Source organism: Pseudopipra pipra, chromosome 16, assembly GCF_036250125.1.
Source record: "Pseudopipra pipra isolate bDixPip1 chromosome 16, bDixPip1.hap1, whole genome shotgun sequence".
Lineage (NCBI taxonomy): Eukaryota > Metazoa > Chordata > Aves > Passeriformes > Pipridae > Pseudopipra > Pseudopipra pipra.
The window spans coordinates 5,214,851-5,500,904 of record NC_087564.1 but is presented as its reverse complement, the minus strand read 5'-3'; the positions used below and the strand labels follow the sequence as shown (position 1 = coordinate 5,500,904).

Here is a 286,054-nt window from a genome sequence, read left to right as displayed (position 1 = left end):
GGTTAAGGGAAATGTGAAAATGCTGCAGAACTTACTTGGACACTGCGTCCTCTTCACTGTGATCCAAAAGAGTTATCGCTTGCATCGGGTCATTTAGGAAGAAATAATCCTCAAACTCTCATGTCTTTATGTACAGCAGGTCTGGGTCTTCTCTCTAGAGGAAATCTTCAATGACATTCAGTTTTACTCTCTGTGGCTGTAACTCGAACCCCAGGCACTGCCAAATATATTCACAGAGTTACAGAGCCATTAAGGGTCTGACATTGGGGTTTTTCCTCCTGTTATACTTGGACAGTTTTCCAGACTTTTTACACCGTCATATAATTACAACAGCACAGACTCATCCTCATTTTACCACAGGATCAAAAGCAGTGGTGATGCTACAAAGTGTTTCCTGACAGCTCTTCTCTCAGTTAGCCCAAGGGGAACCCTGATTAACCTCTGAAGGGGAGCCCTGATTAAGTTGCTTTCTGGTCTGATGTTATTGACCATCCTAAAGCAGCTGAAGGAACCAAAAGAATGAGTAGCAAACCTTTTCACTGTTGAAAGATGGGAATATCCCCATGGACATGGTCCCTCAGATGCCTTAGGGTGGGTAAGACATCAGATTAAAATGACAAAAGAACCAGAATTGTTACTGATGTGTCAACAGAGAGAATTTTCTTTCCTTCTTCTTAATCACCACTACCTGGAGTCATGCTGTAATGTGGGAATTCCAGCCACTAGGCTACTACAGTGAAGGTCTCCAACTCTCATGTTTGAGAGAACTCACACTTAATGACACATGAGAACATGACACTTACTGGCTAAAAACTAAGACAAAAAGAACCCAAAGCTCCCCAAAACAAACTCAGCTGAGCAGAGTGTTTTATCAAGGGCACTGCAAATTGTGCAGTGAAGACCCTCTGACCAAACAGGATTTCCTAGTTCCTGACCTGTCCTTGTACCCTCAGCAATTACCATTTCTCCTGCCTCCCCTCAGACCCACAGTGATCTCACAATCTCATTTCTCCAGGGCCCCCCAACAGCTGAGGAAGGAGAGGGGTGACACACAAAGCCACTGCCTGGTCAGTGATGAATCAACTAAAGGGATAAACACAGAGCTCTGCACAGAGCACGTTAGCCAGGCTGACAGGGACAACCCTCATCAGCTGAACAAATGGAGAGCAAAAAACACCCAAGTGAAGCAGGGTAGGAACGTGTTCAGCACTCTTCAGCTTCAGGAAACACGAGCACCCTTGTGTGGGAAGGAGGAGCTCCTTGAGACACCGCTGGGCAGAGCAGGGCTTTGGTGGCACCACTGCCACCAGCACCAAGAGAAATTGCACCACAGGACCCAGGGGTGGATGGTACCTCCTGGCAAAGGCAGACTCTGCTCCTGGGGATGCTGGGCCCTCCGAAACCTAAATTGCTCCAACTGGAGCAATACCAGTTTGACTAATTGAAACTCACAGCTCAGATGAGCTGGCAGAAACAGCTCACCCTGTAAAGTGACTCTCGTGCCCCTCTCACAGTTTCAGTTATTCTCACCAGCACCTCCAACAACCAGCAATGGATGACAAGAGCAGAGCCTCTGTGAAGGGCAGCCTGACAGGATGTGTTATTTCTTATATTTCCTCGCTGTTGTTCTCCAAGTAAAACTTACAGGATCGGACAGAATTGCATACTAAAATATTACCTAGGCTGCTGGTAGCAATATATTTATATAGTCTTCCTCGCTTTAAAAGTTGTAGTAACCTGTGTAGTAGCTTAAATTAATTCTTCTCTATGTTCTGGCAGATAGAAACAACAAATACAGCTGCTCTGTTATGAGCTGCCAAGTCTCCTGCCACTATCCTTCTGTAAAGCTATTTGCTGGCAGCTCCTACTGGGAGCAGAGACCTGGTGTGGGGTTCACAGGGGTCACACACGTTATTAAGAGGCACAGAGAGGTGAGGCTGCACTGGAGCTGTAGGATGTTACAGGGGTAACACCACAGAGCTCTGCTCCAGCCAAAGAGCAAAGCTCAGAGCACAGAGCACGGATGCAAGGGCCTCGATGCTCACACCCAGGAGTTACCCACAGCTCCTCACATGCTGATTTTGACATCTCTGATTTCTTTTTTTCTGAAACTCAAATCCATGAAAACAAATTAATTTGTCCCAGTTTGGATGCTTACACAAAACCCATCAGTATACCAGGGTTTTTCCAGTGATAATCTTGGGGTTTGTCAGTTCTTTACATAACGTATGGTCACACAGCACTAACTAGGACCAGATCTGGAACCTGCTGAAAGCCAGTTGGGAAATAGGGAGATTTATCCAAGAACAAGTTTTGGGACACTTGTGAAAGAAGGGAGATGTGGCATCAAAATAAACTGAAGTTTAGAAGATACTAAAGGTGTTTCCATACCTGTGGGGGTTGGAGTCACATGCAATGACTTATGGCTGTTACTCCAAACTCCCAGTAGCCCTACTACACCACTTCTTGGAAAAGCCCATCAATGGACTTCCACATTCACCATCTGTGGATGCCAGACAGATGTGCCAGCAGGCAGCAATGCCCCACAGTTCTGAGAAAATCGGTCCCAAAGTAAAATATGAAGGGAAAGCCATACATCCAGGATCCTACGTGTATTGAAATGCATCTTTGTCACTCCAGTCAGTGAAATAATTTCCTTTATATCAAAAACATCAGGTTTGAGGTCTTCTGGCCTGAACCAGCAGCAGCTGAGCTGGTTCCTGTGCTAAGTGGCTGCATTCCCTTCCTACTGCAGGGTACCAGCCAGGGTGTAACCCTGGCAAGGAGGGAGCCATCCATTGGGGAGGTGACACAGACCACCAAAACAGACAATGAAGGTGGGCATGTCCTCTGCAGTTGAGGTTCCTGCTGTAGCTCCACAGTGCAAAGCAAATTCAGCACACTGCTACCAGGATCTGCTGGCAATCCACCCCATTGCTCTCCTCCAAGCTCTGCATGGCCCCTAAGGGAGTCTGCTGAAGGTTTCCTTTCTGTAGGACACAAACATTCATTAATCAATGACTTTAAAGCCATTTATGGCACTAAAGGTCTCTCCTGAAATTTCTAGTTACAGCTCATGCCTGTGCCTAACAAGTTGCTTTTCTCTATGAAATCACTGCTGGCACTGCGTGTTTTCCTTCCACCTGCTCTGTAAGGAACCTTGAGGTCCATGTGCTCAGGGTAACTTTAAGGAATAATTACCCCCCTGAAATGGCTCACTTAGCTCAGGAGAGGGACTTGCTGAGGTACAGTGTCACTGCCACAGGGACAACACCTTCCTTCACAATTCCCCCCATCCAGAGAGCCTTCTCAGCAAAGCATTTACTTCTTCTCTTGTTCATGGCCAAAAAGCACCACTTCAAGGTATAATACAACTCTGTAAATTATATAAATAAAGACACCATGTGTAATACTTGTGATAACTAAAAACGCTTTCATACCAGAATTGCCAGCAGTCTCTGAAATCAATAATTAGCTAAAAGTAGGAAGCATTTAATTGCACTCTGAGGAACTGATGGATTTCAGTCCATCTGGAATACTTAAACTGAGTACTTCTCTCTGATAGCTACATCCACATTAATAAATAAGAAAGAAAGGTCAAGTTTGAAGCACACTGAAATCAATACAGCTTTAAATGCACTCATTTGAGATGAATCTAAAACCCCCACACGTTAAAAAGTGCCAGCTTGACATTCTTCTGGGAACTGGATCACCTACCTACCAGATCACCTACCTACCAGCCCCACAGGACTGGAAAAAGTGTTTCAGATGTCCCAGAAGCCTTAAAAATGGGGAAAAAAAAAATCTCAGAGTGGCAACAATGAGTAGTTTCTGTCATTCACTTCCGAAGGTAAGGGAATAATGGGGGCTAACCAAAAGAAAATGTAGAGCACTATCTACTGAAGGGCTGTTTGGTGTGCAGACTGTTCTGCTTTTTTTCAAAAGGAAGAAATATTTTCTTTCAACCTCATATAATTTTAAAAAATGAAAAAAAAAAAAAAGCAGTGTAGCAAGTCAGTTAAGTAAATACTTATAATTACTAATATTTATTGACCATAAGTAAATAGTGAGTCCTGAAGTCTTGGTGGAAAACCACACAGCTGTAAATCAGCCCCACTACAAGCAGCACTACGAGCAACAAACATGTTCACTCCAACATTATTTGACAGGTTTTAAGTGATGCCTCCACTCCTGAGCACACACTAAGGTCTGATCAACCCTGCACTTACACCAAAAGAGCCAAAGGTTGTAGTATCTGTGTACAGAACTGCTTTGTAGGAAATGAGGGAGAAGGGGAAGTTACCTGCATGGATCAATAACTTTAATAAGGCTTCCCAGAAGAATATGTCAAATCATTTCAGACCATATAGCTTTTAAAAACTGATTCACAGCTCATTTTACAGCCAGAGCACGTGAAAAATGTTAGAATCTGTGTCCAAGTTGCTGAGATTCATCAGAATCAATAAGAAACCAGATGAAAACACCTAATTCCAGCTGACCCTTTGGTGGACTTTGTCTCACTGCTGTACACATATAGCAATATGGACTATACAGACCATTTCAACACAGACTTATTTAGAACAGTGCAAAAAGTAGAGGATGTGAGGAAAGGGAAGAATGACAAAAAACATGAGGTATTGCTGAATAAGGGCAGAGTAGGAAGGCACCACAGGGGGGCACAAGGGGGAAAGGATTTGCAGGGATAAAATACAGATCCACAGCAAACTGTATTGCCTTGGGTTTACTGACATAAATGGTAAAAAATAAAAGACAGTTAAAAAATATACTTGCTTGTTTGTGGTGGTCATGTCTGCTGTTCCAATGTCCACGTGGTTTTGGGGAGGCCATTCCTTCAAACAGGAAGGTCAGGATAATACAGCTGTGCCATTCACCTGGACTACTCAGTGCCTGGTTCATCCATACCCATGGATGGCAAACAGCCCTGGCAGCCCCTCATCTGGCCCCAAGACAGCCAGCCAGGAGGGATTTCAGACTGTATGTAAATTTATTTAACCAGGAATTCAAGCTCAACATCAAATCCCAGCTGGATGTGATGAGGCCTTTAACTCAAACACCAGGGTAAGCTCAGGGCAAACCCACTCAAGTTCAGCTCACTCAGCCAGGCTCCAGTTTAATGCCAAAAAGTGAGAGTCCTGGGTTTCACAAACATGGAGTCTGTGGAAACAGTCTGCAAAATGGGAGTTCAGTTACACCTGAGCTGGAATTATTAAAAAAAAGTTCCTTTTGCTTTGAAGTCCCTGAGGCGGGGCCAGAGCCATTAGTGCGGATTTCAAGCTCAGGAATGATTTTGGTTTGAACTGAACATCTGTTCCCTTCCTGTGCCCCACAGCCCGGGCAGGAGCCAACCCACAGACTGGTTTTGGCTCACTTTCTCTCTAAGTGTGTGTGAAAACTTCTTGGATCTACAGAGAAGGCCCATTTAACCCAAAACCAAGGAACACAGCACAGTGCAAAAGCTCTGCCCGGGTGGAACACACACAATGGGCAAGGTCTGCTCCAGAGGACCCTCAGCTCTCGAGAGTCACTGTAGCCTCCTCTAACCCCTTCCACAGACCCTGACAGTCTGCACAGGGACCTTTAAACTCATAAACCTGCCCAGCCAGGTGCAAGAGCCTGATGTGAGCCCAGGGCCCCTCACGCCGGGCTCAGCGGGGTCACCGTGCCCACGGCACACGGAGATGGCAGCACCCACAACACCAGGGAGCTCATGGCAACGCCAGGAACCAATTCCCTGTCTCCCCAACACCACAGTAACACCTCAGCCACAGAGCAATGCTCCTCTGCAGTTGTTTATGCAGCTCTTTCCTAGGAATAATATGTTGTATGATAGTACGTCCATGTTTAACCCTCAAGCACAGCTCAGCCCTGGCAGCTGTGGTGGACCCTGGTCTGGCTGTCTGTGAGCTCTTCAGGAGCAAACCCCGAGGAGACAGCTGTGAACGCTGTGATAAGGCTGTGGGTGGTGTGATAAGGCCGTGGGTGCTGTGATAAGACCGTGGGTGCCTGTGGCAAGCACTAAGGCTCCGCTGGCTCGCACCCTAGATGGCAGCAGCACCCAAGGAATGGGCTGGGAAATCCATACCTGCACATGCCTGATGGGGTTTCACATAAATCCCATTTGAAGGTCTCCACCTAAAAAGAAATTATTCTGGAAGTCTGAACAAAAGGCACACAGTGTGAGCACCGAGCATTTCTGGAGGCTGGGAACTGAGCTGTTGGCACGGGCCGGGCTCCCCTCATGCACCACAGCAAGGACAGAGCCAGCTCTGCCAGGCAGCCTGCAAAGAGCACGGGGACAGTCTACTCCTGTGTGTAACCAACATGCTTTTCTGGCACTGTAATGGCCATAAAACTGCTGTGGAGGGGTAACAGGGAGGGCTGAACCGCTGGGTAGGGGTGACACCCTCAACACGGGGGTAACTTTGGCCCATTTCACTGTGTAATCATTTCTAAGTCATGCCCATACCTTAAAATACTTTTAGTTGCTTCAGCACTGGTACACCTCTTGTCCAGCTCCCCTAATTGTTTCTCCATACCCAGATAACAGGACAGTTGCAGGCAAGGAGCATGGAGCAGACATTGGAACAGGGCACACAGGAGGAGATGGCTGCATGGCACTGTGCTGGTCAGCAGAAGCTGCAGGGACTTTCCTGTTACATCCACCCAACAGCAGTGTATGCACACCCAGGATTTTTCCAGAACCCACATGGTGGGTGCCATTTCCACGCTGACACAGGAACAGGCACTGCACAGCACTCTCTTTGCTGTGCAAGGTTTGTCAGAGAGCTCCAAAGAGTCCAGGGAAGGACACTCACACCAGAGTCTTCTCTCCCTGCCCGTGCTGGCACCACCCTCTGCTCTCCAGCTTCACTTGCAAACCCTGCAGTATTGCAGTCATGGCTGCAGTGAACTCCTGGGAGGGAATTTCCCCAGACCTGGGGCCGTGCAGAAGAAGAGCGAACACTCTGTTCCACTCCTCACTCAGAAGGAACATTAATATTTTACCATCAAAGACTATTGATTTTCTTTGTCCATCTTGCATTTCTTGAGCATGTCCTGTATGGAAACAAACTTAGGAGAAAAGAAGAGAGAGCAAATAATGTTGTTTAATTTGCAATGTATGACCGGTTTCATTATGTGAAATGCTAAGCCTGGAATTTACTGCATGGATTAAGTGTCACCCTGGCAGATAATGGACACAATACATCCACAAATGAAAAGCAGAATGAGACACAAGTGGCAGAAGTGGGAAAGCACACACTGTCACTCCATCTGCTGCCTCATGCATCACCCTGTGGTGACCAAGGCACCAGCCCTGAGCCTCACCCAGCTGGGCTGGGCAGTGCCACAGGTTGTACCAGATCACCTGAGAAGCATCTTGGACATCTTGTCACCCGTTTCACTGCTGTCTGAGTTAACTTTGGGCTACATAGGCAAGAGTTACTCTTGTATAATAAAGTTATGATTATGGAGATTACAGCAGCTCTAGTGATACATTTGAAAGTTTAAGTGCAGGAAACACACAGGATTAACAAAAAGCGACATTTTCAGCTCCAAGGGCCTGCAAAGTTGCCTTCAGCCACTGAGAAAGTAGGCAAGCAGGCTGTCAAGACAGATTTTGATCTTAAAGATGACAGCACATTGCTCTTCTAAGGATACAAATACTGATAGTAAAGCCAAGATTTTTTTGTTGCATAGTTTTGTTCATCTGATGATCTTAAGAGCTCATCAGCTAAAAAAGCATCAACTCCTCATCAGTCACACGAGCAGGCAAAGGCACTGTTAGGAAGCAAACCCACTGGGCAGGGATGCAGACCTGCCATCACACCAGGCAGCACAGCCCTTGGCACAACCTGCCGGGTGCTACATTCCAAAAGAAAAATCTGGGCTAAAACACAGCAAAACCTCAGAGACTGGGAGAGCCAGGACTCCTTCCCCACACCTCAGGCTGCCCATATCACTTTGCCTTTTCTCCACCTGCAAATATGGAGACTCATGCTGCCTTTTAAAGATATTTAGGCAGTAGCTGGACCACTGCCACATTATAGGTATGCACTGGGGTGAGGCTCCCAAAAAAACCAGGGGCTTCATCACCATGTGGTACTCACAGGGCACGTGATCTCTGCCCTGGATTCTCCCCTCCTCCTCTCTTTGCAGCCTGCAAAGACCAGTGAACTGCAGTCCTGCATCGCTGGGACATTCACCCCTCTGCTTCCCTGCAGCACGGGCAGGAGCTCCTCCAGCTCACTCCCAAGCAGTGGAAACGGGCACAGATCCATAAAGCAGCTGAAGATCTGGCTCCACTTGACAGCAGTTTTATCTGAGATCATGATGAGCTTGATTAGAGGGTGCCAGATGGATTGCTCTGGGGAACCATATTTATAGATAACACTTGAAAGGGCAAGTTCAAGGTGATGGCCCCTGGTGGCCCTTTTTGTATTCCTTCAAGAGATCCTTTTTCCCACCTACCTGAGTGCTTGCCAGGCAGGTTGGAAAGACAGCAGATGAAAGCTCCTGGTGCTTTGTGTTTTCTCCTGGCAGGAGCACTGCTGCCACCTTGCCCTGCACCACAGACCATGGACAGCCAACACAGAGCCACACATTCTTCAGACCAAAACTCCATTTTTGTGCCAGAGCAGCATGGGTTTTTTTTCTCAAAGCAATGAGATACTCAGTGCAGTAACAGCACTTCACCACTTTTTAGAGCCATCATCTTCCTGCCTCCCAGCACAGCACTTGCTACTTCACTCTGGACCTGAAACCTGTGAGATGGAGGCAAGAAATTCACCGAGTCAAATTTGGGAGCAATTTCTGCTTTGCAGGGCTGCCTGTCCTTAGGAGGCTATGGAATAGCAATTCTGATAAACAACCTTTAAGCTTCCAGAGGAGCATGTGCCTCCTAGGAAAGGAAAATTCATCCATTCTTAAGTTCTCATCTGTGGTCAGTTGCTCTTTGAGCAGCAGGTGTTGCTTGGGCAGCAACAAGCAGTACCTTTACCCCCTCACAGATAAAATTGCATGGACAAGGACAGTATAGAGCAAATCCTAGACTAATTCCTAGGTGGAAGGGGGGCCTGGGAGGTTACCTGGTCCAATCTCTGCTCAGAGCAGGCCCAAGAACAGGATGCTCTGGGCTGTGTCCATTTGAGTCTGCAGCTATTTCCAGCCCTATGACCTGTGGGGAACCTGAGATTATGTTAATTTAAAAGAAACGCCACACATCAGGTACAAGCACTTACCAGAAATACCTGGACCTCCAGAGACACTGATTTCAGCACAGGGAGAAGCTTCTTGGGCAAAAGAGGTTGGAGCCAGCCACAGTCACACACAGGAGGAAGAAAACCAGATGCAGACAAGGCTTGTGGGTCCTGCCTCGGGAAAGATCAAATCAACCTCAAAAATGACTTTGAGGCAACTCTTAGGCCTTCTTCTGTTGAAACTATTGAAGACCCAGTTGTTGGGATTTAAATATGTTGAACCCATTTCCCTGAAAAATTTCTACACGGGACAGATGACTTGCCTGTATTTTGGAAAATGCATCTAGAATTTTGGCAAGATCTGAAGCTGTTAACAGGACAAGCAGATGGAAACAAATCAGGTTTTAATGAATAATCTAAGACTCCAAATGAGTTGCACCCTTGCACTGTCATCTGCAGCACACACAACTCTGCAACTGCAACATTCATCTTCAGCACATCCCTACTCTGAAAACTGCAATCACTGAAGTCAAAGACTTGAAAATTCATTTTAGCAGAGAGAAATGCATCTTCAATGATTTACATTAATGACAACAGTTTCTCCAGGGAACAGAAAAAAGCTTGCCTGCCATGGGAGTTCACAGATGCTCTTTCAATGTAGCCACAAAAAAGCAGATTTAACTGCACAAGTTTTTTCAGCAGAAAAGCTTAGAGATGAAAGAAAAAATATCAACTATAGTTCCCTCAGTAGAATAAACAGTTGGATTATTGGCAGGGCATTCAACACAAGTCTCTAGAAGATGGACCCCCTTAGCTGAGAAGTTCACTCACCTCTAAGCACAAACAATTAGTTTCTTTTTGTTGGTGCTTTCAGAGAGAAACGGAAAACAGGCTTCAGAAAACTAATGCTGTCTTCAACAAAAGTGATCTGCAGCTGTGCTTTATGAAACAGATAAGGCACTATCATTGTTGTCAACTTGTGGCAAAGCTCTCTCCCCAGAGCTTTGAAATTTGAATTATATTCAAAAAAAGCACAGCAGGTATTTTTTCAAAAATAGCCACAAGACTGGCCTAAAACATTCCAAAGATGCAGAGATTTCTGTGGTTGAATGTGATCTAAAGATCATCCTTTTGCAAAGAGGCCCCACTATAGACTATTAGAGTTATTAACTGCACAAAATCAAGTAATTATTCAGTTAAACAGCAGAACTAACTTATTTCCTCACCACCTTACTCTTCATCTTGCATACTGCATCACAGATGAGACTCAAGGAATTCACTTCAAAATAAGAAAGCTAGGTTCAAACAGCAATATAAAAATGAAAATGCACAGGAAAGTTAAGAGCTTTGGACTTGTGGGCATTGGCTTGTTCTGTGAGCAGGGGCACACAGGGCTGTGGGCAGGAGCTGGAAGTGCCCCATCAGGACTCCAGGAGAAACAGCACAAGGTTCTCAGCACAACTACTTTAAATGAAAACATTTTGTATCCTCTGCTTTGATGCTTTGTAAAAAGGACACTAGATGTTCAAAATACTGGAAAAAATCCTTGTGGCTTGAGTTTCAGAGCTGGAAAAGCATCATGAGTTTTTCTGGCAAAGGTGTGACAGTGTTACACCACGATGACACAAACAGGACCCCAGGATTGCTCTGTTCTGTAGCATCCAGAACCACCTTCTTGAGACTTAAAATAAATGTGATGGAAGAATGGTGAAATATTACAAGGCATGATTACCACTGGTCTTAGATGCTATTTTAACCAGTTGATCAATGCATTTAATACTGAAGTTCAAGATTTTCTACAAACCAATGTCTGCCCAGTGGGCTCACACCAGATGCACTTCCCCACTCATCCCACCACGGTCAGTGAAGACACAGCCCTTATGAACAGTCCTGATGTTCCAAAACCCAGAGAGACACTGATCAGCATCGCTGGCCAGAGCCACACGGGAAATGCTGGACTCTCATTACCCACTGAGAAACACGTGGCTTCCACTTTTTATATTAAAAAATAAAAACAGGGCTAGATGATGCTTCCATGCTACACAGAAGGGAATTTGGTTGGATTGTTCACTACTACCCCTGTGAGCTCGAGTTGCCCTTTTGAGATGGGGCATAGGGAGAGAACAGCAGCACAAAGCACCAGTGTTGACCACAGAGCTGTTCCACCCTGAGCTCTGAGAGCTCCCCAGCCTCAAACCATCCCCAGGAGTTACCTGCATGGACAAGGAAAGCCCTGGAGACAGGCACAGCTACTGCTGAGTGCCAGGGCCTGCCTCCTGACCTTGCATAAGCAGAGGCTCTGGAATGAGCAGCCCACAGGGCTCCCCCAAACAACCGCACCGGCCCCACCTGGTGCAGAGAACTCCACAGAACAAGTCAGGCGTGCATTCCTCATTTCTGCCAAAATATTGCTTAGCTCCAGGCTAACAGTTGAAAGATGCTGTTTTCTAGAAGCCATTTAAGCATCTTTTCAAATCCCTGCTGGAACATTTCACTGGCTAAGTAAGTGAAAAAATGTTAACAATAATTAAAAGGACACATTTTTAACTTAAAAGCCCCTGTGAAATAAAGCTTTCCTTCATAATCAAGTTCTAAAACCTGCTGATACAGCAAGTGGGAAATAGTTTGCAGGTTTAGGGACACCCACATAAAGCAGGAAATGCTGCTAATTAATTAAAGCACCTGATTTCACTTAAGTCCAAAGAGTCTTTCGCAAGAGACTGGAAAGCTCTACCATTGAAGTCAATACCACTTAACTTCCTAAAACTATGCCACTTAAATCTCTTTAAGGTGCTTTTTCTAAGTATTAGTGATGTTAAATTGCAGAACACCTTGTACAAATGTAACAGCACACCCCAGTTCTTTGTATCTGCATGAATCAGTAAGAGACAAAGGAAAAAAAACCGTGTGTAAGCTCAGCTGAACAGACACCAAATTGCATTCAAGGGAAGTCCTGCTCTGCAGAACCAAGGAAGCCTGTCAGCTCACACTAACCACATCTTCTCCAGGGTCACTGATGGACTGTTGTCCAGAAACTTAAAGAACTACAAAGCAGCCTGATCAGTTGTATTTTTTTTTTTATTAGGTTTATTATGACTTAGAGTTTCTATTACTCCAGCTGGGTAAAACCACATTTGAAAGTAAGTTTAACTGCAGGACTTCAATTTCAGCCAAAATCATTTTTGCATTACTTTATTGTAATATAGATTTAAATTTAACATTGAAAACTTACTTCATTAATAAGCAAGCCAAGCTCAGTAGCTTCAGTGCAGGATGTACTTTATGTAACTGCCGCACATTCATGTTAGATTGGATGTACATGGAGAAGAGACCGGTCAACTCTACGATTCATAGGAGAAAGCAAAAGTAAGCACCATTTTTACCAAACTAAACAGTTCTCAAGTCAGTGTTTCTTACTGAAAAATCAACTTGCTTCTGGCTCCAGGAGCTACAGCTTGGATAATAGCTGAGAGCTATTTCCAGAACATCAATTTTCTACACTGGCATAAGAAATAAGTCTTCGAAGCAACAGGTACTGGATTTTTTTTTATTTATTTTTTTTTTTAAGAGACAACCTGTTTTCCTTGTGTTTACCAGGTGAATACATGCATTTTCGATCAATCTGGCAGAGGTCAAAGAACAAACAACATTTAGTTGGGACTAAATGAAAAACAATCAAAAAGTCGCCAAATATTTAAGGTACAAGCAAAAAAAAAAATAAAAATTAACGCAACCAGTTCAATATCTAAGCCTGCTTTCTTTCAAAGAAAAATGGCACAAATTAAATAAAAAGCCAGACAAATTTAGTTTTAGATGGTACTAGACTGAATTAATGCTTGAATGCATTAACAAGGTTTGTTTCACTGCAAGGAAGGGGAGAAGTAATTTGACCAGGCTCTGTGTCTTTGGGCTTAGAGCAGCAGCACTGCTACAGTTCAATGTGCAGAACTGATACCAACACGGTGTCACCTTTACCACACGTAATAGTAAAGTGTGTTAGAAGTTGCAGAGCATAAAGCATCTTACTTGTACAAGCCAGTTAACAAATAAACAGAAGAGCTGAAGAATGGCTCTCACAGGTGTCCTTTCTGTTCAGGACTCCAGACTTTTCTATAGAACAGAAAAAAATCCCTCTGCCAACAGTCTAATAAATACTAACAGATATATTCAGATACCATCTCCAAAATCTTTGTTGAAAATGCAGTCTCCAAATGAAAACTAGCTTTATGCAGTATTAATATCTTACATAAACTAAATCTTATGAATTGTAGTTATAGCAGTAACTGAAATTAATGTATACTGAGTCTTTGAGTGATGTGCACATTCAGCTACGTAACACAGGTGGGGGTTTGAGCAGTTCTTACCCTTTTGGACAGTTCTTACAGTTGTCCATAAACTACAGAGCCTCTCACTACAGTATTGTGCAACTGTTGACATCTTTAAGGACTCTGATGTAAAGAAATGTGATGGAAGCACCACAAGGCAAGGAAATCATGCTCTTAGTGGAGCACCTTGAATTCAGAGTATCTCACACAGCATTGCTGTCTTGCCTTGACTACAGACACTGCTGAGAGGATACCAGGGCAAAAAGGGGCAAACCTACAGTGAAGTCTGCTTCACACAGGGAAGATAATGCAAGAGATCTGACTCTACAAGCACATAAGCAAAAATCTTGAAGAGCTGTGTATTAACATGGAGCCCAAGGTGCCTTAACTTGGCTGGAAACCACAATTTTTAGTACTGTGAATCCAGCATAGCTACATTTAATCCAAGAATCAGCCTATGCTTCCAGTTAAAGCACGCATACCACCTCACTAAATACCCCTTCCCAACGTGCAGGTTTGGAGCTCTTCATTTTCTCATTCTTCCTGTGTTATCCTTTTCCCAGGCAGAGGCTGAGGCCCTGAAGGCCAGAGCTTCCTGCATCTACATACAGAACCAGTCAGGACACTCCATATAGAGACTGACATATATCCTTCCCCACTCAGAAACGGATTTGCAGCAGATCAGTCTTGATCTCTAGTTCAGTTTTAGATTACGCTCAAGTTACGGCAGCCAGAGTTCAATCCTATGAATGTAAGCTAAACACAAAGAGAAAGCCATTTATCCTTTTCAGTTCACCCTTACGGCATGTTTATCCAGAGTTTTATAATCAACTTCCAGTTTTAAATTATTTTCTTAGCACTTCACAGAACCTGCATGTCACTCCCTCCCGAAGAGGATGGCATTGCACAGAATCTTGTCTAAGTTAGTCCAAGTTTCCATATGTGACCAGAAGTCTTACTTGTTAGAACACACCCCTTTTCCAACTATTCCCCACATTCCCTCTCCTCCCACCCCTCCCCAGCAATGGGCAATTACTTCACAAGAAATGTAAAATAGGATATGGGTGTACACAAAACCTACCCTTCACTAATACTGAACAGAAAAGCCTATTTTCCAATTACAGGACATTTTTCTCTAAATTTAGGTCAGCACTGGTGCAGTCTGCACTGTGTATGATTACCACGAGGATAATACCAATAAGTACATATATTTTCTCAAACTGATTTAAAAGCCTATGAAGTTAATCGGGGAAAAGTTTAATATTGCTACTTCAGAGCACTAGAACACACAAAGTGAATCCAATAAAGATCCTTGTATTGATTCAATATTAAGTATTAATCGCATGACCATCATAGCACCTCTTTACATTATCACACAATCACCAGAATTATCAACTGCTTTTAAAACTAAAAAGGGTACAGTCCAATATTTATAACTTGCACACTGTTACTATACAGAAACTAGGTGCATGGTACAGTGCTGCAAAAATGGAAGCCTGCAGTTTTGACAAAGATGCCAAGTCATGTTGTAGACAATTTCAGTCAAACTGGCAATACTGTTTAAGCAAATACTCAAAGCAGGAAATAAAGGACAAAAAAAAGCATTCTATAGCCAAATAAACATCTGAAATTTCCTTTCCCTTTAATAATACAAGTAAGGTCACTTTTAGCCTTGGAACAGATACATGTTCGCCTATGATGATCTTGCTAACTACTACACAATATCTGATGTCCTCTGCTAAGAATATAGTTTAAGAAAGCCGCAGTTACAAGAGGCATCTAATGTAATATCTAAAATTTCCTTTATGGCATTTATTGAATTCGTCTTAAACAGTGAATATGGAAAGATGGCCTCATGTTTCCTTTTCAATAGTACTCTGAGGATCAAGTGGCTTTCAAGCAGCATGGTGGGTTTGAAATTTTTGCAGTTTAGATCATTCTGTTGCGTTTATGAGTTGGTGAGTCTGTAATGACATCGCCACACTGGGCTGAGGTACGCTTTCTAGTTCCACCATTGTCCAAGTGGAGTGCCATTTCTTCTGATATGAAAGTGTTCAAATCAACATCATGGAGTCCATTTCTCCTTCGACTAGCATTGGAGCCACTGCTCACGTGAGTAGGCGAGCCTGGGGTACTTGAGCGAACACTTATACTAGCCATTGCACCACTAAGACCTGGGGAAAGAGAGAAACACCATTAAAGTCACACAGCAAAGAAAGAGCATTTCCCACCTGTGGCAGAAAGGATGACACTTATCCGACTTCTACTTAAAGGCACTCCATCCTACTGTTTGTACCACGTTTTTATTTCAAGTCCAGACCAGGCCTTCTCAGCTTTTAGTCCATGTAAGAATCTAGGGACTGGCAGAACTGCTTTTTATGACATTAGAAGTGAGCTTACACACCAGGGTGTAGCAGCACACTCTGGCAAACACCAGCTCCATAAGCATGACATGCTAATCAAAGCATGTACATACTCAAGAGCAGACTATTTCAATACAAAGGCTTCACACCAGACCAAGAGTTACACAGTCTTACCAAGGAATTTCCAGGCTGAATTGGCTTGGTCTTGTTTCAACACCACCACCCTGCTCCCTTTCACTCCCTCAGCCACTGCAGTTCTCAAAAAAATTTACTATGACAGATCTGATCCAAAACACTGTCATGGGTACCCTGCAAGTACTTCGGTTTGTGTTCAGATTATTAGTGTTTAATTAAAACTGAAGTTCATTTCTTGGAGAAACAAAGCCATAAAAAGAACACCATGAACTTCATACTAATTTAAACTTCATCTTCATAGTGATGTTACTATTATACCTTTTGCAAAAGTGGGACATTACAAAACATAAGTTTACTAAGGGTTGTTACATGCAAGCCTAACTACTCTTGTCAATTTGGAATTCAGGAGCTCAGAGATAAGACAAACATCTTTGCTATCATAACTCCTTCAAATCTGAGTATTATTAGGGAAGTACAAAAACACCTACCGGCCCAAGAAATAAAACTACCAAAGCAAGAGTCATGCAGGAAGATAAAGAACAGCAGATCTACATCTGCTACTAGATCAGTCCCCAGAAACCTCAATTAAAAGCTAAACTTTAGAACCATCTGCAGCAATGGCAGGTTGATACACAAGTCAGGATGGAACAGACCAACCAATGTCACTCTACTGAAATGTCTATTAAATGAACATTTAAAGCTTAGAACTTGTAACAGCACAGGGAATACTTTTACACAGGTCAGGCATTATGCAACCAGCAGGAACAGCCACTAATCACTGCTGATTTCTTAGAGCTTTTGCTTACAGCTCTGCTTGGTGTTCAAACACAGCTCAGAAGCATGGCCTGAACTCTGACATGCACCCTGCAGATTTTATTAATATCAAAATCATCTTTCATTCACAATGGCAGAAAGTATTTAAACAGCAGAAGCTGTTTTCGTGAAAAGGTAGTTCAGAAACAAGCTCTGTGACAGTACTCTCTGGATTAAGGTCAAGCTCAAATTGAAAACAATTATGAAAAGTTTCTATACATCCACCAAAGAAAGTAAAGCAGCTACTTGATGACATGGATGTATAAGCAAAAAGCCAATTCAGATACCATAACTTGGATAAACTACCAAGGTGCATTAATTTGGGCAGGTAACAAATCACTTCACAATTCAAAGAAAACAGTAGTTTAATTTCAACTGTCATGACATACATTAGAAAAAACATTTATTCATCCTGTACATTTAAACTGGAAAAAAATCTGACAGTGCACAGAAGGTGACATTATTTCAAATCCAAACTGATTGCAGAGATTCGCCCCACATCACTAGTCCAAACAAAATTACTTTGAACATGAAAGTTCACTGTTGTTACTTCCACTTAGAGAAAACTATTTACATCACTTTCAGTAGTTTATATCACACAGCCCATAACCAAATGGCCAACATACTAAATCAGTTTTATCGTGACACCTTTTCATTATGTTTAGTGCCCGAGTAAGAGAAAAGTTATTCCAAATAAACCCCAAAACTGACCTGTGATGTGGAAAGACATTTTTGGCATCACTCAAAAACTACGTTTTTAAGTGGAGCCTTTTCAAGTAACAAGCATTCTTTAAAATAGTAGATACAAAAGCCAGTTAAAAGATGCACCTTTAATATGCTGAAGCATATTCAAAATCAGACTGCCAAGGTTCACAAGCAATGCCCAAAGCAGTCATTAACATCCTAATATTTAAGTAATAATGAATCACTGTACATTTAAATACACAAACAACCTTCAGGAGATAATTAGAAGTTAAAATCTTCAATCAAACTTAGTGTCAAAGGCAGGAGAGTAGTTTTGAATTAATTTCTACAAAGACAGGAATACAAGGATATTGCATCACAGCATGGACTTCGAGGTGCAGTTTAATGTTGCATCTCATACAGGTATTTAGTACCAGTAAGAGTAATTACTGAGTATGTAACAGACTGGGTGACAAGCTGGTATCAGTTACTGGCAGTTAACATATGACACAGCACTACACACCAACCAGGACAGCAGAACTGCCAAATGAAACATTTAGACCACAGTTTAAGACTGGGTAATCGAGCCAATATGGAAGAGTCAAAGCATGCACTCAAATATCAAGATGCCATTTCAAGGAAGCAACATCTCTGAATTAATCTGCAATGCTCAAAAGATCTACTTTTTATCAACAGAGAAGACATCTGTCCACAGTTGCTTTTTTTCTTGGCAAGTTGTTGCAATGCAGAGAAAGTCTCAGAGAACCCATTTACTGTGAATTATTCTGAGTTTAAGCTTTCAGTGGACTCGGAGCTCTTCCTAAAGCATTTCACCATTTAAAGCAGTAAAGCAAACAGTAACTGACACTAGGGAGTAGTAAGATGACATGACTGTCAGCAAACACCATTTCACAACCCAAATTTCTGTGATTAACAAGACCCAGTCACAGGCACATCAATTTTGTCTACACTAGAGGGTGGAGATCCAAACAGCTGCTGAAGTGTCTTTACTTCTTTCCCAATCTCATGACCACCTCTGAAGTCTCCCACTCCTTTCTACCAGGGACATCTCCCTTATTACTAGAGGCCTTTAAGAAAGCACACATGGCTCTTACCCCCTTTTTAAATTTGAAAGGACTGAAGGGCATATCTGAAATGTTTTGCAGTACTTATTACATTCTCATTCCTGTCATAACTTTCAGTCATCAACAATATGACATTTCATAGCCAATTCATTTTACAAAATACTCATACCTGCAGCTATATTCTAAAGGCATTTATTATATTTCTATTGAAAAGAGCCATAGTATAGAAAGAATTGTGACCAATACTAGCTAATTTATAACTAAGTACTCTCCAAAGCTATCAAGTGATTAGAATGCTTGGCTAATAGTATGTTTCATGGAGTATGAAATACTTAAAACTGTCAACTCAAAATTAGCAAGTTTATCGACACTGGCCTGTTACAACCTGTAAATGCTGTTTCATCTGCACCATAACCATGTCCATAATGAGTGAGTTATTCAGGTCACTACCACAGCATAATATACTGGGTAACCACTGCTCAGTATAGTAATAGTATTGTTTTCCAGAAGTTTTAATCAGGAAGTATCAAAAGGAACATTCACGCTTAGATAAGTGTGACTAAAGCAGGAATTAGTTAATAACCCCAGATAAATACAAAATGGCATGCAGAGAGATCCTTGTCACTCCCCTATGTCATACCCACCCTTTCACAGTACTGCTCAAAGAGCAAGTTTTAGCAGCACATACCAATGCACAATTCCATCACAGCTATATATACACACAACCTTTAAATTACACTATGTCAAACCAATCTGAACTCTGCTCTCCCATCCCCTCTTCTACCAACTGCTGCTTCTTAGCACTTCTGCTAAGTGCTCATGTTTTAAACTACAGTTTAGTATTCTGAGAAGCAAATACGAAGGCCTGGTGGAAAAATCAGGCTTTTAAGGGGCCAAGCCACACACTTCTACATGCAAGTGTTGCCCCTGCCCAAAGAGAGTGAATCACATGGATGATATACATCAACATTAAAGTGAGGAGAAAGAGAACTAAGACTCCCTCACTGAACTGTCACCCTAATTTTTTCCCTAATTCACTCAAATTTTGGTTAAGTCTAATGCAGTTCAGCATTGCCTTTCCAAGCTTGCTTCTTCCCCCTCCTTACATCATAACATTTTCTCACATTATGGTGAGAGAATGGGCTGTGAACGTGGAGCACATCCCACGCTACGGGACCAAAGCATCACTTCAAAGATGAGCCTGCCCAGCCACCAGTACCACAAGATTGGGTATGTTACAGCCAGGCACAAAGGCAGCTTTTGGGAGTCTTATGACTATTAGCTCAGACTGAAGTAATTCTGTCCTTTGAACCCCATCTCTTATAGAACTGGGTATGTCAATACACATCCAGGGAGCAGGTGAAGATACATCCATCCCTTCACTGACTGCAGTGACAGTTCAGGGACTGCTGAAGTTATATTTGAAGTTATATAAATACCTATATTTGAGGTATTTATCTTCTACTGCCACATCTTAAAACGCCAAGCATCAGATGTGTAGTTCTTGAAGTTACTTGGCACTTCAGAGTAAAACATGTATCACCTTGAACTAACTACTCAGCTTTTCTTAAAGGCTTTAACTTCTTTTCAAGCATTCACAGTTCCCAGTTTCCAGCCACATTTTATTTCAAAGATTGCCCATCAGAGCACTAATAATGGAAAGCTGATATTAAGGGCAAAGATTTTGTTTACCAGAATTTACTCTCTCAAGAGGTTTCTTACTTCCAAAAACTCATTCTCAAGTACCCTGAAGTTACACTAAAGATTTCAGTGTAACAGCACTGGAGCTGAAAGAGAAGTGAGAACCTATACCCCTTTAACATTCTCCTAGTTTTTTGTCATGATAATTTTGCTTTTAGCTACCATTAAAGGCTTGAAAGCAGAACAGTAGAGAAGAACAAGTTTCCCTGTAGTACAAAGATTACAAGGTAAGCAAGGTGATTGTGATAACCAGTATCACAAGATTAAATTCTGGGTTCAAAATCCCCAGCTTTTGTCAACAAAGTTGTTAACTACCTTGCAGAGCTATAATATGGGTCAGAGGTAACAGGGTTGGAGACAGAAGAGGCAAGGCTAAAAATCCAATTTTAACACATTTCAGATGCAGCATACAGTTTAAAGAGTGCACTGATACCTAAAGGATACTCTTCTCAAGTTTTAGTCTAGGGCACACACCTAGAATTGGGTTTGATGTTCCAGGAAATATTAAATTATTAAGTACTTTGTTACCACAGCTTCTGTCAAAGTTTTCAGATGTGCTTATGATGGATTTAGGAGTTACATGATCAAAAAAAGAGGGATTTTCCCCCATCAAAGAGGATGGTCAGAAAGTTATAATACCGTGGTCTTTAGATGTATATTTGTACCTATTTCTGAGAAGTCAATACACCAACTCTGCTTCCACAGTGCACCACTTGGTGCATAGATCATAGGTCATTCATATCAACCCCTGCTTCACTAAAAGAGGGCTGAGGGCAGCAAAGTTTTAGCATTATTCTTCAAATCTAATTCAGCCCATTCACATCACCAATGAAGAAATACTCCATTCCCACCAGGAAGCCTACCAGCACAAAACAAAGCCTCACTCTTTCACATGCCAGTCAAAAACTCCCCTCAAAACCTTAGTCCTGAACACTTGCCTGGACTGCTACTCACCATCATCAGGTTCTCATGTTCCCTCACATTACCCAGAAGCAGCAAAGCACTTTTGAACAGCCTGACAAATAGGAAGATAAGCATAGCCCTACACAGCTGAAGATCTCTCACAGGATTCAAAATCAAAACAGTTTTGAGAAGCCCTACAATAAATGGGAAATGAGTTTGGGAGATGGTGTAATCACAACTTCCTTAATGTTAAAGAAAAGAGGGGGAGAAGTTGGAGGAATGCAGACATTGTAGGCAATAACCTAAAAACAGTTATGAGGCCAAACACAAGCCTAGTCACTAAAGGATTAGCACAAAAGCATTTGTGTCAAGGACCAGATTGTAACTGATATCAGGAGAACCTAATCCAGAAGGAGACTGACATGTAATCTTGTCAACCAGCTGATGAAGGGGAAGAGGGCATTTCTAGTCCCTGCAGTGCCAGTACAGAGTACAGAACTTCCTCATGACCCTGTATCAGGTTATGAAATATGGATGACTTTATACATCATGGCTCAGATTCCCATGCTACAGAGAGAAGTGACTTCCATAAATCACTTCTGTACAAAGCAGATGCTAGGAAACAGTACATGGACACAAAGAGAGCCATGTTACCAATGAAAATGCCTCTGAGTTTACTCTGCTTGAGCCCCCACTGTGCTGAAGTGAGTCTTGCTAAAGCTTATTCTCAACTAAGAGTGAGCCTTTGTAGTTAGATCCAACTGCACACCTGATTCAACTAGTTCAGAAAATTTTTTTTTTTTTAAGAGGTTGCTTATCACAGTGAGAGCCAGCTTCTGCAGTTGTTCTCATGAAAACAACTTTACCTACAGAACGGGCAACAGTGGTGCACAGAGTTCTCTAGCCAGCTTCCAATATGCAAAGGAAAACCACCAAAACTGACATGACTGGGTGGAAGCATGCTTGATTTAAATGGCAACAGAGCAGCCAAAAATACCAGGATTAGGCTGCCACCTAGACACTAACAGTGTCTGGCTTATGTATCTTGAAAAACCACCACAGCATAGCAGAAGCAAAGACTGCACTTTCAGGAATCCACTCTAATTAACTTATTAATTCTACCCCCCACTGAGAATATGGACACAGTAAAAATTTCATTAGGTTGCACTTCTAGATAGCTTGATATGGTCTATCTATGGTCTAGACAGCTTGATATGATCTGTACCTAAAGATGTCTGCTACCCTTTTGAACTTTAAAAGGCATAAAACCCACAGGTGAACTGCCTCATTTCAGCTCGAGCAATTTAAAACACATTTGTCTATCACTTGCTAAGTAACAGTCCAGTTCAGAATAAGCTACTGAATATTCATATCTGGAAAGACAAGAGATACACCACCAACCTTGTTAGTGATGGCAAGGAAGGAAATTCCATTTGACACTGGAAGACACTTAAATCTGAAAGTGAGCTAGAACAACGTTCTGAACAGGACTCACTTATTGCAACAATGTGCAAGTGAAATACCTTTTCCAGAGCACTTTAAGTAGAATGCTGAACCTTATTATCCAGGGCATAACAAAGGTACTAGAGTGAGCTAGAGGCAGAAGCCTCACACATCAAACTCCCTCCCTAAGCCCCCCAAAATTTGCTAGTAGTCAAATCTTAATATGTAACTCATTACTACCACAGTATTACCATTTTCCAAGAATTCTGTTTACTTTAGCATTGGTATGAATGTCAAGTCTCTCCATGCTTCAAAAACACTACCGAGAGTTGATACTTAACTGGTGAGTTCACAGCTGTGGAATATTACAGATCCAAACTTCATTTTTATTCAATACTTTTTCCTCATTCCAAATATTTGGCTATGCCTAAAAACTCCCACAGAGAATGAAGGAGATACCTTCAGCTGGAACACCAGGTACATGACACGTTATGATATGCCAAGAGCCAGACATGCTTTAAGAGCCCCCACCCAAATTTAACCAAGGAGTATTGAAAAAATGACTGTTACCATGCAGAGCTATGGCTTCACGGAAGGGTTGCAAATCAGTCTCTACAGATGAGCTAGTTTCTGTTGAAGTAGCTCGGTTAGGGGATACTACAGTCAGTCTTGGGGGAGCTCTAGAATTTCTTGGAGGAGGAACTTTTCCACATAGGAAGCTGATCAAGTCTTCTCTTCGAATAGTTCTTCTGCGTTTTTTAACCCAAGCTAACACATCCTTGTTCCGCCGCTGATAGCCAATCTGAATTCCTAAATCAAAGCTTCGCTGGTGGGCATCCACACTTTCTGCAAGAAGACAGAGAAAAGGTCTCTCAGTGTGTTACAGACAGCAATACACAGCATGGCACATCACTGGTGTGGCTTCCTGTCAGCCACTGGAAAGGAGGAGTAGGGACACATTCCACAGGTCCCCATAGGGCAGTGCCGGGTTAGTAAATCAACTGGCACAGGAGTCACATTAAACCTTAACAGAACATGAGGAGTCACAAAGGCAACAGCAACTCCAGCACCACTCTAATAGCATTTACTACCTTTCGGGTCAACACTGCAGCACTGTTTATTAACATTAAAAACACACAGCTTGTCAGTCTGAGGAAGGTACTTAAACCAACAGACGACAGACTTAGATCCTCCTAAGTGCATCAATACAGACAGGAAACCTCCATATAAAACAAGGAATTACTGCTTTTCTTCATTCTGATAGGGGAGGAATTGTCAGAAAACTCAAGACTTCTTCAGAGGTCTTCTAGTTTCAGCTGACCTTCAGTTGCAGAGGCAATTCATAGCCCATAGTTTTGAAACCAGTTAGAACACAAGTGTCCCCAATGTCTTTCAGTCAGGCAAACCATTTACAAAGGAAGGCTGAGAAAGTTTCCTTCCCCATTTAAGATCCCATTGCAATTCTGACATACAAAAAGCTTTAAACACACTATTTGCAGTAATTCCTACTACAAAATGCAATTTCATTCTCTGTTAATATAGTCACCTGTGCACATCAGCTATAACTGTGCCTCTAAAAGACTTAAATGTCATGTATTAAGTTGATTTCAAACTTTAGGAAGTGTATTTCTGGCTACTAGTTTGAGTAAGTTTCAGACCACAGTAACAGGTGGGACAAATCCTGTTTGCTACACAATTACGCTCATTTTGTTTGTCATAGGTTTGTTATCAAGCTTTGCCAACAGCTATTTCAGTTTCATGAAAATTACTGTTATGGTGCTCTTGCTCCATTAAAAGCCATCAACATATCCACTCCAACTTTGTTTACTTGATTTCCACAGAATTTTTTAAAATATGGCACAGCTGATTAAAACAGCTTTTTATACTCTTGCTTTACTAATGAAGTCCAACATAAGAGCCATTTTCCCAGAATATTAAGGTGTTTCCTTAAGAACAGCTGTCCCAAGATATTCGTTTACAGGCAAATAGTGACATACACATCTAATCAAGCTTTCTCACACTCAAAAATCCAAAGAGAATCACTGTTAAATGCTATTTCTAGGGTTGTATTCTAAAGGCACCCCTGCATGGTCCATAAAAGACAACACTGAAATCTATACTGTCAAAGAGCAGCACTTCAAACCTAACACAACCTACCAAAACAGAAAAACATCTCAAACTGAGCAGAGTTAAATTGTGAGGCTTTTGGAATATAAACTGTACAGGTACACATAAAGTACCCTTAACATGTTACTTCTTTTGCACTCTAAGAACATTTTGCCTATACTGCTTTGTAATCTGAAGGCTATATTTCCAAATGCTAATTCCTCAGAAAGCAATGGTAACATGACAGATTATTCCTCCTGCCATTTTATACTCCACAGCAGCTTAGACTCCAATACACTTGCAGTAAAAGCTACCCAAACACTTTGGAGCCAATTTAGATGCTGATAATATTCCTCTAATCACTTCCTGAAATACCAGGAGAGTCCTTCTGGGGCCAGGAGCCCGACTTTACGTCAATAACCTGCTTTCTTTGTGTATGAGAATGCTTTACAAAGTGCTAACTGTGAACTAGGTATGAGGTCAAACACAGTGACTGCTGATGTAGCCTAGAGAAATTTCAAGCATCATTACCCTGGGAGAGATTAGATTTTTATGGTAAAAGCTACAACTACTTTGTTTACAAAGTTAGCTGGCAAAGCGTCAAGTTGCGTATGTTCTGAAACTACTATGTCAAAACTAACATTTAGAAAACAGAGTTTTTAAAATAAAAATAAATTGTAGGCTCAGAAGTCTTATTGTAATATATACCTAAAACTTTCACCGTGGCCTTAAGTTCTAAATTCTACATTACAAGCCATGCCTTCACTTCTTTAGTGTAATCTGGAAAACAATCAAGTGTCTTTAATGTGACCTCTGTCACTAGAGCCAAGCATAAATTCATGACCTAAGACCATCAGTGTGGTCTGATATTAAACTTCTAAACTATTTTCAGAAAAAAAATGCTGACACTCAAGACATCATGGCATTCTCATTATGCACAATTCCTCAGGTTGCTCTTGATGAAAAGATGATGCCTCAGAAATCTGAACATTTATCGGATCAGAAACCAGCTGACAAGACAAGAGGCCATTTGTGGTGTTCAGTTCACCACCCCAAACACTTCTCCAGCGTTTGACAGAGTCCTCCAAAATACAGACATTACTGAGAATGTGAAAAACAGGAGATTTTTTTTTTAAGTCCTTCACTAAGGAAAGCAAATTCACATTAAGAGACTTGCCCGGTATGCCAGTGTTTAGCTGGTTCTACCATGAGCTCACCAAATTTCTCCCCACTTGCAAGTTAACTGAAAATTGAAATATGGCAGCTCTGAGGAACTGAGGTACTTCAGCACCTAAAGATCTGTTTCAGGTGCTGCTTTTTGAAGCATTACATTACACCTGACTAAAGACAGCTTCCTACTTAAATTCTAGTTTCCCCGATCACCACATACATATACACATCCTTCAGCTAATCACATCATTGCCAAAAAACCCAGGGTTCATTTTGCCTAGAGCACAAGTAATCAAATGTTTTAAACCAGAAATAAACAGCCCAAGTCTTCACAGTAAAAATGCTGTAAGGGAGAGCAAGCTATTTGTAAAGACAGACTGTAATTATTCCAATTTATTAACACTACCTGCTGCTATTCCAGCACCATTCTCAAATGACTGGTGTCCCTGACCATGTTCTAGTGACCCACTCCCTCGGGCAGCACCTCCCCTGCTCTGTGAGGTGCTGCCCCTCTACAGGAGCTCACATACACACACAGAGCACTCAGAAGCACTTTCTGCAGGAGTCAAGTCCCTGGCAGTGAGGGTTATGCACCTACATTTCCTCCTTGCTCTGTCCCACATCCCTCAGAAATCTGATCACCCATCACAAGCACAGCACGTTAAGTTCAATTGCTTAAAGCAAATCTAAAATGGGAAAACTGGAAGCAAATGAAGGAACACCCAGGTAGAAGCACAGATAACGCTGTACAGATCAAGAAAAAAAAAAACACGACTCACAAAAAAAAATAAAATCAAACTACAAGCCAGAAAAACAACCATTTGGAACTTTAAAGCGTTTTTCTTTCTTGGAATGGAAGGCAGTAACAATAGGAATCACACTGTGCCAACTTCAGCCTTCACTGACATATATCATTTTGGTACAATCTTTTAAACAAACTAAAAACCACTGAATGATCCTTCCTGCAGACAAGAATTCCTGTGACAACCCAAGGAACTGCAGAGTTCAGAAACACACAGTAAAACAGCACAAAAAGCACAGCCACATGCAGACCACACTCGTATCAAAGTTCTGGCTAACGCTGCTTTCTTAGAGCCACCCTGGACACAGTCATAATGACATTCTAGTGCTTAAAATAAACTGGGAGGCTTACTTAAGAAGCCTCACTGCCACAAGAAGATAAAACTTTCCCGTCACATAACATCTATGCAGAATTTTACAAACACCAAACCCAACTTATGCTTCACCATAAAAGTACAGGTTTTCTACTGACATCCCAACATCTAATGCACCATGAAATACACAAAATGCAGGGAATTTAAGTACTGCTTAATAAGCCATTGCACGCTTCTCTTGAATTCACGAGTGACAGATACACATTAAAAACAACCTTTTTCAAGGGTCTCGAAGTAAAACAGGTTTTAAGTTCATTAGTCACTGACATGAGGCAACAGAAAAGATTCAGCTACCGTCAGCTAAAGTGGCCCAGGGAAAACTTGCAAGATTCAGGAAGCAGTCTCGGGTTAGATTTTATCAGGGTGAATAAGAGACATTAACAGGCCCTGCTTATGAGTAAGCCGGGGCAGGAGGCTCTGCGGGGAGGGCTGCCGGGGCAGCGGGGCGGGGGGGGCAGCCCCTTACCTTTGTAGAGGTTGGTGACCGCAGTGGCGGCGTTCTGGAAGGGGACCCAGAGGGAGAGCCCCGGCTGCTGGCACACCCGGTCTGCAGGGAGGGAAGGACACACGCTGTTTATTTTGGAGCACCAGCTCCGAACGGCCATGTTAGGTTTCGCCATTTTGTTCCACCTTCCGGAGGCAGCCCCGGATCGGGGCCGAGCGGCGCCGGGGCGGGCGGGGGCGGCTGGGCCGGGGCAGCGCCCGCGGTGCCCCCAGCGCGGAGGGGCCCGCCCGGGCCGCCCCCGCCCCGGCGGACAATGAGCCCAACGAGCCCCGCTCTTCGCCATTTTGTCGGAGTCTCTTCCCGGGGCTGGGCGTCGGGAGCCGCCGGCAGGGCCGGGCTTCCCGGCCTCCCACACCCTCCACACCCTCCCCGGGGCTGCGGGCTCGCCCCCGCCGCCCGCACCCCCCTGGACACCCCGCGGCCGCGCTCCGGCCCGATCCCCCGCCCCGCTGCTGGGCCGGGCGGGCGCAGGAGTCGCCCCGGAGGCCGCGCCGGGCGCTGTCCGAGCCGCGGCCGCGGCTCCCCCTCCCTCTCGCCATTTTGTTTTCCCGGCCGCCTCCCGGCGCGGCCGCGGCCCGGCAGCGGCTCCGACCGTCGCCCCGGCCCCTTTGTGCGGCCGCGGGACCGGCCCCGACCCGGCGGCTCCGCGGCTGCTCCGCGACCTACCCCCCAACCACTGCCTGGGCCCGGCACCGAACCCACCGCCCGCCCGGCCCCGCCGTGTCCCCTCCGCACCGGGCCCTCGGCAGCGCTCACCCTTGTAAAGCTGCGCCACGGCGGTGGCCGAGTTCTGGAAGAGGTGCCAGAGCTTCTGTTGCTTGTGCTCGGGCTGCGCCGCCGCCTCGTCCTGCAGCTCCGGCGCCAGCGCCTCCTCCTGCTCGGCCTCGGCCAGGCACTGCCGCTCCCACTTGCTGAACCAGTGCTCGGGCCCGTGCTCCTGGATCTCCGCCTCGCCCTCCTCCTTCTTGTCCTCCATCATCCGCCCGGCTCCGCGTCCCTGCGCCGCGTAGCACACGCCGTCCCAACCGCCGGCCGCGTTCGCTCCGTGCGCCGAGCCGGCCCTACCTCACCCCCATGCCGGGCCCACCCGCAGCTCTGCCGGCCCCAAACACTCCGAGCGCCGGCACCGCCCCGAGCGCACTGAGGCCGCGGCCGAGGCGCCTGGGAACGCGCTGCCGCCGCGCCCCGCCCCTGGCGCTCGATTGGCCGCGGTCACCCCGGCACCGCCGGTTCGAACGGCAGCGCCGGCGCTCATTGGTCCGTCTGCGCGTCCGTCAGGCGGGGCACCCTCGGTGGGCGGAGCTAACGCAGGTTTGGTTATGCCGTCACAGCCCCGTGCCGGGGGCGTCGGCGCGGCGCGCGTGCGCAGTGCGCCGCCTCGCGCCTGCCCGGCCCCGCCCCTGGCGTGAGGCGGCCCCGCCCGCCCCCCCTCCCCTCACGGCGGGGCCGCGGCCCCCGCTCGGGCAGAGGCGCTCCCGCCCCCGGGCTGCCCCTGCAACCGCCGCCCCGCAGCGGTACCGGGAGGTGGCAGCGGCCGCCGCGGCATCGCCGAGGGGCAGAGCCCGCCCGGGAGGCGGTTCCTTTCCCAGCCCCGAGGGAAGATGGCGGCAGGGCAGGGCCCCAGGGCCGAGCCCTGTGGCACGGCCGGGCTCGGCGCCAGCGCCCGGCAGAGGCGGCTCTGAGGGGCTTGCACCGAGATGTCGGACCCACGCCGTCACTTCTCTGTCTAGCACTTCTCTTGTCTATTTCACACATTTTTTCCCGTTTGTTGCGTTTGCGCTGTACCAGGCGCGATCCCAACAAACAGACGGAAGCCGCGGCTGCTTTGCGCACCTTTAAAGCGCTCGGTTACCTCGCGAGCTCTTCAAAGTGCTCCTGTGGAAACGCGCTTCACAACTGCTCGAGCCACACTTCCCATCAAGAGAAATGCCCCCCCGAGCAAGGAATTGGTGTGGAAACACCCATCAGCAGCGAGCCCTGGATCCCCCTCTGCGTCCTCCACAAGGACTCTCGTCCCTCGGGTTTGCTCTGGTGCCAGGGCTGGGCACTCCTGCATCCGCACCTGGGGTTGTATTCACTGTCCCCAGGCTGCCACTGCTGCCCGTGGGTCCCGATCGGCTGCCACGTCATTAAACTGGTATCAGACTGGTGTGCCCGTAGCACCCGGCGTTACAAACGCGGACTTAATGGGCTGCCTCCTCCTCTGACAGGCTGTTTTATCCAGCCCGTGCTTGTTCCCATTTAAAACTTTCTTAAACGCAGAGGAATTCAAGCCTGAATCGTATATAGTGGGGGAAGAGATGGTATGAGGAAATAATTGGAACTCTTGGGTTTTTCCTTTTTATCTCTGAGGACAACTGAAACTAAAGCTGCAGCTATTGTATTTCCTAAACCACTGAGACTAACTACTAGGGACTTCCTGCCTGTGGGTTATGCCATGGAATTCCATCTGAGTAGGAGGGATAAGAGCATCCATAGCTCTGTGCATGTCTTTTTATACTGAAGTGGTGTTGGCTTTTAATATGTATATCTCATATATATGTATATATGTAACACTACTGCACATACAAAGAGGCATGGGTATTCTCTTCCTTTCTAGGTAAGGCTCTGTCTAATCCTTATTTATGATTATGAACCTCAGTAAAATTGGTTTTATAAGTCATCCATTGATCAGCAAGTACCTATTGTGGTGCAACATGGGTGGGTTTTTTCCCCCGTGCAACTGTTTTAAGGAAACCAAAAACAGAAGAGGAAATCTTCTCTATTGATTTCTAATAAACTACTTACAAGTTGCAAATATTCATTCCTTATGTTCTTAAATTGTTTAAATATTGAAAGGCACCAAATGGGAATGTGTGATGGGATTGTGTTCAAGTATTTTTTCCAATAAATCAGGTATTCTAAATTCATCTGTCTCATAAAAAAAAGCAGGAATTCCTGTCAGCTTCCATGGGCTTTGCATAGGCTCCCTGTAAGATCTGAGATCAGAAGTGAGTGCATGGAGGAGACATGGCTATCCTGGATTTTGTGTACCACACATCTGTTTTTCTGAATGTTTCTAAAGAGTTGCGTAATGTTGGCAATACAGGGTAGTGTAAATCATGATTTATTGGGCACACAGTCCTGAAATTTGGCTATGACTGGTGCCCAGTCAGTGCAAATCAAGCAGGGGGTTGTAATGCATCACTGGGCAATCCTGGGTGAAAGCTCAGCACCCAAATTTCCTGGTTTAATTTACAGAAACCTGGCTACACACAGGTCTCAGGAGAATCTACAGCTGATAAAAACAGGAGATTTTGAAGGTTATTTTCCTTTCAACACACGTTGCACCGGGTGGGTAACCTTGGAATTGTTGTATCAATTGTTTTTACAGTTTTCTGAAGTAGCCATTGGCGAGTTCTGGCATAATTATGGAGAAGGGCTTAGCACAGCTGAGAACACTGGGATACGGAATTTTCAAGTTGCAAAACTTAGATCATTTTTTGGTAGAATAGGTTAAAGAACTTTAACTTGGTCTACAGAGTCCTTTATGCCACGTGAAGATATAAAGGGTATTAGGGAAAGGAGGCAAGCATTTTCAGGGGCTAGGATAATAATGGACCAAGTGAGTCCTGCACGTAGAGGAGTAGAATTAAATGGAGAACGAGAACAATATTGATTGACTTCTCAAGGTAAATTGTAGAGGAGGCAGCAAAGGAGAGAATAAAACAGAACAAAAGCGCCTTAACACACCCAAACACTTCTCCCTGATGCCTCCTGAGGAGCTCAGTGCCTGCACCCTCTGAGCAACACTGAAGCAATAAAGAACTTCTCCTCCCTACAAATGAAGAACAAGTTTCGTGCTTTCTGCCCAGCCACGGGTGGTACAAACACAGTTGTGCTGGTGTTGGTTGGTGGTAAGTGATTTGTTGGCTAAAGACTGGGAGGTCACTGACATGCACATGGCAAACGTGGTGTCTGAGTAATCCCGGTGTTTTGCCTCCTAATTTCCCCCATGGGAACGCTGTAGTGATGAAAGCAGTGTGGCATCCCAACTGAAGTCTCAGGGGAGATAATTACTAGAGCATGATGAGAATATGCTAATTGTAGAAGGCTCTGAGGGTTTGTTTTATTCCCTGATGCAGGCTCTTACTGGGAGTTGAATTTAATGATAAATAAAGGAAAACATTTTTTTAAATATGAAAATGTGGAGTGGGGAAAGAGAAAAGTTTATTCATAATACAATCTATTCAAAATGAACACCAACATTTTAAATTATTTGCTTGTGTAGATGGCTCAATGCAGACATGGGAGTGTTTTCACAGTGCTGTGGCCAAATGTGAATATTTGTGTAAGAGAACGTTCATAGTATTTTAAGAGGAGGAACTGAAGGAAGCAGGTATTCATTTCACCAAAGGGAAAAAAACAGGTCTGAGTGACAATATTTTTCTTTCTCTTCACCATTTTGTCCTCTGGGATCAGACTGTCGGTATGTTGTCCTCCAAAAAACAGGTCAGCAGGGAAGGAGATTACTCAGCTGCAAATTGTAATGTTTCTCAGGCAAAATTTTTCATCCCAAGTAGGTGTGAAATAATGTGGCTGAGCGAGCAAGCAGCAGGTATCTGTGAGGAGTCTGGTTCACAGAGAACAGCCGTGCACTGACTGTTTTATATCACATAATCAAGACAGTTTAACCTGTTAGTGCTGCTCTCAGATGTGCTTTTATGTCTGTTGGCTTGTTACTGCTGTGCCCCACTGGAAAGTGTGAAGGGAGAGCACCCTGAGTGGAAACACTTGATCAGTCTGAAACAGAGACTGATTGACAAAGGTCCAATAGCATCGACACAGGAGGGATCTCTGCGGTCTCCAGAGCCTCATATTCTCCTGTTTTGGGGTCATGGGAAGTAGAAAAGTAAGGAAATAGGATTAAAGGATTTCTTTTCCTAGGTATATTCTGAACACCAAAACTAGGTAAGCACTGCAAAAAAGGTATCTGAATGCTGGTTTGATAACCTTAAATTAAAAATGTATTTTGCCACTGTGTCTGCATCCTTCCTGCAATGTCCTGGAAGCACTTTAGTAGCAGCACTTCTAAGAACATGATCAAAATGCTCTCTCATAAAAGCAGTGAAATTATGTGATTAAAGCTTGGTCAATTTATTTTTGCCTAAAATAGTAATCCAGACACTTTTTGCCCCAAAAGCCATGCTCAGTCTGAGAAGGAAAGCAGTTTGAGTCTGCAAGAACCAGATTCTCAAAACCTCTTGTCAGGACTCCGATATCAAAATCATTAAAACAACCCAGACAAGGAGCAAGACTCTCCTTTTGCAGGAAAGACTCATATCCTATGAGATACAGATAACTGATGTGTGAATTCAAACTCTACCAAGGAGTAGGAGACACAGTTTTCATTTTACTGGGTAATACCTCAATACATACTTGGTTCCACTGAAGTAAATGGCATTTCTTGCATAACAGGATAAAGCACGTGGTGAATATGCAGTTGTCCTCCTGCTCAGTACTTCAGAGCAGCCTAATCTTTCTTCACACCCTAAGAACTGCTCTGAAAGGAGAATTCTGCTTGCCTATAATACTTCTTTAAACAGTTTGTTTATTCTTTGTCCAAATTCAAATCTCTAGTGCATCATCAAAAATAAAAACAGTTTCTACATAGCACAACGATTGAGATTCACAAAGTCCTGTTGCTGTGGTCTATACAAATAAAAGAGCAGTACAAATTTACTGTGAAAGACCAGCAATTAAAAGACATTTTCATTATATACAATGAATGAGCAGATTCATTCTAATAACACAACGCTATTGTAGTTCTGTTGTCAGTACTAAGACAGACAGATCTTGAAATTGAATTCACTTTAGGAGTTTGTGCTATGGTTAGTGTAATGTTGGCCCAATATGGAAATTTTATACCTGATCCTATTGCAAAGGAGAACAAATGTCCTCCCTTTATCTAGTCCTCACTGGCAGCAATTACACTGGACTAAATACACTGAAAGGAGTGCAGGACTCTCATCCAGCTGTGCCCCTAGAGCTCTGTAGGGAACAATTTTAGCAGGATTAGATGTCTGAGTAAGCCATGAAAGCAGCTCCCTGATCCAACCTCTGAGGCTTGGCAGAACCCCCACTGAAGCTGCTGAATATTTTGCTTGCTCAAGGACAACTGAATTTGAATATTTTCTTTAAAAGAGCAAGTGGGCACATTGTGCATAGAGGTAGGCAGTAACATGAACAGAGGATGGACAATGGATCTCAGATACCACTTCAATGTCCTTTCAGTTCTTGACCAAATTATTTATTTCAAAGAGTACATCTCTCCCCCAGTCTTCTAATCAGTTGAGTAGGAAAAAAAAAAATCAAACCACCTGCTCCCATGTTGTAATGTATGTAGTGACTGACTGTTCGAGTTTAAAGTATTTCAAGTGCTAAATATAATATTTGCAGTTCTGCAGCTCAGCTATTGGAGGATTCAAGAGCAGTTTGAATACCAGTAATCCCTTGGAACCCTGGCCAGAGAAGACTTCATTTAGTTTGTGTGGGAGCAGGATGCACAGCACTCCCCAAAATGGGTCCTCTAGCTTCTCTGCTCAATTCTCCACCTATATAAAGGAGATAATACACTTCTATTCCATAAGAAGTGTGGAATTATTACCTGCCCTTCAGGGATCCCTGTAGTGTCAGTTGTTTAAAATCTTCTTAATTTGTCCTGAGCAAACAGGACATGTAGAGTCAGTAAAGGAGTCATTCAGTCTCAGTGGATGATGTATTGTGGTTTCTTTTCTGCACTGACTGGTTTTCTAGCTCAGGGAAAATAAGGTTGATGTCCTACTGACCCCATAAATGCTTAATGAAATACCTTCTCTCACCAGGCAGATTACATAAGAACAGACTTTTGCCATGAAGTGTTAATAAAATGTTTAAAATGAAACATGATGAAAATGCTGAAGAATACATGTTCTGGATTATCGGATGTAATCTGACGTTCCCACCTCTGGCTGCCTGGCTGGTTTGTGCCAGAAGCCTCAGCCAGGGCAGCAGAGTGGCTGGGCTGTGTGAGCCCCAGTGCAGCCCAGTCTAAAATCACTTCCACCAGTGCTCAGGCCATGACCTGAGCCCCCTCCTTCATGGGGGGGGTGGTCGTGGTACAATGGTGGAGGGCAATGTTGTGAAGAACACAACCAGAACTTCATCTCAGCTCATTAAATCTCTCCGATATTCACCATAAGGAGTGAGTGCTGGGCTCCAAAAGGTTGGTGTGTCTTGAAGAAATTGAAAATACTCCTTCTCAGGTTTGACCCCACTTTTCAGTAGCTCTCTGTAGCACAAGAGAGCTGCTCCTAATGTTCCCTGTTGCTGCTGTTCAATGGAGTGCAGGAGACTTCAAGTGGCACTGGAACCAGGGCTCGGGCTTCGAGTGCTACTTCAAGTCCTGAATACACCAATTTCCTTTGAGAAGCGAGAGCAGGGAGAGATGGGTGAGATGGGTGTTGCAGAGTGGAAGCCTTCGATGGGGCAGTTTTCTGGGTTGCTATGGTGAGAGCAACCAGCATGCTGAGCTCTGTTGTAACAGCCTCAGAAACACAATGGCCAGAGTCTATTCCAGTGCAGATTTATGAGGATGCTGGAGCTTTTATTCCAAAGCATATTTTTCTCCTCCATTGCTATAGTCAGTTGTTGTCAACAACTGTGTTCTGTAACTCTTCCTGTATTTTACTCTTGGGAACAGACAGAAACAGACCCTAAAATCCAATAAACATGGAAATGGGATAAGCTTTCTTTGAAAAACTTTTTTTCCCTATATTTTCTTTGCCTTTTACTCCAGATCTGAAGTTCTGGTTCTGGCCTTTCAGCTTGAAGCATTTTGGGTTGTCTCTGCCTTCACTTGCTGCTCCAGCTCACCCCATTTCCTTGCAGTGTCAGCCCAGTGGGGGTTTAGGACACCAAAATGTCCTCCTCAGCCAGATTTTTCCCTCCATTCCTTTTATGTCAGCATTCCCCATGTGCATCACATGCCAGAACAGATCAGATTTAAACTATTTCTTTTATCTTCCTGTGTTTATAAAAGTACTAATTTTCAGTCCAGTCAGATCCCTGAGCTGGTCAATGGCCTCGTGTGATGTGGAGATGCTGAGACACGTAACAGTGACAGAGCAGATGTGAATTATATGAAGTCATTGAGCAACAGCAGGTAAATATTGTGGTTTAAGTCATTCTTCTCTCCTGCAGGTGAAATATTAGCTGTGAAACTCCTTCACCTTTAGATTGTGTTTTTGAGAGGAAAGATGAGGGAACAAGATAAGGGAAGGAGAGTTTTTTAAGCAGTGGCCTTTCCTAAGGAGAAAATATCTGCTGAGATGAAGAGGCAAAATCATAAGTAAGCCCAGTACCACCTGTAAAACAAAGGCATATTAAAACTCAGCTCAGATTTGTTCTTAATTCCCCATGCCCCCACTAGGTGCGGGTTGGCTTTAGCAGCTGTGTCACTGTCTGCCCACCCGTGGATGGTCACTGCTGCCATCCAGGCAGTTATTTATCTGTATCATGGTTTGGAGGGCTGGGTTGGCTTCTTTTGCTGGCTTAGCTCTGTCAGATGTTTGAAGAATTGAAGAGATGTGAAGAATTGTATTTGCCCACTCATTTGGTACCTTTGAGTTTGAAATCATTACAGTGATTACCAGGGTAGAAGGTACCTGTGAGGTGTTTTCAGGGGCAGCAGTTGGGTCTTGTTATGTATTTTACAAAGTGCCTTTAGATTAGATTTGGGGGTTTCCTATACCCTATACCCCTACAGCTGTCACAGAGCACAGCACATGATCAGCTGTTTGATACACTTCCTTGCTTCCCATGAATTCTTACTGTTCTTCCTCTGAAGCTGTGATTTCCTGCTGCCATCTCTTTGTTGTTTTGTTGTTTCTTTTTCCAAAACTGACTGTTCCAGTCCACATGGCACATCATGTTTTCTACATAGCCCTTTCTTCATCTGGGGGAGGATTATCATCATGTATCCCTCTGAAAAGCTGTGTTTGTATTTCTGTCGTATAAAGGTCACTGTGTCAGGGCCTTACTTGTGAATCAGTGGAAAACTGATTGTAAAAATACATATGGGATAAGAAATGTGTAAATTTTCTTGTCTGGTGCAGGCTCAGTGTCTTGGCTCATGTTGTGCCACATCTGGCAGCTCTAGGGATGTTGGGAATGAGGATGGAGGAGAAGGTATGTGTCAGTATACAGATGTTGAAATATTTGGGGGGCAAAAAGATAGTTAATCTGTTCTAGATAGCAATATGTTTCTCTAAATAGCCTAGAAGCACCACATTGAGTTACAGCTGGGAAGGGATGTGCTGCTGGTTTTCATTTTCAAGGGCTTAATACTGCACATATGGGGGTTTTATAGCTGTTTTATCTGAATTCATGACAGTTAGATTATCCCTTGGCTTTATATTAGTGTCTAATATTTTTAATATTCATAGATACATAGTTCAGCATATGTAATCAAATAATTACAGGTGCCATTAGCTAAGTTATCACACTAATCTGGGTGTATTTCAATGGATAATAATTTAATAAAATTATCACTTAATTTCTGGAGCCCTCTCCTCTGCACAAAAAATGAAAATGAAATGAAAGTGCTGCTCTTAACTTCCTTCATTAAGAAACTCCAGCCTTGATTAACAGGATCTGAACATCCAAACATTTGTAACTTGGTTTCCTGAATTTCTGCTCCCAGTGGAATTCACAGGAGGACACTGAATTAAAAAAATAGAACAGAAACTCCCCATTTGCACAAAGCCTGTGTGGGAGGGAGATGGGAACAGCGATGCCTCCTCCTCTGCTGTGCTCCTGGAGCAGGGAACACGCCAAGCAGTTGTTTGCAGCAGACCTTTGGATGGCAGGAACAGCCACGGAAGGAGCAGGTACGAGGGGAAAGGTCTCTGTTCCAAGGGGTTGCTCATCAGAAAGGTCAGGAAGACAGTATATCCAAAATGCTGGGAGAGGACAGCAAAGAGGGAGAAGGGAATGGGTGGCAAAGAGGCCGTGAGTGTTCCCTGCCATGTCCCAGACAGGGACAGAAGGCTCCAGTCTGGGTGCGGTGGTGGACACCCCTCGCCACGGCCTCTGCTCTTTGAAAGGCCCTGTCTTTGCTTCACATGGTGTTTTACAGTAAATGCCTCCCTAGTGTGTAGCCACTGACAGCAGGGAGTGGTTCTGCCCTGCTTTTGAACCAGCTTTGAACTCACATTATCTTTCTCAAATAGATTTGGGAATGATGGCGTGAACTCGACGCAAGGCAGAGCAGTTGGACCTTCAGGTGTTCCCTCCAGGTGTTCTCTCTCACCTTCCATGATCCCCCCATTCCCTGTGTTCATATCCTTCACCTCTACACACCACACAAAGGCAGTGTTGGATTTCTGTGGCATCCAGAGGGAACAGAAGCTGGGACAGTGAACCTGGCACAGGTGGATCAGGAGCACCCATTCCATCCATCCATCCATCTGTCCTTGTGGCACTGGCTCCATCCACTCTGGAGCCACTGCAGCCCTCTGGGCAGGGAATGCTTGCACCTGGGAAAAAATGCACCTGAGCATTCAAAGGAGACTGAAACAGTGAAGAATCTCATTGTGAATGCAAGAGAAACAAAATAAAGGGATTAAAGAAACTAATGGATTCATTACCAGCATCACAGTGGTCTGGACGCTTCTGACTTAGGGATTCCCTAATTTCCCACTACAAGGCCTGCAGGAACAGGGCCAAGGAGGCTGACAAGTATCTCCAGCAGTGAAGCAAGTACAGAGCAGCTCTTCCCTGGTGCACACTCCCAAAGCAGTGACTTATGGGCTTCCTGAGTCCAAGGCTCCATCCATTTACAATAATAATGCTGATCTGCCCCTTTACAAATAAAAACAAAGCTGTTTACTCCCTTGGTATAAAACTTTGTGGCCAAAATTCTCTGCTCTGTGATATGCAGAAAACCAGGCAGATTTTCATTATAGTGTTTCAGAAAAGCAGGGAAAATAAACTGGAATTCTAGATCAAGCTTTTTGTTGAAGCACTACCCTATTTCTGGGGTTAAATCCCTTTTTAATCTCAGCCCCATCCTTGGATATGGTTCCTCACTTTCTATGCTGTGTATTGCTGTGTGCTATTAAAGGAATGTTATGTTCCACTTGAGAGGTGGTAAAGTGAAAATCGCATAAATACTCAGGGAAGAGCTCTTTGAGATGCTTCAGGACTTAAAGGGCTATGAATTTGCAAGCTCTACTAGCATGATCTCCTTTTATGGCATCTATTTGTATCAAAATATGGTATTTTTACACTCAGATTTGACACATGGATCCCTTCCAACAGGATTAGAAAGATGGCATCAGTCATCTGTATTTAAAATCCGAACGGAGGATGTTGCATATAAGAACTGGCATTGGGTAATGAGAGGGAAGACAACAGTGATTCCTATTGATCCTCAAAGTGTGACCCTGAGCAAGTCCCTGAATCTTCTGTGCCTCAGCCTGTGATGCTCAGACGTGATTAGCATGTGTACTTTATCAGCAAGGATGTTGTGCAAGTTATTTAATGAGTGCTTGCAAAATGACTTGTGGCATTTGAATGGCAGAGGCTGTGTCATTGCACAGCACTGCCCTATTCTATAATTGCCTATGCTGCAGGAAGCCCATGGCCAGCCACTTGCTGCCTCCCTGCTGAATAACCCGAGGGCAAATGATCATTTCAATGCTGGAAGGAAAATCCAGTTACCCAGAGGCTTAAGTGTAGATCCATCATGTTTCTGGGCAGTTCATGCTTCCTTGGGTAAAACTCAGGGTAGAAGTTCACTGCTGTGTGCTCACTGCTGTGTGCTAAGCAGATTTTCATAGGGCTCTCTTCTGACTGGAAAATAAATATTTAAGCGGAGAAAAATCCGTGGAAGTCCTTAACTACTGTCTCAACAGTGGGGAGAAAAGAGAAGACACTCCTTGCCACTTGGAGCCCTTGCTGCTGGAGACATCTTTGCCCCAAAGAAGGAGTGCAGTCCTTGCCTGTATATTGCTAAACCTCTGTATCTCTATACTTCTCACACCTCCAGCTGGAAGGTCAGCCTGTGGATGGCTCTCATCTGTCACACAGCACTAAGCCTTCCCAGACAAACATGGAAGCAGTGAGGAAATTGGCTGCTGGATCTCACTCAAGAGCCAGGGTCCTGCAGCACTTTGTCTCTCCCTCTGCCACCTCTGCCTTCAGGGCTGGTGCCCTCTCTGATGTCCTGCCCGAGGGACACCACACAGGGCTCCAGCCAGGGCTCTGACCTTCTGTCTGTGTAAATACAACAACTTTATTTTGATGTTTGCATTAGAATTCCCAAACTGCAGCAGTGCAGAGAGGAACTGGCTCAGCTGCCACTTCTGCCACCATTTTTTTCTCCTTTGTGCAGGGTGATTCTCTTAAATTTTACAGTTTCCATCAGGAAGCTTCAACATGCAACTGAAGGCACAGAAGTATTTACTGTTAAAGAACATCCGTAGGACCTGGTCTGAGGACCAACCCATGCTGAGGAGATCAATTCCTACTGATTTGACCTTTTCCTCCATAATAAACCAGTTTTATTAAAACTCCCTGCTCACCTTTTGGATCTGTTACCCTTGCAGAGGGTGCAGGAGAATCCCTCAACTCAGGGTTTAAAAACACTTTTAAAATATTATCATGAGGTTGATTTTGTTCCATGTGGAGCTGTGTGCCCGTTCATTTTGAATGTAAATATAAAGCCCACGGATTCAATGTGATCTGTTTCATTCCTCAGCAGGGATTTCAGTGGCATGGAAGGAATAAAGCTGCTGCCCAGCCCTGGACACAAGCTGACTTTGGAGAGGATTTGCCAGCATTTGAGCTTTAAGATAGCACAGAGACAAGAGGATTGCTGTAACTATCTTACCTGAATTTAATTATAGTCCATTTTTTAAGCAGAATTTCAATAAGCAGCCTTTAATAATAAGCCCCAGATATGCTTATGATTGTAGGTGATCTGTTTCTGTAATAGGTGTTGAATTATTCTATGTGATTTGGGAAAAAAACTCCTGAAAGAGATTTTTAAACGAATGAGCCTGTTTCTTAGGCAGATGCCAATTTAGGTGATAATCTATAAATAATTGTTCCTTCTACCACTGCAATTTAAAACAGCTATGGCTCCAGCATGGCATTTCGAGCTGTGCTTTAGACAATGTTGTCAAAAATCATGCCCAAAGTCACTAAAGGCCAGAAGGCTCATTAGCTGGGAAAAAAACATGAGTAAAACCCTTAATATCTTCCAGGAGGAAAGAAATCTGGGAGAGCACTTCAGATTTCTTCATTCTGAATGCAGATCTAATTTTTTAGGCCAGCTGAACAAAATGTCTGTCTCGAGAGCTCCAGAAAGAGGAACAAAAGTAAACTATAAATATTCAGCTCTTGATTTCAGGATTTAATAAATTATGAGCTCTGGGAGAAGAATTTTTTTCTTTCAAACATGAACTGACTTGATTCATTTTTTAATTTGGTTGTATAGTGCTTGTCACCTTCCATTTGGATACAATCCATCAGTCTCTGGGCAACACTTTAAGATGACATATCCCAAGGGAAATTGGGTCCAAGGGTCTAATGAGGAACAACCACTCCCCCGTGGAAGCCACAGATTGTGTCTCTGTATCTGTGTCTGTGTCTATAAATAAAGTCTCCTGCACGGGAAGGTCTGATGTGAGACACGATGCTCAAAGATTACTTGACCTATATAAGAGTCAGTGAGCACTCTGGTGCCAGCCCCGGGGCTGGGCGACAGGCACGGGCTCCCTGTGCTGTGTGGGATGGTCACGACACTGCTGCTCCCTGTTCCAGAAGCACACCTGGATGCTCGGCACACGGGGCTTCTTGAGGATGTCTTGTAGCCCATCTGGTATCACCGACTTTGACTGAATGCCTGGATCCAGCCCCTTGCTGCCCTAAGGGAGGTTGTTGTCAAGCCGAAGCAGAAGGGGGCCGGTTTAAATGGTTAAGTGACACCTCGCCGGTGCTCACCAGGACACACACTTGGCTGCGGGGTGTGTGGCATCCCCTGAGCCCGCCCAAGCGGGTCGCGACAGTCTTGATGTGCTGCTGGCTCAGACCGGCCCCCTGAGCGCTCCGGGGGAACCGGCGATAAACAATTATTCCACCAACTTTAAAATCACCGATGGCTTTTTAGCGTTCAGAGGCAGGTTTGTGGATGGGCGACCCAGGAGAGCTGAGCCCGCGGCACTCGGTGGGAAACGAGTGAAGGAAATGGTGTGAATTCCAATTCTTCCACACACAATCTCATGGAAAGAAATCCGGGAAGCTGAATGACTGGCTGCCCTCTGCTGTCCCCTGCTGCCCGCCGCTGTCCCCTGCCCGTCAGTGCTGTCCCCTGCTGTCCCCTGCCCTCTGCTGTCCCCTGCTGTCCCCGGTCCGTCGCTGCTGTCCCCTGCCGTCCCTGTTGTCCCCTGCCCGCCGCTACTATGCCCTGCTGTCCCTTGTCCTCTGCTGTCACCTGCCTGTCACTGTTGTCCCCTGCTGTCCCCTGCTGTCCCCTGTCCGTCACTGCCCGCGGCCACCCCCGTGTCCCAGCCCGGCCCACGGCCACTTCCCAGGGCTTCCCCAGATGCAAGGAATGTCAGCAGGGAGCGCGTGTCCCCTGAGCCAAACGCTGCCTGTGAAAAGTGTTTCTCTGGTGACTTTGAAATGATTTCTTCTGACTTCAGGCTAAGCCACATTTCCTCCTTTATTTACCTCAGCGCCCGCCTCTGGGACGAAGAAGGATAGCCACGTTTCCCTGCGACTTCCACTTTCTGACCTCCCAGGGCGGGTTGATTATTTTAAGATTGGCCTGAAATATATTTAGAAATTCCAACAAATAGATTTTCCTCCAAAATAAGTGCTGCCCAGCGCTGCGGGAGTTACCACAACACCACCCCAGGCACTTCAAAGTGAAAAAATGAATAACTAACCATAAATGTGACTCGGGCACTCCACAGAACGCATCGGCAAAATTTCACAGGGAATATTTTCCTTTTGTAGAAACCATCAGTTTAAATTCTCCCTGCTGCTTTAAGAGGGTGAATTCAATTTACCCTCAAAGATTGTTAAGCACTAACGTTACTCTTAACTTCGGGAATCTATTTAAGAGTGTTTGTTTCCATGAAAGAAAAGCCTTTAGGAGTTAAAAATAACGAGTTGTGTAACGAATGACTTAGAGAAATACTATAGAAATAAATCCTGAAGTATCAATCACTGCGCCAGGTTGCTTGCAGGGCCATCCAGCCCCTCTTACCAGCTGTTAATGAGGGGAGGTCAATGGCTTTTGTGAGGGACACAGAGTGGATGGGCTGCACGTTAGCACTTGATTAGCATCCTTAGTGCTTGTGCCCTGCGAGGCAGAGGGAAAGGTCCCTCGTGGTCCCGCGGTCACCGCGGAACAGCAGCCTCGCTTATTACCCGGCACTTGCAGTTGTGAGCAGACCTTTAGCACAGGTTCCGGCCCACATTTATTTTGCATCTTATTTCAAACTGCTGCGTCCGCTTCTCTCTTCATTTCAACCACTGTGAGTTCATCGGTATCTGACTCCTTTGGGTCCTCACGCGGCGAGACGTGCCCTTCTTATGGGATAGAGCCAAAATACTAAAGTTTTTCCCAATACCTTTCTCTGGGTGTTGTGATGCTGCTGTGAGGAAGATTCCACCTCTTACCGCCACACTCACTCCGAACGCGATAAAATAACCGGGCGTCCAGCTGCTGCCCTTTCGAGAGGGAGGGCTCTGGAGAGCTCTGCCTGGCTCAGGAGCCCCTGGGCTGTCTCCTCGCCCTTCCCGGGCTCAGCCTCTCCATCCCACTCCTCCTGCAAGGGGAGCATCAGGTCTATCTTCCTCTTCTCGCTGTCAAAGTCTGTGCTTCGCTGTGTGTGTCCCCCCTCAACCCGCAGCTTCCCAGGCTTTAAGAAAGTTGCTTCTTGTGTTGCTGGGGCTCATTTCCAGCCCAGGCCGTGATGGGGAGCACTTTTGTCGGGCACTGCCTCTAAAAGCGGGCAGCTCCATAAAGCACCTTCTCCTCCTCTGAAATAGCAAGCAGCCGCTTAGGGAAAAAAAATTATGGAAAATCTCGGCTGAAATTCTCACATATTGACAAGATGCCAAAGTGGGGAGCTTTTTTAAACAAACAAACAAAAAACAAGCACACAAACTATTGGGAAATGCCTCATATAGTAATTAAGAATTAGCAGTGCCGCAGGAGCCCGTGCACCTGAAAGGCCTTTCCTGTCCCCTGCCACCCCACTTCGGGGACAAATAGCTGGTTGTGGTCACCATTAAGATCGGGAGATAAGGGGAAGCTGGCAGAGCCCAGGAATGCGGGCTGTTAAGCAAACATCTCCCACCCATCTGGGCTCGGGGGGTTTGGGCCCGCAGCTGCCTCCCCACGGCACCTTCCCCATCAGGGGACACATAAGTCACCTTTTCAGCCCCAGAGCTCCCTTGGCACTTCCAGCCTTCATTTACAGCTTTAGCTCTGCCTATCCCACTGTGCATTAATTTTTAGCTTCCTCCAAGATGGACCATGGTTTACTTGCTCCTGAGATTGATGTCCCCTTTCCAGTGCAGTGCAGTGCCTCATCCTTCTGCTCTGACTGGCACCATTCACTTGACATAAAGGGACTTTTTTTTTTTTTTGCTACAATCCTCCTGCAGCAAAGGGGATTCACAGACAATACCTGGCAGGGGTTCCTTACGGGTTGACTCCTTTAATTGTCAACGGTCCTTGTTAAGGCAAGACTGCAAAGTTTTAAGCACGATCTTCTGTCCTTCCCATTCCTGCTGAGCACTCAGATGTGCTTAAATCCCTCTTGGTGACTCTTGAAGTATGAATGTGCTCAGATACAGAGTATCTGTCATTGTGCACACTAAATGTTTGTGTCGGTGCCATCGCCTGTGGCCAAAACAATGAACCTTCCCTTTCTTCAGAAGTGGGAGCAGAGATTGCCCTTACAGGGCTGGCTCTGTCTAACATCAAAGCGAGTTTTGCAGATTTAAGATACATTCAGCAGCTCTGAGGAGATTCCCCCTTTTCTGCATCACTGTTCTCAGCTTGGACAAACCTGTGGGACTTGAAGCCTTTCGGGCAGGGGTTCAGCTGGAAGGTCCGGGGAGCACAGCCGAGCCTCGGGGTCAGGGCAAGGCTCTGCCTGTTGGTTGGCAGTATAGCACTGGCACCGCTTTGGAGGGCAGGAGGGAGCTGCTCCTCTCCCAGACCTGCCAAATGAGGGGAAAGAGGAGAGCCCTGGCCTCGGGGAGCACTCTGTGTCGGGGTGGCTGCTGCCCACGTGCTTTGAGGGAGCGGGGCAGTGCAGACACTGTCCATCCTCACACCCCGGTGCTGTTGCCCTGCATTAATTAAGAGCAGGTTTAAGTTAACAAGGTTATTGTGGCGTTTTAGTGAAAGCACAGCAGCCCAGAAAATCCCTTTATATCAGTGTCGGGGAGGTCCGTGCAGGGCGGACAGTGGTGGGCAGCACAGAGCTGGATTTGTCCCGGGAATGCTGCTGGATCCCCCAGGCAGCGGCACTGGGAGAGGCTGCACACAGCGTGGTTTGGTTACCTCAGACAGGATTCTTTTCCCTTTAGAGAAGTGCGAAAGATGGGCACTTCTCACCAGAAATACTCTCCAATGTGTTTACCTTTAGGTGCTGTGTAATCCCTGGCTCGGGATCTTGGTGCCTCTGTCCCCGTGTAGTGTACCTAGAGTAAGATTCCCAATCCAAATGGAGCACCTCACGGTCCTAAATTGGGTGTGATTTATTTTTTTCATTGTGCAGCTTTACAACTATGTCTAATTGAATAAGAAAACCAAACTACGATCCTGAATGACCAATGCCATTGCAAAGGCCTCCAAAGCAGACGTTCCTGGATAACCAGTGGATTAGTTGCTTTCTGGGAAGAAATAATTTTCACGGACCTTAACGCTGCTCTTTCACAAAACCCCTCACTCTATCACATGTTAAAGGGAACGGAATCTCAGCCAAACCAGGGAGGAGATCGGGGTGCAGGGGAGGGTGGAAGGTGAGGGATGAGCGGGCCCGGCCCGAGTCTGGCTCTCAGTCCTTGCCCATCTTCCTCCTAAATACAGCCTGGCCCTCCAGGGACGGCGGGATTAGCCGGGAGCGAATGTAAACCACAGCGTATTTAAGGAAGGGAGAAGATTGAAAAGGTGTGCACAATAACACAGAGTGCTTTGGGAATCACGGCCATCAGCTCAAATTAGCATTTCATCGCTGCCCTGAGCGGCACCCGGGGCTCGGAGCGGGCGGGGAGGTACCTGTTCCCAGCATCCTGTGCCCAGCATCCTGTGCCCAGCATCCTGTGCCCAGCTCCCTGTGCCCAGCGCCTCCCGAAGCCTCCAGCAGCTGCAGAGGTGCTGGCTTTGTGCTTGGAGAACTCACATGTGCCCTCAGCTTCCTGATTCAGTACTAAACTCTCAATAAATAAATAAATAAACACCTTTTGGCCAGCGGGAGCCATGAAAGGTGACATTATGCAATTGGTAATGCATGTTTATCTTTTGGCATTTTTAGAAAATTACAGCCCCTAAAGGAGGGCAGCGATCTCTCAGAAATTTCCTAATTCCTTGAAGCCAGTGCTGTGCTGAATTGTTGGCTTGGAAAGGCGAGAAGACAGAGGAGAGTGACATCACTACCCCTCTGCATCATCCCCTCATCAGTCTGAAAATGGCACTAAACCAAAACTAACCCAAGTAATTTATTCACCCTCTGTGCCTCATGGACCTACAGGGGTTCTGTGCTCTTAGCTGGCTTGGAGCAGCAGCTCAAGTACCACTCACTTCCAGCTTTTTAGAAGTCAGTTTTCCAGAGTTGAGGAATGACCACCCTCTACAGGGACAGAAACAGCAAAAGAGATTAATCTTCTCCAAGGCAAGTAAGTGTTCCAATAACATTCATCACTTAGTCAAATGACTGCCATAAAAGCAATACCCCCTGAACCTCTTGAAAGCGGTTTTACTTTAAGCACAGACTTAACTGACCATTAGGAGACCTGTGGTTGATGAAACAGAGACCCCAAGAGGTAATGGAGACGCCAGGGAAGTCAGTCTCACTCACAGACAGGAATACCAGGGCTGGAATCCCCATGAAACCAAGATGATTCTATTAGACATCACTACTTTTTTTCCCCAGTAAATCCATGTCAGTCCTGCCACATCAACATTATCAGTTTTGGAAGTGAGAACCACTCAGGACCCCCAAAGTGCATGGGAATTTTTTTTCGTTTTGGACAAGAAGAGATCAGAAATCCCCGGTGTTGCCTTGCTAATCCTTAATGCCAAGATGGTTTTGTGCTGAATCTGGAGTCTTGATCACCTGGGAGCAGTGGGGATTTGCAGTTCTCACTTCTCATGGGAGTTACAGAGGGAAGGCCGTGAGGGCAAGGATGGAGTGTGTCTCCCTGCTTCACATCAGAGCTCCATATGCTGGTACAGGCTGCAGAAAAACATTTAACTTTATATTATAACTATAGTTGGAACAAGGTTTAGGAAACAGAAGTAGCTCCACTTTAGAAAATTGGAAAAGTGCCTCCTTGGGAATAGGGCTGTGCTAGCAGGGCGTTTTGGCTGCATGCAAAGTGAATTTGCATGCAGATTTTGCTGTTTCAACAAAGCAAAAGAAAAGATTTTTCATCCTTTTTGGCTGTTAATTTTTCCAGAATTTGCCTGCCAGGGTAATTGTTTAGGATGGCGAGCGATTAAGATCTGTTTTGCAAACAGAAGTATAATGAGGTTTTAATATCTGGCATTTCCACAGCAATACCCTCAAATCCCCATAAGATAAAATACAGTCAGGAAGAACAACAGACATCTCCTGGGTTGTCACCAAGAAGTTTCTGGCTTCAATGCCTTTGTGTGGTTTTTAAAAAAAAAAAAAGGAATTGGGATGTAAGATTATAATTATCCACGATGGCAACACAATGCTCATAATGAGAAAACAATGCTCTTTGGACTTCAACCCAGGGCAGCACCCGCCTTTTCCTCTCTCCATGCCTCTGACTAGCTGAATTAAAAATAAAATATGAGCTGGAGGAGCAGGCGTGGTGCCCAAGGGCAGAGGGAGTGCTGTGCCAGCCCTGTGGCCCCATGAGCTGCCCAAAGGCCCCACACCAGCATAAAGTGAATTTTGGGCCCCTTCCAGCACCTGTGAGGGAGGATATTGGATTATTTGTCTCTTTGACAACAGGAAGCCCGAGACAAGGCATTTCCCATTCTCCTTCCAGCATTATATGAATGGCCTTTAAAAGTGTTGTGGAGAAGCAAACACAAAGGAATGTCCCACAGAGGAATGGTTTTAACAATGCCCCTGCTTTCTCTGCCTTCAGCTGAGCACGCTCCTCACAAGTCAGTGCAATCCTGGTCACATCAGGGCACGGTGACCTTCCTCAGTCCCCTCCTCCTGACTGCACTGACCATGAGACCACTTGCTCTATAAAAATGGCCCTTTATCTGGGGCTCTGAGACAAATGGTCCTTACTTGGCACTCAGGGGCAAGATGTTGGAGTTTAGATCCAGGTGCTGCCCAGATAAAAGGTTTAACACTCACTTCAGTCATGGAGGGAACACCCCAGCCATGCTCACGTCTCACTTCTGAGGTCCCACCACCTCCTTGGCATGGCTGAAGATGTTTCTGCTGTCCTTCGTGCCTAGGGAGAGCCTCTTCCAACTCTGACACTGCTGTCTGACCCTTACTGGCTCCTTTCCCCTTTTGCAATCCCTCTTCCCCCCACCTTATCCTCTTCTGCAAACCCCTTTTCTTCCCAGATCTCTCTCCCTACTTTAATCTCTTCTTGCACTGTGTCTTTAGAGTAGGATCTCATGTTCAGTACCACAATTTACAGCAGAGCTTAGACTCATCCTAATCATTGTGTCAAAGGCTGGACCTATAACAGTATATTGCCCATTCCCTCCTCTTCCTCACTAATCAGCTCCTGAATGGGAGAGGTGCTGCATCTCAGGAAAAGAGGATCTGTTCTGAGACTGACCCAAGGCAGGAGAAGGATGGGGTTTCCATGGGTCAGCCCCTGGACTGTCTCACTGATAGAAACCTGCTCTTCAAGCAGTTGCTGAGGATATTTTCAGCTGGAGTCCTCTCCTGAGCCAGTCTCAGGTCTCCCAAGTCCTATCCTGAGCAGACAGGCTGAGTCCTGTCTTTTTGAATATTCTTAAAATAAGAACAAAATCCACAGCAGAAAGAGTAAGTGGTAACTTCTTTGGAGGTTTGCTTGGTTGGTTGGTTGGTTTTTAATGATGACTAGTGACGAAGCTCAAAGTTTTCAGGCAGCTCTGGATTGCAGTCTCAGTTACAGCTGATGGTCTGCGTCAGACCCCTGCTCACAAGTGTCACCACGAATCCATTGCTGACTGTGTGTTAAAGAGGGAATTCAAAGTGACAGATCATGAGATGGAAAATTAGTTCCCTTTCCTACAGATCCTGACTCCAAGCTGCCCTGCTCTCAGCTTAGCAGCCATTCTCAGCTCCTGAGGGGTGCATCCCTGCTGATGTGTGGAAACAGCAGGCACTGGGGTGACTGGTGGAGCTGCTGGATGGTTTCCTGAGAGTTTCTTTCTTTTTATTATTTTGATTATTGTTCACAGTATTTCTGCACCTTTACAGTACAAAAATGGTAGGCTTGCATCCTGGCTGCCTCTGTACACTGTCCCTTAATCAATGCTTAGCTATTTCATAAATAATCCCTTTAAACTCTTCTTGCAAGTTTTCCAGCCTTTGGGCTGCTCTGTAAACTTTGCTACAGTGCATTTTGGAAAGAACCTTTAAAAGATTCAAATATCGCCTGATTTTCTCATGGCTCCTCTGCAGAGAGGTGACATTCATCTGAACAATCACCTTTAATTTGCACCACGTGGGAAACGGGACAAAGAAAAGTGAAACACATTCCTCAGGGTAATGCAACAGCCCAGTTAAAGACTTAGTTTCTTGACCCTAGTCCCAGACCTGGCCTCAAACCACGTGGCAAGCAGATATCTATCTCCTTAGGAGGATTGCCATGCTGATCTCATCACTGGCATCTCACTCACCCGCTTTTTTATCTCTAATTATGTACTGACACAATTATCCTTCATTACACAGAGTGCACACTGTGCACACACAGACAGGAAAACAAGCTCTGTAGAGCAGCTGGGGCACATTTTATTCTGTCTGGAGTAAAATTTACCCACCATCACCATTTTTTAGCTACTGAGTGTAATAGAAAGCAGTTAAGGGGGTGGGTTTTCTTTCTCTGGATGGAACTGTCCTGCCGTCCTGGTTTACAGTTCATCCATAAAGATACAAATTGTTTTCATTTCTTCTCACTTTTAGCATTTTCTGCAACATTAAAGCATCGTTTGGAATAGACATGATGAAACTGCTATCACTAAAGCTTTTTGCACTTCAGGGCACTCTCCCACATCATCCACCTGTATTTATTTCTCCTTTGCCAGGATATAAATAGACAAAATGTATCACCTGAGGCAATCTGGGCATAGCAACCACTCCTGAAGTCACCAAATGGAAATCAGTCAGGTTTTAAGTGCGTAAGAGTGAATAAGGATCCCTGGCCTGAGTCAAACAGCTCCCAGCCCAAAGCCAGAGGCCTTTCACTGGCACATGGCACCTTCAAACATCCAAGCCATTTGGTGACAGGAGTTTTTGTCCAAGTGGATCATAGGTCAGTGCTATAAATAATAACTCTCTTAGTATCTTGGTTCCTACTTAGTGTTTTCTTGTCTCATCTTTCCTTCCAAATAAACCGGAGAAAGAAAGAAGTGTTTCCTGGTGTAGCATAAATCTCTGTTTTAACAGCTGAGGATGTGAACCTGTGTCTGTTACCACCTAGGGAAGGAACTTCTCTGCTGTCAAGAGCTGGCTTTCTCATTTAATTCAGTCCTCCATCCTGCTGACAGGGGAATGGGTTTCAGATTCCTCTGAATTTTCTTGGATGAATGGTTAGACCATGCTGGTTTGCAAACTTACTAAAAAAGGAGGCTGGGCTGTGTTTTCATTTGGTTTTATTGTTCTAAGCAAGTTGATACATTCCACAAATAAAAATGTTCTTTGTTTTATGCATAACAGTTAAAGAGATTGGGAAGATGAAGCTCCAGAAAATCCATCAGGAATCCCCCAGCCTGTTTTTTAACCTGTGTCACCTCACCAGGATTGAGGTGCTTTGGGACTGATTCATGTTTTGATGGTGCTGTATTTCGTGTGCCATATATCAGAAAAGGTCTAGTGAAACATTTTTGTGGAAGATAGAATGGGAGGTGGACAGGAAGATGGGTCTCATGGGTCTTGGTGAAGGAAATGAAAAATATCTCCCATGAAAAAAAAAAAAAAGAAGAAACTGCCAGTTCACAGGAAGGTAGTGCAGTCTGGCTGTGGAACTGCCATGCACTCAGTGTTCAGAAACTCTAAAAACTCTTCTTTTTGTTTGTTTGTTTGCTTGCTTGCTTCTTTCGAGAATCAATACAAGCTGTATAATATTTACACCCTTCTGTAACAGACCAAAGGAGTGAGTCATGACACTCGCCACGGTCCCTGACAGCATCACCTGAGGCAGCATCACTATTCAGAGCAGGGTGGGAGAGTCAGCACAAGGGCTGGCACTAAAAGACCAGACCCATGTCTGGCTGCTGGGCAGTGATGACACACACACTGCATCATCTGCTGTAGCAGAGCCTGGATCTCTGGGTTGTACTATTTCTTAATTTGGGGCATATTATTAAAGATCTGAGGACTCTTCGTGCAGCTTTTTTTTTTTTTTAAAGAAAGTTTTATGAAAAAAACCAAACAGCTTCAACTTGATGAGTCAGTGTTTCTATCAAGCTTTTCACCCCATTTGTAACCTGAGTGGTAGCAAATTGTGCTTGAAAGACTATTCTCATATGTTATTTCACCAGATCAATGTAACATTTGTCAGCACACAGAGCAGAACCAGCTGAAATACAGCGTAGAAGCCGTGCATTGCTCCTGTCTGGAGGAGCACTCAGACACAGCTCAGCATCCAGCTCTGTCAGTGCACCTTAAATTGATCTTTCGTTCCTAATCCTTCCTTCTCTGGAGATAACATCCAGTGAAATTGCTCTAACTTTGTTTGTGTAGGTCTAGTGCTGATCACAGAACAGGATACTTTCACATACAGAACATTATGAGATAAAGACCAATCTGAGAACCAGAGAGGATGCAGAGCATGCTGTGTCCTTTCATAATGAACTGTGACAGGGAAATGAAATTACTTGTCTAATACTTCTGAATTTGGGAGGATGGAAAAGAGGTTTCAAATAGGTCCTTGTGTTACTTTGCTCAACAGAAATTACATTACTTTATCATGTTTTCATACTAACAGGTTGTTTCATATCCTTTTGCATACTAATAATGACATCTGTAGTTCAACATTCATGACCTTTTGTCTCCCCTACCACTGCCCTCCACATATCCATTTCCCCACTGAGCCCCTTCCACCACTGAGCCCTGTTATCACTGTCAAGCAACCACCTTGATATTTGAGTGTGGTATCACAGCTGCCTGTAACAGGAACTGTGATCTCCTCAGGACAGCACTGCAATACACATTTAGAGAGTGATCTGAGTAAAACAAGGGAGAGGAGATGGGAGCTGCTCCCTGTGCTATAGAGCCTTCCCAAGACCCCCTGCCAGCACTTCCACCCTCTCCACTGCTGAGCTTTGCCTCTCACTTTTTCCCTGGAACACTGTAGATCCTCACAGTTTCTTAATAAAGCAGGACAGTACATTTTGTTCATCCCCTCGAAAGATGTCTTACAGTTTGGGATTTAGGAGGTGAGGCAAGAGGTAAGCAGGTTGTTTTTGAAGGATCTCACAGTTTGACACTCTGACAGAGCTCATGGAAGTTTAAACCAAAATGAAAAGCAGCACTAAGCAAAGTGGAGTGATGATGGGAGGGGGAGATTAACACTTTGGGAAACTGCCAGGTATTTTTTGAGCCCCTGTCAACCTACAAGCTTTGCTTCCCATTGATTTATCACCTTACTGCTGTCTATATCAGGATGAAAAAGATTCTCTCCGGCATCTGATAACCAGGGATCCTCCCTTCCCTGGTCTCACATGCCCTGCATAGCTCACATTGGTGGCCTTGCAGGCTGTGACAGTGCCCTCCTGCATAACTGGAGAGGGAAACAACAACTGAATGTGGCACAGAAACTTTGGTGACATCCATGTGCATTGCTGAGAAGTTTGTGACATTTGGCACGTCGGGGGCTTGCCCCTGCCATACTCTGGGCTTTACGCTGGGCTCTAATTATGGATCTGTGACAAGTTCCTCTTGTCTGGACAGTAGGTCTCAAAGTTTGCCTTTCTATCCCCCACCTGACTCGTGACTTGGAGTGCAGTGGAGAATAGAAACCTTTTTCTTAAGGAACAAGGTGAGGCACTGGGGACTCTGTTTCTCAGGTTCAGTATGCACCTGGCATTTACATTTGTTCTGGCGTACTAGAGTTTCTGAGTGTGTTCCTCTCATGTGAAGGGTTAGGTGTTAAGGACTATGCTTCCAGAATCCTTTAATAACCAAATTTAAACTGTGGAATTGAGTGGCTTTTCCACAAAGCATCATTTACATTTAGCCAGGAGCAGAACCACGGATACCTGGAAGCTGCATGTCAAGGAGGTTCTCACCTTCACTCTGGGGAGAGTTCAAGTAGGCAGTTAATATGAAATTTCCTTTTATCCTTTTGTATTTGCTTCTTGCTTATCTCTCTTCAGCCTGTTAGGAAATAGGGTCAGCATCACCCCAGAGGACACCTTCCACACTGTTTTGCTGTCCCCTACTTCTTTTTGTTCAGCAAAAGCCATCCTGATCTAGTCTGAGCTTTGCTGCAGCCCTCACGTCTGGAGGGTTCATGTAGTGGGGAGCCAGGAAGACTGCATAGAAAAAAGGCACATTCACAAAACAGGAAAGGTTATTCTCCATTAAATTCTTACTCTCATTTTATTTTCAGTAAAGATTTGAAAATTCTCCTTACAGAAAGACCGTGGCCACGAGGCAATGAAGTCTCTTCCCAAGCTCTTGTAGAACACACAGTGCTTCAGTCCTTCTGCTGTAATGGCTCAATCTTCTCTGATGCAATCAGTGAGCTTTCCAGCTATGTTATCAGTTTGATGCCCCCAAATTTCGCTGCTCCCTAAGCCCTACAAGCTTGATAATAATGTTTAGTGAAAAGTCTTCTAGCCTGCCAAGCTGCTCTTCAGTGGGAACTTATCAGCCCTACTACCTCTCCAATATCAAGTCCAGGCTTGTCAGTAAGTGACTCTTCTTTCAGGAGTCCTACATGTTGGAAGCAGATTTAGTTTCATTATTTTTTCCTATGAAAGCCGGATGACTCTTAGTTCTGGGAAGAAGTAGGTCGTATTAGAGGCTAACAGGATTAAGTGCAGTTCAGTAGGACACTCAGGAGGCCACGGATTTCTGCCCTGCTGACAAGCACCGGGCAGCACATCAGAAAGTGATGAATGCCCCCGACAAAGGAAAAGCTTAAATTCTTGTTCCTTTGTTACACACCTACTTCTACCTCAAACAAACAAAAAAACTCGAGCAATTTCATAACGGGGTCCTGGGACCCACTAGAAAGATGACGCAAAACGACTCCCATTTTACTCTTGACTTATCTCTTTATTCATTACTCCTGATAACACCCACCATCAGAGCGGGAGCTGTGAGTGTGTGGGGGATGTGGGGATGGGCACAGCCTGCAGTCCTGACTTCCAGCCTCCATCAGCTCTCACAACAGCAGCGATTACATCCTCGCCACTGCCTCTAGAGGGTAGAGCAATCATGAGTCTCTAACGGGGCGGGCAGCTTGAACAGTGCCATTTCAGGCTCCTAAAAGCTTTAAAATTTCCTTAGCAACCCCGCACAAAAACTGCCAGTCAGTGCAGCCAGCCGGCAGACCTGAGACTGGTGATGCAGCAGTTTCGCAGCGCTCTGCCAGATTCATCCCGCTCCAAACATATTCATAGCAGTCTCATGGACGTCCCAGGACTGCTTTGGCAGCAATTGTGCAGGATAAATAAAGCTCCCATTGTTGCAGATGACTCTGCTTTCAATTGCACGGGAATCCAGGACAGCGGGGACTTCTGGCTGATAAAGGTTCGCACATTTGTGCTACTGCTCTAGTAATGCAGGGCTCAACTGCGGCACAAATTGCATCTTTTCGAGGTGTTTTTTGGGGGGCAGCTGTTTCCTAGTCGTTTCCAGCATTTTTCTGAGCAGCTAAGCCTCCACCACAACGTTTAATTCTTGTGTCCCCAGCCTCACTGTGCTGCCATTTGAAAAGGCAGGAGTCAATATATTTCCGGCCATAGATATGTCTGGCTCTGCACATAAATACAGAAGGAGTCTTTCCCTCAAAATTCTTTGGGGGAAGAGGGGTTTTAATCATGAGAGCAGAACACAAGTCACAAGTCTATAATCAAGGGCTTGTGTGATTACTGAATTTTTGAGTGGGAGAAGCAGAGCTCTTTCTATGATACACCCCGATAGAAAACCTTTTTATAGTCAAGCGTGAGCTGTGCAGGTTCCCTTATAGGAGCCCCGATCACGGCCTCTGAACACGTGCCTGAAAACTCTTTGGATTTCACTAGCTGTAAATATTCCTCCCATAGAATAAATTAAAAGACCTGATGCAGCTGCTTGCAGGGTACCTCAACATTACAATGCATTTATTTACCCCTCCAGCAATTTACTGAACAGTTACTGCTCCTGACTCTACAGCATGTACAGCACAGAGATACAACCTCCTCAGAAATAGCAGCCCATCTTCAGCTGCTTAACTACCTCCCTCCTAAAACACTTAAGAAACTGAAGGCAACTTCCCTGAAACAGAAATTTCTCACTAGTAGGCACCTTGAATAATTAGAAGTGTTATTGGAAATTTTATTCCAGCAATCTGCTCTGCCCATACACCATGTGTGTTTGAGCCTAATCAGAGCTCAGAAGGCAGTTTATATAAGTCAGCCTCGGGATGGTAATATGATAGCAGCCCTGCTTGTTTGTAACACAGCCTTCTACATGGTGCAAAGTCTGAGTTTGATTGTTTATAGCAGCAATGAAAAGGCATGCCTCTGCCTTGCCCTTTGATTGCTCGCCTCGTCTGAACCACTGAAAGCTGCAAAAAATGACAACAGCCCTTTTTTCTAGATGTTTAATTCACTATGTTGCAGCCTGTAGAATAGGGGGGGAAAAAAAAGGCGATAAAGTTAAGGCAGGCAGTTTTTCAAAAGTCTAACCTCTCTCACATGGGCCAGAACGAGAGTGTCAAAGCATGTGTCTCTTCACAGGAGCACTGGGCCAAAGCTCCCCGTGGCACAGGGCAGTGCTGGGCGGGTGCAGCTCCCAGCCAGCAGGCTCTGCTAAGCTGGGCTCAGAGGGGAGGCAAAAGTGGAATGGGGACTGTGAGAGAGTTGTTTGTTTTCCCACTTCTCGGGATGCCAGACGTCTCAATCTGCTTGCAATTTGGGGAGGGAGAGATTCCCAGGGGAGCAGGAGGGAAAGGAATGGAGGAGGCTGCTTCCTATGCTCTCAGCATGGCAACCCACTGAGAAATAAGGGAAGACAGACAAGAATCTTGTTAAAATACAGTCAGTTAGGACTAAGGACTCAGAAAAGGAAGAAATTTTGCTTATAAACAATGGTCAACGAACAGCAGAGATGACGAGGCTTGGTTTCTTGCAGCTTTTGTAACCGGGGAGATGTGGTGGGGTTCTCCTCTGTGCAGCACAAGTGGCACATGGAGCACTCTGGATGTGTTCATTTGGGAGCTAATCTTCTTGCTTCTTTTGTGAAGAATGAAAAAAACATGTAGGATGCAGCCTGACCCCTCACAGACACGCTGGGGACCAACACAGAGGGCACTTCCTCGCTGTTGGAAGCAGGTTGGCACACCTGCAGTCAGGAGTAACATCACGTGCCTAACATGGGGATTATCTTTGCTTTTATAAGCCAAACAGCAATCTTTTTCCTAACGGGCTTCCCATGGCCCTTTTCCAGCAGTGCAGAGCACACGTGGCTGGCCAGGGAAGCAGCGAGCTCTTCTCAGCACTCCTGGTTCTTCCCAAGCACTGCACACACAGGGAGCCCCTGACCTCAGATCACCAAATGAATACCCCAGAGACTGTCTCTCCATCAGCCTGAGCATCACTGACCCTTCTGAAGCTCTCAGTGAACAGATCATTCCTGAGTGTATAAGATGAACATTCCAGTGGCCAGGACCTGCCTGCAGGGTCTGTGTCCCCTGTGAGCACAGCAGGTGATGCAGGCCTGGTTTATGGCCATCCTAAAGGCTACCTGAAAAACCACCTGAGGCTGGTGGCTGAACATGACCATGGTTTATGGAACACTGTTTTCCCCTTTATTGTGCTTCTTCAGGAAGGTGGTGTCACCTTAGATGTGCAAGACACACACCCTGGGGTGCGTAACAGCCCCAAACCCCGGGGTGGACTGAACAGACATGCATGGATTGACTGCACTGAACTGCTGGTTTTACAGCAGCTGAGGATGTATCTTGCAAAGCCTACAGCATGTTAACTGTGTTAGCTTTGCATTGGGTTGCCAGACTCTCCTGTAGCTCCCTGGGAGGGGGACTGTGTCCACCATCACTGTCCTGTGCTCTCTCTCAGGATGAGCTCTGAGTGCTCTGCTTCTCTCTGGGGAACTGCTCCAGGCTCCACTCTCCATGTAAGACCAGGATATTCAGAGGATGTGCTCAAGTAATTTTTTTGTTCCCTTTATCAGTTTTCCGCATCTTTCTTTAATCTTAATTCCGTATTTGTATTTCTGGTGACTATAACTGCCTTTCCTTCTCTCAACATTGTTGACAGTAATAGTGTAGATATACAGATATACTGGCCTTGTTGCTGTACAACAATGATGTTAAATCCATAAAGAAAAATTAGATGTAGGATTGCTATTTTGGTGCTGACCTTTTTTATTAGAGTGCAATACAAAACCACAGAACTCTTCATTTTATTTATGTTGAAGCGCAGTGCCCTCTGTTCTTGAACTAGCTGGCATTTCTTCCAGTTCCTCACCAGTGTGCTGAGATGATAACAAACCTTACAGCAAATTATTTTGGGAGTGGGAGCAGGTATTCTAAATTTGTGAATTTTTAATTCCAGCTTTATTTCAATACCATTTTGCCTTTCTGTGACAATATTCCTCTGGGACAAACTGAGATTGCCTACAGGTTAATTCTATTCTTTTGTGCTTCTGCCACTTACTTAACCTATTTTTCTGCTTCCTGGATTCAACTATTAGGGCTATTCAGTACTTCAAGGAAAGATTCAAATTTCCTAACAGGGAAGTCCTTGATATTTGAAGACTTGTATTTTTTGGGAGCAGCTGTTCCTACTGGGCCCCTGCAATAGCTATATGTATGTATTTTTTCCTAGTGTAAGGGCTAAGGAAGTGTCCCAAGCAGCAGAGGCCACAGCAGCTGCTGGCTGCAAACCACCACACAAACACATTCCACTTGTAGCATCCCCATTCAAGTGTCTTTTGCAGAGTAAAAGCATTTAGCAACAAACACAGGCCACAAGGAGTTTATTTCAGTCCTTTTTTGATACAATAAATGCCAAACCTGAGCATCTAATAAACTGCAGTGTTGTTTTTTTTTTAAATGTCACCAAATGTGTTTTTTGAAAAAGAATCTCCATGTCTTCTAATGCAAAGCAAGATGATGGATGTATATGAAAAGATGTGGTGTACACTCTTTCTACTCTAACAGCCAGTCTTCCTCTGTCTTCCTCCCTTGCCCTGACATGAGCCTATTTCACATAATTTCTATGGTAATTTTTCTGTACACAAACTCCCAATTACTACAATATGTGTGTAATTGGTTGTTGTGTTGCTTAAGCACGTGGCCAAATAATCTCTCCATAAATAAAGCAGGGAGAATCACACACCATCAATCTAGGAAAACAAATGAAAACAAGATTTTCTACATAAAGTTCTGTAAAAAGACTTAATTCCCTCAGTCTTGAGAAGAGAGGGAGTGCTCTGTCAGCCTTGCTGCTGCTGTCTCCTGCTCCCCTCCAGTGAGGCTGGTGTTCCCAGAGGGATCCCCCATCCTGGGCATTGTCAGATGGGCTCTGGCAGTATTTGCTTTGCTTTAGGAAACATGAGATTTGTTATTTCATCAATTGCTCCGCTTCACGTTCTGTCTTTTGGAAATGGAGTGGGTTGAAAACTAACAGGGAAAGAATGAGGAAGCTCCTCTGGGCAGGAACCAGCAGAGAGCTGATGGAGCCAGAAGAACAGGAATAACAATAGGCCTTTCTCCTTCTCTCAGGATATTGCTATTTTGTCTTCCTTGAAGTCTGATATCCCCAGAAATGGTTCCCAAACCAGCCTTGGCTCCCTCCAGTTGCCTTATATGATTTTTTCTGGTGGGAATTTCCAAAGTGCTCAAAAGAATTAAGCTTTGCAAAGTTCTACAAAACCACCCCTTTTTTTTTTTTCCTTTTTCTTTACCACAACAGTGATTTTTGACCAAAATAACAGGGAGGGAAAAACTAATGAACTCGAGCTGCATGTGACAGAGAAAGAGGAGGTGAGTGTGGGAGCACAGGCATTGCACAAGGAGCATGTGTTAGCACATGTGTCCCTGTGGAATTGCAGTTCCCTTGCAGTGCTCAGACCCTCCATGGAGCAGAGAACCAAGAGGAGGTAGGCACTGCTGAGCTGACTCCTCCCACCTCCACACTAGGCTGTACCTCAGCCACCAATTCCCAAAATCAGTGGCTGTTCTTGCAAGCCCTCAAAAGTCAGCTCGGGTCCTTCCAGCTGCGGCTCCTCCACGTTCCCCTGTTGTCCTGCTGCTGTGTGTGTAACTGCTTCACTCTTCTGTCTCCTCCATTGGGGCAGAAGAAAATTGAGGATGTCCCATGAATTTCAAGATAGCCAGTCCTCAAGCTTTTGCCTGGCAGGATTCAAAAATAGCTCATCACTCAATCCAAGCTCTCCACAAGCAGCCAATTCAGACCAACAATCCACCTGGCCTCTAGACCAACAATCTTCCTGTCACGTAGCCCAGAACCTCTTCATGGCTGTCACTGCCTGATGCTTAACCAAGCTCCAGCATGCTTGGGCCAGCAGATTAAAATCAGCAGTCTGAGGTTACACTGCCTTCAGCCTTGCTCCTCTCTAAGACAGAGACATCTGATACTCTGGGGAATCAGGTCCTAGATTGCCACTGTCAGCCCAATATACTGAAGGAAAATAACTCCAGCCTGGATTGGCCTTAATACAGAACTGCAGCAGCCCCAGTGCTGATTCACAAAAGGTTGTCCTTGTTTTGAGGGCAGTGACACGTGGCAAGAGAATGGGAAAGGTGACTAACAGTAGTGACATCTTTAAACATACTGACCTTGGCAACGTAATATTTCTGGAACTGTGTGACACTGCTATAAATCATTGTTCAGAAACATAGGAAATGAGGACATGGGACTGGAAAAAGCATCCTATTCCCTTGAAACCAGTGCCTAGCTGTTGTACTGAGGGATGGTCAGTAACAAATTGTAATAATCCTTAAAAAACAACCAATTTAAACATCAAGTTACTCTCACATTTAGACAGTTCTCCCTCTACTATAAATAATTTTCAGCTCTCAAATTATAGGATATAGAGAGGAAGGAATCAACTTGCAGGTTGGCAAGTGGGCATGTGTGAAGTTATGCATAGGAATATCCCCACTAGAAAGCTGTGTGAGCCTGAGGGTGTCACGGCTCATCCTCCTCCAGCTGTACCTGTGTTGGCTAAGGCACTCACTGCCTTCCTCAGGTCCTAAGTGTCTGTGTAACCTGTTCTTCTGTCCCTCCTATCTGCTAATGAAGGACTGCTTCCTGCTATTTTAAACCCCTTAAGGAACAGGCTTCTACCTTTTTCCTTTAAAAAGTCCAAGATTTAGTAACTAGCACTAATAAGACATTTTTCACATACTCAGCCTAAAGGTTTTGGAAATATTCTTTCTCCTCTCTTACCTTTACTCGCATTCCCAGAACAAATAACAGCTGTTTTTCACTTTGTACCTCTGTAAATCTGAAATATTTTGCAGAGTAATCCACTTCTTCATTAATGTAGGCATGGTTTGTTTGTTCTGTAGTTGTGGTTAAGTGTTAATGCTGTGAATGACTGATGAGATCTTATACTACACCAACAACATCCCAAACAGTATTGACCGTGGAATATCAACTGACTGAAAAACTAGAAGGTTACTGACCTATAATTTTTGTGTTTGAGGGGAACATTCAGATTCCCATTTCAGTGAAGATTCTCAGTTCTGTATCTTGACTTCTCAGAATGAGATAAGCACAGGTCTTTATAACTGGGAGAGGTTTGGGTCCACACAGTGGTGGCTGGGCACTGGTGCCAAGCACAAACTCATGGTCTCCACAACTGGATCAGCTGCTCTGTGCAGCTCCCAATTTGAGCAGGAGTTAATGTTTTACCAGAGAAACAAATCAGCCAAGGAGGGCAAAAAGTAAAGAGGATGGGAATGGGAAGGAACTCTGACAGAACAATACAAAAGTTACAAAATCAATACCTTATCAGACTCTCCTATTGTTATAGGACAGAGGTGAACAGTCTCTTCAGGGAAGTCAGTTCTAATGAGTGACTGGCCATCTCCAAAGGGTGCCTGGATTCTTATCCCTGGAGTATCAGGAGGTGACAAAAAAGAAGCTACAAGAGAGAGAAAAAACATGTAAGGATGGAATTATTGGGAGAAAGGGATGGATACAGAAGACAAGTCATATTTGAAACAAAAGGTACAGCAACTCAGGGCAATCTCCATCATGGTATTGCTTTCTTTGAAAGATGCATGTGAGACTATAGCAAAAGAAACTCAGAGCAACAGATGAAGTTTTTACTGGGTTGAACAGCTTGATTTCTATAATATGGGAAAGAAACAATTTCCACAGCACAGGATGACTAAAACAGGATTTCGTGCTGCAGACCAAATCTAAATCATAATGGTTTTGTAGATACATGGAAAAAACCCACATAGCCTGCAGTGGCCTTTACAGCTGGTTTCTATCAAAACTTAGAAAAGGACTTCTGTATAAGATGCAGGGTGGAAATGGCAAAGTAGCTCAAGTTTCCTCTTTGCAGATGACTCTCAGATGAGTTCTCTGCAGCACTCTGCCATGTAAAATCTGAAGGAAGATAAAGAGGTGACATGCATGAACCTCACTTGATGTCAGCAAGAAAGTCTTTAAGAAACCAAACAGTGAGTGGATCCAGGGAAGTCAGCAATGGCAGACCCCAGAACAGAGCTTTTTGTGGGAGGTTTCAAAAATACCCATTGCCATATGAACTCCCAACAGAGTCTGCCTTGGAGTACTTCAGTTCAGGTAAAACTTGTTGGCGTTTTTACATCAAGGAGCTTGACTGCTTGGAGGTACTGCTTCCTCCATGTATTCGGGAAGGTCAGTGCCTTAACTTTGTGTTCTGATGGGCTAAATCACCAAAGGATCATCAAATGAAAGCATCAGTTCTTCTTAACTTGCAGCTGTAGGTCTTCCCAGATTTGAAACTCAGCTGATCATCAGTCAAAAATCTTCTCCTCATTCTAATTGGAGGGCAGAGACAAAAGATTTGCCTTTGATAGAGAGCTCCTGACAAGAACTTTAAATATTCCAGCCTCCTGGGGCTTGGGCTGTGTTGAAAGATGGCTTTTGCTCCTTCAGCTTCTGCTGTGGAGGACCTCTGGGACTGATTTCCTTGAAGCTACTCAGAAGCATAAAATCCTATTAATGAGAAGAATCCCTCTCCCCTGCCGTGACCAAATCATTCAGATGAGTCCATGAGTTAACCCTTGGCAGAAACCTCCAGTTTGATGGTGATAGTTTCTTGGTCCTATGGATCAGAATACGAGAAAGCCATGCCATTGAGCATGTAGAAGCACCAAATTAGTGTTTTTGTAGAAGATTCTCAGGGTTAAGCTATTAAAGATAAACTTCTTGAAAATATCAATGCACCTTGAGCATTGAGGCAAGAAATCTAGTGAGCACCAGCAGCAGCAGCCTGCCAAAACACTGAAGTAACCTCCAGAGAAGCCAGGGAAATCGAGTGTCCAAGCAGGTTCCTACATGCATCATAACACTCCAGGGAACAGCCTTCAATACTGGCAAAGCAGTGATGATTCCATGAGGAATTCCTTTGCCAGTACAGTCAGGAAGAAATTGTGGGGGACATTAAATATACATATACATATATATATACATATACATACATATACACATATACATGTGCTTGGTGGAAAGAGTGTAGGAATCAGAGGAAGCCTCTTTCTTTAATGCAGCAACTGCAAGATCAACCTAAAAAGTTATTGAAAGTTATCTGATCCTAAGGCCAGATTAAGAAGTGAATTCTGCCCACAGGCTATCATGAAAAAATATCAATTTCAGAGTTTTCTGCGCATAGCAAATCTAAAAAAAATTAAACTGCCAATTCTCTTGCCTCCCCATGCCCTACTACTACTGACTGTACCACTCATCAGAAGTGTCTCAAACACAGTATATCTAAAATTGCCCAGAATACCTTCCCGTCTGCCCAATTTTCTCAATAGAATTAAATGGTTTCTTATTGCTAAAAACCGAGCTCAGCCAAAATGTAGCCTGAGTGAAAGGCCACTTCATTCCCACCAGAGTGGCCATAGGAAGGGTTGCCCAAAAAGCAGGGCCTGCTGAAGCAGTGCTGCCTGCTCTGAGCTGTGGTGTCAGCACCAGCTGAATGTTTAAGTAAGTTTCCTATTCAAATAGCAAAACAGCTGGTATTAAATACAATTAATATTCACTGCTAAATATTGAAGACAAATAAAGGTAGCCAGATGCCACATTTGGCTTTGGCTTCACCACTGTGGAAATGTTAGTTCATGCTCTCATCTCGCCTCCCACACTCCATTGTCAGTTCTCCTTCTATGTTCCTTAAAAGTCCAGCTTCCTAAACTCCTGTGAAAGTAAACTGCTGTGGATAATAGGAAGAAGTGCAATTATGTGATTCCATGGGCAAACAACTCTACCAGTTTCAGTTCTATTTCAGAATCCCACTTCAATTAATCCTTCCTATTTTTCAGTCTTCAAATGCAATTGCCCTAAGGAGCCTTCCAGATGTTTATCTCTGTGCTCCAAGCCCTGCTCTCTCCATTACTCTAATTGGTATCTTCCTCCTCTCTGCAACATGCTGAACAATCCTGGCATTGCTGTGGTGAGAAACTCCTCCTCCTCCTTCTCCTCAGACCCCACATCAGGAGCAATTTTATAGCAATTAATTCTCAGTTTCTGCTCAAAGGTCTGTAACAATCACCCTTGTTCAGATATGCCTCTGAAAAGTATCTTAAAGAGGAGGGAAAAAAAAAAATCTTATTTGTTTCCTAAGGCCTTTACGACAAAAGGCTGAAGAGGCCTTTTTTATTCTGTCCTGGGTTTTTGGCTGGCTTACACTTTGACTTCTCCAGCTTTGCTGGCTGGCAGATAGTGTAGAAAAACCAGGAGGATGAACAATCAGAGGGCAGGAGGTTCTAATCAAACTACTTCTTCCTTGTACCGAACTCTAATTCCTAATAATACTTAGGAGAGAACTGACTCTGGCCTAAATTCAGCAGCCACAACTTTATTCAAAGCCAAAGGGCTTTGAGGAGTTTCTTGTAGGAACAATGAAGCTTCATAATTTTCATTGAAAACAGGGGAAAATAGTTTTGTTCATTTTACTGGAGATTTCTGACCCGAAGTCAAAACTCAAGACACTGAAGGACACTGCATTGGTTCTTGGATCTGCCTGCCCAGAGCATCCTGCAGGATCACAGGGCTCTCATTTAAAAGTGATAGAAAGAGAGTTCTGTCTTCTAGGACACCTAGTTTTATTCACTTCAAAGCAAAACGTGTATCTTCCCAAGCTTATCTTTAAAAAGTTCTGTCTATTATTGGTTTCACTTTTATTTTATTCCCTCTCTAGGTTCTTTTCTCTGACACTTAACAAAAGTGGATTAATTCAGCCAATGCTGTGACATTCATATGAAATAAAAATGCCAACTGCAGATGTCAGTTGCCTTGTTTATTTAGTCATTTTGTGACTACATATTTTGTCAGGTTTGCATGTGAAGCAGTTTACAAGAATAATCTTTAATACTGGAATCTGATCTATCCATGCAGGCTCCACTGACTTCATTGGGTTTGCTAGGCCTGATCAAATTGCAGGATCAGTTCCTACATTTGTACTGAACTCTGCCAGACTGTAAATAACACATTAGAAAAGAAATCAAATCTATCCCTTAATATACAACAAATTATTCTAATACGACAGATACAGATTGAATGTAGCCATGGCATCACCTGTGCTTATGCTGCCCCTGTCCTGCTTTCACAGTTTGTTAATCTGTCGGGGTAAAATGAAGACCAAGGTGAGGAAGATCCGCTGTCAGAGAAGAGGTCATCACTCATGTGGACTCTTGAAAGAAGGAAGGGATTTGTGGAAGCAGGTTTTTCTTCAGAGGAAGAAGGCAGAGGAAGGAGATAAGGAAATAGCTGGAGATAGGTGGCAGGGTAAGTCTCAGGCTGATGCCTGGGCTGCCATCAGCTTTGTGGTACACAAAACAGCATCCAGGTGGGGATTTGATGTGCAATCAGGCAAAGAGAGGTGATCTCAGGGAGGAGAAATGGCTCAAATTTTGAAGTACTCAGATTGTTTCAGGTTGGGTTTTATATTTATTTTCATTTGAACACAATAGTTTGGTTAATAGTTTGTTTGCCTAGCAGCACTAACACCTGGCAGACTGAGCCAACAGCAGGAAGCATTTTGTTTATCAGACAGTACTTGCTTGTCTCTGTGCCCCTTTCCTGTGATCAGACAACACAGAGAAATACATTTGTGGACACACAACTAATGCCACTAGTTAGCAAGGCCAACTTAACTGTGTGCTGTGGTCTTTTGTATCAGCCATCTAGTACTTTGCAGAGGAGATGTCACAGGTGAGACATAGGTGTGACAAAGCCAGGAACTGAAGTCCCTTCTCCTAAGTCTTACCCTGGTACCTTAACTGGAAAGCTTCTTTTTTTCTTGTCTTCCAAAACTCTCTGGGCAAAGGGCACAGAAATTCTTTGGTATCCTCCTCAGCTGGATAGAAAAGTGGCCAAATGCCACTACAGATGATCTTTGTTTCTGATGTCAAAAGTCATGAGACTTAAACAAGAGCAAATTTGCAGCAGAGTGATCAATTGCCATGTCAAGCCTGAGGAATTCACCTCATTTTCATTCCCCTACTCTATGACACTTTTGTTTGGGTGTGTGATACAGCCATGAACAGAATATACAAACTTATTTTTTCTAAAAGAGACCACACATAACTCACTCGTGCTGCACCACAAAGCACATCAGCTCTTGCTGCATGTTTGTAAAGACGAGGATCTTACACACCTCCCCTTCCCTGCAGCAGAGCTGTACAGCTTATTCCAACACCACATTACCAGCATGTTGAGAACCTCTGCAGGCCAAAGCACTTCAGCAGGACAGCACATGGGAAGGATCAGTGCTCCTACTGGAATTCCCAATGTTCCACTAATAACATATTTATTTTAAAACAACTGTCACTGCATTGATGCTTTTCAGCTTCACCTTCTGCCTTCTAATCAGAGTGAAACACCACTTTTACTGCTCCCCTGAGTTGATTAATTACAGTTGTACAGAAAAAGATGGACCGGTAAAGCACCTTCCATTCCCATTTTACTTTGGTTGTCTGTCACTGTAACAATTGACTTTATAGTGTGCAACAAAATTTGATGAGAAAAAGGAATCATTGGACTTTTCAAGTATAGTAAACAGAGACTAAGTCATCACCTACTAGCTTAAGTGTAAACATGCAAGTTTTCAGCAAAAGAGTCTTGGTCTTATTGTGAAAATTAAAGTTATCAATCCTTTTTTTTTTAATAGTTAGGACATTTGATGCCTCAGCTCTCTGTGGAAGTCATATGAAAGATGTGGCTTTGAAAAACTGCCCAAAAATATACCTCAAATCATGTAAATCTTTGAATTATGGCATGTATTCAGTTGTATTGGATTTACCACCTTTTATTATTAAGGAATAAGGGTTTATATCTCTCCTTAAAAGATAATATGTTTCATTAAAGGGAAATTCTCAGTGTCTTGAGGAAGCACACTGCTGGCATAGAGGCACGTCTGCATGAATATATATTCATCCACAAACACAGCAGAGTAAGCTGCACAAGCAGCAACCCCAGTTCTGCTGGTTTAGTGCCTCTGTGTTAAGGGTGTGTGCTGGTGCAATTGACCTTCTGTCATTAAATGGCTATACATTTTCTTAATTATAGACACAGCCACCTGCACACATGATGGAGCACCATCCGTGGTGCTGGAACAAAGTGGTCAGGAGAGAGCATCTCTGAGGCTGAAGCCTGGGCAGCAAGTGGAGCCAAGCAAGATTTCCTGAAGCAGCTGAGGAGCAGGGAGGAGATAAGCAGGCTGGCAGAAACACGCCTGGTCTAGCTCATTCTGCCACGGGGCAGAGGATGGGCTAAGCACCCTCCTCCTTTACTTCTGCCCAGTCTTCTGTGGTTCCCTCCTACAGTTTTCCAAGCAGTGGCCATCAGGCCCTGCTGAAAATGGGGATATCCCTGTGTGGAGCAGCAGCAGGGCAGGGGGGACCTCCCCAGCTCTGTCATGCTCAGGATCTCTCACCTGGAGGGCAGAGACACAGGGAGGCACGGGGATCACTCTGGTTCCTGATGGCTCAGCCTGGCACACAAACACTGGCTCGCGAGTGTTTTAAAAATAAACAGCCAGAGTTGGATTTATTTTTACATTTCAGGGAGGCTGGGGAGCAGGTCAGCCTCACAAAATAAATAAAGCCCTTTTCTTCAATGGCATTTTAAAGATGATAGCACCTCTTAGGATGACTAATGTGGAGGGAATGTGGGGAGGCTGCAGCCAGCCCCGCAGCCCTACTGACCCCAAGCACACTATAAGGGATCTCCTGTGCCTGCTCATCCACCCAGGACCTGGAGGATGAAATCCTTGGCTCAGGTGCAGCTTCACCAGATTCCCCAGTGCTCTGTGGGGGCACAAGGGCCAAGAGGGACTGAGTTAGCTGACAGGATAGTGGCCTAAATTTAGACAAGATTCAGTAAGTGGGTGTAAGAAATAAGAGGAAGGAGTGGAAAAGGAAGGACAGGAATAAAAGGAATGGATACATAGACTTTATTCATCATGCTCCTGCTCATGAGCTTTACTTCTATTTTTTTTTAAATATCAGTAACCCTTGCCAGGGATTTGCCCAACTGTTCTGCACAAGCAGTTTGACACCAGAACTACAGTAGACAGGAGTCACAGGGGGTTGTGGCTGTCAAGGACACGGTGTGCAGTGCAGAACCAGATTCATAAGAAAATAGACAGTATTTATGGATCAGCTGGATAAGTAAATGATTTGGTATCAGTGTGGAGTTCAAGCTGGGTGAAATGCCAGCAGCAATGATATGGCCAGGTTGTTATACAAAGGTGACCATCCTTTCCTTCAAAGGACAGAGCCTTTGTGTCCTGTACTGCAGGAAGGTGAACAGCAGAAAGTTTCATGAGGGAGTGGCAATGGGCCAGGAGTACTCAGCAGAAGTATTCCTCATGTAGTTGGAATAAAGTGTTAGCATATGTTGAGATCTGGACTTCACCTTAGGCTCAGCAATTATTAAGATTTCTATTTCCTGCCTAGAAACAATCAAATCACAGTGCTACAATCACCAGCTGATGGTATAAAATGCCTGATACTTAATTATTTCGGAAATGCATTTGAGATTATTATACACACATACTTAAAATTTATTCCCTCTTAAATATAAATATTTGACTCAATTCCTGCTAGAGTTTGCTGCACAATATACATGGCACATTTTCACACATCTTTTCAAAGCTTTTTAAGGTACTTTAGACCCTATTGCAGCTGGACTCTGAAAAAATAAAGCCAACTTACATTAGGAATATGCAATCAAGTGCTGGCTTGTGATATGCTGCCTTCAGAAACTGATGATACATCGTTCCTGTGTGCAGCTAACAACAGGAAAATCCCTGCCCCACTTTTCCATACCACCTTTTCCACAGCAAAGGATTTGTACAGATGCATTTTGCATGATTTCTGCTCCCCTAAAACAGTAGGGGAGTTCGACAACTTTGGAAAATTAGCTACCTTAGAATGAAATGAAGCTCAGAGAAGTTTTTGTATATAAAAGAATGTTTTTAAGCCTTATGATAACATCAGCTTATGGTTAATTTTAGGGACTCGTTCTTTGCAGTAGTGCAGTTGTCTTCCTCAGTTGTTCCTTGCCCACAAGCCCAGTGTCCGTGGCTGAGGAATCAGGTAATAACCCGTAGCCACCTTCTTGTTGTGACATACTGGTTCATCCTGTATTGGGGATCACTTGTGGAGGGAGGATGGAGGGATGAGTTTAAACCTGTGTATGATTTAGGAGTTTGGAATGGAAGTCATTAGGAAACAGCAATTGTTCTGGGAGGTAATTATAGGGAAAGACTGGCAGTGGGGAACTCAAAGGTTAGGACATTAAGAAACTAAAGATATGCCCATCAATCTCTGTCTGAACCTCTGTCCTAATCCCACTCTTTTGCTGAGATATTGTAAACCAGGGTTTGGCAGATTTGTCATATTTTTGCTAGGGCCAATAGCAACAAATAATTTTCAGACTTGTAAATAATTTTTCTTTAAATAGGTTTTGAAAATTCAGAGGAACAATGGGGAAAGTCAGAATGTACTTTTCGGCAGGCAATCTATCAAATTAACTGTTTTTAAAACCTGATCTTCCCTTATTTTTCTTATTTCTAGCCCTGGAAATCGCTTATTTTTCTTCTTTCTAGCCCTGGGATTTGCTTCTTAAGGCAGGGCTTCACACTTGGAAATTATTTTCCTCTCCTGCACACCTCTGTGGACTCCTGTGCTGCTGAGAAGCAGCTGGAGCCCAGGTACTCGTCCCCCAGATTGGTTTTGATTTGCTGATTTTATAAACCAGGAAAACAAATAAATTTTTCATTCATTTATCCACTTGCAGTCAGACCAGCACTGTCTGCCTGAGTACATTTTCAGTCCCTTCAGGAGGCCCAATTTTGCACGTTCTGAATCCTTCCCTTCAGAGACTTATCCTGCTGCCTGTTTCCCGAGATTCTGAAGTAAACACCGGACTGTTTAATGGAACTTCCCATAGCCTTCCAACTATGTTAAGGATTATCTTTAATCCTTCATTGCTCTGACCCCAGACTGGACACGGAGGGGGTCTGATTTATTCATCTGCACCCCTGCCTTCCCCATCCATCCTGGGAAAACAGGTCCCTTCCCTGGGAAGGGACTGCATTCACCAGGCAAGCCTCACGAAGAACAGTGACACCCAGGCGAGGAGCAGCCTTGTTTACAGGAGATTTCTCTTCTTTTCCGCACACCTCACAAACACGTCCTTCCCCCGCCCGTCCGTGCCCTACGAGCGGGGCAGCCCCACACCCGCGAGGGGGGAACCAGCCCAGCGGGCCCGGCGCGAGGCGGCCGCTGCCGGTGCGGGACTGTGCGGGGCTCCCTCCGCTCCCTCACGGCGAGCGCGGCCCCCGCCGGGCGGAGGGGCCGGGAGGACAGCGGGGTCCCCGCCGCGAGGGCCCGGCGGAGCGGGAGGCGCTCCCCGCGCAGGTGGCGGCGGCCCTGCGGGGAGGCCGCGGCGGCAGCGCCGGCCCGGCCCCCTTGTCCCTGTCCCCGCCCCTCCGGCCTCCTGTGGCGGCGGCGGCCGCGGCGCTGTTCCCCTCCCTCGCTCCCTCCCTCCCCGGCTGCGGGGCTGTTCCCCCTCATGCGGATGTGACATTTCACGGCGTTACCGCAGCCGCCATTTTGAGGCACCGAGCGCTGGCGGCGGCGGAGCGGCAGCAGCGCGCCGGGGCTCGGGCGACGGGGGCGGCCCGCGGGCCGGGAGCGGCGAGCCGGGCGTCGGCCAGCGGCGGTGCCGGGGCGCCGGGGGGGGCGGGAGGGCACGGCAGGGGCCCCGCGGCGCCTCCCGGACTTCGCAGCGCCGCGGACACCTCGCCGGGGGAAGGGGAAGCGCCGGGCGCCGCCGGGCCCTGACTCCGGGTCTCCCGTCCCCCCCTCCCGGTCCCCTCCCCTCCGGCCCCCGGGGAAGCCGCCGCCGCTGCCGCCGCCCCCGGCCGGTCCCTCCTCCCAGCCCCTTTCCCCCGACCGGGTGCCGCCGCCGAGATTGGGCGAATAGCGAGCAAATACGTGCGCGTCTCGCTGCCTCCGCCGGCGCCCCGCTCCCTGCTCGCCGGAGCCCCGCCGCAGCCCCTCGAGCCGGGCGCCCAGTCCCGGCCGCTGCCGAGGCCCCGCCGCTCCTCCGCCCCTTCCCCTCCCGACACAGGCCCGCAGCCCCCCGCGGGAAAGGCCCAGCCCGCCGCCGCCAACGAGCCCCAGCCCCAGCCCGACATGAACCACCATCAGCAGCAGCAGCAGCACCAGAAGCCCGGGGAGCAGCAGCTGAGCGAGCCCGAGGACATGGAGATGGAAGGTAAAGCCCGCGCCCTCAACTCCGCCGAGAGTTTCCCCCCTCGCCCCCTCTGCCCCCGCTCCCGGGGGCTCCCCCGCCGCCGCGTCCCCTCGGGGGTCCCGGGCCGCCCTCCGCGGTAAACACGCTGTGCCCGGGCCGCTCCCGCCGGGCCCGGCTCCGGGGGTACCGGGCAGCGCTGCCCCGCGGGGCTCCAACCAAAGTTGCGATGCGGGGCCGGGGGAGGCGGCCCGGGGGGGCTCCGCAGGAATTCGCTCCGCGGGAGGGGGAGGGAAGCGCCGCTACAAAAGGAGCCCCGGGACCCCCGGAGCCTCCCGCGGGGCGTGGGGGGCGAGCCGGGGGGGTCCGGGCAAAGTAGTTGCGGCGGTTCCGGGGGAGGGTTTCGCCTGGGGCGGGCGGGGGGCTGCAGCCCTGCCCTGCCCGGCCGCTCATTGTATGCAGGCAGCCACGCTGCTCGCCATTTTTAATTAACCCTCCGAGGGTTATTTACAGAACCCACTGCCGGCCGGGCCTGCGCGGGTCGGCGGGCAGCGCTGGCCATGTGTAGCGCCTGCACAGCCCGCGGCCCGCATCCTGCACCGTCATGCAGTTGCGCTGGCTCCATAAAGGAGGCACTACGTTTGCATGTTCCCTACCCCCGTCCGGTGTAGTCTCCAGTGGTGCCTTTCCCCCCCCCCCTTCTTTCCTTTTTTTTTTTTTTTTCTGCGCTGTGTTGTTGTTTTTACACACCCTCCCCCTCCTCTGAACAGCACCCTCCGTCCCAATTCAACGCTGTAAAATTATTTTTTTGGGCAAGTGTACGGCGGGGTTTCGTTCCCGAAGGAAGGACAGGCACAGTGTGAGCTGCTCGTACCGATTGACTTGGAGGTCAAAATCACCAACTACCTAAATATCGTTTAGGATGCTTGGCTGTGAAGATGCCAATTCTCCTACGGCCGCTTTAATCAACAGCGACATAAATATCCGCCAACACAAGATATTTTGCATGAAAACGTGGCAGTCGACTTAGTAAATGTACCTTTCTGCTAAATAATAGCCATTGAAATCGAGAGGAGCGGAGGTGTTTCAGTGGAAGTTTGTCACAGTGACTGTGAGATTACATTTCAAGATTAGAAGGTCATTACATAAAGCTTTGCTTTCTTAAACACGAGTATCTACTTGATACAATAATAGCTAAAACTTATTTACTATCTGAGTGACTGTTTTTTAGTTTTGTTTTAGGAAAGTCTCCAGACTCGTGTTTACGTACAGTGGGGCCAATATGTAAAAGGAGGTGATTTAAAATATACCTCATACTTATATGCATACAAATATAAACATCTTGTGTGTTACAGTTTCCAGCAGATTGTTTGATAGCCTTTAGCAATCTGCATTTTCTCAATGTCCTTTTCAAGTCCTTTAGAATATTGACTGCATTTACTGGTTTAATTTTGAATTTTATGGGCTAGATGCTCCACCATGCTGGTTTCATTGTGACATGCTGAATATATTTATGCAGTTTAAAGGTGTCCTGAACTTCTCTGGATTGCATCCCCTCTGCTACAGGGGATACAGGAGTTCAAAATACAAGCAGAAGTCCCTGTGATGGTTGTGAAAATCACACTGGGGGCCACCTCTTTTGGAAGGGTGAGGAAAGAGTCTCTGCACATACCAACATAGGGACACTAAGAATAAATCATTGTCTCAGAAATCTATTTGAAATCTGTTAGGCCACACACAGCTGATTCCAGGTGAGATGACAAACTTCCTGGTTTGTGAAACTTTACAGAACTGTCCATTTATGTAAAAACAAAACCAAAAAAGTTCAGCCTTTGGAGATTTATTCTAATACTTGATTTTTCTTGAGAAATATGAAATGAGAATTTCTTGAGAAATCTGATCTCTGATCAGAGATCAGATTATTGCTAACTTTTATTAAAAGTTGGCATTGTGGGTATATATTCATTTAATGCATAAAACAGTGTTCATCATCTTAATATATGGGTGTTTGTGCTTTCTTTAAAGATGTTTTCAAGCAGTGAGGAAAAGACTTAATAACATGTAGTTAGCGTAATTTTAACGTGCACAGAGCAGTGCTGGATGCCATTCTTCAGTGAGTGATCACGTTAGATTTAGGAGGTATGTGAAGAATGCGCAGTGGAAAATTGCACATCTTGATTTTGAATTATGTGAAGGTTTGCTTAGTCTGTGTACAGCTACACCAGATGAACAAGTTTTGATGAGTGAAACAATTTCAGGCATAGTAATCGAAGTGTGGCATTAAACTCTTCAGGATTCAATTAAATATGGTATTTTGAGCATCTGCTCTCGTGTCCCTGTTTTTTCCCCTCCCCTTTCCCTTATGACTAATTTACTCTTCCTTGGTGACCTTATGGACACTCTGTGTAAATGAAAGTAGTACTAGCGAGGGCTATCAGACTTTGTGAGGGATGAAGACATTCCCTATAGAAAGAAAAATTAATCTCTGCAGGAAAGAAGCAATGACAGTCATGGTAAGGGGCAGGTACCTACTCAGCGGGACCAGGTGTGATGCAGCCTCACCTGCTTGCAGTACTTGTCAGAATGCTGTGGTGATCCCAGTCACCTCTTTGGGTATTTAGTCTTGTTACCTGTAGGTGTTGTTAGTAATCAGCTTTAGCCTTGCTGAGCCTTGGCAGTAGTGATATGTGGACAGAGAAACTTCAGGTTTCTGAGCACAGTGGTGTCCCTGCAGCTGAAGGCAAACCCTTCCCGAGCTGAGGACACTTGGATAAACACAGTGTTTGCTGCCGCTGGTTTTCACCTCTGTGCCACACCTAGTGCACTTCCCTGTGAGTGTTACAAACAAAAAAGCAGGAGGGTGTGTGTGTGTTTAAAATGTAGTTCAGGTTTTTAATTTGATTCACCCTTCAGCCCTGCTTAGTGTGGTAAGAATGTGGTGAAGGTTTGGCGTTGGCATGAGAAGGAGCAAGAAGGGCTGTTTGTGGTGGCACAGATGCTCACAGTCACCTGGCCAAATTCTGTCTCTAGTCATGGATTTTGGGTGCCCCCCTCATTTATTCATTGCTGCATAAAAGCATGTGATTCTGGCTGCCGAGGCTGCCTTTGGGCCGAAACAGAGTGGGAGTGTGCAGATGAGCCGTTGGTGCCTGGGTGTTAGATAAATTAACAGTTTGGGGTGGTGATTAGTAAATTATCCTGTAGAAATTCTGAAGAGTTTATTTTTATGCTAAATAAATTCAGAGGAAGAAATAAATAATAGTTTTTCTGTGCTGTAAGTAGGGTGTGTAGTTTGCTTTATCATGCAAAGAATTAGGGCTCCTGTGTTGCTAGTGAGTTACTCTATAAAGTGTAATTGAATCCAAGTCTGATACTTTATATATACTTCCTTTGTAACATCTTTTCACAAATGTGTGAGCTTCAAAGAACTCGGCTTAATACAAATGTACAGTTACATATTTCAAAAAGTTCTTTCATAGTAAGTCTCATTTGCAGCTTAATAACTATAAGTTTCCCCTGTTTATAATTATACAATGTTTATAATTTGAATCTGTTTTTCTGTAGGTTCAGCCTCTGCCCATAGTTACCTATGTACGTGTGTTTCCCATTAGGGAAGTTTCTTTCCTGAAGTAGCCAGCATAGGCTTAGCAAGGCAGTGTCACAGTCCAGGAACATGGAGTGACTGGGAGTTCAGGTCACACACTTGTATTCTCTCCTTGTGTCAGCTCTGCAGCCTCTCAGGCAATGCCATCTTAGAAGTTTTTCCTCAGTTAGGGCAATTTGAAATTGAAATTTGAATTTCAGGTGAAATGATGCCAGATATTTACAAACAAAGCCAAGAAAAAACCTGACATGCCTGTATGTATGTGAAGAGTTTAAAATTGCACTTTTTTGCAGTTTCCATGCAGCCGAAAATTTGTGTTCCTTGCTGTTGTTTATTACTGGCAGAATTTGCTAGATTTCTGACCCACTGTGTGATGCTGGTCTCAAGTACTGAAATTATTTTTTGCCTGTCTTCTGACTGCTTGCTTCCCTCTCATATTTTGTCCTCATTAGTATTCTCAATTCCTGGCAATTTAATATCATTTGCATACATAACAGTGTTCGTTTATTTTTTTCCCTTGTTTCCATGCCTTTCTCCTGAAGGCCTGTATCCCTCTTTTTTCCTGAGCTCCTTTGCTGTCTATGTTGCTTCTGGTCAGGTGGTGATAGAATGGGGCTGTCTGTTTGAGAGGAGAATATCCAGATTAAATTCATTATATGGCTGTGGGTATCTCCTGGTTTATATGTTCCTTCTGCCCCTTCCCCTCTCCACCCTTGACATTTTTCCATGAAATAGATGATGGTCAAGTGAGGGAAGATAAAAATGCTGATGCAGTAGCCAACAAGCAAAATTAGGTTAATTTTGAGGCTATACCTAGAGCGAAGCACCAGGCCTGGCCTCTTGCTCCCAGTAATGATCGTGTTTAGTGGCTCTGGAAACAGTGTGCTCAGCCTTGGGAAAAGATGTGCATTGGATCATTGCCAAATAACCACTTCATGCCAACCAGGAAAGTGGCATTGGTGACTTCTGAAGAGCAGTAGAAACTCTGTGTCTGGATTTTCTTCTGCACATTCTTCATGAACTGGGTGCTCCATAGGTCATCAGGTTTATTAAACTTTCTGTGAAGGAGAAATGGAAATAGTGGAATAGTGAGAAATGTGTGTAAACTTCTGAGGGAAGCACAGGTTGCTTCTCAGAGTTAACTGTGTATCTTAGACTTCCTTACTACACTCCAGTTGTTCCAAGGCATTGCCTGAGTGGTGAAATCTGCTCCCTGTTGTTCCTAGGTAGGTAGAAGAAGTAAAACAGCAAGTTGTCAAGTTGTGTGTGGAGCAGTAATAGAAGCACAAACTCTCTTTTTTAAAGAAGCAGATGAAGATAATTGTCTAAAACTAACTGAATCACTTCCATTGCTGCTAAGTAATTTATTACAAGCAAATCTAAACAGTGCATCCAGCCTGTAGCAGTTAAACCAGTTTAGCCAGTACATCTTGCATGACATCATTCGATATTTGGGGTAAGGGTGAAAATAAACTGGTTTAAAGCTTGCAAAGCATCCAATTTTTCTTGAATGATAATAAATTTAAAATAGGACATTGTTTGCGTTAGTTTGTGCTTTGAGGTGTCTCAGATCACTTGCTTTAATTTAACTTTTTATCTTGGGGCTGTAGGACATTGGTTGTGACAGAGTAAAATTGGTGGCTTGCAATACAAGGCATTAGGAATCCATAGCAAATGTGCTTTTCCCCCTCAAATACATATATATATTAATATAGTCAAGATCTACTACGTGCTAGTTTGACATTGCCAGCAACAGGATTAACAGTTATTAGAAAGTGTTTTGACAAGTAGAAGGGGGCTGGAGACTGGCTATCTTACCTGTCACGTTATTACAGATACAGTGTTGTTTTCTGAAACTTTTTTCATTGGTCACTTAATGTATTTTGCTGCAGCAGTTTTAATTTCATATATTAGTAAAAAGAGTGAAGGTGCACCTAATCAGTGCTGTGGCATAATGTATCTGTGCATATTGTTGCAGGCTTAGACTTAACACATTTGAATATTTCTGCTAATCCTTTTATTTTTCAGCTTGGCTTGCTGGTTGCAGTAAAACAAGCTCTGTAAGTTTAGAAACATTGGATGGCGTTTGAATGTCTTGCCAGCAAAATGAAGAATGGTCAGCTTGGAAATAATGTCTGATTCTGACTTTGATTTGCCCAGATTGCCTAGAAGGCTGAGCTTTTGTCAACAAGAAATAATCAAGCTTCTGGAAATTAGTAGATGGATTTTGAAAATACTGTGCTGACTATTTCCAGTTTGGGGAAGACTCTGTTAGCCTTTTACTGTAGTGCCTAGGAATCTTTGAGATTCTCTTCAGAATCTAAAAATACATCCAAAAACTGTTTTATATTGGACTTAACATGCATCTAGAATAACCCAGCTTGATTGTCCAGCATGTGCATACTTGTTAAACAAAATATCTTAAAAATGTGGAGATTAAAACTAAGTGATAAATTTTGAGAAAACTAAAATTCCCTGCTGCAATCAGTGCAGCATGGCTCACTTAGTGTTTTTAATTGCTATTTGCTATGTGGCAGCTGTTTTAAACATTACTGAAATAAGTCACTCCAGACCCACTTAACAGTGAAGATTTAAACAAAACCATCGTGCTTTGTAGCATCAAACATCTTAGAACAGGATGTTCAGTGCCTGAAAACCTGGAGTTCTCCTTGACTGCAGCTGTAAAGGGAGCTCCAGAATGATGCTGCTCAGGGGAGGTGTGTGCCAGGAGCATCCTATTTAAACTGGGGAAGAGAAAACGCTGGTACTTCAGCTTATCCTTGCCTATGTGCTGGTATGTGGGGATAGACAGTCTTCCAGGTGTCCTGAACACCACAGAGTTTTCCACAACCAGCACCTTGCCTTGCACTCCAGAGCATATTGTGAGCCGGAGGAAGATGGTGTGGATGGAGAGCTGGAATGTCATATGAGAAGAAAGTGCAAAATAGATATTTTTTTAGCAGTACTGCAGTGTTTTGCAGCCTGGGAGAGGTGATGATTTTTTTTTTTTTTAATATAGTCACATCTCTTTGATATGAAACATAAAAGTGCTGGAAAAGAGAACTTGGGGCTTTATATTTTCTGTGTGAAGGGGTTGAATGCACTCCAGTAGAACTTGCTTTAAATGCAGAATTCTGTGAAAATTCTTAAGGTCATTTTTCATAATTTCCCTTTTCCTAGTGTAAATAGCAAAGGATGTGTAGGAGTATCATTGGTGTTGACCGAGCTCTAAGCTTGATCATCTGGTGATTTCACAAGGTGCAACTGTAAGGATGTTTTTTTTAAAACACGGCATCTCCAGCTGTGCGTGTGTGTTTTTGCAAAGATCCAGGGACAGTTTTGGTTTAGGGCTCTAAATGTGATGTTATACTAATACAACAATTGGATGAATTTCTGTTGAGCTGTGTTTGAAAAAAGGAATGGTTGTGTGTTTCCACAACAGAGGTTTTCCTTCCCATATGTTTCAGTGTGTTATTTTCTAATATCCCTGATATTGTTCAACAGAACTTTGATAGACATTTTGATAAAACTGTGAGGGTGCCTGTTACAACTTGGTGAAGGTTTTAAATTCTAAATACAACTTAGTGGGTTAATATTCTTTCTGATAAATAGATCAGGCATTCGTGGTGTTTGTTTCATAAAATGGCTAATTGGTGAATTAAAATGTACAGACTTCACATCTCTAGTAGGTAAGATAATAAATGAGTTTGTATCTCTGTATATGTCTGTAGATAGTAGACACAGTAGTGATACAGACTATGTCTAAGTAGTGATACATAATAGTGATCCAAACCTTCTGGTTTGCAAGTATTAGGATCCTAAAGGCCACCCTGCACCTGGGATCTGTATTTCCATGCATCACTATTTTATCCATCAGCTGTGACAGGACTGTTATGGATCTGGTCCTACCAGGCTGCCCCAGCCCCTGTATGACTATGCTTATTTAGCCCTATGCAGTTTTTGGACTGTAACCTGTTGCATTTTTTTGTCTTGATAGTCTCTGATTACTGGACAAGAATGAAGAGATTAAGAAATGTCTGGGGAGAGAACAGTTTATTTTTTGTTTGTTTCTTTTTCTTCCCCCTATCTAAAGACACATTGTTTCAGGCAGTCAGGGTGGAGTTCTGGAGCCTGGTGGTTTCTGCATCACCTTTGCTTTTTTCCAAGAATTGAGATCCCTTCATTTGGAGATGGAGCATTCTTCCTCCCTGCTTGCAGAGCCACTTCTCTTGATGCAGCAAACTCTCTGCTGTTCTCTGGTCATGAAATACATCTCAGTTACATATCACCAGATGTTCCTGGTGAGCATGAGCAGGTAACAATTATTGGACACAAGTTTGCCTTTGCAGCATATCTTAATTCTCCCATTTAGATAACTAGTTAATTTGTTCCTCTTACAGAATTAGAGCTGACTAAACAATCAGGTGCTGCTGTTTGGGTACAGGGCCTTCAAGTCCTAAGACAATGTGAGGTGTATTTGTTTTAAAAACAAATCTGCTTAAGCAGAGGCTGTGTGAACCTTCTTTTGTTGTTCATTAAATCAAGCTAAAGGTAGTTAGATTTTCTTTTTCATTGGGAGTAGCAAGGAACTGACCTTCTCTAAAGAATTTTTCACCTGGTTAAGTGTTAGTTGCTTAATAATATTGAGGGGTGAAGCTAATTGTGGAGAACAGTAAATACTATTAAAAGTTTGAACACAGAGATAACTCAAATGTGTCTGTAAATTATATGAATTCAACAGTGGGTCACAAGCCACCTGCAAAACCCTCCCTGCCAGTAGCAATTAGAGTAGTGGTGTTTCACAATTTTCTTCTGCTTTCCTTTCCCTCTTCTCATTCTTCCTGTGTGGCTTTTATCTCCTTTTTTTTCAGTTTGTCTGTTTCAGATACTTCTTGGACTTACATCCTGCACCGAAAAACAGTCCCTTTAAAAACTAGTATAACACTTTGCAGTATTTCTGTCATGCCACAAAAGTAACCATAAGCTTAAGGGCTGGGTTTTTCCTTTTTTTTGTTTCCTTCTTTCTGAAAGTGGAACTAAAAATAAGCAATGAAGCTCAAACAAAAATCAAAGTCTGCCAGAAATCAAAACTTACTAATAATTTCTTTAAAAGTAGTTAATTCTAAAAGCTTAACCACAGGATTTTATAATAATTATTTGTTTCTTATTGATTATCTGTTTCATATTGATTTTAAACTATTTTCTTGTCCTCAACAGGCTTGTCTTGTTTTTTAACTTGTTTTGTTCATCAGGCTCATGTTTTGACTTACAATCTGTGCCCTGAAGTGTATCATCCAAAGTAGGAGAGGGTTGGTGTGAGAGGGATGTGGTCCTTACTGGAAAGGATTCTTGGGGTTTCCCAAGAAGGAGGGAATTCCCTCTGAAGGAGGGAATGCTCTGCAGCTCCTTTACTTACCAGTGGAGCTCTGCTGGGGGAAACCCTCTCTTGATTTTGATAACAGCACAGATTAAAGGGAAAACAATTAGCAAGTTACACAAAAACGGATCTAGTTTTGCCCATGTCAGTAGCCCGTTGATAAGCAGCCAAATTCAGCCATGACTCTGTTCTGTGCTCTCTGCTTTGCTGGAGATAAGGAGGGAAACCAGTGGGCTCTGCAGGCCCTGCAGCTGAGCAGGAGCTGAGCTGGCTCTGGGGAAGGTCGGGGTGCAGAGGTGGGACTGAGTGTGTTGGCATTGCCACTGAAGAAAGGTGTGTGGAACCTCAACATCTATCTTCTGACTTTTGAACTTGGGATAAAAACACTTCAGCTTTACTGGCCACTGACCTCTCTTGCTGGATTAAGGAAACATTCCAGCTAATTCTGTTAGACCTTTTAGCATCCTGCAGTGCAATGAACTGAGAGGTGTTAACACGAGTGCAGTGAGAGCCCCTGCATCAAGTGGTTCTGTCAGTGTGTTTGGTTGTTGCCTTTCAAATCCTGCCTGCCCCAGAAGTGTTTGTGTAAATCCATATTGCAGCTTATAATGAAGATGAATCAAAATTTCGATACTTTATGGCACCTCTGAAGAACAAAACTGAAGTCAGATCCAAGAATAGTGCATGATTGCTGAAGTACAGCTTAGTCAAGGTCTGAACATGAGCCATGGGAGCCTTCCCAGTGCCTTGTGTCCCAGTATGTAAACACTTGCTTTTGCTGGTAAAGTTGTATTGGTAGCACTGAATTCTAGCACATCTTCAGGGCCCATTTTGTTCAAGATTATTATTGTTATTGTTACCTAGCTTTTGCTTTAACCAGTGTAGCAGAAGCCCACTTAGCAGGTGTGTGTGCTGGACCCCCCTGGAGCCAGAAGTGTCAAACATCTCCCACATCCAAGGAGTCTCTCCTGACTGGCACAGTCTCAGGTGGCTGTGCAGCAGTCCAGCCCAGAGTAGTGCCTTCAGGAAAGAGGAATCTAACTCAACATGAGCACCAGCTGCAGGGAAGCTCCTGCATTTTGGTCTGGACACCAGACTTCATTATGTCAGATTACTTTTATATGCTGCTGGGGGCCAGGGGAAGTATTATGTGTAGTTCACTTTAGCACTGCTACACAGAAGAGGTATCTTCTAGAGCGGGGATTTTTTTTACCTCTGTGCTTCCTTTTTGCCTCCTTGCTCATAAGGAGATGAATGAAGAGATCTGAATTTAAAATAACTTCCTTATTTTGGGTTTATTTTTAACCTAGGTCCGTTCACTGGTCTGCTTTATTGTTTGGCCCCACAAACAAGTGGGTCAATGTGACTGAGGAGGCAGGAGGAAGAGAAAACTTAAACCATTAATGACTTCTATACTTCTATGACTTTTTTTTTTTTTAAACAATCCCAAGACCCTTTATTTGACACCTGGACCTGCCTTTCCCAAGAAATACATTGCAGGGCTGTAACAAAGTTCCAAGGGTATAAAATCCAAGCTTCCAGAGCTCTTAGTGCAGACACATGGTTTTACCATTATAAAGATTGAATGTTGCTCAGATGCAAACCACTTCTGGGGATGAAATTGTTCCCATTACAGGTCTGCTTCTGGATGTTTTCACTTCTGTTGCCTTTTTTTTCTTTCCCCCTCCCAAGGGTATTCCTTGTAGCTTAATGTTGTCCCTTGCATTTTCCAACTTTGAGATGCATCTGAAGGATCTTCAGCTTTCTCGCCTGTACAAAGTGGGTTACTATTTTCTGACTTTTAGTACGTATTAAAATGTCAAACAGTTACCTCAAATCATAATCTAAATGTATTTGTGGGGGTTTTAGCCTCCAAACTAGCTTTTCTTGTGATGTTTTCGGCACAGGGATAAAAATTTCCAGGTCACATTCAGACCTGGAGTTGGTGGTTGCTGTGGTTGTTGGATCAGCCAAGTTCTCTGGCCACTGCAATGGTCCTGATCTGAACAGGAGACACTGGTTTCTGCAGTGTGGTTGGATCATGCAGGTTTTTAGCAGGATCTTTTAAAAGCAGTTTCGGAGTTGACCTGCTTCCTGATCTGGAAAGTTTACAGAAAATGATGTGTGAAATTTTGGTCACATTGAATTCAGCTTAAAGTATTGCTATTAGCATCACGTTCACAGGTTAGACCTAAGAATGTAAAACTGGCTTAGTCTCAACAGGCTTAATGCTAGGCAGGGTCTAGTTAGTGTAACTGGAGCAATATATTGGCAGAGATTAACTGGGCAAATGCTAATTTTTGATCTCTCATTTTTAATATACCTTGAAATGCACTTTAACCACCTCAGATGCATGCTTTATTAAATCAAAGCATAGGTGTATAATAAAAGTATTTAAAATTTTTGGCAGGATGCAGCCTTGTAATTAGATATTTGTGTTTTCTGAAGTAAGAAATTTTTTTAAGTGAGTGGAGTTGTTGAACAATTATGGTTCATTTCTACCCTAAATATGGACAGTTGCATATTGTGAAAAGCTAGTTAAACTCTTGGTGTTGTAAACCCATTGTTGGTAGTGTGCAATTTTGATTTCTACATCATGCTCAGAAATTTGGGAAGGGGTTATTAGTTTGGTAACTTGCTTCTCCAGTGGGGATGTATTGCACCCCCACAGCCATGTGGTGTGCCAGGTCAGTTAATCTGGACACTGTCCTGTTCCTGGCTGCACTCTTTCCTTGGGAGAGATGTCCCAGCTGGGTGACTTGTTGGGATGGCAGAAGGCTGCTTGGTGTGTTTCCCAGGTGGGGGTGCACCACAGGTAGAGGAAGGGATGTCCTGGGATAAGAAGCTTTGAAAATAGGTCACTGCTTCCAAAAGAATCATTGGTTCAGAAGAGCACCTGGAGAAGTGGGCAGCTGGGAAGAGTGCCTTGTTCTTGGTTGTGGCCTTGTCAAGATGCCCTTTGGACCTGAGCAGAGGAGAGGCTGGAGGGATATCTGCTCCTTTTCCCCTGCTGCCCCTGAGGAGATGGTGTGTTAACTGCCTGCTAGGCAGGGAGTGGTGCCAGCCCTCAAATGGATACCCTGGAATTGCTAGTGGTATATGCTACCTTCAGAAGTTAGATTCAGCTTAGATTCAAAAGATAGCTGTGTACTTGCTTATGTTTAGTGGGCTTGGATCTTCTGGGAGCTGGAATGCTTTGCTCACCCTACTGTTCCTCTGTAACTGTAAGTCGTGTTGTGGTTGAATGTGTGCAGCTGCCTCCTTGATCTGCAGAGAATTTGGACTGTCTCTGTGATCTTCTTCAGCAGCAAAAGCTATTTTAAGATGCTCTTTTAATGGTAGTTCAGCACCTGGATATACCTGAATAGTTTGATTTATGGCCTACCCAGATTGTTTAGCCACTTGCTGTGTTGTAAGATTTAGGACAAAATACAAATTGCTGTAAATATGCCACTTGTAGTGGTGAGAAATACCTTCTCCTTTCCACAGAGCTTTATCAATTCTTTCAGATGTTTCTTTCAAGCAACGATAACCAAATATAAGGACAGAAGTTAAGTTGTTGGAGCTACACTGAAATGCACATTTACCATTATAAAAAGTTTAAAAAGCAGCAGTGCAGAAAGCAGGACCCAGCAGTGCAGGAACAGCTCTGCTGTTACATCGTGTCCCTGCCGTCTGTGTACACCCTGTACCTGCCCTGGTCTTCACTGATCCTCTCTGTGCTCCTGAACACAACTCAATTGCAGTCTAGCCTTGAAAATCCTTAATGACCTAGAACTCATGCTTTTTGTCTGCTCTTTCTCTTTTCTGTTTTCACCTGAAGATATAAAGCATCACGAGGGCTGTGAACCTGCATAAACACGGATTCTGATTGTTGGATGTTGAGAAACTGTGTTGCTGGCACTTGAGCTGCTGATCTTGGTCTGAGATCTGGCCAAACCAAGTACACTAGTATATGAAATAAAGTGTAGGATCATTTCTTTGATCCCAGATGAAGTATTTATGTAAATTGACTTACAGTAATAGCATCAGTAGTACTAAAATAATACTAAATTCTATAAATAACACCAATACTGCTGTTTCTGATTTAGTCCTCATTTATAGAACTGAAAGTGTGAAAGCTGTATCTTCTTTGAGCCAGGCTATTTGCATACTTGTTAAAACTGATAACGAAAATTACGTGGAAACTCTGCATGTCCAGCAGGCTTTTTTGTATTCAAAATGCCTTTCTCTTTAAAAATTCTGTATTTGTACATTAAAAAATTAAATGGAAAATAAGGTGTAAAAGCATCCCTAGAACAGCAGTGGTAACAGGCAGTTAATGCAGTGCAGGCAGTGCTGTCAGGCAGCCTGAGTTTGTCACTCAGGGCAGGTCCTTAACCCCAGCTGCAGAGGGATGCCAGGATTCTGTGTCTTGAGTTTCAGTTTGCATGTGTGCAAATGCATTTACTGGTGGATGTGGAATAACCTTCCCTTTTCCACAGCAGCTGAAGCTCAGCATTCAGGTGGATGTTCCCTGTGCAGCTCAGCAGGGTGAGTTCAGAGAAGGAAGGTGTCAGGGGTTGGGAGCGTGCTCGGACTTCAAGAGTGCTGGATTGTACTGAGTGAGGGGATAAGCACTCTTGGCATTGAAATTCTTACATTTATAGCCTTTCTGTTTGCTTGTGAAATTCAGGGAGTTGATTGCTAATAGGATTTGCAGAAAATAATGAAAATGCCCTTCCCCCCAACTTTAAATACAAATTTGGCTGTGAACACTGCATTGTTAGATATGATGGCAGAAGCAACAGTAAGAGCTAAACCCAGGTGCCTGTAAGTTATGTTGAAGGGTGTTTCTCTGTTCTGGGGTCATTTATTCTGTGTCAACACTTTGTAGTAAATATTTTAATTTTCAAAGAAGAGAGGGTGGCATTTACAGTGTTTTGTCCAGCGAAGGAGCACCTTTTTGTCCTGCATTGTGCCCCCCAGCAGTAGAGGATGTGGTATTTCTCCTGTGTGTGCAGCCTGATCCTTGGGGTGCATCTCCTCTCCTGCCATACAGCTGCAAGTGCCTTAAATCCCAGGGCTTTGCCTTGAGAAGGGCAGTGTGGAGAGATCCTACAGCTTGATAGAAGTTCTCTGATAAAATCCCAGAGATATCTAGCTAATAATAATAATAATAATAATAATAATAATGATGATAATCCCACTGATTATCATCTGGATATTTAGTGAAGTGTCTTGTTTACCCAAGCCAAAGTGAGACAGATGTGTGCTCACCTTATCCCTTGTCTGTGTTTCTCTCTTTCTGGTCTTGTGGTGTTTTTTTGATCTGAAAGTGTGCTGAAAATGCATCAATAATAAAACATCCACAGGGACATTAAAATACCTGAGCTGAGCCATATGAATTAGACCAAATCAAAACAGGTATGTTTATTTTAACATTTTTATGGTCGAAGGATGTAATGGGGGAAAAAGGCAATCTGCTGTGTAAAAACCTAGAAAATGTAATGTGTCTGGGGTTTGTGAACAAGCTTAAACAGGTAAAGACTCTCCTGTTACATGTGCACAGATAAATTTCCTTTTGTGTAGCTTAGCTGTTAGGAGTATGCCAGTGTTGTGTTACCAGCCAGGTACACTCAGCACACTGCCACTTGTAGCCACCTGGTTTTTGTAGGTGAATTAGCTGAATATTGTTTCAAAGGGTTGGTGTGGTCCCTTTACTGCTCTGAGTGCTGCATGCCAGAGAACAGCTTCTCCTCCCTGATGATTTTCAGCAAAATAACCATTAAAATAATTCTCTTTTTGGTCCCTCTCTATTTTGATTTTGGGGTTTTTAATTGTCATTTATATCCCTTCTTTTTCGTTATTGCAAAGGCACAGCATGTCTCTTCCTTTCTTTCAGAAAAAAGGTTTCCCCTTCCAGAAAGGATAACAGTTGCACTTAAATTATTACTGTTTCTAGTAATTCTTCAATCCTGGTCTTATTCTGACTTTGACCAGTAACATCTGGATCTTGTTTTAGGTTTGGGTCAGACTTGGCTGTAATGGTATTTAAATTGGAGATCTCTGCTTCAATTCTGTGAGTTTAATGTACTAAAAAATTAGTGACTTTTAGATGAAAAACCTGCAAATAATGCACATTAGATACTTTTTTCTGTATGTACTGCTATTTCTTAAGCAAGATTTCTTCTGTTATGTTCTCTCTCCGTCTGAAAGGAGAAACATCCTTACGGCTTCTTAATTGAATTTTTTTGGTGAAAGAGGTCTGGAGCTGAGGAAGTGCCAGGAATCACACAGTAGACAGTTTGTGGTGTACCTCTATGTTTGGATTTATTTTCCTCTCCTCCCCTGTGATCCATTGCCATGCCCTGTCCCATGCTCACACCCCTTCAATGAAAACAGCAGTTTTGAAGTCCTGGAAAAACAGTCCAGGAAAAAGAGAGGAAATGAGATGAGGATCCAGTAGTGGGGAGGACTGACAAAAAACTCTGCTTTTGTGTTCTCCAGAGATGTACTCAAAACTGTGAGAGCATTTGTGGGATAAAAGTTATAGCAGGAAATGTAAATGGAGTAGCTAGAGCAAAAGAAGTGTGAGTAGTGAGGGTTTCCATCCCAGCTGTGTGTGAGTTTGTAGTGGCTGAGGATGACACAGACCACAAATGCTACATTATTAGAGAGAAAAACAACAGGGTGTGGAGAAAGGGGACTTTAGGTTTTCCTGAGACAAAGGAAGAAGCTTTCATCATCAATAGGATAAGGAATTTGAGATACAGCTCGATTTGGTGGTGGTGTTTATCCCAGCTCCTAGCCAGGGGCAGGGCAGGAAGGCAGCAATTAATTTTGGAAGTCTTCAAAATTTGCCTCAGATGAGTGGCGTTAGCAATGGAGCAAAAATAGAAGTAGTTGGGAAGATTTGCCAGAAAGAAAAGAGTATTGAAATTGGGAGTGTATTTCTGGAATTAGGGTGTTCTGGAAAGCATAAGAAAGATGTCATTCAGTGGGTGACACGCAACAGTCAGCTGTTCTAAAATGTGTTTCCAAGTCTGTTTTGTTGCCTTATGCTCTAAGAATAGTTGACCAGAAGGCTATTGAAACACTGTCTGAGGATTTGACTCATGAAACAAAAAATAAAATGTAATATGTAGTAAGAAAGTAAATATGCAACAAGCATGTGAGCAGTGGAGTACAATTTCCTCTTCAGAATGTATTTTTCATCAAAAATGTGCTAATTATAACTGCTGCCACAGGTGAGGTTACTGGTTTTCCGTAGAAAAAGGAGAAGACTTTTCACCAATTTGTTTTGTCTCCCTTTCAGGGGAAAACTAATTTGCATGTGGTGTATTTGGGGTGGTGACACATCAGGACATTATTGAGAGCGCTGAGATGTCCAAGAACCTCAGCATGTAAAATGAACTCCATCAGAAGCATCATCATCCCTCCACCCTTGCCAGGTGGTTGCACTGCAAGATGAAATCTAAATTACAGAGGTGCCAGCTCTCATTTCACATTTCTGTTTCTGAAATAGTTGTTTCCATAAACTGTGTAGTTTTGAAGTTTGCAGTGCAAATGTTACTGTATGATGTGCAGGGTTCAAGAAGCTCTGTCTGTGATATAGAGCAGTTTTAAAAGATTGCTGCTTTACAGGTGTTCCAGTGTTTATCTGTAGGTTCTTTTTTATGGTTGTTTGTATTCCAAGTCGCTTGGTTTTGGAGCTGTTCACAGGAGTACACGACATCTTCTTTGCCTCATGGATTTCAGTGCATTTGTGTTAGGATTTGGAAAAGCAAGTTAGCCTCAAAATATGTGTGGTTGGCCCTTTTTTCGTATGTGTATTGTTGTCTCTAGAATACAAAGTATAACTTCATTTCTGATTGTGATTGCTTAGCTAATATGGGGACTTGGTTTCATGGTCCCATGGCAGCCTGTTTGGCACCAGAACAGCTGGTTGGCTGTTTAACACTGAATAGTTAAACAGGAAAGAAGCTTTTTTAGCCACTTAAAAGTTTTCTTTTGTTTTCAGTTAAAAAAAAAAGTGACTTAAAATTGCTGACAAAGAAAAAGTGATAAAATTGCCAGTGGAGTGCTTAACTGAGGATTATAAAATTCCTGTTCTGAGTTCTTTTAAGAATTCCTTGGTAAATAGTGAAGGCAAACACCCAAGTTTCCATACAAAACAGTTTTTCAGCTGTGTTACTTGTTTGAAGAAAGTTGTTCACTATGTAGACAGTATTAAATAATTAACACAGTTTAGTGCTAATTTTGGTGTCTGCTAACATTTGGATGTTTTTGGTACAGTAACTTTCATCTTCAAAGCAGTAAAGGGAGCCTGATCTTCAGAACATTTTACAACAATGATCATCTCCTTTCTCAGGGCCTAAATAATTATTTCCCTGAATTAACACTTGGGGGTAGAAAGTTTGCTCTAAGAAGGGAAAGGGACAATAAAGGTTAAATCTTATTCAAAAGTGAATACTGATAAAAGCCTAAACTGCTTTGGGATTTAATGGTTCTCTTGTAAAGACTTTCAGAAGGCTTTAAAAATTATTCTAATGATTGCTGGTGTTCATGCTACAAAGTAAGAGAAGGCAGAGTAGTAACCACCTTGCAGATGCTTTAGTAAATTAAGGTTGGCCAGAAATGTCATGGCTGTGGTTTCTTGGGAGCATCCAGACCCCAAAATCTTCATGGAGACTCCAGTCAAAATGGGGCCACTGATGTAGGGAAGGGGATTTCTGTTCCAAATGGGAGCGGGATGTTGTAAATCACCCCACGGCCTCTGCTGCCTCGGGCACCAGCTCTGAGCCTTCTGCCTGCTCATCACCAAATCCTCTGTCATTCCCTGCTTGTCCTTCTTGGTCAGTGAAATTTTTATAGAATAGGGGACATTGCTAACAGATGCGGCTGGAAAATTGAGCTTAATAAGTAACCACCTCAGCAGCTCCTGGGAACCACGTCTTTCAGGAATTTGGGAAACTGGTGGTGAATAGAAGACTGATATCCGTGTCTTGGAGAACAAGAAATCAGCTTCTTTTCTAGATCCTCATAAAGCATCCCATTTGAAAAAGGAACGTTTTTTGTTTTGCTCTTTTTGCTGTTGTTGATTTTAGATGAGCATAATTACTTCTTGTTAACTACAGTGACAACAAATGGTAAAATTAACCCAAAGCATAGATTTTTTTTTAATAGTAGGAATCTCTTAAAATCATAATTTACTGTATCTGTTACTAAACAAAATGAAAACCGAATTTCGGTAGAAAACAATGCTTTTGTCAGCAGTGCTCCTTGTGTCACCGGCAGGGAGCTGTAAATGTCCCTGTGTTCCCAGGCCCTGCACGTGTGCCCGCGTATCGGTTCACATAAAGGACTTAACAACAACAGAAAAAACCAACCCCAAACCAAACCTCAAACCTTGAATGGTTTAATTGTTGTTGTCGTTTTCCCCACGGTTAATCTAGACTTGTAAAAGCGACCCTGACATGAGGTTAGGATTTATCGGCACGGGCAGCCCACGCTAATTGGTTGAGCCCTGCCCTTCCCTGCCGCTGCTCCCTCGGAGCGGCTCCGAGCGCGGCTCCTCAAACGGGCACGGAGCGCTCAAAGCGCCGCCGCCTCGCCCGCGGCTCCGGGGCTGCTCCTGCCCCCCGCCCCTGGGTGCTCCTCCGTGAAGGGCCTTGTTTTCCTTGGAGCGGAGGAGAAGCAGGACATGGGCCTGCTCTTATTTGGAGTGAAAAGTGATAAAAACACTTATTGCCAAAGCGTTTTTCCTACGGTTCTATAGATGGTGCAAAACTGTGTTTTCAGTCAAAAATACTGTTTTTTGGTTTTTGTTGGTTGTTTGTTTTTTTTTTTAACTTTAGGCTCATAACAAGTTTTCCCAGTATGAACGTTCAAAAGGTTTTTATGGAAACCCTGCATATTTGCATAAGATTAGCCACCCTGGATTGAGCCAAAATTGTTTAACCTGCTGTCTTGAGGGGTCTGTCAGTAGCAGATGCTGATGTTAAACATGAGTGCAGGGGAGGGATGGTGAGTTCCCTTCCCTGCTGTGCACACCCCGAGGGTGTCTGAGCCTGGCCACGCTGCCTCTGTGCCTTTTCACTGCTCCTCATAGAGTCTTCTTCCATTCACTGCTTTGCCTTTGAAAATGAACTGGGAATAATATATGCTTTGTGTAAGTTCACTGTGCTTCTGCATCCTGAACACTGAGTGCAGCCTGGTTTCCCTCCTCCATCTTAAAAAGGTATAGGAGAAGTAAAGAAGTTACAACAAAGAAAATAAAGATGATAAAAGGTATCAAATGGCAGCTGTAACAGTAATGACCAGGTAGGGAAGGGTCCGTCTGGCCCTAGTGTCCTGGATAACTGAGGAAAGATGTGCTAAAAGGCTGAAAAGCTGAGTTTGTTTCTTTAAATTTGCATTCTGGTAATTTTATATAAAGCCCCTTGGGCATTTTAAATAGTAGAAAATCCCATACCCCCCTCTAGTCACCTTTTCTCTGATGGGAATGCATCTAGTCTGTTTACTCTGTCCTCACTCTTAACCTGTTAATGTGTTACAGGAAGAAGCCAAACGAGCACACAGGACAGGCTTTATTCACAGTTCTTCTGTACAAACAATATCTTTCTGCTTCCACATTACAGTTCAGGTCGCTCTGGTACTTGGTGCACTGTGCTAATTAGAGCCTGTAGTGGTTTTTCATTGTAGAAGCACCACTTCAAAACCAATGTACTCAGATACTGGGCTTAGGAAGTCCTAGGATCTCCCAGCTGTGCATCCCAGCTGGGCAGTGTGCACATCCAGTGGCATGGGACAGATCACCGCTCTGTGAACTCAAGGACACAGTTTTTGCATTTTTCTAGATTCACCACAGGGCTACCAGATCAAGTTTGCAGATGGTTTGGTCTGTGATTTCATGCTGCTTTGCTATAACAGCCACCCTTGAAACAGGTTCCATAGTTATCCTAAAAGGAGTAATTTCTTGTGAGCATATTTGATTCAGACTCTTTTACTATGAAGCAAAGAAGCCTGAATTTAAGCTCGTTTGTGTTGTCAAATGAGAAGGAAATACTGTTAACTGTGCTTGCTTTCTTTTACACAGTTGTGTACAGTTTTTAATGTTATTTTCCTGAGTCTGATATGTTTGCCTTTTCCTCTTCTCACCAAAGCCTCAGAACTACTAGCCACCTGTAACCACTGAGTTAAATTCCTGTGAACCTGCTTTACATATCTACCCATTTCTCTGCACAGCAGGAAGCATGAGGAAGAAGAGGTAAAACAAGATCAGTCTTAGCAAATCTCCAGTGATAAAGGAAGACCTTTAAAAGCATCACTAAAAATAAGAAGATGTGCTTAAGGTGTTAGAACTCTAGATGTGAGGTCTCTGTGCACATTGCACGAGTTTCTCTGGATTGGAGGGATCTTTCCTGTTTAAAGGTAAATTAAAGGATGGGGCTAAAATAGGTAGTTTGTATTTTTTTTCCTCCTAGTGCTCGTAAAATTAATTCCAGTGCAAATCTGTGTTATTATCCAGTGTTGTTCTTTGCTGGGAAGTTGTTTTGTCATTCAAACTCTATCATGGACAGATAACAGCGTTTCAACAGTTTAAAAATCACGTCAGTATTAGGAAAAAAGATTTAATATATTCGTGCTATGTTTTCATGTTGCTGCAAAGCTCAGCGTGCTTCAATGCTGACTCCAGGAGTGAGCAGTGCAACGAGCATTTGCTGTGAGGACGAATCTGGTCTCAGACAGAATTGAAGAATCTGAAATAATGACGAGTGATATTTTGACTTTGTACCAAAGGAACTGCGCAGGAGCTGTGTTGCTCCAGAGCTAGTTTGGACAAGTGGTGTGTGTGATCATACCCATGTAAGGCAACGTTTCATGCTACTGTTAAATGTGCAAAACCTTTCTGCTGCTTAAGCATATAGCAAGATTCATGTAAGGTATTTGCTTTAATATGTGTACCCTAGAACTTTCTGAAACAGTGGACTATACTCATCCAAAATGATACATAAACTTTCAGCACCCACTTCTGTATCTGAGTAATAAAAATTGTGCTGGTCCAGGTGGTGAAGGTGTGTGCTTTCTAGACTTTGACAAGAAAAGAGGGAGGTGTAATGAGAGCAGAATCACCAATTCCTTAATGTGCTCATATTATTATCCAAATAAACTCATTTTAATTACTCTTTAATAGCCTTTCTTAAAACATCAAGAACATGTCCACAGTGCTGAGTATTAGTGTCATGCACAAACATCAGTGCTCTGTGGCCCTTGGACTACCGTGGCTCCAGCTGAGTGTGCATCCTTTTCTTCCCTCTGTCAGAACTTCATCTTTCTGTGAGTAGCTTTTCAGCCCCTGTAGTGATGCTGCAGAGCTCGGCCTTTGTTGTTGCAATAGAGAAATCCATTACTCAGTAGAGCAGTAAAAAATAAAGAGGGGTGTGATACTGGAAAAACACATTGTTTAGGGTGTGTTCAGTAGGTTGGGAGTGAGTGCCCAGTCTTCAGCAGAGATGTAATCACACTGCCATCCCTGGAATGTGCAGAGACAAGACATGACGAGTTAGGGGAGTTGCTTCTGTAGCCTTGCTCTAGATGCAGCAAGGAGAAGGTAGTGCAAGTCCAGGAGCTGTTGCCATAATAGGTCATGACACTTCTGATGTTTCAGCCTTTCCTTATCATGGGAGAAAATAATTTGTCTTGTCAACTGTTCTAGTTACTGTTTTTTGACTATTACAGGGTAGCCAGAAGCAGTCTTCCTGCCTTTTTTCGTGATCTGATAGTTTTCTGGAAACATAACCTAAGCTAACAAAGCTCTTGAGATTAAGAAAAGGAACTGTGAAAGATTTTTCAGCAGACCTTCTCTTGTCCTGGTGACTGCCAAGAGGTTGTGACACTGTCTAATGTTAGTGAGACAGGCAGGTTGGTATCTTTGTGATAAATAATTTCACTGTGCTGAAGAAAAACTCATGCTGGTACTGTTGTCTACCCCAGTTGTTAAACACCTGGAGCTTAAAAAGATTCCTTAAAATGGAAAGGCTGTCTATAACAAGTCCTTCAGCAGGAGTATAAAGTTGTAAATTTGTTGGATAATTACAGGTGTGTTGTTGGTGTCCAGACTGAACTCTGGTTCATGCAGTCTTTCATCTAACACTGAATTATTCATAAAGCAATGGGTTAAACTGCTGAAAGCAGGCAGTAATGTAGTCACTGTTTGTTTTAGTAAATTTTTGGGAATGACTTCTTAGCAGCTTTAAATCCACTGAGTAATTGTATTGGTAATACTGTAAATGCTTTATATGTATCTGTAAGAAGTTAATCACGTTTTTAAGACCTAAAGTTTTGTTTTGTAAAGTGTTACCAGACTGCTCCTCTCTTCAAAATCAGCAGATAAATGAGTTACTGTAGCAAACTGCCTGTTTATGGAGCAGGTTCTGGGCAGGCTCTTTTTTCTCAGCTATTTTTCCATCCATAAAGTTACATCGTGCCTCCCTTTTATTTTCACGTGGGGATAACTGTCTCAGTGGGATGAAGATTCTAATACTATTTACCTTACAGACTGGTATCATTCATGCATGTTGTTCAGTGTTCAGGATTACAACTGCTTTGTTTCATCTAAGAACAGAACAGTCATGTAATCTATTAATACCATTTTTCCATTCATTAGATACACTGACACAATTAAAACCCAGCGTGACCATCCTGTGCTTTGCCAAAATGCCCTTTTTGGCCAGGCAGACAGTGATGGGAACACAAGGCAGCAGCAATACAGTGATTGATCAGAGTGATAATTGGTGGCTGCTCTGTTACTGTCTGTCTAGTCATTGCTGCAGATTTTGAAGGCATGGCAGGAATGGTGAGTCTGCTTCCAGGAAGTTGTCCCATCCCAGTTCTTCAATTGCTGTCTCGTGTAGCATCATCTCCTTCTGTGGGGGATTTGCAATTCCCAGTCAATAATGCAGTAATTACTTGTTTCAGATGACAATTAGAGAGTAAGAGATTTCCATATAATACTGTTTCTATTTTTTTTAAGATCTGACGTTGGCTACTTGCTCTTGAGTAAATAAATGTCCTTTCTCCTTTCTTTCTAAATTTGCTAAGGCAAATTTTGAAAGCATTGAAGATCTTTAAGTGTTGTCTCCCTAGCTAGAAGTCTGCTCACTTCCTATGCTCATAACACCTTTCCCTTAGTCTGTAAACTTGGCTCTTGTCTCCTGATAATTCTCTAGAAGCCTTTTTCCTTTAAGGCTTGGTCGTTGTCCTTCATAACTTTCTTGTTAAGTGTCTTAAATTTCTAGATAACCCTTCTGGCACCAGATCAAATAATGAACCGTGAAGGAAGAAGAATAATAAATGAAACCAAAGCAAATTACCCAGAATTTTGCTAATGGGAGAATTAACTTTTTAACTGTAAAGACAAATAACATGATGTTTACACACCTTTGATAGCAGTTATCTACACCTTGACATCAGTCCATAGGATCATTTTATGTACTTCCCTTTCCCTTTTTCCCATCCTGCTGGCCAAATTAATCTCATTCTCTTTTACTGTTTCATCCCTTTAAAATGTTTTAGGTGAAATGCTTTGGTTTTGGATGCCATTTGAAAGGCAGCCACACTACAGAAATTGCTTGATACCTCTTCAGGTTTTTCATTACAGCAACTTAGGACTGTCTTAGAAAAATGAAACTGTGTAGAACACTTTTCATTAAATTCCTTTTCTCTTGAGTCCCTTTGTGCAATAAGTGGTGTTTCTATTTTAACTTCAGGTAGGGATTAGAGGCCAAATAGTTTCTCTTACTTTGGAAATGCTGAGTTCTTTCAGAGCAAATGTGGGAAAGTTTTTCCTTTGAACACTTCTAGTAGTTCAGAGATTGACTACTGTAACTTAATTACATTCAGATCGTGGAGTTGGGAGGTTGGCTAACTTTGGTGTGTGTGGTTGTTTTGGTTTCATTTTTTTGGTTTGCGTGTCCCTTTTTTTGTTTGTTAGGGTTTTGTTTGGATTTTTTTTAAAACCCTGCCTCCTGGGAGCACTGCCTATTCATCTGGCTTTCCTAGCAGTGGTTTCCAGACTTTGGGAGAAGCAAGTTGCTGGAGCCCACAAGTTTTCCTGTGAGCTGTTACAGCCACGTAAAAAACAGTCCCACTGTTTCACTTGAGTGCCTGCAGCACTTACAGACGTGGTCTGGGGAGTCCTTGCTGCACAGTTCTGAATTAACTTGTTGCCATTGTTTTTTCCAGCTGAAGACAGGTATTTGTTCTTCACATTATTCTAACTTTCCTGTTTCCTTTCAAGAATATTCTTGCTTTAAGGTTTTTCTGAATGAGTCCCATCAGTGTCTTCTCTGCACCACCATGGTTGGGTGACTGCTCCAGAGAGCACAGCATTTACTGCTTGCTGTGGGAATTTCTCAGTTATGTATTTTGATATGCTGCCTAATAGTTACAACAGCAAAGGTCGATTTGGTGATAAAAGAGATGGTATTTATTATAGCACTTGAAGTCACAGAATGTTTATTCTTTAAGATTTCTAATGACGGTGACTTTTTAATTTTATTTTTTTTTACTCATGTGCTGCTTATCCATGGCAGACTGGAATTCTGAATTATGCACTGAAGTAAATTTTTAGAGGCTTATTTGATTTATTTAAACTACTGAAGCATTGAAAAATACTTATTTTTTTAAAAACTTCTGAAGAGATTATAGTTTGTTCCACAATTGAAGAGGTGTTTGGGGGGAGTGCTGAGGAGCAGCAGCTCTGCTGGGCTGCCCCAGGGGTGTGTTACAGGTTGGAGTTCTGACACTGAGGTGCAAAGCTGGACCTGGACTGTGTGTTCAGCATACAGTGCATATCCTTTGATGCTCATGTAATTTGGCTGCTACAGGATGGACTTTTCTCATTTTTCAGAGAGTTTTACGTTCTCTGACTTTACTCTTATCTCCTACCACCCTATATTTTTACTCATTTAGTCCCTTTTCTTAGTGTTTACTGCAGGTTCACTCATCCACTGGAATTCACACACACAGACACCCCCTCATTTATCATATCTGTACACACTGTTCTATTTATCTATTTTTTTTAAGTATTAAAAGAGCCTTTAAAACTTCTATGACAGCTTTGATTCTGGAATGTCTATTTAGTCCAGCAGCAGAGGAGAAAGTCGTGTGTTTTCAGCTTTCCCCCACTAAAGCAGCACTCTGGATATGAAGTTTGGTTCATATTTTTCAAGCTTCTGCCAGCAGTGAATGACTGACATCCCTTGGGGCTGCTGATGCTGCCCTTGGTGCAGCTCCCCCCTCCTTTTTGGGATTGCTGAGGCACTTCTGGAGGTCTGTGCAAACTGTAGGGACTGTGAAAGCCCTCGGCGCTGGTGATTTCCATTGTGAGGCGGATGTGTGTGATAACTGTAACCAAGCTTTAGTACCACTATTACTCCTCTGCTGTGGTCTCTTTAACCTCAAAAGGAAACAAATGTTTCATAACCTACTCGGGAGAGTGCTTCAGTTTCTCCTCTGTGGCTACCAGCTCCAAAAGTTAATGACAGACATCACAGATAATCTTTCAGACTTTGACTACTTGGTGTGATATGACTCATGACTGAAAGCTAGTAAAGTTCCTTGTCATCGTTGTTAAAATAGTGATAGTTTGTGTCGTAATTAAGTTGCTGCAGAGTCATTCTGTAGCTTTTGTCCACATGGGACTGCAAGCACGTGTTTACTGCTGAGCAACTGTGTCCTGCACCTCAGAGAGATCACATTCTAAGGTGCTCCTGTCTTAAAACAGGATTTAAGTTGTGCTGAAAGCCACACGAACTTGACAAAATCTTTTCTGCTTTCTCATTAATAGGAAAAAAATTATAGCAAACTTTGAGATTCCTTCCTTGTAGATTTGAATTATTGTGAACAGTAGAAAAACAGAGCAGCGTATCTTACAGTGACACTGAGTTCATCTTGCTAAATAGGCTGAATCCATCTGAACAGGCTTTTTTGAATACAGTGTTTTTAAATAATTGGTACTATTTTTCTTCTTATTGCCTCATACTGTGACTATTTGAATATGATAATGTTGAGGTCATAGTCCATAACAAGAAGATTTTTTTTTTTTTAAATAGTTTCTATCAGGTCTGTCACTGCATGGCAAATTGAAGTTTCAGAAAATTTAGCAATTTTTTTCCTTCTCCCCTACAGCAATTGCAAGAACCGTTTTGTTTTCAGGCTTTCATCTCAACCCTTCAGTGCCAGGCTGGGTTACTGAGCCATGAGGAGTGTGCACCTGCAGAGTCACTTCCATGGGAGCCACTCATTGGGCTGTGGAAGGGGACTGACACTTCTTCCCAGCCTCCCAGTCAGTGTTGGGGTGCTCCAGTTCCATTCTGGTTCCATACCTCACTGTTTAGACTTGATTTCATTTCAGCATTCATGATCTTGCAGTAAATAAGTAAAAGCTCTTTTTTTTTTTTTACGAGCTCACTAGTGTCTGAAATTTTTCTTCTTGGAAGTTGTCTTAACCTCCAAACTCAGAGGCCCCCTTTAAACTCTTCAAGATATATTTTTTGTTTATAATGCAGTGGCATGGGCAGAGAGAAAATCATATATGATGTTAAATGTTTCAGAAGAAATTGTAATCACTATTTTTCATGTTGCCTTGCATTCCTTTTTGTAGTGAAAGAATATCTACAATGGGTTAGGTGTTGCATTTTTGAGGAGGTAGAAAACAACTTGAATGCTTTTCACCAAACAGTCTGAAATTTACAGTGTCTAAAATTTACAGTGTCTAAATCTACAGTGTCTAAAATTTTGCTATTGAAAGCTTTATTTATTTCATATTTTGCAGTACTGTATTTAAAGAGTTAAAAACATTCCCTATTCATAAGGTCACTTTGTTGTGATACTTCTTTAATTGATGTGGTTTATGTTAACTTTCAGTTGATTAATAGGCTGCACCTCTAATTTTTTCTAAGGATATGATTAAAACTGGGTATTCTGGTCTGGGAATGGGCAGATGACATGACTGGGGTGATGTTGACACACTGTGGTTTAAGCTGCATTAAAGACAGCAGTGTATTAAGTAGTATGTTTGGTAGGAAGGTTTTCCTGGCCAGTGTGGACAGGTATTTTTTCTCTTTCTTAATCCTGTAGTGTATCATTTGAATAATTCTGTGGCATTGCCTCTGCTTGAGGCAAAGGAAAACATGTTTCTTAATTAAATCTTAGTATGATTTTACAATTCTTTCCTATGAGCTCCTAAGGACAGCAGAGGAAAACATAAATTACTGGGTTTAAATGCTGTAGTAGAAAATATATTTTGTCATACTGCTTGCTAGTACATCTGTTGAAAAGGGATTGTGTTTTGTTTGTGTAAAGGATTTGCTGTAGTAGTTGAATTTTATTAGCAGTTAAAAAACTTCCTTTGTTCACAGAAGCCGAAAGCATTGACTGGTGTTATCTGGGTTCCATCTCTGAAAGCTGTATCACAAACTCTGTGTCAATATTTGTCAAAAAAAGCAGCAGAGGCATTCATCATGGTTCATTTGTCTTATCACTAAACAGTATCTCTCAGAACCTGCCTGTGTTCAAGTTGATTGCCTTTGCTATGATCTCTTCTGCATTTTCTCTTTCCTTTGCTAACCATTCATACTTTTGCCACTTTTGCCACTGTTGCATTGCTGAGGATTGGTCCTGCTTAGACCAGCACCATCCTGTTGAAAGGTTAAAATATGGCAAAAAAAGAGAGCAGGATATGGAAATGAGTTTGGGGACCTTTCCTTCTTACTCTTCTTTTTGTCACTTTTCCTGCTCTTGAGTTGCAGCAGTTCAGACCTGTTCCCCCAATAATTTTATTGTAGTTAATCTCTCTTTTAACTTGCTGTCCTCCTGTGCTGCAGCATTGTCAGTGCCAGTTGCTCTGGGTAGGGACTCCTGCAGCCCTATCACACAGGAGGCAATCTCCTGCAAACCTTTTTCTAACCAAATCAAAACTTTTAAGTCATTCTTGATTTTGCTTTTGTCCTAATTCTGAGAAATAAGAGAGGTGGTGCACATGTTATCCTGGGTGCTGCAGATTGGACACTTCCAAAAATGCCTTTGGCTCGTGCCTCGGTGGGATCTGCTGCACCCCAGTAAGCCCCGAAAGCCGTGATGGAGCGGGGAGTTGGTGATCTGCACAGCTCTAATCCAGGAGTAAGTCTCTAACCTGATCCGTTTCTGATGAGGTGAGGGCAGAGGTTACTAGTTCTGCGGATTTACTCCAGGAGTAAACAGTCAGAATAGGAGTGCTGGGTGTGAAAGTATCTTCTTGTGTGCTGTGAATTGGAATGAGGCTACAGAAGCACCTTGTGCTGTAAGGAGACGGAAGACTGTGAAGCAACTGGTGACTGATCCTACTGCACTTCTCCCATGGCTTATCCAACCCTTGGCACGAACTCCCTGGCTTTTAAAGGTCCTCAGTGGTGATCTTACAGCAATTCCTGCTGTCATTGGTGTTTGTCCCTTCTGTACAGGAGAAATTCAGTTGCAATCCAGTAGAAGACAAGCTAGTCCAGGCTGGTTGCCTCCATGCTTCTGGGCGGTTCTTGCAAATAGCCAGGCGTCGTCCCAGTCTCTGGGCATCCCAATCCTAGGCATCCTGGTCCCTGGGCATCCCAATCCTAGGCATCCTGGTCCCTGGGCATCCCAATCCTAGGCATCCTGGTCCCTGGGCGTCCCCTCGAGCACTGGGGAGCAGAGAGGCAGTGGGAGCTCGGCGGGGCCGGCGGCAGGAGCGGCTCTGTCCAGGGTGCTGACGGGCGAGGAGCACCAGCCCGGCCGTGCCCGGGACTGGGATCGTGCTGTGCCCCTTGGGAACTGTTACCTGTATCCCTGGTGCACACACAGTCAATAACTTGTGTGTAGTTTTGGGTATAAAACTGTTCTTGGTTACAGAAATCAGCGGCCTTGGGGCTTTTAAGAGGTAGCAGAATATACAAGTTAATAGCAGGACTAGCACGGCAATAAGAAACCCGTCAGACCCTTTAAATTAGAGTGTCTTTTGAGCAGTGCTTTGTCCTTGAGGTGGTTGCAAGGGGTTATATGTTTTACAATTTGATGATAAAACCTACTTTATCCAAGAATATATCCACTTCCCTGTAATCATGCTGAAACTATCCCTTGGCTTTTGGTGCACAAGTGATGAAAGGAGGCGTTGTTCAGTTTTTGGATGAATCAGGAAGATGTTTGTTCATCAAAGCAATGCATCTTTAAAATAGTGGTGTTTAGTTCATCAAGTTGTCTCGTATCTCTTGGTTTAGTGGTATTTACATATGTTTTAAATGGTCTTTGTAGCAAAACTTAATAGCAATGATGGCTAAAAGCTGGAAAATGTTGTATCTAAAATGTTCCTTAATCTTAAAGGATTTCCTTTACAATTTTCCCCAAGATATAAATTTTACCATTACATTTGATTAAAGGTTTAGGTTTTTTCTTAAAAAAACAGTAACACTGAAGAAGTTTTAAAGTAAATTGTTAGTTTAGAAAGTCTGCTATTAGAAACTTGTATCTGTGTAAAAATGCAGAATGCCAGAAAAAGTGATTTAAAAAGTTTTTAGTTAATGAGACTTGATTATGAGATGCTGACTGAGAGGCTGTTTGAAAACTTAGAAATCAGTTAATGATATTTGTATTCCACATTAATGTGGACTTTCTTCTTCGCCATAAATATTCATTTATCTGAAGAATTGTAGTTAGACACATACCAGTACAATTGTTGCTATAATTGAGGTAGATACTGTTCTGTGCAAGTGTGCACCATTGGTGTGTCTTGTAAGTGCTACCTGAGACAAAAATGTTAATTTCTGATTATTAATCAGCTGGTTAATTTTTACATATTTTTTTTTTGTCTTAGCTGGAGATACAGATGATCCTCCAAGAATTACTCAAAATCCTGTCATTAATGGGAATGTAGCGATGGCTGATGGACATAACAACACTGAAGAAGACATGGAAGATGGTAAGTAAATACTTGATAAAAACATGGTTTGTTTGGCTTCTTTATTGTTATGATTTTGAGGAGAAAATGATCCATATCTTACCTGTGTCCTCTGAACTGCAGCTCATTAAAAAATGAAACCCTCTGTAGTTGTGGCTGCTGGTTTTCTGTACAGGCATCCTTTTAACACACTGTACAATAGGATTAGACTTCTGAGGGCTTGGGATTTTTTCCTCATACTCTTTCTAGGTACTCATTTTAAAATTGCCCAAAGTGATACTGTCCATTGTTATGTTTTGTGATCCATCCCTTTAAACGTGCTGCAGCTGGGGCTTTGCTGAATAGTGACAGTTACACAATTCCTTCAGGATGTTTGGAATCCTTATCTGTCCTGCTCTCTTGTCAGGTGGCAGCTGTGCTCTGCTTTTGTCTTTGGTAAGTCAGTGGTAACTATTCCATTGATGAACATCTTTTCCCCTCAATTCTGATGCCCTTTTACTTGCAGATGTAAAGGAAGAAATAAGTATTGATGTCCTGTTAATAAAAGGGGAGGTGTGTTTTTGGAGTCTTTTTGTTGGTCCATTAAATGAAACAAAGGGTGTACAGTCTTTTTCTGTTACGGAAGATCAGAAAATTATAAGTAGATGTGTCTGGGTTTATTTAAAGAAAGGTAAAAAATTTTTAATTCACTGAAGTCTGTTAAGTTTAGTGAGGAAAATGTGCAGTGATACTTCTTTTCTTAGGAGAGGATATGGGCAGGGACTGCTCATTTTGAGGAACTAAATAAAATGGAGTTGGGAGAAGGGGGACAGCATATGAGTGGGATTTGTTCCACTCTAATTTCATGTTCCATGCTGTCTTGTGAGATACATTCAGGACTGGGCATAAACATTTAGTTAGATTTGTGCAAAAATGTTGAGTGATCTTTTGAGAAAAATCAGTGTTTAAGGTTGAAGGTCAAAAAAGTGCTTACTTTCTTGTATTGAAGACACATAGAATACTGATAGAAAATAGTAATGTTCATGAAGAGAATAGGGTTTAAATGCAGGACAAAAGCATCTCATGGTTGAATTGCCTCTGTATCATTGGCAAAGATAAAGTTTCCTATAATCAGTCTCATAATAAAATAAAAATGAGGTCTGCTTTTAGCCTATGCATTTTATTTGTGTGATTACCTAATCTCATTCAGAGGGCTTTGATTTATTGCTCAGAGCTACTAGCTGAGAGTGAAACAGGGAATTCTGTTCTTACCAAAAGCTTTCATAAAAGATGTTAAATGTCTTTGTCAGGCCATGGTATTTGGAGGGTGAATAGAGAAGATCATGTGAGTTAACACTGCCTGGCAAGATCAGCTCTGTTTAGTTTATGTTCTTAGTAGTGGTGTTTATAGATAGAAAGCCTGACAGTGTTTGCTCTTGATATAGCCAGTACATAACACACTGGTCAGTTAGTAAAAGAATTTGTCCACTAGTTGGTCTGTGTACACATTAGGCAAAGGGAACTTAGGCTGCACAAACAGCTGATGAAACCCAGGCTATATCAAGGCTGACAGGTAATCAGACACACAACTCTTCATTCAAAATACTGTGGACTTCTTAACCAAAAAACTGCTGTCAAGCAGTTTCTGTCAGCTGCCAACTGACTCCTCTCAGAACTGGGTATGAAGGTAGGGAGAAGTATCTGAAGGTATTTGACAAAAGGCTTATCAAAGCTTCTCAAGCCTTGGTGGAATTTCAGCCTGGTGAGGAGCTTTGGCCCACTCTGCTGGTTTCTGTGATCCAGCTGGAAGCATTGATAGAAAATAGTGCTCTTGCAAAATGTTACAGTTGCAAAAACATTCCTGAAGACTTGCATCACGTAAGTGGATGATGCCTCTTCTCCAAGTCCTGTAACTCAGATTAGTTGCTTGCTGTTGCATTATTTACACAGCAGTGCAGTTACTCTCTTGCTAACCTGGTTTGCAGCATGATGTGTGTGTGTAATGGACAGCTCAGAGATTCAAAAGACAGGAAAAAATGAGAGACAGGGGCTTCTCTGATAAATATGCAGTTTTCCTTTGCTGTTATTCCTAGCAAGGGGCATCAATCTGAGCTGATACGGAATGCATAAAGAGAATTTAGATACCTCTTGAGTGAAATTAGTGAATTTAATGGTTCCTGCGAAAGAGGTGAGCAGGAAGATGAAAGGTTGATGCTTCCAGCTGGATCATAGAAACCAGCTTTCTGATGATTTTCTGAGTTCAAGAAATTTGGAGGTGATTTTTGTTATTCCAGCTTAGCACATAAAGAAGTGACTGATAAGACCAGGGGAAAAAAAAGTGCAGCTCTCATCCCCTTTGCTTGGGAACCAGCCACAGGCATTGTGAGGCACAGGGAATGGGGGCAGCACCGACCACCAGCAGGACTTTGAGATAAGGCTGTGTTCTCTCAAGCACTGTGACCAGTACCTGTTGTTGCTCTGTATGATGTCTTAGCAATTAAAAAGAACCAGCTGAAGGAATGTAGTGTGCTTTGTACAGAGAATACCTTAATGAACCAGGCTTTGTGAGCTGGCATAGCGGCTCCTGCAACTAATGTAAAAGATATTAAAAACAAGGTTCTGATCGAATTTTGTTTGCAAGTGCATCAGTATTCAAAAGAGCACACAGAATAAATTCTCTTAGAAGTTAAAGTTCAAACAGAAGGTCCCAAACTAAACATAAACTCAGAGCTTTGCAATTACCTCCTGAAGTCTCATTTCTGTGAAGAATCGCAGAGGCTAGGAGGCTTTCAGAAGCATCAGTCTTAGCCATGTGCTGGTATTGCATCCAGTATTTGGATAATTATTAAAATATTCATAGAATATTCAGCCAGTTTCCTCATTAATAATTCAGGTCCAGAATATTTTAATAACCTCAGTGCACTTTAAAGGTAGCAAAATTTACTAATAGAATAAAGAAATCTGCTTTTCTCAGACGTATAAACATTTCAATAGGTGCTTCCATCTTAAAATGGATCATATTCAGTATTTGGCTCTCTGATTTGCAGGATCTTTGTTGTATCAAGGTGCTGATTGTGGCATTCATCTCATCAATGAAAAAATCTTTTCCATGTAGCAGATACAGTCTGTTGCGTGTAACTTCTCCAAGCATTGTCAGCTGAGTCTGTTCTGTTTACCTTGTGTTCAGCATCATGTGTTGTATTTGTAGTTCAGGGATTTATAGAAGTCTTACTTGCCAGTCAGTACTAAATTATCCTCCTGCCAATTGCAGTCTTTTACTGGAAGCTGGTGGACATGTTTGTGAGGGTGAAAAAGGGTTTTATTTATTGACATGCTCAGAATAATTGTCACATTTGCTGTGTAAACCGCAGTTTTTAATATAATTCATCTTTTAATCGATTATACTTGCTAAAAATGGGCTTTCTGGAAGGAAAGGAAGGTTGTTATTTTTAAAGAAACTTCTGGTTTAGGGTTGACTTGTGTTTTTGTGGAGTAGTTACTAGTGATTGCTCAAATATTTTACAGAGAAGAGTGTTCTTCTCATGCACAGGCTTTCCTGAAAAGAAATCAAGAAATACAGGCAAACTTTCTCTGAAGCATCTGCAGATGCTGCGTGGGCTGTGTTTTTTAGCTGACACTGTAGCAGCACTGCTGCATCGTTGTGCTGAAGTGCTCTGAAAGCTGCATCAAAGGAGGCAGAAACCAAACTTGGCTCGTTGTTTGGAGGCTTAGACTGAGCCCAGAAGCACTGATCTGACTGTGAGTAGGGAGGAGGACTTGAGCTGGTTTGAGAGACGTGTGATGGAAGGCTGATTTTTAAATTGTTAAGCATGTTACAGATTTGTTTTATCCTGCCTGCAGATCAAGTTTTAGAGTGTACAGCTCCTCTGGCTGCAGCTTGCCTGGCTTTTGGTTGTAAGCATCCAGCTCTCTAATCTGTCAACAGGCAGTGAGTAGTGAAAATGGATAGAGAACCGTTTTTAAGTGATAGACTAACAGTTAACTGCACTTACATGTAGGGGAAAAAGGACAAAGGAATCCTTTGAGCTCTTGTGTCACTGAGGAAGCTGACAGTGCAGGGTAACAAGGTCGTTGCAGGTGTGGAGGGGAGAGGAAGCTGGTTTGGGCTGTAGTACTGTCAAGAGACAGTTGGGAGTGCTTATGGCTGTCAGACCATACACAAATTAGATCAATGGGGTGGCTGTTCAGAAGTGGGACAACTGCTTGAAAACTGTTTAGCAAGGGAGAAGAACGAAATCTGTCAAAGTTCCCTGGCAGTTGTGGATAGAACTTGTTAATTTTCTGTATTGAAATGTATGATCTTTACCCTGTTGCATGTTGTAATGAAGAGTGTTTCATTTTTTAAGTAAGGTATCAACGAGGACTCACCTGTTTATTTAAAAATGGTTCAACACTGTCTCTGGTGCTGAGTGAACCACTGCTGCCTGTGCACAGAAAGAACACATTTGTTGTGTAGTGTGTGCCTTGTCACAATTTCCTGATCAGATTTCTGACTGGTGTCGTTGTACCTCGGTGCTTTTTGATTTCAGGTGTCACTGCACATGTGGCATCAGTTCTGCATCCCCGTGGGTGGTGTGAGCACAGCAGTGAGCAGGGGTGCTGCCTGCTGCCCTCTGTGCTGCTGGAGCCTCCTCACACCCAGTAACAAACCAAACCATGTCACACCAGTGTCAGGCTGGAGCCATGGAAAAGGAGTGTCTTGTGCATCCTTGAGCTGCAGAACTGTTGGGATAAGTTGCAGTTATTCCTTCCCTGTGTGCAGTATGAGGCTTGTCCCAGTAAGGAGAGCCCAGCCTTGCAGAGCCCAGCCTTGCACCTTGCTGAAGCTGTCACAGTCTCCAGCACCCTGTTATAGCTGTGTACAGCAGAAGCACAACAGATCGTGGTATATGAAGAACTGGCTATGTGGGAAGAAGGAGAAATTAATTGTGTGTGTCAAAATAAGCTTTTTTTTAAAAAAAAGTGTCTTATTTAACTTTTAGACCGCTAAAAATCTCTAAGGCTTTGAATACCACAGAGAATACAAGACCCTACTCTTGAGCTGTTCTTCAGCAAACTGGTATGAGATTTGAAAAAAAAAATCCAACAGCCAACCTATGGGGTTCATAATTTTGAAAATACACTGTTGCAAGCCAAAACCAACTAAATGATGACTTGGTATCAACAGGGCATTTGAACAGATTGTGAAAGTCCTTTGTGCATGTGGATTCATGCAGGGAGCTGACTTAAACCGTGCTGTGGAGATGCTACTCAAGAAGAGTTAAGAGTGGGCCGTGATTTAGTTGTAAAGCATTTGATGTCTCTGTCTTGCTGCACCCGCTGCTTTAGAAGAAACTTGAGTGGTAACAAATTCTAGTGCTGAAGAAGTATTTAAGGAAAGAGTGTACAAAAGGAATGCGTCTTTCAGGGCTCTGTTTGCCTGAATTGTGTCGCAGCGTTTTTCAAAATGAAAAAATTGAAACTTAAGTAATAAAGTAGTCCAGTGTCTCTCTGGGATGGGGATGTTTTTGTTGCTTCCAATATCCCGCTACATGAAACATGCTCACATTGCATCATTTTTGAAAAAGGCATTTTTAAGTGAAAACACCATTTTTTTCCAATAATTTTGTATATGTCTTACAGATACAAGTTGGCGATCAGAAGCAACATTTCAGTTTACAGTCGAACGCTTCAACAGATTGAGCGAGTCAGTTCTCAGTCCTCCCTGCTTTGTACGGAATTTGCCATGGAAAATCATGGTTATGCCACGACTCTACCCGGACAGACCACACCAAAAAAGTGTAGGATTCTTCCTTCAATGCAATGCTGAATCCGATTCCACGTAAGACCCTTTTCATTACTGCACAAGTCCTCGCTTGACGCTAGTTAATCTATTGCAAGAAATACAGACATGGCACAAAAAATATTTCACCTAGCTTTCTGCAATAGGCAAGAATACCTGCAAGGGTGTGAGTCCCCTTTCCTCCTCACCTTTCTAAATCTCAAAGCCTAAGAGTAATCCCCTCTTTAGGATGAGCTGAAAGTACCTTGTGTAACTAGAAGTTTGTGGTAGGATTTAGATACATTTCTGTTTAACTGCTGGGGGGAAGTCCTTGACTGACAGTTTTGTTGGCATAGGAAATGTTCTGAGTTTGTTTAAAATGGAAGTGGTACTGGAGCTCCTCTGACCTTGCCGAGCTATAAATCCTGCCCTATGAAGTGTGTGAGCAGGTAACTGCTACCACTGGAGGCACAGCAGGGGATGAAAGTGGAGTTCATCCACTTTCATATGAACACATACGTGTTCTTGGAGTCCTGCCTGCAAATCAAAATTGGTTATCTTTGAACACTTTTGTGAGTAATACAAAAATTTTAAAAGATAACTACAAATTTCTGGGGCATTCCTGCAGCTTATCCTGCCAGAGTGCAGACTCCACAGGTGTCCCTTCCAGCAGGGTAACTCCATTCTTGCACCAGATCTCACAAAGCTTGTTGTTCAGTCTGAATAACAGGTTGCTCTTTTTCATCAGTTTTGTCATTTAGAAGGTGAGTGGTTAGTGCAGGACGTAAAGAAAAAAGTTGGAAGTGTATTAACAAGTCACAGGAGAAGTGATTCATGTGCAAGCAGTCACAGGAAAAGGATAATGTGATCTCTAAAAGTACCAAGCAAGGTGCAGCTGGTGGAGCTAAACAAGCAGTAATGCCACTGCACGAGGCAGTGACAAGACCTTGTCTGAGCTGACATTCAGACTGATTGTCTTGCACAAGTAGGGTGATTTTGAACAGGAATGGTCATAAAGAAGTGCTGCTGAGACAATTGGTGTTGGGGAGTTTATCTTGTGGAAGGAGGGTAGAACAACCCCCTCCTTTCCTTAGCCAGAGGCAGAGATACCACACTCTGTAGACACCAGGAGCACTTGGAGTTGGCTCATCCATCTGTGTTAAAGCAGATCAGAAGTAGCTCGCCTCTGAGAGCAGTCAACTCTTCAGCCTCTCTTACCTGCAATTGCCTGACAGTACTTTATTAACAATGCTGTTGCCCTAAGAAAAATTTCCATTCCGAGTTCACATTCATAATGTGGCTTCAGAAAGCCCCAGAGGTTCATGCCCTCAATAGCAATTAACCAAGTCTTAACATCTAAAAAGGAAAAAAAAATTGCCGCGTGTGAAAGTAATGTACCAAAAATCCCTAACAAAAAAATTATGCTAATAACTATAATAAGCTTGGTTTTGAATGAGTTTCAAGTGTTCCTTCTGTATTTATAGGTCATGGTCCTGTCATGCACAAGCAGTTCTCAAGATAATAAACTACAAGGATGATGAAAAATCATTCAGTCGTCGTATTAGTCACTTGTTCTTTCATAAGGAGAATGACTGGGGCTTTTCCAACTTCATGGCCTGGAGTGTAAGTAATTGGACATGTACTAATCTATTGCTAGATAGGAGCAGTTTTGTACTTGTACTCCTGCATACTGAGATGCCAATTAAAAAAGGGTGTTTTTTCTAAGGCTGATATTTTTTCTATCACTGCTGTGGATTGCTTTTCAATTTCTTAAAAATTCCTGTACTAAATTTTTGTAGAGTGCTTTTACTTATGTTATAATTTAAATACTCCCTCATTGTTTTCTGCATATCTGTGTTTGTTTCCACTATGTGATAGTGGCATTCTGAAGCAACATAAATTTGTTTGCATTTCCACATGTTCTCTGTATACGTGTATGGATATTTATTGCCCTAGTCATACCACTAAGGTTTATCTTGAATTGTGACAGCTTTTTAAGCATTTGCAAAGGTTCTGGAGTATTATCCAGAAGAAGCAGAACATTTGATTACCAACTCTTGTACCATTGAAAACTGAAAACTACTGCAGAATCTTAAAAGGCAGGAACAAGTTTCCTGTATTGAGACACTGAAAAAGGATTAAAATATATTAAGCTGAAAAACAGCTACTTTAATGTTTTCTTCAGTTTTTCTTCTTTAATTTATTATTACTGATAGCTCAGTCTTAGAAACTAGAAAGTGATGTCTAACTGGATGCTTCACTACAGTCATGTTGCAAGCTGCACTTCTCACGTTCCTGTGTCATTCCTGTTTTACAGGAAGTTACTGATCCTGAAAAAGGCTTTATAGAAGATGACAAAGTTACTTTTGAAGTCTATGTTCAAGCAGATGCTCCACACGGAGTGGCGTAAGTATCTTTGATTAAAAACAAATAAGTAAAATTCTTAATTCTAATATTTTTATGTTACTTGAGATTGTTCAAGTATTTTGTGTTACTGCCATTTGCAGCTCTCATCAGCCATTCTCACTTTGTCACTTCTAATTGATGAATTCACACAGCAATATTTTTATAGTCACATGGAGATTTTTGTATAGCTTAAATTTGTTTGTGTGAGTCAGCATAATGTTATGGAACCTCAACTTCCATCCAGAGTCGATTTCTGGTTTAACACCTCTGCAGTTCTGGCCTCAGCATTTGTGATCTTGGAGCTGATGTGGTGAAGTGGCTTTGCTGTCCAACTTGCCTTGGTTTACAGTTGCTGTAAAACTTCTCCATCTGAGTTGTTCTACTTCATGGCACTTGTGATCAAAGTGGTTGTACTGAAGTGGAGACTTGCCCAGCTCTGGGTTCCAGTACACTTGCATAGTACATAGTTTTTCTTCCATATAGGACATATTTAAAAAGAAAAGCTAACAGAATCACAAAGCATTTAATTGCAAAGATTGTTGTTACTGGCAGTCAGTAGTGAAGTGTAGTTTATTTGAACCTTCAGTAACAGTGAAGAGTAGCTGAGATCTGCCAGCAGCACTGCCTTAGAACAAATGCCCTTTATTATAGTTAATATAGAACTGTCTTGTTTTTAACCACCAACTCTTTCCCAGGTGGGATTCAAAGAAGCACACAGGATATGTTGGCTTAAAGAACCAGGGAGCAACTTGTTACATGAACAGTTTGTTACAGACTTTATTTTTCACAAATCAACTACGAAAGGTAAGTAACCTGTGAAAGAACACGAGTTTGCTAATTGAAATAGCCAGTGTTATAAGTGTTTTAGAACAGACCAGTGTGTTCCTTTATCCTCTTAGAAGAGTTGGACTTACATGGTCATGCACATCTTGCTGGAGGCTGAGTAGTTTGTGGAACATAAGCTTTTGTCTTCTGCTGAAGACCTGAGCTCAGGGGGTGTTTCTTTGACTGCATTGCATGTTAATGTTGGTAGGAATTGCCAGGGGAAGGCAAAGGGTATGACTACATCTTGCAGATGAAAGTTGGAAGTAATTTCCATTTTTTGAAAGAGTTAAAATAGGGAAGTCAGTTATGGCTTCTGAGCCCATAAACAAAGTAAAAAGATGCACATGCATGACATTTGTTCTGTCTTGTAATTTATATTATGCAGCTGAATTTTCTCTTATCATGGTTAGCTCTTTGTAGTGATGGGAAGCATTGTAGTTTCAGTAGTTTAAACAACTTAATTTTATGTTTGCTGTATTGATATTTTTTATTTACTGTAGATATCATTTCTTTGCAAGAAAGAACTTCTTTAAATATTGTTGTAATAAATATCCAAACCGAGGATAAAATATGCCAGATAATATGTCACTTTAAAACAGGGCAATACCCTTAATGGGATTAAAAACAGAAGTGATGACTTGATATTGGAGATGGTTATCTAGACGAGGGGATATACTTGGTAAAAAAAGTAACTCAGCACTATTTAGTTTAGTGGAATGTCCTATTGATCCTAATTCATTGTCTGCCCATTTCTGCATTTACTGTATGTCTCTTAGTGAAAATGAACTGTTCTGCTTAGGCTTTCTCTTGTGTAGAGTAGTTGTTACCTTTCAATTAAACTTTCTTTTCCCTTTTTAGTGTACTTGTTTTCCATTGTCTTCAGTTTCCCACCATCTCATTACTTATATCACTGTGTCCTGTAAGTGTCCCAGTTGGCATTTCTTTTTTTCTCTTTTGCAATGTGCTCTTTACTTTGAAAAAGCACATCAAACTCCATTAGACTGTAGCTGAGATCTTACCAATGCCATGGACAAGAAATAAACACCTGACTTGTTTTACATGATGCACCTGTTTCTTTTTTTTCAGGAGGTGTAATTCACTCGTTCAGCTTTTCATTCATTATAATTCCTGTTCTTTTTGCTCAGCTCATAACTCATAATGTTTGTGCATTTTATGTTTTTGGACAACTTCACTTTGCTATTCGGAGAAAAAAGTATTTTTGTAATGACTCCATCTAATCCAATTGAGCAGTTTGTTTCAAGACTCTCTTGTAGTCAGTAAATCAATATGAAGTGATCTTGTTCTGTGAAGAAGAAATGCTTTTTGTGATAGAGATTTGTTTCAACTAACTAACCTTTTCAAGCGTTGCCCTGCACTTCTCCCCCAGCCCCAAAATAAATAGCAGCTTTTAGGAAGTGTTAATATCTGGATAGTAGCCATATGAGAAAACTTGATTTACTAGCTGGTAGCTGCAGCTTCCTTTATGGAAATGGTCCTGAACATCAGCTGGAATGCCACTGGTACAGGTCAGGAAGAATCAGTAGTTGTCTTGTCTGAAAAAAGTACTTTTCACAACACTTTTGTTTTCACTTTGAGCAAACTCTTTCCTCTAAAAACCGAGTAAAATAAAACATGTAGCATCCTCAGTTTGCTTCTCACCATATCCATAATTTCTGTGAATCCTTCTTACTCAGAAGAGATAAGGATTTCTATTGCTGTTATTTAGAGCTTTGTTCCCAGGGAAGCTGCTGTCAGGAGCAGAGCTGGGGAAGCAAAGAACAATAGCAAAGGCAAACAGGTACCTATGGAAAGGCAGACCCTGGGGAAGTGTGGGGGAGGATTGATGGAGAGGTCCTTTCTTCTTTGCTCTGCCTCCAGACAACAGATGGGAGGTTCTTGGGTATTTGAAGTGAGACCTCCCTTTTAAGCTACCAAGCAGCTTCAGAGGTAGAGAATAAAGCCAAGGAACTCTCTCTTCTGAGCATATCTTTGTCTGTGACCGATAAATATGTGCTTAACTGTAGTCCAGGTAGGCAAGGAGCAGTAGTAACTTCCCAGATGGGTGCAGGTTTGATCTTGAGTTGTCCCAGAACTGTCATCAGTGCCTCCAGCCCATCAGTACTTGTGGCTGCTTCCAGTCCATTTTGAAACTTTTTGCTGGTTCCCCTGAAAAATTCCCTACAATTCATGAGAACATTGCAGGATGTTCCTATAACTACACTAAAATCATAAATCTTGGTCCAGTGCATTTCTCCCTGATCTGGCTCTCCTCAGGTTCTCCAGTATATTTCACCTAACCTTGGAATTTCATGCACAGTATTTTCTTCCCTTCCTCAAGGAATTCTTGGCTTTAAGCAATGTGTTCAAGGTTATCTGTAGCATCCTTTCACTATGTAAATATCTAAAATTTTTCTCATATCTGTCTGTTGCTTATAGCCCCTGCCTATGCATGTCCCTATTCCTCTTTTGTGTTCGTTTCCTGAGGGAGCTTCTCAGATGTTAAATAGGAGATTCTGCTTTTTTAAGTGGATCAGAATGCCTCACTTCTTGATCTTGAGGTCAAGCTTTCAGAATTTGGGAGGATAAGGCATAAAAATAAGGGTTTGTAGAGGATCATATTTGAAAAGTGGCTTTAGTGTGGAGAAACACAAGGAAAAGTTCAGGTGGCAGTTTTTCTGTGTTTTAACAGGTTATTTTCTCATATGCTAACTTAATATTGGAGTCCTTTTAGTTTCATTTGTTGTTACCTAATCTCCTTCCACGGTTGTCTGTTTTCTTTTTATGTCTATGCTTCTTAAATGAACATCTTCCTGTAAATACCTTTTGTTTGCCCTTCATTTTCCCTACATATATTGATGTACACTTTTAAAAAAGTAAATCTCATTTCAGTGTCTACTGAACTCTCCTAATCCTTGTTTGGTCTGTTTGTGTAATTTCTTTGTTCTCAATCCTTCCCAGATCATTATAATCAGTGAATTGAATTGTTAAGATGTTTATTTGCTGGACAGTGATGACATAAGTAGGAATGAATGAACGTATCAGGGAATCTCAAAGCTTCCTCTAACATCTTTCCCCATGTGGACCATTTCTGTTTCCATTCACTTGTTGCCCTTTATGGTTTCATGTGGTTGCTTTTTCACAAAACAAGTTATTTTCAAAAGCCTGTAGTATTGACCAGTATACCTGTTCCTACTGTGACAATTGCATGGATAAACCAGGCGTGATAACTTGTTTGAAGGTGTTAAATGCTTTAGTGCATTTACTGTTCTAGGGTGGAATAAGGGAACTATTTAGATAAAATAACCATGAATGGAATCTGTTGTTCACATCTTTCTAACCACTGTGCTCTAAAGTCATTCCAGACAATTAACTTTTTTACACTACAGCACAAGATTTTTTTCAGACTGTTTTGAAGTGATGATTAAATTGAGTTCTGTGAAGGAAGTCACTGAAGAGGAAAGAATGCATTAAACAATATGAGCAATAAACTTTTCCTTAGATACTAATTGAACTAAATGCTTTTTCAGGCTGTGTACATGATGCCCACAGAAGGAGATGATTCATCCAAAAGTGTTCCTTTAGCATTGCAAAGAGTGTTTTATGAGCTGCAACATAGTGACAAACCAGTTGGAACTAAAAAGTTAACAAAATCGTTTGGGTAAGTTTCAGAAATTGTGGCTATTTATTGGATTTTTACAGGCTTTATAAAGCTTTTCTTTAAAAAGGCTCTACTTAAATTGGGTTATTTTTAGAGAGGCACTGAGAGGTCTTAATATAACAGTGTTAATCTTTAACTTTTCGTAGTTTACTTGCATAGGTTTTTATTTATAGTCAGTACTAAAGACAACTGATCCAAAAGTCAGATTTTTTGGAAAGGGGAATGGTACACAAACACAGCTGTTAGTAGCAGGGTTATCATTTACCTGTTACCTGAAAATTATGTGATGCATTTGGCTTAAGTAAAATTCAGAGCAAAATAGTTATTGAAATATTGCAGTTGATGTATTCTTAATGTCTTTTAAAAAATTAATTCTGTTTTAAATGTAGGGAATAGCAGTAATTTTCATTTCCATGTGAGTTCTGCACTGAGGGCTGCTGTAACATGATTTAGAACCATGTAATGCTGTGTTCTGTTTGGTGATTCAAAGCTTAACAGGAGTATCAGCTGCATGAAGTAAAGGTGTTGGAGCACACAGAGAGTAATTCTTTGCATTTCCTCATTCTAGCACCCTCTTTTCCCCCAGAGAACATCCACAAAAGGGTTTGCTTCTTATTTTCTTTTTTGTCCAGTATGCACTTGACTGCCTGGTATTTTTTTCCAGTCTGGTTGTATTTCTTGTGAGATGTTGTTAGAGGGTGTAATTGTAAATCTGGAGTATCTAGACATAGGATTATACAATACAGCTACATTAAGGGTGGGTTTTTTGTATGTTTTACAAGTGTGATGTTTTAGTTGAGCACAAGTTAGGACAGAAAGATTATGATTAGCATAACCTTTACAAGCCTTCTCTTTGCATGTTCTGTAAGCGTGGAGTAGGATTTGATTAAAATCTGTTCTAAAATACTGTATTGTACATTACTTTATTTCACTGTATCAGTAGACTAGTCCTGTAGTAATATTGACAAGCACTTTTTTATTTAAAAGCACATGAGGAAGTTTGTATCCACACAGCTGCCCGAGTGTTCATCCTGCATCTGCTGCTAACCCTTGTAGTGGTGCTCTGTCCTAATAAAACCTGTGTCTTTGCAGCCTCTACTTTTTACCTTTTGGAGGAAGTTTAAAATGAAATCAGTAACCTCAGTGTTTTGTGTTTATACTCTCTTCCTGCTAGCACACTGTATATTTAGTTTATCAGTGCTCCTCCTGTCCTGTTACATGGAAAGGACTTGGTGAAAGTGTAAATATTTCATCTTGAATTAAGATCCCAGCTTTGTTATCTTTAGTAGCATGAAGAGACACCTTTCCCAAGGGTGTTTCAGATGCTTAATTTTGTATCTGAGAACAAGGTTTTAAAAATGTGTTCATGCCTGCTTTCATTTTTGGGAAGGAATTTTTGAATGTGTTTCAAGATCTGGGTTTCCCCCTTCCCTCACCGTGGAATCAGGGAGGGGTGTCTGACCTTGTGAGCCCTACCTAGGTGCTGTTTAGAGTATTACTTTTTAGTGGGTGTTGTGAGTTTCTAACTGATTTTGGCTTCTTTCAGTAGAAACTGATGGCATGTATGAAGGAGCCCTTTTAATCCTAATTTTAGTATGTGACCTTCTTTTTGTTTTGTCCTTTAAACTGGTTAGTGTTTCAAGCGTAGGGAGTCAGGACATTATTTTTCATTTTTAATTATCTAACAGGTCACTTCATTCAGCTTTTTAAAGTGTGGACCCCCACACAGTTGTTGGCACAATTTTGAGATGAGTGTGCTGCCGTGTGACAGTGGGGGTGAGTCACAGAGAGGAGAGTGGGAGGGAAGATAAAGTCAGTGGTGCTCCTGATCACCCCTGTGCTGGTGACTTCCAGGGCTGAGGTAGAACATCAGGGTGAAGCTGGAGCCTTCAGTCAGCAAGGCTTATTTCATATGGTTGGGAGTGGGGACTGCTGCAAGAAGAGTTGTCAGAGACTTAGAAAGCATTCTTGAGTTGAAGAGCTCACAGGAGAAAGTATTTCATGCTGGAACTAGAAACATTTCATGTTTCTTGTTTCATTGAAGGCAGTAGTGCTGAGTCCCTTTGTTGCACTGTGCCCCTTGGCTCTGAGGCATTTAGAGACTGCTGCTCTCACCCCTGCTTTCACACGGGTGTGTTTGCACATGGGTAGTTCAGAAAGCTGAAGGCCTCCTTGGAGTTCCTGTGTGCCCAGGATTAACTGTTTAGATGAGCACAAAGGACCCAGTCTTTCCTGTAAATCCATTTGCTTCCTTTCATGTGCTGAAATAATCCCAGAACGCTACTTGACTGCACCTGAAGGGCCCTCAGAAGAGAGGCAGCTAGAAACACGCTCTGCAAGCTATTCTGACAGCATTGAATTTGCTCCCAGGTTTTTTCTTCGAGAGTTTTTTTTGGCATGAACTGAGGCCAGGTTGTAGACTGGGTGAATTCCCCTGCCTCTCCAGCTGGCTCTGTCTGCCCTCCCTGTGCCCAGTGCCACAGAGGAGAAGGCAGGTGGGCACAGAACAGCTGCCAGAACGTCTCACAACTTCACTGCCCCTTCCTCCTGCTGAGGAAATCCCACAGAACCAAAGATCTGTGCTTCAGCCTGTACCAAGTCTCAGTCTTTACATCCTGCTGTGTGTTACATTCTTGATCTGCAGAGAAATCACAAAAACGTCTTTTGAGCTGTATGGTTTTCTTCCCAATTAGTAATGTTGTATTTATTTGCCTTACAAAGGTGGGAAACTTTAGACAGCTTCATGCAACATGATGTCCAGGAATTATGTCGAGTGGTATGTTGATACTATTTCTTGCTGATCTGTGATGCATAATGTTCTGTCTTGATACTGTGCATGTATAATAAAATTTACTAACAATCTGAGTAATGGTGGCCTTGATTAATTTAAATTAGGTTTCAAAGGCAGAGATTTTGCCTTGGTTTATTTCTCTTTAAGAATGGGATTACTTATGGCCTTTTCTGGGTGAGGAATTTATAAAGAATAGGAAAGCTTGAAAGTAACTGGAACATGTGCTAGTGGTGCTTTTATAGCCATGGAGAGAAGTGCAGTTTTGAAGCCACAAATACATTGTTACATCTGTGGGGTTTTCCAGACTCAAAGGAATGTAGCTGGGGTAGTCCTCAGTGGAGTTTTTAGGGGGAAAAGGAGGATTTAAAAGACTAGAAAGGAGATGCCAGTACAGACTAACATTTCATTTTTATATAAGTGAGGTAGAGTCTATTCAGTGAAGTAGTCATCTGTATGTGATGAATAAATAAAAAAACTGCAAGATCATCTTATGTAAAAACTAATTTTTCCTTCAGCTGCTCGATAATGTGGAAAATAAAATGAAAGGCACGTGTGTAGAAGGCACTATTCCTAAATTGTTCAGAGGGAAGATGGTGGTATGTATTTAATACTTATTAAAAAGATAATTACATTTACTCTGTTACTTGTATACATTGAAATTCTTTGGTGTTTTGGTTTTGTTTACAGTCTTATATCCAATGCAAGCACGTAGACTATCGATCTGAACGAATAGAAGATTATTATGACATCCAGCTAAGTATAAAGGGAAAGAAAAATAGTAAGTGATACACTGTGATATGCACCAATTAAATACTTTAACATGTTGGACTTCAGTGCCTTATGATTTCAAATGGTTTTGTTGGTGCACAGCAATTTGAAAATCTTTGCTTTAAGACATCTCATTGAAAATATTTTCTGCAGAAAATTATTTTACCTGCGTTACCTTTTTTTTTTTTTTTTTTTACTTTATCCCACTTCCCTTCCCTGCTCCTTCCTCCCTAATTCTCTCACTGGTATCTTTTCAAAAAAGTCCACGAACTTCAGGAGTTTTCCTAATGTCATAAAACTGCATACTGTGCCATGGTGACAACAGTGGTGTTGTCACAGTGGGTAATAATTTATATATAAAGAGGAACTCGAAGGAAATAGATTCTTGTTTAGACCTGACCATAGCAATAAGCAAATAAAAAGAATGAACTCATCAGAACAGCATGACAGTGGTCCCTTATCATCTCTTTACTGGGTGCTTGGAGTACAAGGCATGAAAAAGGATGTGTAAGAGTCCAGCAAACAGAGTCATCTTGCTTGCTGCTCAGCAGCTGCAAAGTGAGGAGTTTTGGCAGACAGTTGTGACTCTAATTTAAAATCTATTGATACCCTTATGTATGCTCCTACAATTTGGTGCATTTCTGGACACTCTTAAGCAATATAAAACTTTTAAAAGACAGAAATATTCAAACACAAACTCTCATGTCCTAATATGTTTTTTGATAATACATTGCAGGCTGGAGTAAACTTACTTTTTCCTCCTCCTTCTGTGCAATTCCCTGATCTTTTTTCATTTAGTTTTTGAGTCCTTCATTGACTACGTTGCAGTGGAACAGTTGGATGGTGATAACAAATATGATGCAGGAGAACATGGCTTGCAGGTATTTTTTTTAATCTGCTTTTAAATGTTATTTCTTTATCCTTGATAAAATAGGGAAGGAAAATAACTAGCAAAACAATGTTGCAAAACCCATTCTAGATTGTATCAACTGATTTTGGTAATGTTTCTTCTTAGACAAGCTTTGCATAGCTCTTCTTAGTTTTTGTTATGTTTCTGAAAATGGAGCACAGATTTTATAGCAATCTAATTAGCAGTGAGTTTTATAGGTCCAAGTCTTTCTGTTACTGGAATGTTTCACTTTTCTACCAATCTCAAGACTGAAAAGTTCTTCCTCTGAGTAGCCTGTTCTTCATGTGTCAAGTAAAAAAGCATCATAGCTCCAGAAGTAACTTTAGAGACTTGATATTTGTATCATCAGGAAGAACACCAAATGAACCCTGGAATGTTAAACATTTATGTGTATGCACATGTTTCTGAGCTTTTCAGTTGCACTTTGCTGCACCCACTGGAGGAAGCTGAAGTTTCTTTATAATTAATGTTGTTTTACTAAAGCTTATTTCTGCAGCTTTGATACACCAGATTTTGTCAGTAATGTTTTATATATTCTTTTGCTGTTCTTGGGAAAGTACAGCACAATAGCCAATACTTGTTGGCAGGATACAATGAACATGAAATTCTTAATTGATCAAAAATGAGAGTTTTCCTCCATATTCTCTTTTTAATTGTATTTATACGCGTGACTTGCTCTTAATGCTGTGAGGTGTCCAAGTGTGCTTGTATGAATGGCCTAAATTTAAATTAACTGAGTTCTTGTGTTCTTGTAGTAGCTCATGAGAAGGCTGGTGTAGCATTGGGGTAGTTTACTTGCACCCAAGTTTTGAACCATTCTTTGGTGCTGGTGCCCATTGTGTCATCAAGGCTATGAAAATCCATAGGAAGAGTGTCTACAGCAAACAAGTATTTTGAGTTGCTAAAAATCTTCCAATTTCAACCCTCTATTTCCTTTAAAATGTCTAGGAGGCAGAGAAAGGTGTGAAGTTCCTAACATTGCCCCCAGTATTACACCTACAGCTCATGAGGTTTATGTATGATCCTCAGACTGACCAAAACATCAAGATAAATGATAGGTAAGTTGGTTGGTTGGTTTAGTTTGTGGGTTTTTTGGGTTGGTTGGTAATTTTTTTAATTGTAGAATTTGGACCTGTGAATGTATTTTACCAGAAATAATTTGCCAGAATCCTGTTTGTGTGTGGATAGGCTACCACAAGAGTAAGTAGGATGAAACAGGAGTTATCTGCTCTCCCTCCATCTGTTCCCATAGATGGAGGGAGAGCCATTTGCCTCCTCACTGTAAATAGAGGCTGATAATTTCTAAAGGACATACATTGCTGGTTGTAAACTAAATCTGTATTGCAGTGGTTTCAGCCTCACCAAGGTGAGACTGCAGCAGCTGTAAGGCATTTCAAAATAATACTCCAGTCCAGTGGTAGCTGTGCTAGGAAAGCTGTATTTGTCAGAAAATAGCATATTTTAAAGCTTTTATCTTGACACAGGGAATCCAAACCAGCCTTATTTCAGTTAAAATGCTCTTACCCTTGTTACTGAGGGCATACTTTTCCAGAGGTGCTTGCAAAGATTATTTTTATTCCATATTAAAACAGTATAAATTCTGCCACCGTATGCAGTATGTCCTGGAGAGAAATAGCATTGTAACAGTAATGTGTTCAATTTTTGCAACTTGCTTTAGGAGTACATACAATGCTCCATAGTAGTGCTTAATAATCTGTGTCTGTCTTAACTACAAATACAATTCCCTTAATTCTTTTCAAAACTAGGTTTGAATTTCCTGAACAGTTGCCACTAGATGAATTTTTGCAAAAAACAGATCCTAAAGATCCTGCAAATTACATCCTCCACGCAGTCCTGGTCCACAGTGGAGATAACCATGGTGGACATTATGTTGTTTACTTAAATCCAAAGGGCGATGGCAAAGTGAGTACTGAAAAGCACCTTAAACACAAGTGTGTGTGTGTGTTGCAAATGTGTACATGGAGTTTTCATAACGGGCAAAGCTTCTGGAATTTTTGCACCCTAAAAGAAAAGCCTGCTGACACACTTCAGTTCTAGCAAAAGACATCTGACTAAGGGAATCCCTTCATCGATGTGTGTATGTGTTAAAATTCTACTTCAAACTGATTTTATCCAGCAATTTTTTTTTTAGGCTGACTTTGCTGAAGCAAATATGAACATTTCAAGTGTTTCTGTGACTCAGAAGTTCAGCATGTTTGCATGTCCCACTGTTACAGGTTTAGGTGACTTGATTGGATCAGACATTTATAGGTCAAGTGCCTCTTCCCTTGAGTTGACTGATTTTGTGTATACCTGACTATTCACAGTAAAAGTAGAAGTCAGATTTTACTAATTCGTTGCTATTTGTCATTGACTTTATTGTTTGAATTTAAAATTTGATGTAAATTTCTCTAAATATACAAATAATTATCAGATGTCTTGTGCATCTCTGCTTTTTATTTTATTCTAACAGAAATAAGGTCAATTTTCTGTTTCATACAGAAATACTTGATATTTGAATAACAGTCTGAAGAAAAGCTTCTGATATTCAGTGTAAAATGTTCAAATACTTCAGCAAAGGTTTGGTATTTTTGGAATTCCTTTTGCTGAGCACAAGTAGCAGGTAGCACAAATTACACTGAACTAGATCTTTTTTTACAAGTCACGCTGCTTGAAGAGTAATTTCAGTTACTTCAAAGAGCTGGAAGCCGTGCCAGAAATAGGATTAATTTATCATTCAAGAACACGATTTTATGTGTAAAATTATATTTATATCAAATTTTCTCTCCAGTGGTGTAAATTTGACGATGATGTTGTATCAAGATGCACGAAGGAGGAGGCGATTGAACACAACTACGGGGGTCACGACGACGACCTGTCAGTGCGGCACTGCACCAACGCCTACATGCTGGTCTACATCAGGGAGTCCAAACTCAGTAGGTGTCCTCTTGTCTGTGCATTTAAAACCAGGGATTTAGGGCTATAATTTACCTCTGAAAATTCCCATGGGATCAGCCAGCCTTCCTCTCACATTTGGAAAGTGTGTTCTAATCTAGAGCTGCCTCTTAGCGCAGTAAAGCAGGACTTGGGCGTCTGCAAAGTGCTTCAGACCTTGGTTTTTTTAGAGGTTGGAAAACTTACTGACCTAACTTCAGTAATTGATTATAAATATGTAGATATATGTATGCTAAAAAGTGGAGCAGTAGTAAATATTTTTTTAATTCTGAATGTTTAATTCAGAAGTCTGTGATACATATTTCATGGAAGTACTACGTTTTGGCTTGGGATAGAAAAAGCTGCTTTTGCCAAAGTATGATGATTTCAAGCCATGTTTTTAATTACACGATGAAGAAAGCTGGTTTTGACTTCAAGTCAGAGAAAAGTTGAATGTGCATGAAAAAAAGTGCTGTTTGATGTAAATCTTGAAATGACATAATAAAATCTGCTTTGTAGGTGAAGTTTTGCAGCCTGTCACCGACCATGATATTCCTCAACAACTTGTAGAAAGGCTACAAGAGGAGAAAAGGATAGAAGCTCAGAAGAGGAAGGAGAGGCAGGAAGCTCACCTCTATATGCAAGTGCAGGTCAGCTTTTGAAACAGATTAAGTTGCAACTGCCTTACCATGAAAATTCAGAATGTTGAGCCACCTGAGACAAACCTTGATTTTTCTTTCCTTTTCTTTTAACTTTTTTTTTTTTAATTTGTGCTCTGAAGTAGTGTTTGAAGTGAAATTGTTATTTTAGTGCTTGTAAGTATATTTACATATGCAAAGAATCCTAATGAATCACAAGGTACTGTCTGTTATAGACATTTTTGTTTTCTGTAGGATATATGTGCTTGTCAGTAAAAATAGGAAGTTCAGGTGAAAGGAAAAGGACCAGGTTATTTCAAATGGCTGCCCTGCCACTGCACTTTTATCTCCTTCAGGAATTATTTTCTAAAATTAGAATGTATCTAGCCATAGGCTGCAAGCCTGGACTTCTGCCAAACTGAGCTCATCAAGTAGAAGCAGAAGGAGAGAGTGCTTATATTTGCAATTATCTTTTTGGAAAAGCCAGATGGACTAGATCATTATGAATTGCCTTAAGGAACCCCGTTTATGGCTCTTTCCAGAGCCCATCTGGCACAGGAGAATAGAACCTATTTGCCATTTGCCTCCATGTTTCTTTGCATCTTCTTTCTGGTGTTCATAAGTAGAGACACTGGTGAAGTTTGGCTCGTTCTGCACTGCATTTGCACTGGAGCTGTTTCCTGTGGGGAGACTGGCAGCGTTTGTGTTTCTGTTAACAAAGAGTGCAGGAGGGCTCTGGGAAATACAGGAGAAGGTTTAGGCAGCCTCCTTGCCTTACACTATAAAATAATTATGTAGCTTTTTTTTTTTTCCCTTTAAGTGCCAGGATTGTTAGAGCACATGTTTCCAAGACTGGGATCTAAGCACAACTGGTTTTTAATTGTCCGGGATTTGTAAGAATTAGTATATTTTAATTACTCGCGCTGATGTGACTATCAATCACAGTTTTTTAATTTAATTATAATCTGCGTGCTTGCAAATTGTCTTCATGCAAACACAGATAGTGTTAGCACTGGGCCACCACCCAGGCAGCCAGTGAGGTTGCATAGCAAAGCATCAGGAGAAGGTATTACATGGTGCAGCTGAGCTAATACGAGTAGTAACCTTTAAATGTCATTTTTCAGATAGTGGCAGAGGATCAGTTCTGTGGTCACCAAGGCAATGATATGTATGATGAAGAAAAAGTGAAATACACTGTTTTCAAAGTATTAAAAAACTCCACACTCACAGAATTTGTTCAAAACCTCTCTCAAACGATGGTAAGTTTTCTGTAGCTGAACACCTGTATGTACTTATTTTATGACATTATGGTTGCTTCATAGCCCTTATCTTCTCCAGCAGTCATAATTTAGACCTTAACACAAAAGATCTGTTTGGGTTTAATAGAAGTATCTTAGCCTTTTTTCCTTGCTTTGTTTTAGTTTCCTGACACGTTTTTTTATTTATTTTAGGGATTTCCCCAGGATCAAATCAGATTATGGCCAATGCAAGCAAGAAGTAATGGAACAAAAAGACCTGCAATGTTGGATAATGAAGCAGATGGCAATAAAACGGTAAATAGTCACTGATAGAGGACATTTTTTTTCTGTCCATCATTCATGATTTTTAGTTCTCATTAAAAAGATCTAAGTTTGGGACATCAGTTTTTTCAGGGTATGAACTTTAAAATTAATTTCACTGTATCTGGTAAAGTTTGGTACTTAAACAGATTTGAGATTTAGTGGATTAATTTGGATAGGAAGCAGGAATGTGGTGCGTGATTTTTCTTCCATGAAAAAAAGTATGATGATGATGATTTTAAATGTTAGATTTAAACCAGAAATATCTTTTTGAGTCCTCCGTTATTTGAGCAAAAAGTCTGGATTTAATGAAATGTGTTGCTTAAAATATGAAACACTGTGTCTAAATACCACAGAAAACAGTGATTGGTTTCTGTACTGTCACTGTTGTGTTACTTCTAACATGAAATAATGTTCTTGCCATAATAAAGGTAGCTGTAGGTACATTTTTAAATGAAAAAGAGGTTTTATTTTAAATAAAACCACTCATTAGTGCTTTGTTTAACTTTTGGTGATTTTATATCTGTATTTGTTTCTCTTCATAAACTGCCTTTAACACAACTTTAAAAACCCCAAAACTCTCCCACTCATAGAATGTCATAAACTTCTTGTATCTGATTAAAATGCAGATATCAGTTTGTATTATGTTCTCCAGAGACCTTTTTTTTTTTCTTCTTTCACATCTTTCTACATAGATGATTGAACTCAGTGACAATGAGAATCCTTGGACAATATTTTTGGAAACAGTAGATCCAGAGATGGCTGCTACTGGAGCAACATTACCCAAGTTTGATAAAGATCGTAAGCAGATGGGCTAAACCTTCCCTAAATACAAAATACTTCCATTTTGGGTATATCTCCAAAAACATTGTACACTCCTTTCTTCAAGGATGTTGTTGATGTAACCATCAAACTACTACAGTGCTGAAATTAGTTTTTCTCATGCAGTTTTTCCTTCATTTCTCTTGAAGTGTAAGACAGACTTTGCATGTTTTTACACTCTCACTAAATAAATTTATATATATATATATTAAGGGCATCAAATAATTAAATCAAAGACACATACTTATTAGTGTGTGAAGAAAAATATCTAGGTGATCTCCTTCCCCCCTCCCTGCCCCAACCCTTACTTAAAATTAAGTCTTGTTCCTTACTTTGTAGATGATGTGATGTTGTTTCTGAAGATGTATGATCCAAAGACTCGGAGTTTGAATTATTGTGGACATATCTACACCCCTATATCCTGTAAAATACGTGAGTTCTGAAATTCAGATTCTTTGAAATAACCAAAGGCTTTGAAAGACAGTAGGTTGCACGTATTTTTTCTTTTAATAATGTTTCTATCACAGAAACAGATTGATATTTAACCCAGAACCTGACAGTTTTCTTCCCCATGCTGTGCCAGTGACACTTTCTGCAGGACTGAGCATGTCACTGCTGGTGGTCAGTTAATTGTTGGTTACAGTTTTGCTGTACTCACCAGATGTTGCTGAACATAAACAGCTCTTGCTTTGTGATTTGATATGGCTCTCCAGTTCGGGGGTTTTCCCTTCTGTTTCAAGAATTTGGGGAAATATACTCCTGCAATAGCTTTTAAAATAATTCCTCTGCAGTCTTTCACTATGGCAGCTTGAGCAGCTGCTGAGACTGGATTGGGTGTCAGCCTTGATTTTCATATGGGTCCACTTAAGGAATTCAACAAATGTCCACTGAGTAAAAATACTTCAGTTTTTCATTTTGACTTGTACCTACTTTCTAATTTTTTATTTTAGCTGCCATAATTATTTTTTTTTTAAGATATTAAATTTTTCTCTGGGGAAGGAGTGGTGTTATTTCATCTCTTGAATTTCCAATGGTCTTTCACATATATTGTTGTTGTCCAAATGAAGTAGAAGGAAACCTTAAAATATGTTTCTGGGTTGGATGTCAACAAGGGAAGCTTTAACCTGGAAGGCTCTTTCTTAGGCATTGTAAAACTATCTCTCCAGGGTAGCAAAATAGGTTCTCTCCTTTCTGTGGTTGCTCTCATTAGCAGTTACTGCAACGTGTTTCACATTCCTTCTTTTTTTTTCCAATAGGTGACTTGCTTCCAGTTATGTGTGAGAGAGCAGGATTTCCACAAGAAACTAACCTTATCCTCTATGAGGTTTGCATTGACAGACTTTCTCTACTTCTTTGTCTTTTACATGCTATGACTAAAGAAAAAGAAACTTTATTCATTAAAAAAGTTGCTTGTGATGATTTATAAACCATCAGCACTGTGACCTGTAGCTTTGAAGTCTATAGTGCTGCAAGAGAGTAGCATAGTTAACTTCAAAACAGATTTAATATTAAACAGCTGGAAGTGTGAGGCTTTAAAAACCAAAAAAAATCTCTCCATGAAGACCTACACGAGTAGCTTAGTTGTGCTAAATCTCTGTTGCCATGTAAGAGCAGCTAATGTTGCTGATGTTATTGACCATTGTATTTTCAGTGCCCCCCTTAGGCAGTGAAGCTGAGAAAAAATGCTGCATCTTCTCCTTCCTTCCCTAAGTCAGAAGTCTGCAAACAAAATCCTTACTCCACTAGCATGTTTCTGCCCAAATAGTAAATCTTCAGAACTGCTGCATTTATTTAGTGCTGAAGATGCAGATCTTGCCAAGGCAAAGTCCTGGCTAGAGTGAGAACAAGGCACTGGGTTTTTATTGGGAATTTTTTTAGCAGTCCTGCTGCTCTCTCTGGTGGTTCCAGGGCAGCACACACGCTGCCATCCTAAAGAGCAAACTGTCAGGTGCTCCTGCTCTGGGCAGGGCAGGGTAACACTTTGATTCCAGTTTGCTTAGACAGGTGCTTTTATCCCACCTTACGAGTATAATTATGTAATATGCATATAGATACTTTATAATACATGCATTTTCATTATGGCTTTGTTGGGATTCTCTTTTTTTTTTTTTTTTATACTTATTTTAAAGACAAGTGAATTGGTGCACATAAGTCCTGCACTATTAAAGTAACTGAGCATAATCACTGCTCTCCAAGCTTCCTGGAAGCTGAATCAGTAGAAAATTAATTTTGGAAAAATTAATTAAAAAACATTATCAGCATAATGATAAAATAGTTTTGAAAATTAGGACAATTTGAGTGAGATTCCGAAGGTATAAATGAGCAGCCAGTTTTATCAATAGCAATTAGATCCATCTGTACTCTAGCTAAGATTACATTTAATTTGTGTGTGTGTGTGTGTATATATATATATATATACAGACAGATACATATACACACACATTTTTTTCAGTTAAAAGGAGATACAAGTTACCTTACATGAAGATTTCTGCACTATTGTGACCTTTATTTTTGTCTTTTGTTTGTTCTGTGATCAATAATTTTTGTTCTTTATTGCAGGAAGTTAAACCCAATTTAACAGAAAGGATTCAAGACTATGATGTATCTCTTGATAAAGCTCTGGATGAACTCATGGATGGCGACATCATAGTGTTTCAGAAGTATGTATTTTAAGGGGGCAGCTTATCATTGCAATTAAATCACCTGGTTCATTTTGAAAGCAGAATTTCCTTTAACTAAGCATTTTTAACAAGAGCAAAGTATTATGTTCCAACAGTAGATATGCTCTCAGCAGTTCTCATTTGTTTATTCAAAAGGGAAGTGAAAAAATATTGGTAGTACTTTAATTATCACATGCCATATTATTAAGGAAAAGAAGGTTTCATCCTAGTTTAGGAAACTAACAACCTGAAATAGGTCCTAATATGACAGAGAATGGGTCAGGAATGCATTTGATTTGTGCAGCTTTTTAGTGGAGCCACTGCAACTCGGATACCAAAGAGCCTTCCAGCATTTCAGACCTCGGGCTCAGTACCATGCCCACTGTACAAGGCTCTTGGCTTGGAGCTCCTTTCAGCCTAGAACTGAACTCAACTACTTTCCCTTTCTCCCTTTTTACTGACACTCACAGTTAGTTCCTTACTGGTGTCCTGGTCTGCGGTGAGGAGATGCTCCCAGTTTGCCTGAGCATATCCAACTTGTAGGTGTACTGGTGTTTCAGCTGGAGTTTTGTCTGAGGCAAAAGGGGAACTCCTGCATCTTGTACCCATTAAAGGAATCTTTCATAATCTTGTCAGGGCTATAAATCAGCATTTCTATGCTCTCACTGCTGATGGTCACACCCAACTGTGTTGCTGTGTTTCTCTCCATGGGCTGACAGTGGGTGGAAGCCAGCTAGTCTATCTTCAGCACTCTTATCCCAGATTATGTGAGATGAATGTATTTCTCATGTCATGCCATGGAACTCGCATTCCCAGTTGACCCAGTTGGTGTTATGCACCCTTGGCTGGCTGCTGACTCCTGGGTAAGTGCACAGCTTGTACCCTGGTGCTATTTCTCTGCTGAGAAGTTGGGGTACCAGTCAGGAGTGACCCAAACCAGCCTCTGTGCCCACTGCTCTGCTTCTGTGGGCCAAGGAATGCTGTTGTACCTCCGGCCTCTGTGCAAAGCAATTGATACAGGGGTATGTGGAAAGCTGTGCAGCATCAATACAGACACGTAGTGATGTGCCAGGGTGGGAGGGAGGGATGGCTCCTGCTGGAATGGTGCTGTGGAACCACAGGATGCAGGGTATGGCCAGGCTGCCAAGAGGGAGTGCAGCAGGTGAGGGCGATGGGCCTTGCACTGCACAGGGCTCTGGGTCACTGCTGACTGCATTAGTCCTACTGTGTACGAGTGGTGGCTCTCTAAAAAGGTTTCTAAACTTTAGTTCTGTATCTCTCAGCTGTTGCTGACTTACTGTAGAACATGTTTCTAAAAGCCCAAACTGCTTGTGTGTGTAACAGTGTGATATGTAATGGTGTTATCATCTGTTTGCTCTTGTAGGGATGACCCAGAAAATGATAACAGCGAACTACCAACAGCCAAGGAATACTTCCGAGACCTCTACCATCGTGTGGATGTCATTTTCTGTGATAAAACCATCCCCAACGACCCAGGCTTTGTTGTTACTTTATCCAATAGGATGAATTACTTTCAGGCACGTGCCCTGTTTCTCTGCTTTCGTTTCCTTGTTCTTTTGCAATCCTTCACAAGTGCATTATAAAGGTATTATATTACCTTTATATTCTATACATATATATATATACACACCTATATATATATACCTATATATTCTAAAGGTATTATATTACCTTTAGAAAAGAGTAGGTCTGTTCTTGTGCACCATTTGCATTGTGGTCATGAAAAATTTAAGGAAGCCATTAAGGCTTGTGAGAAGAAAATACTCTAAACTCCCCAGTTTTATTAATAATGAGTTATTTGATAATAGGATTCTTTCTTGGTAGGGCATTCTGCTCTGTCAGGGAAATCATATTCTAATGAATTTATGCATTTGCTTTCAAAGTGACATGTAAAATTTAGCTATTAGAAGGAAAGTACCTTGGGAATCTACTGATACCTATGTTGTGCTTGTAGTATCACCAACAATATTCATTTTGTAGACCAAACTGTATTGCTTTCTTCACACAATGCAGTTTAATGCTCAGTGACACTAACAGATCAAACCTGTTGTGTTCATGAAGAGTGACATGGGGTGTTGAGATGAGGAAAACTGGACATTGAAACTTTATAAAGTTGGTCTGATCTATTAAGAGCCTGAGTAGATTTGGCTCCCTACAATTCTCCTTCAGCTGCTTTTCTCAGTGTCAGAATCATCACTTAAAACCAGACAGTTTATTTTCTGTCACCAGAGGCAGAAACTTTGAGCACCTGCATACACAGGGAAAGTCAGAGATGACTTCTGCTATCCTGTTCTCACTGTCTGCCTTTTGGCCAGTTGTCCTCTCTTATTTTCTTTCCACTTGAAGTGTAAGGTCTTTATAGTTTGGTAAGGCAAAAATGGACAGAGAATGCCCATGCCTTCTGTGAGGCAGTGCTGTGAAATATGGGAATAATGTGGTGTTATTACTTTAATTCACTCCAAGCAAGCTAACTTCCTTGGATTGAATTAAAGGAGTGGGAATCTTCAAAGAGCAAGTCTTACTTATTCCTCTAATAATACTATAATTAAAAAAATGAAAACCAAAACAAACCAACAGCAAAAAGCAACCAAACAACAAATTCAACCAAACAAGCAAAAGAGGAATAGAGTTATTGTTGTGGATTTTGTGGCATTTGGGTGACAGTGATTTATTGTAATAAAACAGTTTCCTCATTTTTTTCGTAGTATATCTTATTCTGTGTCAACCGTTCAGAAGCTGACAGCACTAGTTTATTTAGCCTTGGAGGGGTAGACAGTGGGTTTCTCTCAGAATGTCAGTAGCATAATGTTCTTGTCTTGGATTGAATTGAGTGTATGATTGTAGAGCAATGTCATAACTGTCTGAAATAATTCAGAACTTACCCCAAATTTGTTTTCAGGTTGCAAAGACAGTCGCGCAAAGACTTAACACGGATCCAATGCTATTACAGTTTTTCAAGTCCCAAGGGTAAGATGAATTCCTTAGTGTTCTGTGTCTAAACTATTCCTTAAAAGATTTAGCCCCAAATATAGGTAGGTAGCAGTTACTTTGTAGGCTTTTCCAGATTGTTAACTAATTCTTTGCCAGTAAGATGTCATCATTCTGGAATGCGCAGCAGGTTGCAGAGGCAGTTTGAATATTGCAGTGTCTGGCTCTAGAGCCTCAAAGAGTTGCATGTTTTAGAAGAGTTCCAGTAAGTATCACTGAAAAAAATCATTAATTCAAAGCCTTATGTCATGAGATAAATTACTGAGCTAATGCAAGTGCTGTTTCAGTGAATCCAGACTTCTAGAATGGAGGAGAGCAGAAACAAGTACACATAAAAGCAGTAGTTTTGCTGATCTTACAAGTTGAAATGCAGGAGGTACTTCACTGATTTCCCCCCTCTTCCCTCCCTGCAAATGAGGTTTTATGAAGATGACAACAATTTAGCAAGTGCACAGGTGCTCAGAGGGATATTTCTGGTTAAAATCTAGGCACTAGATTTGAGTCTGTGTAAAACTAGCAGAAAACAGTGTATTGGTAGCTATCTGTATGTGCTGCAGGAATAATGCACCCACAAAGCTTACATATTTTTGTATTCATGTAAGTGTAGGTTGCTCTTTAGTTACCTGAGGGTATCTCTCTTCCTCATCAAGGAGACTTGGCATTTGAGTAGCTCTTTGTAGTTTACAGTGCTGTGGTCACTGTGGAATTTGCTGTGTCATGTGGCTCTGCAAATTAGCCTTCCACAATCTAAAGCATGTGCTACCATACCAGTAATTCCAGAGGAATGCAGGTCTGCCACCCTGCAGCACTGAGGGTGAGCCTGTAAACATCCAAGAGAGTTGACACACACAGTGAATGGTTTTTCTGTTCCCACAGCTGTGTTTAAAAATCACTAAAGCTCTGTATGTTGTGCTGCTTAGGCTGTGGTAGCAATTCTGTGAAACTGGAAGCCAGCAATAAAAGTGTTCTTGGTGCTTCCATTTACTGAGCAGTGATGGATTTTGGAGAGATGGATTGGGAAAACATACTCATGTTCTTCCTCTTTCCTTCTGTAGTTATAGGGATGGCCCTGGTAATCCTCTTAGACATAATTATGAAGGTACTTTAAGAGATCTTCTGCAGTTCTTCAAGCCTAGGCAACCGAAAAAACTCTACTATCAACAGGTAAGAGTCTTTTATTTTTACTGGTGTGAGTTAAAAAAAAATCATTCTGCCCTTTTCAAAGTATGCCTAAAGTGTTTTTCTTTTCTTTCTTTAGCTCAAAATGAAAATAACTGATTTTGAAAACAGAAGAAGTTTTAAATGCATATGGCTAAATAGCCAGTTTAGGGAAGAGGTGAGTGAGGCACTTGCTGTTGTTACTGTGTCAAAACTGGTATGGCTGTGGTTATGGGTCACACACTGTCCCTGAATAACACAAAATTAGAACAAAGTTGTACCTTATGTAAAAAAACTCCAACCAAGCAACAAGAAAAAAACCACAAAGAAAAAAAATTGTGTCTGTTAACAAAAATTTTTGAAGATAACATAGGTGTTATTTTTAGTAATTGTTGTCTTTTACAGGTGAATTTTGGATGAAGTGACGAATCCAGCGTGTTCTGTGTTTTAATGTGGGGTTTTTTCTATTTTCAGATTTTCTAATGATTTTTGTGTTTCAAATTCCCCAGGAAATAACAGTATATCCAGATAAGCATGGGTGTGTGCGGGACCTGTTAGAAGAATGTAAAAAAGTTGTAGAACTCTCTGAAAAAGGTTCAGGGAAATTAAGGTAAAGCTGGAGAATTTTGATTTCTTTTTATGTGATCATGTGGATTTTATGCAGAAAAATATCCATAGAATTTAAAATACTGTAGAAAGTATTATTAACAAATTAAGTCTGATACTGTGTTAAAAATAAAAAGCTTCCAGATTCCCCCTGTTAAAAAGAGTTCTTATTAACTATGAATATAAATTGTATACAATTATTTATTTTGTATTTCATAAAGTTATGTCCTTGAGATGCATAAGTTTCATCAATTGCATTTGTTAGCTCACAATTTAATAATTGTTTCCAATTCAAGCATTTCATGCTATTCATTTCTTGGGAGTTACAGGAGTTAAAAGTGAGGTCACGTAAAGAGAATTTTTAAAGAAATCTGTATTAAAAAGCCTTGTTTTGTAATGGCATGTACTGGCTTTTTTGCCATGAGCCAGAAGTAATTTAAGCTCTTGTAGCTTTACTGCTTAATTTTTACTAAAGACTGAATTTAAAGTTTTACAAAGAAAGAAGTAGCATCACTTTGCATCCTGACTGCACTAATCATTCTCAAGGTTTGAGGAAGAAATGTTGCATTGTTTTGGGTTTTTAATTTACTTTTTAAAAATGCTTTTCCTGTTTGTTTATTTTAAGGCTGCTAGAAATTGTAAGTTACAAAATAATTGGTGTCCATCAGGAAGATGAGCTGTTAGAGTGTTTGTCACCTGCCACAAGTCGAACGTTTCGAATAGAGGTAAATAAATTCTCCTAAAGAAACTTTGCAACTTGACTTTGAGAGAGGAAACCCTCTCAAGTGGGAATTCTCTTTTTCTGGATTTTGATTTTCAAGTACTGTGATGCCTGCATCAAGTTAGATTACATGATAATATATAAGTATTTTTAAAGGTAGTCCTTCTAAAAGGATCCTTGTTTGTTCCATCTGCTTCCCTATAATTATTTCATTCTTTAATTTTTTATACATTCTTATTATAACAATATGTGAGGGCCTGGCAATGGCCTGTCCATAGGACATTTAGTATCTTGGCAATAATTCCAAGGTTTGTTTGAGGGCTCATGATATAAATGTTTATTCTTAGAACCCACTTCTATACTATAAACTTAAATATTCTAAAAGACTTTGTGTCCTTATCTGTGAAGTTTGAGCTTCCTGAGGCAGATTTTGTTACTTAGTGTGATTTTTTTCTTTCATCATTCAGATCTATTGACCTGCCTGAAAGATCAGAAATTTTAAAAAAAAAAAGGTTTCCAATGTAAATTGTAATAAAGACTCTTGTAAAAAGACGGTCAAACAACATGGTTCCTTTAATTGTTTTTAAATAGAATTGTTTTACATCAGTTACAAGACATCAAAAATGTTTTTAGTTACTTAATAAGGTACTTTTGGGGGAAATTTAGCTGATTGCAGTCCTAATTCTGTGTCTGGATCTAGGAAATTCCTCTGGACCAGGTAGATATAGATAAAGAAAATGAGATGCTAATCACAGTGGCACATTTCCACAAAGAGGTTTTTGGGACATTTGGAATTCCATTCTTGCTGAGGATACACCAGGTACAGTGTGCCTTCCTTTTTCTCCCTGTGGGATTGTACTGATGATGTTTTGTTAAAGTACTGTCAAAGAAATGGATTAGTGTAACAAGTGTATAGGAAAATACCTGTATAGGAGGTTCTGCCCTGCCCTCTGCCTTTTTATGGTTAAATCATTCACCATCTCAGTTCCCTTTTGCATGTACAGGTTGTTCAGTGTTTCAGTGAGCCCGTGCAATATCCAAAAAGCAGGTATTTGGCCTCAGACAAGGACTTTTAATGCTGTTAAATCAGTACTACCTCATTCCCCAGCCCCCTGCAGAACCCCCAAACAAACACAGAACCCTATTTCCAATACCACTTTAGTAACTGCAGTGTGAACTTGCTGGCAAAAGTTGGCCAGGCCGTGGTTGTTCAGCTTCTTACTGAGTCAGGTAAATGAGGTTATTTTCTTCAGCTCTTTCTCAGATGACTTTGCATTTCATAACTTCTGTAATTTGATGTGCTTTATCTTCTAGGGCTGGAAGTTAATACAAGAGTGAAAGCTAATTTGGAAAGCTTAATTTAAATTCTCAGGTTTTTCTGTGGTGCTGCTCCAGTTGAATGTCACACTGATCCTTTTAATATCAAAGTGTATTTCTGGGGGCACTCGACCATTTGCTTCTAAACTTTTCTGGTTCATGTATATTAGTTTGTATGAAAATAACCTACCTTTAAAGATTTGCCAATAATGAATGCATCCATGTCTCTCTACCTCATAGAATTTTACTAATTTCCATATTTTTGATCACTGTAGAGTAAACCTTTTATAGTGATTTCTGGTGGAAACCATTTGCACTGCAGTTCTTTGTGTATGACAGTTGATACATATTATTCATCTTTAAGTTGATGGTATCCATTCATCACTTTTTTGGGCAGTTTACACAGACAGTGAGCAGAAACATACTACAAAAAGTAGCAATATGCTTAGCAAGAATATGTTGTGGGTTTGTTTTTTTCCCCCCCAAATTTCTGTTTTGCTGCTTATTTTCTATCTTTGATTTTTAACTTTAACCTGACTTGCACATATCACTGGCAATGCCTGGTCACTTTATGGGGCAATTTGCATTATGATGAATCAATAAGACTTTTAACTTAAGTTAAAAGTTAAGTTTTTAACTTAAAGTTGCTGAATTTATAGCAGGTTGCCTGCTGTTGTTCCATATGGTAATGAATGATGTTGACATTTGTGTAATTTTGTGAATTAACAGAGAGATTAAGGCAAAATATTTCAATGAAGCTCAAAGCAGGAAATATTAGCAGCTTCCCTTGTTTTTCCTAGATTTTTTTGACATTAAAAATCTTGTTGTAATTATTAGGGTGAACACTTCAGAGAGGTTATGAAGCGGATTCAGACAATGCTGGACATACAAGAAAAAGAATTTGAAAAGGTAATTTCAAGTTAGGAGAGTTTTTACTGCTGACTGTAGACCCTAAATGAGTTTATTTTAATAAGTATGCAAACCACAGACTTGGGATAAGTGTAGGTTTTGATTGATGGAACAATTGCTTGACTGAAATTATGCTTTTTCTAAGAATAATTAGGTAGGATGGGTAGGGGTAGTGTTTCTGTACTGCATCAAGAGAGATACTCAGCAAGACATTGAAGCAACCCAGAAAAGTGTAGCTGGTGTGGGACCTCTAGAGGCCACCCCCACTTCACATCCCTGCTCAGAGCAGAACTTGGCTCAAAATCAGGTTGTGTGCAGGGTTTTACCTCACTGCACTTTGTAAACTCCCAAGGATGGGAATTCTGCCACGTCCTGACACTGTATTTTATAGCAGCACCACCAGCATTGTGAAGACTTTTTTCTTTTCTTATACTTTGGCCTTTTACAACCCCTAAAGAATATGACTTATAACCAGCTGTGAGTTATACTATAAACTTAGATTTGAAGCTTTATTTTAATGTGGTGTCCTACCAGTTGTTTTTTTCCCTTTTCTTTTCACAGTTTAAATTTGCCATTGTAATGATGGGCCGACACCAGTATCTCAATGAAGATGAGTATGAAGTGAACTTGAAAGATTTTGAGTCCCAACCTGGTAAGTTTTTAGACAACCTCACTATTCTTTTGACTTGCTGAAGTTGCTCTGCCAGTTGTTAAAATGTGATTATCCTTAACTCAGGATGCAGAAACTGTTCATGGCCTACATTATATTTAGTAACCAATCAAGTATTTATATACACTTGCATGCACAGGGAGCAGTGTTAATTGTATATGTTAGTCTGAGGATATGTACTTTATAGGCATATAAGTAACTAAATAATCTGTTTCCTTGAGAGTTAAAAGATTGCATTTGAGTGACCAAATGGGTCAAATATCAGTATATCACACTTTACAGAAGTGAATTACAGTGTCACTTGCACCTTATTGTTGTTGTCCATCTGCTCCCTTGAACGTTTGATCCTTATGGAATGATACTTGTTCATTCTTGATATCTGCAATGAATCTGAAGAATCTTAACAAGAACATTACATATGTGAATAAGATGCTGTTTTGATTTTCTTTTCCTAAGAGATGATTCCCCAAGCTACAAATGCAGCTCTGTTCTACATTTGTCTCTGGATGGTCTGCCATCTTGTTTGCTTGACTGATATTTAAAGATCCGTTCTCTGAGGAATTTACACATGGGAGAAACCAGATTAATCCTTCAGGAGTTCCACCACAATAGTCTTTTCATAGAATCATAGAATGGTTTGGGCTGGAAGGCACCTTAAAAGACAATCTCATTCCAACTCCCTCCATGGGCAGGGATGCCACCCACTAGACCAGGTTGCTCCAAGCCCCGTCCAGCCTGACCTTGAAAACTTCCAAGGGTGGGGCATCCACAGCTTCTCTGGCATCCTGTGCCAGTGTCTCACCACTCTCTGAGTACAGAATTTCTTCCTAACATCTAATCTAAATCTCTTCTTTTCCTCTTTTGAGTGTTACAGTTGGGAATGGCCCCTTTGAATCCACAGTTGGGGATCCATTGAAAGCCTTTAATTCATGGGGGTTTTTTGTCCTAGCTTAGCTGAGTGTTCCTCTTTGTGAACTGCTCTGTCTAGTAGGAACAAGTTTGAGGACAACTTGCTCTCTGCAGTTCTATTTTTCTGACAATTAGGAACTCTGGTTTTTGTTGGTAGGTTTTGCTAGGGTCAGGCTTCCTCCTGTTTTTTCCAGCTGTGCTCTGGATTTATGTGACACTTGTAAAGAAATCCTGTAACTGTCCATTTATGTCAAAACCTGCAGAGGGTTAGACCTGTAGTATTCCTGAGTACTTTGCAGGAACCCAGCATAAAGTCCTCTTGTTGTCTGTGTTGCACAGCTGGGTTTATGGCTGTGAGGGGATTTGCCAAAACTGTGAGTGCCTCCACTCACAACTGCACAAGTTGTGTGAGCCCAGGAGTGTGTCACTGGAGGGGCCTCTCTCTCTGCACTACTTGTGAGGAGTCTCTGGAAGATGAACTTAGAGGTGGACATTTCTCCATGGACACATAAACTCTCTCTGGTGTGCCCAGAGCAAGCAGAGTCCTGGTTGTTTTCTGGGAGTCATCTCTTTTGGATCTGGGAGGGAAAGGCAATAGTCTGAAACAAACTGTCAGACTTTGTGAGCAAGAAGAGCCACTCTTGCCAAAACAACACGAAAAACTAACCAGGGCAAAAGTACAGAACATGTCAGAAAGGGGAAAAGGGAAAACTTGAACCATTTGTAGGAATTGTAGGGAATGTAAGAATAAAAGGTTTTAGAGTTCATGGGAAGTTGCCCCTTTGATATAATACACTTTGATAGAATTAATTTGTACAAATACCAAATTCTAACATATGGTGGACTGATGGAACCACAGTTCTGGCATTTCTCAATCTGACATAGCTGATGTCAATGGTGTCCCTCTGCTTTTGCCAAGGTACACTATAGAAATGATTGTGCTGGCACTAGCCATGTAGGACTGAATTTTTTTCTCTAAAAACATTCGAGTAAGATTGGCAATTCTCTTTTTATTTGACATTGACTGTTATGTTAAGCAAAAAACCAAATAATTTTGATTGAGGAAAATCGATCCCAAAATGCAGATGCAGGCAATGAACAAGGTCAAGGGGTTTATGCTTTAGTGGTTGCAGTTGATGGCTTTTAATGTAAGAGTGTGCTTTTCTTGCTGGGGGACTCTTTAGTTTCTGCCTTTATCATTTCACTTCAAAGACCATGTGATGCTCTGAATTGAGGACATCTTAGAAAAGTATTTCTTCCATTTGCAAGAAGGGTGTGGACTGTGGCTTTTCATGAAAATTAGCAGTAGAAAAAATCATATTAGGTTGAACAAGTGAAACAATCTGTATGTTTTCTTTGCAATCTAAATTTGACTATTTTCTGAGAAAAAACTGTAAAGAGGAGGGTCAGTTACATGTTTTGTTCATTAACATTATTTGCTTTTTACATGAATTTAACAAATATTCCCACTTTAACCAGGTGATCGGATTAGCTTAAAATAGCAGAGATAACTTACAATAGAGTGAATGCTGTAGGTTGCCACATTTTGATGATGGAAACCTCCCTGTTTGAAACAGGCTCAGCACTTGGGTGAAAGCTGGTACTTGATATGCCTGTGGCCATAGGTTTTAACAGTAGTTTTCTTGCTTAGCACACAGTTCACTGCTGTAAACTCCTGTAAGTGACTGAAGAAGGGACAAAACAGCTGCCTGATTCAGAAACAGCTGTAAAATGTATTGTTGGTCAGGAAAGTGCCCTGTTGGCTGTGGACTGCAGGGCTGTTCTGCAGCCTCCTTCCCTCCCCTGTGATTCCCAGCAAACTGTGAACAGGGCACACAGAAGTAGTTTGTGTAACAGAAATGTTCCAATGCAGTCTTAAAACTTCAATAATGTTTTTCTCTTTTCTTTTCTAGGCAACATGTCTCATCCAAGGCCATGGCTAGGGCTTGACCATTTCAATAAAGCCCCAAAGAGAAGTCGCTACACTTACCTTGAAAAAGCTATTAAAATCCATAACTGACTTACTTAACCAGATTGTCAAGGCAAGGGACAAAAATAAGTGTGTGTGTGCACCTTTTTAACAACTGTAGAACTTTGGTACACGTGCACTATATCTGAAGTCTTCAGCAAGAGGATTTGCTGCTGATGTTAATTTTATTTTGTTGAGGCTGTTCAGTTTGGCTTCTCTGTATCTATTGACTGCCCTTTTTGAGCAAAATGAAGGTGTTTTTATAAAAGCTTGGATGCCAATGAGAGTTATTTTATGGTAAACGTAATGCAAGGCAATTGTCAGCATAATGAGGGAAGAGTTTAGTAGAACAGTTGACATTGGCAAAATTATTTGTCTGTAGTACGTTTATAGATGGCATAAGCTGACTGGCTGCCCTTCCCAGTGTGGTGTTCACCATCACTGCAGCTAGTAAGTCTTATGTTTAGACTCACATCAGATTTATTTCCTTCAGTTATACTTTAAATGACATTTTTGTGCATTTGTAAATGCAAAAAAAAAAACAAACTCACATCATCAATAAATAGCAATCTCTACTTCATTGTGTACATTGTTGGCACTTATTCGGGATTTTTGTCTCCTCCAGCTTCATAGAATCTTTTTTAATAAACTAGTTTTCATTTAATTTAGTCAATACTTTGCATCCCGTTTTGCCAAGTGGATGCCCTGAGTCCTAAAAAAAAAGAGATATTTGGGTCTTTTGATGAAATTTTCAAACCATTGATAAATACTGTTGCAATTTATTATGCCATCTTCTGGCAAATAGAATGACACTCAAAAGTTGGCAAAAGCAAGTGAAAAGATTATAAATATCATTAATTTAGTTACCATGGGAAGAGATGGGGAAAACACAAGAACTAGCCTTTTAGCACAGAGGGCATGCTCACTAGTGTTTAGTAAGCTGTTGACTTTGTATAAAAAAGGAGGAAAAAAAAACAGAAAAAAGAAGAAAAAAAAAAGAAAAAAGAAATTGTATATTTAATGAATGAACATGTACAATTTAACACTTGGAGGTTAATTTTATTGGGTGAGTCTGCAAGTGAATTTCACTGATGTTGATATTCATTGTGTGTAGTTTTATTTCAGTCCCCAGACTGCTTCCTTTTCTTTTGGAGCTAATGCCAGCCGCGTGTCTAGTTTTGAGTGCAGTAAAGATAGAATCAGCAATTCACACTTAATTTTACATTCTTTTCCAGTATTTTATTTTGTTTCTGTAGCCGCAGTGTACAACTCCTCTTCCTGTATATTGCCTTTTTTTGCTGGAAAATGTTGTATGTTGAATAAAATTTTCTATAAAATTTTTTTCGATGAGTGATGACATGGACATTGAAGAAGATTTCTCCTCTCCTTGGAAATAGAGTTTTGGGAAACGTTTTCGTTCGTGAGATTTTGCTAAAGGTGTGGTTTTTTCCTTAAGTGTTGACAATTGTATAATCCTCATTGGTTGTTTTGGGGAAACTTTGTGGGGTTTTCTGTCTGATAGTTTTGGGTTTTGGAGGTTTTTTTTGTGGTTTGGTTTTTTTACCTCCTAACTAGTCACATTTGAGCTTAACAAATAAAAGGTTTTCCAGGAAGGAGCCATGTACAAATGACAAATGGAAAAATTATTTTACTAGTTCATTTGTAAAGCTTGTAGTAGAGTCTTCGTGGTAGACTGGACTCTGCCTGCCTGTACAAAATTTTGTGGTCCAGATTCTCAAGTCTAATATTATAAATGGTGTAAAGTGAAATCTGGAGTCTCTAAAGGTAAGGTCTCTTCATAGAATAATAGGTTCCCTCCGTAATGTGTTCCCTGTATTCATAACCAAAACAGAAAGTGCAAGTTTTAGCTACGTTTGGTTTTCTTTTTAGTTTGTATCTTGCAGTGCTTTTAACTGTTTCTTATTTCCAGTCAAAGCAAACTAGTTGTTTACTTTTTTTGTCGCTGAAGTGTGTAGGTTAGCGATAGAGGGAAGTGCTTGACTGGCATGCCTTAAGTGGAGGAAGTTTTCCTTTGGTTTGTATTTCCATCAAGCTGGTGAGAATTACACCGTCCAAGTGGTGGTTTTACTGGTACTTGGATTGTCTCTACAGACTTTCACTATATGTCAGGATTTGTTTTCAGACTATTTCTGTGAAATCAGAGGCTCTGGTCAGCAGTAGTAAGCCCTAATTATATTTTGTGAATTTAGTGTTATGGTAGACTGATATAAAATTGAGCTTGTATATGAATGTCACTACGTTTTCACATTAATTTATGGGACGTTGGCAGCTTTTAGGGAATATCTTAAGAAACCACAATCCTTCCTATTTCAGAAGAAAATGCCGCTAACAAAGTAGATTTTGGGTGCCTTTTGGTTTTTAGATGACTAGATTTTATGTGCTGCAGTATTTGTGCTACTCCCACACTAGTTTGAAGAAGTCCATACTTGGAGGCATTCCATATGCAGTTTTCAATAACTGAAGGATTTTCTGAAAAAAAAATAATAATTTTTTTTGGAGCACAAGTAAACTTGTTATTCAAATGTGGAAACACACCTATGAAGAGAAGAGGAAGACAGGAGGTTTTCTCAGGTGCAGTATGTTTTGTTTAGTTCATTCTAAAAAATTTACAAGAACACAGCCTTCAAAATTGCCATGCTTTCCATTTCCTTATGCAGATTTTGGAACTATCTGGATAATAGACAGTGAATGCATTAAATTCAGCTAATGGTAATATAAGTGTTAAGCAATAAGGATGTAATTTCATGGTACAAAGCATCAGAGCAACACGATGTTAACGGCCCATCCGAATCCTCCCTCCGCCAATAGCGAGCGTTGTTCCTGTAGATTTACATAGTGCCTTTTATCCTAAAGGAGTCCAAAGCATTCTGTGAAATCTGAGCAAATCACACCAGTGACATAGTTGCTGACTAGAGAGTGACAGCCAGCTCGAGCACCCTTTGTACCACAAGGGACAAGTCAGTGCTGCCGCAGGAGGCGTCGGAGGGCCCGGCCGATGAGCAGAGCGCGAGTGCCTCCCGCATACTGGATCTACCTCAGCCGCTGCCCCTCCGGAGCTGCCGTGCCGGCATCCCGCCCATCCCGCCCCAGCATCCCGCCCGGCATCCCACCGGAGCTCGGAGCAGCCCGAGGCGCCGTGCTGGCTGCAGGCGGCCGTGCCCAGAGCTAAACTGCACCGTGGTTTTGCTATTTAATATCCTCTGTGAGAAATCGTTTTCTGTAGGAACTTGTATATATTGTAAATAAAATAGCCCAGGGTAAAACACTGCACTGGTGTCTCGTCCCTTCATTTTGGAAAAGGGTTGGGAGTGGCAGTGGATGGCTCGCTCAGAAGTCAAGGTGATTTTGGCTAGATCAAATAGATAAGTTTTGCAAAATTCAGACAACTTGTGTGTCAGGAATGACATTCATAGTGTAGGAAGAGCTGGCCAGAAGGTAAATGCTGACTTGCACAGCAATTTCCAAGTTTTGAACCCTCCTTTTTTCTCAAAGGAACGAAAACATTTGGATTTTGAGGTGGAGAGTGTTGATGTTTGGTGTGTGAGCAGTGAGGTGTCATTTACTGTGGGCTTTTAAACCCACCTGGTCTTTAGGGTCAGAAAAAGGGAAAGTGTTCACATGTGATATGTCCAAATCTGGCTTCAAATCTGTGTTCAACTTAATTTCTGTCCCAGGTAATGTTGAAGTTTGCTGTGTACCAAGCACAGCAGCAAATTAAATTTACTAACCTCCAGGCTGTGCCTGGAAGCCTTTATTTTTTTATTAAATATTTGTGTAAACTATTGTACCTGTAAATAGTGCTGTAAAAATGTCCTAACTACTGTTAAATACCTCCTGCACATCTTAAATCATATATATACATAATTTCTTTGTATATTCATGTAGGTTTGGGGTTTGCACCCTTCCTGGCAAATGTTACCAACTTGATGTGTTATTTACCACTACTTAACGGCAAAGCTTTCTGTTCACAGCCAGATTTTAAAATGGAGAAGAATCTTAACATCTTAAAAAAATGTGTGAAGTGGTACAAAACCTGTTGGGCTGACATCTGCATGGCTGCCTGTGGGGGTGATGGTTGTGGAATTATTTTCCATCAGGTCAGAGGAGGCTGGGTGACCAGAGGAGGGAGAGTTACTGACCCTTGGTACTGAGTGAAGGCCTGGGTTGAGGAGGCTGGGGGGTGCAGGGTCTGGGTGTGGTGTAGGACAGGGAAAGCAGTTAACAGTTTTTACTTATATTGATACAAGTGTGCTTTTTTCATGTCTCACAGTCTGCAGACTGGAGTTCTGTACTTGCTGGAGTTCTGTGCTTGTTGAAGCAAAAAGCAGTGCACATACCCCCCCTAGTTTAGCTAAAATGTGGGACCAGCTCAGTAGGAGCGGTTTGTCCATTCTGAGATGTGGGATTCTGAGATGGGTTTGTCCATTCTGAGATGTGGGACCAGCTCAGTACAGGTGGTTTGCAGTGCAGACAGTGCTGGGTGGTTTAGGATGACGGGGCTGGTGGGCAGTGCCATTCCAGGAGCTCATTTCTATGGCCACCTTCACACCCACAGCATCCAACACCCCCGTTCAGACCTGCCCTCTGTGTGGAAGTGCCAGGTGGAGGAGAGGAGACAGTGGTACCCCTGCCCAGTGTCCCCTGTCCCTCCCCACTGTCCCTGTCCCTGCCCTGGTATCCCTGATTCTACCTACTGTCCCCTGACCTTGCCCCAGTGTCCCTGTCCCTGCCTGATGTCCCTGACCCTCCCCATTGTCCCCTGTCGCTGCCTGATGTTCCCTGACCCTGTCCAGTGCCCCTGACCCTGACTGGCTTTCCTATCTCTGCCCAGTGTTCCCTGACCCTACCCGGTATCCCCTTTCTCTGCCCCAGTCCCTGACCTTTCCCGGTGCCCCTGACCCTCTCCAGTGTCCCTGACCCTGCTGGGTGTCCCCTGTCCCCCCTGTCCTTGCTGGCCAGGGGTTGGTGTCGGGGGTGCCCCCAGCCCCCTGCACAGAGGGGCCACTGAAGGACTGACCTCCTGAACAGCTGCTGAGGGACGTGCCTGGTTCCTGTTAAGTTTTGGCTGAGGAAGTTTGGACACTAAAAAGTGCCCAATATTGCAGGCCCTGTGCCCAGAGCAGGGCAGGGGAGCAGCTCAGGGACGCTGCCGCTCATCCTGCCAACATAAAAGCATTTACCATTGAAATATGTGGGCATTTCTTCTCTTCTTCTGTTTGTTTTTCCAGCAAGCAATAAGCAGCAGCTGCTGCTGTCAGTTAGATGAGAACTGTAAAAGTTCTCTTTAAAATCTAAAGTCTCTATTAAGTCCTGGTTTGGGAGATGATGCATTGCAGTGGGAACGCAGAGAGGTAGAATGAGGGCCTTGTGTTGTGGTTGTGATGATTCTTTTCAAGCTGTGCTTGCTGATTTTTCTTCTTTATGTGTTTGCCTTTTGTATCTTGATTTGTTAATGTAAAAGGGGTGTCCCAGTGTGACCTGCTCTGGGTGCAGTGGGTCATGGCAGCAATGCAGACAGGAGATGTTTTGCCAGCATTGTTAACAATAACAGGTTTATTTTCTTACCTCGTCTATAACAGAGCAAAGACAGTCTCATAACTTAGCATTTTGTTAATAAATAATCAGCTACAGTGTCCCACCCACAGCCCTGCAGGGGTGGGTCCCGTAGGAAGAAGAGCAGAGAGAAATGAAATCCCGACCAGTCAGTTCCAGTGCACAGAAGGTGAGTGCTTCTCTAAAAGGTGCATGTCCAAACCTCTCGGGTCCTGGTGGGTTGGCAGGTCCAGAGGAGTCTGTGTCCAGCTGGGTTGGAGATCTGAGAGAAGGAGCAGTAGTACTGAAGTACTCAAGAGCTGGTAACTTCACAGCTCAGGGCAGCGAATCAAATAGAGCATAAGTTCAAGTGACACTGTAAATTAATCTTCAAGGCTTTTTGTTTTAAGTCAGTCCCACCATGTGATGGTAAACTGGAGTTTACCAGGTGGATTCACCAGCAGGGGAGCTGTTTCTAGCAGGAGTTTTATGAGTAGAATCTTATGCCATTGGGAAACGGACACTTTACGTCATCTAGTTGCATAAACTTTGTCTCTACAGTCTTTTGTATCTATAAATGTGAAACTGGCAGTAAGGGCAGTAATGGTCTGCGTCCTTGAAGATCTTCACAAACAAAGGTACGAAGCAGCATCCAAAACAGCACCTGCAGCCAAAGGGGAGATGGACAGAGATGATTCACTGGCTTTTCTTTCTGCTGCCCACAGCTGTGCTTTTTCTCTGCCTTATTCTGTCTGTCTTTTCACTGCACAAATCCACTTCTCTCCCAAGTCTATTAATGTTTAAAGTATCTTCCAAAAATTAATCTTCTTCGGCGCTGACATCTTATGCATTAATCTGATTCTGAGCCCGATCCTAAATTGCAGTAGGGAAGTAGGCAATGCTGTAATAATTTTTGCTTGTCTTTTGAAAAGTAATAACATACTGGGTTAAATTTAGCAGGTTTGCATCCTCTGTAGCCATGATGATTGTATCTAGAATGGACAGAATGTCTTCTTATCAAGTAGAGAAGGGCAAACTGTCTATATAAGCACTAGCTAGAACTTTTATTTTTAATTACTCTTTTTTTAGCCCTCTGCTACTCTGCAAAATGTACATGAAAGCTTACCCAACCATGCACAGGCTGGTGCACAGGAGGAAGGACAGCTTGCCCAGTCTGTAGGTGACCTGGGTGGTGATGTGCTGGCGGCAGGAAGGACATATTGTGGATGTTGGTTTGCTTGAGAAGATCCCTGCTACGATGATCGGGGGCTGAGACACCAAGTAAACTTGAGTTCAAGAGGAAAGGGGAAGCAGCAAAATTAGAAGCACAAGAAATACTTTCCAAGATACAGAATATCAGTTGGAGAATGTAGGTTTAATGCAGCACCTGTGTTACCATTAATTGCAGGTATATTCATAAGAATCACTGTACTGCTTGTTCTGTGTATCCCAAAGATACACAGCCAGTGTTTACTTGGATAAGGACATGTCCAGGGAATGGCCTATGGGATAATCCCCACAGTCAGGCAGCCTCCACCCCCACCCACTGATGGATGTACTCTGACACTGAGAGTTTATCTTCTGATATTTAAAATAATAGGAAAATGCATGTTTTCTCTGAAGAAGAGATTTGAAGGATATAGAGGAACTTTCTGGATCAACTTTTCAGTAATTACAAGAAATTCATCAAAGCAGCTTCTAACATACAAATGCCATCTGGCCTTGGTGCTGTCCCCAGTTAATAAAGTCATGTTTCCTCAGTTTGAACCTGACTGTTGGACTCCCTGAAGGACATGGCACTTGTAGGTACACGAAGGATATTTTTTCAGAAATGTTTTCAGTAAAAAAATACTGGTTTAATGATCCTAAACAAGTTTAGGGTACAACTTCACACTGTAGCCTGAGGCAAAACTTGAGGAGTGGGAAGGTATCATCTGTTGGATAGACAGGATATAGCATGTCTGAGTTTAATTGCCTTCTGATCTTAGGGGTTTTTAAAAATGTATTACGTCTTCTTTCCTCCTGTATGAGATGTTATTGACTATTCTTTGAAGCCTTTCCTAAGCACCTCCTTTGAGCTTCTCCACTTCCATAAAGGTGAGTAGAGCAGAAACACTGGACTTAAAATGATTTGTTCTGAAAGTCCTGGCTTCCAGCTGGTTTTTAAAAAAATGGGTACTTCTATAGATGGGCTAATGCTGGAAAACCAAGTCCGAGTCTCTCAGTTTATCTGCCAACATTTCTAGGGAAATTTTCAAGCTTCTTAGATTGTGATTGGCTCAGAAAACTCCCATCTTCTCTGTTGACTTTAAAACTGGAACTGTTTCCCTTCTGTTAGCACGGAGAACCACAGGCACTGTCAGAAACCCAGTCCCCTGGCACTTACCTGGCTGCTCGATGGTGGTGGTTTCTCGGTAGGAGTAAGGAGGGGGAGAAGGGAACTCATAACCCCCTGTGCAAAGAAAAGCAGGGCAATATGTGAGTGCAAACAGCTCCTACTGCACCTGCTCCAGGGTAACACTGGAATGATACTTGGTCTTAATTTAAGGCTGATAAACGATCATGTTTTCTCTGGAGAAGAGATTTGAAGGATATAGAGGAACTTTCTGGATCACCTTTTCAGTAATTACAAGAAATTCATCAAAGCAGCTTCTAACAGACAAATGCCATCAGGCAATTGGTGTTGTCTCCTACCTTTAACTTCAGGGATAACTACCCTTGCTATTAGTATTTAGAACCTTTTTCTGGTTTGAGCTTTATCTGCCCTCAGCTTCCAGCCAAGTAATTGCACTGTACTCTTTTTTCTAGGAAAAAGTCCTTTTGTTTTTTAGGAAGAGGGAAGCTGGTGACTAAGAGACCGCAAGTTTTTTTAGGTCTTTTACTAATCTTACAAATTAAGAATGCAGTCAGCCTACCTGAGGCGGAATAAATGAAATTCAAAATAAATTCACGTGAAAAGGTTTGCAGCCAGATAGTGTGGAGGTGGTATCAAACTATCTGGTATCAAACTAAACTGGGCTGGAGCAGGAGGGCAGTCTGATGAGAAGTCCTGTTTGGTCAAGCCCACAGGGACACAAAGTGAGATACAAAACTGGAATTTTCCAGACTGAGACAAAAATGCAATGGCAAACTTGAAAAAAAGTTAGCAATGTTTCCTTGAATGCCTTTCCAGGAGTGGTAGAGATTTACAGTGGCATTTGGGTTTCATGGTGGTGGGGGGGTGTTCAGTTTTTGGTTTTGAGGGAGTTTTTTGTTTGGGTTTTTTTTTTTTTTAAACGGGGTGTTATTTGTGGAGAAAAAAAATTGTAAAAAACTAAGAACTAAATAATTTCCTTCTGATCTAGGAAAGGAATGTGCTTAGTACAAGTGAGTTACCACTCAGTGTGTTTTTGTGAAGGACCTGCTTCCTGCACAAGGACAGGACACTGCAGCTCACCATTAGATGTGTGGGGTGCCTGTCCCTTGCTTGAGTAGCTCACAAGTGAGACTTTTTCTCCCCAACTTCTAATCTCTTCTGAGTTTAGAAAGAGGCTAGTCAAAAAATATTTACAGAGAGAGCTGGTCAGAGTAAAATTCTCTGAAAATTAGTCCCCTCTAGAGGCCCAGTACTGACACATCCAGCCTTATTAGTCACCACCTGACCTCCCACTCTGTTTTTTTTCTCCAGTCCTGCCCGGTAAAGGGCAATTCCCTCAAGAGCAGGAAGGTAACAATCACAATATATGTGTGTGTCTTTCAGTGAGGCAGAAGACAAAGGAGCGTTGTGAGATACTTGTGTAGGTGTGAAAGCGCTGCCTGGTTTCAGAGAGAAAAGCCAACCCAGCAGAGCAGCAGCTGTCGGCACCCACTCTCAGTCTTTGAGCTGAATTGTCAGCACTTCAGTCGTGGGGAGGGGTTGTTCCCCCCTACAGAGCCTGGGGCAGAACTGACTCAACCAGGGAGGGCAGCTCTGGTCAGCAGGAGTGTTGGGAAAAGGCCAGTCCTCTGGAAAACTAGGTGACAGTTTAAGCAAGACACAGCCCATCCATGTACAAAGTTTGCTGGCTGAACATCTGCTTGTTCATAAGATGAAATTACTGTAGAGATACAACTGCAATTTCTTTTCCAGTAAAGAATGTGCAGTTTGAAAAAATTATTAACTAGACGGACAAAAATATTTATTGCCATTTTAAATGATGCTTTTATTAGGAGATCCCACCAGCTTGCCTACCCCAACCCTGGGGTTTATATTCTGGCACAGAAGCTTTCTAAACCCATCATGTCCTGGCAAGGCTGGGTCCTGTATGATCCAGCTCAGGATCCAACCATCAGTTTGCCACACAACCCCCATCAGATGCTCTTTCCAACCCCCTGGTGAAGCCTCCTTACCCTCCTGGCTGCAGAACTCTGGTGCAGAGGGTTCTTGCCTGTAGGAATCCTGGTGAGGTTCATACATAATCATAGGAATTTCCACACGTCCCTTCTCACTGGGCATGTCTGCAGTTCACCTGCCAAAAGTAGGGCAAAACAAAATAAAATCTACAGTATGTGACTCTCAGTGCCCTGTGTTTGTCTCTCAGTGCCTCTGTAGTTCCTAGTTCTCACACTCAGGTTTTACTTGGAGGCAAATTAGCAGTTCTCATATTCTGGCTTTTTTTGTAGGCTGAAGTGCAGTCAGTTCCTGTTACACTTCACGATGAGGAGGATGTAAAGGAAGAGCAGAAAATAGCATCTTTACATATTTCTTTGTGTTGGAAAGCTAGAAATATTCCCCCAGAAAACACACTATTCACAGTGTGTAAACTTGTGACTGAAAGTGTTACCTTTGCAGAAAAGTGAACCTCTTTTTTTTTTTTTTTCTCCTGTGCATTATCAAAATAATCAAGGAGAGGAAGAGCACACTTAGGAGCACTTGTGAAAAACCTTCACGTGTCACTAAGTCAGTGCAATCAGTGGCAATTCGAATCAGTCCTTCTTTGGGTTATTGTGCAACCTTATCACCATCGTTATCATGCCCAGTTTTGTTCTGTGAAACTGTTGTCTCATCGGTAGGTGACAGGCTTTTGTTGGGAAATGTCATTGTTACCTATGACTGCACTGCCTGAGGCTCTGAACAAGATCAGGCCACAAAATGTGTGTTTTGCAGGTGTTGGCAGGAGCTGTTCCTCACAGGAAAGAAGAGTGGGAAGAAGAGGACCCAGACGTGTGTTTGTATTACTGTGTCACTGTAAATGGAAAGGTGTTAATTATTCCTAGCTGATTTCCTACTAACATTAACTGCAAGAGCCCTTTGCAGAAGAAAGTTTCAGCCTCTTGCACAGGTCAGCAAGGAAGGGCAGTTTCAGGGGGAAATATGTATGGGAAGGACAAAAGACCAGAGATCAGTAGTGCTGAAATAAAACATCAGTCCTTGAGGGAGGTAGAAAATGAGGAATTTGAAAATATTACTAGGGAAGAAGTGCTGTAATTTTCACAAATCTGGATGAATGGGAAGTGACATGGAAAATGGCAGCAGAATGGATAATAAAGGGAATAGGTAGGATGGTGTGGAGAAAAAAAAAGAGAAATACAGCATTGGCCACATTAAGGCCAAAAATACTGGAAAAATCGCTAATATATGGATTGGAGAGGAGGGATGGAGAAAGGTGCATCTCACTATGCTTATTATAAAAGAGGTGAAACAGGTGATTGGGAATGTCAGAAGTATTAACAGGCCTTTGTAGAAGGTTCATGAGGATCCCACTGAGAAGAAAAAAGAGTCAAGAGAACTTGGGTAGGATGAAGCTGTGAGATCCAAGGGAGAGTAATCACATACAGAGGAGAAAGACAGTGTGTCAGTAGTAACCGGGTTCAGGAGTGTGATGATAGACAATGTTGCATTAGCCAGTGTTGACCAAGAGCTGTTCCCCTGGGACAAGGATTAGAGGATAAAATTACAGGGAGTCTCCAAGTTTTTGTCTTATTGCTGTCTTGGTACTGAAGCACCACACACTAAATACTGGGTGGTGTCAGTTTGGGTGACACTTCTGCAGAATTCATCTCCCTCACTGTGAAACAGGAAGAAGAGGAAAGGGCTTTTGAATTCCATCCAGGCCCAGGCAGAAGGGCTGCATGAGGCATAGAGTAGGAGGGAACAATGCAGTGAGAGCATGTCAAGTTAACTGCTGAGTGCAAGCAAACACTGAGTAATCCTGGCTCCACCCAGTGAGGTATGAGGATAATATCACCAGCTAAATGTGTAGGACAAGAGATGCAGAAGTGAATCAGCAGCAGAGCCGGGAATAGTGTGGGAGTCCCACTGGGTGCCAGGTTTGTGTTTGATCTATTTGAGCCACCAGCACAGAAGCTCTGGGCCATGGGCTGTGGACAGAGTTGGTGCCCTGAATTTGCTCACTTTCAGTGTCTTGTTAAGTGCTTCTTATAGTGCTGCCAGTAGCTCTGTGTGTTGGGATGGAGGACCTGCCCCAGACCACGTGAGCTGGGAGAGCTGGATGGGCAGCTGGACCTCGGCTTCTGCAGGAGCATCTTCAACCTGCTTGGGGGAAAGTACCAGGGGGTTGGACACCCTCTGGGGCTGATTGCTGGAAGTCCAGAGGTCCAGAAAAAGCATTTTCTAGGGTGTGTTATACAACTCAGTAGACCCTTAAATTTGGCACATAAGTGGTTACTCTCAGTTCTTGGTTGCAACCGTGTCTATGATGCCCAAGAGCTCTTTGGGGCTGTGACCTCCAAACCTGTAAGTGTTGTTGCCACAGATTAGAGACATTCCTCTCTTTTAGATGTGATCATCTTCTGGAGAGGAAGATATGGAAGACAACCCATATCTTGCACTGTTGGTAGCTCTGTAGGAAAAAATCATAAGGAGAAATACCAGGCAGCAGTTCCTGAAGAGTAGGAAAATGTCCTATAAACTTCCCTACAGAATCCAGTAACATCCAGAAGGATGTTAATAGCTTGAGAAGTGATGTGAGTTGTCTTTGCAGTCACACTGAGCAAACAGAGCTCTCTGCAAGGGCAGGGCAGACCTTGTGTTCTCCTGAAGTGGGGCCTTGGTTTATCTGAAGCTGATTGAGTCAAACTACTGCAAACTGCTCAATTTGCAGGCATAAATGTATAGTGCCAAGAACACCAAAACAATTCAGTGCCTGCCTTCTCTCCTCTGAAGTTTTAGTCTCTTCTACACATGGATATAACTGGTTTGCACTGGAAAATAAAACTCACTTTAAGTCCTGTGGAAATTAGTATTTTACAAAAAAGAAGCAAATCACACCCCGAGGCATGTACACAAAGAGCCAATTCGGGGAAAGTAAGGTGGAAATGACAAAGCCTTTATGTTCCAGGAAGGACAAATCCTAGGGAAGAATGGACAAGCAGTTTCCATCACCTTTCTCTGGGTTTGCTCCAGAGTCTTGTGTTCTGGTGTGAAGAGCAGCCTCATGCAGGCAAGCAAAGCTGATGAGCTGCGAAATTCCACGGCAGAGCCTGCTCTCCAGCTCTCACCTCTGCATTCCCCTCCTCAATGTCCCTGATGGCTGAATGATCCCACCGATGGGATTAGCTCCAAGTGCCTGCAGAGAGGCACAGGCACTGTCATCTCTGCCTGTAAAGGGGGTTCAGCTGAAAAATCAAAATTCTGGGCAGTGCTAATTCTTCTCCTTTCAGATTCATATCTGGCTGTCAAGGATGGCATCCAGGATCTTAGGCAGGACAGCAAGCAGTGACTTTGTAAGAAAAGCATTTAGTCTCCATTCCAGCTCCAGCTGAGATCCGTCTGGGATTTGCCATTCAGTAAGAGTGGGTTCAGAGACAGGAAAAAGGGAACATGGCATTTGGGAGGAAACATTAATTGATTCAGGTATTTGAAGAAAGTAGCGTCATACGTTCGAAAGTTTTGTAGTTTGGAAGATTAACATTAAAACATTATAGTAAGGGATCTTTACATTTTATGGAGGTATAGCAGTTTTCACCAGTGACCTCTTGGCTTGTAGGATGCTGGTCCAAAGGCTTTCAGTTTGCTGTAACGTGTTCTTGTTCTCCTGCCATCACTAGTTTAATGTTTTCCTGGGCATTTAGCCCTTCCAGCTGGGTTTATGAGACAATTTAAGTTTCTGATGTTTTAAACAGTGGCCATAAAATGCCATTGGTGGCATACAATTGTGTCTGTGGCTTGAATAATATCAAATGCCTGTTTTACTTGGTTGAAGCAGTTAATTCTAGTTTTTGGCTAGCAATGAAACACTGAATTCCTCAGAGGAGAGATCTTTTCCCTTTAGTCCTGAGTTGGTCATTTAAAGTAAAATTGACAATGTGCCAAGGCTTTTTAGATGTTCAGGAAGGAATAGCTCCAGCTCTAATACTGACAAGCATAGTTGGGGAGCAGCATTCAGGTATTTGTCTATTCTTATTTTTAAAATAGAAGCTAAAAGAGATGACTGCTGGCAGCAAATTAGAAATTGGACATTAAAAACTTTTCAGTGTGCCTGAAGCAGACAGCTTGTTCAAGGAGATGAAGGATGCTCTGCCAATTCCCCATTCCTTACTCCTGAATTTAATTTTCAATGCTACAGTTATTCTGGATTTTAAGTCTGGATCAGCCTCTTCAAGTGGAGAGGATGTAGCTGTCTGGGATTCAGTGGAATAGGCACCATATTTCTCATTGCAAACTCTTCACCTGGTTCCCTTGGCTTGTCTGTTGACTGCACGGGCTCACTACCCAACAGGTAAGGTCAATTCTGGAAGTGGTCAGTGAAAGAAGGGGGTTGTTGATCTGTTGAAGTCATCAGAATGCTTTTGTCATTGAGCCAGGGAGCAGGGCAGAACACTTAAAGTCACTGGGTAGCCACTGCTTCTCCTGCTTTCATGTAGAAAGGGAGATAATTATGTATAATTTATGTATAATCCAAGTCTTTATGGCTTACATGGAAATTTAGAGTAAAATGAGTTCAACCACTGTTCACAAAATCACGAGGAAGCATATACTGAAGAGTGAAATATTAGTGAACTAAGCTCTACTGAGAAAGAAAGAGCTCTTTGCTTTCTCCTCCTTGGAGACAACCTTCTCTCCTTCATGCATGCACATCAGCAGCCTGGCCCTGCCTCCCTGGGCTCACAAGGCTGCTGGACAGGCAGGGACTCCCTGGATTTTCCAGTCCTGTCCCACATCAGATGCTTGTGTTGGGTTAATCCTTCGTGAAGGGAGCTCCGGTCTATAATTCAGTACATTTACTGCTCCTGTTGCTCTCACCTGAAAGCAATTCAAAGTACTGTAAACTCTCACAAACCTCCTGGTCTAAAATTATTGATGGTAGTTTATTCCTGTGTGTTATTGTGCCAGCATCAAGCTTTTACAGAACAACCTTCTCCCCTCGAGAGAGCCCAGAGAGCATTCCTGTCCCTCTGCAGCCTTTCTTTCACAGGGCTAAGCAAGACTCTGAGTCCTTCTCATTTCTGTGCAGTGACTTCATCCTCCTTTTCTCTGAATGGCCAAGGAGCTCTGTCCTCAGCCTATAGAGTGGTATGAATGTCATCTTGTGTTTAGTGGAAATGCTGTCTGTAGAATAATCCAGTAGCACTGCTTCCTTTTCCACAGGCACATCGTGCTGAGGTTTGTATTATGCTGTCGTTAACCAGCAGTGGGTCTTTCTCCTCCAATGTCATTCTGAACTAATGAACTCCCAGCTTGGAGCTGAAATTCCTGATATGCTTTTCTAAGTTCACTGCTTTGTAACTTTATAACACATATAAATACCCTCACAGCAGGTCTCTAACTTTTCTCATTCTGAATAATAGATTTTCCACTTCCATAATTTGTTTTTTCAGTCATACATTTTATTAGCCACTCCTATATTTCTGTCAAGGTTATTAGTTAAAATACCAAATAAGATCCACCACTGATTTCTGTGCTGACCTTTGATGCAAACCAGGTGTATTGCTTAAATCTTGTTCCTTAATTTACTGTTTGAGGTACAATCTCTTGTTCCCTTCAGATGACCAACTTCACTTGCATTTAAAGGGCACTTACTCTGAAGGGTGAGCACAGCTGAGCCCTGGGATTGCATTAGAACTTGTCCCTCCCTAATTGCCATTCCAAAAATAGAGTACTAACCACTAAAGGGAAGTATTGTCCGGTGGTTTGTGCATTAACCTGGACTGGGGGGGAAAAAAAGGTGGGCTCAGTTCCTGTTCTGCAACAGTGATGATGAGCAAATTAATTAGTCTTGGTTTTGCTCAGCTTTGTTGTGCATGGAAATCCTGTGTCAGGGAGGCACCGTGTCCATTCTGCACTGACATTGTCACATTTGGTTGTGCCTTAAAACCTGAGCACAGAAGGTGGGAAATGCCCAGTTTGGATTCAGCCTTTTTTCCTCTATTGACACAATTTTGTCTTTCACATTCCCTCTTAGCTGTCAGAATTGAGGGCAGCCTTACACAATTGTTTCCAGCACTTCACTATTACCTTAAAATTTGATGTTTGATATCTTTTCATATGATTCCTGTATAGATAAACATTCCTGTACAAACAGCATTGAATCACAGGTAGCCAGCATTTCATTCATACCCTTTAAAAAGTAATGTCCATAACTTGTCCTTCAATTGAAAACTGATGGAACAGCTCAAGTAACATCTCATACAGCATCTGGAGCTGGTTTAGCAACTCTTACAAAGTTATTATGAATAAATATCCATTTGAAGAGAGCAGGTGTCTGCCCTGCTTTTATGTGTGAGCTAAGCCCTTTCCTATAGTGAAAACAGTTTCATTAGTTTGACTTTCCATTCTTATTACTGTTCTCATTTCCACCTTATCAGAAAGCTCCTTTTCCTCTTTTCCACCTCTGAACTGTTCTAGGAGAAAGATAAAATACCCTGAGAAAAATCTTTGCCTCCAGATTTTAGGAACGTGAGAGAGGCTTGCAGATTTTGAGAGCCTGACAATTTAATCATAATAAGTTAACATTTACAACAGGGAGCCACAGCTGTCACACTCCTCGAGCCCACTGCCTGTTCTAGCCCTTGCCATCTCCCTTTCTTTACTTCCTAAGGAGTAAACACAGTATTGATCCCAGGTGATTTGAAAGCTCTTACCTTTATGTAGCTCTGGTGAGTCTGGGGAGGAAAAAAGCTTCAAAAGTTGATCCCTTCCTCCATGTCTTTGCACTGTGGCTGTGCCTGGGGAAGGAACACACACCTGACCAGTGACATGACCTGCTGTCATGCCCCAGTGGCGTATCCAGCTGCAGATGGGAGTCAGTTGGTAGGCACTGTATAATTACCCCAGTTCTGCCTCAGTCCCAGCCTACTGCTCACACCTGCTCTGCCACCAAAGGAATGCTGTGCAACAGGCTTGCACCAGAGGTTGTTTTTGTTGGTGTTTTTTTTCTTTTTTTTCCCGTGATATCCCAGAAATTTTCCTTTGTGTTAACCTGGAAGCTGATGAAGACAATTAGAAGTGGCACAGGACTAACTTGAGGGCAATGAGAGAAGAGTGTATGTGCTCACCCATTGTGCTTCTCTGCCAGCCATCACAGAGAATGATGAAAAGCCATGGGTACAGTTGTATTTGGGGCTCTGTTATTTTATTATTGAGATCAGTAATCACATTAACTCTCTGATAAATTAAGTGTGCTTAGGTCAGCAAAGATTATCTGTGCAGGGTGGTAACCATTGATATTTTAGCTGGGATCTTGTTGCTTTGTGGCTGAATTGGACTCCTTGTTAAATAGATGCTTTGTCTCTGTGGTGGGTTGCCCTTGGCCAGCTGCCAGACACCCACCCAGACACTCTTACTCTCCTCCTCAACAGGATGGAGGGTGAAAATAATACAGGAATTTTCTTTGGATGAAATAAATACAGGGAGATTTCTTACCAGTTACCATCCCAGGCAAACCAGACTTGGGGAAAATTAATTGAATTTATTGACAATTAAAATATATTTGGATGGTGAGACACAAAGAGAAAAACACCTCCCCCAGAAGTCATATATTCAGCACCTCCAAGTATAATGATGGGCACGTGATCCTCTTAGTAAGGATTGTTCTTGCTTCATCTGAATCTACTGCAAAAGTGTTTCACACAAAGACCTTCCTCTACAACAGGAGCCCATCCACAGGACAGAGCATGATGCATTGGGTTTGCCTGGGAGACTCATCACCAGTCCAAAATATGCTGTTTGCTCCTGGGCAAACAAAGTCTTAGTCAAGAAAGGGCTGCAGCAGCACAGGAAGCCCCTGACCTTGGGAGGTCAGGATTGCACAACAATTAGCAAAGTAGTATTGTACAGCTGAGAAACTGCCAGTGGGGAAAGGAAGGCGAGAGGGAACAGCTGTGCACTCCAAGTTTTCGTGCCCCTTTCGTCACCACAACTTGGAAACTCTTGAAATAGAGATTTTTGTTGTTAGTGGGTGAGTTTATCATCAATTTTGTTGTTAGTGGATGCTGTTAATGGTGACAGCAAATCACCTGCCTCTCATCCAGACCTGAAGGACCAGGCACAGAGCACTTGCTCAGATTTTCCTCACTGCCAGGAGTGGAGGCTCAGCACTTTGTACACTACACACATGCATCATCAAAGTAGTTGTGAACTCCCCTGACAAGAGTCACATCTCCAGGCTAAACTAAAAGTATGGAAGGATGGCTGACACAACTGTGGCTGATCCCATTTTTGCCTTTCAAATCATTGCTCTTTCACAGGTTTCCTGTGTGATATTGGGTAAGTTATTCACTCCTCTGTGTTCTCTCCATGTAAAGAAAAATAATAGGCTGGTCATAATAATCTTAATAGAGATGATAAAATGCTGCTTTATTGAAACTGAAAGGATTTGTGGAGAGACATTATTTTGACAACATTTTCTCAGGAAAGTCACAGCATGTTCATATGGTAACATACCATTCCTTGAGGAGATGCTTTAATGTCTAGTGAAAATACTCTATTGAAGAAAGAAAAGAGGGAAGTGTCAAAACAGTAATATCTGTAGGAAAAAAAATGGAGTCAAGGATAGTCCTTTTGGATTTCTAGTACTTGCTTTTATATATGGTACCTAATATCTGTTAAATGGTGCTTGTGAGACAGTCCCCCTGATCTGAACCTCAGCAACGGGTTTGTGAACATGTGTGTGTCTGTGAGGAGAGAAGCCATGGATACCAAGACAAGGATGAGCTTCTCCCAGTTTTCAAGTGAACTGCCCATAGTGTGTGAGACTGGGGAAGAGGAATGGCTCCCAAGTCATGTGCCACAGGGGGTGTCTGTGTGGGATTGCCTGCCTGCCCTTCCTGCTCCGTCCCTGCTCTGTGGGGAGCCACGTGGATACCTGGCACAGGCTGGATTTCCTTTCATCCACTGAAAAAATTTGATAAGGTAAGTTAAAGATAGATTTTATGATGGCTGTGGTTGTGTATCAAATTCATATTTCTTTCTTACAAGGCTATATTTTTCTCCTGAAATATTTTTTCTGAACGAGGGCACAGAGTTTAGACTCACCCACAGTTCCCCTCTTTGATGTTGACACATAAAATGTTAATTTAGTAATTATGTATTGTTTTTGTTATGGAGGTGGTAATCACTAGCCCTGAAATCTTTCACTCCTTGCTTTTCAGTCACTGTAACACTGCAATCAAAGACACAACCCTTAAGCAGGAAATCAATCTGTGGGAGAATGGGTCCATTTCTAAGGGGATGGGAGTTTGTTTTTTTTCCTTGAAGAGCAGAGGAAAAGAAGTGAGTGCATACAAAAGCAGTCATGCACAAGAAATTCTTCCTGTGATGTAGAGTGGCTTAAGTGCTTAAATATTTAGAACAGATTGAATATACTTAACGTGCTGCCAAGTTGACACTTATGAAAGAACCCGACGTTGTCGAAGCTCTGAGGGTTCTTTCCAGGAGCTCTGTTTCACCTGCTCCAGGTGGCACTGGGCATGCACATGTTCTGGCATCTTCAGCCTTTATTGCAGGTGAGATGAGGGGATGCAAAGATCCCCTTGTCTCCTGCCATACCCTGCTGTGGTCACCTGCCAACCTCCCTGTGACTCCTCAGCCTGTGGGGGAAGTGAGTGGTTCTAAACTCGGGTTTACATGCGTATCACTGGCTTTCTTTTGCAATCTTAATTACACTGTTCCAGGACAAACAGTGTGATCCTTAGCAAAGAGAAAGATTTTATCAGTCCCCCTGAATCATTATATCAATCCCCTGAACATCATCTGTGCTATCAGAGGCAAACAAGGGTGCAATAATCATTAGGTATTAGTAGATCAAGCTGTTTGCTTTTCCTATCATCACAAAAAATATCCTCTTGTTCCATGTAGGAGCCGTTCGCAGTTATTGGTGGCTTCTCTCCTATTTTTGCTTACAGTCCCTCATATGATGGGAAAACTGGACTCAGGATTTTTACTCATGTTTTTTTCCTGCACGTAGTTGACAGCCCTAGTTCTGACTGTGGATGTTGTAACCACGGAGTTAAGATCAGAAGGGTCATTGTGTAAATTCTCCCCTGGGGATTTCTGCATAGCTGTTGGTGGAGCCAGAGCACTGCTGGATGTTGAGCCCTACCTGGACCCCTATGTAAGGCAGTAGCCTGGAGGTTTGGAGCCTGGCCCAGGACAGGACAGAGCACCCAGAGAGCCCCTGCTAGGGCAGGGCAGGTTTCTCCCTGACCAGCCTTGTTCACCCCCATGTGAGGGTGGGATGGAGCACAGAGGACATTTTTGTGTCTCTCCATTGACTTTAGGGGGGGCCTCATCCAACTGGCTCATGCTGTGCTCCTTACTGAAATTGGATGTGGTTTTCCCTTTGCTCCTTTTTAAATAGTTCACGTGTTCTTTGAAGCGTGATTGTCTCTTTCTTGCTGTTTTGTGTTCAGCTCTAGCCCAGCTGACTGAAACCTCCGCTAAAGCATGACAAAAATAAAGCTGAATTGAGATCTTAGTACAGATAACTCATATTTTGATATAGCTTCTCTCCTACTTGAAAACTAACGTTGAATAAAGGTCCTTTCTTAATAAAGCTTGGAGAAAAATCTGAACCATTCTCCAGTTATAAAAAGCAGAGACCTTGTGCACACAATTGCCCTATTTATTCCCTAAACAAATCCCCAGCAGGTATTTGTTTGCAGTCAGTGGTATCTGGAGCTGGAAATGTTTTGTAATGCAAGAAATGTCAGTGTCTGTGAATATCCCTGCTATTGTCTGACATAAACACTGTCTATCATAAATACAGTGCAGGTAGAAAGAATTCTTTTCCCAATTAAAATGCCAGTTTAGTATAGCTGAACACAGCTCCTATTGACTGGGAACCTGCCTCTCCTGTTTGGTCTCTGAATGCAACATATTTCTTAGAGCACTGATTACACAAGGGGGATAAGAGTGACTCAAACATGAAACATCATTCTTTTCAGATAAGATCTAGAGATGAGTTGCTTTAATGTGCAAAGTAAATATTTGAGTGACACGTGGCACACGGCTCAGAGCAGAAACCACTTCTACGCAATGGTTTCCACATGAAAAATTACCTTCAATATGACAAATTATACACAACCTTTCCCTACTAATTTCCTTATTGAAATGAGATGTAGCAGCATATCATGCAGGAATATGAAAAATGATTGTAACTAATCTAATCTGAGCCCCCAGCCTGCTATAGCTGGATTGTGTGCCAAGCCACAGTGGGGACCATTCCTTAGCTTTGTTAGTAGAAAAAAAGTCGTGGTTTTTAGTTTCCTTTTTTTCCTTTTAATATCACAGTTCTGAAAGCTCTGAGCCTGATGTCAGGAATGTGGTTGTAGTATTCATTCATTGATGATATAAGGCAGAAAAAGTTGAACAGTTTAAATCAAAGTTAATCACTGAATCAAAGGAAAATGAGTGAATGTTTGCCCTGGTTTTCAAGGAATTAAAGATATTTTATTGTTTGCTTTTTTTATTTTGGATGTTGGAAAAGGTCCACAATCCTAACTTGCTGTTTGATACTCATATTTTAAAAACAACACATAGAAAAGGTCAATGAGAACATTTCAAAACTGATGCATATTTGATATTCAAGGTATGTTGTTAAATTTCTGCTGGTTCTGACCACCTTGGCTGTTAATGTTTTCCAGTGGGAAACCCAGTCCTGTTGCCTGAGAAATTCTCAACATTCACAACAGATTCCACTTTCCTGCAAATCTGTCCCTGCTACCAACAGAAACACTTGTGTTTCCAACCTGGGCCAGTTTGGCTTGGACCAGGCAGGACTCCAGGGAGTCAGCTGGAGTCCCGAGGTCCCGGCTGAGCTCTCCATGCCTGGCAGTGACGGACCACAGCGGGAAACACTGCACAGAGAAATCCTGCTACAGGAGTGAAACTGCGTCTGCTGGTCATTATCACACCTCAGCCACTGCCAGAACCTTGAGGGATTAGACTCACAGACTTGGGAAAAAATAGAGAATTGTGAGATTTCACTCGGGGAGGCCACAGCCCGCTCTGCTGACGTGACTGCGGCGCCGACACCGGTGGTTGCACACTCGGGCTGGGCTTGGCATGTCCGAGGCTTGTAACGTTTTCTGCTGGATTTAAAGGGCTTTCTGACTTTTCTAGACAATGGGAATCAGCAGGATTGCTATCTACAGGATGCACAGCAACGCCACCTTATAGATCATCACACTGATCTTGGAAGGAAGAGGAGTGGACCACCAGCCCTGAGGGTCATTTGGGAAGTTCATTATCCACAGCAAAGTAATTAACTTCAGAGGTGAGGGTTGAGATGCTGGAAAGAGCTGACCACTGGAGCTGGCTTGCAAGCCAGAGATGTTTCTGATGTAAGAAAGAGTATGTGGTCAGATGCCTGAATTATTGTCTAATTACACACTTTGGGGCAGGCAGAATAAGTATCTCAGTATTTCAGTTGCACCTAGAACTATTTTATTTTAAAGTGGACAACGTGGAAAGGAGATTGAACATAGTTTAAAGAGGCCAAAACATCTGTTCCTTTGCAAAGACTGTGCTGACTTTGCAAGGACTAGTTGCAGGTGCAATCAAAATATTTTAGAGGTTGCTTGCCCCCAGGGAACCCTGTCACACACAGAGCAGTCAGTGCACACCTGTCTGGTACCACGAGGGAAAAGGACAAACACAGACTCCCACTGCCTGATCCCTCTCAGGAGAGGGGCTTCAGGTCTCTGCAGCCACGAAAATTCCAGAGGTAAGGGAGGTGCCTGCCTGGGGGAGGTTCCCAGAGGCCCTTGAGTCCCCTAATTACAGTGGCAGTAATTAACCTTAGTCCCAGCGTGGGGTCCTGCACTTGGAAAATGTACCCTTTTGGTAATTTTGATCATTTATAGCTTATGAGAGTAGCTTATGGGGGGGGGGGGTTTGGTTGTGGTTTTTTTTTTATTTTTTAGCACTGTGTTTCATAAGTTTAGTTTTAGATGTTCCTGTGAGAAGCAGGGAGTTGGATTTGATGATCCTTATAGGTCCCTTCCAATCTGAGATATTTTATAATTCTAGTGGTTTCAGCTTCTGGAAGCAAACAGAATGATCTGAAAATGTTTTTTTTTTTTTCTTCTTTTTCTTTCCAAGAGAATTAACTTTAAGTCTTGAACTCCTGGATCTTCCTTCAATTTCTTCACTTGAAAGAAGTGGTATGTTAGAGCATCAGATCTACAAGAAAAAAGATGGAGAGAGCTCAGCACAGCTGCTATTAGTTGTGGTAGGGTTTTGGCTGAACATAATCAAAGATACAAATCCCAACCAGTTAACTCATGGAAATTAAGCATTCTCCAAATGTTTATGCTGAGATTTTCATGGAAGATTACTTCAACTGCTGGGTAAGTAGAGAATGACATTGTGTAAGAGAACGTATATTCCTTTTTTACAGTTGATCATGTCTTTTTTTAGTCCTTTCCCTTGACTGAGCTTCCAGAGCAGCATTCCCTGTACCTCTCTACTTGGCATGAAGGACAAAACAGCTTCTCTGTTTGGCCAGTGTGTTGATGAAGATGGTGATGGTCAAAGAGCAATTTATGCACTTAGTTGCAAAGTGTGACAGTACAGTTGTATGAGACTGTGACTGTAATGTGCAGGAAGCAAAGCCACAGAGTCAAAAGCTAAAACGCAGATTAGCGTTGCATTAATCAGTAGAACAAAAAGTGTATTAAAATGGAAAAAACACACTGAAACTGTGCAGATACCAAAGCACTTGGGGTGTAGGACATGGATGCAAAGCCAACAAACCCCACATTGGCTCTGGCCTGGGTTACAGGCTGCTGCCACCTGCAGCCTGCTCTGCTCCAGAGCTCCCGGGCTCAGGACTGACACAACGGATCTGTCTCCTCTGTTTCTCACTTCTAGGAGCCTCAGGTTTAAATATGTTCATATTTGATATCCCAAAATATTTGCTTCTAAGTAATTCTACGGAATAATTAATAAAATCGCAGAATAATTAATAAAATTACAGGATTAAAAACCCAAACAAAAGTAATAACCCCCCCACAAAAACACAGAGCCATCTACTTAGATCTTCTACCATCCATTCTATCAACAACATAAGGAGAAACAGTATTGCTTATTAATGGTCACTTACAAGGTCTTTAATCCAGTGTTTAATCTTTTATATGAAGATTGCAGTTTAAAAGACATGAATCCTTTCCATCACTGAGTTCAAATATCTGTGTGGGGACAGGATGAGGGGGTTTTCTTCTGTAGCTGAAGTCAGGGCCTAAACTACAGCACTCTGTAGTCCTGTTTCTTACAATTTAGGCACCTTTAAAGGTATTTTTGGACTTTCTTCCAGTGCCCTCTCATATCTGAATGACCCTGTTGTTGAGCCTTGAGCAGCAGCTGAGGTATCAATTAAAATGATTAAATTGAATTAAATTAAACTGGACTAATTAAAATAGTCCCTTTCTACTTTATATGCAATGCTTTTCTTGATGGAAACAAAAGATATGACAGGTCACTGCAGAGGAAGTTTGTCCTCTCCCTGAAACAATTCTCTGAAACGTGTCCAACAATGTTCAAATGTTTATCAGTTTGTGTCTGAAACTATGTCAAGAGGGACTTGTAGAGAGTTAAAGGTGTGCAAAAGCAGTACAGGAGATCAAGAAGGGAATTATCCTGAAATCAGCTGTGAGATGTTAAGGTACTATACTGTAGAACTTGTTTAATGCTCTCCTGTCAGGCTGTGAAAACACATCCTTAGGTTGGTCCTTCACTTGGATGGCAAACTGTTCTGGCTTACTGAGTGAGCAATGAAGCATCCCTTTATTTGGTGATAGTAAAATAATTGAAAACCAACCACCCCAGATACCAGAAATTAGGCAGAGTGAAGAACTGACCAGGCTGGTTTCTCCAATAAGTGCAGGAACCATCCTGGCTGTCTGTGTGAGCCTGTGCATTTGTGTAGAAAGAAAAAGAGAATACAAAAGAATAAGTCAAAGAAAGAGTTACTGTGCCCTAAACTCCTTGGTTTTTTTTTTTTGTGGAAGGTCCTTAAAATGTTGAGTCCAGCAGATGGAGATAATGCCAGCAGAGCACACCCAGAATTATTGGTTTGCATGAGTGTTGTCAGGAGGCACTATGGGAGAGAAGATGGTGACTTTGTGCCAGCACAGGGTGTCTTGAACACAAGCTGAGTATTTCAGTACTGCAGTTTAGCTTAGCTTTTAAGCCTCTGAAGCTCTGTAATGCCATTTTTAAGTGGTTTTGAGTATGTTAGTCTGAAAAAGAAGATACAGAGAACTCCTTCAGCATGAAACTCTGACATGAGTCAGCTGTATTTTACCAGGCACTGTTTTTAGGAGGATTTCATTGCTGTACATAAGGTGCTCTATTTGCTTCTCAGATATTTGGGCAGACAAGATGCCTGGTGATTATGTACTGAAGGATCAAGAGACACACTGGTGCTTCAAACCAAATGATTTCACTTTCAGAGCATAAGGAACTGATGCAAGTGACAGGTCAGAGAGTGGATTAATTTGAACACAGCATGCTTCTCTCAAGCAGCCCTGCTTGGAGGGGAAGTGTTTCTTCTCAAAACATAATAATTAAACAAGAGTAAGTTAGATTATGTACCTCTGGAAACGTTTTGCACTGCTCTGTCTCTCATTAACTCTTGCAAAATTACTGGTCAGACAAATATATTAACATCTGTTTCTTGGTGCCTCTATCAATTAGGAAGGTAACAAAGACTTTATGCAAGAAATTAAAAGATGATAAAGCCTTTCATGGCTGAACCTAGTCTTTTTCCCTGACCCACTTGTCCCTGGCATGCAATTCATTTTATTTCTCAGGCAATGGCCAAATGGGTGATTACTAGATCAGCCAGTGGCATTGCTGTGAAATACAGAGCAGAGCAAATGAAAGTATTTATCTTGCTCTGCTGTTGGTTGAGTGCTGCTCTTAGTTCCTTATGGAAAAAAAGCCAACAGTTTCCTGGAGCAGTCAGACAGTCCAGTGCATTGAGAAGCTCAGAAATACTAATTTTATTTTTTTTTTTTTTTGTCTGTCAGCTATGACACTTTCCCATCTGCCCTTGCAATCTGTCTCTGGATTGTTGTAATGGCATTAATCAGCAGAATTGACAAAACCCAAATTACATGACTGACAGCAGAGAAAGACCCAGAGTTGCCTCATCAATGCTTTTGTAGGGGCTGAGCAGTCACGTTCTGCCTGAGCCCATCAGGCTGCTGCTCTGCTCTGAAATACTTCTGGGTCTGCTCTGAAATACTTCTGGGTATTTGAACAGCCCTGTGAGGGAGGAGACACCCAAGCAATTCAGAGTTTGAGTTCAGATTTGGATCCTCCCTCTCACTGTCTCCTAAGGAGGGACTGTGATGGGATCTGTCAGAAGGAGGTATGTTCGTGGCACTTGTGTCTCTGTGACGTGCCTTTTGCAGAGGAAGTAGCTGAATTAAAGTAGCACATACTCAAACACACACAGAAGTGTGGTAAAGCAATTATATCCTTCCCAGTTGATCTGGAAGGATAGTTTCTCAGTGCCCTGTCCAGCTGGCATCCTCTGAGAGCAAAAGTCACTGTCAGGACAAAGTCAGGATTTAAGACTCAACACGTACTCCTGGCAAAGTCACCCATCAGGACCATGAAACAAAGGCTGATGCAGAAGGAAAATGCAAAGATGGGTTTCAACACTGTTGGGAATCCTGTATCACCCTCCTGTCCCACTTCTGAGCCACCTTGGTGTGCCAGCCAGTAGTAGAACCGCCTTCCCAACAAAAATTTGAAACTAGACAAAATCTTTCAGAGCATTTTTTTGAGAAATGTCATTGTACTGTGATTTAGTGCCTGCAGCATCTAATCCTGTCCACCCCTTAAAGTTTAGAAGGGTTTTAAGGCGTGGAGCTGCAGCATCCTAATCATTGAGGGATGGCTTGTGTCTAGAACAGACTACAGCCAAAGTCAAAGCTAAAAGCAAAAGGCAGTTTCTAATGATGATATATGGTGGATAATGTGTTTATCCTTAATTGTGTTTACTGTAAGTGGAGGGTTTACTGCCCTTGAGGGAAAACCAATATAAGCAGTTTCTCAGTCAAGAATGGAGCTGGGAGGACAGGCGTGTTCTTTAAATAAAATTCGCTGCCTGCTACTGAGTTTTAAATCTTTTAGAAGGTGGGAATATGGTGTGTGATAGTTGCAGAGTAAATGTTTACCTGTTGTGATGATTCTGACTGCAAAAGTCCTGGCAATAGTGTCAGCATTGGGAGAAAAGGAGACATCCTGGCCTGGCAGCTTCCTGGTTCTTGTGACTGGGAAATCGCTGAGCTTTTGGCCCAGGGACAGTGAATTTGCACTAGCTGATAACATCTTACTTTTCTGTGCTACCTTAAGAAACAGTCCATAGTATGTCAAATATTCCATATTCTAATACCCCAAATTCAGAAACAGTCCATAGTATGTCTGCAGACCACAGACTGAAGCACACTGGTATAGACTGGAGACATACAGCAAGATGAGAAGCCCAAAATTAATACAGATTGCTCCAATGCAAGAGCATTTGGGGGGCTCTGTGGAAAGAGTAGCCATGTAGTTAATTTGAAAGAGAAAAGGAGAGAGAGGAAACATCAAGGCTGTGAAGCTGCCTTGTCGAAGGGACATTGCTCCTGTGCTCTCTGTCTTTTCACTCCACAGAAAACACACCGACTATTTTACTCTCTGTGTCAAACAACTGGCTGTCCCCAGATTTTGTGCTCAGGGGACAGGACAGTATTTGAAGAGCAGAGAAATGTGTGTAGCTTGAGAACATGGAAAAAATTGCATCAGTCTGTGGCCTGGGACATGAGGAAAAGGAGTCTTGTTGTGTGTTGAGCATGGCTGTTGCTCAGATAATGAGCTGTGAGCTGGACGATTCAAACCTTCTGCTGCTTAGCAAAACTGAGTTCTCCCTCATGATGGTCTGAAAAGCTGGGATACAGACTGCACATCTTTACCAAATTAAGGAAAATTAGGAGAGTGAATGCTGCAACCCATGACCATGCAATGTTTCTGTTGATTCCTGGTTTTAAAGATCAGGTGTCGCTGGGGCATCTAAACTCTGTCAAGTTTAAATATCTTTATTTGCAAGTCTGTTTTGTCAGTACATTTCCTTTGCAATGAAAGCACCTGGGTAAATCATTATGAACTTGAAAATGTAATTAATATCTGGTTTGGGTTTTGGGGTTTTGGTGGGTTTTTTGTTTGTTTGTTTGTTTTTTAAACATTAATAGATCTTCAAACAAGAGTGAGATCTGAGAGTGACCAATTTCTTCAAACAAATAACTAGTCTGTAAGTTTTCACTGAACATTTTGGTACCTGGTGGCAGCAGAGTGGTAAGGCTGAAGGGCTGCTTTTTTGATTGCATGTCCAAAATGAAAAATTGAAAGCAATTTTGCTCTGAATCAGCCCAAAACAAAACATGGATTGAAAAATATAGATGGCACTAAATGGAACATTGTACTTGGCATAAAGCAGCTTTGCCATGATGCAGCATTTAAGACATTCATAAACTAATAATATTAATTAAGCTGTCTAAGCCTGCTACTGAGGTGGCATTGCCAGAGGCTGTGGAATGATAGCATTGGTGGAATTGCAGCAGATTTAACATCAGAGTGGGGAATCACCTCGTTGCTCACTGAATGAGTTCAGTGAGCACTTCTTTCTGAGTCAGCCCGAAGATTTTACTTCTCTCATATCCACTGAAATATTATGTGTCTGGGCTAAGTATTGCACCACATAGAAAGAATTATATCATTAATAAAAGTATCCTTCATACAGCAAATTCTAGTCTGTCGGTCTGGAATTTGAGGCTGCAGGTGGAGGATTAATGGGAAAACACAAGGCTACTGTGCTTAAAAGAAGAAAATTTTAAAAAGAAAGAAAGAGCAGTACTGCATTGCTGTTGTCACCTGGATGCACCTCTGATACCTAGAGAAACCCCAAAGAACAGGAGCTCTCTTGGTGCTTATGATGTGTGATGCTGATTCTCCTGGTGAGAACATTCCTATTTACTTCAGCAGAAACTGGAGTCAGTCATGGGATCATCTTAATCTGTAATTGAACCGAATACAGAGTCATTCTGAAAGAAATCAGAGCTGGTAAGTGCTCCTGCTTCATGTCTACTTTCTGTTTTCCATAGGCTTAGGGAAGTGAAACACACCTCAAAGCTGTCTGTCATTAATACACAAAAAACTGAGTATGTATTGGGGTTATTGTTCTTGAACATTATGGTCCTGGAGTGCCTTTCTATAGACATACTGTGAAATCTATTCCAGAGTCAAAAGATAATTAGAGAGTGGCAGAAAGGAATTAAACACACAAAGACAGCTACTACGTGGCTGCAAATGGAGAGAGGTGGATGGGGTGGAAACCGACCTGATGAACTGGTAGGAAGTGCTCAATTGATTTCCTTTTAAAAATATAATTTAATTCAAACCATGTATCAGCTAATTTCTTATACTTTCTCACTGCTTTTTTTTTATCTTGAGGAAATATGGCTGGTGGAAGGAGAGTAAGTATAGAAAATTCTCTGATCAGAGCACCCTTATTTGTCCTTTTCCTTGTGAGCTGCCATGATGTTGGCATAAACCAATTTTCAATATTCCCTAAAAAAAACAGTGAAGATGTGACATTTCTGCACCACAGTTTTCAGCTCTCTGAAGCTCATCACAGGCAGGAACCTCAACTACTTTTAGCCAACCATCTCTGTGCAAAGATCTTTCCTGTGATTCCATTCTTTCCCTGTTTCATACACTGGTGTTGTGCAAATACAAAATCCTTCTATCCTTACGTTCATCATACAAACAGGAATTAATTTTTTAAGGTTGCATTAATGCCTTCAAATTTTCTGAAAATAACAAGAAATTGTTGGGCTGCATTAAATTCTTTGTTTGTTGGTTTGGGTTTTTCTGTTTGGTTGGTTGGGGTTTTTTTTGGTTTTTTGTTTGGTTTTTTTGTTTGTTTGTTTTTGTTTTTTCAAAAACACAGAGCCAAGGATTAACTCTCCTCAAACAACTTATGGAATCAAACACCTGGAATTGCCAGTTTCAAGAGTAAAAAAAATGCTGTGGTGCCTGCTCCCACATGCCCAGTTCCCACTGCCAAAGGATCCCAGGCTGTCACTGCAGAGAGAATATTCACGAACCTCTCTATCCTGTGAGAAATAGCCCTTAGTTAAAAGGAAGGAAAGGCCAAAACTAAAAGAAGCAGATGTTGTGAGCACTCCTGTTTTAACCCTCCTTTTGCTCCTGCCCTTTCCCCACCATGAGGGCAGGGGGAGGCAGAACCCAGCGAGGCACTGGAGGCTGGAGCCTCCTGCACAAGCCAAACCTGAACTTTTGAAGAAGCAATTTCCCTAAACACTTCTCTCCCAAAATAGACAGAGGCAGGAAGTAGTGAAATGGATGGCAAAGGGCTGGGAGTGAGCCCAGCTGAGTATTTATTTCCTGTTTGCTTTGTCTGTTTGAAACAAAAGGGCTGGAAAGCGTTTCCTCTTGGTGCTGAGACCAGGGTCATTGTTGGGAAATGTGGTGTGTCTGACATCATCACAGGGCCTTCCTGGCTAAAATCAGAGCCCAGAATAAATGTAACCAGCCCACTCTGCTGCAAAATGTTCCAGTAGATCGTTGGTGCTGCTTCTGCACAAACAAAGTCATGCTACCACAGTGAAGTTTAGTAAATTTGAAGACACCAGTTCAAGTCACTGATTAACTTCCTGCAGGAGCTACAGAACCCTCAGAATTGTTGTAGGTCCTTCCCCCAGAATGATATGGGCAGCCTCAATACACATCATCTAATGGACATGGCACTGCCTGAAAATTTTAAATCTTGTTTGCTTTTTTACTTAATGCAACATTTACTCCCTTTACCCTTCAAATTTGCACAGAGATTTTGACTTGGCTCCCTCCCCACACACATTTTTGAGCGTTTTTTCTGATATTTGAGCTCCTAATGAAGATTCAAAATTAGATGAACACTTTTTATTCATTTCTCTAATTATCAGGTTCTTTGTCAGCGTTTGGTCTTATCTTGCACACAGACTTGCAGAAAGTACATTGAATTCTTTGCATCGAGGATTGTTTATGTTTTCTTGTGCCTTATGTGAATGTTTCTGTTGATATAAAACGGAGAATGAGCACATCTGTACCCACACAGTGCATTCAACTAAATATTGACTTACAGGCTTACCTGGTTTGTTGTACTGGGACCCCTTTCTATGTTTGGAAGGATTTCCTCCGAGGTGGGGGCAGTAGCAGTTTAAGTGGAGAAAATGACTGTTAATGTCCCCTTGCCTTTTCCATCCCAATACACTAATACCTCCTTTCTAAAAAAGTACTCTCTGAGTACAACGTTATTTAAACATGTTTGCCTTTATCAGCTCATCCTATTCACCTCTTGGCAAGATGCCATCCATTGTCACTCTCCTGGACTTAACCCAAAGGACTGTACCATAGTCATTATTGTACAGCACTTCAAAATAAAGCACAGCTACATTTTTTCCTAGTCTCTATTCAGTTGTGCAGTGGAGAAATATGAAGTGCCATAAAAAGAACCTGTGAACATTGTGGAAAGCATAAACAAGCTTCTTTCATAAGGACAAGTTGCACTTAAAAAAAACCAACAGCACCACTCTTTATTGGGTGGGTTTAATAAGCCAGATCAGTCCTGTTGCTCTGCAAGGAGAGATTTTTATCTTTGTATACAACATTCCCCTCTTCCTGCAAACTAGAATTATCAGTAAATCTCTTTCAAATCAATTTTGATTTCTGCTGTTTAGACATGAGTATTCATGATGCACCATCATCTAAGCATCAAATGCAGAGTATAAAACCCTGGGCCCAAAGGAAAACTGTGCTAATGAACTCTCACAGTTAACTTTTATCCATGAGGCTGTAAGAGAAATGTCAGGATAGAGAGAACTATTATCTGTTAACTTTGCCAGCCTCACACATTTTTTTCCTCTAGGTACTGAATGCATTATGCACCTTGCTTGGGCCTCCTTGGGAAATAACAGACATTTTATTATGGGCTTCAGTTAGAGGAAAATAATTTCCTAGAAATTATTCCCTGCAGTGAAAGATGTCATAAAACTCAATACTTCAACAAAGATCTGGGGGAATAGGGTTTAGTCCTTTCTTCCATCTGAACTGATTTGAGTTTAGTCCTTTCTTCCATCAGAACTGATCTGAGTCCACATCTGGAATGTCTGTCTCTCGTGGATCGATGTGGTCTTCAGTCTTGAAGCTCTTAGTCAATGCAATTCTTTTTGCTAAGAATAGTCCAAATTTTCTTAAACCAGTTGTGAAGGAATGACACTATCATCTACTGATGAGGGGAATCTTCTGGATGAGGAGAGTCCAGTACTCAAGACCCTCCTCAGACGACTTGTACATTTGGGCCAACAGAGACCAGCTGAGAGACACTGAAGAAGTCTCCCCTGGGAATTGCCTTAGCTGGAAGTTCCCACATTCAGCTTGAGTGTCCTGACCCTTCAGCTACTAAATAAGGGGGAAAGCACCAATCCTTCTCTGACTATTGTTTTGCAGAAAGGAATGGGATAAATATTTGGCTCCTGAAGGGAGGGAGGGCTAGGAACCCCCAGTGAGAGAAGGAGCAGCATTTGGCTGAAAGTACCTAAGTTCTTTTCAAAAGATGACTTCAGACACTCTTCTCTGATTTCCTGTCACTTTTATTTCTTCAGTTCCATCAGCCCATACATATTCCATGTGTTTCTGAAACAAATGTAACCCACTGCCTGGCCCAGCCCAATTCCAGGCTGACTTTCATGGTTTGTGCCAGGTCTGTGAGCAAACATCTCTTAGATGTTCTTCTGCATGTGTGGGACTTACGTTGCCCACTGCCTTCCCAGAATGAATTTTCCTTATTTCAACTTTGTAAAAGTTTCCATTTCATTTAATTCTAAGCAAAAAAATTCCACAACATGAAGAATATAAAGAAAAGGCTTTATAAAAGCCAATTTATTTCAAGGCAATCTGCCCTTTTTATGGCTCTAAAGGAACAGGGCAGAGAATTTTGCCTTCCCTATTCATTTCCTAGCAAGTGTAGCTATTGACTGCTTGGTGTGAGAAGCCTCTACAGGTTTCCAGCACTGCCTGATTGCACTTTCTGAGACTCTTCAGACTTGTATCTAAAAAAAAGAATTGATTAGGAGGATGAATGCCATGTCTGATCATTAAATATTTAAACCTGGTAAGCTTTCAAGAGTGGCAGGCTTGCCAGCCTGTGAAAACACCCTTGTTTTGCCATATTTAACTTGCCATTGTCAGTTTTCAGAAGACTTGAAGTAATGTCTACATAAGATTTAATATCCAGTGTTTTTTAAGAGAAAAAGAGGACAGAGAGTGTGCCTTTAATTGTGTCTTGTAGATTGAAACAAGTAATCATACGTCAAGAAATGTAGCTGGGAGAATGCATTTCTCTCTCCCTGGTGTGGGAGTGAATATGCTCATGGGATCATTGCCCAAAATGAAACAAACACAAATATTCTAACCCATATATCACACTGATCACAAACACAGGAAATAGCATCTTGTTAAACGGACTGTGAGTGCAGTTTCTGCTCCAAACTTCTGGATAAAGGAGTGCACAGAATCCTCTAGATGCCAGGACACTGGAGCCTTGTACTGATCTCCCTCCATCATAATCTTTTCCATCTCTGTTTTCATTCATTTAATAGTTCTAGCACTGTGGGAGTTTTTAATTTATCCTTTTTTCAAGAAAAAAAAATAATCCAATTGTTGATTTTTTTCTTCCTGTGGAGGATGCTGCATTTACAAGTGTTTTGGGAGAATCTAGCTGTCCAGTCAATTCACACTGCTGGTATGAGCCAGTCTTTTACCAAAAGGGATGAAAAGACATTTGTACCAGTTTAATCAGAGCTATGACAAAGAATCAACTGATAATGAACGGAGCTCTTTGCAAGATGTAAAGTTTAAGCTCAGACATGACCTCTGTGTGCAGTTTGGGACCTAAACAGAATAGACAAACTGGGAAAAGAGGAGAATGGTGCACAATCTGAAGATGGGCAGTGAGGGAAGAAGAAACATCTTACCATAAACTGTCCATTAAAATTGCCTGCCTTTGTATTCAGCTCCTGACAGCTGCAGCTGTAGCATTCAAGGGATGCTACACAGTTGGTGTTGGTGGTTTTCCTCCAGGCAATTGCCATCTATCAAGGCAGGTCACAACAACAACCCAGCCCACGTGTGTGTGAGGATTGTTTTGCAGGCTCTTTTTCACAATAAAGATTTTCCTGTGTGTTCATTTGAGCATCACTTCCATTTTCTTTCTTTCTTTTTATTTTTTTTTTTTGCTATAATTAGCTATCAGCATGTCATCATTATGAATTATGTGATCATTATCATCATTATTCATCGCTGTGAATTATGAACATTATCATCCAGTGTGTGGTAAAACAAATGTATTTAAATGACTACAGGTAACACATGATATACATGCACTTTTGTCAAAGAGTGGCTCACCAGTCTGACTGGTTAACCTATTGCCATCTTTTGATCATGACATCTGTCAGAACTACTAAAATACGAGTCAGTTTGATCTTTGTTCCAGTTTAAAGTTGGAAACCTGTATAAAGGCCATAGTAACATGTTTGTTGAGCAGCTGCTTTTATATTTGGTATTCCAAAAAGTAGTTTTCCTAGTTCAGTGCTGGTGAGGCACAGTGTGTTAGTGTCTGTGGTTTGTACACTTGGGAGGATCACCACTCTGCAGTGCTTGTGACTGCTTTATGCATTGCACTTGTAGATTAACCTCTTGGTAACACACAGCACTTAAAAAGGAAACTTCAGCTGCAGTGCTGCATCTTGTCTTCAAATGTTAATGCCCTTTGCCTATCAGTTCCTGGCCTGACCCTCCAGCATGAATAATGCAGAACTTGGCAGGAGCTCACCTGTGGGTCCCACTAAAGGAAATGAAGCTTCTTGACAGCAAACAGGCCTGATTGTGAATGCAATGCTGAGTCTGCCAGGGATCAACTGGAAGGAAAGGTGAAGCTTTCAGGGAGGGCAGAGGCTGAGGTGGTGTCAGGATGTGAGTGTCTGGAGCAGCTGGGCAAGCAGAGTGGCCAGTGAGGCAATTGGAGATAATGATCGAGAGTAAATACAAACAACAGGAGTAAGGGATAGAAGATTCCAACTGAAGAGGGAACAGGGCACAGTATTTTATTTCTGACAGGTAGTCAGTACTTACAAAATAATAGATACAAATGGCAGAGAAACAGTTCTTCTCTAAGGCCTTGTTTTCCTGTAGAATGGGTTTGGGTTATAAGGAAGCCTAATTTCCCTGGAGCTTACCTTGCTGAAAAGCTCAACTTTTCTATGTTTCTACTTGAGCACAATCTATATATGTTATTTTTCCTGAAGTAAAAAAAACTTATCCTTTTGACTGTGAAGACAAGTGATCTGAAAAATCAGCTTTGAGAGCTGAGTATTAGGAGACTGCATCGGGACCAACGGAGAGACAACCTGACTGACCTCAAAACCTGTGGTAGCTGTGTAGCTTCTGTCTGATTTCATGCATCAGAAGATTCCTCTGCTCATGACAAACATAAATCTTCCTTCAGAAGGAGTGGAACCTGAAAACATTCTAGCCAAGAGGGAAAAACAATCTGCAGTGACTAGATGGAGTGTTCCTCCTGCCAAACTGTTCACTGATGACTTCTGCGCTGGCACAAAGTCCTTTGCTTCCTGATAAAGAACCTGGAACTGTTTTAGTGTAAGAAAAAGAAAAAGGAAAATAAGAAGATATACCTGGCAAAGGCAAGCTCGTGAAAGCTCTCACTGCTTCAGTAGCCAAATGAAATAGCCAACTAGCCAAATTAGGAGTTAAGCAATACCTGTTTGGTAGGATTTTGCTACACCTTCTGGGAGTACAAAATGGGAGTTGATTACAACCTGGAGCTGACCTACTTGTTGTCCATGACACAGTGTCCCAAGTCCGGCTGTGAGGCTCAGGAACTAATTTCTCACCCTGCTGTTAAGAGTGCTCTGGATTTGATAACTAAGTCTGGGGGCTAAATCCTCCCCCAAGAGAAAGGTGGAAAGATGTTTGACTAAGTTGTTGTTGAGAAGGTTGTGTTAGTGCTACTTTTAGCACTCTGTGTTATTGATATACGGCAATTTGGGGCTTTGTTTTTATTATTTCAAATCTCTGTAAAGTGTTTGCGAGGTTATTTGTACCTTTAGGTAGCATTAACTGAATTCTAAGCCCTAACCACAGAGTGAAATTCATTCCTTTATGACCATTTTTTCTCTGGGTCTTGCTGCTAAGATTTATCTGAGAACAGCAGAGATGTCCTCAGTTCCTACGCCTTGCAAACTGAACAGATCTCATCTGAAGCATGATTCAAAATTGCTGATGATTAAGATAGTGAGAGCACACAACAACTTGTCAGAAGCCTGGTATGAAAAAAAATGGATCTTGTAAAACAGAGTGAGTGTATCCCATTATATAGTAAACAGCTTTAAGTGAAAGGCAGATCACACTCTTTTGGTTTGGCACACTGGTGTTGCATTGCTCTATTTCCAGTCAGCAGTGCCACTGGACAGGAGAACATGAAGTACAATAGAGCACTCTGGACTGAAGCATACTTAGTATGCAACATATTCAGGAGTTAAGGGTATTTTTCCTCCTATTATTCTCTGCTACAACCTGATTGCTCTAATCTTCAAGAACCTGCTTCTGATTTCCAGGCACAATTCATTCATGTCCAGCCTACACTCTTTGTGATTGTGCCAACCACATCTTTTAGATTAACTAGGTCCTAAAAACAGTCCAGAATCCAGAACTGAATTGCCTTTCTGGATGTGTGGAGCTATCCTAGACTAAATCATGCCTTTCTAATAGAGGTGGGCAGTATTTGCCCTATATCTACTATCAGCACCCACTAATTATCTGAGATCTGTTCAAGCCACCTCATCCTTGCTGCTGTGCAGGGACGAATATCACCCACCATTACTAATGAATCACATTAACTGATACATTTTCCCCCTACACATTCATTTCCTTCACTCAAATTGTGTAAGTAATTGCACTTTGAATACTTTAAATGAATGAAAAGTGGTATAATGATGCTATCGAGAAATCCTTCTGGTTTTTTTCCCCTTTCAGGACTGCTGAGGGGAGTGTTCAGTCCCAGCAACAGCCCAGAGCTGTGTCTGAGTAAGCGGGGGACCATCCAGCAGGAAAGGAGAGAAGCAGGTGAGCCCTGCAGCTCTGGACCACCTCCTGCCCTCCTCCTACCTGTGAGGTGTCCCTTGCTGGTCCAACCCAACAGCATTGTCCTCTGGGAGGTTCCCAGCCCTGCCTGCATCCCGGGAAGGAGCTGCACCGCTGACGGCCACCCCACACCAGGGACAGAGAGAGCAAGGTAGGCACATGGGCTGGAAATTATTAACTGATCGTTAGTAATTGTACTGAGAGAGAGGAATAGGGGAGGGAGACAACTTGGGAGTTCAGGGGGAAGCTGGAGCCTCTCCTGTCTCTGGCAGCTGGTGAAAAAAGCAACAGGCAAAATCATGCTTCTTAGCTGTGGTGGCTGGGGGAACACACACACACACACACTCACATGGAGGGTCCCTCAAGCTCACCATCCAGTATTGAAAAGCAGCCTCATGGCTGTGGACATCCATTGTCATGTATTTCCCATGGGCTGTGCTTTTCTGCTTGAGAAGAAGAGGGAGAGGGGAAAAGAAGAGGGATGACTCACAAGTGCTGAACCTTTGAGGAAAGCACAGCTGTAATCCCAGGCTGTGTGACTGGGGAGACTGCTCTGAACAGTGCTTGCTTATGTAGTGCTTTCCCTTCATCCTCCTCCACCTCAAAAAAAGCAGTTTTGCCACACAAAGCAAAAGAGAAAAGATTTCCAGGAATAAATGTTTAATTTTAGCTCTAATTAATATTTTAAGCAAGAGAAGTCGTCAGTCCTGTAACTGTATCTTACCAAGGGGTAAGATCTTGTGTGGAACAGAACTGGATGGAGAGGTAAGATACTTTGGAAGACAACCATGTGATTGACACAGATAGCTGGTTGCTGCATATTCTGAGACCTCTTCTAAATGCTCTGTTCTCAGATCAAACACACTATGTTAAAGGACTTCTGTTTAATTTTCCTCATGGAAAAAAAAGCCCTGCTAAAATCTGTGTGTGGCAGTTTTGCCACAAATTGCACACTGCTGCTTCTTGTATGATAATGGCTGGCTAAAAGAGCGTATACGTCTGTCTGCTATAAACCTTACCTTTGTAGAGATATCAGGACATGCTTTTCTGGTACCTTTAAGTGGAAAAGTACCGGAAACAATTCAGTGCCTAAGCTCTCTTTGTAAAACCACCTTCCAGAATGCTGTGGTTTATTATCAGCTAGGAAGACTGTGCGCAGATGAAAGCATTGCTAAAACTCTGGTGGCTGGATGTAGTGCTTATGTAGTGCTTTCCCTTCTCTCTGCCCTAAGATCTATCAGTGATTCTTGTGTTCCTGTAGTCTGTGAGCATTTACTGAGAGCCTGCCCTCATCACTGTCCCGGACTGTCTCATCAGTGTCCTGGACTGTCTCATCAGTGGTGCTGCTGCAGCTGCCACTTCAGGCCCTGTGTGACAGCTCTGGTTCATGCAGGAGATGCATGAACACGCATGAACAACACCCAGGTCATGCTACTACAGAGCACACGTGTGGGCTTTCTCAGCGGCGCTCACCACAGCTCTGTCCCTCATCCCCATTGCAAAATTCGGGGAAAGTTCACCAGGATTATTCTTCTATAACTCTCCGTTTCACTGAGCCCTCTGGCCGCGTCACCCCTTTCTTTTAACACCATCTCCACTTCGCTATCGTGATTTTATTTTTGGACAGAACCGTCTCGGGGCCGAGCCTGCGAGCATCCCCCGGGCTCGCCAAACGCCCCAGGCCGGGGCGCTGTCGGCCGGGCCAGGTGAGCCCGGTCCGGTCGGGGCGGAGCCGCCCTGCCCACCCGCGTTACAGCCGGGGCGGGGAGCGGCGGGGCCAGCGCAGCCACAGCCCGGCCCTGCGCGGGGCCAGCGCCAGCCCGGACGGACCAGGTGAGCGGGGCCGGGGGCGAGCTGCTCTTCCCCGGGGGGCGAGAAGCGGCGGAGGGTCCTTGGGCTCCGCGCCGCTGGAGCGCCTCGCTTGGGGAGCGCCCGGCGCTGCTTTCGGCTGCGGTGCGGTGGATTTATTTCGCTTTAGACATTAAGGCTAGTTTCTTTCCCTTTCCCTTCCCTTTCCTTTCCTCTCCTTCCCTTTTTTTCCCCCCCTTAACACTTTTGCGGGTTTTTGTTTTGTTGCGCTTCGGAACTGCGGATGTGCCGCTGCTACTCTCGGAATCGCCTATTTCGTAAATGACGAGCAAGACAAAGCACGCTAAATAAGAAGCTTTCTCGCGCTAGGAGGAAAAAGGTCTAAGCACTGGTTGCTTAGAGGGGACCCTTCAGAACTCACAGAGTCTGTTGCTGTGGCGTGAGCTGTTCGCTCTTACAGTCAGCGCCTCCGAGCAGTAAAACTGGGGAAAGGAACCCTTGTTTCGTGTTCTCTCTGCATGTCAGATGTGTGTGCATGTCACTTCTTGCCCTTGTAGAGAAGCCTCTGAGGATGATTTTTGGATCTGTGCCTCTGGATTTGGCTTTTAGGGAGTGCATTTGAAGTTCTTTTATGACTCTGTTTTTGCTGGAACTGCTGAGCTACTCCTAAGAAATGTTTGCAAAACCTTCTGTGGTGCTAAATTTGATCTCAGGGAGAGTCTGAAAAAACTTAAAGGCTGCTTTGACGTGACCCTCCTGATCATTATTTTTTTGTGAGGTTGAGTGAGGTTTTTGATTGCTGTTCTTAATGTTTACCTTCTGATTATTATCATATGTTCGGCAAACATAATTTCTTTCCTTCTGTTGATTATTAATGGAAGATAGAAAGGCCTGTGTATGTAGCTGCAGAGGGCTTGGACTTTCACAAGTACATCTTAGTATCTCCATTAAGTCTAAGAAGGCTTAACTAACATGTAAGGGTGTTTAAAAAAAAAAAGCATGTATAAAGACTTTGTGTGTTTACAGAAAAAAAGTTACATGTGCCAAAGAAACTGTAGGAAAGATGAGCCTGTTCTCTGGCAATGGGTATATTTTTACGTGCTATATGAGGATAAAAGGAGAGAAAACATGCTTCTTAAAGTGGCCCTTTGCAGGGGCAGAGCTGAGGGTGGAGCTCATCCCAGGGCCCTGTGCATGTCGTGACACACATGTGACACAGAACCAAGTGTTTGGTTGTGCTGCTTCCCTGTCCTCCCATGTTCTGGGCAGCTGCTTCTGGCTACAACTAGCCTCTGCACTGCTCTGAGCTTCTGTCACTGCGGTTTGCCCGTGGTTGTAAATATTTTGACTGGCATCGTCCCCTCCTTCACTTACATGTTTGTAAGCACAGAAATATTTACATACAAGTCACGTGAAAGTAGCCAGATAAGGCCAGGTAATGCTGGGTTCTGTCTTCTCTTATGGCTGTTGCCTTTTGGGTAGTGCTGTCTAAATAAATATAAATCCAGGCTTTATATATACCTGAGCATGAAACACAGCATGAACATGGATGTATTTACTGCAGGTAGAGCTGCCTTACAGCAAACTGCCAGACCGTGTTTGTGCACTACACAAAATATGGGTCTTGGGATGAAATGTGGTGAGGGGGGTTCTTTCTTGGTGATAGGACCAGCAGGCTGTGGCAGAAGGAAAGAAATCCTTCCCCTGCTTATATTTCATCCCAAGCAGGATGTGGGGTGCAGAAGCAGTTGGGGCCTGCTGGTTGTGGCTGGGGTGTCTTCAGGGTGAAAGCTGTTTCTGGTTGCACCTTTTTGACTTTTTATCTCAAGTTTTTTTTTTTTTGATCACTGAATGTGGAGTACTCTCAGCGGAGAGTGATAGTAACTGCTTGAAACTTGGAAAGAGACTTGATTAGTAACATTTAATGAGATTGTAACTGTTCAAGTATATATTGATAAATATTTGGGTGTTGGTGGTTAATCTGTCCCTCATCTGAAAGGTTTCTGACAGAGAGTAAGAAGAAGAATTGGGCTTGAAAAGTGCAAACCCCATCAACACCCCATCAAGGGGAGTGATGAGTGGGGATCACATCCCTTCCTGGGGCTGGGAACTTCCTTCGGGGGTCAGTGGGCTGGGAACAGCACTCTGCACATCAGAGGGGTGGCAGCCTTTGAAGAGGAAAGAAAAGATTGAAGTGTTCGTTTTTCTTTCTGCACAACAGTTTTAGAAACTCAAATCCTGCTTTTTTTTTTTTGCAACAGGTTGATACGGAGAGCTAAACAAAAAGAAACAGCTGAAACACTGTAGAGAAAGGAGGTGTTTAGCATGATGTGTCACTCCCCAGTATAGTTCAGATAAAATGAAAAACAGCGTTCATCTGACTAACTGCTCTGCCTTTTCTCTCAGGGCAGGGTAGAGGCAGTTGTTCTGCTTCCTTCTCTCATTCTAATACTGTCTTTTCCTCACGTCCCAGGCAGTCCCTTGGACAGATCAGTGACCTTCATTTCCTCCTCCTCCCTCACTGATCGCTCGTTTCCTTTCCCCGCCGCCTGCCCGGGTGGTCTCGGGGGTCTGCGGGGGTCACTCAGCCCGGGTGAGGCAGCGCCTGCCGTGCGCTGCTCTCTGCTCTCGGTTCTGCAATTGAGTTCCTCTGGGCAGACCTCAGCTGGCCGGGGGGCGCTTTCAGGATTTGCCTTTGTGCCTGTTCTCCTTTTTCGTGACGTGTGTGTCTGTAGCGTGCGTGATGCAGCCCATGGTACCGGGAAGGGCACCGAGGGAGGCAGAGAGTGGTGTCAGAGCAGGGAGCACACACAGGGCTGCACACGCGGCGTTGAGCTCTCTCTTGTTGGAGCATCGCTTCTTGCAGTCTCCCCTTTCTGAGAATAAACAGCTGCCTCTTGGATTTTGTAAACAAGCAGAAGCGAGATTCTGTGGGAAGATTTTGCTTTTTCCCTCCCCTCAGCTAGTTGCTAAGAAAAAAAGACAGGAACAGAAGGTGCAGAGATGGGACCCCCCCGTCATGAAGTGGCACTCGGAGCAGCATCCCTGCCTTGGTGGCAGGCGGGAGAGGATCTGAACTGAGGCTTCCTTTGTCCCTTCACTGTGCAGAACGACACTCTCTTAGCTGTCGTTTCTGTCATTTTGGGGGCATGTGGAGTACAATAAAGTGGTGTTTCTGTTGTTTGCCGTCTCTGAGGGAAGCTGTAAAATACCACGCAAGTCAAGTCGCATCTACTCAGGCTTGGCTGTGGGGCCTCCGGGTGGGTGCTGCCCCGGAGCCTGACCTCCCGCTAATGGACAGGGCTTCAGCAGCCTGGAAAACCCCTCCCACTCCAGTTAAAGCAGCGTCATTTGTGTGGTTCCTCCGATGCTACAATCCTACTGATTGATTTCAGAGGTTTGCTGGTTTTTTATTCGCCGTTGGTTTGCACAGCAGCTTTTTTCATTGGGTCGATTTCAAATGTAGGTATATAACGAAGTAACCTAGGAAATGCTTTTTAAATAATTATTATCCTGGGGGTAATGACTTGCATTAAGAGGTTCTTGCATTATTTATGCAGTTTGGAAACTGAATAGTAGTCTAAAGGAAACGAACATTAAGTTTTTGACCCGTCATCCATGGTCCGAGCGTTGGGCTCCACTTCCCTGGAATTCTGTATTTCTGCAGGGAGGAGCTGGAGACAGGGTGAAGGTCTCAACAGATGTTTAAATATGAGGATGTTTCAAGGACAGCAATTATGTATTTGGCCTTTGGGCTCTTGCCAGGTTGTTTGGGCAATAATCCCTTGGTGGCCACTTCTGACCTGGCATTGAGGTCTGGGAGGGTAAACCTGGGGTTGAGCTGCAGCTTCCCTTTGAAAGGTGATCAGATAGTGGAGGGATGAAGGCGCAGAGAAAACAAATCAACCTGCAGTTGAATCCCTGGGGGGTTTCAGCTGCAGTGAAGGGCTCTGTTACCGTTTTCTGGAAGAAGCAAGTAAGCCTGTGCAGCCCTGTTGCAGGGCCGTGTTCCTCACCCTGATGGCTCTGTGCCTGATCTGATCACAGACTGCTTTGTGTGGGACAAAGGAAAATGGAGAACTCTGACCTGATAGTTTCTCTTTAATATTAAACCAGCTGGTCCTTTGCCACGCCTCATGAGCAGCATATGACTTGGGAAGTGGTGGGGCATTAACAGCTAAGGCTGATCCCAAGAAGGAAAGCAAAGAACATGTTGGTGCTCCTCTGAGGAGCCTGTAGCAGTGGGTCTCTGTCCTGCTCAGCCACCAGTGGTGGTGTGTTTGTCCCATGGTGGAGGACAGACTGCCAGTTGGTGTGGAGACACAGCTGCCTGCTGCAACTGCAGATTTTGATGGCTAACAGTAAAAACAACAGATAAAATTTCTGAGAATTAGAGCGTGAACCTTTGCTTCCAATGAGGAGGTTTGTAGACAATTCAGCATCTGATGTTCACTTTGCCTTCCCAGTGTTGGTTTTGGGCAGGGTGGGATGGATGGTGTATTCTGTTGTGGCAGCTCTGCCATGGGAGTCATGTTGTATTCCTTCAGGCACAGCTCTGCATCTTAAAACATTTCCAGGACCACTGCTTTTCCCAAGGTTTCAAATGTTTTGCCACTTGCTATTTAAGAGAGTGTCCAGACAGAGAGTGACCTCTGTCCAGGAAATAAACATTTAATCTTGCCTGTCCAGTTGGGGAGGAATTTTCTTTCTGTGTCAGTACACGGTTCATGTTTGGTTTGTTTACATTGCAGTGCCAGTCACGCTGATCGAGGCCCTCTGGCGATATGGATATATTGTTTTATGAGCTCCTGCCTCCTCAGTGGTTACTGTTTGGTGGCTTTCCCATCATGATATGATTTCAGAAGGCGGCTCAAAGACATTTGCTTGTTTTCAGTTACATAAGTTACTTGATTAAAATAAATCACGGCCACAATTGCAGCTTCTCGACAATGACTTTAAAGGGTAAATGAAACTGCCAAAGAGAAACGTAAAAGAATTTCCTGTTTACAAAATATATACCTGTTACTGGGGTGTAAATACATCATTTGGATCCTTTCACCCAGCTTAGCAAGGCAATGCCTGTCTGGGCAGTGGCTTGTCTAGACCAGGAGCTCTGCTGACAGCAGCCAGGAAAGGCAAAATATGCTCAGCTGTAAAGATTTGGATCTCCAATATTTGGGGAAAATCGAGCAATGGGAATTATGAAATGTGGTGATAGCCTTTTCACGGAGCCTCTTAGCGATGGAGACTGGTAGGAGGAGTTCTTAAAGTTATTTTGAGCTAATTCAAGTGGTGGGTTTTTCGTTTTACTGGTAGGGAAGAGATGAAATAGAGTGAATATTTGTATTGACTTTCTGCTTTATGGTGTTACAGAAAATGTTTGAAAAGTGGTCTTACACAGGTCTCAGTTTCTGAATAAATGTGTTCTTTTTTCTATGCAGAAGGGCAGTTTTTCCCTATCCCAGGAACTGTGTCCTAAGAATTATTCTCACCATTGTTTAGAATACAAGTTCCAGAGTAGAGAGCATACCTTTATATACCTATATATTTGTGCAGCTCCACTGTCTTCTGATACATTATTTTTAAAAATTTACTTTTTCTTTTCCTCAATACCAGACTTAGACAAAAAAGCTCTCTCTCCCTGAGGATGTGTGATGCACTGCAGTGTCTTTTACCCACAGTAGCAGGGACTTCAGGACAGAAACTCACTGCTGGACCCAGGCCAGGCTGAACCTGGCAGAGCTGCTGCCCAGGCTCTGCCAGCAGCGTCCCATGGTCGTGGTGTCATCATACTGCTGCCTGCACAGTCAGTTTTTCACATGCTCACCTTTCCCACTCTTCCATCCCTCAGGCTTTTCTGGTAGGCAAACCGCATCTGAAAATCCTCCCAGAGGAATAAAAGAAGAAAATAAGGTAGTGCAGAGCTGTCTTGGCATTTATCACAGCCCTGTAGGGGGAAGGGAGTTTTGCTGGACACTCGCTAAACTGGTAGAGTTGGGGTCTGGGATCCTAATCAAATTTGTTCTTAAACATTTTAGTGTGGCTGGCTTGCCTGTTCCCTGGCACAGCTCCTGAGGAGGAGCTCTCTCTCTGGTACCCCACTGATGTGGAGCTGTGTAGCCTCAGATCTCCTGGCCACCCAGACCAGGGTGAACCCACCAGGCGTGCATGCCTCTGGTTTCCCAGTGCCATAGCATGACTTGTTCTGGACTTAGGGCTTGTTCCTGAGGCAGGCAAACGTGCAGGCTTACCTGAGGATTCTTAGCAGTGTAACACCAAGATTCACACAAAACACGGGTACACATTTCCTTGCCTTTGTTTTCTTACTGATCTCAAATCTCTCTTGTTAGTGAGTCTTTTCCAGCTTCATAAGGTCATGTGGCCAGAGAGGTAAATTGAATCAAAATAATCTTTCATAAAGGCACTCACTGCCATTCCTGTGCGTGGTGGTTGCTCTGCTTGTGTGTCCCATTCCCTCCGTGTTTGCAGTTGAAGTAGATACAGCTCTTTGGAGCTGTGACTGCTCTAACACAATGCTTAGTACAATTTTCCATTAAACATGTGCTTCTATATGGATTTTTATTTTTAAGCCTGAGGAACATACATGCCTCAAGTCTCACCTTCTTTTCTTTTGACTATAACAGCTGATTTCTGCCTTCCCTGAAAAGCTTGAGCTGCCTGTTCCCTTGCTTTGGTCTGTGTTGGCTTTTGAGCATTAACACAGCAGACATAAATAACAGCAGCAGCGTCTGTGATTCTGGACAGCTCTGTCCTGTTCCGTGCCCTCCCAGCACATCACTGGAGCCGTGGCTCTGGAAATCACAGCGCAGTAAATAGTTTTGTTGACGTGTAAGCAGGCACGGAATCAAGCCCCGCACACGTGCCTGTGCTGGCGCTGCGGTTTTTGCAGGCATCGAAACACAATATGACTCCTTTTGCCATTTGACTGGCTGTGAACGGCAGAGTGGATGTGCTGAGCAAGAAAGACTAGTCTGTGCACACATGGTAATCAGGGAAAGCAGTTAAACTCCCTGTAGGTCCATTTTCCCATTAGTGGGCTGCGAACGATGCGTTGCCTGCAGTGGATCTGCTGGACTGTGGGTATTGTGAGCATTTTTGAGACTAAGAATTTTTTTCCTGAAAATCTAAAGCGTGTCATTGGTGATATTTTCCAAACTGCCATCTGAGAGGACATGACAGAGGATTTGTGTAAGGTGTAGTTTCCAGAGGGTTTGGGCTGTTTATCAAAGTGGCTCCTGTTCCCGAAGCAGCTCTGGAGGCTGTGGGGTGTGCTGTGGGTGTATCACAGGTTTGGTTACACATATAGGAACTACCTGCTCATCAGTGCAGGAGACCCACAAGATCCCTAAAACAGCAGCTTGCAGTGGGGATAGTTGTGCTGCCAGGACTGAGCTGAGGAGAGGTCTGTAAGGTAAAATGGCAACATTTTCTGCTGTGCCAAGCAGTTTGGCTGTGTATGTTTGCTTATGTATTCTCTGTTCTGCAGGTAGTTGGGTTACGTAAGAAAAACCAGATCTGTGCAATGTGTATGTTTATATAGTTCGTATCCTATGGACTTTAGTTAAACAAATAAAGGCAATTTCAGTTTGAGAGTCACAAACTAACCCTTAGTTTTAGTGCTGATGGAGCACTTGCCTTCTGGTGGAGACTGAGTGTGGCTTTTGCTTGAGAGCAGCGTTGATGACTGAGTGTGAAGATCCCTTTGCCTCAGTCTCCTTTTCACTAAAAGCACAATGAACTGCTTGCAGGGAGGTGTTTTGGTTTGGGGCCAGGCACGTTGCCAGTGGGTGTGCTGCCTCCTGCTTGCTGCTGGATTTGAGCAGGGAACCCGGGCTGGTTGTCAGCCTGATGAACCTCTGCAGCTCACTCAGGGTTTGTACCCAGAGCTGTGGACACAGCTGGTCCTCACCCTGCTGCTGCAGAGGAGGTTGTCTTTGCTTTACAGCTGAGGAAATGAGGACACTGAGGGGGGGGTCTTAGAGTCACAAGCATGACCTTGTGTAATGCATGGTGGGATATACTGTAAATTGTGTAGAGGGAGACTGGGGAGAGAAGAAGAAAACAGAAATGCAATTGTTAAATAGGGCACTGATCTTTAAGCATATAAACATATGAATTTTCTCCATTAAAATGTTGGTCTGTCATCCCATCTCTGTGTGTGTGTGTGTATAAAAATGCTCCCTTTTGTTTCATTTTAATGGAATGTGCATTTCTATGCCTGTCAGTTAGCACATGCTGAATATGCAATTTGTCAAGCCATCTTTGTTGGAGTGATGATGCCCATTGCTAACCTTTCATGCAGGTGGAATGTAGTTTTAAAACTTTTCTGTGGTAGAAGGGGTTTATTGTGGGTTGTATTGTGGGTGCAGATGTTTGTGTAGGGAGAATTTGAGCTGTTGGAGCCTGGGAAGTAGGATGCAGGTAGGAAACTGTGGGACAGGATAGAACAGGAGGAGGCCTTAATGGAATTCAAGAGCATTTCTTTGTTGCTTAGCAGAAAGCAAGAATTTTCTTCACTCTTGAGTCAGATAACAGAGCATTTTCTGTTTCTTAAATTATTTCAGTAAATTGTATATCTTCTGATCATTAATTGATATTGGTGCAGGTTCCTAGTGATGTCTCAATCACAAACCTTTTGTTTAATTGATTTCTGAGAGATCTAATTGAAATATACTCGAGTTATTAGACTAGGATGTTTAAAAATATGCATAGGAAGTGACAGGCAGTGAGACTGTGCTCTGGGATAGCCAGACAATAAATCTGGCCTGATAAAAAGGCATCTGGGGTCTGTGGGTACCTCACAGTACTGGTGTGAGGATCAAGTTATTTTTGAGTGATTTCTGATTCTGCACCCTGCCATCTGCATCTTGCTGTAGTGCTGGCAGATGAAATATCCTCAGAGGACTGGGTTTTTTTCTTTGCCAATACATGTATGCCTCATAAATTTCCATGGTTATAGATCTCTGTAATGTGAAATGTTTTTCCCTATTGAAAATGTTGATTAGGGAGTAAACACAGTGAACTAATTGTTCTGAGTAACACTTGAGCCACATAAATATTTCAGAGGATTTCTGTAGCCTTAAAAGGCTCAAAGTTGCACATGAACAAACTTACCCATAATTGTGCCTGAAGTTTTGTGATGTGAGAGGAGGCTGAAAAAGGGAGAACTTTTGAAAAGTGCCTGGGGATTTACATATGTATAACTCCTTTGTAATAGTATGACACTGTATAAGCCCATTTGCCTTGTAGATGAGCCCTAAGATGCTTAGACACAAGACACATGAGAGACTTCTCGTGTTTTGGTATAAATATTTTCTGCCAGTATGAAATAAATCCTGGAATAAATTCACAGGGAATGTGCCAGCATGGAAGTAATGGCAGAGGGAGAGCTTCAGACTTGGAAAAGCACCGAAGGAGGAGCTGAGTTGCAGAGCTCGAGAGCAAGAGCTGGAAGGGACAGAAAGTTCCCTGTTCAACCAGATATTGTCCTTCATCTGGGAAGTACATCACCTACTGTGACTGGGCATTTTTAGCAAGAATAGGATGAGATGTATTAAGTGTTGCCCCTGCTGCCCAAGAAAAGAGCTCCCAGCCTTGGCTGATGGAGGGGTGATGAAGGCAGCAGGAGCCTGGAGTGGTCAGTACAAGGGTTCTGTGCTGGGGATCACAAAACATTTGAATAGGTTATATCTGGTTTCTGGATCAAACCAGCTAGCTTGTTGACAAGCTAAATCTATAGAAAGATTTGAAACTAGTAGGGTTTATTGTCTAAGAAAGAATAAGGGCAGCCATTCAAGTGAAGAATCGGGGAGCGGTTTAGAAATACTAAGATGTGTTTTAAAAAGGTGTGAGGTTTTTTTGTTTGTACTTGAAAATTTAGAGTGGGGGTGAAGAACACCAGAAGGAGCTTCTCCTCTTGCTCTCTATCCTATTTATGTCACTTCTGTTAGAAAATTTAAGGTTTGATTTATGAATAAGACTGCACCCTTTCTTATGTGCTCTTCTGAGCTAATGCTTTTCCCCATTTTTTTCCTTTGCATGTTATGCCCTTCTATTTCCTTTTCTTACCTTTTTTTGCTATGCTCTCACTAATTTGCCTTTTGATCTCACTGTCCTTTCTTAATTTTTCCTGTAAAAAGGGCCAGTCCACTAAGAGGAGTGGGGAGTTTTTTATAGACAGTTAAGCTCTAGGACTCCTTGCCAGAGAATGCTGTGGGGGCTAAAAGATTATATGAACTCAGGAAGGGCCTGGAAAAACTCATAGGAGGTTATTTATTTAAACCAGGATGCTGGAAAGATGTTGATGGTAAGCACCACTGTGTACTCACCTTATACTTAACTCAGACCTAGGCAGCCACACCTGGCTACCAGTGTTGGACTGAGTAAAGTCATCCTGATATTCCCCTATTTCACTGCAAGAGTCCTTTGTGATCTCCCTTCGCACTTCCCTGTCCCTTTATTCCAGCCCATGTGAGACATGTGAAGACAGACATATCTGGGGAAGCCAAGGCTTGCTCCTGGAGGTGATGTGTTGTGTACTTGTCTGCAGGGAAGGAGCACTTGGATTGGAGCAGGGCTTTGGGGGTTGGTGTGTGAGCTCCTGCTCCTGGTCCTGGCAGTGTGGGGGTTGCTGGCAGTGACTTTGCAGGCAGCTGGGCAGGGCTGTGACCCAGTGTCACTGCTGCTACAGAAGCAACCAGGGTTTGTAAGCTGGCAGTTCACAGAGGAAGCAGTTGGCAGACCAGAAGAAGGACAGGATGCTGGGTGTCCCCCCAGGCTGGTGCTGGCTCGCTGCCTGCGGCTGTGCCCTGGCTGGGTCAGGTCTGGGCCTTCAGCTGCACGTGGAGGGGTGTAAGAGCTCATCATCCCACCGTGTTTGGTTGGTGAGAGGCTGTGGTGACCTCCCAGGGACAGGCTAGTGCAGGGGCTGCTGTGCAGGTCTGTCTCCCAGACTTATTTTGGGCATAGTTCTGTGTAACCTGTGGATTTGCGTGAGTGAGGAAATGAAGCTGGGTGCACAATCTTCAGACTTACTGTGGGCTTACATTTCAGGAGAAGTTACACCTCCACTGTACAGTGTGTCCTGGTGCTGGAGATGCCTACACTCCCTCCAGGAGTGGGATTCAGTGCTAAGGACAGGCTGATGCAGAGCACAGCTCAGACCCTTCCAGCCCTTATCCTTGCTGATGCCATGAGCCCACTCTTCCCAGTGCTGCAGACTTTTCCCCCACTGTCCAGGAGGGTTTTCCAGAGCCAATGTGACAGCACTTTTCCATGCCCTTCTTGTATGATAGCTTGGCCATGGCAGGTGTTTGTGAGAATCCCCCTTTTCCTGCTATCCCTGCCTCATGGGCTTCTTGGTTTGTGCTGGAGATAACCAAAGCAATAACAGTCATTTAAATACTTGATGGCATTAGCCAGTACTGTATGTGCACAGGAACTTAAGTCACTGGGCAACACGTGCACCTGATTAGCATGCACTAATTATCACCATCATCTTCAACCACCATCTTCACCCTTGTCTGGGAAGAGCTTCCAGAGGAGGGGACGTGACTGGAACATGTCATTGCTTGTCCAGGCTCGCCATGAGCTGGGGAGAGTTTTCCATCCCTTGCAATCTGTTCTTTAAAAAAAAAAAAAAAAAAAAAAAGAGTTGAGGAAGTCTTGGACTTCTCCTGTGAGAGAGTGTGAGGGGAGGTGTGCTGGTCTTGGGACAGCTCTGTGCCTTTCCCAGCATTGTCCCAAGGAAGTTACCTGACCACTGGGTGCTGGTGTGTGCTGCTCTCACTGAAGTACTTTTTTCCAGGAGGTGGGATGAAACATGGTTCTTCTCATGTCACTGTGCATGCTCTGCCTTCAGGCAGAGCCTGGTGAGCACTGTCCCCATAGCAGCCAACTCACTACAGGCAATCAGAGCCTCCTGTGTTTGCTTAAAAGGGGAGGACCCTGGCTAGCTCCATTCCAGGCAGTTGGGAGAATAAGTTTATGCAGCATCAAGCATGGAAAATACTGGATTTCCACTGACAGAGGATCTTGATTCCTCTGTATTTTTAATAAAATGAGCCACAGGGTATTGCCATATACCCTTCAGTATAACTGTAAACCAGTTGAAACACGTACCTAACCTATCCACTCAGTTCCTTAACCTAAACCTTTTGTTGTTGTTGTAAGTGTACCTGTCAGCTTGCATGAATCGTGGAAAACACAGGACTGTAGAAAGTCCTCATCTTTCTCAGTGTACTATATAGGCTGCTGATGACTTAGTTTCCCTCCCACCCCTTTCTGGGGTCTCTGCTGCTTGGGCAGCATTTCCTTCAGACACATCACGCTGCTCACTATAGGAGCAGAAGGGCACCCACAGCATTTGGGGACAAGGTGTTCACTGCTGAGACTGCTTGGAAGTAACTGCTGCTATTTAAACTCAATCCTGTTTTAATCCAAAGTAATTTGTATGCACTGACAAGCAATGGGAATTTTCCTTGCATTTTTTCTGCCTTATAATTAGGCTTTTACTGGACATGGTTGGGCAATGTCCTGGTCTCCATTAACCACCAGATCACTCCAGTATGTGGGCACTCCTCTGCAGCCTCCAAGGGCGTAATGTTTGTACCATAATCCCCCGTGTTGACATGTCACATGCATGTTGCAACTCCTCTGAGTTTGTGTTAATTGAAATACCAGTATTAATTGTGGAAAGTTAGTCATGCAAACTAAGCTGGAAGGGGAAGCTCTTGGAACCCACTGTTTCGTAACTGCATGTGTTTTGTAAGAGCTGAACTCCGTGACGCAGGAGGAGTGCTGGGATGCTCTGCGGGGCTGGAGCCCTGTGAGCACTGGGGTCCAAGTGCCAGAAAGTGCTGTGCCTGGTGCTCATGAGTCTCAGAGAGGTGCCAGGGAGCTGCTGGTAGAACTGGGGGCACCCTTGGGAGCCAAGCACCCTCAGATCCTCACCTTGAACAGGGCAAGGTAGTGCAGGGAGCAGAGAGTCCCAGTGCCTTCACTCTCTCAGTAAATGAGAGCAAGGGGCCATGTTTCTGCTCCTGCTGAGAAGAGTTTGTAGGTGTCAGCAGAAGGGCAGGTGAAGCTGAGGAGTTTATTTGCACGGCTTCCTTAGGAGAAGGAAAGAAATGCAGCTGCGCAGAATAAATTTGGAAACCAGGACATTCGAAAGTGAGCCATTTAAAAAGAGTTTCTGGTGGTGTTTCTGAATCCAGGAAAATCCCAGAAAACAATCAAAATTTCATATGTCCACATTCCTTTTAGAGGTTGAAATGAAAGCGCGAACTGGCAGCAAAACCCATCTGAAAGTGGCTGCTCTTGGGGTACAGGAACCTTGCTCTCTCTTGAGGAAAGACCTCCTTTTCCAGGCAAGTGTAACCAGTGCTGTCCTGTTCATGGACCATGGTGGTACCTTCTGAAAGCAGCTCCTCCAGACTAAGGGGGCCAGAAGGAGCATTTCCTTCAGAGCAGTGTTCCCTGGGGACGAGCTCTGTGCCCGCTCACTGGAGGTGTCGCAGTTTGTTGTGTGAAAAGGAAACTGTTGATAAATAGATTTCTTGGACTTCTTTTTCCAGGAATTTGCATTAATTAAAAATGAGACAGGATTCATGTGATAGCGTTGTGCTGGTCAGAATGGATAACTTCCCCAAAGCTGCTATTTTTAGGGTATTTTTAGAGGTACAGAGTAGACTTAAAGATGAATAGGATGTATACATATATAGAGAAATTATGATGGCATTTATATACCCCCAACCTTAATAACTTCAGCAGGGTTTTTTTGCTATATGTCATGGAGAATTTCAGAAATTCCTCCTGCATGTATTGTGCTCTTTGTAGTTCACTTGTTACAGGTGCTTTTTAGGTCACCTGTTACAGATGACATTTTGGGGTCTCTTTCTGTACACATTGGCCAATCATTCTCAAAAAAGCATGGTAAAGATATTTTTGCCTTGAAATGTTAAATTAGTCTATTGTTTCCATGATGCCAGTGTGGTTTATTTTATTTATGTTTTAATTCGGTGCATTCCTAAACATAAAAATGAAAAAAAAATCATGTTGGAGGAAGATAATTACGGATGTTGAAATATGGGAAGTTCAGTAAGTTGAAGGGTGATGTGGCACATGGTTGGAGTTTCCTAAAGAGCCTCAAAACATCACCCCCTTACGTCATGTTACATTCATTCTGTAAATGCCCGCAGGCAAATGTTTTGCTGGCTCAAGCAGAAGAGAGATACTGTCTGTACTGTCCCTCATGTTTGGCATAGCTGGAATCTCACACTGCTGGGCTTTCAGGAGCTCTGGTTTGCTGCTGTGAAGTGCTGGCTGCCTTCACAAGGACAGCAGGAGGCTCCTGGGGAGCTCAGGGCAGGGAGCACCTCTGGGGTTCATGGGATGCCTTCCTTGCCATGGCAAAGTGGAGAGTGGTGGCTGGACTGGAGGGATGGGGGTAACTCATGGAAGCAGGCTTGGGAGGTGGTGGGCTTGTGAGAGATGTAAGAAAGTGGGTTTGTTCAGCTGGTCACAAGGAGGGGAAGGAATTCACGGGTGCTGAGAAGGGATAGGTAGGCAGCTGTCTGAGTCCCAGGGTCAGTTCAGGACCCAGGAGAGCATCTGGGAAGCATCTTTGGTAACTGCCCGTAACCGCATTTGGAAGGCAAAGCATTCATGAAGAGGAAGGCTGGGAGAGTTGGGGCCTGGGTTTTGGTTTGGTGTGACTGTTTGCTGTGGGGTTCCCACATCAACACTGCCCAGCCTCCTAGTGCCTCTGGCTGTGCCTGCAAGCTGGGGAGAGCTCTGCTCCTTCAGAAGGGATGTGAACAACATCAAGAAGTGGCCATACCAGCAAAAACCAAAATAGCCAAACTCCACCTTTGCCTTTGAAAAGGCTCGGATGAAGTGCTCTTCTCACTGAGTGTTGCAGGAGCTGGGAGCTGCTGACATCCTGCTCCACACACACCACAAAACTTGGCCATTCAGTCTCCAGTCCTTTTCACTGTGTCTGATTTTTGCAGTCCTCAGAGAAGCCCGAGGAGCAAAGAGATGTGCCAGTGCCCTCACCCCTGCAGTGATACAACACATGTGCCAATACAGAGTGCAGCTGAGCTGCAGTGGAGCCACAGGCTTCCTCTGGCTGCTGCTCTGCCTGCCCTCCTCTCCTTGCTGCCCTCGCTGGCTGTGGTGGGTGTGAAGTGAAGCGTGGCTGCTGTGGCTGCCTCCAGCTGTGAGCATTTGTGTCAGCTCTCCCCCAGCTCTGATCACGGTTTAGGACTCGTGTAATAGAAATTATGAGAGTCGAGGATATTCATCTACCTTGGCTGTGGGCAGAGAACAAAAAGGGTGTTTGTACAATGAAATGGTACCGAATGTTCTGCATCACTGTGTTATTTTATGTTTACAGGGCAAAGGGCACAAAAATAATACAAATGGGAACAATAACATACGTTAGCACTCTTCTAACTCCATTTAGACTTCTTTACTTGTAAATATTTTTGTGGTTCATCTGTGTTTTAAAGAAAGGAGGGAAAATTCTGCCTCTCTACCCTTGTTTGAGGAAGGGGATGGGCAGTACTTTGTGGTTGTATTGCAGTGGATGGGTGAATGCTTTGCATTTTGCTTGTCACCTGACAAGCTGGTTTATATTTAGATGAGGAGAGAAAGCGTGTGATTCTGAAAGCTGCATTTTCACTTGTGCAGAGGCCAGACCATGTGTGCTGAGTTATCAGAATGAGGTTTTAATTGTTTGCTCTTAGTTTTCCTGTGGCTTATTAGGGCTATAGTCCTTGTATGTCAAACGTGCATTCCTTGAAAGCAAAGCACCCAAAGGAGAGGTCTTTAGAAAGCCCAGGAGACTTCCTCAGTACCAGCCAGCACAGGAGGCCTCTTTGGAGGAAGAGGAAATTCGGAAAATTCCAACCCACTGGTGTTATCATCTCGGTCTCAGCTGAACACTGTGCTGTGACACTGAGCAGGGCATTAGCTCATGGGTGACAAATGCCATCCGTATTTGAAATGAGTTCCTTAAAGCTGGGGTTTTGTTCTCAGCTGAGTTGTTGCTCTTGAGAACAGTGTGGAAAGCTCAAGCTGGTACAGGAGGGAACATGACTATCCACTTCTATCTTCTCAGCACCCGGAGCAATTAAAGACAAAAGCCTTTGTTCCCTGGTGACTTCATTCTTAAGAGGCCTTTTTAATTTTAGTCCTTAGTTTCAGGAAGAAATAATATGAATTTGTCATTGACAAGAAGGCTGCATCTCTCAAATGGCATGTGAAGGATCCTCTCCATAATTCATGGGCTGGGTTGTGTGGGTGTCAAAAGGAGGGTGCATAATGGATGTGAGAGATTTAAAGTTCAATTAAACCATTGGTCTTAAAAGTAACTTTTCTTGCCTTCATGATATTTTCTTGACCCAGATCGCCACATTTTTTTTGCTAACTCATCCAGATAACCAGATATTTTTAGTCTTCTTAAGTAAGAGTGTAGTGGGTTATTGGTTATTTTTGTACATCTTATTCTCCTTCCAGTGTGGATGGGGACTTGTATAGTAAAAACAGAGCAGTGCTGATTGATTCCTCTTATTTTTGTCACTGCTGCACCTGTAAGTCATGCATTTATCTGCATAGAAGTGCTGCTGTTCCTCATCTTTCCCTTTCCATAGATTCTGGGAGTTCTGCTTGTTGTGTGATGAGACACATATTGCTGGTGATGTGCTGAGAAGGGGATCTTCTCCCTCCTCTGCGGTAGGACCTGAATAAGAGCAAACCTGAGGCTGCAGGAGATCTGGACTATTGGCTTCCCAGTTCCTGGGAGATTGTAGCAGACTCAGACCTACCAAGGGAGATTGCTGGGTGTGCCAGATCCCTCCGGGTGGGAGGGGTCACCTCTTCATGGTCAGCCACTGCCTCCCAGCTTTGTCTGTGTTCCTGTCCTTGGCAGAGTAAATTACCTGTCTGACTCAGTCTGAACTGAATTAAGGAGCACTTGCAGTCAGGCTGAAGGTGTTACGAGCTGGCAGAGCTGTGTTAATAGGTGATGGCACCGGGAAACCAACCTCCAGCAGTGGAGGTGCAGCCTTTATCTCAGCATTTCCTCTTCAAGTGATTCGTGCCTGTAATGTGTGCAGATGCGGGAGGCTCCTCTGTGCTGTTGGTGGTCAAACCCCCCCCCCCCCCCCCGTCTGGGAGCTGTGTGGGGCACACCAGTACCTCGTGCTGGGGCTGAGCACTACATCAGGAGCCCGTGGGTGAGGCAGGAGTAAGCAAATACGTTAATTGTGGAGTAATCTGTTTTCAGTGGAGCTTCCTAGTACAGCTGACAAAAGCTGTGACATTTAAAAACAAATAAATTTTAAAACCCATGAACTCGCTGATACAGAGCAGGAGCTTTTGGTGCAACTGTGTCCGTGTGTACGTCGGCAGGAAGTGAGTCATGTTCTTACAAAAAGCATCATCTGAAGAATTTGTGACTTTTATGACAATTCCCATTTTGGGCTCAGTTAGATCTCTTACTCTCCCCAGGCTTTTCCCAGGCATCAGGAATGTCTTCTGAGCCCTCTTCATCCGCCTCCCAGCAGTCCCCTGCCTCTCCACCCTCTCCCGGTTCTCTCCATCTGCCCGAGAGCCGCAGGGCGAGGGACCGCTCCCCGTCGCCCATGAGGTACCTCATCCCCAGCCCGCTGCCCACCCGACGGACCAGGACGTTTTCTGCGTGAGTACGGGGAAACCTGCCTTTCACAGACACAAACAAACCATTGCCCTCGGGCAGAACGATCAGGGAAGGCAGTCGGGGGGATGGGGGAGGTGGTTGTTTGCACCTAGAAGATGCTCTGGTATTTTACTGTTGTCTCTTCTCCAAAAAAATTCTGATGCCACTAGACTTTCAGTCCAAATCTCCTGTAGTTTTTCAGTGCTCTGCTTTGGTAAAGGATGTTCAAAGTCTCTTGCACTCTTTAAGACCGGAGTTTTACAGGGAGGGGAAAGTACACTGAGAATTCTCCAAAGATAGTTCTTATCTGAAGCTTTGGGTCACTTCAAACACTGGGTTATGGCTCTAGGGACAAGTTCCTATTGGTGTTTCTTCATTAGATCAAGTCCTTTTTTTGTCATGATCTCTCTCCTCACTGACCCTGAAGCACTGGATCAGACCTCACTGGAAGTTTTCGTTCTTTTACTCCTGACACCTCATGCAGGTTACATTTTAGGGATGCTCCATCACTTTCCAGAGGAAAGTGCTTCCTTGTTTCCTTTTCCTGTCCGTCTTTCATAGATCCATCTTCAGATTGTTCAAACAGACCCGTAAAAGAATATGTCAGTTTTCAAGGTATGAACCCTGATCTCTGTCTCTGAGGGTTTCTTCAATGAGATTTTCCATAAAATGAGATGAGGTTTGTTGCATTTGTAGTTATTTGAGGTAGTGATCCAGCTGAGCTGCCTCCCCCTGAGCTTTCCTGTGGCCCCGTGGTGCTGTACAGGCTCCTGGAAGTCCTGTCTGAAGGGGACTCCTCCAACAGCAGCAGAGGATGGTGTGGCAAGGTTTGGCCATTGCAAAGAATTCCCAGTGCCTGTGATGGTCCTCCCAGTGAGGGGCTGACCTGCAGAACGTAATGCAGGCTTCTTTGTTAATCTCTGAGCCTTTGAATCGGGGTCTGAGGGCATTATGTGGAGCTGTGGTCAATCCTTGCAGTTCAGGCAGTCTGTGTAAGGGAGGTCTGGCAGTGCTGAGTGAAGCACTGTGGCAGTAAGAGCTCAGCCCCACAGCCAGCCTGCTTTGTGCCACTTTATCTGGATGGAGTTTTTTCTGGTAGCTTTTTCCTTTTTGCTTTTGCAGTTTTACCCAGCTCTTTTCTTCCAGAGTGATCCATGTGGATTTAAATAATAATCTCAGTGATGCTTCATATTATTACTTCTGTATTTAAAATGAGGCAGAAAGTATCAGCAGCAGCACAAGAAAAGTTTATATGTTGTCAGTTCCAAAAGCCTTCAAATGCCCTGAAATTTCTAATGGAAGTAGATTGCTAAAAGGAACATAATTGACTTAATAATTGGGGTTGCCCTTGAAAAGCAAGTCCAAGCTAGCTTGTCTCAGTGCTGTGTTAATAATGAACTCTTTGTAAGTCTTCTCAGCTGTTAATCTTAGTCTGGTTCTTACAAAATGAAAGAATTTATTATTTGGCTTCCGCAGTTCTTTAATCATTAATTAGTGTAGGATTCTTGCTGTATTTGTTTGCCCTGAAAAATCAAAATAGCTCTGAATTTTTTTGTGTGTGTCCTCTTTAAACAAGGGGAGCTCTAGGTGAGCTCTGGCCCCACAGTTGTATAGAGAAGATGAATGTGACAGACAGTAGCTTATTATTCAGTGGGATTATTTAATTTTGGTTCATTGGAAGTGTGGGGCTTCATCCCCCACAGTGCTTTATCTCCTTGAAAGATGCAATTGAACTTTAATGGCTTGTTTAGGACATCGAGTGCTTTTCAGTGTAACAAGCACTTGTGAGGTCAGGTGCTCTGACAGCTTTATAGAGCTGGAAATGAAGTGATTTAATGGAGATTTCTCTTTAGCACTTTTAACTGTATTTTTTTAGCATTAGTTTGACTTAAGGAACAGAGCTTACCACTTTTTTTTGTTAACAATTTTATTGAAACTTTATTTAAACAAATTAGAACATTTGGGAAAGCGATGTCAAAGTTGCCGTGATGCACGTAACCAAATGGCAACACAGTCACTTACTGAATTGTACCAAAGTCCTCCTCTCACATGGGAGCAACCTACTGATACTCGTGGCATGAGAAAGTCCTGATCTAGTAACTCCTCAGTGTAGACTCTGTAGGATGTCTAAAACAGTTGGCTTCATTAAGGAAAGTGTTTGAGTGAGTTTGGATCCCTGGAGGTTCCACTCGGTGTATTTGATGGGGAAAAGAATTTAATCACACACTTTTCAGGGTGGGTCATTGTTCACGCAAGTCCCTTTTCTTGATGGCAGTGAGTCATCCTAAAGCTCGGTCTGCAAATCTCATTTTAAAATACAGGTCCTGTGCCAGTGGAGGAGGAGTTCAGCCTGGAGTCTTGGTGTTAATGCACACCAGTTTGGCTTCACAGCCTGCTGGAGTCATTGGGAGGTGAAATACTGGCTTCAGAGCATCCTAGTCTGGCAGGATCTGAGTGGAGTGTGTGTACACAGTGTACATGTCTCTGTGCACTGCACTCTCTCCATCCTACATGCACACACTCACTGTGAAATATGTGAAAGCACAACGCTCTGGGGCACGCTGGTACTCCCCAACTCAGGAAAGGTGGGAGAGGTGCACACTTAGTGTGGTGTCTGAAAGAAAACGTGGCACAGCGACTGAGCAGATGAATTCAAGATGGCAACTGATGGATTACAGTGCAAGGAAACACCTTCCTCATCTTTATCTCCCTTAAAAAGGCCACAGGCAAAGCATGTGCAGTGCATGAAAATGAGTACTGAGCAGTTCCTGCAGAGGAGTTTGCTCACTGGGAGCATTTGCCCGTTGTGCCCTCTTGCCCGTTTGCTCTGGCTGACACGCCTGGAGCTGTGTCTGTGCTCAGCCATAACCTGCTCTTCTGTGCTTCCTCCTGCAGAACCGTGAGGGCATCGGAGGGTCCCATCTACAAAGGTGTCTGTAAGTGCTTCTGTCGCTCCAAAGGCCATGGTTTCATCACCCCTGCAGATGGAGGGCCAGACATCTTCGTACACATCTCGGAGTAAGTTGTCTGGGGGGCCAGGGGAGGCTGGAGCTTTGATTTGCCTTAGTTGTGGAATGCATTTGACACTTGAGATACAAGATTGAGTTATAACCTGTCACCCTTACCCCAGCAAAGAGGGGTTATGCAGGTGTTACTGACAGCAATAGGTTGTGCTGCTCTTTTCCTGTATTATTATAAATATGTTGAGTTAAAAACTGGAAGATGATCCTGGCAAATCTCTTGTAATAAGCTGTGCAGTTTTGCCCAGACCCAGAAACTTCCATTTACCTGAAGCAAATAATCTATGTGTTATCCAGTTTTAATGTAAAGACATATAGCACTGAAAACTCATTACTTTTACTTTGCACTGCTTGTACCATTATTAAACTAAAGGTTAATTGCCTCTATTGTTGGGAAAAGTCACACTTTATTACTTCCTTGAATTTATCTAGCTTTGGTTGTGAGAAGTTTATAGCTAAAGCTTGCTCTCTTAAAGGTTTCATTGGTACCTCTGCTTTTTTGTCTTGAGACAAAAGTTCAGTTCACACTGAGAACCATCACCTAAATTTACCTTTTGATAAACTAAGTAGATAAAGCTTTAAAGTTCCTCACTTAGACTTTTTCCCCAGTGTAAACCAGTCTTTTCAGCTGTTTTCTAAGTATGCTATAGAATTTAAGTATAATTTTAAGACCATACACTGTACACATGCTTTCAGTATATGGAGGTAAAATCTCCTGCAGAGTCCTGCTCTGTTTCTCCTTCTGCACATCCCATAATCGCATTATCCCTCTTATCCCTGCTCTTTGCAGAGTTGCTTACCTGCTCTGACCTCATCATCCCTCGCAGTGTCAAAGTTTGGTGCATTCCTGACAGCAGTGCTTGCATTCCTGGTTCTCAGATGCACAAATTCTGGTGTGGTTGCAGTGCAGCACATCTCACCTGGACAGGCCCAGCCTGCCCAGGGAGCCAGAGCACACTCCCTGACTGCACTGTCCTTGTCATTTGTTGCTTGGCCAATCTGCCAGGTTTAATGGATCATTTTTATATTTGTTTCTAGATTGAGATGTTGACCAGTGTTGGGGCTAAAACTGGTCTCTGAGGGTGTATAATAACATTACTCAGTCTTTATTCTCCAATAACCTCTTTTAGACCTATCAACAGTTTTATTCTACCTGTTGTTCACAGTATTGAAGCTGTGAAATCCTTATTTGTTGTTCAGAGTGGTTATCCAGTCAACAAAAGTCTTACCAAACTTACATTGCCCCAGCTGTCTTTCCTGCCTGTGTGTGCAGCACGTGTCTTTGGAGGAGCACACTGGCCTCCCTCCAGGTTTCTGGAATGTTACTGCACGTTGGGGAGCCAAAACTTTGTAGGGCTTGTGGTTGTAAATGGGCTGAGTGGCCTGAGTTGCGTGTTCAACTCATGGAAATGTCATGTAATATCTTCTCTTTCTTTTGTCTGATGCAAATGCACAATTTCTCCTCATTTCCTGAATGACTTAAAAATAGCATTTCCTATGTCACAATTAAAAAATTTAACTGTGAACATCTAGTCTGACCTATACAGTTACTGATCAGCAGGGGTTTAGTTAAAACAGCCCTCTCACAGAAACATGAATTTTCAGCCTTCTAATGAATTCCTTTTAAAGAACTGTCTATTTTCAGTCCTGTGTTTTTTTTCTCTGTACATTTTCTCTTCCAATTAGTTCAGTAAAATTTTCTTCAGTTATGTGAAATTAACCCTTTTAAAACCCTGGAGATGGCTTTTTGATTGGGGTTGCCCTTTTGTTTGTCTGTACAAAATGTGAACTGATCTTTCAAGTGTTTCCATCCTGTGGCCCAACACATCTTTCTCTCTGGGCCCAAACCCAGAACTTAATTCTGGGTACACAGTCCCCCCCAGTCAGCTTTAATTCTTAGAAACTCCACTGGTGGTTTTTCTGTTTGGCTGATTAACACTCCCATATGTCTCCTGTGCTGCAATCCTGTGTGACATTATGAGAATAATTTTGTCTGCTGTGATTTTTTGGTGATCTGTGCGAGAGGCCCCCTCTGACAGGAGTCCCCTCTCGTGGGCTGTGCTGGTTGGAGTATTGATCCCATATGCTTTCAAAATGCTTTGACTGTGAGCCATCAATAAGCTAGATTTGAGTAACTGTGCCCCAAATGTGGTGTGCCACCCTCCCCTTCCTTCCACCCACTCCATCTGCCCTAAAGCGCGATCGAACGGGTCTCCAAGGCTGTAAAAGTTTACGGGCAACCACAGTTCTTGATGTATTTTCAGCGGGTTTGTTTTGCTGACGCACAGAGGTTCTGTGCTCACTGTCACCCTCACCCCGCCTGTGCCCTCAGAGCAACCCTCTGTGGGAAAGCTGGAACAGATAAAGGCTGAGAGGGGGAGAGCTGCTGTGTGGGTGATGGGCCCTGACCCCTCAGGTACAGCCTTCAGCCTCAGCTCTGGCTCCCCAGCTCACACCCCAGTGCCCTCCCCGCTGGACCAGGTTGCCCCTCTTCTCTTTCAGTTGTGTCGTTTCAATCCAATGCTCACATGGGAGGGGAACAGTCTCCCAGTGCTGTGCTGCATCTGCTGTGGTCTTCCTGCAGGGCAGCTCTCTTCAAGTTCACTGTAGAGAAGGTTGGAGAGGATCCTCTCTGACCTGTTTGCTGCTGGGAGGCACCTGTGCCTTTCTGGCCGGTGCTTTACCCAACCCACCCTTAACAATTCCAGTGCTGGGGCTCCACTGCCTCCCTGGGCAGTCTCCTGTCATTAACAGACCTGGCTCTTCGTCGTTTCTGTGTTTAACTGATACCTTGGCTTTCAGTATGGCCCTTCACTTCTTCCTTCTCCCCAGCAGGTAGATGGTGCCTTTCTTCTTCAAGCTTATTTTTGTGCTCAAAGAGTGTTTTCCTTGCTCTTTCAGAAATGTTTTAGCAAGGTCAATTCATATGGATTTTGTAGGACTAAAATGTTTTGTGTTTTTTGCAACTTCTATAGGTCAGTGCTTCTCCTTTGAAGTCAACAGGATTTTTTCTATTGAACCAGCACTGGGCCACTGTTTTAAATGTATCATGAGTAGGTTCTGTTTCAGAGCTTCAGTTCAAAAATAGCTGATGTTTCTGCCTCAACCTGTTAGTGAAAAGTGCTATTATTGAAGTACTGAAGGTTTCAGCACATTGTGTTCTTTAATTACTCTGAGTATATTTGAGTTGTTGGAAACAGCTTTTAGTGCTGGAGGGTGATGGTATCACTGTCTTGATTCTGATGCAAGGCAGCACTGGAAGGACAAATTAGTAATGCCTTTCATTTTAGTTTATTTCACAGTGAATTAGAAAGATTGCTCTTTATTAATGGGAATTGCTTTTTGCAGCAGTATTTTTGTCACCAGCACCGTGGCTCAGGGGACTCCAAGGACTCTGGTTTGCGTAGTGTGAGTTTTGAGATCCTCCCTCTGTTAATCAACTGATTCTCTTTTACCTGTTGTACTCAGTTATACCTGAATGTGAGAGATGTCTGTTCACTGTCTCAGTGCAGTATAGGCATCTAGTTGTGAAATGAAAGCAGATTGTTTCTCTGGAATCAGTTCTTCCCAAAAGGTGGGATTTCAGGAATGGGGATAAAACGGTTATGCCAGTTTGGATTTGGGAAGATAGACTGTTCCTTTGTGTTCATCACTAAGCTGTGATGATTAGTGAAGGTTTTGAGCACTGGAACCAGCTGCCTATCTTGCAGATTAATATGATTATAAACATAAACACTTAATTTGAGGAATTATTTTCTTTCCTAAGCTCTGGGGAGCTGTAAGGTTATACTTCAGTGAAAGTGTCTTCTATAAGATGGGATGTCTGTTTCCTGTAAGTTTCCCTTTATTTTTACAAGATAATAACACTTAGCATGGCATTTCCATAAGTGAGCATTAGCCCAAAAATAAGGTCAAATATATGTGACATTCAGAAGCTTCACTTGGTGTCTGCAAAATTTCCAATTTCAGTATCTGTGCAAGAGATTAAGGTGAATGTGGACATGTTCTATGAGTTGAACTTGCAGCAAAGCTGCTTTACTGTGTTGGACTTGAGGTGTGGGTAGGAATACAGAATCACAGAATTGTTAAGGTTGGAAGGGACCTCCGGAGATCATCCAGTCCAACCCCCCTGCCAAGGCAGGGTCACCTGGAGCAGGTGACACAAGAACATGTCCAGGTGGGTTTGGAATGTCTCCAGAGAGTGATTCAAAGAAACTTCTGCCAATCTGAAAAGCACTTTTATTACGGCCGGGGAATGCAAAGGGGCAGGTGTTCTCCCCAGTGCACTCCGCCGAGCCAAGAAATAACATAGCCTTTTATACAGTTTGAAAGTAGCAAGCTCAAAATTATCTTTACACACACTCCTTTTGCAGTCTTTCTTATCTAAATAGACACTTAGTTTTACCTCCTATTCTTACCATTATAGAGTAGTTACGTAAAGTTTTATCACTTCAAGCAGTTTCAGGTTCCCCACCCCTCTCTACGTGCTAAAAAGCCTTCCCCATTCTCTAAGCCTTTTATCTCAATTGTCCACAGTTCGGTCAGAAACTTTTAAGCAGTTTTACATTTTGCAAAGTCACACCTTCATAGCTAAATATCTAATATTTTATTTCATTCTCTATTTCAATTCCCCCCTTTTCTTTTAACTAATGCAAATTCTTTTGCATCACTTTTTGTACAGTCCAGAGCACATGTACTTGTTGTACTATAGTTCTTATTTTCCACCACATCCATAGATTGACGATTGTAAGGAGGAGAGCTGCCAGCATCAAAACCAAGATCGGGTGAATCAGGAAGTTAAATAGCTGAGCTGCCGTGGGTGAATGTCTATTGGTTAATCTCAAAAACATGCTCCACCAATGATGTTCTCCAGTTTTTGTCACTTCTGTAATGATGTTTTTTATCTCTGTTGTGTCGTGTTTCACTTGCCACAGCATGCGACGTGAAGTAGCATTTACCTTTTCCATCATTTGTTCAATATCCGGATGATAGAGCATTTTCTGGAGGATATTAATGTCCATGCCTATTTGTAGTTTAGGCACTTCATGATATGACATATATCTATCTGAGATCAATTGCATGGTGGTCACAGGAGCAGTGTATTTAAAGTCACATCCTATTATTTTGGTAAAATTGCAAACACAGAAGTTAGTAGCATTAGTTAGTTCTTTACAATTATCAATTGTTATACTTGTGCAAGGTGTCCTGATGCAGGCACATCCTTTACCTACATAATACACTTGGGACTGTGCCTGTGTATTTGGGAACATTTCAAACGTACATACACTGTCTTCTGTATCTAAACATAAATCCTCCTTCTCTATTACAGCATTTTCACACACATATCCTAGTTGTTCCCTAGGTATACAGGCCTTCGTGTTGACAGTTTGCCACCTCCCCGTGTCCTTGTCATAGCTTGCCCAGACATTATGCCCTATAGGTCTAACTACAATGTCCCGGTGTATTGCTCCTAATGCTAAGACAGGAAATATGGTCTGTTCTTTTGCCTCACGGATGGTAAGAACATATGCCTCTATTTGTTCCTGCTCTGTGTTATATGTGAAGTTCACTAACTGCCACCATGCCTGATGTTCTTTTTCAAATTTACTTGTGGTGTCTTGTCTGGATATGATCTCTCTTATCTCTTGAGGTAAAATTCCTGAGGTTCCTTCTCTTATAATTCTTGCCGATACAGATTGTATCCATTGCTGAGTTTGGATACACTGTATTGCTACTGAGACATCTTTTTGTAATTTTCCAAAGACATTAGTCACAACCTGAAAGTCTTTAGATGTGTGTTCAGTTAACAAGATCATCAAATCTGTAGTAAAAGATTCTGTTTCAGCTATAGTCATTAATGATGATCTGAGTGGTACTTCCATATAACATTTCAAAAGGGCTCAGCCCTTCTTTAGTTTTAGGTTTGACCCTTATTCGCAATAAGGCCAGAGGTAATGCTTGGTACCAATGTAGGTTTACTTCTTGACAGATTTTTGCCAATTGTTGTTTTATCAAATGATTCATTTTCTCCACCTGACCACTTGCTTGTGGTCGATATGGAGTGTGTAATTGCCAATTGATTTGCAGGATGCTGCTAATTCTTTGTATTACTTTAGCTACAAAATGTGGTCCTCTGTCCGAGGAGATGATGTCAGGTACTCCAAACCTGGGGATAATTTCATTAAGTAGTACCTTGACAACTTCTCGAGCCTTATTGCTTCGAGTCGGGAAAGCCTCTGGCCAATTTGAGAAAGTATCTGTCAAAACCAACAGGTATCTGTAGCCTCCTTTCCTAGGCAACTCAGAGAAATCTATCTGCAAGTGTTGCCCTGGGAGATTACCTTTGCCAATTGTCCCTATCTCGATTTTATTGGTTGTGTGAGGATTATTTTGAAGGCAGGTCTTGCATTGTTTAGTAACCTGGATTATTGTAGTGTATAAATTTCGTCCTATAATTTGTTTCCTTAAATATTTGTGTAATGCATCTGCCCCCCAATGAGTTTTGTTATGTTCTGCCTGTACAACTTTCCATAGTACTCTTTCAGGTACCACTATTTGTCCTGTTTCTAAGTAGTACATGTTACCTTTGCGTTGAGCTTGCTGATCTTTTATTAATTTCAAATCCTCCTTTGAATATGATACATTAGAGCTTACCTCTATAATTTTGCCATCAGGAATTAGGGAGGCAAGTTCTACCTGGCCGTTTTCTGCTGCCTTTTTCGCCTCTCGATCTGCCAATCGATTGCCTTTTTCTTGGTCAAGCCTTTTTGATGTCCTCTACAATGCATAATAGCAAGCCTTTTCGGTAACTGGACAGCTTCAAGTAATTTTAAGATTTCTTCTGCGTGCTTTATCTGTTTTCCTTGTGATGTGAGTAACTCTCTTTCTTTCCACACTGCTCCATGAGCATGAACTACTCCGAAGGCATACTTTGAGTCCATCCAAATATTAATGTCCTTTCTTTTTTCTTTCAATGCATAACCAGCTTTGTGGATTCCATCTTTCATATAGCTGCTTCCGTCCGTGAACTACATTTCTGCCTCAGGCAGTGGTGTATCTTTCAAGTCCGGTCAGCTGAAATATGTTGCTTCAATAGTTTCAATGCAATCATGATACACCGGTCTCTCTGTGGTTGTTGATTTATGATGTTAGTGGTGATGATTTCAACATCATCTTGTTCTACTAGAGTGGCCTGGTATTTGAGAAACCTGGAGGGCGAGAGCCAGTGACTGCCTTTCTGTTCGAGCACTGCTGAAACCACGTGTGACACTAGAACAGTCATTTTCTGTCCCATTGTGAGCTCTCAGGCTTCTTGTATGTTCAGTACTACTGCAGCTACGGCCCTCAGGCATCCTGGCCATCCTTTGCTCACTTCATCTAACTGTTTAGAGAAGTATGCCACTGCTCGGCAATATTGTCTGACCTGCTGGGCCAGGACCCCCAGTGCAATTCCCTGCCTTTCATGCGAAAAGAGCAAAAAAGGCTTAGTTACATCTGGGAGGCCCAGTGCAGGTGCCTGCATCAGTTCTTTCTTAAGCCAATGGAAGGTTTGTTTAGCTTCTCCAGTCCATGTTAATTGTTGATCTCCATCTTGTAGAATTTGGTATAGAGGTTTGACTATTAGTCCATATTTGTAGATCCAAAGCCTGCACCAGCCAGTCATTCCAAAAATGTGCAAAGTTCTTTTTGGAGTCTGGGGCAAAGGTATTTTACAGATGGCTTCTTTTCTTTCTGGCCCATGTCGATGTTGTCTTCCTGAGATTTCTACATATTGCAAGAGGACTCCGCTGTCTGAAGGTGCAGTCTATTCTTCAAGATCTTTGGCAAACTGATCTCCAAAAATTGTTGGACTATTTTATATCCTTGTGGGAGAACAGTCTTATGTAAGCTGTGCTCGTCTTCCTGTATCCAGGCTTTCTCATTCAAAGGCAAAAAATTTTTGATTTTTAGGGTCCAAAGGCAAGCAGAAAAAGGCATCTTTTAAATCTAAAACAGAAAACCAGACATATTCATTTTTTGTTTAGTTAGAAGTGTATATGGGTTAGCTACCACTGGGTGGAGCTCTTAAAAATAGGTGTGTTGAATTCTGATTTACATTCAATTAATTCTTACCGGCCGTGTCCCAGGTTTTACTCTTACTGTTACAGGTTGAGCGTGTCTGGCCCTTCCTGGGGTCCTGTCAGCCCAGACCCCCGGGTAGATCTGGTCATAGATTGCTGGTGGTACTTCTCCCGATATCTGTGGCTGGATTAGAGCAAGACTTAAAATTTCGATTAATTCATTCTCTTTTACTTTAAGTTGCATATCTCCATTGTTGAACCTAATTTCTGCATTTAGTTTTTCTAATAGATCCCTTCCCAAAAGTGATTTAGGTGCATGAGGCATATATAGGAATTTATGTATACCTAAAGTCTTACCTAATTTAAAACTTAGTGGTTTCATAAAAGATACTTTTTCAACTTGACCAGTGGCTCCTATCACATTCAAAGATACATTGTCCATGAGGTTTAATTCCTGATTTAACACAGAAAATGTTGCTCCGGTGTCTACTAAAAATTCTATTTTATGTTTATTTTTCCCCAGTTCCATTATAACCAAGGGATCCCTGGGGGCAAAACCCTTCGGTCCCCTTTAATCCTGGTCCAATTCTGCCATTAAAATAGGTTTTTGCTCCCTTTGAGGGCATTCTCTTTTCTAATGTCCTTCTTCTTTACAAATTGCACATTGGTTTGGTCTCAATTTCTGCTGGTTACCACTTCCAGGGTACCATCCAGGTCTCTTAGAGCGATGTTCTCTTTTACCCAGGGCGGCGATGGTTGCCTTTGTGATAGCTTTACCTAATTTCTGTCTTTCTACCCCAACTGGGTCATCTTTATATTTACGAGCAATATCTTTCCAATTTTCTAAATCTCCCATATAGAAATTAACTTTAAGTTTTATAGGCCCCTGCGGTCCTGCAGCCTCTCTTAAAGGGGCTTGTGTAGTCCGCCTGGCCTCTGTGTGTGGGGAGACAGATTTTGCTCTCGTTTTACTGCGTGTCCACCTGCTCAGGGGAGATAAGTAAGGAATTTCCCTTCTTCCCCTTTCTCCGTTTCTTTCCCTCCCCTGCTGTCTTGAAGATGTGGACAATTTACTGTTTGGTCCTGAGGGGGGGGCAGGAGCCCCTCCTTCGGCTATTTCATTTGCCCTTTCTCCAAAGGGACTTACATAATCCTTAATTCTACTTTCTAACTCCTTGTTGGTATATTTCAAACATCTCTGTCCTATTGAACAGGCTGAACAACATCTTTTGAGTTCTCTTATACCTTGTTTTACATTCTCTTTCTCTAATGTTAGAACAAACAGGTCTCATAGGGCTAAATTAATGCCACACTCCCTCTGCCATTCTGGGTGTTCTCTTAAGCAAAAGAACATATTAGCATAGACCACTTCATTCCATCTTCCATGCCTTCGCAAAAACAACATTAACTGCAGTAAAATATTATAGTCTAATGATCCGTGCTTTGGCCACTTTGCTCCTTCCTCTAGTTTATAGAGGGGCCACCATTCTGAACAATATTTGATTAGAGTTTTCTTGTTAGTAATCTCACCCTGAGATTCCCCAATTTCTTTCCAGTGTGTTAAAACACATCCTAATGGACTTTTATCAACCTTTTGTTTTCCTTGCCAGTTTCCCATTTTTAGCTTTTACTTTGGCCTGTTTCTAGTCGTGCCCTTTGCACAGATGTAAACTCGTGGTTATCTGCAAATTTCAGTTATATACTTTCAACACACACCACACACACACCACACCAGCTTTGAGGCAGGAAAGTTCTGAGTCAGCCCTGTTAGCTTGTTCAAGTATCTCCTATCTGGTAGCAATCCTCAGTCTGGCAATAAAAAAACTCCTTTCTTAGGTGTTCACAAAATAGCCACACTCCACACTTACTGATACAAGGTAACAATCTCACAATCTAAGTATTAATGAGAAAAGAACCACCCTTTTTTTTTTCTTATTTTACCTGCATATTTTGTTACTCTCTCTTAGATACTGTATAAAACCGTATCTAAACTTAACCATTCCAATGTTAAGATCTCCTAATGCCACTCTTGCCCCTAACACGCCAAAATTGCCAACATTTAACACAGATTACAAGTATGAGGTGAACAGTTTTACAAATTGAGCAAAGATATGGGTTTGCACTTTCAGAGGTTGTCAGCCCTGGAGTTTGTGGCATCTGCAAGCGGCCAGCAAACTTCCTGGCTTAATTCCTGCAAACAATGAGTGTTAAGGTTCCGCCTAAAACCATAAAGCCACAAAACCACTATCTCCCGTAAACACACGAAGGTAGTCCTTTTGCCATGATTAGGAGAAAAACAGTAACATATATGAAAACAAATATAATTACCCAATATTTGCTTACTTAACATACAACACTAATTTCATGACATAAGAGACAATACTCACAGACAAAACCAATACAATTCAGCAAACACATGGAACACAGACAGATGGTTTAAAACAAACCCAGATATATTACCAAACTTATAATCGCAATTCCAAAACCAAGTCCCAAATCTAGCCACAGTGGTAAACCCAAAAACATCTGTCACAAAAAAACCTATACCACCCTCTAATGGGACTGTTAACCCATATTCAGAAGGATGCAGCCCTCTGCCCAAAATTCCTCTTTTTGGTATAGCTTCGGTGAGACTCTAACTCACAATCAAAGCCATATGCATCCTCCTGGTAGGACTCGAACCTACTATTAAAAGGGTGTTGCTCTTGTTAGCTGCTAGCAAGCCCAGAGCCCTAAAAACCAGCGTACGACTTACGGTTTCCTTCCCAAAACCCTAGGGAAAAATAAAAGAGTGCTTTAAAATTTGTATACTTGTGTTTTAGAATTTGTATACCTGTGCACAGGGTCTTCCTCTACTCCCGTGGTGATCCAGCGGAGCCCGGGGAGCCTCACCGGAGTAATGTCCCGGGGCGCGCAGAGGGTCCCCGGTTCCGGAGGGTCCTCACCGGCGAGCAGAGATTAGTCCCATCTGGGGTGCCATATTGATTCAAAGAAACTTCTGCCAATCTGAAAAGCACTTTTATTACGGCCGGGGAATGCAAAGGGGCAGGTGTTCTCCCCAGTGCACTCCGCCGAGCCAAGAAATAACATAGCCTTTTATACAGTTTGAAAGTAGCAAGCTCAAAATTATCTTTACACACACTCCTTTTGCAGTCTTTCTTATCTAAATAGACACTTAGTTTTACCTCCTATTCTTACCATTATAGAGTAGTTACGTAAAGTTTTATCACTTCAAGCAGTTTCAGGTTCCCCACCCCTCTCTACGTGCTAAAAAGCCTTCCCCATTCTCTAAGCCTTTTATCTCAATTGTCCACAGTTCGGTCAGAAACTTTTAAGCAGTTTTACATTTTGCAAAGTCACACCTTCATAGCTAAATATCTAATATTTTATTTCATTCTCTATTTCAAGAGGGAGACTCCACAACCTCACTGGGCAACTGTTACAGTGCTCTGGCCTCCTCAACATAAGGAAGTTCTTCCCCATGTTGAAGTGGAATTTCTTGTGTTTAGTTTGTGGCCATTGCTCCTTGTCCTCTCACTGGGCACCACCGAAAAGAGCCTGGCAGCATCCTCTTGGCATTTTGAGATATTTGTGTGTGTTGATGAGATCCCTTCTCAGTCTTCCCCGAGATGCTTCAAGCCCTTAATCATCTTTATGCCCTTTGCTGGACCCTCCCCAGTCTTTCTTGTAGTGAGGAGCCCAGAACTGGGCACAGTACTCCAGATGTGGAGTTTTTGTTGCAGAACTGCTCTCTAGGAGGTCACCCCCAACCTGTACTGGTACTAGGGGTTATTCCTCCCCAGGTGCAGGACCCTACACTTACAGAACCTCATTAGAGGTGTCTCTGTGCCCAGCTCTCCAGCCTCTCAAGGTCCCAGTGAATGGCAGCACAGCCTTCAGGTGTATCAGCCACTCCCCCCAGTCTTGTATTATCACTGTAAGAAACACTGGTTTGAAGTGCAGGTCTGAAAAGTGTTTTTTGTCTGTGTAGCTTTGTTTTAATAAGGTTACAGAGATTTGTTTGGGGTTTTGATAACACTTGTGTGGAGCCAGTTCTCTGTTTTGACTGATTAGGTACAAGTGTACAAACTGTCCAGGGCAGCCTGGAGTTCTCTGGAAATGCCAACATGGGTAGGTGGTAGCATTTCCTTCCGAGCCATCCTCCTGTGGCTGGTAGAGGCATGGTGACAGCTCTGGTGACAGTCACCACAGCTTCCTGGCAGCACCTGTGGCACCTTCTTGTGTTGGTCTGTGGGTAAAGCATCTGTGGCTGAAACCCTGTTCCCCAACTGCAACACCATCAGCACTCGAGATGGACAGACAGAGCCAACTCACACACACCCACCGGAGCGATGGTTCCTACCTGGCTCTGAGGAGCTTGTCACACCCCTGCCACCCAGCCAGAGGTGCCAGCCACAACCTCACTGCCACCTTCTGCATCGTGTGCACAGCCAGGCCTGCTTCCCTGTGCTCACTGGGGACAGTTCTCAAGTTGGTATAGAGGGTTGTACCAGGAAAATATCAGGGCTCTTTGAGTGTGATGAGGCTGTGGTTTTTTTTTTTCAGTTTCACACTTCACTCCTCTCCAGAACAAATACAGAATGTGCTTGCTATAGTGAATGTAAAACCCTAGCTGGCAAGCGTGGAGATGGAGGAGTTGCTGAGATAGTAATTCCAGATATTTCCAGCTATATGTTCCAGTTATTGGAAAGCAGGAAGCTAAGGCAAATTCACTTGCCTGGAGTGAAATTTTTTAAAAGCCCTAATTACATTGTTAGTAGTGACATGTACGGTTAATGCTTTCATTTCCACCAGCCTGTAAGGTGATCCACTGTCACCAAATTGATGGTGGAGTTAGAGGAGGATACAGTTCTCAACACTGATGCTGTATCTATCTCACCTCCTCGGCTCCTGTTACGTGGCAGGAGTGAGTCAGATGCACACGGGTTTGGTTGTTAGTGACATGTAGTGGCTCTGGTGGCCCCAGTTTCACTCTCTTGCCATTCGACCTGTAGATGTGGGATATTTCCAGAGAGCAGACAGGGAATCCCTGCAGTGTTGGCTGTTGAGCTCCCTTTCCTTGTGCTGGCAGTGGCTGCCTGTGCAGACAGGTTCACATGAGCTTCCCTTCCAAACAGGGGTGCTGAGGGCATGGACAGAGGGGATGGGGAAGTGGGGTGGGGGTGCCTGTAGCAGCAGATCAAATGTTGTGCATTAGAGCACTGCACAGAGCACTCCCACCCTTCTGCTTCCCCAGTGAATTTGGGAGCAGGCACATGATGGATACTCCTTTGCTCTCCAGGCTTTTGCATTTGAGTGGGATTTGGCCTGAAGCCTGCGTACCTGCAAGGGCAAGGCAAGGAGGTGGCTCACCAAAGAGCAGTGACAGATGAATGACCACACTCTTGTTTTTTTTTTTTTTAATATTTTATTTTGCCAAAGCAGCAGATATAATGAAACAGAAAAAAAACATGCAGTGTTTGTGGGTTTTCTGCAGTTTGCCAGTACTTGGCTCTGGAGGGGAAAATGCTGCATTGCAGGGAGGCCTTCAGGCTGTCCTTCGGGCTGACCCCATGTGTAATGATGGCTTTGGAGAATTGATGCTGTGCTTCCCCGGGGATGCTGACACACAGCATCCCTGGAGAGATCCTGAGTTTGCTGTGCTTTGCTTGTGCACTGTGGTGTGAGCTCAGGAGAGTATGGCTGCAGTGCCTGTAACTCAGGAGTGCTGAACAGACATGGTCTCTGCCAGGTGGGGGTACAGTCCCGTTCTGCTGTTCCCTCTCAGTTCCTGGCTGGGCTGGAGATGTACTTTCAGCTGCATCTTCCTGCAGGGAGAACCCAGCTTTGTCCCTGCTGCTTTCCTGCTGCACCGAGGAGCTGGCTTTGAGCTATTCATATCCATGGAGAGATCATCTTTTCATGCTCCTTTCTTTCCTCTGATTTTCCGCCAGATCACTGTTTAATGCAAAGCATTAATGCCACATCTCTTCTCTGAGGAGTGTAACAATACGTGTTGGAAATTAACTGATAACTTAAAATGATCTGCGAGCTGAGTCTGAGCTGAGAGAAAAAACTCTTCTGACATCTCTGCCTTTTCTGTGAATTAGCAGCAAAACAGTTTCTGCTGACTGGAACTAACTGCTCTGGGGCTGCTGGGAGGCCAAATCTGAGCTGTCTGATTTCCTTCAAAATACTGAACGCACTTGATGACTTACCTGCTTTGGACTGCACACTTCCTTCCTGACGTGCTCCCTTTCTGGTGCCTTGCTGCATCTGCTGAAGTCTGAAATAAGTAGATTATCTGGGGTAGGAAGGAGAGGCAGCAGAATTCCAGATCCTTCTTGAGAGGGGTTTGGAAATTAATACAACACAGATAATCTTTTTCCTAAGGGTTCCCCACCTTCCCCAGTTGGCTGAGAACTCACGTTGCACTGGTGCGTGCAGGAGAGCCAGCTTACTGTAGTTGTTATTGTGGCTAAATCCTCCCAGAATCTCTACCTACATGATACAAAGTTTAATGGGTCAAAGCCAAGACTTGCACTCTGCCTGCCAGGCAGTGGGCACAGCAGGCTGTGGCCACCTGAGGATGGAGGTTCTTTGTGGTTGGTGAGCACAGAACATAACTGCCCTGGGCTTTGGTTTCCATATGCAAACAGTAGGTGTGATTGTGACAGGATCCAAGCTGGGTGCTTGCAGGAACAGGCATCTTCTGTACCCCTGACTGAGCTCACATAAGCATCCTTGGAAATATTTCTCTTGTGGTTGCCAGTTTCTTCCTTATGGAGTGTGTGCTGTGCTGCCTGGTGTTGAACCAGCTGCTGAAAGCAGATACAGAGCCATAACCATCCCTGAGCATGGATTCCAACACCATGACTAGAGATCTTGGTAGAAAACTGAGCATCCACTGTACTCGGGGGGAAGTGCAGCTTCTGTCCCAGACAGCTCTTGGGTAGTTCTCTCAGCACAGAGAACAGGGAAATCCATTAGCAGAGACCTTGGATATTAACAGCTGAGATTCTTCAGTGTTTGAGCCTCTTTACTCTTGTCTGTCCCAGTTACAAGTGTGACTGGTGGGGAGAGACAGCCCTGCTTCTGCTTTGCCTGCTGGACAGCTCGATAAGGTCATCCCTGGCCTTGCTGATGGATGCTGGAGCTGTTGGCTTGCACTGGGACTGCACGGGAGGGCGTTCAGAATTAGTAACTCAGTGTAGTTCATTACTCTGTCAGGTCCTGCTCTTAAATGAAAATACAGGTTTCCTGGGAGGCATGTTGAGGTGTTAAATGAACTTTAAGAAGCCCACCAGATAATAGAGCCCATTGATCCGTGGGAAGTGCTGCCTGGTGTGATCCATGGCAGGCTTGGTGATCAGCAAGGCTTGGAATTCACTGAAAACTCTTCTTCAAAAATGTTTCCACGTGACTTAGTCTTTGTCCCAAGAGGTTTAGCTGGAGCCCTGGAATATGAATAGCAGCTGTGAGAAGGAAGAACTAGAACATTCCATATTTAGGTAATTTCCTAATAACCTCCCAGTTTCCTAAAAATAGTGCAGGATAAAATGCTCCACCATACCAGACTGGCGCTGAGCTGGGAAATGGGAGTTGCTGGATAATCTAAGACTCGCTCTATTGTGTCTCATTCTGACACTAACATCAGGAAAGCATTTCCTATTTTTAGCTTGAAGTTGTTCCAGTGTTTTAAAATTCCTGGATAAATAGATATCCATTATTTTGAATCAAACACGCACACTTATATCTCAAATAGCTGTGAATATCTCCACCTTCCTCTAGATCAACATTTGATACATAGTTAGGGTAAAAGTAAAAAATACAGATCTGAAAATATTTAATCAATATATAGCATCAAAAAAGTCTATGTTTAACTTCCTTTACCAAACTATCCAGGTAACTTACATTGTTTATAGAGTGCCTGTTGTGGGCTGAATCTGTTCCAAGAACTCTGTTTACTTTCTCTGGTCTTTTCCCGTTCACTTCCCACTCAGCCCTTAAGGCAGTTGCTTCCTGATGGAGGATCTTCCCCCAGCTTTGTGTAGGGCTCTGCCTCCAGTGCCACCATCTCATCACCTCTCAAGTGCCATCATGCTGTTCTTTCCTGACAGCACCAGAAGTGCTGCACAGTCTGCACGTTGCTTGTTTCTGCCTCTCAGCATCGTGTAGCAATAGCAGTGCTGGAATAAGTCTGTGTCTATCCCAGGAGCAGCATTTGGTGGGCAAACAGTGTGCAGGGAGCACTGTTCACTAACATTTATTCTGGCTGCAGACTGGAACCTTTGTCCTCTTGCTTTTCATGGGCACTGGGGGCAATGAATTAATAATCCCCTATTTGTTAGGCACCAAGAATGGCTGGTGACCAGAACGCTGCAGGAAAGAAAAGAATATCTGATCTGTGGGAGAAAAGTTTAAAGGCCTAAGGCAAAAAATGAAATTGGAGATGTTTGTGTAGCCACAACCTTTTCACACAGCTGTGCAAAGGACAGGATGGCCTTGATGGATTAGAGTCACCTCAACAAGCAAGGAGAGACTACAAATTAGAGGATTAGAGGAAGACATGTTGGGGTCAAATGAGGTTTCATCACAAGCTTCAGTCTCTTCTAGTGTCAGCTTGGATAAGGAAAGAAACCAAGAAAAGGTATGATGCTGTCAGCATAGTGCTCAGCCCTGCAAGAAGTGCTTTCTAGTGGAGGAAAGTGCACCTTTCTGGGTAATGCTTAGGGCTGTGCAGATTATGGGGCTAATCTGATCTGTTTAGTAGAAGGAACAGGAGTGTTTAACCTCATGAATCAGCATAAGAAATGTGGGTCAACAAATATTTTGGTTTTTTCACTTGCAGACCAGGGACTACATAGGGAGTGCCCCAAACAGTCACCTAACAAGTGCTGAGGGATGCAGTGGCTTTCAGTGATGGTTGAGTGTGTCCTGCAGTCTGGGCTGGGCCCTTTGCCTCTCATCTCCCTGGCTGCAGGGCAGTTGTGTTTCGGGCACAGCAGTCCTATGTGTGTTTTGATTCACTTGGTCTTAATTTCTTGGAAAAACAGGATCACTTTGGTTACCAGTACATCTGCAACAGCTTTCTTACCAGAATCCATCCAGGTACATAGTCATGTTTCAGTTTTAAACCAAACATACCCCAACAAAACACCCATCCTTTTTAGTGCTCAAGCTGTACTTTGTCACTTGATTTTAAAGATTCAAGTAATACCTAATTTATCTCCATTTTTCAGGAGCTTTAATTTTGTATATTGCTGCTTCAGGAGACTGTGAATCCACTTTCCTTTTCCAATAACCATACCTACCTACTTTTGCAGATTTCAAATGTTTATTTTGCCAACTGTGGCTCGTCCTGTTTCACAGCAGCTTTTAAAGAACACGTAAGGTTCCTGTTTCTTAAAAACAAACCCTTTCAGCCAAACCTGTGATCCCTTCCTGGGCAGGGCATCCGTTTCATTTGATGCCTGCACAGTGGTGATCTCACTGCTCGCGGTGTGTGTTCCTGCCCTGTGCAGCACTCAAAGGCAGTGCCATGGCTCTGGAGTGGCTGTAATGCCAAGAGGAGATGCTGCTTTAGTTCCTGCCCCACGTATCTGCTGTGCCTGTGCTCCCTGGAACACTGTCTGCAGCTGGTCCTGGTGCTTGAGGCCCCACGTTGTGTCGTTGTGGCTCATTGCAGTGGCTCAGCTGTACCTGAGTCAGTGCAGCCTTTCTGCTTCAGCTCTCATTGTCTGCGTTCGTTACACCCATCTGGGAATGTTTCTGCTTGCTGTGTTTTGCTCATCCCATGTTCCCTTGTGCAGATAAAATGCCTGTGCTGCGTTGTCTTCCATGGAAAGGTGCTGCCTTGCTCAGCTGGGACTGACGTCCTGCATGGGCTGTGTTGAGAGTTACTGCTCATGGCAATAATGGTTTTAGCTCTATAGCAACAATATTTTTGGCTACAGGGGTTCAAGAGGTTCAAGTAGGAAAGGTGATGTGATTTATGTGCCATTCCCATTTTCACTCGTGGTTTGACCCTCATCTGTATCTCTTCTCGGAACTTCACATCCCCTTGTCAGGCTCTGATGCAGCACCAGCAAATACATCCTTGCTTGAAATCCTCTGTTTTGAAGTCAGGGTAAACTGCAGGGTATTTTGTGGCAAATTCCCTTGGCAGTAGAAAGGGTAAGTTAATCTTTGCTTCTGAAAGGAAAGTAAGGATTAGATGTGCAATCCCTTCGCACCTGAAAGAGTCTTAAACCTGTTGGAAATGGAGAAAGTGGGGTATAAATGAAGGCAGTAATTGAAGAGGACAGCACAGGAGGAGTCAGATGTGGGAGCTTGAATGTGGTGTGATACAGGACTGGGCTGACAGGTTGGCCTGGAGACTCTGGTCATTAATAAAGGTCAGCTGGATCAGCCTGCATGGGCTGGAAAGGGCTGTCAGGTCTGATGAAGGAGGCTTTATCTTGATTATTCTGTAAATATTTTTTCTGCCTTCAGTTTACTCCTGTTTTCCCCGGCACTTGCTGGAAGAGTTCAGCTTAGGGCATGCCCTCTTGGGTCTTGTTCCTGTAGTCACAGGCAGCTCTGGCATAGAGGGAAATAAAGTCTGAAGGACATGCATTTCAAGCCACAGGCCTTGGGACTGCCTTTAACTCCTCACAGCAGGTTTTAGATCCATATTCAGATACAGGAGCATTTTCAGTATCATGTTGATACAATCAGTAAGCAAACAATGACTTTTCTTTTGAATTTCCCATGCGAGAAATTCTGATTTGTGGGTCAGTTTTAGCTTCCCTTGTACATGCCTGGTTACCCATTCTGTCCCTGGCTGCCTTTGCTCCAGCACAGTTTGTCACCAGCTCCTTGAGCAGCACTCACAGGGCATCAGAGAGGAGCAGAAGCTGAGGCAGCCCTCAAAGGGGGAAGGGCTGGGGAGAGGCAGTGCAGGAGATGAAGCTGAAGAAGTTTTGCAGAGCTGTGGGGAGAAGCAAACTCTGATGTGAAGTCACAGCTGGCAGTAAGGGCCAGTGAATTTACCTCCTATCAGTCCTGCCAGTCTTTCCTGCAATAGAAAAGCCCAAACAGTAATGGCTCACGAGATGAGAGTAGATATGAAGGGCTCTGCTAAAATCTGAGATCTCTGCTATTAACAGAAACACGTGGGGTACAATTCTTGGGTGGTGTGACCATGCTCCCAGTGAAGGCAAATAACAAACTCAGCGGTGTGTGACAAACTTCTGACCTAGATGACTTTTTTTTTTCTTTCCTGAACCCAAATCTTACTTCCAGTTAATAGGAGTTCACAAACAAGTCACACCAATGAGGTAGAATTTATTAGTGTTTATCTGTTCCCAAATACAGATGCTGCTGAGAGACACTGAAAACCCTCAAACAACAAGAAATCTAGGGCTGCCAGAGAAGGGGAAGGTGGGCATGGACTTGTGTAGGTGTATTTGAAGAAAGGTGAAGGAGCATTGTTGTACTGTTAGAGCCTCGTGGCAATGCAGGTTGGAGAAATCTCTGCTGGTCTTCACTGGCACATGCTGGGATTTTTATTACAAAGCTGATGTTGAGCACAGGGTGAGGAAAGCTGTTGCACTTTGCAGTTCTCTGTGTCAGCAGCACATTGTTCTGAGCAGAAGGTGACAGCCCTTTGGCCATCTCCCACTGATTCAGGATAAGGACTCACATGCAGTTACAAATGCACAGTGAAAGTCCTCCAGCATCCCATGGCATCACACTGGTGGGGGATAGGTAGGAGTGAGCGACTCCTGGAAATCTTCCTGAGTGCTGGATGAGTTTTTCTGCAGTGCAGCACATCAGGGTGGCACAACTCACTTTTCTCACAGCAAGTAATTTTGAAATATTTGACACCACAGCTCACTTGGGCTTTTTTTTGTTTGGGTTGTTTTTTTTTCATACCACAAACTGTTACAGTGGAGTAATCTGAAGGTAAAATCTCTCCATTACACAGCACAACCCTTTTTTAAAAAAGAAAAAAGGGGAAAAAACCTAAACTCAAACTTCAAAAGCTTTAGTGAAAAGGAGGGGAAAAAAGAAAAGGATCAACTTTCTGTAGTTTAAAAACCATATCCCCAAAGTGCCAAACAGCATCAGCCCTGCCCTCTAGTGCTGCCAGCGGGTGAGGTGCTGGTGCACAGTGCACAGTGATGCTGCCCAAGCTGGAGTATTCTTTAGGGTATATTAGAGTGGGAATTTTCATGTTTTTCTGTTTTCATTTTGAATTTTTTTGGTTGGTTGTTTTTTTAGGGTGGTGGTGGCGTTTATAGTATTTCCATAGGGATTTCTCTGCAAGACAACCAAAATCGACCAACCAGACTTTGGTGGACAACAGGCTCTGTAAAAAAAAAAACCCCAAAAACCTGAAGTGTATTAAGCATCCAAGATAATTATTATGATAAAAATTTAAATAAGCTGCAAAGGAGCTTTGATGTGATTTATGACTAACTGGAGCTTCCCCCCTCTGCAGCATCGAGGGCGAGTACGTTCCTGTGGCGGGCGACGAGGTCACCTACAAGATGTGCACCATCCCCCCGAAGAACGAGAAGCTGCAGGCAGTGGAGGTGGTGATCACCCACCTCGCCCCTGGCACCAAGCACGAGACCTGGTCGGGGCACGTCGTCAGCCCCTGAGGGGTGTCCCAGGGTTTGACCCGTGTGGTCACTGCTCAACAGCTGCCTGCAGGGGACCTGTCCTGAGAATATCCCACGTGTTGTTGCAGGAGGAAACACTGCAGTTGTCGATAAAGCAAGAAGCAGGCCAGGATTACCGTTTTTATAGCTGGCCTGATTTAAAAAAAGAAAAAAAAAGAAAAAAAAAAGGCAATTCAAATGCTAATGAAAAAAAAAAATCTAGCGTAATGTGTTTACAAAAAATGTATTTAAAGAGACCTAGTTCGTGTGCTTGGTGGAGGAGGGGAGGTTTGGTTTTTTTCTTTTATCTTGTGAACTGATTCCAGGAAATGCCCAGGGGGGAGTGGGGAGAGGTTTAAGGAGAGCTCTTCTAGTGCAGATGGCCATAACTCTGAGACCCTGGCATTGTGTGAGCCCTCTGCTCCCTTGGGCTGCTCTTCTGTAGGGTTACAGTACATTTATTGCTGATAACAGTGCCTGAATGCCTTGCCTTGAGAGAGAGAGGTGTTCATTGCTGCAATTTGTTGTCCTCGTGGAAGGAAGTTCACAAACAGCAGCAGCCACGAGGTGGAAATTCTCCATCTAGTGGTTACTCTCCAGTGCACCATTTGCACGTGGTGTGGCTGCACCGGTGTGGAAACTGTATTGTGGTTGTAAAGTCAGGATTGTTTGTGAATTTACTTAGGTGCCTTGGTGGTTGATTAGCAACAAATTTTATAGGCCAGTATTAAAAAAAAAAACAAACAAACAAAAAGTTCCAACCCAAATTAAAAAAATTTGCTTCAAGGTAAGAGGTAGAAAGCTGTAGAATAGTGGATACTGCATAGCCTCTGACTGTGTCTGAATTTAGACAAGGCTGAAGATGACCTTCTGGGTGGCAGACAGTTGCCTCTCTGCCATGGTGTGCCACCAGGCAGGCAGGATAACTGCCCTTCCCAACAGCAGCAGGCTGTGCTGCTCAGATGACCCTGTGTAAAATATTGTGTGAGTTACTTAACAGGCTCAGCTGTCTTGGTGAAGTACATTCTGCATCTGTTTCCCAGGAAAACTTGCTTGGTAAGATGTGATAGAGTCACTCTTCCCTTCATGTAGTTGTAGTGCAACTAACTTAGTTTTGTTCCTATTTGCCTTCCATATATTTTTGTTTTTCAAATGCAGCATTTTTCTCTATTATGTTCCTAACAGTGGATTTTTATTGACTTTGCAAATAATAATAATAATAATAATAAAAAAAAATTAAAAAAAAAAAAAAGATGGCACAGCTCTTGTTAGTTGTGTGAAACAGTGTAACTCCAGTTGCCTATTTGCAGTTTTCCCAGCAGGTGCTTGCTGTCAGGACATGTCCCAGGACTCAGGGCACAGGATCTGTTCTGAGGTGTGGAGGTCAGTAACTGCTGTGCTGGCTCGTTTTACCTGAGCTGTACCAGTATCACACTGTGGTGTATGGTGACAACCAGTCTGTAGTGGGGTTTGGAGTTTGGCTTTGTTTTTTATGACCCATAAGACTCGGTAGTAGTGGATTTATCACTGTCCAGCTTGTTGGAGTATCACACACTGCTTTCTTTACAATAAATGCGACCATTATAATGCTTTAACATGTCTTCAGTCTCCTCCCTGGGTAGGTGGTGGTGAAGATGATCCAAGAGAGGAGAATGCAGGTGTTTGATATTTAAAGACTTATATAAGAAAACATTAGCAGACAAGGTAGTTTTGGTGCATGAGGTGCATTACAGCTCCCTCTCCTTTTTCGCAAGCTCTTCTGGGGATTTGGGTTGGTACACAAAGATTGTACTCTCCCTTTTTTTTTTACTGCGCAGGTATCACATAAACATGGAATTGGAAAGACTCAGGTCCCTCATTTCTTTGTACAGACAGGCAGCATGCAAAAGGTTCTGCTTAAAGTATTTTATTTGCCAAAATGACAAATTGAAACAGTAATTTTTTATGATGAGATTTATTTCTCTGTTACTAAATCAAATTGTTCACACACAAGATTACTTTTGTAATGCCAGATGAGAAAAGTAATATTAACAGTTACATGGATTGTCAGGTGTTGACTTGAATTTAAAGAGAAACATAATTCAGATAATTTTCTTAGTATTAAAATCTCATTTACCCTTAATTTCCTTCTTACAAAGAAAATCAGAAAACTATCAGAAAGTGACAGGAATATATTTTGTTACTGTGATGACGTTACTTTGATTATCTTTACAATTTTTTTATTTTTTTAGATTTTAGTAGTCTGCAGAGTGTAGGTACCATGATCTGACTGTGCCATTCTGAGGAGGTAACTTTGGCCCCAGCTGGTCCAGCCTTCCCAGGGGTGGGAGACCTGAAGCACCTTCTGACCACACACTGGAACACAGGTGGGGTCAGGAACTTATGGCTCAGTTCAATCTTCCCACCTCCAGGAAGAAATAAATCCTGTCTCTTCTACTCATCTTCCAGTTTCAGACAAAAAAGTCCCAACTGTCTTATAATTCATGATTTTATAGCACAAGGCAGTATTTAAAAAAAATCTCTTATAAAATGCTCATCTTTTAAAAAGCAGCCTCAAAATAAAAAAAACTAGGGATAAAGCCTTGCAGGCCAGTTTCAAGACCATAAATCAACTATCTGATGACTTAAAAACCAACAAAAAATATAAACCAACCCAAACCCCACAACCAAACAAAAAGAAAACAGTACTTGAAAGGATGGTGTGAAATGTGCTCTGCTGTGTTCCCCTGGGCAGCAAGGGGTCTTCAATTAAAACATTTCCCTTCAGTAATGACTGACCTGCAAAGCACCTGCTATTCATTAAACAGTTACAAAACACAATACAGAATGAAGATGATGTCTCAAGTTATTAAGCTGTTTTAACCGTCCTGGAAGGGTGAATTCTGAAAGTCTTTTATTTAAAAAATAGCTCTTCACAGATTCTTCTGGTATCCTGGGGGGATGTGACACTGTAGCCTTCTGTTCTGGAGTCTGTGAAAATTTCATAGTCATTCCCTCCCTGGAAGCAGAAGAGGATTTAATTGTATTTAACATATAATCCCACAAAAAGGACACATAAAGGAAAACATGGAAAGAAGGGCCTTTTTCCAAGGGCCTGCAGTGACAGGACACCTGACAAGGCTCAGGGAACAACAGCAGTGCCACCTGCATGAGCAGAGATCCCTGAAAACCACCGGGAGCACTGCAGGAAGCAGTTCCCAAGTTTCTGTTTGCTGTTTGCCACTCTGCTTTCACGGGGTCAGCAGCAGCTCTTGGTACTTCAACACTCTGAAAATGCTGCACTGCCACTTACAGGGTTTAAAATGAACTGTCCATGAACTCTGTGCCAGAGGGACAGGTGATTACTTTTGCAGCTGCTGTCAAGGCAGAAAACCCCTTTAATTTAATTGTCTTTTCCTTATAAAATTTCACCTTTTCAAGTTTATAAATCTATAAAGTTCTTTGTAACTTCAGAGTTTTATAACTCCAAGTTCTTATAAAACTAAGCCTTTTCTTGTAAAACTTAGCCTGACCCCTGTCCCTTGGCCATATTCAGACAGCTTTAATTTCATCCCAGTCCTTGTGCTTGCCATTGCTCTCACAGGCTCTTGTCAGGTCTCTGCTCAGGAGTTTTAAAAGCTTCTGAATTGCTCTGCTGAGCCCAATGATGGGGGACAGGGACTATGTTCAGTTCCCCAATGTGGAGACAGTGGTGAGCAAAGGAACGGCATTAAATTAAATTAAATGGGAAATAAATATGTTTAATAAACACCAGCCAACAGGAAGCATCAATCTACACTATCCACAGAGGATAATCAGTTTATCACATAGTCATGTCACCTAGGTTTTTAACAGAATTACAGAAGCTCCATTTACAAACAGTTTCTATTAAGTCTGTCAAGAACCTTGTGTTCACATCAGGAAACAGGAGGAAAACCTCCCAGCTCTCCCCCAGCAGCACAGCCAGTTAAACATGGACGTGTGTTTGTACCCTGACTTCAGGAATTCATCAGGAATTAGGTTAGAATGTTAGAACCTACAGTCCCTGTGCTTTAAAACAGCTCAGAAATTAATATAACAAACTAATGTACTCACTGGCATAGTCTTGTCTCCAAAGAAATAAATAGTCTTGTATCCATCATTGGCAACAATTCCTAAGCAGTACCTCTTGTCCCAGCCATCAGGGAACACATCGATGCTTATCTGCCCTCCTAGGATAGACATGAACCAAGCAGGCTGGTTTGATTGTAAGAACACATTTCTCAGGGGAGAGGAAGTGAAGAAATCCTAAACTGGGTAAGATTTTAGGCAGAGGGAGCTCTGCAGAAGCCACAGAAATACTATGAGTTAGGTCTTGTAAGTACAGAAAGTGTTTTATAGGGTATCAGTTATTACAGTTGTGATTTAGAGATGATTATTTATCCATTAAACAAATATGAAAGTCTTAGCATGTTCCCAAAAAGTGAACCTTTTAAAAAGAATTACATTTAATCTCTTTAATTTTGGAAAGAAAGGACACAAATGGAAGCAGTCATAAGTCTATCTACAGCCATAAAGTCTTAAGGCAAAAGACTTTCTAAGGCTTTCAGAATAGACAAAGGAGGAAATCAGCCTTTTTAACACACCCTAAGAGGACAACAACTGTTCCAGTTCTGAATCCTTGGACTTCCCCAATACCTAAAAGCATGATCCCCAGTTGAAGCAGGTGCCTTAAAGGTATTTACAACATGCTTCAAGAGAGCTGCATTTCAGTTCATTTCTGCCTTAGTGCTTCAATGCCACAGCACTAATGGCAACCATACTTTCTGAAAAATAACAAAGGGCAGGAATGTGGTAATATATTAGAGGAGAAGGGGAAAAAGAAGAAATGCATGGAATATTAATTCCCTCTCTATTATAATTTTTCTCTTTAAGCTTGCACTTGCTTTTGGATTCTTTCCTTCCTCCCACACAATGCAGTTAGAGCTGAAAACCAAGGGCAACTGAACAGCACTGATGGAATAGTTCTGATCAAAACTGATTCACAGAAACAACTTTTGACTAAATAGAAGCATATAATATGTTTCAAAATGAGCAGAATCAGTCATACAACTGACATTAAAGGACAATGAACTGATGACAAGCAATGAAGTTCTCTTTGTTGATGGATCTCAATTAAAATGTCCAAGTGAAAGCCTAAGACAAAAAAGAGGCTCAGTCTTGCCTGCAACCACCCCCAGTGAGAACTATCACACAAATGAGATGGGATATGTCACAGCCACGAGACAATATGACTTAAATTAAATTCAAATTAATTGATGTTTTAAATTACATTCTTTTAATGTATTACCTATAGAAAACGTGAGGCCTTTGCCTGCAAATTCTCTTCGTAAATCAGCCACAAATTTCTCTCTTATATGCTCCTTCTGTTAAGAAAAAAACAAAACAAAACCACATATCAGTTACAAGCTGTGTTAATTCATCAATGAAAAGATAACCCCCAAAAAACATCTCAAAAATACCCAGAGGTCTGAGTACCAGGATTGTGATACAGCCACATTATTACTGGCAGCAAGTTGAGAATCTTCTCACTTTAATCTGTTACCAACTTGTAAAAAAATAAAAGAGCAAAACTTCACATACATGCTGTGATATTTGCTCTTCCACCTGAAAATCTTAGAACACTACAAAAGTGTGCTTCAACTCCCAGAAAAATTCAGTTTTACAAATGGGAAGACTGAGGCATAGGAAGAGTCTAAAAAACTGATACTACTCTTCTGAGGTCATATACTCCGAGAAGGGTTTTTTCAGAATGCTTAGATATCTTAGATATCCTTCAGCATCCATTAACTGAGTCACAGATAAAGTCTGCTTTTGAGGAATTAGGTTTCAGGTTTTTTATTGGGTCAGAAACAGTTGTTGTGGTGTAGCAGGAAACAGAACTCTCGTGGCTCAGATTCATTTCAGCCTTGCACATTTAGCTGTGTACAAAGGAGGATAAATGGTGAACAGTTTGACCTCAATTGTTAAAATTCTGCCTTAAAAGGCTTTGCAGAGGACAAGTAAAGGAATAGTTTTATTGAGTTGAATGGATACAGATTGGTACACTAAAGAGCTCACCAAGGAATGGTTTTATCTAGGACAGCATTTTTACCCTGTGTGTAGAGGTTGGGTGTTCTGGATTAAAAGAAACATGAGCCAAACCCACCCCTTCTGCAAGTAATCACTGTTAACCAATGCAACAAAAAAACTATTGTCTATTTGCTGAGGTCTGAATGAAGAAGTTCATTAAACTACATGGATTACAATGAAAAAAAACTGCAGAAAGTATAGAAGTTTTTTAAAAATCATAACCTGGCTGTAACTGCCTCCTCCAGGAGAGCTGGGTATTTTTCAAGAGCTGTAACTCACTTTATCGAGTTCATAGAACTCAAGTCGTTCTTCCTGGCTGCAGCTCCTTCCAATGGGGGACACATTTAACATCCCGTTCCGGAACTCAATGAAAGTGCCTCTGGAAAAGGATTAACAAGACAGAAAAGAGATCAAAAAATTGATCAGAACACTAAGTATCATAATGAACTTCCATTTAATTCCGAAGACAGTGGGAATCAGCTGCATCCTTCAGCCTCTCACTGTATGCATAAAACTCATTGCATGCATAGGAACCAATACCTCTGGCACCAAGGAGTATTTTGGACTGTTATTTTAATCTGGCAATCTCAACGTCATCCTTTCTGACTGTTAAAAGTACAGCTTGGTTTTAAAAGTGTGACTGGAGCATCCCATCAACCCAATCCTCAGAGCCTGATGGACCAGGCTGTCAGTTTTGGGGTGAAGCTGCCAAATTCACATCAATCTGGGCAGTGTCCTGCCCTGCCTCACACGGTGCATTTTAGTGCCTGGAGCAGCTGCACCTCATGTATCACACAGAGCTGGTCTTGCTGCACACCTCTCATCTCTGGAAAACATTATGCTGCTGAATTCCAAACACATCAAGGAAACACTCCTACTTCAAAACTGAGTCTCCTTCCCTCTTAAAAATGCTGAATCAATATTTCAAATCCTGTGCTCTAGCTGGGAGCTTGTCTTTGTATGCATGGATTGAGCTGTTTCACATACACAGTGTTCCAGAACCACAAATTACTCATTTTTTTTCTGCTCAGCAGCCTGAGCTGAGCTTTACATCCTGATGTCCAACGCTGTAACAAGGAGAACATGGCCACATGAGATGTGTGTGTGCACATACCTCTTCTTTGGCAGTTTAATCTTTGCAATGTAACTCAGGCAGTAGTTGATTAGATCCTGAAGGATGTCCTCGCCCAGGTGACCCTGAATGCTCTAACAAAATAAACACCATTCAACCAAGGGTCCAGAATTTGAGATTCTAAAAGCAAGTCACATGGAAAACACAGACATTGGATAATCAGGCATGGTTAATACCACAGAGGAACAAACATGCCTTCAATCAGTAACTCTCAGCTGAGGCACACACGGTATTAACCGAAGGCTCTCATTTTTATTTTTGTTTACTTTTTTATTTTTTAACCATAACACCATGGTTAACATGCTTAGCATATTACCACAGCATATAAAGGTTAGCATCCTTTAATATGCTCCCTACTTGCACCTAGTTTAGCAGGAAGCTGTGGGCCAGAGGCAGCAGCCTTAAACAAAAACTGCAGTTAATATCTGCTGTAGCCAAGTATGAAGAAATGGAGCTTGTTCCTGCAGTAAATTGGAACCACTGCTCAAGGCAGCAATTTCAGCCAGGATCTCTTTTTAAATGTTTGCTCTCCATTACTTATGTTGATATTACAGGCCAAATGAATGATCCATTAACAGGGGTAACATGAAAACAGCAGCAGTTTTGGCCTTTGTTAGAAGGGTGATTACAGAGGACTACACTGTAGCAACAAAGAAAAGTCTTTAGAAAATCTTTAGAAAATTTCTCTTTCCCACTACTGGAAATTTCAGACTTACCTGCTTGCTTAGGAATTTCCCATCCTTGTATGCTACAAGACCGTTTTCTGGAAACACATAGTCAAATTTTTCAACCACTGCAAGCAAACAGAAAGACAGTAACATATACTTTTTCCCCATGTGTGTTTAATGCAGTTTGTCTTACATGTTAAACAGGTAACAGCAAACATTAGATCCCAAAGCATGAAAGATTCAGCAGCATAACATTAAGCACAGGATCAAAGCCACTCCCATTTCTCACCAAGATTAATGCACACCTCAAATCACAAGAAGTCATTCAATTGAGTTACCCGTGTTTTTGCTCAAAGGCTCTTCCTCTCCTGAAAATCTGTCTCTTTGCATTGAGTGTAAGGAAGTGACTGAACACCTCAAATATTGCAAAAACCTGGCGCACAGCCTGGCGAGAGAGCAAGTCAAATACTGCTCTTTTACGTTTGTTTCCTCAGTGTTACTAATCTTCAGTAGATGTCTGGCAGTTGTGAGACTCTTACTACAACACAAAATGATATGGCTTAGTGGAGACCACTTGGAAGCCAAACAAATTCTAGTTATCTGAGCATGACAGAAGGCTGTCAGGGGCATCAATTAAGACCATTAAAGACACAGAAAAGGAAGTGCCTCTTGTAGGGATAGGGTGAGAGTCCATCGCTGCACCTCATTACAAAAGGGGTTTGTTATGCGGGTTATGGTGCAGTGAACAAAGTCAGACCCTCCAGGGATGTGCTCACAGCTGAGCAGCCACTCGTGTGTGTCACACACACAACCCCACTGTAAAGCAGCAACGGGATAAAGCCCTCCCAAAGTTCTGCCAGGAGTTCACCATTAGTAACAATCCCTTAATATGATACCGAGATACCTGTAAAACTCAAACACGCTGCAGTTTCTAAGTGCCGGGAAACAGCTCTTCACAGACTGAGTGCAACGCGACATCACCAGGAACAGTCCAAAGCAAGGGAGGAGGGGAACGAACAGGGTTTAACCTACATTTAACCTTCCTGACTTCCTTGCGGGTAGCTCGGGATTGCATCAGCGCGGTCCTTACCGTCCTCGCCCAGCTGCTCGCGGATCTTGGCCAAGTCGGAGCCTCCCACCACCCCAACCTTCACCTTCTGCCGCAGCCGCTGCAGGAACGCCGCCATCTCCGGGGAGATCCCCTGCGCCCAAACACACCCGTCAGCCCTCCCTGCCTGCGGCATGAGCCCCGCAGCGCTGCTCCGCAACAGCCGCCTCAAAACAGCGGCACTGGCTTTAAGAAATAAGGAGGATTCTTCTGTTTCCCCCGTAAGGGGCGCGGCAAGTTCGCCCACCCAGCCCGCGGTGTGCGGTGCCCCGCTGCCCGAGGGCTCGCACGCTGTGGGACACCCCCCGCTCCCCCAGCGCCCGCAGCCCCTGGGTGACAGCCCTTAGCCCCGTCCCACAGCCCCGTCCCGCACTCGCCTGGCGCGGGGCCGTGAGGGTCCCGTCCACGTCGAACAGACAGAGCGCTGCGGGCGGCGGGGCCATGGCGGGGCCGGGCCGGCGGGGCCGCCCCTCCCTCCCGGCGGGCCCCGCGCGCGCTGAGGGGGCGGTGCGGACATGGCGGCGGTGAGGGACGGGAGGGGATGGGGTGGGATGCGATGGGACGGGACGGGGGGCTGCCAGGGACGGGCCGGTCCCTCTTCCCTTTTCCCTTTCCTTCCCGTTCCCCTTCCCTTTCCCCTCCCGACGCGTCCCTGCACGGGCGCTGGCGCTCGCGTGTGTGTTACACCGCGGCGGGGACAGCGCCAGGTTCCCTTCCTTCCTTTTATCCTACACGTCCCCACTGTCTGGTCCCTCTTTCTCCGGGCCCTCTCTCGGTGTAGAGCGCTCTCCCCTCTCCCCTTTACCGTGCCTAGACCGCTTTTTTTTTTTCTCTCCTCTTTCCCTAAAATTGCTATTTAAGTGGTTATTTAGCAAATCGCCGATGCCGCCGGCCGGCAGCCCGCGTTCTCCTGCCCTCTTTGCCTTGAAGCGGCCCGTAGTGCCTTGATGTGGCTCGAACATCAAAACCAAACAGCGAGAGAGGCAGGGGACGCCATGGGGTCCGTTCACCGAGCTGACTGGTTATCTCAGTTAACTGTGTTATCCAAAGTGTTTTCCCTCTTGCTTTGCACGGGGGGATGTGAGCACGAACACCCGTTTCCTGACTGAACACTGGTTTGAGGTTACTCTGAGCAGGGGCTTGTGCTTTGCTGTCTGTGGGTGCCTGAGGGACCGACTAAGCTCACTGTGATTTAGTTCTAACGAGGGCTCAAATGATGACTTGTGGGAACCTTTCCTTACAGGCTTGGCTCTGCACAGTCAGGACTAAAGTCTGCATGGCACCAGCTTCTGGGAGATGTCTGCAGAAGGTGCTCTGGACAAGGTCATGGAGAAGGGGAGATGCTCGCCCACCCTGGACTTTTGGCACATGGGAGTGTTTGCAGACACAAAAACAGCAACTCAGAGGTGTTAACAGTTATCTCAGGAGACAGCGAGAGTCTGTGTGTCTGTCCCATTTGGCCACTGCTGCTGTGGTCCAGCAGAAGGCTGTGGATGGGAGGACAGAAGAGTTCAAACTGGTCTACAGGTTTCCAGGGATAAAGTACTGCAGGGTCCTGTCCAGACTGAAGCTGTTGCAGACTGCCATCACCGTCGTCACGCTGCCTCCCATCTGGTACCTCTACCTGCAGAACCAGGTGTCTCAGAATATCCTTTTATACACAACTGGCCTTGCAGTCTTTGCTGGTGCAATGTTGTACGGTATGAGCTACTTTTTCAGAAGAATTATTGGATTCATCTACTTGAGTGAAACTGGCCAAACTGTCAGAGTGGCCCACTTGACATTCTGGGGAAGACGGAATGACATTTACTGTCCCATAGAGACAGTGGTGACTTTGGATGAAGTTGGAGACAGCAAGGGAGAGCTGCTTCTCCAGTTCAAACGGTATAACAGCACAGATACTTTATATTTTACAGTTAAGTATGGACAGATTGTAGACAAAGAGAAGTTTACTCAAATATTTGGAGAACGTGTGTGATACAGCAGCTCGTTTCCAGTGATTTTCCGTGTTGCACATTCATTGTGCTTATTGTTCCATGAGGTTTAATTAGCTTACCCAACTGACACCCCTGTCCTTTTCCTATGCAAAGCCTGCTGTAAGTGCACCCAGCGGGGAAAGTCACAGTGGTAAAGAATAATCCACTGGATTAAATGTCTTTGCAGCTTGTTTATGGTGTGAGGAGTGTCTGTTCCACGTTGGATTCAGTGATGTCTGTGTTGTGCTGTGAGAGCAGTTCCCAGTCTGAACTGTCCTCCTTGGAACATGCACTAGGGGGCTGCATTAGTGGTGCTGACCCCAACTGTCTCAGCTGGCCCCTTCAGTTGTTGTGAAACAGGAAAGACTCTTAAAGTGAAATACAGGAGCTGCCAGAGCACCCTCACTCCAAATCAGTGCTTCTTTTAGCCAATTCCAGGTTGGTTGGGAAGCCTCTGGAAATTGAAACTGGTCTTGTATGTACATATGATGAGTGGTGGTGAATGTCAGACACAGACACGCTTATGTGTTAATGAAATGTGAGTTATGTGTTAATGAAGCTGGGAAGGAGGTGTGTAATGCTGTGGAGGGTGGATGTGGCCTCCTGGCAAGATCCTCCAGGATGTGAATGTAGCTGGACAAAAGAAGGGGGTGTGCAGCAAGAGGCACTGGCAGCTCAGCTGTAAGGGTAAGTTACAGGCTGGGGCAGCATTTCAGGAGCCTCTACAGAAATTGCTGCCCCATTTAATCGTAGAATATTAAGGGGTTGAAATGAAGCTTAAGGCTCATCTTTCCCCAATGCCCCCTGCCATGGTCAGGGACACCTCTCACTAGAGCACATTCCTCAGGGTTATATCCAACCTGGCCTTGGACACTGCCAAGGTTGGGGCATCCATCCACAACCTCCCTGTTCCAGTGTCTCACCACCCTCACAGTAAAATATTTCTTCCCACTGGAATGGTAAAAGCAGCACGTGTATCCATGAAGGACAATGGTCTTACTCCATGGTGTTAGTATGACTCCTCCTTTTCCAAAACCTCAGTAGAAGGGAGGAATTTAAACCTGAGAAAGAACCAAACCTATTACCTGTAACACATAACACATCTTTTGAATTGTCAGAAGCAAGTTAACCCCTTACACCACTCTTCTAGCTGTTACTTCATTTGAAAGTGGCAAATAAACTGACCCTCACCAATAATCTGGAGTGTTCTTTTCCCTGTCTCTTCCTATCAACATTTATTCATGTTGAACTTTTCCTCTTGGGGTTCTGTGATTTTAAATTTTGGCTGATACTCTGTGGCACATCAATATCAAAAGGAAAAGAGAAATGTTCTTGGTGTAAACACCATGGCAGCAAAATACAGTGGGCTGTACACATACACTGTTTTTTGGAGGCTTATCTTCATCAGAATGTATTCAATATGCACTAGTGGTTCAGCTCAGGCATGTACTAGGTGTAAAATTAAAAGCCCTGTAGAAGTTCAATTATAAATATTTTATTTAAGAATATTGATTACACATGAGATGTCATTTGTTATGAATCTGTGTACAGTTACTAGTTACACCATGAAGTGTAGTTAAGTATTTGTTTAAACATTTATTTGGCACTGTCCACAGTATGCTGTAAACAATATTAACTTTATATGCTTCAGCTGCAGTGCTTTCTATGTATTCTCTAACGATTTCATCAACATGTTGTACACAATTATACAGTTACTGAGTGTCAGTAAAAATTATAAAAACACCTAGAGTAGTCATAATAAAAGTGAAGATGTGGTAAGACTTCAAATTACTGGACCTTTGCTTCTGTAAAAGTACAAGACTTGCTAGAGACATTCACTAAAACTACTGCACTGATATGTTGAACAAACTAATTCCCAAAATGCTGTCAAATACAGTTCTTGGTTTGACTTTCCTTTTGCTGATAATACGCTTACGAGGACAGCGATGGCAATGAGGTTTTGTTGAACACCAATTTTTACCGGTCCTTACCCCAGATTTCTACAACCTCTGTTCAAAAACCTGCTCGGGTTTTGCCCAGTGGTACCAGAATTCTGGTTTCTGCAGAGGTTTACAGAAATCCCACTGGGTTTCAGCTGGCAGAAGTGAGTGTACTTGGATTTCCCAACACCATACTCTAAAGTGGGAAAACCATGATGAACACTTCTCAAAGCAGGTAAGAAACCCTTCACATTTTGGTAGCTGTATTAAACATGTAAATCTTTTAACTGCTCTGTCTCTTATTATGTACTTAAAAATTGTGGTCAGGTCCTAAATAGGGCAACTGTAAAGTCCATTGTGGTCCCTGTTTTTTGGTGCACAACAGAAAGTTAAACTTAGTAAACAAAATCCAGATGCTTCCTCCAAGAAAAAGAAAAGAAAGGCACCAGATCTAGTTCAAGTCAGCCCTAAGCAAACAGTAAAGAGACATCCAAAACAATTCTCTGAAGAGAAACAAATTAATGAACTGTTGACACTATTTTTTTTTTGATCCTGTGGCTTTCTAGAAGATCTCTGAAGTACCAATGATTTAGAATATACTATTAGAACAAAAATAGAATTACTTTGCATTATAAATGTGCAGTTAGGACTAGGCCTTCACTGTAGTGGCTCTGATACCAGATAATGGCTAAGATTAAGCATTTCTGCTGTAATTTTATAAAATACCTCAAGTATTCATGTAGAACTTGTAATAGATAAATTAATGGCTATTGTGTGTTCTGGGCAAATGGTAAAATAATCTGGAATCATTCTGAATTGCTGGCAGAAGTGGAAGTAATGTGCTTTGCATGGTTCTCTAAGCTTTGTCAAATTTCATACTTCAGGGTAGAGCCTTCTCTGTACAAGTTGTAAGAGAAGTCACAAGTTTTAAAACTCACCCATGATGAGGAGAACAGGACAAGTGCTTCAGTGCCACTTGCAGCGCTGCAGGTGTGGCTGAGGGCACCGGTGCCTCTGAAGCAGCATGTGCAGGCTGGGCACAGGGAGTGCCCTGACCCACCTCGTGGGGCAGATGTCTGTACTCGAGGGAAAAAGGCTGGAAATCGTTCTGTAAAACGCTGTGCTTGGCAGTGGTTGGAAAGCAGAGCTTTCCTTGAAACTCTGATTTTATTCCAGCTGCCATCAGAGAATGGCACTTCCCACATGGCAGGCACGTGGCTCCCAAGTGGGGCCACCCTTGTTGCTGTTACTGGACGGAAATCTATTGGGGTCACCTGTGAAAACGGGTCCTGTTCAGAGAATGGATAGTCAGGGCCACGGCTGGAGAGAGGAGTCTGCAGTTGGCATGGCCCAGGCCAGAAGAGGGAGGCCCACAGGTTGTAGGGGATGCACAGTGAGGGGCAGCTGCGTGTACCTGCTGGTGACCAGTGCCAACGCTCTGCCCGGGGCGCGTGTGCATGGAGCAGCTTGCCTTGGGCAGGATCACACACAGAACACAAACCTCGGTTTATGACTTTACACTTATCTTGTAAGTAGAGAAGACATGAATTAATGCAAACTAATTTCATAATCAGCTGTTCAGTGTGAGGGAACTGCTTTTTACTTGAAGTTTGCTAAGATGTCACTGAAAATGTTCAGGAAGAGGTGCGCGTGGTGGTCCTTGAAGATGAGTGTGGGACGGAAGCGAATGGATCTGTCTCCACAGCCTCCCAGAACAACACCTGAAACAGGAACAGAATAAGTCCTCTATAGTCATTTCCACTTTTGCCAAGTATCCACAAAAATGCAGGTCTCTTGACTGAGGGTCACCTCACTGTGGGGGGCCAACAGAAGCTCCCCCAATCCCTGCTAACCACACCATGATACAGCACGTGGCCAGTGGTGTGAAGGACATCAAAATTCACAGAAACTTAAAAGAATGCTGTGGGTGTCTGTAGATATTGTATAAAATATATATTGTACACTTGGGAGTAGGGGGACTAATTCCAACAGCAGTGGAAAGACTTCACCCAGTGCAGAGCTCAGCTCCACTGGTTAAGTATCTTGGTCCCACAATAAGACACAGGAGGTTTCCCTGCAATTTTGTTTTTAAACTACTTCATTTTTAATTACAAAAAAATTAAAATATCTCATGCCAGCAAACCTCTTCCTTCAGTACTTTAAATACATGGCAATTTTTTTAACCCCGAATCAGCTATCTGAGATGAGAACTCAGCCACTGAGCTGGGCTTACCCTGCCTCGAAGCAGAGCCTTGTTCTACCATGAAGCAAACTGCTTGCCTTCTCTCCCTGCTGCCTTAGTTTCAAAGAACAGAAAATGGTGTATTTTTCGCTCTAAAATGTTGGTTTCACCACAGTTTAGATGCATCATGCATTTCAAGAGATAGGAGTAACAGAAAAAATGGACAGCAGCAAATCCAGGGCCCACACACAGTTAAATTCAGAGAAAGTTGGGTGTGGATCCTGAGGATCCCCTCCAGGGCCTGTCTGCAGCTGGAAGCCATGCCCAGGGACACCTGAGGTCACTGCAGAGGACTATATGACTGATGTCACAAAAACTCCTGCCCTACACAGATCTCTTCCAGTAACACCAGACCTATAGAGCCTGGTAAATATACACACCATGCAATGTACTGGTCTGAAGTCTCTGAAAACACAAGTATTTCCAGAAAACTCTAAATATGGTTTTGTTTGTCATTTCCCTTCTCTCCTCTGATGCTGTAGTACACATACACCATCCAAAAAAGGAAAATTCAGGAGCATTACCTATGCTACTGTTTGTCACATGAAGCTCATCCACACACACAAACTCTCTTACCTTTGTTTCTGGCTATTGTAATTAACTTGTTCCTAGTTGCATCATTTGGAGTGTCAAACGAACAGAATGTTCCTCTTCCTCTCACTCTGCTGATGAGATGGGGGTAACGAGCCTGCAAAGAGAGGCGAGACGTGCCCATGGCAGGTGCTGGAACAGAGGGCACCTGGTGGCAAGCTCAGCTCTGCCAGGTGGAAACCCTGCTGCCTCCTGGTTCTGCTGGAGTGGAGTGAGTGCAGGGGCTGGATTGCTCACACAGCAGAGACTGTGTTTGGGACTATGCTGTGCAAAATGCCTTTGGGGAGGAGAACACCTCCAAGCCTACCCTTAAATGCCTGTCTGACCTTCCATCTCCTATGGGGCTCCATAGTAGAAGCTGTGAGGAATTTCCCTTAATCAAGGGAGGGAAAGCTGCAATTTTCTTGTTAAACAGCCCAGCAGAACTGGAAAAAAATATGAAACCACTCTCCTTTAAAAAGAACTTTGGGATGATGAAATACAGGTGCTTGTGGTAACAAAACCTTCTAACAAAGTAATTTAACTAACTGCAGTTCATACACTCAGATATTTTGGGGATCACCCTCTATTTGGATTAAGCTGTATAAACCCAACATTCTTAAGTCAGTAAAAGAAAGTTTACTTCAGCCCAAGATGCACACAGTTATTCAACTTGCATTTAAGTACCTAAACCAGCAAGCTGTGATTATGGTTTAGTCCCCAGCTGGGGTTCCTCAGTCCAAGTGTTTAAACTGGATGAGGTCAGATCCTGCCCCATCAGCAAATTTATTTTTCTTATTTACAATCCTTCCAGATGTTTACCTGCAAATCCAGCAGCCCAGTCAGCAGTGCTTTCCCGGCGTGGGTTGCATTGTTTAGAAGGTCTTCTGTTTTAATAACCTTGATGACTTCAGCAAGCATAAGGTTCTTGGATGGATCTCCAAGCCAGGTATTGAAGATCCGGTAGGGCTTGGGAAAGGGTGGGAAGAGAGTTGTGGAACATGTTAACAGGCAAATCACTATAGTAAAGAAAAGCAAGGGGTCACACTGGCAGTGCAGACATCTGGTGTATGAAAAGGCATGCACTAATCTCACCAAGCCTCCCCTTTTTTGTTGTAAGAGCAAAATCCCACTGCTCTGCTGAGCTGAAACACAGGGTGACTACTTCATGCTTCACATTTAGTGCACTCTGTCTTGCTGCTCTGACATCTCATTGAAACACAGCTATAGAGGACACGGAATTCAGCATTATGTATATGGGTTTTACATCAAGCTTTATGTTGTCCTCCTTAATTTTACTTTTTTTTTTTTTCTTCATTTATTGCATCTATAATGTCATTAATGTGAAGAGGAAATCTTGCTGACAGAATCTGCAATGCTGACATACAAGTTCTGAAGGTCTCAAGTTGCCCTGCAGGAAAAGGTGTCAGTTTGAGGTTGGATTTTGTACTGAAGTTTAGTTCCATGAGGCTTGTGGTGGCTAAACCCTGTTTTCTACTCCCCCCACCAGCTTTATGACCTTGGTGACTGACAACAACTGGAATACAAGTGAAGAACTGATGATGACAGCTGTTGTGTGAGCACACAGCAAATATTTGTGAAACAGCAACTCCATCCAGCTGAACCTGCATTGCAGAAGGAAACCTTGTCCCTTCCATGGAGGTTACAGTCACTCCTCAGTGGGTCACCAACCAGCACAGAGTTTGTTTCATTGAAAATCTTACAGCATTTGGCCTGAACTCCTCTTTGTGGAAAAATCCTCCTGTCATCATCTTCTTACTGAACGTTACCACATCAGCTGGGTCATCCAGGCCCCAGTGTTCGTGTGCCCAGAATTTCCCTGTGCAGCCACCTCCCGTCTGCACCTCATCCACCAGGAAGGCACAGCCATGCTGTGGGGAGAGAGGGGAGGAGCAGGGAATGTTACAAAACAGAAATACCTCCCTTAGTGAACAGAGAAATACAAGCCAATGACACGCAACATCCCTCCTTCCCCTCCCTTCACTGTTCATGGTTTAGTGGTGAATTTGGCAGTGCTCGGTTAATGGTTGGACTCACTGACCTCAGAGGTCTTTTCCAACCTAAATGATTCTATGATAATGGGAAAAGCTGCTTTTTCTCATGGCAGAACAGAATTTTCCAAATGTCACCTCTGCTCTTCTCTATAAGCACCCAGATGTTTTGAGGGTAAAAAAAAAAGCATGGAGCAGGTCTTCCTGAGGGCCATCAATTCTAAACAGGTAAATTCACATTCCAAGTATCAAGACATCTGTCCTTTTCATTGTTTTTTTGGAACATCAGCACTACGGTTGGACTCAAGTTTCAGCTTTTTTTGCAGTTAAAAACAAGCTTGTAATTAAAAATTTACCCTTTTCCAAACTCTCCTCTTCAGAAATTGAACCTTCTCAACAATCTCAACACTACTGCAAAGTTCATAGTTAATTAATCAAAGTAATTTCTCTCTCACCTCAAAATTAGAAGGTAATTTATTGGGCTAAGGAAACCATTAGATGTGTATCAAATGGAAGAGACCAGGGGTTGCTTGTATCTGACTACAAGTACATAACTACCCTGATTGCTCCTAGGGAGGCCTGTGAAGCTCCCAAAGTCCCTGGGGCAGAGGGAATGCCTCTGGAGACACCCAAAAGTATTTGCATGTTCAGCTACTATTGAATGACCAATGAAATGTTTTATTACCTTTCTGGCAATATCTCGTAGCTTTCTGAAGAAGTCATCTGAAGCATGATTGTCCCCACCCTCCGACTGTATTGGTTCTACAATGATTCCAGCCACAATCTTCTTCTTTTTCCTGTACTTTACAATCAGGTCTTCCACCTGTAAATCAAACATTTATGATACATTCTCCTTCCAGGACATTCACACATTTCCTCCCAGCAGGAATTCAATCTCAGCAACAAAGCTTCAACTCTTCCAAGACATTCCTGGCTCTGAAGGTGTCAGGAGGCACAAGCAATTAACAAGTAGTTCCTCCAGGATTTAACACGGCCCTCTTGTTCCTGAATAACACTTAAGTTTAAATCACGTCCTAAACACACTGTAACTAGTTGCACATTTATCTACAGTGGTGTGGAAGCAGTAGCCAGGTTCAGCTGGCAGTGTGGTGGGCAGCTGTGCCACTGCTGTTGTTGCACCTGAGCAACAGGGAAGGAGACAGATTTTCTGTCAGAACCCAAAACTCTGCTGATGTATTACAGAAGGTCATCTGGAAAATTTACTTCTTCCAGTCACCCACTTCAGATACATTAGAATTAATGGGATGAAATAGTGCAGAAATCCTGTTGCTGATAAGGGAATTAGAGAGAATTCTCATTAACCTTGTGGTGCCAGTTGCTGCATTTAGTGATGTATTTGTACTTGAAATACCCCTCACAGCTTTCAGGGCCCACAGCCCGTGCAGGCTGTGAAAAGCAATGGTTTCCAAAGGGGGCCAAGCCACAGACTTGGTAGGAGAGCATTCAGCCTTTGGTTATTTTTTTGTTGTGCTTTTTTCTTTGTTTGTTTGGGGTTTGTTGTTTCTTTTGTTTGGTTTTTGTTTTGGTTCGGGTTTTGTTTGGTTTGGTTTTTGTTTGTTTTTTTTTTTTAAAGCTGTCATGGAGCAACCCCAGGGAAGCCATCTGCTATGCTTTCTGTTTTTCTGGACTGAGGCAGGTTTGGATAAGTGGATAAGTGGTCTCTTGGATCCCTGCACAGCCCTCCCTGCCACTGGCTGTGACTCTCCACACTCTGCACCAGTTCAGTTCCTTGCTCCCCTCTGCCATCTCTCAAGACTGAGCCCTTGGAAGCCAGAGATTCTGGATCTCAACAGGGAATCTCTGGTATCTGGAGATGGTTCTCCTCCCTTAAACTCTGTTCTGCCCAGTTTTCCCTTCTCCCAGGCTGGGGAAGGCACTGTGTCCCTGCCCGCCCACTCCCTGCAGCCACAGGGAGGATCAGAACTTCACACCAGAACCTGCCAGGGAAAAGCTGAGAAGCCTGAAATCCTGTTAGAGGTTCTCTTTGCAGAGAGGGTTATCCATGCTGTGTTATCCCTTAGTCCATGGCCCCTTGGCAAGGCCTGGCAGACAAGTTCACTGGGATACAAGGAACTTGTCCTGCGTGTGGGATTTCACCGGGGTGTCACTCGTGCAGCCCCAGCTGGCTTCTCTTCTGCCAGGCAGGACAAATGGACTGTAAACAACACTGAATGCTGCTTTAATCACGGGCTGTTCCAACCCCTGAAAACATTCTTTTAGTGAAAGGCACTAATCCTACCAACACTATTCATTATTTCAAATCAAAACCAACAGAAAGCTGCCAGTGAATTTTTTACCTCCTCTAAACAACGGGCTTCTTCCTGTTGATTCTCTTTCACAAAATCTTCCAGGGGATACTTTAGCCTTGGAAATGGAGCAATAGGCCAGTCCAGTGAGGGAATGTCCAGTTTGTGAATTGCTTTAGAGTGAGTTGTAGCTAAGCAACCTAAATCCAGAGAAGCAAAAATTAAAATAATACTTGTCTAAGAACAATAAAGGAAAAAAGCTACCAAGAGGTGAAAAATTGCCTGACAGCATGACAGTAGAATTACCTTAATTGCTCTTTTTGCTTTATATTCTGAAATACTGGGCAATTGGGTTTAGTCAGGTCTAAGTGGATTGCTCTAGCTTGTAAGCATCAGTTTCCCATGCACTGTTCCAGAAGAACAGGAGAACCTCTGTCAGTCTGAACAGGTTGCTCAGATAAGCTGGGTTTCACCTGTCCAAAGACAACTGCTCACAAAGCTCACAGGCACAGCACTCTCGGGTAACATGCTCTGAAGAGGGATTGAGCTGATATAAAATGGTAAAAGTGAGTAACATCATGTTTGTATATTGTGGTGATTTTTCCCCAGGAGTTAGATTTTCATGAGTACAGACAGGAAACTCTGGATTCCAAATGACAATAAGAGACCTTTTGAAAATAATTAAAAAGAAATATAAAATAGATTCCTACTGTCACTCAAATATTCTGTTTCAGTATTGGTGGGGCTTCCAGGGCAAAGCTTAACGAACCTACAGCTTTTCCTCCAGTACTATGTGTCTGAGGGAACCCCCCTTTTCCACAGGCACAGTGAGCTGAGGGTCAGTGCAGGGGCTGAGGAGGGACAAGGCACAGCTTACCCATGGTCCTGCCGTGGAAGCCGCCCATGAAGGAGAGCATGGCGTAGTCAGGGCAGCCGGGGGGCTGCAAGGAGAGCACACAAGAGGGTCACAGAGGGGCTCACACCCCCCCCAACACACCCCCAGGCCACAGCACCACGGGATGGCCAAGCCTGAGCTGCAGCCCCTCAGTGCACCCTGACCCAGCTCCTCCTCAGCCGTCGGGCACCACAAACTGTTACAAATACATTGCTCACCCCCTGAAAGTTGCCCGAGCTCCCAAACCCCCTCATTAATACTGATGAGTCCTTTGAATTTTATCCCTGCACATGTGAGCTCACACGAGGCTGAGCATCCAGCACACTCAGCCCCTTTTTGCACGAACCAGGAGCACGTGGATGTGCCTGGGGGTGGCATCGGGGCTGTGGGAGCTCAGTGAGGAGAGGCTGGGGCTGCCCCATGCTGGCCCCCCCCCACTCCGTATTCCTGATGGCTCACTGATATTTGTTGGGAGCAGTTTGTATTTCACAGTTTCCTAAATTTACAAAACCCTAATTCCACCTCACATACAGCAAAGCCAATTTTTCCTCCCAATCTTCCCTTGCAAGCCCGAGCCAACGGTACATCTGTAGGTGTGGTAAAGAACAAATGTTACCTGGTTAATCATGCAAGATTCCAGTTCTTCTTTTGTGACATTATTATGGCCCCTCTCCTTGTTCTGCAAAAAAAACCCCAAACAACCCAACAAGAGTTTTCCTGTAGTTAGTTGTAACCAATGCATTTATGGCTAAACCACAAGTCAGTAATCCTGGTATTCCAGATTGGAGCCAATGAAGACACTGGCTGTGGCTTTTACATACTGACTGCAATCTGCATTTTCCTTTTAATTTCTAAAGTTGTGTCAATACAAAGTGACAGCTTAGATGAACACTTTTTAACAAAGATTTTATACTAGCTTGAATATAAGGAACATCATGAGCAAGACAACCTCCAAGCCTTACTTAGTTTTACAGTAGCAGTTCTGATGATAAATAAATACTCATTTTTACAACTAAACCTACAAAAACATCTTAATATTTTACTCACCCTGTACCACATGAATATTGCTTTAAAGGCATTTTCATTGGAGCAGGATCCACAAGACATGGTCATTACCTGTGACAGGCCCTTGGGAGCCACCTGTCAAGCAAGAGAGAAAATTACTCCAAAAAATTGAGCACAGATATAGTGCCAAGTGATAATAATAGTGATTAGCCCTTAACATCATGAACTTCAGTGTAGTGGGAGACCAACCATGCCCAGGGTGAGGAAAGACAATTTTAACTGCAGATGAGAGGGATTGATTCAGCTTCAGTGCCAAGGATCTTCAAATTGAAATCAAGACACAGAAGCCACTTATCCCACTCTCTCTTATGAAAGCACAGGGAATGGAGGTAAGTGAAAACATGTCTTCTCATCAGTTCTTGAACTCAGAAATAAGAGGCTGCATCTACACAGGGCTGACATGCCACGTTCTCACACTCAGTTGTCAAGTCAGGGAAAAAGGTTTGACCTCATTCCTCACAGTGGGAAGGCAGATGAATGAACAGCTAATCTGTAATGTTCCCTGTTAAAATCCATAACATCCCTTGAATGTGCTCACATCCCTGAACACAGAACACGGTAACTGATCACTGCTGTCTCAAACTTACTGATAGCAAAGACTCCTTCAGTTTTTCTGTAAAGTTCTCTGGAGGTAAAATCCCTAGGGCAGGTCTGTTGATGAAAGTGCTCTAAAAAGACAAAGGAGGAGGAATTGTTAGGTTCTTCTATCACATGAAAAATATGTTGATATCAAAGCAGTGACAGTTCATTGTAATTACAAATACCTGGCAGAAATTTGTATCACGGCTCATGGAGTTTTAAACCAGGGACTAATACTTACACCTTAGACTATGTTTTTCTGTCTAATCCTTACTACTCTGTTCTTGCAGGACACCTTGGGAAAGGTGCATGCTAACTCATACTGACATTTCCTCTTCAATATTGCCACTTCAGTTGCTCAATCTCAATTTTTCGCTACACACAGGAAATATGCTTTAAAACCTTTATTACTTGCCTTCAGTTCAAGTAGCTAAATTCAATTAGGATAGCAGCATTTTCATCCTTACTGAGCTACAAGACAGACCATTTTGGAACACTGTGGTTATAAAACATCCTCCAGATACTACTGCAGTGGGATTTGGGGGCAAGAGACCACCCGAGTTCCTTCCAACTTCAGTGTCCTGTGAACTGGCCAGATCAGGATTCAGACCTTCGGGAAAGGTAATTTTGGTGTCAGTGAACAGCAGCTGGTGGGAAAGCTGAGCCTGCTGCCCACACGGGGGTTTCTAAGGAGCAGCTCTGGAAAAATCCCCTCAGTCTCCCCAGTTCACTAATGGAGATGAAAGTCACATTTATGCAATTAATTTCAATTAAGTGTCATGGATTAAAATCGATTCATCGCTGCTCTTTGTCTTTGTAGGTAATCTTATTTGATTCACACTGTGCTACTTTTTATTTTAAATTAAATTTGCTGAGAAAAGGACAAGCTCAATAATTTTGCCAACTGCAAAGCAACATTATTTGCTCTTCTTTTTATTTGTTGTTTTTCTTATTGAAGAAGGAATTGTTGACACTAAAGGCTCAGTTTTGATGGCTTAATTCTTAATGGGTCTCCAGAGGGGACAGACTGATTCCTCCACAACACTCATATTTTCAGTGCAGCTCAAACTTGCACATTTATTGGCATCCTTCAATATAAGAACTTGTTTGTTCAGATGTGTGAACCACAGCAAGAGGTGGAAGTGGTCACACTGTACCTGTAAGGACATTTCATCATGATTCTTAGGGAGAACCAAGTATCACACAAGATATAACAGTGTATGAGCTACCACTTTGTAATTTGTTCATTTGTTACTTCCAAAACATTGTTTCAATAGACTGCATCTTAAAAGAAAACCTAAGCAAGGATGTTACTGACAGAATAACACAAAATTTCTGTTTAGTACCTGTGAGAAATTTTACTTGATTTTTGTCTCAGTTTAGAAGTACATTTTCAAATGAAGTTAGAGATACAAGACCATGAGTTTGTTGTGAATTTGATTATGGGCTGTCACAGTCAATTGACAACATTCGCCATTAAACAGAAAAGTGCATTTTTCTTTTTTTGTAGTTAATGAGATACTCAAAACGGAGAAAAACAGAACATTGACATCAAGCTGCTGTGGGCTCGAACAAACAGATGCATATTCTGTTCTTTATAGATGGCTGTAAAGAGGGTACATGGAGCATTGCAGACAAACCAAACAAAGTCCCTCCAGGAAAACACCGATCCCATCACCAGCATTAGCCACAGCCCTCCCTCGGTGTGGATCACTCAGAGCAGCCCTTTCCCCACAAAGCTGGAGTGTTACCTGCAGTCAGCCCCAGCACACACTGCCTGCAGTGACATTGGCACAAGCTCTGCTCTTCACAGTGCTCTTGGCACTGCAAACCTGACATCCTGCCCACACCCAGCCCAGGCAGAGCCTGCCAGAGATGCCGAGTGCAGCCAGGCACAGGCTCCCTGGCTCCCTGCCACCCTCTCCACTGAGCCAGCCGGGTCTCAGGAATCAGAATGGGTACCAAGGGCAGCTCTGGGGATTGTACATGGGAGAGAGGGGTCCTGGTTGTGCCACTTCAGAGGAGTTCCTTTTACCACAGGCTTAGAGCTGGCAGCTTCTTACCTGCCCTTCCCCAGTGGGCAAATCACCAACTGCCACCAGACAACAGGACTTCTTGGGTTTGGAGTTTTTGTTGGTTCTGAGATTTTTTTTTAATTTGTTTATTCTTTTTTGTTTTGTTTGTTTTTTAGATCTGACTTCACTGACTGCTGCATTATAATGAAGATATTATTCTCAGAAATAATTTTTATGAGTTAACACTGAGTATTTAGAAATATTAGTCCTTCTGAAATATCCAGATCTGCCTTTGATAACTCCAGCGTTTCTAGGCCTGGTGGTTTGGTGTGTTTTGGGTTTGTTTTTTTTTTGTTGGTTTGTTTTTTTTTTTGTTTTTTTTTGTTTGTTTGTTTGTTTGTTTGGTTGGTTGGTTTGGGTTTTTTTGGTTTTTTTTTTTGGTTTTTTTTTTTTAAACTTGAAGTATTTTAGTTCTGGGGGAGGCACAATTTCTCATCCTTAAGAAATGAGCAAACCAGAAAGCAAATCAGCTCAGGGAACTCAAATGTACTTCTTTGTCGTGCTGGCTCAGTATTCACAATCTGCTGGAGTGTACTGAAGAGATGGGGACCAGTCATTATCCCCACCCTTCAAAAAGAAACTAAACTTCCCACAGCATTCCAGATGGAGGGCACCCCATTCAAAATGTTATATTTCCTCTCAAAGTCTTGTGCTTGTTTCAGGCTCAAAAATCTTCACTTGGAACATTCCTAAAATTGTTAATTGGAAACACTATGTTTGAACTGTGGTTTAAAACTGGCTGCAAACATATCAGGTGCTTGCATCACCCAAATGTTTACTTCTTGTAAAGCTTCCCAGAGGTTTTGGTGTTTCCTTAAACACAGCCAAGCCCTTTTCATCTAGTGAGCAATACAGCAAGCAGATCCTACCATATATTAAATTGAATCATTAGCATTCACTATCAGTTTAAGAAAAAATGAGAAAGCCCACAACAAGGAGGGAGAGGACTCCTGCAAGTACTTAATCTTTTAATTCACTTACCAGGTTCTGTGGCTGCTGTAAAAGCTTTATCAGAGAGGGATGGCTGTAACCTAATTAAAAAGAACAAAGAAAGCAAATAGTTATTTCTACCTGGTTTCAATAAACTAATGCAAAGCTTAACCTAGAGAAATAACCTTAACTTAATGCTTGACTGTTTCTGTGCAACTTGCTTATTTTTTTAACTACTAATAATAGCATTTCTTTTGAAGTAGAACAAGCCTCTTTTATTATGTGGAACTTTGGTACAAATTTTGTGTCAGGCAAAATCAAAACATATTTTAGTACTGAATGTTAAAAATCAATGCAAAAATAAAGGAAACAATGATCTTTTCCCTGATAAAGCCTGGTGGAAGCATCATAGTTTTTACCAAGTACTGCAGGACTGATTTTACTAACTGCTTGCTCACTCTGCTTTTGAGGTTTCCCACGTGTTTTTGGTTACTCTACAGTGCAGTGTCTGAACTTCTTTTTCTCAATGAGGAGCTGAGATCACTTTCTGCCTGTGCAGCCCACCAGTCACTGTTCTGACAGTCACCATTTACCTGTGTTGTGGAAGCATTCCCAGTTTCTCCACCTCAAAGCAGCTGCTACAACTCTTGATCCCTGTCCCCCTGACCTGCTGGGGGCTCTTGCTGAGGAGTGACCACTGCACAAAGCCAGAAGGAGCTCCTGACACTGACCACGAGGGAAGCCCCTTGTGCACCCTGTCCATTCACAGTGGCTGTGTCCATTCACTTGTGGTCTCACAGCAATTGTCACCCTCCTTCAGTGTCACACTGATTATTCCTGGCACAACAGAGCTTTGCCTCCCTCCCCATGCTTTTTAACTGGTTGGACTTTTCCTCACTGTAAAATTAACTTGGAAACATATATTCCCCCCTTCATGCTTCTCTTCCATGCAGTTCCCACCTTTAACAGCTGACCATAAGAAATAAACAAGCAAAAAAAAAAAAAAAATCCACATCTTTACTGATTTCCCAGAGAAAGCTCCCTCAGGAATGGTCATTTCAGTGCATTCTAAAGCTCTAACAAACCACCAGCACGGGCTCTTTGTCCCCCAGGGTGCAGGGCAGCTCCCAGGGCTGCTTTCACTGCTCAGATGTGCAGTGAGCACGTGTTGTGGCAGACCCAGCACACAGAAAACCTGGAATTCCAGCAGGATTTTTACCATGGTTTGACAGCACTTTTTGATGTCTGTGGCTCTGGGATGTCACTTGTCACCGTTCTCCTCTGCAACACTCTCTGAGCACTCCCTGTCCAAGGCACTGCCCACCTGGGTTTGAGGTGTGCACACATCAGCCTCACCATTATCCAGGTCCCCATGGATAAAACCACTCACATCTACTTGTAGGCTTGGAGGTGCACATTCTTCCATGATCTTGCATGATCATATCCACCCTACCAGGAGGAAAGGGCTGCCTGCACAGACACTTAAACCTCACAGACTAATAAGCACCTGGATCCCTAACCTGCCACATCCCATTAGTTATTCCAAGGCACCTGTCTGGAAATCTTTCCTTCTCAGTCACAGATTTACATATCTCCGCTGTGCATCACCAAAAAAAAACCTGTTTGATAAATTGCTCTCCCCTGCTAAAGAAGGAGATTCTGCACTTTTCACTTTCTCTCGGGACCAGCTTTTTTTGTCCAAATAAAAGTTTGTCAAAGTAAGGAAAACAGAAAGGAAGAAGATGTCACAATTTGTCCTTTTTACTCAGAAACTAAGATACTAAGATTGCTTCAGTTTTAACACAACAAAGGTGCTTAATTTATAACCACTGACATTCTATGGGATAACTCGCTTGCTTACAACTAAAACCAATTTATCTGATGCAAAAAAACCCAAAACAAACCTTCAAAGGAGCCCAGAAAATTTCATTTTAAGCCTGATTTCTAATGTATGAAATGCCAATGCCAGAGATTCACATTATATTTTAAATATTCTTGAAGAAACAGTTGGAAACTTCATCTTCCCTACTGCTCAAGAAGTCAAACTGCTCTAATTTTGATACCAAAGCTTATCATGCCTCTGAATCCTCATTCCAGTGGAATGGCAACAGCCTTGATTACCCCATCTGAGCAATGGAGCATTAGGCTACTGCACTAGCAAATCAATTATAAATTCAGTTTTGAATATTTCAGCTGAAAACAAGGAAATATCCAGATTGTTTTTAGCTGCATGTCATGCTGCTAAATCTGTTAAAATTATTATGAAGATAATAAAAGCTGTTATTTGGGACACCAACAACTAAATCTGCATGGCATCTGCTGTCATGGGAAGAGTTGTTGTTTGGCTAGAGGGGATGGCACAGCTGAAAGCTGTGTCCCTGAGAGCTGTAGCTGTGGCTACCACTGGGAGCACCTCTGAGAGTAGACCTAGTGTTTCAGAAATCCCCAAACCTTACAGAAGTTTGCTGTAAATAGCTGCCACTGCTTAGGAAGCTTGACTGTCAACTGTGGTATTGCATGTAGGAACATGTAATCCTGTTGCTGGCATTGCAATATGTGAAGATCTTTGTATGTAACACAAACTCAAGGCTTCTGTTACCCATGACTTACCCTTTCTCACCCACACAGGATCTCTCTCCCGTTCACTTCAGGCTGAGTGGCCTGGAATTCCTCCTAATACTCCCTATTCCACTTGTGCCTCCTCAAACAGAACCCACTGAAAGAAGGGAGAATCCTTAAGGTCCAACTGCTGCTGAAAGAGTAGGAGTGTGGAAAGATACTGAACTGGTTCACAGCCATAAACTAACACCAGGGAGAACTAAAGGGTTAAATAACCATTATATAACTAGACAAGTCAAACAGCTCTGGGCTGGGATGGCAAACAGGCAATAACTTGTTTCATTGCCATCACCAGCACAAGGCTTCTAAGCTTGATGAATCCACTCTCAGAAGTGACTGAGCTGTCTCTAAGAGAAGGGCACCTGTTCCATCACTCTTGCCGTGTCTGGATCAGTGTGACAGGAATGTACACGTCCTCCAGGCTCATGAATGTGCCTGTCTGCAAAAGGAAAAAAAAAACTAGAGGCTGCTAAAATAATGAGATGGAGAAAGCCCAAAGAACCATTTGAACCGAGCAGAAGGCTGCTGTCCATAATATCAAACTGCACCTCTCTGCATCTCCCCAAACAAAATAGACCCTCCCAGCACTGAAAAACACATTGTTTCATTTGCTATTCCAGGATGGTAAACATGTCAATAGCATCCCCTCCTGCATTTGGCTCCATGGGGTTTCTAACTATTAGATAGACTAGCCACAGGTTTAAAAGACTATGCTGTGCTACAACTGCCCAAAAACGTGTGGTAAAAAGCTGTTTTAATTTTTGTTTTTCAGCAAGAAACAGCCCAGAGCATCTTTGCCTAGAGGCTTTTTTATACTTTAATTCTTATCTCTCCAGACAGACACTTATTACCTCTCAACCTCTGCTGATAAATATATTCTAGTGCAGCAGATCATTATTAAATCTTGGGGAGTCCTGACAGATTCATAAAAGGTTTTATTGGATTTACTTGCAGAGAGATAAGCACAGATGACTAACAAGCATTTCATGATCTTGGTTTGGTCTCCTGGTCCAGGTCCCACCTCTGTCACCAAGAGGGATGTTATTAGCAACCAGGGCAGCTTCAGATAGTGTTGTCATTCAGTACAACTCAAACATATAAATTAAGGCTGTGTATTAGATTTAGGTCAGGCTGTAAGTATTAAATTTCCATTTTCTCCTTGTTGCTACACATGATAGTGCCACTATCTGAGAAGATGTGTGAAGCACTTCAGGACTGAGGAACGTGTCCCCTAGGACCAAAACCCAATTGGTCCTCAAGAAGGCACTGTCACTGTGAAGGAGGAACTAGATGGCTTAGCTGAGGGTCAGTTACAGGTTCTGGAGTCTTGTATCTATGCCACCAGTTTCAGTCAACCAGAGAAAGTAAATTGTAGAAGCCCCTGCCCATTTCTGCCCATTAAGAAAGTATTTCCCCCCTAATACTTTAATATTTCATACACAAAGCTATGTTAAAAGAGGTATGCTAACACCATCAAGCACCAGAAGGTCAGAAAGCCTCAGTGCACTCTCTATGCAACATTAATTTCTTTCTTTTGGAGTAAGCACTGTCCTTCGACTACGTGACTGAGCACTGGTTTCTCCAAATCAGCATTTCTTGTGTGAAGAATAGGAAATCATGAACACTAAATGCATCTCCCTTCCTAGAAACTAAAGTCCAATCCCACTGGCATACACGCATTGCGCTCCTCTCTCTCTTCCCTATTTCCATGTGAGAAGTGACAAAGTTACCTCAGTGAAGCCTCTAAAAGATACAAAATAGCCAGAACTTGTGTTGAGGGAAATAAGCTACAAACACTGAAGCTTTCTGGAACGATTAAACATTTACTGAGTGTATGTGAGAGCAAAAACATTGTCTGCAAAGGAGACTGGGATAAGAGATCACCCATTGCAGTGACGAGATCTTAGATGCCAAAAATTTGGTAACAACCTGAACACCACTAAACTCTGTTTTCCAGGAAAGGAGCACTGTAGAGATGACTTTGAGTCACCACAGTTTCTACACACAGCACAACACCTACCTTTTAAATTACCCAGAACTTCTCTTTTTGCCTCTGCAGAACTGTATTTTCAAGCAACTGAGAGGAACCACGGACGAGGAACAAGCAAACCGAACTGAACTCCTACTGAAACCTCTGTTCCTTGCAGTTGGGGCTTAACATCTCTGCCTTGCTTCTGCTTGAAATGCTTCACAGAGACATCAGCTGACTTTCCCAAGCACTTGCCAAGCCTCGTGTCTGGTTCCTCAGCCCAACTGAGCTGACACCTTTGCTTTCCCTCAGCACCACAGCTCGGTGTTGGGGCTTGTTTTATCCTATTGCAGTCCACATGGCCCACTCCTTTTTATCACTTATTTTGAGACAGAAGCGTTAACTAGAGCATAAAATTTAGTTTGAAAATGTTTAAGTTACGCTTGTAAATGTTCAAAACAGTAACACACCTTCACAGAATCACAAAGTACACAAATCCAAGCTAACAAAGACAACCTGAATTGTGGAACTTGCATATTTAAATTAAGATTAATACTAGAGTTTCTCCCAGGTATCACTGTGTACTGCAGGTGGGCTTTAAGCATTGAATTTTTAGTTTCTTCAGAAAGCAAAACACTTTGGTACAACTACTGTCTCCTACCTATTGGGATGGATGAAATCTGAGAGTAGAGATCCAGCATTCGATTGCCATCTACATCTACCAGGTAGTTCCCTCTGCTCTCTTCATAATTGCAAAAGAAGTGCACAGCTTCTGCATTCTTCAGGGTGAAAACAAACAATTAGTGCTTTAAAAAGCAGCAGTGTGTAGGAAGGTGCAGCTAATGGTTATAGAGCAAAATCTGATAAAAGTACCTAATGCTAGAATAAAAAGACACATTATAGTCATTGCATGGCAATTAACTGTACAGCTGTTTTTGTAAAGAGGGACTGTTAAAAGGGCAAGTCTGTACTTCTAACAGAAATGAAGCACAGATTTTGAGGTAATGCTCTTCTTAGGAAGGCAATATGTACTTAGGCTGAAATATTTTTAAACTCAGGCTCAAATATACCTTGTTTTCACAGGCTACCGTGTAACAACTCAAAAGCTTTTCTTTAAATACATATAGTTTAAATACATATGTTGAAAGAAAAATCACTGATGCCTAAAAATGATTCTGCAGTATTCAAAACATACTAAAAAAGATTTTATTCAAATGTGTAAACATATGACACATAATGTACTCAGCGTGAAAACCCAGAGTCAGTGTTTCCCCTTCTTTTTTGGTACAAATATACAAAGTATGGTCTGAAATCACAGTAGTAACACCCCCCAAAACACAGAAAACTTGACAAATTACCTGAATGCCATTCAGCTTCTTCATTAATTCCTGTAGAAAAGCAAATGTCAAAGAGTTTCAGGTATGTAATTAGCAAACACTGAAGGAGAATATGTTTCTTTTTTGTGATCCCATAAATCATATGCAAACCTTGCAGTCCTGTGTGCTTACCAGGCAACTCTACTTGCCACAGGAACTTTCATGGTGCATCTTGCAAATATTACAGTCAACACTATGAACTGTGGCATGCAGAGCTAAATGGGCTGCAAACACAGTTTAACTGTAAATCTCCAAAGAGGGAAAGCTGCCTCTTCTATATTGATCAACTGAACTGAGAAAACAAGAGAGAAATCAGAAAATAAGAGAAGCCAGAGCCACACAGAAGTGATACTGGCACATTGGTTCTAGAAAGACAGCTCCTTTCTATTAAAAACAATAAAAAACCCCACAAAAACCAAAACCCCACCACACGCACAAATACTGACTCTGCCAGAAGTAAAACAACATCCAGCACACTGAGACTCTTGCTTCATTTCAAAACCAAAGCCTTATTTCACATCATAAAAAGCCAATTAAGTTTCTATTTCAGCAGGAGCACAAGTGACCAAGCCTGATGGGATGTTTTATCAAACTGATGCTCTTTTGCTTTCAATTTCTCCGCATGGGAAGTTAGCAGTTGAGATTCAGATCTGTCTCTCAGAGAGGGACATTTCATTCATGAGCTTTTTATTCTCAGCCTCCTGATGAAAATGGGTGTAGACTTATGAAATAATGTTTATTCATATCCGATTAAAGGTTTGAAATGAAATATGTTTTCTAGGAAGTCAGATACAGTGAAATAAAAAACAGCAAACCAAATTACTATACTTTGGGAACTTACTCTAGATCGTGGTCCAGGAACTTCTGTCTTCATAAGAGGTCCATCATAATCAAAATCCACATCAATTTTAGCTGCAGCTTGACTGATATACCTGTGTCCTGTAAGAAATAATGGAAACCTGAGAACAGACCATATTTTCTGTGCTCTCCTCTCAGAAGATATATCCACACCTTACCCGACTGAGAACACTTGAGAGATGAGACAATTACGTTGTGCTGTCTGAAGTGAACCAAATATCTCATTTTTGACAAGTGTTAAAACAAAACTAATACCAGTGAGGTGGCTTAAAAAAAAAATATCAAAGGAAATGACAAGGCAACCCTAGAGAAACAGAGGCAAATCCTGCTGTAAAGCACTGGAGGACTGAGAGCACATCTGTTTCCATCTCTGTTGTTGAGTCTGTCCATTATGCCTTGTGCAACCCTTTGCTGTAAATGCCCCACTCTCACATAGAGATGGTTTGGTTGGCTACCAGTAACAACCAAAAAGCCTGATGGAGTCCACAGGAAAAATCCAGTGTGATGTTCTGCAGTAGCTCAAAGCACACTGGGAAAGATTTGTCTCACAAAGGTAAATGTTTGTGTCTCACATGAAACCTGCATCTTGCAGTGCAGCTCTGAAATCTGAGTCCAGATCAGTGACAACTGATCCTGCCTCTGACCTGGCTGTTTATGCACATGTGTAACTGGGCAACCTTAATAAATTTGACACCTTAATGAAACCAAAAGGCAAAAATCTCCTGTGCTTCATCAAAACCAGGCTCTGCTTCCCCTTCTTAAGTAACTGTTTCAAAATGCAGGGTTTAGGCAAAATTCATATGACAGAGACAGCTCTGGCAGGCACATATTTCAAATATGCACTTATTCCATTAAGGGGATTACAGGATAATATGGGGATTGTACATTTGCAAAAAAGGAAGTACAGACTCCAAAGCTCTACCAAGGTGACCAGCAAGAGACTATAACCTTGCTCTGCACTATGTGTTGAACTAAACCAACATTCTTGGCAATTACATTTTTGTCATGGAGCACCTACAAGCCTCTACCCAGCACAATATCAACAACAAACTGACCTTAACACACTTAACTCGGGGTATCACATTTGGACCCAAAAGATGAGGGCGTAACTTATTTCAGTCTGTGACAGGCATTTTTAAGCTGGTGTGATCTGGATGGCCCAAAATGAGGATCCTTTGCAATCTTTGTCACCAGTGGGAAGCCCAGCTGCAGCTCAGAGCCTGGCTCACTGCTGGAAGTCACCAGCTCTTGCCTGGGGCACTCAGAGCAGCAGGGTCTGCAGTCAGCACTCACCAGCATCCAGCTGTGCCAGGGCAGTGCTGCCAGATGCTAAACCAGTAAAATGCACCCCAGCTTGGCAGAGGCCCAGGCAGGGAGATGCCTGGGGAAGGCAGGCCAGTACCCAGGCACATGGGAAGCCCTGGGGTGCAGCACTGCCACCAGGAGCCCAGGCAGCACCAGCTCCTCTGCACTTCCATCCACAACCACCTCTCAGTGCCAGAGCTCTGCTTCAGAAATGTGCTAAAATCGCTTTGTGTTTGGAAATAACAGTTGTCAAATAAACCCAATATTTATCAAGGAAAACAGAAGGTATCCTGTGATACTGCTCAGCAGTGCTCTGAGTGCAGCCCTTCAGCCAAAATCTCCCACAGAGAGTCGAGATGTTTGCCTCAGTCTGCGTCAGCCCAAGCTGAGACGTCTCAAGCAAGCCTGATTTTGAGAAACTACCTGCAAAATCACAGCCCTCTGAAAGCATCTCTAACTGAGCACTTAAAGCCACTGCTCATCTTGGGAAAACCTAGTCTGCACAGATGATTATTCTCCTCAGCTTTAATTCCGAGTCCTTATATGTGGGATGCGTCAGTGCCTCTCTGCAAAGCTATTAATAGGTTTTGTTACAGCAACACCATTTTTGTGTCATTCTGTTTAGCATTCATGTAAATTGGAGGCTGCATGGCAACTGCTCCACTGAGGGGGGAAAAAAGCTACTGCATATAGAAGATCAAGGTCTCCACAATTCATAGCCAACAGAGCTGCAGGTTTAGTGGGTACACTATGAAATCTAAAAGGGGAGAAGAGACCAAACTAACTCTTTTGTGCACCCAGTCCTTCCCTGATGGAGATCACAGCAAACCAGCTGCACACATTTCAGCTTCTCCTACGTCCTCTTCTCTCCCTTATCCCAAGCTCTGGGTGCTATTTCATATGACCAAGGGGAAAGCACCAGGAGGCACAGAACATACAGGACATTTTGGGAGCCAGCAGTGACAGGACAGATATGGAAACCCAGCAGCACACTTGGAATCGTTTGGCACAGCTGCAAATGTAAGACAGGTGAGCAAATGTAAGACAGTCCTCTTCATCCTCCTTCTCCCCAGCCCTGCCTGGTGCTCTGCTGCCAGAGAACCCCGTGGCACCACATTCCCCCCATTCACCTCCCAGGGTCCTCCCATCCAGAGCACATCACCTCCCTTAGTTCTTTCAACTGATTTTTCACAAAAAATGCACTTGTTTGGACAACGATTAAAGAATTCCTCTTCTGCAAACACCCAAGCCACTCCTGCAAGCATGCAAGGTCCTGTCTGCCAGGCTCTACAGCCCAGGGCAACAGTCCTGGCCATCACTTGGGAGGGGTGGATGACATTTCCCCTCTTCCTCTTCCCTGAAGGGCAATCTGTGAATAACAGATGAGGATTCTATATTAAACACAAACTCGATTATTTCTCTAAGCAAGTTTTGTTGTGGATATTGCAAAGGGCACAATCTACCCCACAAAAACAATCTATTCAAGGAGCTGTATGACAGCAAAGTAAATTGGAGTATATTTTACTCTTGCCCTAACTTGTTTAACAGCACAAGTCAAGAGGAGGTTGCTTCCATCAGACAGGCTGTGTAACAAAGACCCAAACCAGTCAGCCTGCTTTGTAGATCATCATCATCAATTATCTTTTAGCTACTTTTATGCCACAGCCTCTTTTGCATGGTTAGGTTGAACCAAGTATCTGCTAAGGGCACATATGAGTGATCAAAAATGAACAGCACTTTGCAGTGCAGTGTTGTTCACACTGGCAGAGTTTGTGTCTGTCAACAGACAGGTTTTCCTGTACAGAAAAACTGGTCAAGTGAAACTAAAACGTACAGGTCTTCCAAGAAGAAGAGTTGATTTATTATAATTTTTATCGAATTACTAAAGTTGGTCAATTTGTGAGGTATTATTTTTTTAAACAAAGGCTTCAGGAGCAGCTTATCCAAACCACAACCATTTTCAGTAAGCCTGTGAATCAGATCCACCTAAAAACCAAGCAACACAGGTGGCAGGTTTTGTTGTACTTGCTTGTTATCTCCTAAAGCACATGACATGTCATCAGGCTCTACAGGCAAGTGACTTCTAGGCTGATTCACTGATACAAATTTAATTTCCAATACTTGTTTTCAGGAGTCCACAGAGTGTCTCATTTTATTAGCTCCAGAATAATGGCAGCTGTACTGATTTATTGATCTCACACTCGCCAAAGCGTCGTTCCACCTCCTGGCTCGGGCAAACACTGTGGCCAGAATCTGAAGGAACAGCTTGCCATAAACAAAACAAAAATGCCCTGTGTCACCACATCAAAGGATTCTGAAAAGTGGTGTGTTTTAATTTTCTTCAGGTACAGCATGAAGGATATAGGCTAGAAAAAAACCCTCAAAAAACCAAAACCTCAGCATACTAACAAAGTCTTTGATAGCGAAAGCTAAAACAAAAGTAGAGTCAATTATCAAACTTCTTATTTTTTAATGAAGTTCTCTTCCCTTTGAAAGTATAATTGGCACAAACTCACACACTCTCTAGCAAGGTCAGTGGATGTATCTGAAACAGCCCACTTCACTACTTATCAGATATACACACTTGTTCACAGGGTTGGTTAAAAATAAACAAAACAACTCAAATTTTAAGAACACAAGAACATGGTTACCCTGTTTCCCCCTATTTTAACTCTTTTTTTTCTTGTCCTACTCTTCTTCAAGTAAACTGGGACCCTGATCAGAAGCCATCATGTGTAACTGGCCAGCTCCTATGGAGCTCAGTCTGTGCAAGTGACAGCACTCACAGAGCTTTCCTCAGCTTAAGGGCACCTCAACAGCCCCAACACAAGCTCTCTTACTGCCACGTGGCCCAAGACTGTTGTGGCCTAATGCTTCTTGGTGCTCAGGGACCTGCCCCAAGGCTCGTAAGAACAAAAGGAAAGGAAGCTCAGCAGTTGTGACTAGCTAAGGACTCAGCTGAACACTGCAGTTTACCCAGCAGAGAGGGATGGCCCCGGCACTGCTCCCCTTCAGACAGCCCATTTCACCACAGCCTCACAGCCTGCCCTTATTCTACAGGTAAAACTGGGAGCTCAGGCTGCTCTCAAAAGGCACCAACATCAGAACTCTGCTGTGACACAGCCTGGCCACCCCCTGCACGAGGGCTCTCCAGGTTTTGGCATCCCTTGCTCTGGATCCCCTGCAATGCTTTGTCCTCCAGGCCCTGAATAACAGCAGGACACGGGTGCTGCCTCTTGCTTCCCTGCACACAGCACAGCTCAGGGACATGGCCCTGCTCTCCTGCAAAGGCTTTTCCAAGCACTTGGACACAGTGATGGATGGCTGCATGAATACCTGCTTTGTTTTGCCTGGAGCAGGATTTCAGGCCATGCTCTGTCTCTCTTGCTTCTCCCCAGCCCAAGCATCAGTCTCAAAGCCTCCTAATGATGCAAGTAAATGCAAATAAATCAGGTCACTCACTGTAGTGTTTCATCCCCGGGGAAACTGCAGTGGGCTCTGCTCAGCTGGCATTTCTGTCTTGAAGGTACTTAATGTACTTTATAACTCAGCCCAAATTTTTTCTGTTTGACTTTTTAATAACAACTTACCCTGCAACAGAAACCCTGAAGATACCTTGTATGTAACTCAGGCTACTCCAGTTTGATATTTAGGGCACATGATCACTGCACTTCACCTCTCCAAAAGATAGCAGAGATGGGACAGATAAAAACTGAGATTCTTACTACGTCCAAGCAAGGTATTTTCAAGAACTGAGAATCCCTGGTGGCTGATCCTTCAGTGAACTAACACAATTAACTTTGTAATAAAAGGTAATCCACCGACTTTCGGCTGAGATCTGATTAAACTTCCACAGTAAAAAGGTTTCTTGTGTTACATTATTTTAAAAACAGGAGCAAACAACGTGACCTCAGCTCTCATCTTAAAAGGGTGTGGAGCTAATGGGCTCCAACCAGGTGTCCCCTGAAGAAGCATGAGGAAAGCTCTTAAATTACATTTAGCTAACATGATGGAGAACAGCACCCTTTTTTCCCTGGTAAACAAAGCTGTCTCTTCTCATCATGGCAAAAGTCAAAACACTTAGGTGCTGTTCATAACCCAATTATCAGAGAAACATCAGCTGAACAATTGGCAGAGAATTTTCTGCCCATGCCATTTAAAGAGGTTGGGTACAATAAGCTAAATTCTAATTTTCTTGCTTCTTGCAGACTTCTCAAAGCTCTATGCAACGCTTTCTGAACATTTGAGTAACATCAGCAAAATTATCACATCCTTCCTTCTCATCTAACAGGATGTCCTCATTTGCTAGCAGACAGAAAAGCTCATTTCCCAGCTTCTCTTCCCCGTGCTGCCCCCATCCCTCACCAGGTGTCTCAGCAATTTTAACAAAGTACCACATTGCTATAGCAACATAATTAATATAAGTGCACCCTGCTAATTTGGTGGTGTTGGTAGTCACAGAGCACCACTCTCGGCAGCTCTGTGCCAAGGACAAGACTTACAATCACTGCAGGGCTAGAAAGAGCTTAAACCTCTGATGTGTTTGACCACAAATAATACTCACATAAACACAGTTCCTGAGCGTACAACAACTGGATATTACCTGGGAGAAACTCCAGTGGAGGCACAGGAATTACACTGGTATAATTAACAGAAGGGAAAAGACAGAAGAGAGGTGAAAATCCAGGCTGGCACACCAGATCTCTCAAATGTGAGTGTCCTGCTGTGAAGGGGTAGAGGGGAGGCTCTGCAGGCTCCCCAAGGAGGCACATTCCACGTGCCATAGCACTGCTGCCCTGTGCAAGTGCAGACAGGCACTCTCCCTTGCGTGCCTTTAACTTCCCCTCCACGGTGTCTGTCAAACCACCTTCCAGACAGAATTTTTAGAGCATGGAGGCCCTGACAGCCAAAAGTAGGAGGACTGTGATTTCCCCCGAGTCCTCTTTTAGGTGTTACAAGTAGAATCTGTTACTAACAGATCTTGAAAGGGAATGGCAAAAGGCCAGGCTAGCTAGAGATGTTTGGGAAACCAGCATTGCTATTGCATAACACTGTGAAAACTGAGATTGCTATTTACAGAGTGCTTACGCTGTAAGATCAGAAGCTCTTCCACAGGAGATTGTCTGTGTTTCAGTACTCCCACATACACACTGAAGATTTTATTGGAACAGGGTTCTCCAAAAATGAAGAAAAAAATGCAATACTACACAGGCTGTAAAGAATTGGAAGCTCCTGTAAGAAAGAGCAAGAACAGTTCCCCCTCCCCATCACAGCATAATCCCAAATCAGCTCCTCAGCAGAGTTACAGGAGCATCCAACTGCTGGTCTTCTTCCAGTTTCTGTGATTTGAACCAGTCATAATATCCTTCCTTTTTCACAGCACAACAGACCAGAGTAACAGCTATGAGAGCTCATCAGGACACCTCTGGAGATGAACAACCACAAGGAACACCCAGGGGGAAAAACAGCCAGCACTTCCACAGCCACCCTTCGTGGCACAGAAGGAACAAGAAAACTAGACAGGAACATCAAAGGCCTCACATTTACTCAAAGAACTCAGAACTGAGGTCCAAACTTGGACTCTCACTTGTAGTAGAGCCTCCTTTCAACAACAGTTTTTCATATGAACATTTTTATATATCTCAGCTTTTTGTGAAAGCATTTGGTCAGACAGAGAAGCAAAGGTTCCTCAGTCCAGCAGGGGAGGTTGCACTCCAGAGTCATCAAGGGCCAGTTCCCAGGGCAGAAGCTGAAAGTCACCTCAAACTGTCCTCTACAATCCAGGGAAGGGAACTGTTCTCTGCTTCTCCCACACACCCTCACACAAATCCAGGCTGTTCCCTCTGATTTCCTAGGGAGGATCCTAATGTACAGACTGAACAAAAAAAGGTAAAAAGTCTTAGCAAGGATTAATACTGGAGACAAAAGTGGGACTGAGAATAAATCCTTCTCATGGCTTTCCTGCCTCTTTGTGATAACTGTGCTGGGGACAAGTCAATAACTAATATGAGCATTTGTCAGACTTTACTGCAGCACACCTGTGTGATAAATACTATTATCCTCTGCAGAGAGACAGGAAACAGGCTGAGATAGGCAAGGTACAGCCTCAACAAGTGCTAGCCCACTTAAGGCAGAGTGCAGAGAATCTGGAGGAGAAAAACTGGACCTACAAGGAAGGACTGAAACAGTATTTAGACCAGCTGAGAGAACAGTATGAGATCTTAGGGGAGGTAATAGTTGTCAAATACATAAAAGGCTGCTGCCAAGAAAAATAAACATTCCACCCTCCAGGTCCTTTGAGGGCAGGACAAATAGTAAAGATTTGATTTTTTTTCCTCATGTTTTGAAACTTAGACTAAATATTAGAGAAAAGTTTTAAAGGTAAGGTCAGCTCAGCAGTACGGAGATTGCCTGGGGGGCTGCAGAAGCTGCAAACAGATCAGCATCCTAGAAGAGCATGGGTGTGCACTAATGCAAACTGATGCTACCTTCAGGCAGCAGCCTGACCTTTTGGCATGCTTTCCAGTGCAAGATTAATTCAATCTCTTTGGTAATCACAGAAGACTGAACTAGATCTCTGGAGTCCCAGCCTGTCCTCATAGCTTTGGTACTGCCTTACCTGCCCACAACCAACTGCATCTTCATCTGCCTCCAAAGCATGGAACCAGAACAGCTTTCCTGCTACAGGGGCCCAGCTGATAAAACCTGAGCTGGCACAAAGGGAATAAATATTTAAATTCACACTACCAGTTTTGATCAACTTGCAGCACACCAGGCTGACAGGAGCAACACAACCCAATTCAGGTAAGATGTAATGCAAAGGTACATCAGCACTTCTCCATCATCAACCACCTCTCCCAGATCTGACTGGCTGATACCCACAGACAGCACAATGCAGGAGTCTTTGTAAAAAAAAGATTAGGCTGGTTACTCATTCTGTTGTCATCCTGCACCCTTCAAATTGTAGTGAACCTTATCTTGGAGGGCAAACTATCAAGCAGATCAAACAGATAAGGAAAGGAAAACAAAGCCATACCTGATTAAGGCTTAGTTTTAAGGAAGGCATAAGGACTCCAAAATACTTATAGGCTTCATATTTTTGTAAGAGTTAAGCTGCATATTACTTTCATATGTTGTGCTTAGCTTTTGCTTTTTGATAAATTTAAATGATTTCCATTTTCTCTTTTCCAGTTTGCTTGGCAGGGGTTAGAAAGATGTGAGTAATGAAAACACTACAAGCAATGGTTAAGTAAAAAAGATTCTCCAACCAGAGAAACAGTCAAGGATGAAAAAACCTCTTTGTGTCAATAAATTTACTGTAGATTCAAGATGAACAGGATTATTTGCTTAATGCACACACAACTAAAACATGACAGCCTGCAGACACAAAGACTTCTACCAAGAGGCAATCTATTCCCTCCTCCTCTCCATATCCATTGCCCCTTTGCAAACCCTGTCATTTCAGTACCCACACACACAAAAAAGATCAGTCCAAATGGCACCGCAGGATTTTTGTGGGAGTGATGTACAAATCTCTTTTTTAGTCTGTAAAGCACTAAACTTGAGTGCTCAAAATACCTTGGAGGCGAGCACTCTGGAGTAGAGAGCTCCTGGATGTCACACCCTCTGCACTTCCCTAAGAGCCAGCAGAGCCCAGGGGCACTGCAACCTTAGCTGGGGGCCACCAGGACAACAGCCTCAAGTTTTTGCTACAGGAGTCAGCCTCGTGCCTATTCTGTCAGCCAGGAATGTCACAGGACACAGTTCCTTTGGTGAGGGGTTCTCTTGCTCCATCTTTCCTAATCTCTGGTCACACACACAAAGCATTCAGTCCCAAAGGACACAGGTCTGTTACACAGTCTGCAGCCAAAGCCCCCTACTCTTTGCTCAATATTTTAGCAGGCTTTCCCACTTAGATGTTTCCTGAAAGCAAGGAGAAATTAAAGAAGCCTGGAGCTGCTTTCCTTTCTTCTTGAAGATCTTACACCCCCTCACTGCAACAGTGAGAAAGGAAGAGTGAGTTAGTGCATCTGCCCTCCACTGACCTCTCATCTGTGCTTGGGAAGCAGCACAGAGTGTGCAAGACACTGGGAGGGACAGGGAGCATTAAGTGATGCTTTAATGATGCTGAGATGACAGATTAGCTCAGAGGACTGACAACTAACAGGCCTGGTTGCTGCAAGCACTTTCCATTGCCCACAATCGACCAAACCATCCCTGCTCCAGGCCAGGGTGGGTGATCAGTGCGTCACCGCCAGGAATAGAAGCGCATCCTGCACTGATACACTGACCTAATATTTTCTAATAGTGACAGGACCAGACTTCGTGTTCTTTAGCCAAAGGTCAGTTGCTCCCCAAAGTGTGTTATTTGAAAGGAAATCAATGATGTTTAAGTTTCTGAGCAAATGGAAGGCTGTGCTTGCCTGGCAGTGGCAGAAGGAGCACAATAGCACTGCAGAAGTAGAGAGGGAGGACAAGAGAAATACTACTATTTACTTGGACACAGGAAAAGCCATTCAGCCATTCTGTATTCAGTGTAACAGCACATGAAATGTCTGCCAGATCTTAAGACTCCACACTGCTTTGTCCAACAAAGTCAAGAGAAATTTAGTTTTTATATCTATTTTACAGAGATTGCAGGTTTAATATACACATAGCCACACTAAAATACAAAGAGGACCAAGCAAGAACTTGCTGTTCACTTCAGAGAAAGTAGTTTGATGCTGTGTTGGCAGGATTTTATTTCACACTAGAGCTCACTCCAGGCAGACACACACAACCCCAGTGACGACCACCTCTTCATGCCAGTCACAAAAATCCTCTCCACAAGGGAAGACAGGCAGGGTCATGCTACACAGCACGAAGAAAAAACCAGCTCATTTTGATGGATAATTGTTTCACCACATAGAGTCACAAAGTAAAAACAGAGTTCCAAAGGCTGAAGAGCTTTACTTCGATTAGCAGGTTTACAGTGCAAATTATTAACTTAATAAATTCTTGTTTGCAGAATGAAAAAAAAAATAATCAAACAAATCCACAGCACCTTTGTGATCCACTTGGGACTACAACTGCATCATTATCTGAGATGCAGAACATCGTATTCAAGTTCTGACAGACTTAACACCAAGGGACAAATCCCAGCAATACTCAAACTGGAATTTTGTCCACCAGTGTAAACCAAACACAAACCAGGAAAATACAAACACTTACCAAATACAAGCAGTCTGGAGTTCTGCTGCAGGCAACAGGTCAGCTGTCGACTAAGTAACATCGATGCCATTTTATCTTTTCTTTACTCAAAAAGACTCAATTTTGGGAGATTTCTTTCCAGTTGATGTTCTAAAATAAAAAGAAAACCAAAACACTTATTCATGTGCTTATGGATGCAGCCATTACTACCATGCTATTCATTTCAATTCCCTCTTTCACTAACTTCAGTCCTAAGACACTTAGAGCATGCTGTGACGGATTAATGCTGACATTCACAGCAGGCTCAGGATTGAGCCCCAAGTCTGATGCTTGGCTTGCTCTTGCTGAGGCAAATGACTTCTAGGCTAAAGCTCTATCTCCCAGCTTCAGCAGGGCCAGGGGGTAAAGATCTGTACCTATTTTCCCTTGCTCTTCCTCTCTGTTTTCTCTCTGTATGTAGACTGCACTGAACTTATAAAGAAATTGTTTCCAGTCAGTCTCTCAAGCCAAAGCTGGTTTCTCCATTCGATTTAAGTTTATGAGAAAAATCTCGTCTAATACAAAAGACAGCAGGACAAGCATTAGGAAATAAAAGAAAATCAATCCCCTGAAAAACCAGTTTGTACCAATTAATCACATCTCTGTAAAGAAAGACTGTGAGAGCTGGGATTGTGCAGCCTGAGGAAGGCTCAGGTTGCATCCCATCAATGTGTAACAAACTCCAGGTGGGAGGGAGCAGAGAAGGAGCCAGACTCTTCTCAGTGGTGTCCAGTGACAGGATAAGAGGTAATGGGCATGAACTAAAACACTGTGAGCTCCATCTAAACACAGGAAAACCCTGGACAGGTCACCCAGAGAGGGCGTGGAATAACCACACTTGGAGATATTCACAGCCCAACTGGATATGGTCCAGAGCAGCCTGCTTGAGGTGCTGCTGCTTGAGCAGAGGGCTGGACCAGATGACCCCTCAACCTCAACAGTTCTGTGATCCTACCTCAGCTAGTTACATATAAATGACCTTGGAAAATCAAGTAGCATGAATGGCAACACAACTCCTTTTTCACTTTGGATCACCTCTGCAGAAAGTCTGGCTGGAAGTCATAAATAAACAGGTCACTGAATTATTATCCAGGATACAGGTTAAATTCAAACTCCACACTTATCAGCATGGCCCCCTGTGTTCTAAGCAGGACACTAGAGCCCTCTGCCCAGCATTTTCACCTTGCTGGGTGTCCCCCTGCCCCTGCCCCCAGTGGGTGCACACCATCCAGCAGCAGTGGCTGCAGGATGGACGGAGGCCTGCAGTCCAAACAAGATGTCACTATTATCCACAAACCTCCTGGAAAGAACTCTATTTAACAAATACACTCAGAGAGTATTGGAGCTCACAGCTTACTGCTTACATCAGTTCTAGGCCATCAATAAAACATGCCAGCAGATGTTCATGACTAGATATAGGGAAGCAGCTGATCAACTGCTACTGTGATAGGAAGTATCTCTTACCCCGCACTAAAATACCAGAAATTTAATTTCTGTACTATCTTTAGGCAAGATACTATTTGTTCTCCTTCACATTTGAGCTTTTTCAAAACAAATAAAACAAAAAACTTTTTGCTTACATAAATTTAGAGACCTATTAATATTTAGGTACAAAAACAACTCCCCGTGCCTTTCCAGACAATTTACACAGCACTTGGTTTCACTCAGTTTCCTCTGAGTTCAAGTTAAAATTCAAGGTATTTTGAAACGTGCCAAGGTGAGCATACACTTGCACAACACTTGTGCACACGCTGGAAAAGCTGGATTAGCTTCCTAAGGCTTTGGATCAGAAGTGTGGAGGGAATTAGGTAATTTTTTTCAGAAAAGAGTAACTTCACTTGTAAGAAAAAATTAATTTCATTATCTTTTGTCTCGGCTTCTTTCTTTAGTTGTGCTAACTTTTGCAAAATAAACATGTAAAAAACCACCCCAACACCACAGATTTCTTATCTAATGACCATCCTCTAGCAAAACCCAAATGCCAGTCTAAGTGAGAAAAAGCTGTTAAAGGGTGAATCAGCCCAGCACCTCTCACAACAATTAACCACCTTGATTGATGTCCTCTGTTCAGAGCTATTTATCTGGTCTGTACTGCAATCTCCAATTCCCTCCTTCAGTTTGTTCTTCAAAGTATGACTTTTTAAGAGTCTTTGGGAGCCTGTTAAAATCTAAGGTGAACACAGCTCACAAAAGGAGCAGTGCAAATGTAGTTAGCAACCCACTTCGTTGTTCTTATCCCCTTCAGTCATCTCTCCCGGGGGTTTTGCTGCCCACTGCCCAACCTTCCTGAGATGCCTCTTCACAAACAAATCTACCAGTCACTCTACACGGTTGTGCTCACCAGTGTCCAGGTTTCCCTTCAGCAGTACCTCCTCCTCCTTCCCCAGGTGAGCCATGCCCATGTCTTTACTCCCAGAATGTTATTTATCTTTTACTTATACTTCCCGTTTATCTTAAATTCTTTAATAGTTAAACTACAGTATTCGTTAGAGGCTGAAAAATATAATTGGAAATGATACTGGTTTTTTGAAACACTTATAGGAAAAAAAAAAATTATTGCAAGAGGCAGCTTAGCCCTAATTTTCCTTGGCAGTTGTTATATAAAAAGTTTTACCGTTTCCTAGTCCAGAGTCAGAATAAATCATGTAATATCACATGTGAGTATAACTAAACCCAGCATCTTTTCCATCTCCATTAAGCACACAAACTCTCACAGGGGATCAGCTGATGTGATTGGTATCTTTGTCTAAGCATGCATTATTTGGTTATCACAATAACCAATTGAATTTGGCCTCCACAGCCCATCTCCTGATCAATTCCCACCGGCCCAGCCTGTTCCAGCGCTGCAAGCAGCAGAGGCAGAGTTTGCAAGCCAGCAGAAATCAGCTCTGCACGTGTCAAAACTGCAGCAGTGCCACGCTCCAGCACCACTGCTGCTCCAGAGCCACTGCAGGCAGCTCCAGATCCTGTAACATCCAGGCAAAATACAGCCACCAACTCCACATATCGGACTCCAAACGGGGTGTGAAGGACCTCAAAGAAATGAGACCCTTCAAAAAAAATATTCCTAAGTCTCCTCTAAATATTTTTCCTCTAATGGCAGCTGTCTGAGCTGGAGAAGGCCATTGGTACAGATGACTGTACAGAGCAGCTATTCTGAAGTGAATGCTCGGTACCTTAATTTTGCAAATGTATTTGCATATATTTTGTATGTAATTTTGCATTACATAAACACATTCACTGGCAAACACGGTTTAAGTCACAGTCACAGTCTTCTAGCAAAAAGAATTATTTTCAGAGAGGAAGCTCAGTCCAGTTTATCAAGCACATGAAACATAAGGATATGTGGATTTTTTAAATGCACACTGTGGAATTGGATATATTTGTTTTAAACAGCAGCTGTTAAATTTCTGTGCCGAGTGATTATTTCTGACAGATAAAGCTAGTTCTAGGAACAACAGTCAGCAGCAGCAGCAGCCTACTGTGAACATAAAAGATGCATTGTTTCCATGGGTGAACAAGATTGTGTTTCTTGGGGGGAAACTCTGGAAAAATTAAAAAAAAAAGAGGGGCTTGATCCAGATACAAGAGTGAAAATACACAAACCAGGAGTTTGCACAGCAATCTCGCTCTCTAGAAGAGAAGCTAATGCAGCATGACATCCCTGTTCCAGGCTGCAGCTTGTAGAGACCTGCCTGGGAAAGGATTCTTGGATGGATGCAAAGGTAAAGGCAAACAGAGACATGGACAGATGCAAAGGTAAAGGTAGAAGGAGACAGGGCAAGGCAGGGAGAAGTCAGCTCTGCAGATTTGTGTCTCTTTCTTGAAACTCATGCCAAAGACACAGAAGCCTGTTTGAAATTCATGGGGGCACGTTCATCTGTTCCTCAGCTGCTCCAAACCCATTTACCAGGAACAATTAAGCCGTTTGGAAACAGCAGCACGAGCTGCACAGGGCAATTACTGCACAAGGCTTCACAAAGCGGGTTTGGGGAGCGGGGAGCTAAAGGCAAATTCCTTCCTTTTTCTACCGTTTTCCTTTGCTTGACTTTTCTAGGATACACAGCGAGGGTATCCTCATGCCATGCGTTAATTGTTGTGAAATTTAAAACATATCTAACTCTCTCCTGGTCCTGTTTGCTTGGATCCATCTGGATGTGAACCAGCACAAGGCTTGCTGGCGTTGTGAGCTGTGCAAGGGCTGCAGGAGGGTGCAGGGGCTGGAGCAGCCCCTGTCCTGGAGCTCTGCTATCCCATGGTGGTGGAGGACACATCCCCTCTCTCGGGGGTCCTCGGCAGCACCAATACTGTGCCTGAGTGCAAACCCACCCTTTCCACACCCAGCCTGCCCTGGCATCCCCGAGGTGGGCTGGCACAGACAGTTTGCAAGGAGGGTGTCTCTCGAAGAGGTGAGAAGGCTCTTCAGTTCACAGCTCAGCGTGCTTTGACACTGCGCTTTCTGCATCTGTCTTTTAACAGGGGAAGAAACTGCAAATTGAGAGATCAAGTCAGCTGCGGTTCCTGTGACTAAAACAAAAGGACAATGTTGAAAAGTCTGGCAGTACTCAGATATCTGCGCTGGAACTGTTAAAGAGGGGCAAGTCTCCTGCTTTGCAGTGTCCATTAGCAAGCAACTTTAACGACTTAGGTGATGCAGTTCAAGTATTTTACTTCTAAAACCAGCTCAAGGAGATCCCAAAGTCTGAAACAGCCCCATAATTTCACAAAGAAATATGAGTGAGGTGGAAGATGGTCTAGGTTGTCATGCATTAAACATAACCATGTCCCTCCTTAGACTGCATTTGAGGAAGAATGGGGCAATGTAATGTCATCGTGGTACCTGCACAAAAAGATCCAACGTTTTCAGCGCTGCCTGCTTGAAAACAAACCACCCCACCCTCTTTGGGGAGATGGGGAATGTCCACATTCAACAGATCAAAGCAGGAAAAAAATTGAATGAGTTCACCAGTTGTTATTGACAGAGAACAGGGTGACATTTGAAATCCCGACTTACTGCTTTAGCCAATTAAATGTAGTAAACAACAATGTAAATAAAGAGGCCTGCATGCATGTTGATGTGTTTAACTGCAATTCTCTTGGTCTCAGGAGCAGAGTTAAGAGTTCAGTATAGACTATACAGTTACGAAAGCCTGAGTGCACATAATGAAATACAACAGGTCCTTTTACTTCAACAGGGCTTTTTTCCAAGGTATAGTTCTGAAACAAATTTGAATTAGCTCATAACAGCATTTGTAGGAGAAGTTTGTAAGAGTAACACCAAGAATTTCTAGTCATAGTTAGACCAAAGATATCTCAAATCATCACAGGAATAGAAAAGTCCTGTTAAGAGGGAGTTGCAAGAAAATTCACATATAGTGTTTATATAAGGCTGGTGTTAGATTTTCCATCTATACCAACCCAGCACAAACCACAGCTGAAACCCTCTTCAAGAAGACTTCAAGAAGAGCAGTACCTGGCACCACCCTCATAAGAGGCCACAGAAAAGAGAAAGAAGCTGCTCTTCTCCCACCTTGGTCAACCAAAGGCCCCAGCCTGGCGAGCCTGTGATTGCAGAGCACAGCTCACCAAGGAACACCAGCAACAAAACAACGGCAGGGACCCGCAAATGGAAACATGGATCTATCACCAAAATGGATTTTGCAAAAAAAAAACCCCACTTCACAAGCTGACAGCCTGCTTATGCCTCTAATAATCTTAATGGCTTTGTGTAGAACAGGATGTAATTGGAAACTCCATGATTGTACTTAAGTTGTCAAGGACACAGTTGTCATAGTTACAAGTAAAGCTCAAGTGTCGGTTATTCAGAGTTGGCTATTTACTTATTGACACCAACAGAATTGGACACTCCCACTAGTCTTCAGAAGAACAGAAATAGGAAGACTGGTTTTGTCCTTCAAGTCTTGACAAAACAGTAATTATTGCACACAAAAGCATAATAAACTGGTGGGTTTTTGCACAGCTCCCTTCTCTCACTCCACATGCAGCTGGCATTCCAGTCAGTCTGCTCTGAACACTGCAGCACAAGCCTGAAACAACATGCACTTGTTTAGCAAAGGAAACCTCACACCTACAGCTTGTTAGTACTGTCTAGAATCCATCACAACACAGCAATCCCTACCTGCCTCATGGGACCTGCAATCAGGTCAGTGTTGAACCAACAGCAAAGCCAGAACACAAACCTTCAGTTCTTCCATCGAGTTTTAAAACTTATTTACAGTAAGAAGTGTCATAACATTCATGTGTCCAGGTTCTCCTCCTCCTGTGTCCCCTAGGCAGGGTTTGATGGTTGGATATGAATATACGTTTTTCTTTTTTCTAAACAAAAAAAAACCCCAAACCAACCAAAGAACCAAAATCTTTCTGCTGTTGTCCCTCTTTTCCCTCTCTCCAACAAATATTGGGCCAAGGAAAGACTCTTGGTCCATAAACCAATGAATATAAACAGGTAGGAATGCTGTGATTGTGGTACACTAGGATTCAGGTGACCCACTAAACTTTTGAGCAGCTTATTTATGATTCAAAACCTATTGGAACAGCTAAGGTGGGATGAGACATGCCTACGCCTTCCCTGTGAAAGAAATACACCGTCTCAGGAAAAGAAAAAATTGGATTGAAAAAGTATCTGTTAGAAACTGGGCAAGTTCCAGATGTGAAGCCAAAAATACCTACATAAATAGCATAATGGTACATAAATGCTGGTAAAGAACCAAGTACAACTGAACCTATGTTAGCTGAAAAATTCTAAATTTTTCTAAGTAATTTCTTAATAGTTTCCCCTGAAAAAAACCTGTACTTTGATATTTCAGTGAACTTTACCAGTGAGCTACACATAAGAACCTCTCTTCACTTCAAGCCTGCACATTTTGAATCCCTTATTTTAAATGCAGGTGGCAAAATCATATCCAAACCATTTCTGTTCATTTCCACACATTTCCCCACACCAAAACATCCCAGCTCCCAGTGGGTTATGGCACAGCCGTGCTTTTCAGATTAGTTGCTCCACAAGCGTTCTGTAGTTTCGAAAAAATTTAAGTATTGCAAAATACCCTCCAGTGGAGTTCCCAAGAAAATTCAGTTTCATTTCTTGTAAGATTTTATTCCTCAGCATCCTACCACTGCCTCCTCAGAGGTCAGGAAAACAGATAAATAGCACCAAATAAAAGGACCATTTCTTTTTCTGTGTCCTAAGGCGTAAAATAGCTCACTTGGAGGCAGCCTGCACCAGACCAAGGGAAACGTCTTAAGCTGGAGAGTGTGCTCTGGTTTCTCAAGGTGACCCCCATTCCAGCTGAGGACAGAAGGAAGCAGATGCATGCAGATTTCTTTTAAGGGGATCCAGCAAACAAACTGGGAATAGCTCCCCATGTTTGTCCATGACAGGGACACTGTAACACGGCACACAACTGCACATACAGACACACATTCCCCTCCGGACAGAGAGCTCGGCCGGAGTCTGTGCCCACCCCGACCGCGCACGGCTAAGGCACTTACAGCGCTTGGATGCAAACTCCCCGCAGCCAGCCCTGGCTGGAAGTGCTGCTCCCTCCTTTCCTTCAGCTCAGCTCAGCTGCTGTCGGCTCCACTCGTGAGGAATGACATCGCCGCCCGCTCCTGCCAGCTCCCGAGCGCGACTGCCGGCAGCGAGGCCGGGCATCACCCAGAGGGAGCCCGGAGCTGCAGCCCTGCAGCGGAGCTGCGGGGGATGCCCCACTTAATGAAGGTTAATGAAACCAGCTCCTGCTCAGCCACAGCCAGCGCAGGGGAGCACCCGACTCGCCTCAAAACGAGAGCATCTGGCTCTGGCATGTGGGTGTAGCCCATCAGCTCGTACCCCTGGGAGTGCGAGTTCACCTGAAAGCCTCCTTGGCAGGTTTCTGAAAACATATTCCAGAGACGCAGAGCCAGACTGCATTAACGTCTGAAACGGCTCCTTAGCTTTCAACAATCGTGGAAGTTGAAGAACACGTCTTGTCCCTAAACCCCTTGATTTTACTCTAGTTTGTAAATATCCCGAGGGTGACACGCGGGCACACATGAAATAACCACGCTTTGGTTCATTCCCCTCAGGTCGTGAGCAGGCAGCACAACCAGCACACATCCCAACGCCACCTCCTGCTGCGCGCTGATGGAGACGGGAATGGGGAGACGCAGACACCCACGGGGAATACCAGCAGCCTCCCTTCAGGCCCAGGGACGCAGGGAAAGCGAGCACGGGGTGCCATGGCCGAGGTTTGGATCCATGGCCAGGTTGCCATGGTGCTGGGGGGCAAGAGGGAAGATGCGCCAGAGCGCGCAGAAAAAGGTTGAGCTGCTTCAGATTTAAATCCCTGTGACAGCGTCTCGGCCGAGCCACTGCACGGTTGCTGTGGCAACCGACGAGTGAAAAATCACAGCGGAAATCTGTAATTATTACAAGCGAGGTGGTGAGTTACCCACTTCAGTAATCAGGGCTTTAATAAAACGGCTCGAGAAGAGGAGGGGGAGGTCCGTGCCCCCCAACAGGCAGGGCTGCACTGCCACAGGGAGCCAGGCACGAGATCAGAGCTGTGGGTCCTGCTTTGGGCTCTATCTCCCACAGGCTCCAGCTGTGGGATGTGACATTTGGGCAGGATGCTTTCCAAAGCACAGGGTCTGGCACCTGCCTGAGGGGCTGCGACCGGAGCTCCTGCACCCCTGTGCTGCCAGGGGGCAGATGAGGGAGCAGCTGGAGCGAGCCCCAGACTTGTGCTGCCTCATTCAGCACAAGCAGAGTCAGGCCAAAGGAAGGGTCTAAGACAGGCAGAGGCAAGGACAGACATCAAAAAGACAGAAGATGCAATGCCTCCAGGACGCAGGTAAGGTCCTCGGCAACTGAGTGACTCCAGTTTGTGATGCTCTTACAGCAGCACACTCTTCCTCCCCTTCTCCCTAACAGCAGCAGTATTTGGTTGGGGTGGATGTTGTGCTGATTACTGTGCTAACATAGGAACCAGGAGGGACAGAAAGTCGTTCAGGCAGACCCAACACGCCCTGCAGGCTCTCCACTGTAACATTACCTGACACAGGTAGTTTACACACCAACACATGCAATGCCAGTGTCCACAGAACCTTTTACATCCATTGCAGGAGTACAAGGTTTAAAGTCACCATGTACTTCTCCAGAGCTTTTCTACCTGACAAACTGCTAAGGAAAATGCTGTTAACACCAACAAGGAAGAGAATCAGACGTGGCTAATCCTGTTCTGGTGCCCTTCTTCACTGTAGGACTGTAGCCTGGGATCCCATGTGAGTAGTAGCAACTGCCAAGAAAGAAGCCCAGATAGCAGTTGTTTATAAGACAGATCCCATACTACTCCTAAGTAACAGGCTGTTGATTTGATCCAAAATAAGGACTGAAGCTGATCCCTCACCTTCTTCATAGTTTAACATCTGACTGCAAATGACATATTTAAACTGGTCTGTGCTGGTTACCAGTCATTAGAACAAACTGCTGCCTCTAAAATGAACCTGTTAACCAGCTAATCTACCACAAAAAAGTGCATTAACAGATGGTTAATGCAGGGACACACCACAAAGCAGAGGAGGAAGGACTTAGAACAGTTGTAGGTACTTACACTCACAGTGCATAAAACACTGGATCCAACAGCAATGCCTTGTATCAGTGATTTATTACCACACTTCTTCAGTGAATAATCAGGATCACAGCTCCAAAGGATGCACTCTGGGGAGACTGAGGTATGACAACAAAATTCTTGTGCCTCTGCTGAGTGCTGCTTTAGCTGATGTGAAGCTAAATTCATTAAACAAAATTATGTTGAATGAAAAGTACTCCTTACTGCTAAGTGCTAACAATTTATATGGTAACATTATCCAGAGACTCCAGCCAGCATCGTGCCCCATCATGCTAAGCCATGTCATGTCCAACTGCCTGGAAACTCATCCCCCAGAGACAGTAATTCAGTTGCAGACTTTTATGTGTAGTGGATTTTCTTTGCTTTAATCCTTGCAACAAATGGCTCGACACCAAACTACCACCTCCTAGGCAGAGCCTAGGTTATTTTTCAGCCCCTCTGCTCCCAGCACAGCCCCTCCATATCCATAATTACCCTGCCTGGAAGGCTGGATGCACAAAAAGGATGACAATGAATCTGTGCAAGCCCTGTTGCAGGGCAAAAAACCTTAGAAGTCCCATGTCAGTGATTTTAAGCAACTATAATTACAAAAAACTTATTTAAGATGTATTAAAAATGTACAGTCCACAAAACTGTGGACTGTAACGAAAAAACCCCATGGACTTCCACTTGATTAATCAAGAGAATATTGATAATGAGATCTACTTGAACAGTCTGCCATCAGAAAGGATGTGGCCAACCACCCACAGTAAGTACACTTTCTGCACTGATATGCAGCTGTCAAAGGAAGACCCATTACACAATCCTTCACTGGTAGAAAGTAATCTCCAGCTTCAGCAGAACCAAAAGCATGACTTTCCATTGTTAGATATATTTTTCTGTATCAATACTACATACATCCTCCTGAAATACAGTATGACACTACAAGGCAAAATGGGGATCAGATTTTGGCCAGGCTGGTCCACAAGGCCAAGTAAAAGCACAAGGTAAATATAAAGGACATTTTGTTTTTATGGAAAATATTGGAAGGTGTAACTATGTTATCAACTGCTGCATTTCAATGCAAATAATGGCAAATTGCTCCAGAAGCAATTCTACAGCCCTCCTTAACCCCCACCTCACACTCCAGAAAGAATTTGTATGGAAAAACAAAGCATTTAAAGCAACACAGCTACACTACTTGAGAAGAATTCAGTATCCAGAAATAGCAGCTCCAGGGTAGAGACAAGATGTCAAAATCCTAAATGTCATATACTCCTGCAAAAAATGGGAACAAAACACATTAGTATCCCAAAGCAGAAGGCAAGGCACACCAGGATACTCAGCACCAAGTCCTAGTCCTCTTCACAAAACAGAATTGCCACAAGACTCAACAGCAGGGTCTCAGGACCCCAAACTTGCATGAAGAGAAAAAGCAACAGCCCTCTTAAGAGCTTGTTGTGTTTGGAGAAAAAATAAAGCACAAACTGGACTGTCAGATCAAGTTTTAGGCACTGTGAGCAGTAATTACCAGGTTCAGTTTAAGATATATTAAACAATATTTCAATGCAGTTGAAGGAAACAAAGTAAGACTATAAGAATGTTGACCCCAAATTAATTATAAAAATCTGAGCAAACGATTTGGAGGCAGAAGGATAAGAGTCTTATTTGGCCAAAGAGGATTACCATGAAAGGCAAAACAGAAAATAAAAGGGACAACCGTGATTGCTTAACTTTGCAGGAAACCCATCACACTGCAGCTTTTCCAACCTGTGGCTGGTCAGAAGACTGCTTCCTACCCTAGCACATCCAATAACACTACACTCAGTGTACAGAGGCAGTATTTCCTTTTTAAAAGAAGTAAAAAGCCTCATGAACAGAGTTCATGAGTGGAATTCACCACAATCAATACCACTGACTCCAGGGATTTCATTTGGTGGGCAGATGCCCTGATTAAAAAAGTCAGAGGTTGTGAGTGTGCGAGGGCACACCTGAGCTGCACCCACACCACTCACTAACCAGCAACTAGAACAACTTACACTGACACAGGGAGAGGGGGATCACCCCCCTCTGGCCTTCAGATGTCAGCTGCTTTAATTCCCATTGAACATCAGAACTTCACATTCAGAAGAAGGAAAGGGATACAAGATTCAAGCATTCAAGCACAATTACTATGAAATTCTACTATTCAAAAGTCCTATTGTTGCCTGTTAATTCAGGCAATAGGTAAAAAAGAACAGCAATTGGGCTGTTTTCCAAACAGTTTAGAAAACACAGTTACCTACACAGTGTTAAAAACACTCTGTGACTAAGTTCCCTAGTATGTTTAGAAAATTATTTTTGGGCTCCAGATGGAGAAAGAAACTAGTGCCAACCTGATTCAGCAAGATATGTATTTCTCAAGTGGTCCCTCTTCCTTTGCTGGGCTCATTCAAAAAAATTAGAGTTGTGAATGAGCTAAAGCACTCTGCTGAATTAAAGGCAAGCTAGAAAAACTGGTAACTGGGAGACACACTGAAGGTTCCCAAAATCTGAAAGTTACTCACTAGGGAAAAATCCATAAGGCTGCTGCATAAACTGCACTTATTTATTTTTTATATATTACCTGTTTGACAAAACTAATTGTAACATTTCACACAAGTACTAAATACCTGGACACAAATTTGAGGAGATAAATTAGACTTTAATAAGTGTGCTAATGGCTAAACTAATTGGTAAACTCTCTTTGAGGTACATCTCTACTGCACCCTCCACTCTTGGGGTAACACTGACACCCATGTAAGACACTGAATATTCTCTTGCACCCACACTCCAAGCATGTTTTGAAACCTTGTGAAAAGTATCCAAAGCCAGCATCCATGTCACCACCCACTGACCCATATCATCATGACTGACCTGTGTCACCACACACCTCAGCTCCTGCACCAGCATTTCAGAGCAGCTCTGTGCTGGCTCTATCCATTTCCAGCAGCCAAGAGGGACACTGGACATCCTGCAGCTCCCCAAATATCCCATAAGGCGCATCCATGGGTGCTACAAAGAAGTATCCCTTGGCTGTAAAGATGAATGTGAAGTAACAACTCAGCTGGCAAGACCACCAGCCTTAGAATGGTGGGACAGGTAGGAAATGGTGCTTCCTGTCAAATACCCCAAAAATGCTGGACCAGGGGCAGAGAAAAGCTTTTACTGGTGCAGTGGTACGGGGTGCAGCCACCCCCTCTTTTGGCACTGTCAACCAGCCTGCCCCTGTAATGACAATACTGCCACAAAGGCACTAATAAACACTAAGAATGGCTGCTGCAGTAAAACAAGATCAAGGACAGTCTATTGCTGGTGTAATTTTAAGCAGCTCCCTGAAGTTACTCCAGGATGAACACAGTCAGTATGGAATAAGGAGCTGGTAGTTAGGTTAAACAGCTTGTTTATTTATTTAACAAAAACCTCTTGTGGGAAATGTTTATCTTCCTAAGGGTAGCTCATGAAAGTGAGCAGCACCAGCACAGTGGGACAGCAAGCACCTCCCTTCAGAGCACTGCCCTCACTGGTGCTTAACCTCTCACTGTCATAGGGGCTCAGAAAAACGGCAAATTTTTCTTCTCCTTCCTAAAATCAGTTTCACCAAATGGATGCAACTGCAGGATTTATCAGTGGTCAGGTAATTCTTTACAGAAGATACAACATCACGTGCTTTGTCAGCCTTTAGAACACAGAGTCAGAATTATCTTAAGCTGCCCCTTTTCCCTCTTTGCTGTTAACTAGTGACAGTAGCTGAAAGAGATAATCAGAGGTTGGAGTTTCGCAACAGATGAGAAGAATGTGGCTGCAAGCCTGCAAATCTTGCTCACCAGCCAGAGCAGAGGATCAGTTATGCAAGGCTGCATGTGGATTTTGACCAGATGTAACAAACAGTCCCTTTCTCCTCTCTTTTCCATTTGGAACAATAAAACTGGAACTGCGAGCCATTTCCTATCATTTATCAGATCACTCTGGAAGCTGATTTTCTCTGCCCATTTTCTGGAAAATAAATAAACAAATTGCACTTTCTGCAAGCATTGCATCCAGAAATTATGTACGGTGTGACATCACCAACCTTGGGTTTGCAGGGGTAGTAGCACCTTCTTGGCCTCTTTTCTGAAGAATTCCACTTTCATCCAGCTCTCCTGTCACCTGCATGGCTCAGTCTCCCATCCACACTAGAGAGATTCCTAATTTGGAAAAGAAATATCACCAAACCCTTCACAGTGTCAGGTGTAGTCACAAGTTGAGCTCAGAGAAAACGAGGTATGCCAGTGAAAGGAGACAACTGAGCACTGTGAGGAAGGAGAGCTCCATCCAGAGTAGCCACCACACTTGACTCACTGTTGAAACATCACCTACCCATGGAACCCAAGGTCATCATCAGTCCCACCATTTTGATCTAACAAAGTCCCATTACACCAAAATCTATGGAGAAGTAAAACTACAAACTCTAAATTCGTACACAATCTGGTAATGGTCCAATTTTTATGAATAAATTAACAGCGGGAATCTTACAGCCTAAATCAGAAGAGGTGTTTTCCAATCACCTTCTTGGCCAAGAAAAAAGAATATTATCGATGAGAAATTAAGCAAGTAGTAACTGATCTCCTGTTACTGCCAAAAGGACCTGGAATTTTGGATTTCATTATTGAAAGAAAAAAAGGACAAGATTTGTCAGCTACACACAGCGACACACAGATTGTTGCTGGAATCAGTAAAATCCTTCCTAGTCAAAGGCTCCATAACATCCTGAATCCAGCCCCTAGCACTGCTTGTCATTGTCTTCATTTGCCTTTTAACACCAACTAGCTTTTCTTCTGCTTGTCTTCAGCTGTTTTGCACACTACCCAGGGCAGAAGCACCATGTTACAGAAGATACAGCAGCCCCTCACAACACCCAGAGCCCAAACCATGGAACAAATGGAAGATTTTCACCCCTGTAAGTCATTACCTGGTAAAACTGCCCTAAAAACAAGGAGTGTGGAGTTCATCAGAGCCCAGCACATCCTCTGCTTTGCTACCTCCACCAGCACACTCTGATTGTGTAATCCTATTTCTCTCTCCAGGAAGCTGCATTGCAGCAATAGCTGTGGAGCAAAAAACAAGGTTTGCTTTATACTGGAGCTGAGAGAACACAGCAGTGAATGGCAGCACAGCCCATACAGGTAAAACACATCCCTCACCCTGCAGCACAGTCCATACAGGTAAAACACATCCCACACCTGTAGATGGTCCCTAGAGGAAAACCACATCCCTCACACCTGCCATGGGGGCCATCACTGTCCTTGGGCTCAGCTTTTCCTGAAGTGATGCAGTTGTCAAGGATGGAGGAGTCAAGGCCTCCAGCCTGTCCACAGCACCCTGTGGCAGGATTAAGCTCTGGCCTGTTGCCATGAAGCATCTGATGCCTGAAATCTGTCCCATTATGCCAGAGCAGTTTGGTTTGGTTTCTAACAGCTTTTTAACCTGCCACGTTCTCCAATTCCCACTGAGGCCATCATTTATATAATCAGATTTATACAGCGAGCTGTTAAAAATGCTTTAATCCAAACTTGCTCCCTCCATCCTACTCCCAGTGTCCTGATTTTTTTGGGTGTACATCACAAGACTAATATCAAGCAAGCACCTGGTGAAAAATATGTCATTCATGACAGATGTGGAAAGAGAGATGTCAGAGAGGAACAAGATGGTTGGTTCCCATTATTTGACATCTGACATGAAGAGGACAGACAGATTGGCAGGAAACACAATACAAACAGAAAAAATATGACTGCTAATAGCTTACACCAAGCTTATTTAAAATACTCAATTTTCATGTTATTTACATTATTTACTCACATTTTTGTATAACTGCCAGACCAATCAAAACATATGAGTTGATTTCAGTTGTTTGCTGTCAAGGGATGCTGCCAAGAACCTCCACACACTCCATCTTTCGTTAAAAGAGGCAGTCAAAATTGGCATGCTGTGGTGATGCTCATAGTCTTTAATCAAGATTGAGCTTGATGAGTTACAAAATGAGGGATATTATTATTTCCTTTCCCTGCAAACCAATTTTTTCCCTCTTTTCCTCAGTGACCTCTGTAAGTCTATGTTCTCACATCGCTTCATTGAGAAAGGAAAACTGCTGGAAGGGCAAGAGGTGACATCTCTTGTGAAAAAATCTGTAGGGTTGTTCATATGCTGAGGAGGAAGAGGAAGGGTTGATTTAATACCAAGACTACAGGCTACAAAGCTAACATGAAATCATCCAGCACTGGGGTACAGATTTCCATAAGGAACTTGCTGCCTTGTGCTTTGCCCAGTACGAGGCTTACAGATGGAAGCTGGATACTTTAAAATTGAGCCAAACATCAAAAATAGGACATCATGAAAACATCATCACTAATTTATGTCTTCTCCCAGCACCCACTGTTCTGTTCTGTGAGAAACCAGTGATGAAACCAAGGCTACAAGGGGAGGGGAGGGGAAAAAAAAAAAAAGCCATGAAAAAACCCCAATACCCCAACAAACAACTAGAAAGAAAACCTTGTGCTGGCAATCCACACCTTGGTAACACCTTTCCACTTTTCCCATAAACACATCACAGTGCTTTCTAGCCATCCAGCTGACCCACAGGTAACCTGTGTGCTCCAGGCTGAGCTGCCAGCAGGCAGGACAGCACCACTCCTCGCTGCTTCCCTAAGTTTATTCTATCCCCCTTCCAGTCTCCCTTCCCACATGAGCAGGTCTTTTACCCACCAGGCCAGTCTATGTTCTGCTGTGCCTCCCACAGAGCTATAATGGTCTTCTAGACAAAAGGATTTGTTTTTAGAGCTGACAGGTAGGATTAGGAGTCCTTGAAACAGATCTGAGACACCATAAACACAAGGGCTGGAAAGCTGTGTGGGAGGACCGGTGGAAAGGGAGAGTACATCACGCTGGTACTGCGGGCAGGCAAAGGGCTTCAGGAGAGAAAATCTGGTGCTCGTGACATGCAGATGACAAAAGAGATGAAAGGAAGTGTGAGAAAGACATGGTGATCCACGTATCCAAGCTTCCAAACATGGCTGGTACAGCTGGGAAAGCGGCACCATCAGTGGGGAACAGAGAGCAGACCTTGACACGAGAACCTGAACCCAAATCTCTGCTGACCCAGCAGAAAGGGAGTCAGCACAAAATAGGAATGTGCTATACACCAAAGGAAGCACATGCAGGTTTCTCCCACAACAGCAGTCTCCTCCTGAGGCAAAGGGACAGCTTCCTGCTGGGAAGGCAGCATCTCAGGGATGCACTCCCAACACTGCTGCCCTTGTGTGGACACTTCCAACAGCAGCCCGTGCCTGCCAAGCTGGGCTAGGAAAGGACACGTTGTCATATCCCAAACAGGCCAAGGCTAGATTGGATTCCACCAGTGTATTTCAGCAGGTGCCAGGTAAGGATTGCTCAGTCTCTTTGCTGTTAGCCAGCCAATTTTCAAGGTACAGCAGGTTTCAAACTTCAGGCATTTTGAGGACATTGCTAAAAAAATTCCTAAGTAACACAGAATTATGTATGGGTGCAACAGTTGCAAAACAATGTATTTTCATTTGTAAAATTAAAACTGAACTTTGTTTGGAGATGGCAGGGGAAATTCATTTGGGAATAAGGGATATTTTAAAGTGTTTGAGATAAGGAAAGCTGGAGACAGGTTTAGAAGTTGTTTTACTCTCAGAATTACAGCTGTACACTAAACTAGTAAGTTTGGCACTTCATCCTGTCCCCTGGAATGCACTTGAGACATACTGAGTTTTTAGATTAATCCTTTAGCAAGCTGCAGTACTACCTCCAGAAACACCATCAGAATTAGATTTTAGTGTTTAGACTACCAAGTTTCACAAGAATCACAAGAAGGCAAACACTCTCTGCCAATGCCAAGTTGCATTTCAGCAAAATCATAAAATCTAAACGGGAAACTCACCAAGTCTGAAGCTTTATTACCTTTAAAGTGCCTTACACCTTGGCACAGAATATTATATAGTACACTCCCTTCAGACAGTGCCCCAAATAAGAGTTTGATACAATATAAGCCCTCATCTACACAAATATTTTATTTCCTCCATTAAAATTGAGGTTCACTAAAATAATGGCAGAGAAGACAATACAAAGGGGCATTGCTTAAGTATGAAGAACTAAGTTCATATTTCTTCAAGCTGTCAGCATTCTCTTACTAAAGGCAGTACTTTAGTCGAGTGGCTTTAGTGCTTTCTCAAAAGTAGATGTTCCTCCACTGGACAACAAGAGAGACAACCTTTTTCTGCAACACATAAGCAAGGTTCCTACCTCATTCTTCTGCTGTATTTCTAGTACTGGCTAACTACGGGAAAATAAAAATATTTTGTGAAAGGAAAGTAAGATATTTTGTGAAAGTACAAACAATCTAATACAAGGCTGAAGTACAGAATCCTAGTCCCACAAATCAGAGGAGAGCCTGAAAGCCACAGAAATAGTTTACAACAGTATTCTCTGTTTTATACACTTTGCATGCTTTGGAAAACCCCCAGAATACTGCTGGTTTTGCACAAACACCATATGACTAAGAAAATATCACTGTCTCTGTTTTCCTGGCCCATAACTGTCATTTCAGACAACAGGACTGTGATCTGATAAAACAGATCCCAAAATTCAGAAACCAAGAGGGGACAGAGATGGATGGCTTTCAAGGCTAGGAGAATTATCTGCTTTTAGTTGGTAGCAGCTCTGACCCCTAAGGCAACCTCTTCTGTACATAAAGAAAAGAAATTTGAAAGCAGATCAGTCTGGAACAAGAACAGGGTGTTTTCAGCCCCTGGAAAAATAAATCTGTTACATAACTTTTAAAGCATATCCATCCTTCCATAGGCAACAGGCCCACAGTGATAATTATCTGTGTGGTGGATTCCCGGTCTTTTCAGCTGCAGTGCTCCTGATGTGTCATTTTTGCATCACTTACCTGTGCTTTCACAGCTCCCCACACATCAGTACCAGCTCTTTTTCTTCTGATGGAATCCAGCCCTTTCTATTACTTACTCTTTCAAATGGGATAGGATACCTCACTATTTGATTCAGACTTACCATTATGCCTGAAAAACTCTTAAGAGCTTATAAAGAACTGTAAAAGAAGAGCAGGCACTACCAGAAAAGCCTGCTTGAACAGAAATGGTGCACAGAGATGGACAAGTTGCCACATACAAGGAGGAATGAAATGGTCTTTGAAAATAGTAAAGAGGAGAATTCTACATCTTACACGAAATGTGAGAATTACTCCATCAAGATCTATTCCTTTCTCCTCCCTGCTCCCTCTCACAAAGGCAAAACCAAGAGCAAAGGAGATTCATCCAAGTTCAAAGAGACCCCATTTGATCTAAAGTTTCTGGTATACAGCCAATCCAGTAAGATTTAAAGATACAATTGGGTTGTATCTTTGCAACAGAGATACAACATTGAATGCTAAATTGTTCATATAGGATATACTTGTATCACCACTCAACAACCCTTTTCTGAGACACTTCCACAAGCTGTTTTCATTTGGACAAGAAAGGAAGGGAGTTTAATTTGTGCTTGAAACAGCTAAACATTTTTTAAAGCATTTCTGGAATAGACTCTCAATCCTACAAGTCATAAAATGAAGCTAGGAAGCCCAGAACCAGATCCAATTTGTCCTAGAACAGCTGTGACACCTTCCTCATTCTGTGACCCTCAATGTTACAATCACTGAAAGCACAAAGTTAAGCAGCAGTAGAGGCACATGTCATGAGGTGACCTGAGCTGCTTTCATCCAGGCCCAGCAATCAGAGCACAAGGCGGGGGCAGGAGCTGTCCCTGTCCCACCTGGCAGGGCTGTGATCTGTGCAGCTGAACCTGCACACACAGGCACCTACTGCTGGGCTGCTGCCCACTGCACCTGTGGGGGACACAAGGCATGGTATAAACTGCTCTCAAGCTTTGCTGTCAAGCACCACACCAACCAGACAGAGCAAGAGGAATCACCTGGAGACCTCTAAGGTGCTGGCAGGGGCAGCAAGAGCTGGTTTGAGTGCATACACACATGGCTGGCAAGCATCTGAATTCCTGTCTGCTTTTGAAAGAATCCAGATCAGGATGTTCTCCTTTCCCAATGACAGCACAGCTGTCAGCAGGACACCTTCTGATTTGCTTGGTGTTTATTTGCATGCTGTGCTTGCTTACTGCCTCCTGGGCATAAATATCCAATTTTATCCACTTATTTCAGTTTATTTTGTGTCTGAATGCACAAGACATCTCACAGTACAGTATGTCTCTAAGACTGTTATTCATCAGAAGACTAAAGGTCTAATAAAAGACACATAAAACAGTTTTATTGCATTTTCCCCCCCACATTTTACAAGGGTCAGCTCATCTCATAACACCGTACACTTACAGACTGAGCTCTCCTTTATCTGCAGATGTCTGCATCACTGTCTTTTGCACTCCAGATTGTCCAAGAGGTACCACACAGACAGACTGCAGACACAGAACACCTGAACACTGATTCTGAGCCCAAAAGGCTACCCAGCAGGTAACTTGCAGTAACAGCTTTCTTTCCCTGTATCTATTCCAGTTTCCCCATCGGTACAGTCACTCCAGTGACATTGATCTCACTGAGAAGTGCTTTAAACACTAAGGATGAGAAACACTACAAGATCCAGATATTACCCCTTTGCTGTGCTTCAGTATGGTGAGCTATGACCCATCAGTGACCTCCAAGCCTGCACTTGTAACTCCAGTCAGAGAAGACAAACTGTTTCCCAGACACAATTCGCTCAATATTGACATTACAGTAAAAACAATTACAGTAAAAAACCCCAACAAAACAATGCAACAAGAACTGCAAAAATACCAAATCAATTTATAACACAACAACCAGATTGTACCAGGATTCAATAGGTAATTTCCTTCCGGTAGAGCTTCCAAAAGGTAACCCTTTTATACCAGTTGGTTTTCAACCTTTATCAAATTCCTTGTGCCAAATGATAGGAGCAAAGATCCTTCTAAGAACCCACACCCATCATGTGTGCCTTTGAACTGCAGGGCAAAATCCAGTACCATTCATTACTGATTACAAAATTACTCGGAAATCTCCCACAGCAGTTCAGTTTCTCTGTGCATCATTCTCTTCACTATATTCCATAAACAGAGAAGGGGAATCACAGAGGCAAAAGCCAAGCCGGGAAAAGGCAAAGCTCTGGCTGAACAGCCCCACGCTGCTTTAAGCACAAATGACGGCAAGGGAAGTGAAACCAGGGATGTCTCAAGGCAAAGCCTGAGCAAGCCCCAGCTGGAGAACAGGAGACCGAAAAGAACCTCAGCTGAGGTGCAGCACCAGGCCTCCACTAACACCATTACTCAGCTGCCTGCAGCACCTCAGCGAGGCGACAGCTGCACGCAGAGTCAACCCCGCTCTCCCCGCGTACGCAGCTGGTTTTCTCACGGGTTTTGTGCCCTCGCCTTCCTTTTCCCCCCTTTCCCTGCCGCAGGTCCGTGCCGGGGCCCACCCGCTGCCCGGGCACAGAGCATCACGAACCCGCCTCCTGCTGCGGCCAAACACACGGGGAAAACAACAACCCCTCCTGCGCTCCGCGGTCCCCCGGGACGGCTGCCGGGATCCAGCACCGCGCTCCGGCCCGGCAGGGCAGGGACGCCCGAGCGGGCAGGACGGCACCAGCCCTGCGGCCCCCGCTCCCTGCACGGTGCCCTGGGGACCGCGAGGGACGGGCATCAGCGAGGGGCTCCCCCGGCAACGCGGGATGGAGGCGGTGAGAGAGGAGGGGTCCCCGCGGGGAGCCCCGCTCCGGGCAGCAGCGGGTCCCCGCCGCGCCGGGAGCGCCGCGGGGCGGAGGCAGCCCTCCTTCCCGAGCGCCCCGGCCGCGGCCCCGCGCGGTTCCGCCGCTCACCGGGAGGTGCGGGGCTGCTGCGTGTCCTGCTGCGTGTCCGGCTGGTCCGGGATGCGCTGGGATGGCCCCGCCGGGCTGGGATGCGCTGGGATGCGCTGGGATGCGCTGGGATGCGCTGGGATGGCCCCCCGGCCCCGCCACCGCCCCCCGCCCGGCCCCGCGCGCCGCAGCCAATCGGCGCCGCCGCCCGCGGCCCCGCGCGCCGCGCGGCCAATGGGAGAGCGCGGCTGGGGCTCGGCCCCCGGAGGGGCGGGGCCGGCGGGGCTGAGGGAGCGCTGGGGGCACGGCGGGCACGGGCACGGAGCGACCCCGCTGGGGCACGAGCAGCCGATTATCCCTTGGGAAATGGGCTTCCAGCCCTGCCCTCGGCCGGCCCCGCTCCCTACACCTCCGTGCGCCGTCGCGCATCCGTTTCCTAATCCTGACGGGAAGCTGTGGCTGCGCTGTTACAGCTCCACCTAGACCCGCTGTCCTCTCCGTGACGCCCCGTATTTATTTACCTGGTGCCCCTTGGGACATAGTTAATTAGCAAACGCAGCAACAGGGAAAGTCTGATTTGGGCTTCTAACTCACATTAGAAATTCAAATTGACCCTAGTAGGATGTCAAACTCCAAATTTAAAACCCAAGCCTTTGTCAACGTTTAAGCCCGACATAGAACAAACGTGTTTTTCTTGCGGGCAGAAGGGGCTTGTAGCGCTCGATGCTCTGCACACAGCAGTGACATGGCACACGAATCCTCCTCCCCAGCCCCATGCATGTCCCTACCATTGACACGGTCCAGAACTGGGTGAGATTAAGTTCATAGCAGTAAATCTCTAGCCAGGATTCCATCCTCTCTGAAGACATCAACAATCAACTCTCTCTGCAGTGTGGGAGTGGGACTGCTGACCAGGATGAAGCTTAGCAATAGTTTCCCTACAAGCAATAACGAGCCCTTCTGGTCAGTCACTGCTTAGTTCATCTACAGCAGACACAAAATTACCCTTGAAACTCCTACCCAATAATAAATATTATTATGTATATGGTCCACAACAGAACCTACCGCAAGCATGTTGAATTGTACCTGGACTCTCATCTCACAGAGTTCTAGGTCTCATGCACGGTCTTGGTTTTCTTTGAGCATCTGGAGCTGTTCTTTTTGCTGCAAAAACAAATTTGCAGATGATGTTACAGGACCTTTCTGTTCCTGCAGACATCACTCCAGACTGGGCCATCTGTGCCTCTTTATTACCACTTATTCTTCACAGAACCCTCACATCTGTCAGTTTATTACAGTAAGAAAGACTTAATGGTCCAAAATTGCAAAGAAGGTGGCAGTTTAGCCATTAAGATGGCAGTAAGCCATTTGTATCAGAAAGGATAACGAAGCACTAGAACAGACTACTGGGAGAAATACAGGATGTCTGTGATGAGAACACTCATCAAGATTCTCAGGTGAATGTGATTCTGCTTTGAGGGGAAAATAGAGCAGATAATTTCTTGGTGTCCCTTCTGATCAATCTTCAATGTAAACCTGCTACTGATAACCCATAGAACAAGAACTGAGTAAGGCCATTTCAGAGCTATAAACTTTACTTTTCTCATGGTATCTTCTGCCCAACTCCCTGTTAACTTTCTTGCCTAATTCATTATATGTACTTCTACTCATCTTTGAGGCAGGAGTTATGTTACTTTTTAATTATTATTAACACCTTACTCATCACTATCTGATGAGCATTCCCTTTGAATATTTGCTCAAGAAGCTTAGAGAATACACTCACTTTGCTGAAGAAGCAAGGGATATTCCTTCTTATCTCCTCTTCCTGCCACCAGTGGCGCTGGCTCAGGCAAGCAATCTGTAAACACACACACATATATGTAGATATTTTGTTACTGCCTTTGGCTGCTGGTATTGTTAAAGAAATTCCGTGTGCCATCTGCTGGGAGAAACCTTCTCTGAGGCAACGTGCTATACTGACACAGCTGACTGCCCTGCTGGCAGCCTGAAGAGGCTGTTATTTTTCAGGAGGACCCTTTATTCTGTTAATGGACCACCTTCCAGCACAGATGTGCAGGACACACAGAGAGTCAGGGTCAGGATGAGTGCAACAACAGCAGGATGAAGTCTGTAAGAGAACACAAGCCTTTAGATACAAAGGCTTGTCACACATCACAACATAGGACAGCCTGGCAGCAAGAAGTAGCTCATTTTCAAATCCTCCTACTTGACTTGAACCTACAAAGTTTTCAGGTTATGAGCGCCACGATCACACTGAGGAGGTGAACTGCATTTTAAAGACAAGTTGCTAAGCATCAAGTAAATAATCCTCAACTTACTTTCAGATTGAAAAATCTCTACAAGTTTATGAGACAGGGAGCTATCCTTGCCATGTCACAACAAGCAGATACACAGGAATTCAGCATCCACTTCTCAGGAGCAATCTTCAGTTTTCTGTACCCAACACTCAGCAACAACAACTGCCTTTAAAATCAACACCAGCATTTGTCCTACACAGTCCTGGCAGTCTGACTACAGCTGTGTTCTCAGGCACATGACTGAGGTAAATAAATGCCATGCACTGCCACGTGTTAAGAGTAGACTTACACATAACTCCAAAGTGGATTCAACTATACACTGCCATCAAAATAGTTGGAGAAATACACTTGCAATTAGGTTTCCTTGGAATCAAAAAAATCTGACTCAGATTGCAAAATTGCTAGAGCCAACACTATGGAAGGGGATACAAAATAAGCACAATAAGTAAGGAATCTCAAACACACAGAATTATTTCTCCAAGTTTTAAGATGCTGTCTATCAGAATGAAAAAACAAAGCAAACAAACAAAACAAACCCAGGAATGCAACCGCCACAGACAAAGCCCTTAGTTCTCTCTCTGGTGAAAATGGAAAAGGACTGGGACTGGTGGTGGATGTAAAAGTTCACAGAACAGTCAA

At 43.2% G+C, this 286,054-nt stretch overlaps 7 protein-coding genes and 2 long non-coding RNA genes across 18 annotated transcripts; 3 read left to right on the top strand and 6 right to left on the bottom strand.

Moving 5' to 3' along the window:
- Positions 1-15,328: 15,328 nt before the first annotated feature.
- Positions 15,329-28,822, bottom strand: HAPSTR1 (HUWE1 associated protein modifying stress responses). Its single transcript, XM_064672796.1, has 4 exons — positions 28,383-28,822; positions 27,588-27,668; positions 23,241-23,516; positions 15,329-15,717 (listed from the first exon to the last, which is right to left on the bottom strand). The coding sequence occupies exons 1-4, from the start codon at positions 28,603-28,605 to the stop codon at positions 15,473-15,475; spliced, it is 825 nt and encodes a 274-aa protein (XP_064528866.1). The 5' UTR covers positions 28,606-28,822; the 3' UTR covers positions 15,329-15,472.
- Positions 17,202-23,234, bottom strand: LOC135423013 (uncharacterized). Its single transcript, XR_010434677.1, has 2 exons — positions 20,095-23,234; positions 17,202-20,062 (listed from the first exon to the last, which is right to left on the bottom strand). It is a non-coding gene; the product is annotated as an uncharacterized LOC135423013 (long non-coding RNA).
- Positions 28,823-70,860: 42,038 nt separating the features above from the next.
- Positions 70,861-217,419, top strand: USP7 (ubiquitin specific peptidase 7). 3 transcript variants are annotated; one of them, XM_064672783.1, is made up of 31 exons: positions 70,869-71,268; positions 101,092-101,196; positions 106,798-106,996; positions 108,421-108,559; positions 109,254-109,342; positions 110,038-110,146; positions 113,695-113,825; positions 116,547-116,601; positions 117,132-117,212; positions 117,304-117,394; positions 118,183-118,265; positions 119,243-119,352; positions 120,061-120,217; positions 121,086-121,230; positions 121,748-121,878; positions 122,991-123,125; positions 123,318-123,419; positions 124,121-124,226; positions 124,587-124,679; positions 125,504-125,571; positions 126,807-126,907; positions 128,292-128,445; positions 129,828-129,895; positions 130,972-131,080; positions 131,175-131,252; positions 131,584-131,684; positions 132,306-132,405; positions 133,102-133,221; positions 134,556-134,627; positions 135,189-135,279; positions 138,120-139,516. In XM_064672783.1, exons 1-31 carry the CDS (start codon positions 71,187-71,189, stop codon positions 138,224-138,226), a joined length of 3,312 nt encoding a protein of 1,103 aa, XP_064528853.1. In that variant the 5' UTR covers positions 70,869-71,186; the 3' UTR covers positions 138,227-139,516. The 3 variants fall into 3 exon arrangements, with proteins under 3 accessions (XP_064528855.1, XP_064528854.1, XP_064528853.1); XM_064672784.1 differs by lacking the exons at positions 128,292-128,445; positions 129,828-129,895; positions 130,972-131,080; ... (5 more) ...; positions 135,189-135,279; positions 138,120-139,516 and adding an exon at positions 127,627-127,768 and having other exon boundaries at positions 70,862-71,268; XM_064672785.1 differs by lacking the exons at positions 125,504-125,571; positions 126,807-126,907; positions 128,292-128,445; ... (7 more) ...; positions 135,189-135,279; positions 138,120-139,516 and adding an exon at positions 217,302-217,419 and having other exon boundaries at positions 70,861-71,268; positions 124,587-124,683.
- On the bottom strand, positions 143,519-154,935 carry LITAFD (LITAF domain containing). The gene is made up of 5 exons (XM_064672342.1): positions 154,790-154,935; positions 148,097-148,215; positions 146,115-146,180; positions 144,855-145,014; positions 143,519-144,392 (listed from the first exon to the last, which is right to left on the bottom strand). Exons 2-5 carry the CDS (start codon positions 148,200-148,202, stop codon positions 144,284-144,286), a joined length of 441 nt encoding a protein of 146 aa, XP_064528412.1. The 5' UTR covers positions 148,203-148,215; positions 154,790-154,935; the 3' UTR covers positions 143,519-144,283.
- On the top strand, positions 175,374-220,271 carry CARHSP1 (calcium regulated heat stable protein 1). 5 transcript variants are annotated; one of them, XM_064672794.1, is made up of 4 exons: positions 175,374-175,566; positions 194,760-194,949; positions 197,842-197,964; positions 218,514-220,271. In XM_064672794.1, exons 2-4 carry the CDS (start codon positions 194,780-194,782, stop codon positions 218,674-218,676), a joined length of 456 nt encoding a protein of 151 aa, XP_064528864.1. In that variant the 5' UTR covers positions 175,374-175,566; positions 194,760-194,779; the 3' UTR covers positions 218,677-220,271. The 5 variants fall into 5 exon arrangements, with proteins under 5 accessions (XP_064528864.1, XP_064528860.1, XP_064528865.1 ...); XM_064672790.1 differs by lacking the exon at positions 175,374-175,566 and adding an exon at positions 177,167-177,248; XM_064672795.1 differs by lacking the exon at positions 175,374-175,566 and adding an exon at positions 177,242-177,373.
- LOC135423011 (uncharacterized) lies at positions 202,192-204,986 on the bottom strand. The gene is made up of 2 exons (XR_010434676.1): positions 204,621-204,986; positions 202,192-203,082 (listed from the first exon to the last, which is right to left on the bottom strand). It is a non-coding gene; the product is annotated as an uncharacterized LOC135423011 (long non-coding RNA).
- A 295-nt stretch (positions 220,272-220,566) lies between the features above and the next one.
- On the bottom strand, positions 220,567-228,135 carry PMM2 (phosphomannomutase 2). The gene is made up of 8 exons (XM_064672789.1): positions 228,052-228,135; positions 227,657-227,768; positions 226,615-226,691; positions 225,881-225,972; positions 225,046-225,145; positions 223,985-224,060; positions 222,751-222,866; positions 220,567-221,674 (listed from the first exon to the last, which is right to left on the bottom strand). Exons 1-8 carry the CDS (start codon positions 228,115-228,117, stop codon positions 221,570-221,572), a joined length of 744 nt encoding a protein of 247 aa, XP_064528859.1. The 5' UTR covers positions 228,118-228,135; the 3' UTR covers positions 220,567-221,569.
- Positions 227,761-229,841, top strand: TMEM186 (transmembrane protein 186). Of its 3 annotated transcripts, none has more exons than XM_064672786.1 (2): positions 227,761-227,895; positions 228,918-229,841. In XM_064672786.1, exons 1-2 carry the CDS (start codon positions 227,809-227,811, stop codon positions 229,650-229,652), a joined length of 822 nt encoding a protein of 273 aa, XP_064528856.1. In that variant the 5' UTR covers positions 227,761-227,808; the 3' UTR covers positions 229,653-229,841. The 3 variants fall into 3 exon arrangements, with proteins under 3 accessions (XP_064528856.1, XP_064528857.1, XP_064528858.1); XM_064672787.1 differs by lacking the exon at positions 227,761-227,895 and adding an exon at positions 228,093-228,198; XM_064672788.1 differs by lacking the exon at positions 227,761-227,895 and adding an exon at positions 228,273-228,674.
- A 1,288-nt stretch (positions 229,842-231,129) lies between these two features.
- ABAT (4-aminobutyrate aminotransferase) lies at positions 231,130-283,267 on the bottom strand. Of its 2 annotated transcripts, none has more exons than XM_064672781.1 (16): positions 283,119-283,267; positions 261,563-261,691; positions 251,031-251,128; positions 250,172-250,201; positions 249,475-249,592; positions 244,277-244,326; positions 241,229-241,309; positions 240,624-240,716; positions 240,193-240,255; positions 239,559-239,622; positions 238,733-238,881; positions 237,100-237,237; positions 236,127-236,294; positions 235,225-235,371; positions 234,409-234,520; positions 231,130-233,311 (listed from the first exon to the last, which is right to left on the bottom strand). In XM_064672781.1, the coding sequence occupies exons 2-16, from the start codon at positions 261,630-261,632 to the stop codon at positions 233,190-233,192; spliced, it is 1,503 nt and encodes a 500-aa protein (XP_064528851.1). In that variant the 5' UTR covers positions 261,633-261,691; positions 283,119-283,267; the 3' UTR covers positions 231,130-233,189. The 2 variants fall into 2 exon arrangements, with proteins under 2 accessions (XP_064528851.1, XP_064528852.1); XM_064672782.1 differs by lacking the exon at positions 283,119-283,267 and adding an exon at positions 269,093-269,387.
- Positions 283,268-286,054: the final 2,787 nt, after the last annotated feature.

What these genes read in the sequence shown, in the direction of transcription:
- HAPSTR1 (XM_064672796.1), bottom strand. Translation starts at nt 28,605, where the DNA reads ATGATGGAGGACAAGAAGGAGGAGGGCGAGGCGGAGATCCAGGAGCAC. An exon ending in CGTGGCGCAGCTTTACAAGG is followed by an intron (nt 27,669 to 28,382) that starts GTGAGCGCTGCC and finishes CCCTCCCTGCAG; the next exon opens with ACCGGGTGTGCCAGCAGCCG. An exon ending in GGTCACCAACCTCTACAAAG is followed by an intron (nt 23,517 to 27,587) that starts GTAAGGGGCTGC and finishes GTCTTCTTGCAG; the next exon opens with AAAGTGTGGATGCCCACCAG.
- USP7 (XM_064672783.1), top strand. Translation starts at nt 71,187, where the DNA reads ATGAACCACCATCAGCAGCAGCAGCAGCACCAGAAGCCCGGGGAGCAG. An exon ending in AACATCAAGATAAATGATAG is followed by an intron (nt 119,353 to 120,060) that starts GTAAGTTGGTTG and finishes TTTCAAAACTAG; the next exon opens with GTTTGAATTTCCTGAACAGT. An exon ending in AAAAACTCTACTATCAACAG is followed by an intron (nt 131,081 to 131,174) that starts GTAAGAGTCTTT and finishes TTCTTTCTTTAG; the next exon opens with CTCAAAATGAAAATAACTGA.
- LITAFD (XM_064672342.1), bottom strand. Translation starts at nt 148,202, where the DNA reads ATGCCCAGTGAGAAGGGACGTGTGGAAATTCCTATGATTATGTATGAA. An exon ending in AGAGTTCTGCAGCCAGGAGG is followed by an intron (nt 146,181 to 148,096) that starts GTAAGGAGGCTT and finishes TTCTTTGCACAG; the next exon opens with GGGGTTATGAGTTCCCTTCT. An exon ending in CACCACCATCGAGCAGCCAG is followed by an intron (nt 145,015 to 146,114) that starts GTAAGTGCCAGG and finishes CTTGAACTCAAG; the next exon opens with TTTACTTGGTGTCTCAGCCC.
- CARHSP1 (XM_064672794.1), top strand. Translation starts at nt 194,780, where the DNA reads ATGTCTTCTGAGCCCTCTTCATCCGCCTCCCAGCAGTCCCCTGCCTCT. An exon ending in CGGACCAGGACGTTTTCTGC is followed by an intron (nt 194,950 to 197,841) that starts GTGAGTACGGGG and finishes TTCCTCCTGCAG; the next exon opens with AACCGTGAGGGCATCGGAGG. An exon ending in ATCTTCGTACACATCTCGGA is followed by an intron (nt 197,965 to 218,513) that starts GTAAGTTGTCTG and finishes CCCCCTCTGCAG; the next exon opens with CATCGAGGGCGAGTACGTTC.
- TMEM186 (XM_064672786.1), top strand. Translation starts at nt 227,809, where the DNA reads ATGAGCCCCGCAGCGCTGCTCCGCAACAGCCGCCTCAAAACAGCGGCA. An exon ending in AGGATTCTTCTGTTTCCCCC is followed by an intron (nt 227,896 to 228,917) that starts GTAAGGGGCGCG and finishes CTTTCCTTACAG; the next exon opens with GCTTGGCTCTGCACAGTCAG.
- PMM2 (XM_064672789.1), bottom strand. Translation starts at nt 228,117, where the DNA reads ATGGCCCCGCCGCCCGCAGCGCTCTGTCTGTTCGACGTGGACGGGACC. An exon ending in CCCTCACGGCCCCGCGCCAG is followed by an intron (nt 227,769 to 228,051) that starts GCGAGTGCGGGA and finishes GTTTGGGCGCAG; the next exon opens with GGGATCTCCCCGGAGATGGC. An exon ending in ATTAAACTGCCAAAGAAGAG is followed by an intron (nt 225,146 to 225,880) that starts GTATGTGCACAC and finishes ATCCTTTTCCAG; the next exon opens with AGGCACTTTCATTGAGTTCC.
- ABAT (XM_064672781.1), bottom strand. Translation starts at nt 261,632, where the DNA reads ATGGCATCGATGTTACTTAGTCGACAGCTGACCTGTTGCCTGCAGCAG. An exon ending in TTCCTGGACCACGATCTAGA is followed by an intron (nt 250,202 to 251,030) that starts GTAAGTTCCCAA and finishes GCTTTTCTACAG; the next exon opens with GAATTAATGAAGAAGCTGAA. An exon ending in TACAATAGCCAGAAACAAAG is followed by an intron (nt 233,312 to 234,408) that starts GTAAGAGAGTTT and finishes TTCCTGTTTCAG; the next exon opens with GTGTTGTTCTGGGAGGCTGT.